We start from the raw sequence: 288,358 nt of genomic DNA, 5'->3' as shown, positions 1-288,358 counted from the left end.
AATGTTGCCAAACATGACATTACTATTAAGTGATAGAAACTCAAACTTCTGATTACTAATAAATAGTCACCTGTAAGGAGGCAAGTGGGAAGTGGTTGTGTGGGGAAATGAGAGGGGAGGATCCTTAGAGAACATATTACTTTGCAGAAATAGTGGTTGTCTTATTCAAGAGTTTATAGAACATCAGTTGTCGAATCACTAAAATTAGATCTTAGATACAAATGTCTATTCTAATCCTTTAAGCACCTGGGAGTTAGAATCAAAAAATATTTCAATACTGAAGTAAACTGATATCTCTTAAGGTAGCTAGATGCCTCATTATATAGTTAGTGACATCCATGAATGGATGAAGGAGACTCCCATTGTCCCTACCTACTATCTAGCAAAACCACAGCCAAGGGAACAGGTGTGGCAGAATCAGCAGGGAAAGAAGACCCTATTGAACTTGACTCTAGTCTGGCATGGTGAAGAGACCTGAGACATGTAGAATAAGTGGGAGGCCCTCTGAGGCCCCTAACCCTCCTTTCTCCCCATGGGGACAGGGGTGGGGCCCACTGGCTTTACAGGCCTCTGGTAAAATACTACTATTGTGATGGGGTTTTTTCCCACTGACTGGGGGGTAGGGAGAGACGAGGGGAAGCTCCAAAGGGCTCTGGATTCTGGCGCCAAGCACCAGGTTGCAAACAACAGAAATAAAAATGAAAAATAAACTGTGATAAACTTGAAACTGTTTAATCATGCTTTTATCAAGTAACCTAAGTCTGAAGAGTTCCCCAACCAAAACAGGGGTAATAGAATCATCCTATAATTTAATTTTTAGATTGTTAATCAAAATTTGTCCTAAAAAGTGTTGTGTTGACCAAGTGGGCTTTATTCCAGGGATGCAAGGATTCTTCAGTATTCACAAATCAATCGATGTGATATACCATATTAACAGATTGAAAGATTAAAAACAATATGATTATCTCAATAGATGTAGAGAAAGCTGTTGACAAAATTCAAAACCCATTAATGATTTAAAAAAAACAAACTCCAGAAAGCAGGCATAGAAGGAACATACCTCAACATAATAAAAGCCGTATATGACAAGCCTACAGCAAACATTATCCTCAAATGGCAAAAAAAAAAAAATCCTCTAAAATCAGGAACAAGTCAAGGGTGCCCATTGTCACCACTACTATCAACATAGTTTTGGAAGTCCCAGCCGCTGCAGTCAGAGAAGACAAAAGAAATAAAAGGAACCCAGATTGGAAAAGAAAAAGTAAAACTCTGTAGATGACATGATCCTCTACATAGAAAATCCTAAAGATACCACCAGAAAGTTACTAGAGCTAATCAATGAATATAGTAAATTTGCAAGATATAAAATTAATACACAGAAATCCCTTGTATTCCTATACACTAACAATAAAAAAATCAAGGAAATAATTCTATTCACCATTGCAACAAAAAGAATAAAATACTTAGGAATAAATTTACCCACAGAAACAAAAGACCTATATATAAAAAACTCTAAAACATTGATGAAAGAAATCAAAGATGACACAAATAGATGGAGAAGTATACGATGTTTGTGGATTGGAAGAATCAATATAGTGAAAATGAGTATATTACCCAAAGCAATCTACAGATTCAATGCAATCCCTATCAAGCTACCCATGGTATTTTTCACAGAACTAGAACAATTTCACAGTTTGTATGGAAACACCAAAAAACCTCCAATATCCAAAGCAATCTTGAGAAAGAAGAATGAAACTAGAGGAATCAATCTTCCTGACTTCAGACTATACTCCAAAGCTGCGGTCATCAAGACACTTTGGTAGTGGCACAAAGAAATATAGATCAATGGAACAAAATAGAAAGCCCAGAAATAAAGCACCTATGAACGCCTTATCTTTGACAAAGGAAGCAAAAATATACAATGGAGAAAAGATGGTCTTTTTAACAAGTGGGAGCTTCCCTAGTGGCACAGCTGGTGAAGAATCTGCCTGCAGTGCAGTAGACCTGGGTTTGATCCCTGGATTGGGAAGATCCCCCAGAGAAGGGAAAGGCTACCCACTCCAGTGATCTGGCCTGGAGAATTCCATGGACTGTATAGTCCATGGGGTTGCAAAGAGTCAGACATGACTGACTGACTTTCACTTTCACTTTAACAAGTGGTGCTGCGGAAACTTGTCAACCACGTGTAAAAGAAAGAAACTAGAACACGTTCTAACACCATATGCAAAAGTAAACTCAAAATGGATTAAAGATATAAATGTAAGACCAGAGACTGTAAAACTCCTAGAGGAAAACCTAGGCAACAGTCTCTGATATAAATCACAGCAAGGATCCTCCATGACCCACCTCCCAGAGTAAGGACATGGAAACAACCTAGATGACCATCAGCAGATGAATGGTAAGAAAGCTGTGGTACATATACACAATGGAGTATTACTCAGCCGTTAAAAAGAATACATTTGAATCAGTTCTGATGAGATGGATGAAATTGGAGCCGATTATACAGAGTGAAGTAAGCCGGAAAGAAAAACACCAATACAGTATACTAACATGTATATATGGAATTTGGAAAGATGGCAATGATGACCCTGTATGCAAGACAGCAAAAAAGACACAGATGTGTATAGCAGACTTTTGGACTCAGAGGGAGAGGGAGAGGGTGGGATGATTTGGGAGAATGGCATTGAAACATGTATACTATCATGTAAGAATTGAGTCACCAGTCTATGTCCAATGCAGGATACAGCATGCTTGGGGCTGGTGCATGGGAATGACCCAGAGGGATGTTGTGGGGAGGGAGGTGGGAGGGGGGTTCATGTTTGGGATCGCATGTACACCCGTGGTGGATTCATGACAATGTATGGCAAAACGAATACAGTATTGTAAAGTAAAATAAAAATTAAAAAAAAATGGGACCTGATTAAAAGCTTTTGCACAAGGAAGGAAACAGTAAGCAAAGTGAAAGGCAGCCTTCAGAATACAAGAAAATAAAAGCAAATGAAACTTAGAATCTTCAAAATACACAAGCAACTCATGCAGCTCAATAACAGAAAAACAAACAACCCAATCAGAAAATAGGCCAAAGAACTAAACAGACATTTCTCCAAAGAAGACATACAGATAGCTAATAAACACAAGAAAAGAAAATAATCACTCGTTATTAGAAAAATGGGAATCAAAACCACAGTGATGTATCATCTCACACCAGTCAGAATGGCCACCATCAAAAAGTCTACAAACAGTAAATGCTGGAGAGGGTGTGGAGAAAAGGGAACCCTCTTACGCTGTTGGTGGAAATGCAAGCTGGTACAGCCATTATGAAGAACAGTGTGGAGATTCCTTTTAAAACTGGGAAGAGAACTGCCATATGACCCAGCAATCCCACTGCTGGGCATACACACTGGAGAAACCAGAATTGAAAGAGACATATGTACTCCAGTGTTCACTGCAGCACTGTTTACAATAGCTAGGACATGGAAACAACGTAGATATCCATTGGCAGATGAATGGATAAGGGAGTTATGGTACATATACACAATGGAGAACTTAGCTATAAAAAGGAACACGTTTGAGTCAGTTCTAATGAAGTGGATGAAATGAGCCTATTATACAGCATGAAGTCAGAAAGAGAAACATTCTTAGAGAAATACTGTGTATTAATGATATATATGAAATTTAGAAAGATAATAACAACAATCTTATATGCAAGGCACCAGAAGAGACACAGATATAAAGAACAGACTTTTGGCTCTGGGAGCAAGTGAGGGTGAGGTGATTTGAGAGAATAACGTTGAAACATGTATACCACCATATGCAAAATAGATGAACAGTGCAAGTTCGATGCATGAAGCTGGGCACTCAAAGCCAGTGCTCTGGGACAACACAGAGGGATGAGATGGGAAGGTGGGAGGGGGGTTCAGGATGGTGGGCAACACATGTGCACCCATGGCTGATTCATGTCGATGTATGGCAGAAACCATCACAATTTGTAATTATCCTCCAATTAAAATTAATTTTTTAAAAACTGCAATTCAGCACTCTGGGAAATATAAAGAACTCAAGGTGAGAGACGGGCCTTTTAAATTACCCCAGAAAAACTTTAATCCCTGGGGTAGCAAAAGATACTTATAGGCAGTGCCATCTACTTTATATTTCGGGAACATGACACATTTCCACATGTTTTTGAAAACACAGAGGCTAACAACAAAACGGTTGCTTTTCCTCTTCCTTTCCATTCTTGGTAATAACTACAGTGCACAGCCATCCAAGGTGAACGGGTCATGGTGGAGAGTTCTGACAAAATATGGTCCACTGGAGTAGTGAATGGCAAACCATTTCAGTATTCTTGCCTTGAGAACCCCTGAACAGTATGAAAAGACAAAAATATATGACACTGGAAAATGAGCCCCCAGGTCAGTAAGTGTCCAAGATGCTACTGGGGAAGAATGGAGAGAGAGCTCCAGAAGGTGAAGAGGCTGGACCAAAGTGGAAATGACGCCTAGCTGTAGATGTGTCTGGTGGTGAAAGTAAAGTTCAATGCTGTATAGAACAGTATTGCATAAGAACCTGAAATGTTAGGTGCATGAATCAAGGTAAGTTGGACATAGTCAAACCAGAGATGGTAAAAGTGAACATCGACAATTTAGTAATCACTGAACTAAAATGGATGGGAATAGCCAAATTTAATTCAGATGACGATTAGATTACTACTGTGGGCAAGAATCCCTTAAAAGAAATGGAGTAGCCCTCATAGTGAACAAAAGAGTATGAAATGCAGTACTGAGATGCAATCTTAAAAACGACAAAATGATCTCGGTTCATTTCCAAGGCAAACCATTCAACACAGTAATCCAAGTCTATGCCCCAACCACTAACACCAAAGAAGCTGAAACAGTTCATATATGAAGACCTCCAAGACCTATAATTAACAGCAAAAAAAAAAAAAAAAGATGGCCTTTTCATCGCAGGGGTTTGGAATGCAAACTAAGGAGTCAAGAGATACCTAACGTAACAGGCAAGTTTGGCCTTGGAGTACAAAATGCAGCAGGGAAAAGGCTAACAGAGTTTTGACAAGAGAATGCACAGGTCATAGCAAACACCCTTTTCCAACAACACAAGGGATGGATATCATCAAATAATCAATACTGAAATCAGATTGATTATATTCTTTGCAGCTGAAGATGGAGAAGCTCTGTGTACAGTCAGCAAAGAAAAGACCTGGAGCTGACTGTGGCTCAAATCATCAGCTCCTTATTGCAAAATTCAGGCTTAAATTGAAGAACGTAGGGAAAACTACTAGGCCATCAGGTATGATCTAAATCAAATCCCTTATGACTCTAAGTGGGAGTGACAAATAGATTCAAGGGATTAGATCTCACAGAGTGCCTGAAGAACTATGGATACAGGTTCCTAACATTGTACAGGAGATGGTGACCAAAACCATACCAAGGAGAAAGAAATACAACAAGGCAAAATCGCCGTCTGAGGAGGGCTTACAAATAGCTGAGAAAAGAAGCCAAGGAGAAAGGGAAAGATATATCAATCTAAATGCAGAGTTCCAAAAGAAAGCAAGGAGAGATGAGAAAGCCTTATTAAGTGAACACTGCAAAGAAATAGTACTCTTGCCTGGAAAATTGCATGGACAGAGGAGCCTGGTAGGCTGCAGTCCATGGGTTCGCGAAGAGTCGGACACGACTGAAGCAACTTAGGAGCAGCAGTAAAGAAATAGGGGGAAACAATAGAATGGGAAAGACTAGAGAGTTCTTCAAGAAAATTAGAGATACCAAGGAAATGTTTCATACAAGAATGGGCAAAATAAAGGACTGAAATGTTAAGGACCTAACAGAAGCAGAAGATATTAAGAAGAGGTGGCAAGAAGATGACAAAGAAGAACTGTTCGAAAAAGGTCTTCATGACCTGGATGACCATAAAGGTGTTGTTACTCACCTAGAGCCAGACATCTTGAAGTCTGAAGTCAAGTGGGTCGTAGGAAGCATCACTACAAACAAAGTTAGTGGAAGTGTTGAAATTCTAGCTGAGGCACTTCAAATCCTAAAGGATGATGCTGTTAAAGTACTGCACTCAATATGCCAACAAATTCGAAAAACTCAGCAGTGACCACAGTACTGGAAAAGGTCAGTTTTCATTCCAGTCCCAAAGAAGGGCAATGCCAAAGAATGTTCAAACTGCCATACAATTTCGCTCATTTTGCATGCTGGTAAGGCTCAAAATCTTTCAAGCTAGGCTTCAGCAGCAGTATGTGAACTGAGAACTTCCAGGTGTACAAGCTGCGTTTAGAAAAGGCAGAAGAACCAGAGACCAAATTGCTAACATTTGTTGGATCATGGAGAATGCAAAGGAGTTTCAGGAAAACATCTACTTCTGCCTCACTGATTATGCTAAAGCCTTTGTGTGGATCACAACAAACTGTGGAAAATTCTTAAAAAGATGGGACTACCAAACCACCTTACCTGCCCTGAGAAACATGTATGCAGGTCAACAATCAACAGTTAGAATCAAACATGGAACAGTTAGAATCGGCCAGGTTCAAACTTGGGAAGGGAGTGCATTAAAGCTGTACAGATTGTTACTTTGCTTATTTAACTTATATGCAGAGTACATGTGAAATGCCGGGCTGAGTGAATCACAAGCTGGAATCAAGATCACTGAGAGAAATATCAACAACTTCAGACATGCAGATGATACCACTCTGATGGCAGAAATTGAAGAGGCGCTAAAGAGCCTCTTGATGCGGCTGAAAGAAGAAAGCTTGCTTAGAGGCTTCTGGTTCAAGATGGTAGAGTAGAAGGATGTGTGCTCTTCTTCTGTAAGAGCACCAAAATCTCACCTAGCTGTTGAACAGCTGGTTCAACAGGAGGATGCTGGAACCCACCAAAAAAAGATACCCCACGTCCAAAGACAAAGAAGAAGCCACAACAAGAAGGTAGGAGGGATCCAATCACAATAAAGTCAAATCCCATACCTGCTGAGTGGGTGACCCACAAACTGGAGAACAGTAATAGCAAAGAAGTTCTCACACTGTTGTGAAGGTTCTGAAGGTTCTGTCAGGGCAGGCTTCCCAACCTGGTGATCTGACAAAGGGACTGCGAATCCCCAGGGAATCTGACCTTGAAGGCCAATGGTATTTTATTATAGGACTTCCACAGGACTGGGGAAAACAAGGACTCCAGTCTTGGAGTGCACAAACAAAATCGTGCATAAACCAAGACCCAGAGGAAAGGAGCAGTGACCCCACAGGAGACTGAACCAAAACTACCTACAGTTGTTGGAGAGTCTCCTGTGGAGAAATGGGTCAGCAGGGGATCACCTCAGCGATAGGTGCACTGGCAGCAGCAGTCAAGGAAGGACTCCCTTGTCATAAGCCCTCTTTTCAGTTCAGTTCAGTCGCTCAGTCGTGTCCGACTCTTTGCAACCCCATGAATTGCAGCACGCCAGGCCTCCCTGTCCATCACCAACTCCCAGAGTTCACTCAGACTTACATCCATCGAGTCAGCGATGCCATCCAGCCATCTCATCCTCTCTTGTCCCCTTCTCCTCCTGTCCCCAATCCCCCCCAGCATCAGAGTCTTTTCCAATGAGTCAACTCTTCGCATGAGGTGGCCAAAGTACTGGAGTTTCAGCTTCAGCATCTTTCCTTCCAAAGAAATCCCAGGGTTGATCTCCTTCAGAATGGACTGGTTGGATCTTGCAGTCCAAGGGATTCTCAAGAGTCTTCTCCAACACCACAGTTCAAAAGCATCAATTCTTCAGCACTCAGCTTTCTTCACAGTCCAACTCTCACATCCATACATGACCACTGGAAAAACCACAGCCTTGACTAGACAGACCTTTGTTGGCAAAGTAATGTCTCTGCTTTTCAACATGCTATCTAGGTTGGTCATAACTTTTCTTCCAATGAGTAAGGGTCTTTTAATTTCATGACTGCAGTCACCATCTGCAGTGATCCTCAGCAATCAATGCAAAGAAATAGAGGGAAACAACAGAATGGGAAAGACTAGAGATCTCTTCAAGAAAATTAGAGATACCAAGGGAACATTTCATGCATAGATGAGCTTGATAAAGGACAGAAATAGTATGGACCTAACAGAAGCAGAAGATATTAAGAAGAGGTGGCAAGAATACACAGAACTGTACAAAAAAGATCTTTACAACCAAGATAATCATGATGGTGTGATCACTCACCTAGAGGCAGACATTCTGGAACGTGGAGCCCTCTTTTATGTCGCTGTTAACATGACATATCAGGGCTGGGTCGCCTCAAGCCAAACAACTACCAGTTCGGTTCACTTGCTCAGTCGTGTCTTGCTGGGGTCCAGCCCCAGTGGATCCAGGGAATTCAAAGTGGGAACAGCGTTGGCGAGGAAAATTTATTTATTTATTAATATAAGATTAGATTAGGAAGAAATAGTGTAGTAGGAAAATTAAGTGGAGAAAGAAGGCTGAATAACTTGGTTTACGTGGGAAGCCAATAAAGTTCCAGACAAGGAGCTTGCACCATCTACGTTAGGCCACCGGCGTCCTCTTGAATATCGGGGGGTGCCCTGCCATGGGCTCCCCCTTGCGTGGATCTTAAAAGCCGGGACAAGTAAGTAGACATGGTGGGCCTCCACGCCCCAGATGGAAATTCAGCCAGAAATTAGAGAGGAGACACGGGGGAAATCAGTCCAGCGACTGGCCCCGGCCTCCATTGTCTAGAAAGGCCTTTTATACCTTTTTGATTGTACATAGAGATCAATGGGTAATACAAAATTATGCAGTGTTAGCAGCCCAGACTCTTATCAAAACCAGGCTTTTCTCTCTGCATACCTAGTTGTATACACAAGTCTTAGGTAATTTATATCATCTTCTGGCCAAAAGGGCCAATTAACATTTTACAGCCTTTTTTCTGATAAGGGTTTGTCAACCAGAAGACTTACTTGTGTTGATCTTCCCAAAGTCTGGTGCCACTCTCAGAAAGCACTAAATAAAGTTACATTCTTACATAGCAAGGACACAAGAGGAGTGCAGTGATATATAACAAAGAGAAAAGTAACTCAAAAGTCTAGTGTTGCTAACATCAAAACTTCTATATATCTTTTCCCATATCCCATTTACATTGATTAACATCCTCCCAGGTTCCTAAAAGACAAAGAATATGGAGGTCTGGCAGCAGTCATTGAGTCAACAGTGAAAACCCGTCACCAGTATGATTTTTAGCTCTTTAGAAAAGGCTCTGTATCTTAAGATGCTTTAAGCTCTGTGTCTCTCGCGGTTGGGGGTGCTGTAAGCAATTCAAAAGCTGTAAGAGGTCAGGGGGAACCTGTTAGGCAAGCTAGAGAGCTATCAGAGGGGTTTTAACTGAAACATTCCTTTCAAATGCAGAAGACTAAAGCCCTGATTTGACTTTTTCCAGAGAATATTAGAGTGGAAAAGCAGGCAGATTCTTATTTTTGAAGGGGGTGGATGCTCAGGAAATTCCAGGGGGAAAACCTGAGGTCTGATTAGCCTTGCCATCAGAGCTCTGCCACATGACCTTGTCATGGGTGGAATTCCTCACGCTGGCTCCCGGCAGTGTCTGACTCTGCAACCCCATGGACTGCAGCATGCCATCACAAACTCCCGTAGTTTACTCAAACTCATGTCCATTGAGTCGGTAATGCCATCCAACCATCTCATCATCTGTCATCCCCATCTGCTCCCGCCTTCAATCTTTTCCAGCATCAGGGTCTTTTCAAATGAGTCAGCTCTTCGTATCAGGTGGCCAAAGTATTGGAGTTTCAGCTTCAGTATCAGTCCTTCCAATGAATATTCAGGACTGATTTCCTTTAGGATGGACTAGTTGGATCTCTTTTCAGTCCAAAGGACTCTTTAAGAGTCTTCTCCAACACCACAGTTCAAAAGCATCAATTCTTTGGCACTCAGCTTTCTTTATAGTCCAACTGTCACATCCATACATGACTACTGGAAAAAACATAGCTTTGACTAGACAGACCTTTGTTGAGAAAGTAATGTCTCTGCTTTTTAATATGCTGTCTAGGTTGGTCATAATTTTTCTTTCAAGGAGCAAACATCTTAGTTTTATGGCTTCAGTCACCATCTGCAGTGATTTTGGAGCCCAAAAAAGTAAAGTCTGTCACTGTTTCCACAGTTTCCCCATCTGTTTACCATGAAGTGATGGGACCAGATACCATGATCTTCGTTTTCTGAATGTTGAGCTTTAAGCCAACTTTTTCACTCTCTTTCACTTTCATCAAGAGGCTCTTTAGTTCTTCCTCACGTTCTGCCATAAGGGTGGTGTCATCTGCATATCTGAAGTTATCGGTATTTCTCCGGGCAATCTTGATTCCAGCTTGTGCTTTATCCCTCCCAGCGTTTCTCATGATATATTTTGCATTTAAGTTAAATAAGCAGAGTGACAATATACAGCCTTGACACACTCCTTTTCCTATTTGCAACCAGTCTGTTTTTCCATGTCCAGTTCTAACTGTTGCTTCCTGGCCTGCATACAGATTTCTCAGGAGGTCTGGTATTCCCATCTCTCTCAGAATTTTCCACAGTTTATTGTGATCCACACAGTCAAAGGCTTGGCATAGTCAATGAAGCAGAAGTATATGTTTTTCTGCAACTCTCTTGCTTTTTTGATGATCCAACAGATGTTGGCAATTTGATTTCTAGTTCCTCTGCCTTTTCTAAAATAGCTTGAACATTAGCAAGTTCACAGTTCACAAACTGTTGAAGCCTAGCTTGGAGAATTTTGAGCATTTCTTTGCTAACGTGTGAGATGAGTGCAATTGTGCAGTAGTTTGAGCATTCTTTGCAATTGCCTTTGTTTGGGATTGGAATGAAAACTGACCTTTTCCAGTCCTGTGGCCACTGCTGAGTTTTCCAAGTTTGCTGGCATATTGAGTGCAGCACTTTCACAGCATCATCTTCCAGGATTTGAAATAGCTCAACTGGAATTCCATCACCTCCACTAGCTTTGTTCGTAAGGCCCACTTGACTTCACATTCCAGGATGTCTGTCTCTAGATGAGTGATCACACCATCATGATTATCTGGGTCATGAAGATCTTTTTTGTACAGTTCTATGTATTCTTGCCACCTCTTCTTAATATCTTCTGCTTCTGTTAGGTCCATACCTTTTCTGTCCTTTATTGAGCCCAACTTTGCATGAAATGTTCCCTTGGTATCTCTAATTTCCTTGAAGAGATCTCTAATTTTTCCCATTCTATTGTTTTCCTCTATTTCTTTGCATTGATCACTGAGGAAAGCTTTCTTATCTCTCCTTGATAGTCTTTGGAACTCTGCATTCAAATGGATATAGCTTTTCTTTTTTCCTTTGCCTTTTGCTTCTCTTCTTTTCATAGCTCTTCCTAAGGCCTCCTCAGACAACCATTTTGCCTTTTTGCATTTCTTTTTCTTGGGGATGGTCTTGATCCCTGCCTCCTGTACAATGTCATGAACCCCCATCCATAGTTCTTCAGGCACTAAGTCTATCAGATCTAATCCCTTGAATCTATTTATCACTTCCACTATATAATTGTAAGGGATTTGATTTAGGTCATACGTGAATGGTCTAGTGGTTTTCCCTACTTTCTTCAATTTCAGTCTGAATTTGGCAATAAGGAGTTCATGATCTGAGCCAGTCAGCTCTCAGTCTTGTTTTTGCTGACTGTATAGAGCTTCTCCATCTTTGGCTGCAAAGAATATAACCAATTTGATTTCAGATATAGTAGATAATCAAGTACCAGAGATAGTAGATAATCAGCTATCAGCAAATAATTAGATTAAAGCTTTCCTGAGCAAGGCCCTGCCCACTAGAGCAAGACCCAGTTTTTCCCACCACCAGTCCCCATCAGAAAGCTTACACAAGCCTCTTAGCCTCCTCCATTGGAGGGCAGACAGAAGAAGCACGAATAAGCACAGTCCCACAATGACTAAAATGAAAACCACCTTACAGGAAGTTACCCACAATGAAAAAGCAGAATATCACAGATGAAGAGACAATATAAAAACCCTAGAAAAACAACTAAGAAGTGAAGATACGCAACCTTCCAGAAAAAGAATTCAGAGTAATGATAAAGAACATGATCTAGGATCTCAGGAAAACAATGGAAAAGATGAAGAAATGTTTACCAAAGACCTACAAGAACTAAAGAACAAACAGAGATGAATAATATACTAGAAGGAGTCAGTAGAAGAATTAACTGAGGCAGAAGAATCGATAAATGACCTGGAGAACAGAATGGTGGAAATCACTGCCGCAGAACAGACTATACCAAAAAAGAATGAAAAGAAATGAAGACAACCTAAGAGACTTCTGTGACAGCATTAAATGCACCAACATTTGCATTATTGGGATCCCAGAAGGAGAAGAGAGAGAGAAAGGACAATGAGAAAATATTTGAAGAGAGAATAGCTGAAAACTTCCCCAACATGGGAAAGGAAATAGTCAACCAAGTCCAGAAAGCACAGAGTCCCAGTCAGTGTAAACCCAAGGAGGAACACATCAAGATACATAATAATAAAACTGACAGAAATTAAAGGTAAAATATTAAAAGCAACAAGGGAAAAATGACAACACACAGGTGAACTCCCATCAGGCTATAGCTGGCTTCTCAACAGAAACTACAAGCCAGAAGGGAATGGCATATCTATATATTTAAAGTGATGAAAGGGAAGAACCTATAACCAAGAATACTCTACCCAGCAAGACTCTCTTTCAGATTTGATGGAGATACCAAAAGCTTTCCAGGCAAGCAAAAGTTGCAAGAATTCAGCACCACAAAGCCAGCTTTACAACAAATGCTAAAGGAACTTCTCTAGGCAGGAAACACAAGAGAAGGAAAAGACCTACAGAAAATAAACCCAAAACAAGTAAGAAAACAGTAATAGGATCATATATATTGATAATTACCTTAAATGTAAATGGATTTAATGCACTAACCAAAAGATATAGTCAGGGTGGACAGATGAAAACATGTGCATGTATGCATTTCTACTTACCACATCAGTCTACTTGACCCACCCAAATTGTTTATGTAATTATTTTGTATTGTTAGGTTAATCATGTTCCCATGATTAGCTAATTATCTAATTTTTTGTCTGGCTATTGATTGTGAAAACTGATAAAATATCTTTTACGGCTATGATTATGTAACCATTACTCAATACCATTGTAACATGGTCAACAGAAAAGTAATAGAACTCTATATCACCAAAATTACCATGTAATAATAAAACCTGTAATCACTTTTTAAAATTCAGATGCATATCAGAATTATCCTGGAAATTTTTGGAAAATACAAATGCCCGGGTATTGGTTTTTCTTTTGCCAGGACTCCAGATATCTTTCTGATGAGCAACCATGTTTAAAAACAACTGGACTATATGATGATCTTTTACTTTTATCTAGTTTGTTTCACTTTTTCTATTTCATATTCAGTGCTCTCATTTCATTTAGTTTATATTTTCCAATTTCTCCATCTCTTTTTTTTTTAATGTTCTTTCTCAAGCCTTTATCAAGTGTAGTAGAAAAGCTTTTGTATACATATATATAAATAATGTTAATATATAAGAAAACTTGAATATTTTTGCCTAAGAAGTTTATGACATTTTTATTCCACTTGTTTGACTTACTATGAATAGAATGTTAGATTCCTAATTTTAAAAAATAGATGTGCAACAAGCAACAAAGGTTTACTCTATAGCACAAGGAACTGTAGTCACTATCTTGTAATAACCTATAATGAAAAATAACTTCAAAAATAATATGTATGTATAACTGAATCACTTTGCTGTACATCTGAAACACTGTGTCAACTATACTTCAATAAAATATACATATTAAGAAAAATTTTTTTTAAAAGCTGGCTTAAACTCAACATTCAAAACACTAACATCATGGCATCTGACCCCATCACTTCATGGCAAATAGATGTGGGAAAAGTGGAAACAGTGCCAGATTTTATTTTCTTGGGCTCCAAAATCACTGCAGATGGTGACTGCAACCATGAAATTAAAAGACGCTTACTCCTTGGAAGAAAAGTTATGACCAACCTAGACAACAGAGTAAAAAGCAGAGACATTACTTTACCAATAAAGGTCCATCTCATCAAGGCTGTGGTTTTTCCAGTAGTCATGTATGGATGTAACAGTTGGACTATAAAGAAAGCTGAGTGCCGAATAATTGATGCTTTTGAACTGTGGTGTTAGAGAAGACTCTTGAGAGTCCCTTGGACTGCAAGGAGATCCAACCAGTCCATTCTGAAGGAGATCAGTCCTGGGTGTTCATTGGAAAGACTGATGCTAAAGCTGAAACTCCAGTACTTTGGCCACCTCATGTGAAGAGTTGACTCATTGGAAAAGACTTTGATGCTGGGAGGGATTGGGGGCAGGAGGAGAAGGGGACGACAGAGAATGAGATGGCTGGATGGCATCACTGACTCGATGGACATGAGTTTGAGTTAACTCCAGGAGATAGGGAAACATGAAGTGCTGCAGTTCATGGGGTCACAAAGAGTCAGTCACAACTTAGCAACTGAACAAGGCAATTGCTAGTCTTTGTATAGACCCTCCATGTAGTGTTTGCTGTTGGGGATAAGAGCTATTCTAGTTATTTTTTTTTTTTAATTGGAGGCTAATTACTTTACAGTATTGTGGTGGTTTTTCCCATACATTCACATGAATCAGCCATGGATGTACATGTGTTTCTCATCCTGACCCTCCCTCCCCATTCCATCCCTCAGGGTCATCCCAGTGCACCACCCTGAGCACCCTGCCTTATGCATCGAACCTGGGCTGGTGATCTGTTTCACATATGATAATATACATGTTTCAATGCTGTCCCACCCTGGCCTTCTCCCACAGAATCCAACAGTCTGTTCTTTACATCTGTGTCTCTTTTGTTGTCTCGCATATAGGGTCATTGTTACCATCTTTTTAAATGCCATATATATGTGTTAGTATACTGTATTGATGTTTTTCTTTCTGACTGACTTTGCTCTGTATAAGAGGCTCCAGTTTCCTAGTTATCGTTTTTTATATCCTAATGACAAGTACCAAACTCATGCTGCTGTTGATACTGATGTTGTTTTTCAGTTGCTAAGTCGTGTCCAACTCTTTGTGATTCCATGGACTCTAGCCCACCAGGCTCCTCTGTCCTTGGGATTCTCCAGGCAAGACTGCTGGAGTGAGCTGCCATTTCCTTCTCCAGGGACCTTCTCCACTTTCCTTCCTTCCTCCTGGACCAGAGGCTGAACCCACAGCTCCTGCATTAGCATGCAAACCCTTTACCACTGAGCTACCAGGGAAGCCCAATTTTTATACTAATAGAATGTGTTATTCCAGGATAAATGGATCACTATCATAATTGCCTACTGAAGTCTCCTTAGCTCAAAAATTCTAACAGTGCCCACAGTTAAATATAGCTTAATATCACTGAAATCACAACACTTATTTTGATAACTATTATGTTAGTACAAGCATAATTGCAGTTTTGGACCATGAATTTTAAATCATTATAACTAGACTCAAACACATCTTTATTAATCAAAATAGGAACCATTAGAATCAACACATTTTTGCCAACAAGAAATAAGTTTGCTTATTTCTGTAGTGTAAAAATCTGTGCTTCAGGATTCGATGAACTTGGAAAGCATTTTCTGCCTCCTGCTGGTTTTGAAAGCTGGTTTGGAAGCAGCAAAACTCCTGCTGGTTTGGAAGCTGGTATCAGAAGTGCTTTTGATATCTCCAAAAAATTGTCAAGATGCTTGAAGAAGTCAGGTGACTATAGTGGCGAGAGGTCAGGTGAATATAGTGGATGAGGCAAAACTTCATAGCCCAATTTGTTCAACTTTTTAAGCGTTGGTTGTGCAACACGTATTCAGGCATTGTCATGGAGAAGAATTGCCCATTCTGTTGACCAATGCCAGCTGCAGGAGTTGTGGTTTTTCAGTGCATCTCATCAATTTGTTGAGCATACATCTCAGATGTAATGGTTTTGCCAGGATTCAGAAAGCTGTACTGCAATGTTGTAATTATCTTCCAATTAAAAAAAAATTTTTTAAGAACTGAAAAAAAAAGCTGTAGTGGATCAGACTGGCACCAAACAGGGACCATGACCTTTTTTTGGTGCAAGTTTTGTTTTGGGAAGTGATACAGAGCTGCTACTCAGTCCAACAATTGAGCTGCTCATCACAGGTTGCCATATAAAATCCAGTTTTCATCACACATTACAATGTGATTAAGAAACTGTTTGTTGTTGGTCGTGTAGAATAAGAGAAGACGACACTTCGAAATGATGATTATTTTTGGTCAGCTCATGAGACACCTACTTAAGGAGTTTTTCACCTTTCTAGTTTGCTTCAAATGCCAAATGACTGTGGAATGATCAACAGTGAGTTCTTCAGCAACTTCTCGTGTAGTTGTTAAGAGGATTGGCTTGAATGATCCTCTCAGTTGGTCATTGACAAATTCTGATGGCGGGCCACTATGCTCCTCATCTTCAAAGCTCTCATCTCCTTTGCAAAACTTCTTGAAACACCACTGCACTGTACGTTTGTTAGCAAATCCAGGGACAAATGTATTGTTGATGTTGAGAGTTGTCTCCACCCATTTTGAACTCGAGCGAAAAATCACTCGAATTTGCTTTTTGTCTAACATCCTTTCTATACTCTACAGAGATGTTATGGGGAGGGAGGTGGGAGGGGGGTTCATGTTTGGGAACACATGTAAGAATTAAAGATTTTAAAATTAAATTAAAAAAATTAATTAAAAAAATAAACAAAAAATAAAAATAAAAAAATATGCCTCTTAAAAAAATAAAATAAAATAAAATAAATATAAAGTAAACAGCAAGTAATAAGTCATTAGCAAAAAACTAAAGCGAGAAATGTGCATTAAAATGATATATAACATAATCACATTTATTTAAGTATATATTCCAATATCAAATGACAGTTAAATCTAAAACTGCAATTATTTTTGCATCAACCTAATAGCTTTTCACTTATTTTATAATTCTTTATAAATACTTTTCTGATTAGAAGACTTTCGTACTTTCACAAAGTATCCTTAAGTTATATTAGTAAATTCTCTATGTAACTGCACAATTGAAAACATTTTTTGACCCTAGAAGCATCTAGATCTGCACGCTATAGAATACCCATTGTTTTTATGACTTACTCCTGATGGTTAACTATTCCAGCATTGTCAGGTTGTTTCACTGTCAGTAGATGTGTTCAGTCTTAAGTCAATAGAATGGCATGTATGTCCAAATCCTGGAAATTACAATAATCAACCATGCCTCTTTAGAGAAATGAGGCTTTTTATCTTAGAAACTTTAATTTCCCTTAACTATAGATAAATTGCTAGCTTTTAGAAGAGCTACTAGAACACCTGTTCAATTTCTGTGGTCACATTCAAGCTGGACAATTGATTTAGCCTACATGCTACTTCCAATGTTTTATTCAGTTTTATGAGATAAACAGGCTCTTGATGCTTCCATTCTTCTTGAATCACAATGTGCATGCGTGCTCAGTTTCTTCAAGTCATGTCTGACTCTGCGACCCATCAGGCTCCTCTTTTCATGGGATTTCTCCAAGCAGGAATACTGGAATAGGTTGCCATGCCCTCCTCCAAGAGATTCGACCCAGGGATGAACAGTGTCTTGTGTCTCCTGCATTGGCCAAGGGGTTCTTTACCACTAGTGCCACCTGGGAAGCCCTGAATCACATTTAAATTCAAATCATCTAAAGGAAAAGGACTGTATGGTCAAAGCTATGGTTTTTCTAGTAGTCATGTACAGATATGAGAGTTGGACCACGAAGGCTGAGCACCAAAGAATTGATACTTTTGAATTGTGGTGCTGGAGAAGACTCTTGAGTCCCTTGGATAGCAAAAAGATCAAATCAGTCATTCTTAAAGGAAATCAACCCTGACTATTCATTGGAAGGACTGATGCTGAAGCTGAAGCTCCAGTCCCTTGTCCACCTGATGCAAAGAGCTGACTCATTGGAAAAGACTCTAATGCTGGGAAAGATGACTGAGGGCAGGAGAAGGGAAAGATAGAAGATGAGATGTTTGGATGGCATCACTGACTCAGTGGACATGAGTTTGAGAAAACTCCAGGAGATAGTGAAGGACAGGTAAGCCTGGAGTGTTGCAGTTCACTGGGTCACAAAGAGTCAGACATGGCTTAGCAACTGAACAACAATATCTAAAGGCAAAGCAAAGAAGAGCTTTTTTAGACAAAAGGATTGGGCTAAACACTAATGCTCTGAAGTAGGCATTTAGTCATTAAGAGATGCCTTAGCTAAAGTTTTTATATTTTCAAGTGTTTTGAGCAAAGTAGTATCTCCAGTAGTCCTATGTTCAGCAGTGGATCAAATAAAATTCATTTGTTGGAACTCAGTCTATTCATGAATATTTTACTTAACAGTAGGATGTTACTCCATTAATACGAAAGTTTACTAATATCTGGTTTTCTCTAGATAGTCACTTTCTAAATCATAGGATCTGCCTTCTAATTGTGTATATCAGTGTCTTTTTTTTTTTTTAACGAATCTCTACCAAAGTTCAGGGCTGGCACAAAGAAGGAAGTATAACATAATAATTTAGAAATGCCACTAGATATGGCTATTCTCAGGTCCTTTGCAGTTTTTTATAGCCCTAGGATGCCTTCCAGTTAAGCAGGTTATAAAGTAGCCTACTCTCTCTCATGGGAATTTCCTAAAGTACACCTTTCTCTCCTCAGAATCCAGGCCCCGTTAATATTATTTTAAAAATCTTTCCCTTTGGTAATAATAAAATAAGAGCCATTTACTATGCATAAAACCCTAATTTTCTTTAAATCTCTTAATAGGAACCAATGTTACATTCTGTGAGAAGAAGCTTTCTCAACCTTCATCTGTAGGTTTGAAACCTCGATTGATATTCTTGAAGCCCACACTTTCATCCTAGAAAAGATATCAGAGCAGAGGATTCAATTCTTACTCCACCTTCTTCCACTGATTCTGTTAAGTAGAGTCTCGGATAACTGTTTTATCCAGTAATAGAAAACAACTAGAGCCATGTGTGGTCTGGTAACATATATGAGGGATTTTGATGTGCCTAAGGGTAAATGTTTTTGCTTTTTTAAGGGAGGTAAAAAATCTTAGTAGCCAGAACACTGGAAGTACAGGATAAAATCATGGTTTCCTTTATTAATTCACACACACTTAAATAACACAGACTTATAATCTGTAACAAACAAAGGTTATATATATAGAACAAGTATCTTGATAAAGTTTGAAAAGTTTGGTCATCATCTGGCTCTTATCCACATGATGTCATATACAGCCACTTAAAAACATCTTTGGTGTTTGGATTTTACAGTTTTATTCCAGATGTTTTATATTTTTTAGACACAGCATGGCATATATATAGAATATACATAGGAACAAGTCACTTGTTGCAATAAGATAAATTCAAAAAAACTATCTTATTAGGGAGATAATATCTATAGAAGATTCTAGCTTCCACATTACTTTGTTTTCATTATACTTAGGTTTGTTTATATTCTACTTACATTAAATATTTTTGATAAAACTTTTCAAATTCTAGGTTTACATTAGAAATTTTGCCAGATATTAATATATAGACAATTTGTATATATAATATCTGGAAATCTTTCATATGACCATGTATTTTATATCAATTACTATGGCTAAAGTTGACACTATTCTTAAATATACTTAAAGGTATCTGCATATCTGCTTTTTGCCATCTTTTGTTATTCATATAAGTATAAGGGTTCTTATAGCATCTTAGCAAGTATAAGCATTCACTGCATATATCATATACAATTCAATACATTTTTCTTTTAACACAGTGACACTGTCAATATTCCTTTGTATCTTTCATTCAGGTCTTAGTTTGTGAGATTTCTGGACTTTCAAAACATTAACTTGGACTAAGTAAAACTTAAGCATAACATTATTTTTCACCTTTTAAATACAAAGCTTGATTGTCTGCTTTTACAGATTAGAAAAATTTATTATTAAAAAAACACCACACTAAGTAGAACTTTTTAAATTAAAAAATGGCCATGCCAATTTCTCTTTAAGTGCTGCCTGTTTAATATATATCCCAATTTTCTTCTGCAAAAACATTATATTATTTTTAATAATAAAAATAGAAATTATTACATAAATAAGCAATATATAAACTGACTACATGGAAATTTATTATATCATTTATTTACATTTGATTGCACAATGCTAGGAGTCTTTTTTTTTTTCACTATTTTAATTTCATGTCCACTCAAATAACTAGAGTTGGTTTGCACCTCTATTAAGAAAGAGTAAGAATTACATATTTTTTAATTATATATTAAACTTTCTTATATATTAGAAAGAAAACCCAGTTATAACGAGTTAAGTTTTTTTAACCCTGTCTCATAAAGAATAATGAACCACCATTGACGTATATATTTTTGGAGTATTTCACCAAAATGTTTCTGGGCTAAAATATTTATGTTTAGGAATAAGATATAATATAGCACAGTTATAGAATAAATAATACAAAGATACTCTGACACATCCAAAGGCCAATCCATCTATTGAGAATATTTTATTTTCCTACATTAATTTTGAAAGCATGCTGTTTGTTATGGTCCAGTGTTCTATAATTAGAGCCCTAATCAAAAAAAAATCATGAAACAATCTAATTACTCCACTTGTCTTGTATTTTCAGTATACATTTTAATCCCATATTTATAATTCAGGCTTATTTAGTATACACCAAAGCATTTTTTTCTAAAACTTTAATAAATTTCTGGAGTCCAAGAATAATTGCATTTTGCTTCAAAAACAGATTTACATTGGTATTTTTCTTAGGTAATATATTGTAGGCAAATGTACTCTTCGCCAAAATGTTTTCCTGTATTTCCACAGTGCATTCACTAAATTCTGTAAAGATTACGTTACTTCATCTTTCTCTTCAGATATAAAATATTTTTTAAATGCAGGTAGTATTAATGTATCCCCCAAAAAAACCTGTTCCATTTAAATTGTGATGTTTTCCTCTTATTTTATAGCTAATATAACATATCCATGATAGCAAAAGCAGCTTTAATAACTATGAGATCAATGTTTTAGCTTTTAATTATCATGTCGTTATAAGTCATGATATAAAAATGAACTAAGAAGACTAAACCTTAGCCTCATAGTTCTGAAACAACCAATGACAGTACATAAAGGAAATGTTTAATTAATATAAAAAGTATTACCTAAAAAAGCATGTCTTTTTTGTTTTGGAGAAAAAATCTAAAGTATAACAATTTTAAAGTATACAGTAACAATTTGAGATTATTTTTAATACTTTCAGTGTGTTTCTTGCTAGTCATATTTAAGATCTTAGTTTTCAAAATGTCTTAACTTTGGTACCAAAGCAAAGAAAGCTACACAATATCCACTTCTATAACATACTTTTAACAACATAAAAGAAACTTCCTAACATCCTTAGTAATATTCCTATTATGCAAACTATTTTTTAAAAGATACTAATAGATGTAAATTTTTCCTACCCTATAAAGTCAACCGTAGGATTATTTTATTCAGGCAGTATCCAATTGTTTATGAGAATAGTTCTCAGTAAAATAACACATTTAATATCCTAATGTCTATGTGGAAAGAAAACTGAAAATAAACTCAGCAACAATCCTATGTTTACAAATACATTTTTATGCCTGTGCCCTATCTATGTGTCTGTCTTTAGAGAATGACTTGTTTAAAACTCAAGCTCAGACTTACCTGTCCTCACATACTGAATATTTAAAACATCTACCTCTACAGACTTACCGATGATGGGTTTTGATAACTTGGTTGAATTTGGTTAGTCTCTTTCACACTTCACTAGTTAAGCAGTAAGTTTTCACTATTTTTCCTTTTTTTTCTGTCTGAGATTAGGGTGATTTCTTAGTTTCTACACTTAGCTACAGTGTAAAAACTGTTATACATTTATATTGGGACATTCTTTGTGTCCCAGAACTGATAGATTCATTTTTAGATGATCTTAATACATTATGGAAAAAGGAAGATGTGCTATATACTCTTAGGGTAGAAAACTGATTTTATGACATTAGTTACATCTAAAAATGTTTTACTTAAAATCTGTTATGAATTAACTACCTTCCAGAAGCTGATTTTTATGTGGACATTTTAATAAGAAAAAACTTTATTCTTTGAGGATTATTAACTAATAAACTTTTTTAACTGGGTCAATGTCATCATGAACATTAAGAATATTTCTATTACATTCAGCAAAAAATACTCCTTCCAAATCTTAAAATGGTGTGAACATCCAACCATCAACTTTCATGCAATTAACCATACATATTTTCAAACAATTCATTTTATCTTAGTACTTAACAATTTTCTTCTATAATACCAAAATGGGCTTCTTATACACTGTAACATTTATTTAATCACATTCCAGTAATGAGTTGTAAAATGAAACTGAACTCAGGACTAAAAAGTTTCTCTTTTTAAAAATTTAGGGAGTTTCCATAGAATAAGTTTTATAAAAATTTAAATATAAAGAGTTAATGCAATAATTTGAATTTACCAAGACTGAAGATTCTTTGCGTTAGGAAAGCCTTTGTAAATTCCTTTAGTAAGTGAATTTTAATGGTAATCTTAAGAATGTAGATTATGTAGACTATGTAGGATACTTTTTATAATATTTCACTCTGATTCTATTAGCAATTCATAATCTACCATACAAATACTGGAAAAGTACCCATCATGCCTTGCTAACTATGGGACTGGATAGTTTGAATTTAAAGCATTTGGAAGAAATTACTTAAAACATAACATAAAGATGTAGCTGTTCCTAGCTTCCAAGTTAACAAGGACTTTAATATACAATTTAGATGATAACCAAGAGACCTATATACACATAGGTTTCATCCTAAACTTCTTCAGGGTGTAGCCCATGTCCAACTTTAGCTACATTTCATTAAAAAAGTAAAATATGACAGTGTCCTTTATGAAATTCATAATAAAGTCTATATAGAATTTGCAGAAGTTAAAACATGTCTTGACTGGCATATGTGACATATGTCAGATATAATTTACCAGTAGTTATCCAATATGTGGCATTTTAGCTAACAGGGTGGTTATTTGCTTTAGTAGTAACTGGAGTCAAGGGCATTTAATCTGGTTCCTGCAAGCTTGTTAGGAAAGAAGTCATAAGAATATAGTAATAAATGTTCAGTAAAGTCATACAACTTAAATTGTTAGTAAGTAGATGTCTTTTAATAAGTTCATTTGTATTAAAACTGTATGTATGAAATGAAAAAGTTTCAGTGTGACCTCTAATAAAATTCTCTGGCTTTATTACTATAATAGTTAATTCAAGTAAAACTTGAATATTGCCATGTTTTCATGTTTAGAGATAAATGTATAAAGTATTAATTAGTAAAATGTCATTTTTTAATACTTGGATTCATGAATTTATGACAACATACTTTCACGTAGAAAACTGTTGGATTCAAAAATTTGGAACACTTCTGAAAATAAGAAACAATAATCTTAAGGAAAAAGAAAAAAGAGATTATAGAGTTATTAAAATTTTTAACCATTTACACCAATACACATAAGCAGCATATATAAAGGAAACTGTTGAAAGCAAGAAAAGGAATATATTTCATTACAAGGTAAGTATTTTTCCTAGGTTTCTTTTTTGGCACTTGTATGTTTCATAATCTAGCTATCAAGAACTAACTCATCTTGAAACACTGATTAATGTATTTTAATTAAGTGTTCTTTTTTAGACTTTTCATTTTCAGATCTTTGGATCTGATTTTACTATTTCCTCTTCCTCACAGTACAAGGCTCAGTGTACACCCAGAGATTGTTGTGGTGTTGGTGTTAAGGATGGTGCTGAGGCTCTGGCACTAAAACAAGTTTGAGTCTAGGCTTGTTTTATAAACTGTTTAAGTTTAGCTAAGTTACTTAACTTCTTTGGTGTCTCAATTTCTTATCAGTTAAACAGAGTTAAAGGAATACTTACTAAGGTTGATGGAAAGAGTAAATGAGAACACAAATAAGGAACACAGAACTGGTGGTCCTCTCCCTTCACCTTCACTTATTATTGAATTAACAGAAAAATTGGTAAAATTATCGCCATGGGATTGTTCTCTTTTAATAATCCAGAAAGGACTCACTGAACAGGTATATTTGTTGGCATTTCTACTGAAAAAGCAAGTTATTATTTTCACAGAAGCATGCATGGAAAAAGACAAGGTTTTAAGAGTCACAAAACCTTACCTGCTATAACTTTTTCATTTTTTTCTAGCCTTAGAAATGATGATACACTAAGTGGTGAGCATTAAAGACTGAAATGCTAACATATAGTGTAAGTTATTTTACTTTCTCATTGCCTAGTTTCTCAGAACTCACAAATGGCAGTTTAATTTCTTTCCAAATTTGAACATTTCTTGTCATCTTCAATTTTAACTTTTTATATTTTGAGGCTGTTAGATTATACAAGTTTAATTGTTAAAACTTACTGGTATATTGTTATTTTTATATTCAGTCTCACTTCATCTTTAGTAATGATTATCCCTTCAAAATAGATTGTCTACTATTATGATGCCAGCTTTTTTTTTGGTTAATATATGCCTAATGTTTCTTCATGTCTTATTTTCTGTTATGTTTAAGTATATACCTTTTAACTACATATAGCTAACTTTTAAAATTTAAGCTTCAATATTGCTTCCTTTTGACAGAAAGTCCATCCTATGATATTTTAATTACCAATATATTTGTATTAATTTCTGCCATGCCATTATGGGTTTTCTTTTACCATATTTTTCATTTTTCTTTGCTCTTTTTTTCACCTTCCTGTCTTCTGTTGTATTGAGTTCTTTAACATTTCATCTGGCTAAGAAGAAATACATTCCAGTTGTGTTATTTTAGTGATTAACCAAACTGTGTAACATGCTTGTTAACTTTTTATTTTTAGTATTTATAGCCTTTTAACCAGTAGATATTTCTAGATTATTTCAAAGGAAGTCAAACTACTGACACTATCATATTTAATGTGTTCCAAAGTAAAGGTTATTATCCTTTTAAAATATTTTAATTAGGAAAATGTATAATTAGTCACACTTTTATTGACTGTATTAAGAGAATAAAACAATGATTCATATCTGTATCAATCATAAACTAGTTCTCGAAGGTTCACCGCCTGTTCAATCCCATAAACCAGTAAGTGTCAACTAATGAAGTGGTATATGTACCTTGAGAGTGGTAGCATAGAGGTTAGTACCATTTTACCCATACCATACACTAAGATAACTGGCATCATCCATTTCCAGTTATTCCTAGAGCTGTCCCTTCAGCTTACCTAAGTGAGTCTTCTAGGCCCTCTGCAAATGTTTCATCCAAAAATCCTTAATGACGTGAAGGCAGATCTCATCTTTCCTTGGAGTTATTTTCTTCTTGCAGATCATACATTTGGTTTCCTGAAACATCCTGACATTTCATACCATCATGTTCTTAAGTAAGGAGCTGTGGACTTATGGTGAATAAACTGTGTCACGACCAAATGGGAGTGAAATACAGTTCATAGCCAAGGATGAACTTCTCTAGTCTCACCTTACTTTGGTGAAGATCCAAGTAAGGCTGAAGCTCCCAACAGCTATACACGAGAAGAAGCACAGTAGAGAGTATATTATTTGTAGTTGTCTATACCACAGGAAGATCCTCTTGGTGTATACCTCTTCCCAATCCCCTTTACTCATCATGGAAATTTAAGTAGAAACTGATTAATATAATTAATGTAATCTAAAGCAAAGTATTTTAAATATGGTCAACTATTCCATTAGATGGTTCCTCTTAATTCACAGGATCTATACAGGGTAAAACTAAGAAGTCAATTTCACCTCTAAACTGTCTGCTTCCTTCCCCTCAAGCCAAAGTAGTTCTTGATAGAAGAAAGCAGCTTAGGCTAGGATTCTCTTATCCTCTGCCTCAAAAAAGAGTAAGACCCTCTCCTTGAAAGGTTAAAATCCTCACTAATTGACCTTAATTAACTTGGTTGTTACTGTTCTGGCCTTCCAGCAATATTAACCTCCAAATATAGTGTGTTCCTATTGATAGAAGTTAACCAACCCTATCTAAAGCTCCTAGAAGAACAAGGCACAGGGCCAACTGTGTTATGCTGAAATGACATATTTTATACCGTCTTAGTTTTGCAAGGGGCTACAAGGCTTTGTTCTAGAACTGATGCCCCTAATTTGTAATCTTGGTTACCTCCACCTGGGCCCAAGCTCCCTGAAATCTCTCTGAACTAGTTAACTTTTGCAGCAAAAACAGACACATCACTGCCAGTAGGTCCACATCTTTTCAGGTCCACTGATATTCATTCTGGCAAAAAATGAGGACAAGGACCTATGAATGTTTACAGCATCCCAGACCTCATTAGCAAGAACAGTTGTTCTGCATCTGGTAGAACTATGGATGGGGTGGGGACTGCCTCCAGGAGACAAATATTATACAGTAACTTTATGGACCAAGTCTTAATCAAGAGACATGGCTGCTTCCCCACTGTAACTCAAAGTTACACTAATGCATGCTGACACTGCAACTACCCACGCGCTCAGGGATGAAACAGATAGCCAGTAAACTATCCCTACCATAATGCCCAAGAAGCAGTCTGTTGATTGCTCAGTACTGCCGCCTGCTACTCAAAGTTCATGATTATTTCATCCTAGTTGGAGGCCCAAAACCTGACCAACTATTGGCTTTACTTCAGTTTCAGAACTTCCCAGATCCAAAGAGTTATGTGCCAATAATAGATACAGCTATGGGGGGTTGGGGGGTCTTTACCTAAGTGTAAGGGTCTATACCTGAGAGCCCATGTAGCAGCCTAAGCCTTCTTGAGTGATCAACTTAATACTCAATTCCTCAGGCTCTTCTCAGTCCCTATAGAGTCACACAGGTGCTCAAGAAAAATAATAAGGCCTACTTCCAGAATAAGTGTGAGATTTCAATGAAATGAAACTGTAACTATTTCTTGTTCCTGCCTATTCTTGATCCCCATATAGCCATAGGTCTTCTGACTTCTGAGGTGTCCATCTGTGAGTTCACTTGTAGAATAGCCCTCTAATACAATGGTGCCATATATACATTGCCCACAACTTCTTGCATGACTTCATAGCAGACTGTAGTCTTCTGAGCTGACAGCTTATTATTACTTTAACATGACATTCCATGGACACCTGATCAGTGCTCTTATCACCTCCTGCAATACTGCCTCCAAAAATACCCGAATATCAATATTTGAGAGCCTTAGGGTAATACTGGGAGAAACTTCCTTTCTCGTCAAGGAATCCACAAGATGCCAGATAAGGTGTTAGCAGTTCTGGAACAGGGAAATTCTTAGAAGTCTACATACAAGTTTATCATCTTTTCCCACAAAGTGGTTAAGGTGTACTCTCTTAGAAGTGCATGTCTTCCAATTTTAAGTTTCACCTATCCTCTACTTGCCATTCTTAAACTGCTCAATCAAACTGAACATACCAACTCAGTACTCAAAGGATCCCTGCTTTACCTATTCTGCCTCCTGCAGAGAATCTTAACTGGTTCATCTTCCATATCACAACAGAGTAAGTCCTATCCAACTTACCACATTTCTTCACTCAAAATATCCTGTCTTCTGTAATAATTATATCCTTTCCTCTCGGCTCCCCCTGTTTTCCTGTGTCCTCTGCTACCACAAACACTCTGGTAGAACTTAAGTGCCTACACAAATGACAAGACTGCACAAATGGAACTCCATTAACACCCAGCAAGCCAAGGTGCAGTGTACTAACCGGCATTCAGTTCAGTTCAGTCATTCAGTCATGTCCGACTCTTTGCGACCCCATGAATCACAGCACGCCAGGCCTCCCTGTCCATCACCAACTCCCAGAGTTCACTCAGACTCACGTCCATCGAGTCAGTGATGCCATCCAGCCATCTCATCCTCTGTCGTCCCCTTCTCCTCCTGCCCCCAATCCCTCCCAGCATCAGAGTCTTTTCCAATGAGTCAACTCTTCGCATGAGGTGGCCAAAGTACTGGAGTTTCAGCTTTAGCATCATTCCTTCCAAAGAAATACCAGGGCTGATCTTTAGAATGGACTGGTTGGATCTCCTTGCAGTCCAAGGTACTCTCAAGAGTCTTCTCCAACACCACAGTTCAAAAGCATCAATTTTTCAGCGCTCAGCCTTCTTCACAGTCCAACTCTCACATCCATACATGACCACTGGGAAGACCGTAGCCTTTACTAGACGGACCTTAGTCGGCAAAGTAATGTCTCTGCTTATTAGGCCATAGCAAAGACCATTCCAGTGAAAGACACTGTCCCCCCATTCATGATAGGGGCTGTAAGACTTATAATGGCACTACAAAGGCAGAGGTTATCAACACTGCTTTCCAAGTCTGTTTGCCTTCATCCATGTAAACATCCCATCTCTTTCACTGCTCTGCTCTCCAGCCCCAAGAGATATTATATGCCATCCTAGGTCCCAGTAATCTACCCTAGTAATCCCAGCAGATAACTGGAATATGTCCTATGGAAAGCCCAAGATTACATTATGAAGAATAAGGAGGAGCTAAAGAACACTGGTAGAAATGGTCCTTCCACCCTTAGAATGCCTTCAAGCATTCTTTTCTAAGCAATGTTCCCAAGCAACCAGAAATCTCTCACTACCCTAATAAACAGAAACTGAAGCTGAACAGTAGCACCCGGAATAAATGTGGGGGAACTACTAGCACAATAGTTTACTTCATAGTGAGCTCTCTCTGCTTGCTACCATGCTTAGAATGGATATCTCAAGGCAAGTTCCCATTTTAAACTTTGCCCTAGCTGTCTAATCACCTATGAGATTAGCCATGAGAGGTAGTCTGGGCAAATAATGCTGGCTTACTATGTTGTAGTCACTGTATAAATTGATACCCTAACATCTTCTCTGTGATGTTCTCTTATGGAGCCTCGGAGAGATCCCTAAGTCCAGTTTGAGATTCCTGGAGCACTGATCATTTCCTCCCTTCACCATCACCTTCAACAAACGCAACAGAACTGATCTGAATAAGGTACTTAGAAAACTTTTAAACTTTAATAAGTTAAAGGAGCAAAAGAAATAATAAAAACTACTTGAAAGTAAATGTATTAAATTTATAATAACTATTCCACAATTTCTATACTGTATTATACATACTGATTGACCAAAAGAAATCATATAAGGTAAATTATATATGTGGATAACAAAATTAAGACCAAGAAATATAAAGAAAAGATTACCCTTCTGAACTTTCTATAGATTTTTTAAATCACACCTGTAAACCTAATGTTATTAAAAGTTTAAAAAAATTTTAACATACCAAGTAAATCAGGAGAGCTTTATAATTTATCATGGTCCAAACACATGTGATAGTTACTTATTAGCTGACTAAACATCTAATGCAGTGAATGTCCTTTTTCAGTAGTCTGAAATGAGGATTTTGATCTTTTTTATTGCTTACTGTAAAACAGCAGTGATTGCAGTTATCCTTATTTTAAGAAAATAAAATTTTTTCTTTAAATTATACAAACTTACAAAGCAGAAAATTTATTTTAAATATTCTAAAACCTCATTAAGTAATTAAATATGTGAGACTAGAGCCATCTACCGGTTAAAGTATAATGGTACAAAGCACAACTACTGGAAAATTAACTAGCAAAACTGGGAGTCAAGATTGTTAAGAATTAAAAATAAACATAGGCAAAAATCATCTAATCTAGGACACTGGTTTTTAAAGGTTTAATGAAACAATGTTTTCAACAGGAGACTCAACATATATAACAAAGTAAAAGCTGAAGTAGGGGGCCTCCAACCCCCACTCTCATTTTGCCTAGCAGAGGCCAGGCCAATGAAAAACAAGCCAAGAGAGGTAGTCTGGGCAAATAACTGTGGTTTGGACGGAGGTACACAATGAGAAGGAATAGTATCAGCAAAGTTGTCTCTTACCCCTGGAGACATCTCAGAGACACTGGGGTACAAAGGACAGTGGTTAATGGACACACAGAACTGAAAAGTAGGGAGTAGGCTCCTGAAAGGCTATCAAAATTCACAGGGACATTACTTATGTGCTCATTTGATGCAACACTTTAGAAAGCATTAATATAATTTCCCTGAAAATGCAAAAAATTAGAAAATAACAAATTTACTTTTTGACAACAAGCTAATAAGAACTGAGTTTCTAGGTCTTGTGGGCTTTTACCAGCCAGGACCTAGACGGGTCCAGTCTTGGAAACAAAACCCCAGTTTCAGGTCCCAGTCTCCTTCCTTCAAAAGGTGATGGATGTCCATAGAATCGAGACAAGAAATGGAGCTCTCCAAGGCTCCTCTCTGTGGAAGAAACCCCCAACCTAGACAGCAGCCTGTCAGCTAGGCTTGGGGTGACAGGCTGGAGCAAAGTTCCAAAGACTCGCAAACACTCCAAGGCCACATGAAGCACAGTACCCAGCCAGGGAGCATCCACGGGGCTCTCCCAGTTCAGCTTCCATGGCGCATGCCTTTGGACAAAGCCGTTAGTCTGCCGGACACAGCTGGACACTGCCTCCAGAGCCTTATAGATCTGAAAGTTATCGTAGTGGTCTGCTACCTGCTTGGGCAAAGTGGCCACTGCGCTCACTAGAGCATAGTCCTCTGCCTGAGCACGACCTGATGGCCCCACCAAGCCTGGCTCACTGGGAAAGCAAGTAGTGCAGAAAGCCGGGTAGATCCCAGAAGGATTGATCCTGTTGGCAGTACATCGGTTCAGGAGACCTCCCAAAGCATCTGCCAGCTCGGAATCCAACAACTTAACCACCTTTTCATCATAGTAATCACAATCCCAGCTGGGGACACCCTGCCGAAGAAGAAAGTAGCGGAAGCCATCCACCGTATAGCGGTCAAGACAAGTCCTGGGATCCACCACGTTACCCAAGCTCTTGGACATCTTCTGACCACAGACTGTCCAGTGGGAGTGGACATAGATGCGGTGTGGTGGGCTCATGCCGGCCCCTAAGAGGAGGGCAGGCCAATAGATAGCATGGAATTTGAGAATGTCCTTGCCTATGATATGAGAGGTGTTCGGCCACCAAGATTTGAACTCAGCGTTTGGGTAGCCAATTACAGTAAGGTAGTTGACCAAGGCATCCAGCCATACGTAGATGGTCTGTGAATCGTCCCCGGGCACCGGAATGCCCCAGTGCAAGTGGCTACTCCTTCGAGAGACTGATAGGTCCGGCAGCTCCTCCTCCAACCACTGAAGGACTGTGTGATGGAATGGCTCCGGTTTTATGGCCTCAGGGTCGCCCCGCAGCCACTGCTGGAGCGGCTCCCGGAACTGGGAAAGCCTAAAAATGTAGTTTTCTTCCTTGGTCCAGGAGACCGGGTGTCCGCTCTCGAGAGATACAGGACACAAATCCCCCGACGGGCCCGGCTGCCTGGTGACCTTGGCTTCAGGCAGGAAGCACTCGTCGGAGGCGCAATACCAACCTTCATAGAGGCCCTTGTAGAGAAGACCCCGAGCCTTCAGCATCCCCCAGAAATGCTGCACAGCTATCCGGTGCCGGGCCTCGGTGGTGCGGATGAAGTCTGTGGAAGAGATGTCAGCCTCCCGGAAAAGCTGCTGGAACTGGGCAGAGACTCTGTCGCACAGCTCGGACGGAGCCAGGCCCGCGGCGGCGGCTGCCTGCTGAATCTTCAGGCCGTGCTCATCGGTACCCGTGGAGAATCCCGTGGCGGCGTCACTGGGAACTCGGAGGCGATGGTGTCTGCACAGGGCGTCCGCCAGTAGCGCGGAGTACAGGTGCCCGATGTGCGGCGCTGCGTTCACGTAGAAAATGGGTGTGGTAAAGTAGGCGCGCGAGTCGCGGGTATCGTCGCGGACACCAAGAGGGCCCGAGCTGTAGTGGCGTAAGCTAAAGTCCTCCGAGAGCGAGACCCTACTCGCGCCCCTCCGTCCTAGCAGCCGGAAGGCAGAAACTCGCAGCATGACGCCCGCGGATCTCAAGCGGCGGAGGGGGCGTTCTGGAAGCACGTGTGAGGGGCGCATGCGCAGCCGGGCCGCACCGCCGCTTCCGGCCAGAAAGCCAATGAAGTCCGGCCCCGAGCTCCGGCCCTCCGCCGCCCCTCCCGCGCTCCTCCCTCCACGGGCCTCTGAGCAGATGTTGTGAATTGTGGGAGCGAGCGAGCGTAGCTTAGAGGAGCTGAGTGTAGGAGAGGTTGTGAAAGCAGATAAGTTTGTATCTATAATATGCTGCTTGTCCTGCTCTGGGATATAATTTTATATTTATGGATCTGTTTTTTGGGTTTTTGTTGTTGTTTTTTTTTCTCCAGGCTGAGTTTCTTGTGGGCAAGAATTTTATATTCAGGCATTCCTCAAACTCCTGTCAGTGACCAGTTGCAGGAGTATACCCTCTACATAGCCCGGTCGGCGTAGGAATCTAAAATATCATATACATTTTCCTCTCAGAACCTAGTGGATACAGTAAATCCAGAAGGGAGGAGGGAGAAGGGAAGGAAGAAAAATAATGACCTAAATAAAGCACTTGAGGAAAGGGTAAGATCTGAAAAAGTAACAGAAATATTTTCTTCAAATGCATTTTTTGTTGAATCCATGAAAGAGGTTAGCCTGTGATATGTCCAGTCTTTGCAGAGATTATTGAGATTCAGAAAGCTGGAATGCTTTCCCTGTGCACCTAAGGAGAAAAACAATCTTTAGATTTATTTCTCAGTGTAGTTGCCAGTAGTATTCTTCTAAAATGATCCTGAGGTTCTCCTAGAGAAGTGTTTTTCATGTTTGCTTTTAGTAAGGGAATCCTAGCATTTTCAAAAAGGATGCCTCCAGAGCCCAGAACTGGATTCATATTAAACCTTGCTTCTTGACAAACTCTCATCTTTGGTCTATGACTGGCCATCTTTTTTCTCTCCCATTTAACTTAATGATTTAATAATAACATAACTTTATTATATTATTTTAATAAAGCAAATGTAATGCCTGTGAACCTACAATCCAATTTATAAACTGGAAGTGGTTTTCTGTGTGTGATCCCAGCAGAGCTGCATTAAAACAGCACCTGGAACCTTGTTAGAAATGCATATTCTTAGGCCCCACACTCACCTCCTGAATCAAAAAAACTGGGGGCTCCCAGCCATCTAGGTTTTAATGAGCTTTCTAGGAATTCTGATGCACACTAAAATTTGAGACCCACTGAACTAGGAGATCATTGGCGATTTAGGTCTATGTACTCTCTTTCTCCTTGTATTCCTGTCTTCTTCCCAGAGGTAATCATTGTCCTGAATCTTGCATATATGTTACTACATATATAGTATGTCTAAGTCTATAGAGACAAAAGCCTTGAGAGTCCCTTGCACTGCAAGGAGATCAAACCAATCAGTCCTAAAGGAAATCAACCCTGAATATTCATTGGAAGGACTGATGCTGAAGCTCCAGTATTTTGGCCACCTGATGCCAAGAGTGGACTCATTGGAAAAGACCCTGATGCTGGCAAAGATTGAGGGCAGGAGAAGAGGGGGGCAACAGAGGATGAGCTGGTTGGATGGCATCACTGACTCAATAGACATGAATTTGAGCAAACTTGGAAATAGTGAAGGACAAGGGAGCCTGGTGTGCTGCAGTTCATGGGGTCGCAAAGAGTTGGATAGGATTTAGAAAGTGCACAACAACAAAGCAACATATTGTTTAATTTTGCATGTATTAAACATTCTAAAAAATGATATCATGGGAATTCCCTGGTGGTCCAGTGATTAGGCCTTTTCACTGCATGGCCCAAGTTCAATCTCTAGTCTGGGAACTAAGATTGCAAAAGCCATGCTGGCACAGCCAAAAGAAAAAAAAGATATCATACTACCTGTAGTAGATTCATCCTTTTTGCCTGTAACTCTATAATTCATTTTGACTGCTGCACAGTAATTTATGAGTTGAGGTGTACAGTAAGTTGGATCTGATTTCTGTGGTGATAGAGAAAGTAGATGCTCTATAGGAGTTACAACAGATATACAAATAGCCTTTGGGTACTTAGTTGATATGCTGTTTGGTCAAGTAGTTTAAGAAGGGGCAAGAGAAGGATAGATAAAACTGGAAGGTATGTACAGTACCCTCCAAAACTAGGAGAAAAATCCAGTATCTGAGAAATCAGATTCTCCAGAAATTTTTTTCTCCATAATTCTTTCTTTCACCTTGTCCATGTAATCAATTCTTAAACATAAAAATATGCTATTTTCCCCTCATCTTAAAAAGAAAAAAATTCTCAATCTCCACTACTGTTCCATTTTTTTCCTTCCCTTTATAGCAGAACTCCTTAAAATAAATGGCTGGTAATACACATTTAAGTGGTTCAAGTTTTTTACTCTGAGAAACAGTACTGCTATTAACCTTCTCATCTATATATATATCCTGGTTCTTACATGCTCAAGTTTCTCATGGGTGTATATCTAAGAGTGCTATTGCTCAATCATATAGGATGTAAAAGTTCAATTTCACAAGATAATGCTATTTTCTAGCATGATTAAACAAATTCATATTCCCATCAGTGCTGCTGCTGCTGCTGCTAAGTCGCTTCAGTCGTGTCCAACTCTGTGTGACTCCATAGACGGCAGCCCACCAGGCTCCCCCGTCTCTGGGATTCTCCAGGCAAGAACACTGGAATGGGTTGCCATTTCTTTTTCCAATGCATGAAAGTGAAAAGTGAAAGTGAAGTCGCTCAGTCGTGACTTACCCTTAAAGAATTCTCCCTAATTCTTGATATCATCCACTTCTTCATTTTTGACAGTCAAATAAGTATAAAATGAGTTATCTCACTAATATTCATAGAAACACTAGTCTCAATAACCAAAAGGTAGAAACAACCCAAATATCTATGTTCTGATGACTAGATAATCAAATATCCAGGCAGTGGAATATTCTACAGCCGTATAAAGTACCGATAAATACCACCACATAGATAAATCTTTAAAAGTAACCAGACACAAATGACCACATGTTTTATATTCCATTTATATGAAATAGAATAGACAAATGCACAAAAATACATACTAGTGGTTGCCTCGGGGTAAAGGAAGGTTGGAATGGAAGAAAAGTGAATGCTTAAAGGATAGAGTTTACTACGTGGGGGGTAATAAAAAATTCTAGTGCTAGATAATGATCATTGTACAGCACTGTGAATGTACAGCTGACCCTTGAAAAACATGGATTTATCCACTTATATGCAGATTTTTAAATGCACACTACACAATTCACTGTTGGTTGAATCCACTGATGCAGAGGGGCTTACTGTAAAGTTACACTCAAATTTTCCACTATATGGAGGTTTGTGCTCCTAACCCCCATGTTGTTCAATGATCAACTGTCCTTAATGCCACTGAACTGTACACTTTAAAATAGTTAAAATGAAACCCTAAAGAAGCCACCAGAAAATTACTAGAGCTAATCAATTAATACAGTAAAGCCACAGGATATAAAATTAATACACAGAAATGTCTTGCATTCTTCCTATACACTATCAATGAAAAATCAGAAAGAGAAATTAAGGAAACAATCCCTTCACCATTGCAACAAAAAGAATAAAATACTTAAGAATAAACCTACCTAAAGAGACAAAAGACTGTATACAGAAAACCATAAGACACTGATGAAATCAAAGATGACACAAACAAATAGATATACCATATTCTTGGATTGGAATAATCAATACTGTGAAATTGATTATAAGATATGATAACTCACTCCAGTATTCTTGCCTGGAAAATTACATGGATGGAGGAGCCTGGCAGACTACAGTCCACGGGGTCACAAGGAGTCGAACACAACTGAGTCTGCACACCCAAAGCAATCTACCAATTCAGTGCAATCCCTATCAAATTACCAAGGGTATTTTTCACAGAACTAGAACAAAATTTTTCACAATTTGTATAGAAACAAAAGACCCTGAATAGCCAAAGCAATCTTTTTTTTCTCAAGCCATGCCTTCCTCCCAAATTCATATCTCTTATGTCTCCTGCATTGGCAAGTGGGTTCTCTACCACTAGCAACACCTGGAAAGCCCTCTCAAAGCAATCTTAAGAAAGAAAAATGGAGCTGGAGGAATCAACCTTCCTGACCTCAAACTATACTACAAAGCTATAGTCATCAAGACAGTAAGGTACAGGCATAAAAACAGAAATATAGACCAATGGAACAAGAGAGAAAACCCAGAGATAAACCCACACACCTATGAGCATCTTATCTTTGACAAAGAATGCAAGAGTATTCAGTAAATAAAAGACAGCCTTTTCAAAAAGTTGTGCTGGGAAAACTGTACAGCTATGTATAAAAGAATGAAACTAGAACACCTAACACCATACACAAAAATAAAGTCAAAAATGGATTAAAGACATAAATGTAAGACGAGAAACTATAAAGCTTTAGTGGAAAATGTAGGCAGTACACTCTTTGACATAAATCACAGCAAGATCCTCTTTGACCCCCCACCTAGAGTAATGCATATAAAAACAAAAATAAACAAATGGGACCTAATGAAACAAAATCTTTTGTACATCAAAGGAAACAATAAACAAGATTAAAAGACAACCCTGAGAATGGGAGAAAATACTTGCCAATGAAACAACTGACAAAAGATTAATCTCCAAAATATATAAGCAGCTCATATAGCTGAATATCAGAAAAACAAATAGCCCAATAAAAAATAGGCAGAATAAAACAGACATTTCTCCAAAGAAGACATATAGGTGGCCAATAAACAAATGAAAATATGCTCAGCATTGCTCATTATTGGAGAAATGCAAAATAAAACTACAACGAGGTATCACCTCACACCAGTCAGAATGGCCATCATTGAAAAATCTACAAAGAATAAATGCTAGAGAGGATGTGGAGAAAAGAGAACACTCTTACACTGTTGGTGGGAATGTAAATTAATAAAGCCACTATGGAGAACAGTATGGAGATTCCTTAAAAAACTAAGAATAAAACTAGCATATGACCCAGCAATCCCACCATAATAGAAAAAGACACATGTACTCCCAATGTTCATAGCAACACTATTTACAATATCTAGGACATGGAAGCAACATAGATGTCCATCAACAGATGAATGGATAAAGACAATGTGGTACATACATATAATGGAATATTACTCAGCCATAAAAAATGAGTTTGAGTGAGTTCTAGTGAGGTGGATTAAACTAGACCCTGTTACACAGAGTGAAGTAAGTCAGAGAAAAACAAATATCATATATTAATGCATATATATGGAATCTAGAAAAATGAAATTGATGAACTTGTTTGCAGGGAAGGAATGGAGATGCAGATATAGAGAACAGAATTGTGACTATAGTAGGGGAAGGAGAGAGTGGGATGAATAGACAAAGTAGCATCAACATATATACACTTGCTAAGTCACTTCAGTCATGTCCAACTCTGTGTGACCCCATAGACGGCAGCCCACCAGACTCCCCCGTCCCTGGGATTCTCCAGGCAAGAACACTGGAGTGGGTTGCCATTTCCTTCTCCAATACATGAAAGTGAAAAGTGAAAGGGAAGTCGCTCAGTCGTGTCCAACTCCCAGCAACCCCATGGACTGCAGCCTACCAGGCTCCTCTGTCCATGGGATTTGCCAGGCAAGAGTACTTGAGTGGGGTGCCATTGCCTTCTACACTACCATGTATAAAATAGCTGGTAAGAAGTTACTATGTAACACATGCTGCTCAGCCTGGTACTCTGATGACCTAGAAGGGTGAGGTGAGAGGAGAGGAGGGAGGGATGTGATATACATATAATTATGGCTGAATTGTGTTGTTGTACAGCAAAACCAACACAGAATTTTAAAGCAATTTTCCTCCAATTAAAGAATAAATTATAAAAAATAAACGTTAAAATGGTAAGTTTTTATTGCTTGTATTTTACTGTAATAAAATGTTATCTCACTGTGGTCTTGATTTGCATTTCCCTAAACAGAAGTAGGGGGCTCCCCAGGTTATGCTAGTGGCAAAGAACCTGCCTGTCAATGCAAATAGACATAAGAGATGTGGGTTCAATCCCTGGGTCGGGAAGATCCCCTGGAGGAGGGCATGGCAACCCACTCCAGTATTCTTGCCTGGAGAGTCCCATGGACAGAGGAGCCTGGCAGGCTGCAGTCCGTGGGGTCGCAAAGAGTCAGACAGGACTGAGCAACTAAGCACACAGCATGGTGCTTTTAATAAGTCATTAATTACTTAGGAAATTTGACTACACTTTGAATCTAATCTTACATTAAATAGTTAAAACTCAATGTTGGTCTGCTAGGTTGTGAATTCTGGAGAACATAAACTGGCTTTTTGATCTTTGTGTCCACATAGTGCCTTACTATATAGTAGGCATTTCATAAAACTGGTTGTTTTGAGGGGTTTTTTTGCCTTGCTTGCATGCAGAGTCACTTTCAACTCTTTAGCGACCCCTATGGACTATAGCCCACCAAGCTCCTCTGTCCATGGGATTTCCCAGGCAAGAATACTGGAGTAGGTTGCCATTTCCTCCTCCAGGGGATCTTCCTGACCCAGGGATCAAACCCAAGTCTCCTGAGTCTCCTGCATTGGCAGGCAGATTCTTTACCACTGAACCACCAGGGAAGTCCTCTTTTTTGGATCAGGACCACATAAAATAGGTTGAATTTTAAAATTTTATGATTATGCAAAAACTTTTCTCTCTACGGAATGGGTTGGATGATACATATCTCTTAGAAGCTTTAAGACTTCAGTGAACTCACATGTTCCAAACTTGAGTAGTTACCATAAGAATAATATGCTACCGATTACAAAGAAAGCTGAGCACCAAAGAAATAATGCTTTTGAACTGTGGTTCTGGAGAAGACTCTTGAGAGTCCATTGGTCTGCACGATCAAACCAGTCAATCTTAAAGGAAATCCACCCTGAATTTTCATTGGAAGGACCGATGCTCAAGCTGTAGCTCCAATATTTGGCCACTTAGTGTGAAGAAGATGACTGATTGGAAAAGACCCTGATGCTGGGAAAGATTGAGGGCAGGAGGAGAAGAGGGTGACAGAGGTTGAAATGGTTGGATGGGATCACTGACTCAACTGGCATGAGTTTGAGCAAACTCCAGGAGATAGTGTAGGACAGGGCAGCCTGGCGTGCTGCAGTCCATGGGGTCACACACAGCTTAGCAACTGAACAACAAATTATGGAGAATGGTTTCACAAAGCTCATTCATTCATTCATTCATTCAAAGACTAACTGGGGCCATACTGGAACATAGACAACTGATGTTATATCTTCATCATATCTAACCACATAAGAGTCTGCACTTGGGAAAACCCCCTATACAGTACAGAACTGAAAACTGTCCCTGAAATCTATAATTGACGGCAAATATAAATCAATAGAAAAAAATGACCAATGTTAAAAAACATTTATTCCAGAAATGTATCCTACTTAATGTAATTACTCAATGTACAACAAACCTGGGGATACACGACAGGCAAAAGATTATCTACGAAAACAAATATGATTGTGACAGTTGAATATCAGAGGGGGGAAAGAACTGACTATTTTACCATTTATATTACAATTAGCAGATACATCAAAAGTTAAACAAGAAATAAAGATGGGATGAATAGGTAGAGCACAGATTTTTAAGACAGTGAAAACAATTCTGTATGATACTGCAATGGTGGATATATTTCAATATATATTTGTCAAAAATTTGCTGTACCTATTTGTCAAAAGGTACAACACCAGGAATTAACTCTAATGTCATCTAAGGACTCTGAATAATAATGATGTATCAGTGATGTGTGATTGATTGTAACAAATGCACCATAACAGTGCCACAATGGTACTGGATGCTAGTGGAAGGTTGTGCCTGAGTGGGGATAAGAGGATTTATAGAAACTTTCTGTACTTTCCACTCAATTTTTCTGTGAATCTAATATTATTCTAAAATATCAAGTTTATTTTTAAAAAAAATAACAAAACCAGAAAACAGACATTTTTTTCAAATGGAAAAATATATTATTGAAGAAATGTACGTTTTTCTTAAGTACAAGTTGGAGATGCAAGACATTGTTTAACCAAAAGTATTTGTCTAAAAATGTACAAGCATTAAAGAGATATGGAGCAAAGATGTGTGATAACAAACAAAAGCTTACTGCCCAAAATACAGTTATAAAGAAAAATCTAAAACTTCCCTGTTGTTCCAGTGACTCCAAGCTTCCAATGCAGGGGGCGCAATTTCCATCCCTGGTCAGGGAACTAAGATCCCACATGCCATGCAGAAGAGACCAATAAAAAGAAAAAACATCTAACATTAATATCTTAAACAGTTTATAACCAGCTACATATTTCTGTAAATAATGTAAATAAATTATTTACTCATTAGAATACATTTTCTCAGCTTATTTCTGATTTCCTTGTATGTAAACTATTTCCTCTGACCATTTATGAAGTAAAATCAAAGAATTTAGGAATTAATCCAAAGTAGGGAAAAATGTAATCTTTATAAAATTCTTCACCATAAAACATTGAAAATAACCAAAATGCTGTTTATTAAGCATAATATTAATATAATCCTATATAGTTAAAATAGGAGGAATGTGTGTCATATTGACATGGAAATAGTGTTTTGAAATATGATTAACAGTCAAAATTTTCTTTTGTTGGACTTTTGAGAGAAAAATGATTAAGTGATGCAATTCTGAACTAAAGGAAGTGCATTTCCTTTTTCTAGAGATAATAGAAATTCTTTGAGGACATAATGATGCATCTTAGTCATTCATCTGTTCAATCATCAGCTCTCAACTGGACTACTGCAGTACTTTCCAGAATGACTGTCCTTCCCCCATTTTGATCCTATTAAGACCATCTTCCTCAAATCAACCATAGTAACCTACCAAAAACACTTATGTCACTCGCTTGTTGCAAACTCCTCCTTTAATTTTTCCATTTGATTATATGATTTTCCTTTGTTGTATACAAAATAAAGTCAAAATTCCCTTTGTGCAACTTAGAAAGCCCATTACACTGACTCTTGCCTCCCTTAAAGCTTAGTCTTCTTTCAAATTTTATGCTCTAGTAATTCTCAACTGTGTTGTACTCCTTCAAATTCATGCCATATTTTTTCATGATTCCGTAGTATGGTTCATGCTTTTGCCTTTTCCTGGCACATACTCCCCAGCTCTATCTTATGCATACTCATCCTTGAAAACAGCTCTGTTATACTTTCCAAGCTGAGTTACAGGCTCTTTCGAGAGTTTCTATAGCATCCTATGCATGCTATCTTCAGTTCAGTTCAGTTTAGTTCAGTCGCTCAGTCGTGTCTGACTCTCTGCGACCCCATGAATCGCAGCACGCCAGACCTCCCTGTCCATCACCAACTCCCAGAGTTCACTCAGACTCACGTCCATCGAGTCAGTGATGCCATCCAGCCATCTCATCCTCTGCCGTCCCCTTCTCCTCCCCCTCCCCTCCCAGCATCAGAACCTTTTCCAATGAGTCAATTCTTCACATGAGATGGCCAAAGTACTGGAGTTTCAGCTTTAGCATAATTCCTTCCAAAGAAATCCCAGGGCTAATCTCCTTCAGAATGGACTGGTTGGATCTCCTTGCAGTCCAAGGGACTCTCAAGAGTCTTCTCCAACACTACAGTTCAAAAGCATCAATTCTTCAGCTCTCAGCCTTCTTCACAGTCCAACTCTCAGATCCATACATGACCACAGGAAAAACCATAGCCTTGACTAGATGGACCTTAGTCGGCAAAGTAATGTTTCTGCTTTTGAATATGCTATCTAGGTTGGTCATAACTTTTCTTCCAAGGAGTAAGCGTCTTTTAATTTCATGGCTGCAGGCACCATCTGCACTGATTTTGGAGCCCAAAAAAATAAAGTCTGACACTGTTTCCACTGTTTCCCCATCTATTTCCCATGAAGTGATGGGACCTGATGCCATGATCTTCGTTTTCTGAATGTTGAGCTTTAAGCCAACTTTTTCACTCTCACCAAGAGGCTTTTGAGTTCCTCTTCACTTTCTGCCATAAGGGTGGTGTCATCTGCATATCTGAGGTCATTGATATTTCTCCCGGCAATCTTGATTCCAGCTTGTGTTTCTTCCAGCCCAGCATTTCTCACGATGTACTCTGCATAGAAGTTAAATAAGCAGGGTGACAATATACTGCCTTGATGTCCTCCTTTTCCTATTTGGAACCAGTCTGTTGTTCCATGTCCAGTTCTAACTGCTGCTTCCTGACCTGCATACAGATTTCTCAAGAGGCAGGTCAGGTGGTCTGGTATTCCCATCTCTTGAAGAATTTTCCACAGTTTATTGTGATCCACACAGTCAAAGGCTTTGGCATAGTCAATAAAGCAGAAATAGATGTTTTTCTGGAACTCTCTTGCTTTTTCCATGATCCAGCAGATGTTGGCAATTTGATCTCTGGTTCCTCTGCTTTTTCTAAAACCAGCTTGAACATCAGGAAGTTCACGGTTCACATACTGCTGAAGCCTGGCTTGGAGAATTTTGAGCATTACTTTACTAGCATGTGAGATGAGTGCAATTGTACGATAGTTTGAGCATTCTTTGGCATTGACTTTCTTTGGGATTGGAATGAAAACTGACCTTCTCCAGTCCTGTGGCCACTGCTGAGTTTTCCAAACTTGCTGGCATATTGAGTGCAGCACTTTCACAGCATCACCTTTCAGGATTTGAAATAGCTCAACTGGAATTCCATCGCCTCCATTAGCTTTGTTCATAGTGATGCTTTCTAAGGCCCACTTGAAATCAGTGGAGAAATAACTCCAGAAAGAACGAAGGGATGGAGCCAAAGCAAAAACAATACCCAGCTGTGGATGTGACTGGTGATAGAAGCAAGGTCCAATGCTGTAAAGAGCAATATTGCATAGGAACCTGGAATGTCAGGTCCATGAATCAAGGCAAATTGGAAGCATGCTATCTTAGCAGCTACCAAATCAAATTGAAATTATCTGTTTATAAGTCTGTCTTCAGTTTCTGAAACTGAATTCAGTTTCTGAAACTGAATTCAGTTTCTTTAGGGCAGAGGCCACATTTAGTCAGCTTGTGTACCCAGCCAGCATTTAATTTAGTGCCTGGAACATAGCAGATACTTAATAATACAGTGATTATTTAATAAATAATTTACCAAGTACAGCAATAGGGGTTCAGTTCAGTCACTCAGTCATGTCCGACTCTTTGCAACCCCATGAATTGCAGCACGCCAGGCCCCCCTGTCCATCACCAACTCCCAGAGTCTACTCAAACTCATGTCCATCAAGTCGGTGATGGCATCCAGCCATCTCATCCTCTGTCATCCCCTTCTCCTCCTGCCCCCAATCCCTCCCAGCATCAGGGTCTTTTCCAATGAGTCAACTCTTCACATGAGGTGGCCAAAGTATTGGAGTTTCAGCTTTAGCATCAGTCCTTCCAATAAACACCCAGGACTGATCTCCTTTAGAATGGACTTGTTGGAACTCCTTGCAGTCCAAGGGACTCTCACGAGTCTTCTTCAACACCACAGTTCAAATGCATCAATTCTTCAGTGCTCAGCTTTCTTCACAGTCCAACTTTCACATCCATACATGACCACTAGAGAAACCATAGCCTTGACTAGGTGGACTTTAGTTGGCAAAGTAATGTCTCTGCTTTTGAATATGCTATCTAGGTTGGTCATAACTTTTCTTCCAAGGAGTAAGCGTCTTTTAATTTCATGGCTGCAGTCACCATCTGCAGTGATTTTGGAGCCCAAAAAAATAAAGTCTGACACTGTTTCCACTGTTTCCCCATCTATTTCCCATGGGGAAGTGATGGGACCGGATGCCATGATCTTCGTTTTCTGAATGTTGAGCTTTAAGCCAACTTTTTCACTCTCCTCTTTCACTTTCATCAAGAGGCTTTTGAGTTCCTCTTCACTTTCTGCCATAAGAGTGGTGTTATCTGCCTACCTTAGGTTATTGATATTTCTTCCAGCAATCTTGATCAGTGAGCTTCAAATATTCTATTTGTGCCATTCTACAGCTCATAGCAAAAGAGAACATGAAAAATGACAGGTATGGAAACACTGGGAATAGTCAAATCAGTCACACTAAATCAGAATCTGCTGTCTTTTTAGCCAAATTTACCCAGAAGTTGCTTATGACCAATCCTGCTCATCCTTGAGAATGAAAGACTATGGAATTTTCCTCTGTTAAAAAACACTTCTGAGAAGTAAGCTATTTAAAGAAGGCAGAAAGAAGAGACAAAAGGTCACAGTGATCTACAAACTAAATAATCTATCCCTTTTTGAGAGTTTTCATGTGCACTCTTCAATGTAACTGAAAAATCTTTTCAGACTTGTGTTCTATAAAATCTGAAATTGATCAAGATTTGCTTTGTAAATAATGGGAATGGTGGCAGAATCACTTCCTTTCTATTACTATTCTCAACCCTGTTTTATAATGTAAAAGCACATTAACAAATTTATTTTATGCTATTTGCCAATCATGATGTTAAGATATGAGATAAGATTATCTCTTTCAACCTTCGTAACAAGCCTGTGAGGTAAGTACTATTATTAACTCCATTTTACAAGGGAGGAAATTGAAACTTGGGAGGTCCATAACTTGCCCAAGATCATGTCTCTAGTAGGCATGAGAAGTTGTATTTGAACCCAGGTAGTCTGATTCCAGGGCTCACAGTTCTGATTAGTATGTCATACCCATCAGAATGATATGTAAATGGTAAAATACAGTAACACTCATTACATTGTTCCATTATGAATTGTTCTTGACTTCAGGTAAATAGCAACTTGTAAGGCTGAATGAATCAAGTTGTCAGTTGTTGTTTAGTTGAGGATACTCCGGGACCTGTGGAAATGTTAGTTACTATCATAAGTCTTCTAACAGAATATTTTAAACTTTATAGATGTTAGTGAAATTAATAATCCACATTAATGTCTCTTCTTTGCAGTTAAATCTTTTTATTATGTTTAATATAAACATTTTATTTGTGGCAGTTTAGAATATGATTTTTCCAACAACAACAAAAAAAAACCTTCATGTGAAAAGAAATCCTCAAAAGTGCTATCTAAAGACTAAGAATGGAGTTTTAACTTTAACTTTTTTCCTTCTAGACTCCAGAAATAGTTTCCTGACTTCCTTTCTGGAAATGATTTTTGTTTCCAATCACGTTGAGAATCCATTTTTTTCATTCTCTCTCTCTCTCTCCTTTTGCTTTCTTGGTAGTAGCAGGGAGGAAGGAGGGGGTGGGCGCAAGAAAGAGGGAAATGAGAAAACAGAAAAAGAATTGCATGCCACTATGTCTGAATATAGCCTCTACTTGTAGGTATTTCCATCTGATTTGCACTTTTGCCTTTTTATTTCCGTTTCTGGACACCTTCTTTATCATCCAGCCAACTGGAATAGACAAAGCACTGTTGGTGCCCTGAGCGACAGAACTCTGGTAGGGGGCTGGCTGTAAATTGACGTGGCATGGAAATTCTCCGCTAAGTTGTAGCAGCTTGCATGTTTCTACTAAGATCAAGCCCAGCCTCCCAGAGCTGTAGCTTAATCATCATGGGTTCAGCGACTTTACAGAAAAATGGATAGAAAAAATCTTCAGCTCCTTTCTTTGGACTCAAATGTTTTCTTTTTGAGTATCTATATTTTAGCGGAAAAAATCCAAGCAGTTAAGTCTGTAACTTTCTTTTTGCAGCTTAAACAACAGAGTTTTCTGGTCTCCCTCCCCTATTCTGCAATTTAATTCCTTACAGATTTTGCCATGGGGTGCGGACTTAGAAAGCTAGAAGACCCTGATGATAGCAGCCCTGGAAAAATATTTTCTACCCTGAAGAGACCGCAAGTGGAAACAAAGACAGAATTTGCTTACGAATATGTATTGCTGGACTTTACATTACAAGGTATTTTTGCTTCTATTTTATTTGTTAAATGAAAGATTTCAAAGATAAAGGACTACTAGTTTTTTAAAGGGTTGGTTTGTGGCTTTTTACATGGTGCTTCGTAATTAGATTGTGCAATCAATCTAACAATAATGCTTTGTTTCTTAATTACATTCTGAAAGATTTCAGTTTTGTTTGCTTTGTTTTTTGTAAATTTGGCTCATATGTACTCTATAAAATTAGAAAAACTGCTTGGAAACAGTTCTTTCACTTTTAAATCAAATGCTTATTTGTAGAAGGATACATGAAAAACGCTTGCTTTCTCAGCCAAGTAGCTATAGCCTTAATGACAGTTTATGTTTTGAAAAAGATCTGAAAGGCACAAGAAGGTGGCATGTAGGAAATGTTACTTGCATCATGTGGAAGGATATTTGCTAAGACAATTCTGAGGCCTCCAGCTGTGTTAAATGTTGTGATTGTGCTAGTCACTTGATATTTTTGACCAAACTAAACCTGAAGTTTGAAAATACAGTAAAAAAGAAAAAACTATAGTCTTCTGTAAGATACTTCCTTTGCTTGATACCAGGTCTCTAACAGAGAAACTCCCTGTTCCAGAAAGTTGGAAACACAAATAAACAAGCCCAGATGGCAGACTTGTGCACAGAATAGAGGCAGCTCAACTTCACATATACTTTACCTCACTTCTTTTGGAAACTTTACTGTACAATGACATTGATAAAACTTAGTTTTTAAAAAGCAGAAGTATATCTTTAATTATAGGGTACTAAAAATGAAGTTGAGTGTCTTGCTTGCTATTAGAATGTCCAGATATTAGTATTAAGTTCTTGTTGGCAAGTTATGCTTTTAAATTCTAATAAGCTGCACATTTTATCAGTTAATAGATTTATACTAAGTATATTATCAGGTTGGATATTAATTTCTTTTAAACACAAATTCTCCATTTTTTGGTTTGTTCTGTAAACAGTGCATCTTTGTGCAAATAGCAAGAGCAGCCCATTTTCCTTTGTCAAAAACTGAGCTAGCCAGCAAACAAACTCCCTTCTAGAGGCATATGCAAAGTCTGTACATATATTTTTAATGTATTTACTTTTCCATTTTTACCTAAGGTTAAGGCTACCAAAAGGAAAACTGTCAATATTCTTACTTTTCTTTTTAATGATGAAAGTTAAAAGTAGATAAAGATAATGGTGATAATCAGAGAAGTAACTACTCAAATGAATTTTTCTATACTTTTTCAAAAACCATCATTTGAGAAAACATTTGTAATGTGGTGCTATATTTTCTCCATTGATTGTCGTCAATTAATTTTTAGGACTGATTTTTATAAATTCAAGGACACGAACACATATTTTCCTTAACCTCAAAACCTTATCTGTTCATAAATATTAGGCCAGAGCCATTCTGATCTGTGCTTTAAGATTTGCTACACAAATCCCCATAGGTCTTAAAGTAACTTGAATTTTTTTTCTGATTTATTTCTTCCCAACAGTGTTAGCAGTGTCAAACAAATTTGTTTAAATGCAACCATCCTTGAATCAGAAAGATCTAGTTTTCTTCAAAAGTCATTTTGGTTTTGTTATTATTAGAAGCCCTTTTCTCTGTGAAAGGAGTAAAATTTCTACCTTTCACTCTAAGTGTTTGGATGAGATGATAGAATATTACAATATAAAGTGGAGATACGGGCATAGTTTGCAAACACTAACTCAGGAAGCAAGCATGTATTTTAAAGTTGCACCTGGTTCCTATTTGCTCCAGGCACCTAGTCTCCTGGTGTTCCCTTTCTCTCCGATTCTTCCACATGTTTTTGGTTTTGTTTTGTTTGTGTCTCTGCCTTTGCTTCAGAAGCCAAAACTCAGTATCAGCCCAGCTCCACAAATCACCCTGTTCTCTTCTGTTGTACCTCACCCCCACCTATTCCTCTAATGTACAGAGGAGTGAGTCACATGGGGGTTAAAGCACACCAGCCTTCTAGGTTTAGCCCCAGCCATTCTGACCTGGAGTTGCTGTAAGGACTACTGAATAGTGGCATCTTCTGCCTCTCAGAGCCCATGTGCAGTGAGCAACCTTCCAGGAAACAAAATGGTCTGGTGGCGACAGCTGTGTGTGCTCATGAAGAGCCTGTCTCTTACATTGTTCTCCTCTGTTTTTCCCAATAGAGAACATTGGATAGGGAGTTAGTCCCAGTGGGGCAGGAGACCCTTTGAAATTTTCAGTGCCCTGTGTTATAGTGGCTATAATTATCTTGAACAATTTGTTTTCCATTTAGTTCCATTCCCTCTATGTGTGTGTGTGTGTGTGTGTGTGTGTGTGTGTGTGTGTGTGCCTTTCCCACACTTGTTTTTTAGTGCAGTGGGGACTTTGAGCCATTATTTATATATCTCTGGTGGTGGTGGTTGTTTAGTTGCTAAGTTGTGTCCGATTCTTGCAACCCCATGGACTAGGGTTGCCATTTCCTATGGGAGAAATAATAGTCTAATCATTAAGCACACAAGGGTCTGGAGTCAAGTTCCTGGCTTCTGAATCTAGGCTTTCACTCACTAACTTAGCAAGTTTATGAACTTTGCTGTATCTCAGCTTCCTCATCTATAAAATGGGGATTCTAATGGTGCTTACATAATAGAATTGTTTTAAGGATTAAAGGAGATTATACAAAATAATCTCTTTGAAAAAATACTTGGCATTTAATAAGCAGGGCTTCCCAGGTGGCTCAGTGGTAAAGAATCTGCCTGCAATGCAGGAGACACAGGTTCAACCCTTGGGTAAGGAAGATCCCTTGGGTGAATAAATGGCAACCCACTCCAGTATTCTTGCCAGGATAATCCCATGGACAGAGGAGCCTGACAGGTTACAGTCCATAGAGTCACAAAGAGGCAGACATGACTGAGTGACTGAGCACCCATGCACAGAATCACTTAATAAAAGTTAAGTATTATCCCTCCTAGCTTTATGCCAGGTCTACTAATTGCACTATTGAGATTTCAGCACAGTCTTTGTGATAAATTTTCTGAATTATTGTATAGTAATCTATACATGTGTATTTATGAGAGTGTGTGTCAGAGTTTCTGACACACATTACAGAATTTATTAGTGAAAAGTTAAATGAACTCTGCAAATGATCGAGAAGGGTTGGTTTGCCTTCTTGTGCAATCCCAGAAAATAATCTGAATAACCATGGCCTTAAAGATTTTTAGAGCATGTATAGCTTTATGATTAAAAAGAAATTTCTATAATATTAGAAACCCAAAAGAAGGATGGATGGTAACTTCCTTATTTTACTTTCTAATAGAATTACATAAAAACGCATTGAGAAAAATTTTGCTGGGCCCTGGCTAGCTTTCTTATTATGAGAACAGAAACTCTCATTGTCTTTTGTTATCATTGTTACAGTAATAAATATATTGATGTATGGATTCCATAGAAGATGCTGATAAGTAATGAAATACAAAAAGAAATAACACATAGTTTTTGCCTTATGGTATTTTAAATTCTAATTGGTCAGACTGGAAAAGATTATGAACTCCTCAAGGTCAGGAAGTATACCGTGTCCACCTTTGCATTGCTGTGTTTGGCACACTGTTTGGCACAAGACTGATGGCCAATAAGTGGTGCTGAAATAATGGGCTTCCCAGGAGGTGCTAGGGGTAAAGAACCTACCTGCCAGTGTAGGAGACATAAGAGACACGGCCTCAATTCCTGGATTGGAAAGATCCCTGGATCAGAAAGATCCCCAGATTGGGAAGATCCCTTGGAGGAAGGTATGGCAACCCTCTCCAGTATTTCTACCTGCAGAATCCTGTGGACAGAGGAGCCTAGCAAGTTACAGTCTATAGGGTCGCAAAGAATCGGACTTGACTGACAATGTGGACCTGCAATGAGGAGAGGATGCAAGGGGCATTTGTAACAGACATTACCAAAGAGGAACTTAGCCTGTGGCTGGCTGGATAGAAAGGAACAGAAAAAATGATAAATCCAGGATAACTTCCCAGTTCTGAGCCTGAGTAACTGTGGGAATAACCATGCCTCCCACAATACGAGGGGCATCCCACAAAGAGTCAGTGGGTGAAACAGCAATTCCATTCCAGGCACGATGCCTGTGAGGTGGCAGTGGAACATCCTGGCAGAGAGAGTTATAGGTACACAGCTGGAGATGATGACTTCCAGGAGGACTTGAAGTAAATAAAGTCTTAAAAGAGGAGAATATGGGCAGAGCATAAGTGTCTTGGGCTGAGTCATCAGGCATATTTAATGGTATTGAGGACTATTCAACAAAAATGACAGAGTCTACAAGGCATTCCCTTGTAGCTCAGTCAGTAAAGAATCTGCCTACAATGCAGGACACCTGGGCTCAATTCCCTGGTTGGAAAGATCCCCTGGAGAAGGAAATGGCAACCCACAATAGTATTCTTGCTTGGAGAATCCCATGGAACAGAGGAACTTGGAAGGCTACGGTCCATGGGGTTTCAAAGAGTTGGACACGACTTAGCAACTAAACCACCTCCAACAAAAATGACAGAGTCTGAGGACAACTGCAACTTATATAGCACCAGAGAAAACAAGGAAACGAAGGGTTTCAAAAAGCAAGAAATGATCAGTAATTTTAAATACTAGAGAACTTTCAAGAAGAATGAAAATGCAGCACTGAAGAGAATGCATCTAAAAATCATCAAGAGATGAATAAAGTATCAGAAATGAGGGAAGGAAGGAAAGAAGGAAGGTCAGTCCAGCTAAATTTTCTATATCTGTTTGACTCATAAGTTCTTGAATATTTTCTCAAGCCGTCAAAAGATTTTCAAATGTAAAATGCTGCATAAAAAGAAATTTATAGCAAAAATTGCTAAATTTACTCAAGCATCAACATAATCTTTGACATGGTGCCTAGTGCAAACTCCTACCAGGTGAAAAACTGCATACAGACTTTTCTTATGTTTAAATTGGTGGGATATTTTGGTTTAAAAATGTAATAAAACCTCACAATTTCAGACTGTTATGAAAGAGAAAGATCCCATTCTGACCTGGGGGAGTAGGGAATCTCTGATAATAGCATACAGTTAACCCACTTGTTAGCTAAGATGGTAAGGCATCTGCTAACAATTTGGGAGACCTGGGTTGGGAAGATCCCCTGGAGAAGGAAATGGCAACCCACTCCAGTACCCTTGCCTGGAAAATCCCATGGACCAAGGAGCCTGGTAGGCTACAGTCCATGGGGTCGCAAAGAGCTGGACACCACTGAGCAACTTCACTTTCACTTTTCAACCCACTTGAATAAATATTGATATTGGGAGGAAAATACATTTCTATTGGCAATCTACATTATATTGGGGTTTTTTCTTATATCTGGGTGGACATTTATTTATTCTCTGAACTAACACTTACTCAGCACCTACTGAGCTCAGAATGAGGATACAGAGATAAGTAAAGCCTAGTCCTTGACTTGTAAGAACCTGCAACCTAGTGAGCATCCTGCTGAGGGGCATTCATTTACAGTGCAAACACTCTATGCTGTGATACAGGCTTTGCTAGAAATCTGAGGGTTGTAGAGGTGGAAAGAAGAGCACCTCCACTTGATAGGTAGATCCAAAAAGACTCCTTAAAAGACGTTCCACCTCAGGCTTCCCTCAAGTGGTAAAGAATCCACCTACCAATACAGGAGACACAGGTTCAATCCCTGGTCTGGGACGATGGCACATGCCCTTCATGGCAACTAAGCCCATGTGCCATGTATACTGGGTCAGTGTTTTAAAACCAGGAACCAAAAATAAAAATAAAAATAAAACCAGGAACCACAACTACTAAGCCCATGTGCCGAAACTACTGAAGCCCGTGCCCTGCAGTCAGTGCTCCACAACAAGAGAAGCCACTGCAATGAGAAGCCCACATATTGCATGAATAGTAGCCCCCACTCACCACAAGAAGAAGAAGCACGCACAAAGCAACAAAGGCCCAGTACAGTCAAAAATAAATAAATAAAAATTTTTTAAGAAAAAAAGCTTGCTTAGTTGCTAAAAAATGTTTAAAAAAAATTTTCTAACTGCCACCTCCTATCATCTAAAGAATGAGTGGAAGTTAGACAAAGATTTGTATCCATAATACACAAAATGAAACTGAAAATCAAGAAGGAAAAAACAACTGAATAGAAAAATGGACAAGAGATTTGGACAGGTAGATAACAAAACAGGAAATCCAAATGGCCAACAGACATATGAAACTGGGCTCAGCTTCATTAGTAATCAGGAAAAATGCATGCTAAAACCACAATGAGAAACCACTACAAATTATCCAAAAAACAGCTAAAATGTTGAGAAAATGAAAGTCATTTTCAACTCTTTGTGACCAGGCTCCTCTGTCCATGGAATTCTCCAGGCCAGACTATTGGGTTGGGTAGACATTCCCTTCTCCAGGGGTTCTTCCCAACCCAGGGATTGAACCCAGGTCTCTTGCATTGCAGGTGGATTCTTTACCAGGGAAGCCCCTAAAATCTCAAAAGACTGCTGATACCAGGTGTTTGTAAACTGGTACAACCACTTTGAAAAAAAAAATGCTTTGTCATTATCTGTTTAGCAAAGATCCATATCCCAGTGGAAGCGTGGCTACGCATTCACCAGCAGCACATACAAAAATACTGATAGAAGGACTACTTATAATAACCGCAAAAGAGTGAACAACTTAGAAATCTACAAACAAGAGATTAGAAAAATAAATTATGGTATATCATATGATGCAGGGCTTCCCAGGTAGTGGTAGTGGTAAAGAACCAGCCTGCCAGTTCAGGAGACACAAGAGATGCAGGTTCGATCCCTGGATCAGGAAGATCCTCTGAAATGGGAAATGGTAACCCACTCCAGTTCTTGCCTGGAAAATTCCATGGATAGGGGAGCCTGGAGGGCTACAGTCTATGGGGCTGCAAAGAGTCAAACACTACTGAGCGACTGAGCACATGTACCTGTACATACAGTGCAACCCTATACTATGGAAGTAAGACTCAGTTCAGTTCAGTTCAGTCGCTCAGTTGTGTCCAACTCATTGCGACCCCATGAATCACAGCACACCAGCTTTTTCTGAAAAGAGCCAGATAGCAAATATTTTAGGCTTTGTGAGCCATGTGATCTCTGTCCTGACTACTCAGCTCAGCCAATGTAGAGTCAACATACCATATGCAACAAAACAGGCCATAGGCAGTACTTTTGTGGTCCTCTACTATAATGCAATCAGAAAAACAAATCATAACTACACAAGCTGTACCAGATGAATCTCACGAGCTTAATGTTCAGTGAAAGAAAACAAACACAAAAGCACATATTGTATGATTCCATTTACATAAAGCTCCAAAAATTGGGAAAACTGAACTATAGTGTTTATTTACATTCTTGCATGCATGCATGCTAAGTCGCTTCAGTCATGTCCAACTCTTTGCAACCCTACGGACCATAGCCCACCAGGCTCCTCTGTCCATGAAATTCTCCAGGCAAGAATACTGGAGTGGGTTGCCAAGCGCTTCTCCAGGGGACCTTCCCGACTCGGGGATCAAATCCACATTTCTTATGTCTCCTGCTTTGGCAGGCATGTTCTTTACCATGAGCGCCACCATTCTTGTATAGTTAATTAAGAAGAAGAGCAAGGAATTGAGGACCATAAAAGTCAAAGAAAAAGTCAAGTTAGCACGGAGTGGGAGAGAGGGATTGTGATTGAAAGGGTGGAATGGTAGGCTTCTGAAGTGCCTGTCATTTTCTGATTTTTGAATGGATGGCATTACCAAATGTTGGCACTTTTAAGTATGTTTTGTGCTTTTTGTATGTTATGTTTCTACCCCCAGACAAGGTTTTTTTTAAGGTTAAAAAAAAAAAAGCTAAGTAGGAAGTGGGAGTAAGGCAAACAAGGCTAAAAGACAAGATGAACAGACTCAGAAACAAGAGAATATTTCATGGTTTGGGAACTGCAAATAGAATAGGTGGAGTGCAGCACATGAAGGAGGCAGCCGTGGAACATAGACTGCAAGAATTTTAAATGGTCATGATGTGATCTTTTGCACAGCTGCCTATAATATGAACTATGTAGTTCCTCGAGTTAGAGTGTATTTCAAAACTACAACTGTATTACTTCAATTAAATATATTAATGAGTGACTACAAAGATGGTAACTTTTATTGAAAACAAAAAGTTACGTAATTTGGATATTCCTTATATAGTAGTTTATATTTCTAAGTAACAAAACATTTTGACAAGTAGCATAAACCAGATACTCCTTTTAATATCCATACATTAAATTTCTTAATAATTTATAGAAATCAAAAGCTTTAGTGCAGCTCATGTCTGAATTTTCACAAATTTTGAATTAACAAAATTGCAAATGAAGTTTTACTTTCCTGTAGGTGCTAAAAGGGCTTCCCAGGGGGCACTAGTGGTAAAGAATCTGCCTGCCAATGCAGGAGACGTAAGAGACACAGGTTTGATCCCTGAATCGTGAAGATCCCCTGGAGGGTATGGCAACCCACTCCAGTATTCTTGCCTGAAGAATTCCTTGGAGTCATTCTGTCTGGTTCAATCACAGCCTTTGTTGTTGTTGTTGTTGTTCTGTTGCTCAGTTGTGTCGGACTCTTTGCAACCCCATGGACTGCAGCACACCAGGCTTCCCTGTCCTTCACTATTTCCTGGAGTTTGCTCAAACTCATGTCCATTGATTCAATTATGTCATCCAACCATCTCATCCTCTGCTGCCCCTTCTCCTGCCTCAATCTTTCCCACTCTCAGGGACACAGCCTTACCACTCACTAACAATCTGGGCAAGTTACCAAACCTCTCTCTTCCTGAGTTTCCTTATCTGAGAATAATGACAATATCTACTTTATGGAGTTTTTGTAAGGACTTATTAATATTAGGCATGTAAAGCACTTCACATAGTGCCTGACACAGAATACCTTGGTATATGTTACTTGTTACTTTTTACTATAATTGCTAAATAAAATAGGGAGTTTGACAGTCTGTTCTCTTTTCAAAATATGGTAAAATTATTTGCCAGTGTTTGCATATTGTATCTTTATCTGAGGAACTAATTTTTCATAAACAGTTCAAAAATACATACCAATCTTCACAAAAAAACACATTTATATGTGTTGGACTTTTCTCATAGAGTTACATCATCAAGGAGAAGCTTTTGGTATTGAACAAGTTCTTAGCTTTATACTAAAAGAATGTGACTTTTTTTGTATTTTTAAAATTTGATCTTTTCTATGAAGTTTTTAAGCAAAGGACCATAAAAAATTGTACTGATATTTTATTTCAGAAACTATGAGGAAAAATGACAGAACATTACATAACCTTCTATATGTTTACATTTTAATGAGAAAAAAATCCACACTGCATGTGGGTAGTTTTCAAAGCAACTACAAAATACTTTCCTTCACAATGGCCTTGTAAAGTATAATAAAGTATTACAAATCATGTAGCATTGACTGAATAGCAACCAACCCCACCCATTACTGCTGTCAACAGCATTTGTTCCTTCTCCCAAGGAACTGAGAAGGAACTCTTGGTGGCTGAGGAGCGAAGAGCAAGATGGCTCACAGCTGCTGCTAACTTCCTGTGCTCTACAGTTCTAGCCAAAACAATCACGCCTCCCCCCTAATTTCCTATGTTTTAAAGTAACAGAGTCTCTGATATTACCACCCCAGTGTAAGGAGATCAAATCAAAGGCTTGACGCAGACACCAAGCCTACCACAGAGACGTAATTATCCACTCTAGTGAGCGCTTAGGCACTCTTGGTGGCTCAGAGGTTAAAGCATGTGCCTGGAATACTGGACACCCAGGTTCGATCCCTGGGTAGGGAAGATCCCCTGGAGAAGGAAATGGCAACCCACTCCAGTACTCTTGCCTGGAGAATCCCATGGAGGGAGGAGCCTGGTAGGCTTCAGTCCATGGGGTCACAAAGAGTCAGACAAGACTGAGCGTCTTCACTCACTCAGTGAGCGCTGATGAAAATACCTCACTCTGTGGGTACAGCTCGCCTTTCCTCACATCTCTAAGCTGAATCAGGTTGCCAGTCTCTTTTCAGTACAGTTTAAAACATTATTAAGAATAGATAAGGTGTCCATATGTGTGTGGATTTATCTCTGGGCTTTCTATTTTGTTCCATTGATCTATATGTCTGTCTTTGTGCCAGTACCATACTGTTTTGATGACTGTGGCTTTGTAGTAGAGCCTGAAGTCAGGCAAGTTGATTCCTCCAGTTCCATTCTTCTTTCTCAAGATTGCTTTGGCTATTCGAGGTTTTTTGTATTTCCATACAAATCTTGAAATTATTTGTTCTAGTTCTGTGAAAAATATGGCTGGTAGCTTGATAGGGATTGCGTTGAATTTGTAAATTGCTTTGGGTAGTATACTCATTTTCACTATATTGATTCTTCCAACCCATGAACATGGTATATGCTGGGAAAACTGGTCAACCACTTGTAAAAGAATGAAACTAGATCACTTTCTAACACCGCACACAAAAATAAACTCAAAATGGATTAAAGATCTAAATGTAAGACCAGAAACTATAAAACTCCTAGAGGAGAATATAGGCAAAACACTCTCAGACATAAATCACAGCAGGATCCTCTATGATCCACCTCCCAGAATTCTGGAAATAAAAGCAAAAATAAACAAATGGGATCTAATTAAAATTAAAAGCTTCTGCACAACAAAGGAAAATATACGCAAGGTGAAAAGACAGCCTTCTGAATGGGAGAAAATAATAGCAAATGAAGCAACTGACAAACAACTAATCTCAAAAATATACAAGCAACTTATGCAGCTCAATTCCAGAAAAATAAACGACCCAATCAAAAAATGGGCCAAAGAACTAAATAGACATTTCTCCAAAGAAGACATACGGATGGCTAACAAACACATGAAAAGATGCTCAACATCACTCATTATCAGAGAAATGCAAATCCAAACCACAATGAGGTACCACTTCACACCAGTCAGAATGGCTGCGATCCAAAAGTCTGCAAGCAATAAATGCTGGAGAGGGTGTGGAGAAAAGGGAACCCTCCTACACTGTTGGTGGGAATGCAAACTAGTACAGCCACTATGGAGAACAGTGTGGAGATTCCTTAAAAAATTGCAAATAGAACTACCTTATGACCCAGCAATCCCACTGCTGGGTATACACACTGAGGAAACCAGAATTGAAAGAGACACATGTACCCCAATGTTCATCGCAGCACTGTTTATAATAGCCAGGACATGGAAACAACCTAGATGTCCATCAGCAGATGAATGGATAAGAAAGCTGTGGTACATGTACACAATGGAGTATTACTCTGCCATTAAAAAGAATTCATTTGAATCAGTTCTGATGAGATGGATGAAACTGGAGCCGATTATACAGAGTGAAGTAAGCCAGAAAGAAAAACACCAATACAGTATACTAACACATATATATGGAATTTAGAAAGATGGCAATGACGACCCTGTATGCAAGACAGGAAAAAGGACACAGCTGTGTATAACGGACTTTTGGACTCAGAGAGAGAGGGAGAGGGCGGGATGATTTGGGAGAATGGCATTCTATCATGTATACTATCATGTAAGAATTGAATCGCCAGTCTATGTCTGACACAAGATACAGCATGCTTGGGGCTGGTGCATGGGGACCACCCACAGAGATGTTATGGGGAGGGAGGTGGGAGGGGGTTTCATGTTTGGGAACACATGTAAGAATTAAAGATTTTAAAATTTAATAAAAAAAAAAAACATTATTAAGAATAGACGGGATTACTTGAAGGGATGTTCTCAACAAAACTTCCAGATTTATTTCTCTTTTCCTTGCTCCTGGGTTTACTTTTCTTGAATGACATTGGCATGTTTGTTTATTTATTTTATTTTATTATTATTATTTTTTTTACTTTACAATACTATATTGGTTTTGCCATACATTGACATGAATCCACCACAGGTGTACAGTTCAGTTCAGGTCAGTCGCTCAGTCGTGTCCGACTCTTTGTGACCCCAGGAATCGCAGCATGCCAGGCCTCCCTGTCCATCACCATCTCCCGGAGTTCACTCAGACTCACGTCCATTGAGTCTGTGATGCTATCCAGCCATCTCATCCTCAGCCGTCCCCTTCTTCTCCTGCCGCCAATTCCTCCCAGCATCAGAGTCTTTTCCAATGAGTCAACTCTTCACATGAGGTGGCCAAAGTACTGGAGCCTCAGTTTCAGCATCATTCCTTCCAAAGAAATCCCAGGGTTGATCTCCTTCAGAATGGACTTGTTGGATCTCCTTGCAGTCCAAGGGACTCTCAAGAGTCTTCTCCAACACCACGGTTCAAACGCATCAATTCTTTGGCCCTCAGCCTTCTTCACAGTCCAACTCTCACATCCATACATGACCACTGGAAAAACCATAGCCTTGACTAGACAGACCTTAGTCGGCAAAGTAATGTCTCTGCTTTTGAATACACTGTCTAGGTTGGTCATAACTTTTCTTCAAGGAGTAAGCGTCTTTTAATTTCATGGCTCCAGGCACCATCTGCACTGATTTTGGAGCCCCAAAAAATAAAGTCAGACACCGTTTCCATTGTTTCCCATCTATTTCCCATGAAGTGATGGGACCGGATGCCATCATCTTCATTTTCTGAATGTTGAGCTTTAAGCCAGCTTTTTCACTCTCCTCTTTCACTTTCATCAAGAGGCTTTTGAGTTCCTCTTCACTTTCTGCCATAAGGGTGGTGTCATCTGCATATCTGAGGTTATTGATATTTCTCCCAGAAATCTTGACTCCAGCTTGTGTTTCTTCCAGTCCAGCGTTTCTCATGATGTACTCTGCATAGAAGTTAAATAAGCAGGGTGACAATATACAGTCTTGACATACTCCTTTTCCTATTTGGAACCAGTCTGTTGGTGCACGTCCAGTTCTAACTGTTGCTTCCTGACCTGCATACAGATTTCTCAAGAGGCAGGTTAGGTGATCTGGTATTCCCATCTCTTGAAGAATTTTCCACAGTTTATTGTGATCCACACAGTCAAAGGCTTTGGCATAGTCAATAAAGCAGAAATAGATGTTTTTCTGGAACTCTCTTGCTTTTTCCATGATCCAGCGGATGCTGGCAATTTGATCTCTGGTTCCTCTGCCTTTTCTAAAACCAGCTTGAACATCCGGGAGTTCACAGTTCACGTATTGCTGAAGCCTGGCTTGGAGAATTTTGAGCATTACTTTACTAGCATGTGAGATGAGTGCAATTGTGCGGTAGTTTGAGCATTCTTTGGCATTGCCTTTCTTTGGGATTGAAATGAAAACTGACCTTTTCCAGTCCTGTGGCCACTGCTGAGTTTTCCAAACTTGCTGGCATATTGAGTGCAGGACTTTCACAGCATCATCTTTCAGGATTTGAAATAGCTCCACTGGAATTTCATCACCTCCACTAGCTTTGTTCATAGTGATGCTTTCTAAGGCCCACTTGACTTCACATTCCAAGATGTCTGGCTCTAGATGAGTGATCACATCATCATGATTATCTGGGTCATGAAGATCTTTTTTGTATAGTTCTTCTGTGTATTCTTGCCACCTCTTCATAATATCTTCTGCTTCTGTTAGATCCATACCATTTCTGTCTTTTATCGAGCCCATCTTTGCATGAAATATTTCCTTGGTATCTCTCATTTTCTTAAAGAGATCTCTAGTCTTTCCCATTCTGTTGTTTTCCTCTATTTCTTTGCATTGATCGCTGAAGAAGGCTTTCTTATCTCTTCTTGCTATTCTCTGGAACTCTGCATTCAGATGCTTATATCTTTCCTTTTCTCATTTGCTTTTCACTTCTCTTCTTTTCACAGCTATTTGTAAGGCCTCCCCAGACAGCCATTTTGCTTTTTTGCATTTCTTTTCCATGGGGATTGTCTTGATCCCTGTCCTGTACAATGTCACAAACCTCATTCCATAGTTCATCAGGCACTCTATCTATCAGATCTAGGCCCTTAAATCTATTTCTCACTTCCACTGTATAATCATAAGGGATTTGATTTAGGTCATACCTGAATGGTCTAGCAGTTTTCCCTATTTTCTTCAATTTGAGTCTGAATTTGGCAATAAGGAGTTCATAATCTGAGCCACAGTCAGCTCCTGGTCTTGTTTTTGTTGACTATATAGAGCTTCTCCATCTTTGGCTGCAAAGAATAGAATCAATCTGATTTCTGTGTTGACCATCTGGTGCTGTCCATGTGTAGAGTCTTCTCTTGTGTTGTTGGAAGAGGGTGTTTGCTATGACCAGTGCATTTTCTTGGCAAAACTCTGTTAGTCTTTGCCCTGCTTCATTCTGCATTCCAAGGCCAAATTTGCCTGTTACTCCAGGTGTTTCTTGACTTCCTACTTTTGTATTCCAGTCCCCTATAATGAAAAGGACATCTTTTTTGAGTGTTAGTTCTAAAAGGTCTTGTAGGTCTTCATAAAACCGTTCAACATCAGTTTCTTCAGTGTTACTGGTTGGGCATAGACTTGGATAACTGGGATATCGAATGGTTTGCCTTGGAGACCAACAGAGATCATTCTGTTGTTTTTGAGATTGCATCCAAGCACTGCATTTCAGACTCTTTCGTTGACCATGATGGCTACTCCATTTCTTCTGAGGGATTCCTGCCCACAGTAGTAGATATAATGATCATCTGAGTTAAATTCACCCATTCCAGTCCATTTTAGTTCACTGATTCCTAGAATGTCAACGTTCACACTTGCCATCTCTTATTTGACCACTTCCAATTTGCCTTGATTCATGGACCTGACTTGCACGTTCCTATGCAATATTGCTCTTTACAGCATCGGATCTTGCTTCTATTACCAGTACATCCACAACTGGGTATTGTTTTTGCTTTGGCTCCATCCCTTCATTCTTTCTGGAGTTATTTCTCCACTGATCTCCAGTAGCATATTGGGCACCTAATGACCTGGGGAGTTCCTCTTTTGGTATCCTATCATTTTGCCTTTTCATACTGTCCATGGGGTTCTCAAGGCAAGAATACTGAAGTGGCTTGCCATTCCCTTCTCCAGTGGACCACATTCTGTCAGACCTCTCCACCATGACCCACCCATCTTGGGTTGCCCCACAGGCGTGGCTTGGTTTCATTGAGTTAGACAAGGTTGTGGTCCTAGTGCGATTAGATTGACTAGTTTTTTGTGAGTATGGTTTCAGTGTGTCTGCCCTCTGATGCCCTCTTGCAACACCTACCATCTTACTTGGGTTTCTCTTACCTTGGGCATGGGGTATCTCTTGCCGAGGCCAAGGCCTGTGGCCGGGAGGAGCAACCCGAGGAGCGGTGGCTGAGCAGGCACAGGAGGGCCTAGAGGAGCTATCCCATGTTGAATGTCAGGAACAGCAGCAGTAAGGAGATATCCCTTGTCCAAGGTAAGGAGCAGTAGCTGTGCTTTGCTGGAGCAGCCATGAAGAGATACCCCACAGGTGTACATGAGTTCCCAATCCTGAACCCCCTCCCACTACCCTCCCCATATCATCTCTCTGGGCCATCCCAGTGCACCAGCCCCAAGCATCCTGTATCCTGTATCAAACCTAGACTGGTGATTCGTTTCTTATATGATAGTATACATGTTTCAATGCCATTCTCCCAAATCACCCCACCCTCTCCCTCTCCCACAGAGTCCAAAAGTCTGTTCTATACATCTGTGTCTCTTTTGCTGTCTCGCATACAGGGTTATCCTTACCATCTTTCTAAATTCTATATATATGTGTTTGTATACTGTATTGGTGTTTTTCTTTCAGGCTTACTTCACTCTGTATAATTGGCTCCAGTTTCATCTACCTCATTAGAACTGATTCAAATGTATTCTTTTTAATGGCTGAGTAATACTCCATTGTGTATATGCACCATAGCTTTCTTATCCATTCATCTGCTGATGGATATCTAGGTTGCTTCCATGTCCTGGCTATTATAAACAGTGCTGCGATGAACATTGGGGTACATGTGTCTCTTTCAATTCTGGTTTCCTCAGTGTGTATGCCCAGCAATGGGATTGCTGCGTCCTAAGGCAGTTCTATTTCCAGTTTTTTAAGGAATCTCCACACTGTTCTCCATAGTGGCTGTACTAGTTTGCATTCCCGCCAACAGTGTAAGAGGGTTGCCTTTTCTCCACATCCTCTCCAGCATTTATTGCTTGTAGACTTTTGGATCACAGCCATTCTGACTGGTGTGAAATGGTGCCTCATTGTGTGTGGTCTTGATTTGCATTTCTCTGATAATGAGTGATGTTGAGCATCTTTTCATGTGTTTGTTAGCCATCTGTACGTCTTCTTTGGAGAAATGTGTATTTAGTTCTTTGGCCCATTTTTTGATTGGGTCATTTATTTTTCTGGAATTGAGCTGCAGGAGTTGCTTGTATATTTTTGAGATTAGTTGTTTGTCAGTTGCTTCATTTGCTATTATTTTCTCCCATTCCAAAGGCTATCAACATAATAAAAGCTATATATGACAAACCCACAGCAAACATTATCCTCAATGGTGAAAAATTGAAAGCATTTCCCCTAAAGTCAGGAACAAGACAAGGGTGCCCACTTTCACCACTACTATTCAACATAGTTCTGGAAGTTTTGGCCACAGCAATCAGAGCAGAAAAAGAAATAAAAGGAATCCAAATTGGAAAAGAAGAAGTAAAACTCTCACTGTTTGCAGATGACATGATCCTCTACATAGAAAACCCTAAAGATTCCACCAGAAAATTACTAGAGCTAATCAATGAATATAGTAAAGTTGCAGGATATAAAATCAACACACAGAAATCCCTTGCATTCCTATACACTAATAATGAGAAAGTAGAAAAGGAAATTAAGGAAACAATTCCATTCACCATTGCAACGAAAAGAATAAAATACTTAGGAATATATCTACCTAAAGAAACTAAATATATATATATATATATATATATAAAACTATAAAACACTGATTAAAGAAATCAAAGAGGACACTAATAGATGGAGAAATATACCATGTTAATGGATCAGAAGAATTAATATAGTGAAAATGAGTATACTACCCAAAGCAATCTATAGATTCAATGCAAACCCTATCAAGCTACCAGCGGTATTTTTCACAGAGCTAGAACAAATACTTTCACAATTTGTATGGAAATACAAAAAACTTTGAATAGCCAAAGCAATCTTGAGAAAGAAGGATGGAACTGGAGGAATCAACCTGCCTGACTTCAGGCTCTACTACAAAGCCACAGTCATCAAGACAGTATGGTACTGGCACAAAGACAGAAATATAGATCAATGGAACAAAATAGAAAGCCCAGAGATAAATCCGCACACCTATGGACACCTTTCTTCGACAAAGGAGGCAGGAATATACAATGGATGAAAGACAATCTCTTTAACAAGTGGTGCTGGGAAAACTGGTCAACCACTTGTAAAAGAATGAAACTAGAACCCTTTCTAACACCATACACAAAAATAAACTCAACATGGATTAAAGATCTAAACGTAATACCAGAAACTATAAAACTCCTAGAGGAGAACATAGGCAAAACACTCTCTGACATAAATCACAGCAGAATCCTCTGTGATCCACCTCCCACAATACTGGAAATAAAAGCAAACATAAACAAATGGGATCTAATTAAAATTAAAAGCTTCTGCACAACAAAGGAAACTATAAGCAAGGTGAAAAGACAGCCTTCGGAATGGGAGAAAATAATGGCATGTTTAAAGTAAGTCACAATGTCAGATAAGAAAGACAATCTGCTGACAGAGTGAATCCCAGCCCTCTTCTCACCACCATCCTCCTGTCTCCACTAAGAAGAAGATTCAGTGACACTGGGCCCACATGGCCACATGGCAACTACTGGACCAGGGCTGCTGCACTCTCAGATGTGGTATTAAGTCTTCCCCAGGTCCCTTCTCCAGCACAGCCCCTTTCTTTGTTTTATCAAGCTGGTACCTTTGGACATGTGAGTCTGGGACTCCATGGAGTAGATCGGTGTGAGTTAGGGACCCTGGTCTGGAGAGTGAGCTGGGGACACCTAATCTACAGGGTGACTTAGGGATTTGAGGTCTAGAGTGTGAGTTAAGGGCCTCTGATCTAGAATTCTACAGACAGGGACCCAGGCTGGGCTTTTGAAATAAGTCCAGATCTCTAAAATGAACTTCTTCCTGGAGATTTTTTTAAACCAACAATGACTTGTCTCTGAGAACAGCTTCCATTCAAAACCATATTTTCTGAGCTGGGCCACCAACAGAGACACATCTCTGATGTCTGTGTGTTTATTTTGTACCAGGCCCTGGGCTCATGTTTTACAGTTACTATCAAAGCAACTCTATGAAGTTAATTTGTCCCCATCTCAGAAAGGCAAAGTAACTGATTCCAGATCTAGTACATGGCATAATTTGAGCCCAGGTGATTTGCTTCCTGATCCTAATGCTAACAGTGAGAATAGTGTGCTGCCCTTCTTTCTGCAGGAAAGGACTTTATTTAACAAAGCAGCCAACAGTTGTATAGCACATGCTAGCTACATGCCAGATACTTTCTAGGAACAAATATAAATTTATAAATATAAATTTATTCAATCCTAACAACCCTATAGAGACTATTATTATTCTCACCTCACAGATGAGGAAACTGAGGCACATAGGTACAAAGTACCTTGCCAGCCCTCAGCAGTGAAAGTGAAAGTGCAGAGTCCTAACCACTGGACCACCAGGGAATTCCCCATAGAATCTATTTTCTAAACTGCTGCTCCATGAGCACCCTGGAGCTCTGTTCATTGAATATGTTAATATTACAACCAATTTTTCATACAGCTGGTCCTTTAATAAGTATATTTTAAGCATTTACAGTAATTGTCATGTCTATGCTGAGTGCGATTTATCAAAAGACACATAGACCTCCAAATAGAAGAACATGCACATTTGAGACAGTTGAATAATTAATGTAAAGCACTGGGCCCAAAGTGATATGATCTTTACAAAAAGTTATGCTAAGATATGCTTATAAGTATTGATGTACAACTTTTCTTTACCCCCTTTGTGGCTTTCTTGGACTTCTTAGTTTGTAATTCCTCCCAAAACTTCTCTCTGTTTCTATGTTTGTGTTTTGTGCATTAACATTATTTTGCACTGAACTCAAGACAATAACCTTACTTCACTGAGAGTGCAAGAGGATGTAGATTAGACCAGAAAAATTGGATTTGTTCCATTGTCACAAAATTTCTCTGACATCACCAGAGAACAGGGTGTTCCTCCGAAATACATTCACTACCTGAATGGAAATCTCTTTGAGCACCAATGTCATTCTGTTACAGCCATCTTCTCCATGATTGCATTTAATGTGCTGCAAAAGTCTGCCTTTGAAAACAGTGTTGTGAAACAATAGAATGGAGGGAATGACCTCATTATCATTATCAAGTGGGCCAGTGAAGTGTAGAAGGTATTTTAAGTGACCTCAGACTGTAAAATTTTTATAGTTCTTTTATCTAGTTTTATAATTCATTTTATTCCCTCTGATGTCCTCTGCCCCCTTGCAGGCCATCACTCTTTCCTTGCTACTTCTATCCAAGTAGGGGCTCCAAGCCTCTACCAAAAGACTTAGCACTAAACATAAGATGCCTTTAAGTTGTACACACAGACAGAATTAACTATCACTGAATCTCATAACCAGAAAGCTGTGCTCTTTTCAGTTCTTTTTAAGCCATCTAATCAGTTTAGAGTTAGACGGCTAATTGTCCCTTTCGACAAAGGTAGAGCAGGGCTGTGTAGCTCAGCCTTTGGCAGATAACAGTCTCCCACTAGAATCTGGTAAGTGTTTTCTTTTTGTTGCATTTATTCACATGTAACTTTCTACTCATGGTAAGTGATTCTGGTTTTATGCCCATAAGGAATTATCAGTCGAATAGCAGAGCCAGATATATAAACAAGTAACTATAATATAGTTTGGTAAGGGAACTAGTTTTGCACAGCACAGAGGAAGGAGTGATTAACTCAGCTTGGGGAGCAGGAAAGGAAATGAAAGTCTGTAGTCATGAAATAGTGTGCCTGGCTCAGGAACACCAGTAATTCAGTCCTGCCAAAGCAAGACATATGAGAAAAAGAACAAGACTGAAGGCTTGAGTATGTAGATAAAGGCCAGACTCTGAAGATTCTTCTGTATTATGCTAAGTATTCCCATTTTCTACAATAAGCAATGAGATCTATTAAAAGACTAAAATTTTCTTTAGAACTGTATAGGATTAGTATGCTGCTGCTGCTGCTGCTAGGTCGCTTCAGTCGTGTCCGATTCTGTGCGACCCCAAGGACGGCAGCCCACCAGGCTCCCCTGTCCCTGGGATTCTCCAGGCAAGAACACTGGAGTGGGTTGCCATTTCCTTCTACGTCTAAAAATAAGTTTAGGCTACATTTCATTCCTTAGTCTTAACAGTTTATTCTCTTTTATAGTTTCTTAGTTCCTTTGTTTGGAAATCAGGGTTGGTAGTTAAATACTAAAAAAGTAAAACCAAATGAATCACAGAGTGATTGCCACACAAGCAGACAGAACTGGGTCATTTTGCAATGAAATCCAGCTGTTTCTTCCAAGACCAGGATCACTCTCTTTGTTTTTATTCCTATTCATAATGATGAAAATATATTGTATATAGATTAGTTTAAATCCAAAAAAGGATGAACATTTGAGTAAATGGATTCATCATGGTTTATATAACTTTTCTTGGAGTGCTTTATTTTATTTGAAAAGTTGGCATGAACCCACATGAACCCAAGTGGTGTTTTCTGTTCCATCACGTGGATCTGAATGTAAGAGGCGGTGGGGATTTCCTCTGACCCTTCTTCCTTGTCTGCTTCTTAACCTACTTCCGGTGTTTGGGCAGTTGGCAGCAGCTCTTTGCTGGACAGCACTGACCACGTTAACAGAAGGCCAACAACCAGTGCTATCCATACCTGGAGTTAATTTCATATGTTTTGTTACTCAAGAGATAACAAAATTACAGCTCTATTTATAGCTATTAATTCTTGGTGGTTTTCCAGAACGTGAGAAATAATGTTACAGAAAGTGAAGTTGTTTTTAAAATTAATGCTGAAAAAATATTCATTTCCCATATTACACACTCTTTTCCTTTTACTGAAAACTATACAGATTCTACTTTTCTATAGTTTCTACAGATTTGTCCTGCTTCAAAGGGATGGTTCAACTGCATACCAAATTTTGCATTTAAATTTCCTTTATATTTAGAATTTTTGCTTATTAAAAAGACTTCTGGGTACCTTTACTTTCTCAATTTCTTTACTCAAATATTTATGTAAGTGCCATAAGAAATCATATTTTTAGTTTCCCAAAGAAACTTAAACATGATGTTTTGAAGTGTAATTGGAAATAAGAAAGCACTTAACAATTCTTGCTTAACAAATATCATTTCTTCCATTTTTAATCTTTAAATTTGTATGAATATCACTCTTAAGAAATTTTACATCTCATCTTGTCCAGAATCATAAAAACAATTGGCTTCTAAACCTAATACTGTTTGTCCTATATATGTCTTCTATATCTATTAATGGAAATATAGTCACTCAAATGAAATCCTAAGATATAAAACTGCCTTAATTGAAATTGAAACATACATATATATATACAAGGTATTGTATTTCCACTTTAAGACATATTGGTAATACTATATATCTGCCAGCTTTTAAGATTGCTAAGCTAAGTCACTTCAGTCGTGTCCGACTCTGTGCGACCCCATAGACGGCAGCCCACCAGGCTCCTCCATCCCTGGGATTCTCCAGGCAAGAACACTGGAGTGGGTTGCCATTTCCTTCTCCAATGCATGAAAGCAAAAGGTGAAAGCAAAGTCACTCAGTCATGTCCGACTTAGCGACCCCATGGACTGCAGCCTACCAGGCTCCTCCATCCATGGGATTTTCCAGGCAAGAGTACTGGAGTGGGGTGCCATTTTGCTTTTTTTTCTGGAATTAACTTAGAAAATATGTAATCCCTGTTAGTGTAACTTTATTTGAGATTAAGACATATGAATGAATGTGTTTTCTATTCATTAGTATTATCACACATAGAAATAATGTACAGTTCAACTTTATGAATGTGCAAATGTCTCTTTGCATTTAATATTTCAGCTTCGCCAAACCCAGAAGTCATCAAGATAAATTCCATTCTTGATATAGCAACAAAAGTGGAAGACTACTATCTTAAAGGATATATTGTTGGAGCTATTCATCCTGTTATACAACCTATGGGGCAGCAAAAACACTTGCCTGCAAGTTACCTATACAGAGTGGTGCTATCGCGCTTGAAATTAAGGTAAGGCTGGTGCTCAAGAAAACTGTCACACTGAGAAGCTGTTAAGAGAGAAAGTTTTCTTTGGCTAAAAGAAAAGAAAGTTTGAACACAGTGATGGAGAATAAAGGATAATTAGGGGGTTTGGCTTAAAGGCACATTTTCCAACAGTTGAACATGGATTGGGAGAAGAAAACATCAATCTCCTTCCTTAAAATTTCTCAGGATTGAGCCCCTTGCAGACAAACAGGTCCTTGGTAAGGATGTCAGTGAACAGAAGAAAAGGAAAATATACTCAAGAAGAGTGGGAACACTCCTGTAGCAACTTCACTGAGCTGAAAGAGCTGACTGAACAAGTCCCCTTTCACTGAGCATTTTTTCTGAAGTGTCCAATGTAGTTTTACTAACAGTAGCCACAGAAACTAACTTCCAAAACTTCTACAGCAAAAAAGCCTACATGCTAAGTTCTCATAAACTGGATAGATCTCTTACCAGCTTTTTCCAAAACATAGGAGGTAAAAGTCATCCTTTTTAGATTTTTTTTTAGCTTTTTAAATTTTAATGGCTGCTTTTCCAGACAATACCACAAATGTTTTCCCTAACCTAGCTTGTACATTTGATAGTATTCAAAATACTGTTGTTCCTTACAGGTGGAAAAGTAAAAATAACCAAACCAATGTCTTTGAGACACATATTAAATATTTGTTACACAATTCTTCAACTGTATCAAAATCATCTCAAAGACCAAGGTAGAAATTGTGTTTTCTCTTTACAGTGATGGACTAACAATCACTTTAACTATGAAAGGAGTAAGCAGAGAAGGGAAAATGAAATAAGAGGGAAAGAGAGAAGAAAACAGAAAGATTGGGGGAAAAGAAAAGGCTTTTTTAAAAGAATTTTTAAAAAAAATTTCCAGTGTGCTTTTTTCCCTGTCTGATACTGCATAACTAACTGCCCACTTGGACATTCTGAGAGGACATGTATACAACCAGCTTTCTCCATGACAGGGTGCCACATCAAGTCTTTACTAGTTCAAGCATTACTAGGTAAATAGGCCACTTATCACACAGTAGCAACACTTTATGTCCTAACTACAAATCTTATAAACCATGGACAAGTTATTTTTCTCTTTTTGCTTTACTTCAAATAGATTTAGCAGTGCCCTGCCATGGCTAAGAATAATCAAGGGGGGAAGGTGAGAAAAGAAGAAAAAGGAAAAAGATAGGACAATATTTATCTGCACTTAAAAAGGATCACTTTTGCGCAATAATGAGGTATAGCTGTGATCTAAAATCATTTCTCATAACTTATCAAAACAGTTGATGTGTAGTTTTTCTTTCATGTTAAATTAGAAATTAAATTCTTAGAGATTTTAACCAAGGTAATCTAAATAGAAATTATTATTTTTTTCTGATAATTTTACATAAGAAGACAACCATTAAAGTTGAAATAACAAAGAAAAAGGGATACCTTGACCTTATTTGTAAGTAGCTCACTCATTTTCACATGAGCTTATTAGTTAAAAATTAGCAATTGGCTTCCAACCATAAACATATTCTCTGTTACAGCACGAAGCATTCGACAGCACCCAGTGGACAAAGACGCCCAAGGCTTGTGATTGAGGAATGTCCTTTAACTTATGAGACACAAACAAATGACGTAACAAAAGAACTGATAGAAAAGGTACTAAAATACATGTTTTTTCATGGGATATTGAGAAATATTTCCTATTTCTTCATCAGTTTCCTTTCCTAATTTAAAAGGAACACGGAAATGATAGGTGACTTAGTCTACTAGACTTTAAAACAAATTAAAGCACATTACCAAATTGTAGAATTAAAAACAGAAATAGAGGCCAGTGAAACAGAATGGAAATTTCAGAAATAAATTAATACATATATAAGAAATTTCATAACAAACCTGATAAATAAAATGGAGTAATAACCATTACTTAGTGAATGGTGCTGGGAAAATGGGCAATCGATCGGTAGAAAATAAGACTCCACACATTTCACATAAAATAAAGAGTTAAGTTTTTCAAGTTCAAAAAATCCAAAAGAAAATGAAAGACTGGACATATTTAATTATAAGAGTAGGTTGAGGGACTTGAGTTTGAATATGTAAATATAATTATATACTAGGAAAAAAAGAACCCAGAGAAATGGTCAAGAAATGTGTCTTACGGAAGCTTCATTTTCCGAGTATATAGGAAATGAACACAAAAGCGTGAAAGTACATTCAGTCTTGAATGGACAGACAATCCACAGAAAGTACAAAAGGAAACAAAAATAATGAAGAAACATTTGGCAAAGGGTTCAACCTAGCTAATAAATTTTAATGTAAGTAAAACCTGAGGAGTAATATCTCACCAGTATGGACTGAGAAATTAAATTGAAAATATTAAATTCAGTGCTGTAAAGACCTTTAAGAAAAAATTCAAATATATTCATATACAATGCAGTTAGCATTGGAATAAATTAGTACAGTGAATATCAATTTGGTTATAAAAATCATAAATCTTATTTTATTTTCCTTTTTAGGAATCTATTCCAAGAAATTGACTGAAAAGGGAAAAGTCATGTTTATACAAAGATACCTTAAACAGGGGCCAAATTCTCAACAACTGGAAAACTGAGAAGGAGACAATGGTCTATCAATAAGATAGAGTACTTTATGGGCATTGAACATGACAAGTGCTGTTGAGAGAAAAAATCTATTCAATAGAACTTCATAAACCTTAAATGAAAAATTAAACACTATATGTATATTGATTGAAAAAATTGTACATTCATAAGTATTTGAAGTTGACAGGATTTGATGGCTAAAGTTTGGATTTTTTTAACTTTAGTTGCGTTGACATATGTGTAAGGTTTAGCTTTATTTAAATGAATACAGCCAAAAACCTAAGGCATTTCCTGTCAAATAAGAAACTGTGAAATTTTTTCACTGTTTCTATTGTGTTGTTCCCAAGCTTTAAATGACCGAGTGAGTCAGACTATCTGTGGCTTGTGTTTTGCCAGTTATAGCAGCTAAGTCTTTCCCATTTAGATATAAAGTCACCATTCATTAAGGTTTTTTAGGAACAGTTTTCAAAACTAGATTTTTATAAACAAGGTACTCACACTATTTACTTCTACTATTCTGGGAAATATTTTTTTATGGGAATAAATTCACTCTAGAAACAAAAGTGAAATTGCTAATTTAGTCTTAATAGATCATCATGAGAGCCCTTGTTTTTCATTTGACTTCCTGAACACAGTTAAAGATCTATTTAAACAGGAAAGTACTGTTATTTCAGCAATTAGAGTAATGGGGTTATTTTATGAAGAGAACAGCTTCAGGAAACATAGCATGTGAAATGTTTGAACATTGCCCCCTGTATGAACAAGAGCAATAGATAAGTGCCAAATACTATTTTTGAACAAGTGCCTTATATAAAGAGTTGATTATTGAACAGCTAGATTTTAAGTTATTTTAATATTATGTCAATGTTTGCTCTTTTTTAAATTTAGATTTACAAATGTTTTCCCTAGGATTTCTAAATAAAAAACATTAAAACATCAGTCTTCTAAATTAAAAATGGAAAAGACAGTACTATTCCATAAGATAACCAAACTTTTCCAGACAAAACTTTTTAGTAATAGAGAAAGCCTTCTGCATCCAAATCAACAAATAAGACCTAGAAAAAGTACTTTGACCTGTCTCCTTACCACATCTCCTCTCCTCTCTCAGGAGTCCTGATATAAAGGACAATTTATGGTTAATTTTGAGGCTTCTTACAGTGCTACAATCTTAATGTGTTAATTTATAGCAGTAAATGATGCTGTGTCAGCAGTGTTTGTCCTAGCTCCATATACCCATAGTCTCTGCCTGGCTCAGAATTCCCTTCTCTTCGGCTAGAGCTAAGTTACAGTCGGCCCCTTTAAGTGGATATTGCAGCCTGATTTCACCCTGCTTCTTCTTTTTTAAAAAAATGTTTATTTATTCGGCTGCACGGGTCTTAGTTGGGCTTCCCCAGTGGTTCAGCTGTAAAGAATCTGCCTGCAATGCAAGAGCCGTAGGAGACACAGGCTCGATATCTGGGTCTGGAACATCCCCTGGAGGAGGGCATAGCGACCCACTGCAGTAGTCTTGCCTGGAGAATCCCATGGACAGAGGACCCTGGCAGGCTACAGTCTATAGGGTTGCAAAGAGTTTGTCACAATTGAAGTGACTTGGAACACACACATGGTCTTAGCTGTGGCATGCAGAATCTTTAGCTGTAACATGCAAACTCTTAGTTGGGCATGTGGGATCTAGTTCCCTGAGCAGGGATTGAACTTGGTCACCCTGCACTGGGAACACGGAGTCTTAGCCACTCGACCACCAGGGAAGTCCCTCACCACTCTTCTTACTGGCCTTTTTCATTCCCTTTCATTTCTGGCTATAGATGTTTGCACTTGCAATCCGCATCATAACTCTTTCTTCCCCTACCAAGTAAATTTAAAACACTTAAAACATTTAAAGTAGTGAGAATATAAAAGATGTTGCTACTTATTCATTTTAACGTATTTAACGAATACTTATAGAGCACGTATAGGTACAAAACATTGCAACACAAAAATGAGTAAGATAGTGCCTACCCTCAAAAGAATTGTGTTTAACACAGGAGAAAGACATGACACAAAAAGAACAAAGAAATGATGCAAAAGCAGAGAAAAAAAAAGTGCCAAGTGTGAAAATAATCACTCTTAAGCTCTCAAATGATTTCAGTGGCATGTCATGTGTTTCTGAACCCTACTCAGTAACTGACAAGATTGAATCTAATTATGTGTATTTGGCCCAGAAAGGAGACAATAGCTTCAAGATATGACCAGAGCAGAGTGGGAGTATGAATTTGGCTTATGTATATGCATACACATTTGTAAAGAGTAAGTCTTTTAACATTTTTCTTTACCTACATCAAGCAAACAAGACTGCGTGTTTTCTGCTTTTAAATTAATGTCTCTTCTTTATTAATTAAGATGTATTTGATAATGTTATTTTTGAGCATTTCTTAGAATAGTTTTATATTTTACTTCAACTGGAGAAACCATTGTTAACAGGGCTGCAAAAATCATGCTATAGAATTATTAGTTCTTCCCAAATAATAACCTTTTGGAGAAAATACAATTCTTGTTTTCATAATTTCTAAAGTATATTAGTTCTGTTTGAAGAAGTCAGAATAATAGTGTGACACTGTCTTAGGCTTGGTGCTGTATTAGAGGTCATTAGTTTGTTTATGAATAGGCCTTTAGTTACTGGTCGATTTACTCCTTTTCTAATGGATTTCCTTAATAAGCCTAAAGATTAATTGATAAAGTAATCAATGTAAATGAAGTTTACATTTTGTTCTACCATCTCTTTTTAAACCTCAGGTTAATGTAGCTGCTAAAAGAGGAATGAGATTTGTTGGATTCATATCACAGCACTACCCACCACTTAAATTCTGCAATGGAACCAACCTCGATGGAGACATTGAATCAACACTGCATGTGAGACACAGTCCAGAGGAAAACTGTAAAAACTGGAATGAAGGAACATTAAGTGGACAATCGTCTGAAAGTGGAATCGAGGAAGAACTGCATCATGAAAGCGGACAGTGTCAAATGGAACGAGATGGCAGCCCCAGTTTCTCTAAATCAAGAAAACGAGAAGGTAATAATAGACAAGAAGAGTAGAAATAGAATCTATATTCATTTAAATTTAGCGAAAATATGTTTTGAAGGGTTTTTAACAAATATGAGACTAATTATATCTCTAAAGATTAATGAATAAACTTGTATAAACTTGTCTTGATTTTTTAAAATTATTACAGATGGACATAAGGTAGGACAGTTTTCCAGACAGTTATCCCTGGCATGGTCATACACCATCCACGTAATGAAACTTTGTGTTAAAAATTGGCTTCCATTTAGTCATGAGCCAATACCTCTGTAAAATGAAGGCTGTGCATGTGTACCAAAACAGTGATTCTGTAAAGAAAGCTGTTCTGATTTATGTTTTTCCCTAAAAACAGTCCGTGAGAATTTTAGTTTTGGCCTTTCCCATTTCATGGATGGTTTTCACCTTTGAAGTTAATTGGCCTCCTTTAATCACCAATTGGAATATGAGAATGCACATCATGATGAAACAATTAATATAACAATAGTGCCTGCATCCTTAAATAACTTTAAACAATAGTTTTATTCTTCTTTGCAGCTAGCAAGCCTTCCCAAGAAACTGAGAGTATTTTGGACTGTTCTAAGTTTTCTGATACATTTATGGGCATGCTTTAAAAAGCACTAATAGAGAAAATCAAAGACTATGTAAACCTTAGAGTTAGGAGTTTACAGTCAGACTGCCTCAGTGTCTTTATAGAAAGGTGTTGCTGTGATAAATAGAAATGAGATGTCTACAAAGTGCTTATTCTGCCTGGCGCAGAATAGACTCTGTATTGTTAGCTGCTATTAACTGATCCTTTGATCAGTCTTGGTGCTGAGGCCACATGCACTGGTGGTATCAGCTTTCTGGGTTGTGGTGAGATTGCTTAATATTTGCGCGTGGCAGACACTCATTGGACCATAGTCATCATGGCCTCCTTAAGAAAGAACCAAGAGCATTTCCCAGCTCATCATCTCACCACCTCACCACCACCAACACCATTCCATTTTTCTTTAACCAGTTCTTTAGCTAACTACCACCCTGATTTTTCTGTAGTGTGAAAAATTTAGGAATGTAAGAGTGAACGAGTGTTGGAAATATGGTCATTATTATATTCTATTTAATATCATATTATATGGTCAACTATTATATTCTATCCACATGTGTGCTGCATGCTAAGTCCGACTCTTTGCGACCCTATGGACTATAACCCACTAGGCTTCTCTGTCCATGGGACTCTCCAGGCAAGAATAATGGAGTGGGTTGCCATACCCTCCTTCAGAGGATCTTCCTGACCCAGGGATTGAACCCAAGTCTCTTGCATCTCCTGCATTGGCAGGAGGGTTCTTTACCGCTAGCGCCACCTGGTATCCATGGCTACTTTTAAACTTCTGCTCATTCCCATCCTGACTTTGATTAGATCAATTGTCTATTCCTAATCTTTTAAATTCCAAATCAAACATGTTACTTAATTATCAGTCTTTAGACTCTGCCTGCTATTTAGTTTATTTTAAAACCCTGATAACTTTTCTATGCCAGGGGTTGGTTCTTAAATTTTGGTGCAGGGGGTTGGGAGTAGACACATAATAAAGACCTCTTGGAGAGTCTCGTGAAATCCATGGAGACTCAACAAGAAAAATACAGATAACACACATATTCCCTAATACTGTCTGTGATGCAAATGACGTTAGACTTCCTAATGCACAACCAATGATGTGGGTCCATGGAACTCCAAGTTAAGACTTTGCTAACTTCCGTGGTGGATTCATGTCAGTGTATGGCAAAACCAATACAGTATTGTAAAGTAAAATAAAGTAAAAATAAAAAAAAAAAAAGAAGAATTTGCTAACTTAAAGTAGTATGCATTCTAGAGTCACTTTCACATATGTATCCAAGGAATGAATAATGTTTGTAATAACAGAAATTCAGTAATAATGTCTATTTCTATCAATAGGAAAAAAAGTAAACTTGAATGCTATGTAACAGTTAAACTAAATGAACAAGACCTACATGTATTAATTACACTTGTAAAACATAATGTTGAACAAGAAAATTAATTTATATTGTAAGAATTAAAGATTTTAAAATTTAAAAAAAATAAAATAAATAAAATAAAATAAAAAAAGAAAATTAATTTATAGATTGATACATACAACACACCATTTTTTTAAAAATTTTAATTGCAAAACCTCGTTTATCTGTATGCCGCTGCTAAGTCACTTCAGTCATGTCCAACTCTGTGCGACCCCACGTACTGCAGCCTACCAGGCTCTTCCATCCATGGGATTCTCCAGGCAAGAGTACTGGAGTGGGGTGCCATTGCCTTCTCCTTATGTGTATAGACATGTATTTTAAAGAACAGAAGTACTGGTATGAGAATGATTAACACCAAATTTATTACAGTAGCTATTTCTGGAGAACAGGATTAGGAGAGATGCATCCTGAGTCTTAACTACATACATCTCTCATTTCCTTGAAAAAGCTCTGATGCAAACATGGCCCAAAGTTAACATTTGATAAAACTTGCATGGTAGGTAATTTTATTACTATCTGTGCCTGTAAGCTTGAAATAGCTCGATTAATTAAATTTAAAAAAAAAACAATTTTAGTAATCCGTTCCCTTTTTTCTTCCTTCTAAACACCCATCCTCAGATAACAAGTTGTATACAGTTTTCAATGTTTTTGATGATGAATCAACCTGCTGGAACTATCAGGAAGGCATCCTGTCAATGAAAGTAACAAGAAAAGGCTCTGTCATTAGTACACTTGATGCTGATTGGCTGGAGTTAACTACATTTTATTATAAACAAGGCTTGTCTTTAATTGATTCCTTTGTATGCTGGGAAACATCGAAAGGTAAGTTTTATATTATGATATGTTGATACCTAAAAAATTTGACCTGTGTCAGAGTTGGTGGCAATGTTTTTGCCTGTCAAGTTCAACGGCTAAAAGGACAGATATTATTACTAAGAAAAAAGATTATTGCACAATACAGTTCAGTTCAGTCGCCCAGTCGTGTTGGACTCTACGACCCCATGAACTGCAGCACGCCAGGCCTCCCTGTCCATCACCAACTCCCAGAGTTTACCCAACCTCATGTCCATTGAGTCAGTGATGCCATCCAACCATCTCATCCTCTGTCATCCCCTTCTCCTGCCATCAATCTTTCTCAGCATCAGGGTCTTTTCAAATGAGTCAGCTCTTCACATCGGGTGGCCAAAGTATTGGAGTTTCAGCTTCAACATCAGTCCTTCCAGTGAACAACCAGGACTGATCTCCTTTAGGATGGACTGGTTGGATCTCCTTGCAGTCCAAGGACTCTCAAGAGTCTTCTTCAACACCACACTTCAAAAGCATCAATTCTTCAGCACTCAGCTTTCTTTATAGACCAACTCTCAGATCCATACATGACCACTGGAAAAACCATAGCCTTGACTAGACGGACCTTTCTTGATAAAGTAATGTCTCTGCTTTTTAATATGCTGTCTAGATTGGTCATAACTTTCCTTCCAAGGAGTAAGTTCAGTTCAGTTCAGTTCAGTCGCTCAGTCGTGTCCAACTCTTTGCAACCCCATGAATCGCAGCACGCCAGGCCTCCCTGTTCATCACCATCTCCCAGAGTTCACTCAGACTCACATCCATCGAGTCCGTGATGCCATCCAGCCATCTCATCCTCGGTCGTCCCCTTCTCCTCCTGCCCCCAATCCCTCCCAGCATCAGAGTCTTTTCCAATGAGTCAACTCTTCGCATGAGGTGGCCAAAGTACTGGAGTCTCAGCTTTAGCATTATTCCCTCCAAAGAAATCCCAGGGCTGATCTCCTTCAGAATGGACTGGTTGGATCTCCTTGCAGTCCAAGGGACTCTCAAGAGTCTTCTCCAACACCACAGTTCAAAAGCATCAATTCTTCGGTGCTCAGCCTTCTTCACAGTCCAACTCTCACATCCATACATGACCACAGGAAAAACCATAGCCTTGACTGGACAGACCTTAGTCGGCAAAGTAATGTCTCTGCTTTTGAATATGCTATCTAGGTTGGTCATAACTTTTCTTCCAAGGAGTAAGCGTCTTTTAATTTCATGGCTGCAGTCACCATCTGCACTGATTTTGGAGCCCCAAAAAATAAATTCTGACACTGTTTCCACTGTTTCCCCATCTATTTCCCATGAAGTGATGGGACCGGATGCCATGATCTTTGTTTTCTGAATGTTGAGCTTTAGGCCAACTTTTTCGCTCTCCTCCTTCACTTTCATCAAGAGGCTTTCTAGTTCTTCACTTTCTGCCATAAGGGTGGTGTCATCTGCATATCTGAAGTTATCGATATTTCTCCCAGCAATCTTGAGTCCAGCTTGTGCTTCTTCCAGCCCAGCGTTTCTCATGATGTACTCTGCATATAAGTTAAATAAGCAGGGTGACAGTACACAGCCTTGACGTACTCCTTTTCCTATTTGGAACCAGTTCTAACTGTTGCTTCCTAACCTGCAAACAGATTTCTCAAGAGGCAGGTCAGGTGGTCTGGTATTCCCATCTCTTGAAGAATTTTCCACAGTTTATTGTGATCCACACAGTCAAAGGCTTTGGCATAGTCAATAAAGCAGAAATAGATGTTTTTCTGGAACTCTCTTGCTTTTTCCATGATCCAGCAGCTAGACGTTGGCAATTTGATCTCTGGTTCTTCTGCCTTTTCTAAAACTAGCTTGAACATCTGGAAGTTGACAGTTCACGTATTGCTGAAGCCTGGCTTAGATAATTTTGAGCATTACTTTACTAGCGTGTGAGATGAGTGCAATTGTACGATAGTTTGAGCATTCTTTGGCATTGCCTTTCTTTGGGATTGGAATGAAAACTGACCTTTTCCAGTCCTGTGGCCACTGCTGTTTTCCAAATTTGCTGGCATGTTGAATGCAACGCTTTCACAGCATTATCTTTTAGGATTTGAAATAGCTCAACTGGTATTCCATCACCTCACTAACTTTGTTCGTAGTGATGCTTTCTAAGGCCCACTTGACTTCACATTCCAGGATGTCTGGCTCTAGGTGAGTAATCACACCATCATGATTATCTGCGTCGTGAAGATCTGTTTTGTACAGTTCTTCTGTATATTCTTGCCACCTCTTCTTAAAATCTTCTGCTTCTGTTGGGTCCATATCATTTCTGTCCTTCACTGAGCCCATCTTTGCATGAAATGTTACCTTGGTATCTCTAGTTTTCTTGAAGTGATCTGTAGTCTTTTCTATTCTGTTGTTTTCCTCTATTTCTTTGCACTGATCACTGAGGAAGGCTTTCTTTTCTCTCCTTGCTATTCTTTGGAACTCTACATTCAAATGGGTATATATCTTTCCTTTTCTCCTTTGCTTTTCACTTCTCTTCTTTTCACAGCTATTTGTAAGGCCTCCCCAGACAGCCATTTTGCTTTTTTGCATTTCTTTTCCATGGGGATGGTCTTGATCCCTGTCTCCTGTACAATGTCACGAACCTCCATCTGTAGTTCAACAGACACTCTGTCTATCAGATCTAGTCCCTTAAATCTATTTCTCACTTCCACTGTATAACCATAAGGGATTTGATTTAGGTCATACCTGAATGATCTAGTGATTTTCCCCACTTTCTTCAATTTAAGTCTGAATTTGGCAATTGCACTGCTGCTGCTGCTGCTAAGTCACTTCAGTCGTGTCCAACTCTGTGCGACCCCATAGATGGCAGCCCACCAGGCTCCCCCGGCCCTGGGATTCTCCAGGCAAGAACACTGGAGTGGGTTGCCATTTCCTTCTCCAACTCATGAAAGTGAAAAGTGAAAGTGAAGTCGCTCAGTCGTGTCCGACTCTTAGCGACCCCATGGACTGCAGCCTACCAGGCTCCTCCGTCCATGGGATTTTCCAGGCAAGAGTACTGGAGTGGGGTGCCATTGCCTTCTCCAAGTATGCATCTGACTAGCATCTATCTCACCATCCAAGATGGATCTCATCTCGTCCTCATCATCCCTCCATCAAGAAAGGTAGGACACACCTGGGAACTTTCTTCACATCTTTTGGAAAATAAGAACCATATCTTCACTTCTTCCAGACTCCTGAGTTGCACATGCAACTTTAATGTAAAATCTTAACAACCCTGTGTGGTACTATTGTAATGTTTGCTGTTGGGTTGTAACTATCAGAAATAGACAAACCTCGGTGTGATCAATTAATAGAATTTTCCAAGTAAGGTGTACTACAGCAGCCCAATCAGGAAGCATATGACGGCATTTAACAATTGCTATCCAAATTTATTGCACTAGCCCAGTTTTGGATCAGAGAAGCCAATAGCAACCCACTCCAGTACTCTTACCTGGAAAATCCCATGGACGGAGGAGCCTGGTAGGCTGCAGTCCATGGGGTCGCTAAGAGTCAGACACGACTGAGCGTCTTCACTTTTACTTTTCACTTTCATGCATTGGAGAAGGAAATGGCAACCCACTCCAGTGTTCTTGCTTGGAGAATCCCAGGGACGGGGGAGCCTGGTGGGCTGCCATCTATGGGGTCACACAGAGTCAGACACGACTGACACACAGCAGCAGCAGCCCAGTTTTGAATACTACCTACTATGTCCTCCTCCCTAAACCCGACTCCTCCTAAAATTTGTATAGAAAAATAAACTTTGGTTCAGGAAATGATTTATACTTATTTATGCCATTCCCTTATCTTTTATCTCTATCTAATCTTCTTTTAGTTACAATGAATATGTAATCATCTGTCAGTCACAGAAACAAGCAAAACTTTCTAAAAATTATTTCAAAGAAAAGTGTTTTTTGTTGTTTTTTTTAAAGAGATTAGTGCTAAAAGAAAAGAAAAAAAGATAGGAGACTGGAAAAATGCCTTAAGAAGGATGGAGTTTATGCAGATCAGGATAGTTAGGGACCATGATTCACTGAGGTTAGAGAGAGGAATGAAAAAGCAAACCAGATGAGGTCTCAATAAACCTCATTATTATTAGATCAGCCCAGTGATGCCTTAACTAATACAACTAAAGATTTTGGCTATTTAAAATTGTCAAGTCATGTTCCAATAGGTCCCTTTAACTAGCAACCAAGAGTAAGGATCTAGCTCATTGGAGCACCCCAAAATACAGCCCTTTGCATAGTGTTTGGCACTTAGCAAGTACTCAATAAATATTTAATAGTATTTTTGGTTATTGGAAACTTCTTCCAAGTTGATCTTTTATGGAAACAGCCAGATCTGATATAAAGTCTGTGGACTTTAGGATTTAAACAGTTTAAATTCTGTGTCTTCTACTTAGAGCTGTGTGACCTGGGGAAGTTAGTTGAGCTCACTGAGCCTCAGTTTCCTAAAAGGGGTGTAAAAACATTTCTACTAACTGTTGTGAGAATGTGGTAGGATATACTTTGTACAAAGTGACTCCCACAGTGCCTCACCCACTGTCAGAGTTCATTTTCTGGGATTGGTTTTCTCTCCTGACACTTACAATATGTTCTTACAATACTTTAAGTATGAATCAGCTATTTGGAGGTCAGTGTATGCTTCACATATTTCTCTCTCTGTGTCTATATCTTGCTCTTCCCTCCAAAGAGTCTAAGTTAGAGCCATTCAAAAAAGGCACTGGGGTGTGTGGAATTCCCTGGCAGTCCAGTGGTTAAGACTCCACACTTTCACTATTAAGGCCTGGGTTCCATTCCTGGTCAGGGAACTAGGATATCCTGCAAGCTGCGTGATGTGGCCAAAAACAACATTAAAGAGCCATTCCAAATTTTGGATTATGACTAATTGCTGAAGGAAAGACAAAGAAATCCTCCTTTCACAATGTCTTTCAGGCATCCCTGCCTTGAGCCTTGCCTGGTGGAAATAAAATTAGCCACAGCAGTTGCCAGGCAGAGGCTCTGTAAGGCTTTTGTTCTTAAAGCCTCAGAAGCTATTTAGAGAGCCCCAGGGAGAGTCTCTCCCTGTCAGCAGCTCCGGAATGTCTCATTAGGCGTGTTGCATTGCAGGCCATGCCAAGCCCTAATGAGCCATGGTCTGTAAGGTCTGGTGACTGGGTGTGTCACTCAGGACTTTCCTGGGAGTACACAGGGAAGCTGTGGAGGGGAAATTGTGACCCGTGCCGTGTCACCATAAGAAGCAAGTCAGAGGAAGCAGGGCTGAATGGGCCACTTTGTCCTAGAACATCTGATGCCTGACATCCAAAGCACGTAGGGGACAATGCATATTTTGTTTTGTCTTGCTTCCATCCTCTTCCAAAATAATGTCAGAAGCCAGCCCACACATGAGGAGAAGTACAAAACCAGATATTGCTCAGAAATTTAAATATATTACTCCACAAATCTCATTCTATAAAATTCTCCAGAAACAGAGAGAAGTAGGAAAAAAAAAATTTAAGTCAGGAAAGTCATGGTGGAAATATTGTAAGGTCTGTGAAATTCCTCATCAGTGCCCTTTCCCACTCACTTTCGAAGCTTTTTCTGTTTTGAAAAGTCCCACACACAGGGGCACCCAGCGACTCTCCTGCTGTTCTTGTGGCCCGAGGGTCTCACTGCATGACCTTTTCCAGTTCCTGGCCTTCTCCAGCATCTGGCCTTCTCCAAACTGGCCTGCAGCTGGGTTCTCTGCACACTTACAACTCCCAAATGAATCCAGAGGAGCCTACAAGAGGCTTATCCAATTATGCCAACAGAGACAAAGCACTTTATTCTACCAGAACATGTAGAGATCCAGCGGGCAGCTGACATGGATGAGATGGCTAACTCTGCCAACTGGTACAGAACACACACACACACACACACACACACACAAACACAACCCTTGAGGTTCACTAGTCTACCAATGCCCACCACCCTCAGAGCATAGCCTCTTCCTACCCATGGTATACACACATCTGAAGGCTATACTTTCATTTTTTGTGGATTCTTTTCAGACTGCACTTAATAGTCATTTCAGTCTCTTCACTTCTATAAAAATGCTTGTGTGGAGTTGGAGGTATATCAGAATGAGGAGTAGGGTAGAGTAATGACACTGAAACATGTATGTATTCATTTCATATATACATATATGTATGTATGTGCTACTGTGCATAGTTGCTCAATCCTGTCCTACTCTTTGCAATCCCATGTACTATAGCTCACCAGGCTCCTCTCTCCATGGGGATTCTCCAGGCAAGAATACTGGAGTGGATTGCCATGCTCTCCTCCAAGGGATCTTCCTGACCCAGGGATTGAACCCAAGTCTCCTTCGTTTCAGGCAGACTCTTTACTGCTAAGCCACCAGGGAAACCCCATATGTATATGTATACACACCAGGCCCTAGACCTGGCACATGGGGTTTATACTGATGAGCAAAATGGACATCTTCCCTATTCTTTTTTTTTTTGAAATTTACATGTATTTATTATTTTTTTTTAATTTTAAAATCTTTAATTCTTACATGCGTTCCCAAACATGAACCCCCCTCCCACCTCCCTCCCCATAACATCTCTGTGGGTCATCCCCATCCTATTCTTAAAAGCTAACCACAGAACTTCCTTGGCAGTCCAGTGGTTAAGACTTGTGTTTCCGCTGAGAGGGCACAGGTTCTGTCCCAGGTCAGGAAAAACTAAGATCTCACATATTACTCACAGCAAGGCCAGAAAAAAAATTGAGAAGCAGTGGATCAGGTCAACTCTTTGTAACTTTTTAATATTATGCACACATGCACGCTCAATCACTTTAGTTGTGTCCAACTCTTTGTTAGCCTGCCAGGTTCCTCTGTCCATGGGATTCTCCAGGCAAAAATACTAGAGTGGGCTGCCATTCCCTCCTCCAGGGGGTCTTCCCAACCCAGGGACTAAACCCGCGTCTCCTGCACTGTGGGCAGATTCTTTGCCCACTGAGCCACCTGAGAAGCCCTCTGCACACATAGAAAATGATAATATTGTACATCATGCAAAATGCCAGGCTGGATGAAGCACAAGCTGGAATCGAGATTGCTGGGAGAAATATCAATAACCTCAGATATGCAGATGACACCACCCTTATGGCAGAAAGCCAGGAGGAATGAAAAAGCCTCTTGATGAAGGTGAGAGAGGAGAATGAAAAAGTTGGCTTAAAACTCAACATTCAAAAAACTAAGATCATGACATCCGGTCCCATCACTTCATGGCAAATAGATGGGGAAACAGTAGAAACACTGAGAGACTTTATTTCCTTGGGCTCCAAAATCACTGTAGATGGTGACTGCAGCCATGAAATTTAAAGACACTTGCTCCTTGGAAGAAAATCTATGGCAAACCTAAACAGTGTATTACAAAGCAGAGACTTTACTTTGCCAACAAAGGTCCATATAGTCAAAGTTATGGTTTTTCCAGTAGTCATGTATGGATGTGAGAGTTGGACCATAAAGAAGGTTGAGTGCCGAAGAATTGATGCTTTTGAAATGTGGTGTTGGAGAAGACCCTTGAGAGTTCCTTGGACTGAAAGGAAATCAAACCAGTCAATTCTAAAGGAATTCAATCCTGAATATTCATTGGAAGGACTGATTCTGAAGCTGAAGCTCCAATACTTGGGCCACCTGATGTCAAGAACCAACTCGTTAGAAAAGACCCTGATACTGGGAAAGGTTGAAGGCAGGAGGAGAAGGGGATGACAGAGGATGAGATGGTTGAATGGCAGCACCGACTCAATGACCATGAGTTTGAGCTCCAGGAGATGGTGAAGGACAGGGAAGCCTGGCATGCTGCAGTCCATGGGGTCACAAAGAGTCAGACACGATTGAGTGACTGAACAACAATATTATAGGACACGTGGATATAAGAAGAAAAGCTTCTTTGGGCAGGAGGGGGAGCCCTGTACTTTAGCTCATTTGAACCCCATTCTAAGCACACCAGTGGGCCAAGGCACACAAGGTGGGAAGGTCTGAGATACATGCTGTTAAGATGAGTCAGTTCAGGACAGTTGTTAAGTAATTGTTTAGAATTGTCACCTTACCCCAATACCTGGAATATAACACACTAAGCACCCCAATGGTCACTCCTCATGAGGTCTTCCCTGCCACCCTCCCCAGCTGCCGGTTCTGTCAGGGAGAGTTTCTTAAGAGATAGAAATAGTCCCTCCTGGGAAGTATCATTCTTCTGTGGCTCTGAGGACCAGCATGGTCCCTAAGAAAGCTTAGCCAGGGGACTTGGGGAGCTCTAAAGTGAGAAGGAATGTCTTTTGTTTTTAACTGAAGTTATAAGATACAAGGAGATCCAACCAGTCCATCCTAAAGGAGATCAGTCCTGGGTGTTCATTGGAAGGACTGATGTTGAAGCTGAAACTCCAATACTTTGGCCACCTGATGTGAAGAGCTGACTCATTTGAAAATACCCTGATGCTGGGAAAAATTAAGGGCAGGAGGAGAAGGGGATGACAGAGAATGAGATGGCTGGATGGCATCACGGACTCGATGGACATGGGTTTGGGTGAACTCTGGGAGTTGGTGATGGACAGGGAGGCCTGGCGTGATGCGGTTCATGGGGTCACAAAGAGTCGGACACGGCTGAGTGACTGAACTGAACTGAACTGAATAAGATACATAGAACAAGAGGCATTTATCTTATGCGTACAACTGAATAGAACACAAATGTTCAAGATACAGAACATTTTCTTATATGTCAACTATATCTCAATATTGAGAGGTAAAAGGCAAAAAAAAAAAAAAGATACAGAACATTTCTGAAATCCCAGAAGGCCTCCTCATGGCCCTTTCCCATTAATACCCTCCCATGCAGAGAGAAGCATTGTTCTGACTTCTAGCACCATAGATTAATTTTGCTTAGTTTTGAACTTCATGTAGATTGAACTAAACAGTATGTTTTCTTTATCTCCTCATTTCCTCAACATAGTATCTCTGACAGTTATCAATGTTGTTGTATTCCAGTGAGTCTTTCTTTTTTATTCTTGGTGGTATTGCAATGTGTGAGTCTACCACATTTTCATCCTTTTAGCAAAGAGAAGTTTAGAAGTACTAAGGAATCTCAATACTGAGAACAAGAAAACAGATACCACAAAACCCATAGTTCTCCAACTATATAATCCTAAAGTAAATAAGAAGAGATTACAATTAACTACATAATTATCACAGTATATAATTATTCTTAAAGTTCATGTTAACTGCTACTGCTAAGTCATGTCAGTCATGTCCGACTCCGTGCGACCCCATAGACAGCAACCCACCTGGCACCTCCGTCCCTGGGATTCTCCAGGCAAGAACACTGGAGTGGGTTGCCATTTCCTTCTCCAATGCATGAAAGTGGAAAGTGAAAGGGAAATCGCTCAGTCACGTCCGACTCCTAGCGACCCCATAGACTGCAGCCTACCAGGCTCCTCCATCCATGGGATTTTCCAGGCAAGAGTACTGGAGTGGGGTGCCATTGCCTTCTCCACTTAAAGTTCATACCCCCACTCTAAAAAAGGATTTGGAGCAAATATACAATTTTAAAGATGATCTTGTGATGCTCTAAACTGATAATCAAAAACAGGTTTAATTCTGTGGGTCACTTTGATATGACAGTAGAGAAGTACATTTAAAGGAAGTGGAACATATATTGTAGTTAGAATAGCAATTTCAACAAGTAAATTAAACTTTACTAGATTTTGGGAACCATGCCGAACAAAGTAAATTCTTCATGTTATTCTGCCCAAACTGTAACTGATATAAAAATAGTAATAGTGATTTTCTCTTAAAGTTTTATAGCTCATTAATAAAAATAAAAACTGAAAATTACATTTGAATTACTTTGGTGTTTGTTTGTTTGTTTTTTCGCCTTTAAGCGTAATTGATGTTTTGAAAATTTTGTAGGTTATTATTTGGATAATCATCCATCAGGGAAACTTTGATGTGACATTGTGCTGTATAAAAACAAAATGTTTAACCAGCACATGATCATGGGAAAATTGTCTCCTACTGCAAAGTAGGAGACAAAAGAATTTCCATAAAATCAGTTTAGTTTTGGCCAGCTGGTTATTGTCAACTGTTCAAAAAAATGTCAGAGAGGCCCTCCCTCAAAACTTCCTTCCCAGCAGGAATTCTTTTGACAATGACTTCTGTTTAGGATCTTCCTGTTACCATTCTTTTTTTTTAAGCATCATTGAAGCAAAGAATTGTTCTGTACTTATATTTTTTTAAATAATCTTACCTCACCTTGGTTTTGATATCACACTTGTCATTTCAAGGATTAATATTTTTGATGTTGTTTTTCTTAGTGGTATGATTGACATGCATACAATATGTAGAACAGAAACCAACATTTGATTTCCAGGGGAAGGTGATTTCCAGATGTTTTTAGGCTTAGGAAATCCATTTGCTTCTCACTGTATGATATTATTTTATCTTGTGTTTGTTATTGTAGTCTTCGTGTTTACAATTTGATTTTAATTCAGTTAGGTATAAAACTGTCTTAACTTTTGCAAAAAAAAGAAAGAAATTACCTCAAAGAGAAAGGAAATGTCATAGATTCACCTAAAACAAGTATTTATTAATTGATATTTTTTTCTTTCAGCTTCCTGTAAGGGTTGTTTATTAACATTTTAGATGACCTGAAAAGACACTGAATATGTGCAACTCTCCTTAATTGTATCTTTTTCCTCACAGGGGATCACTTGTCGAAATCTTTGGAAGGATTCTTCATCTATGAAGAAGAAGGCTCTGGAGTACCAGGATTCAGCAGGAAGGGAAATGATGCCATCGTAGTAGAACAATGGACAGTTATTGAGGTAAACTGCATTTTTTATGTAATTTAGCTTTACTTTTATATTGAATTTTACATTTAGATCTTCATTGCCTGACACAGACAATATTCTTCAAACACATGTTTATTCCGTGTTCAGAATTTCATCACAAATACTTGAACAAACTTCTTGCAAATTTGGGAAAAGGTGATTTGTTTTACCCAATGTTCAGATTTGTTTAAAGATAGCAAAATAATTATACATAAATAGCAGTAGATTCCCAAACGTTCGACATTCTTATTCTAAACAACATCCCCCGCACTGAAATTCTCTGTACACAATGCCAAGACAACTAGATGAAAGTGAAGAGAAATTCAGTCAGTTTTGTCTTTGAGCAACCAATGTGACTGACTTTTTCACCTTTTGAATTGACTTTCAAAGGCAAAAATATCCAAAGGTATTCTCTCTCTCACCAGACCAAATGTATACACACAGCATTGTGCTTCCTAATAAGAGGTGACTTTGCTGTCAGCATTGTGCACTCTGAATTCAGGTATCACCAAATGGACTGCCGTTGAGGTGTACAGATTGAATTCAGGTATATTTGCTGGTGTGTGAGGCCCTCACTGACAGCCTCTCTCAAGGACACTTTCACCTTTCTGGCCTTGCCGAGCTTAGAGAGACATAGACCATTTTCAAGGAAACTGGAAACCCTATTGAGGGGGGCACAAGGATGTGGGATAAGAGGAAAAACTCCAAGTAAGAATCAATTCCAAGTGAGTGAAAAGCAGTGAACATTCTTTGCTCACTCTCTACTCCAGTCCTCACTTTCCAGGCCCTAGACCAGTGTTTCTGAAAGGGTGGGCTCTACTTGGATCCAAATCACCCAGGGAGCTTTTTAAAATGCAAATTCCTAGCCCCCACCCTATACATTAAAGTATGATGCCCAAACAAGACCTAGAGAAGGAAGGCACAAACCTTAGAGAACCTCACTCCACTCAGATTCCCAGGGTTTCTAGCTTGGTTGAATGGTTGGGAAGCAGCAGGAAGCAGAAAAGAATACTGGAGCCGGTGAAGCTGCACTTAATGGAGCATGAATGCTCCTTATCCCAACACTCCTCACCCTTATCCATCACTTGTGTAGTTGGTTGTCTTTGTCATTAGACTATGAGCTCTGTGCTTACTCACACAGGGCTGTGAAATCAAGACAGATTATGGTCCTCTGCTGCACACTCTGGCTGAGTTTGGATGGCTCCTGACAAGCGTGTTGCCGACTCCTATACTGAGACATGACAGGTAACGCTGAAGTACCTGACACACCCTTATTTCATGCTAAAACTGAGCTCATCTGTAAGATAATGCAACCTAACAGTGCTTATTTAAGGCCTACGAAAAGCATTTCACTGAACTTCTAATCTGATTTCATGGGCCTTGGAGATCAGCAAATCTAACCCTCTCTTGTTATATATTTCCCTCAGTATCCATGAGGGTTTTGTTCAGGACCCCCACGGATACGAAAATCTGGGATGCTTGAGTCCCTTGTATAAAGTGGCATGAAGTGTTAGTCACTTATTTGTGTCCAGCTCTTTGCCACCCCACAGACTGTAGCCCACCAGACTCCTCTGTCCATGGATTCTAAAGGCAAGAATACTGGAGTGGATTGCCATTCCATCCTCCAGGAGATCTTCCCGACCCAGGGATCAAACCCGGGTCTCCTGCATTGCAGGCATATTCTTTACCATCTGAGCCACCAGGGAGTTTTCAAATGTGGGCAGGGAATGGGGCAGGCAAAGAGAGGATGATGGCATGTCCTGGTGTTTTCTAATGGACTGTCTCTTCCAGGGCCCAAAACTATTTGCTTGGTTCTTTGTAACCCTTTCCTGACCAAAGATAAAGTATGTTAGCCACAGTTTATTGTGATCCACACAGTCAAAGGCTTTGGCATAGTCAATAAAGCAGAAATAGATGTTTTTTCTGGAACTCTCTTGCTTTTTCCATGATCCAGTGGATGTTGGCAATTTGATCTCTGGTTCCTCTGCCTTTTCTAAAACCAGCTTGAACATCTGGAAGTTCACAGTTCACGTATTGCTGAAGTCTGGCTTGGAGAATTTTGAACATTGCTTTACTAGTGTGTGAGATGAGTGCAATTGTGCAGTAGTTTGAGCATTCTTTGCAATTGCCTTTCTTCGGGATTGGAATGAAAACTGACCTTTTCCAGTCCTGTGGCCACTGCTGAGTTTTCCAAGTTTGCTGGCATATTGAGTGCAGCACTTTCACAGCATCATCTTTCAGGATTTGAAATAGCTCCACTGGTATTCCATCACCTCACTAGCTTTGTTCGTAGTGATGCTTTCTAAAGCCCACTTGACTTCACATTCCAGGATGTCTGGCTCTAGGTGAGTGATCACACCATCATGATTATCTGGGTCATGAAGATCTTTTTTGTACAGTTCTTCCATGTATTTTTGCCACCTCTTCTTAATATCGTGTGCTTCTGTTAGGTCCAGACCATTTCTGTCCTTTATTGAGCCCATCTTTGCATGAAATGTTCCCTTGGTATCTAATTTTCTTGAAGAGATCTCTCGTCTTTCCCATTCTGTTGTTTTCCTCTATTTCTTTGCATTGATCGCTGAGGAAGGCGTTCTTATCTCTCCTTGCTATTCTTTGGAACTCTGCATTCAGATGCTTATATCTTTCCTTTTCTCCTTTGCTTTTCACTTCTCTTCTTTTCACAGCTATTTGTAAGGCCTCTTCAGACAGCCAGTTTGTGTTTTTGCATTTCTTTTCCATGGGGATGGTCTTGATCCCTGTCTCCTGTACAATGTCATGAACCTCCATCCATAGTTCATCAGGCATTCTGTCTATCAGATCTAGTCCTTTAAATCTATTTCTCACTTCCACTGTATAACCATAAGGGATTTGATTTAGGTCATACCTGAATGGTCTAGTGACTTCCCCTACTTTCTTCAATTTAAGTCTGAATTTGGCAATAAGGAGTTCATAATCTGAGCCACAGTCAGCTCCTGGTCTTGTTTTTGTTGAATGTATAGAGCTTCTCCATCTTTCTTGAGAAACCTATATGCAGGTCAAGAAGCAACAGTTAGAACTGGACATGGAACAACAGACTGGTTCCAAATAGGAAAAGGAGTACGTCAAGGCTGTATATTGTCACCCTGCTTATTTCACTTCAGAGTACATCATGAGAAACGCTGGTCTAGAAGAAGCACAAGCTGGACTCAAGATTGCCAGGAGAAATATCAATAACCTCAGATATGCAGATGACACCACCCTTATGGCAGAAAGTGAAAAGGAACTCAAAAGCCTCTTGATGAAAGTGAAAGTGGAGAGTGAAAAAGTTGGCTTACAGCTCAACATTCAGAAAACAAAGATCATGGCATCCAGTCCCATCACTTCATGGGAAATAGGTGGGGAAACAGTGGAAACAGTGTCAGATTTTATTTTGGGGGGGCTCTAAAGTCACTGCAGATGGTGATTGCAGCCATGAAATTAAAAGACGCTTACTCCTTGGAAGGAAAGTTATGACCAACCTAGATAGCATATTGAAAAGCAGAGACATTACTTTGCCAACAAAGTCCGTCTAGTCAAGGCTATGGTTTTCCCAGTGGTCATGTATGGATGTGAGATCTGGATTGTGAAGAAGGCTGAGTGACAAAGAACTGATGCTTTTGAATTGTGGTGTTGAAGAAGACTCTTGAGAGTCCCTTGGACTTCAACCAGTCCATTCTGAAGGAGATCAGCCCTGGGATTTCTTTGGAAGGAATGATGCTAAAGCTGAAACTCCAGTACTTTGGCCACCTCATGCGAAGAGTTGACTCATTGGAAAAGACTCTGATGCTGGAAGGGATTGGGGGCAGGAGGAGAAGGAGACGACAGAGGATGAGATGGCTGGATGGCATCACTGACTTGATGGACCTGAGTCTGAGTGAACTCCGGGAGTTAGTGATGGACAGGGAGGCCTGGCGTGCTGCAATTCATGGGGTCTCAAAGAGTCGGACACGACTGAGTGACTGAACTGAACTGAACTGAACTTAACTGATGTTAGCCACATCTGACTCCTTGCGACCCCATGGACCATAACCCACCAGGCACCTCCATGGGATTCTCTAGGCAAGAATACTGGAGTAGGTTGCCATGCCACCCTCCAGGGGATCTTCTCAACCCAGGGATCAAACCCAGGTCTCCTGCATTGCAGACAGATTCTTTACCACCTGAGGCACAAGGGACACCCTATTAAGTGGCATAGTATTTGCATATAATCTACATGCAGCCCGTATACTTTCAGTCATCTCTAGATTACTTATAATAGCTATACAATTTAAATGCTATGTACATAGTTGCTGGCAAGTTCAAGTTTTGTTTTTTGGAACTTTCTGAAATTTTTTTCTCGAATATTTTCCATTGGCAGTTGGTAGAATCTAAACTGCAGATGCAGAGAGCCAACTGTGCATACAAGCGATTATTAAAGGCACTGCCTGCTTAAGGGCATGTGAGTTCACATTGGCAGCACCAGAGAAGGGGCAAAGTAGATCAACTCCCAATTCACTGCGGCTACCAGCACTCAAAGGTGCCCCTCCCTTCAAAGGCCATACTACTATACCTTCTTTTTTCCAACTTGAGATGCTGACTCTTCCCTAGAGTGAAGACTGAGTCCATATGAATCTGCAAACAGAAAATACAGCCCCCTTTGCAGGACCCTTTGTGCTGCTCTTGTGCATTGCCTATGTGAAACTGCCCTCAGTCCAGCACACAGTTGGCGTTAGAGCTGCAGTGGGGCCCAGAGGGTGGGGTGGAGAGGCAACAGTGCTTCTGCCTCCATTCCACACCTCCAGTGTGGGAGGAAGGGTAGCTTTCTCCTGCAGCATGAACTTATTATCTGTTTCCACTAAAATAAACACTTACATTAGAACCACTTCACAAATACCAACTTTTCCTTTTGTCCCATTTCTGGGTAAGGAAAAGTTCGAGTTGTTATTTTTTGTTTGTTTGGAAAAAGAGACAAATTAAGCCCTCTGTATGAAGTGCTTTGCTATCCCTTGGACTCAGAAATATTCCCTCTGCTCTATTTGGCATCCAGAAAATGACTGACTGCCAAGGCTATCCTGTCTGGGCTGGTACAGCCTGCAGAGGACAGCACAGTGTTGCCTGGGCCTTCCCTTTGAGCAGAGGCAACTGGACCATAGCTTAACACCGATAGCGTAGCAAAGGAAAGCAACTTCCCCTTCCTCGGTTGCATCCACCCTTTAGTTTAGCAACTTTACCCGTGCCCAATAATGCTACCTCCCCACAAACTTTAAAAACATTGAATTGACATGGTTCTATAATAAAGCCACACCTTTTTCAGGTGGGGAAAGGGATAAAAGTGGATACAGGGTAAAGACACTCAGGCTTTGAAAGAAAAGGGTCAGTTCAATTCAGACACTCAGTCATGTCCGACTCTTTGCGACTCCATGAATCGCAGCACGCCAGGCCTCCCTGACCATCACCAATTCCCAGACTTCACTCAGACTCACATCCATTGAGTCAGTGATGCCATCCAGCCATCTCATCCTCGGTCGTCCCCTTCTCCTCCTGCCCCCAATCCCTCCCAGCATCAGAGTCTTTTCCAATGAGTCAACTCTTTGCATGAGGTGGCCAAAGTACTGGAGTTTCAGCTTTAGCATCATTCCCTCCAAAGAAATCCCAGGGCTGATCTCCTTCAGAATGGACTGGTTGGATCTCCTTGCAGTCCAAGGGACTCTCAAGAGTCTTCTCCAACACCACAATTCAAAAGCATCAATTCTTCAGCTCTCAGCTTTCTTCACAGTCCAACTCTCACATCCATATATGACCACTGGAAAAACCATAGCCTTGACTAGACAGACCTTTGTTGGCAAAGTAATGTCTCTGCTTTCAATATGCTATCTAGGTTGGTCATAACTTTTCTTCCAAGAAGTAAGCATCTGTTAATTTCATGGCTGCAGTCACCATCTGCAGTGATTTTGAAGCCCCAAAAAAGTAAGCAAAACAATCTTTTCTTCTCAGAGATTTATTGGTAACTGTTCTCAAATTATGAGTGAAGCTCTCTGAATCATTACTCAGCTTCTAAAAGTCTGTGACATAGGGGCTTCCCTGGTGGCTCAATGGTAAAGAATCCTCTTGCCAATGCAGGAGACACAGGTTGGATCCCCAGTCTGAGAAAATTCCTCATGCGGAGGAGCAGCTAAGCTGGAGTGCCACAGCCAATGAGCCTGTGCTCTAGAGAGCTCAACTACTGAGCCCACATGCTGCAACTGCTGAAGGTTGTGCGCCCTAGAGCTGTGCTCTGAAACAAGAGAAGCCACTGAAATGAGAAGCCTGCACACCACAACTGGCAAGTAGCCCCCACTCACCATGACTAGAGAAAAGCCAGTGCAGCAACGAACACCCAGCACAGTGAAAAATAAATTAATTATTATTTTTTTAAATCTGTGACACACCTGTCAGATCACAGGACAGCAGTAATTCTCAAGATTTGGCCTTCAGACCAAGCGATGTGAATACTGTGGAATGCCCAGGAACATACACATGCTGGAGGCTTATCACAGCAGGACGGTCAGAGGCTGCAAAGGTAGGGTCCATGCAGCTCCATTTTCACAAGCTTCAGAATCTCATCGACATTTGAGGAACTTTGCATAGGTGGTGAAAAAAGAAAGAAATTCCACTTCCCTGCCACCCCTCACCTTCCACCTGCCAAGTCAGTGTTCTACCTGACTCACCCTCCAATCTCCCTCAGAATAACTTCTGTATTTAGCCTCCTTATTTCTCCTAGGTGTATAATTTAGGGCATTATTGACCCTTCCTAAAAGTGCTCTAAGTTCTGAACTTTTCATGTTCCTTTTTTCCCCAGTGGAAAATATATTTATCATTCCTCCTTCCTATTCACTCAAGACTTCCATTCCTATGAGTCTAAATATTTCCTAAAGTGAGATGAACAACAAGAAGCGCTCTAGATTAGATAGCAAGACTAAAATGTTGGATGCTGAGCCATAGAACATGGGCTGCCACTCACTGAGCGACTCCTATTTGGTTTGGGAATGAGAACAGGACTGAGACCACAGGTGGGAAAGGAAGACCTCTCAAGGATACTGTGATGGGAGAGGGTGGTGGAGCCAGAGCCATGCTTTGCCTGACCACCTTGTCCTGTGTGTCACAGGCCAGATCAAGTAATTAGGAGGCTCTCTGCAGTGGGGAGGGGCTGTCTGCTGCCCTTGGGGCAGAGGTAGCACCGCTGCCTCACCACAGTTCCAGTTTCCTCTGGACCCCTGCGTGTGCATGTGCTTAGTGTGCTTAGTCGCTCAGTCGTGTCTGACTCTTTGTGACCCTATGTACTGTAGCCCTTCAGGCTCCTCTTTTCATGGGATTCTCCAGGCAAGATTGCTAGAGTGGGTTGCTATGCCCTCCTCCAGGGGATCTTCCCAACCCAAGGATGGAATCCAGGTCTCGCACATTGCAGGTAGATTCTTTACCGTCTGAGCCACCAGGGAAACTCAGTGTACTGCTAGTATCCACCAAGATGCTGTGGAGACAGAATGGACCTTACAGGCCCTCCTTGTGAAGGCTCATCTTTATGTGCAATTACACTAGCAACAGGGCATGAATTCTATTGTAGACCAGTGGTTAAGTTTCCGTGTTTTCACTGCAGTGGCCCGGATTCAAAACCTGATTGAGGACCTGTGCCTCACACTGAGCTGGCACAACCAAAAAAAAACAAAGCAAGGGGGCTACTAGGACCCTCCAGGGCCCTGCAAGCCAGCAGGCTTGTCACCCAGCCTCACCCACCAGTGTCTGGCACAAACCTCCACACAAGGTTGGACCTTTTTATTCCTGTCCAAAAAAGCTGTCCCTGTGACAGTCACACGCTGGTCTTAGCTGCTTCACTACACACAGAACAGTAGTCACCTTCAGCCAGGTCATCTTTTTTTTTTTTTTTCAGGTCATCTTTAAACATCAATAAACACATTACATACAGTTCATCTTGGTCCAGGTAGAGGATAGAGCCTAAAAGTTTTTAGTTTCTGAAACTAGAAGAATGGTTCGGGCTTTGAGATATACAGATCTCATCTGAATTACACCATCACCACTTACCAGCTAGATGATTGGAGAACTTCTTTGAGTCTCAATTTCCTCATCTGGAAAATGATATAATAATATCAGTTTCACTGGATTATCATGATGTTTGAGTGTAATAAAGCAGGGCCTGTGCATGGTGTCTGTCCTAAATCAAGATATTTCAGAAAATGGAAACACTGTAGTTCACTGTATACAAAATCAGCACTGAGTATTCAGTTCAGCTCAGTTCAGTCGCTCAGTCATGTAAAACCAATTAAAAAGACAAAAATAAATAATGACACTATAAAAGTTCATGCCTATACATGATGCTTGCACTCAGAAAAACAAAAGTTATCATCTTTCTTTTTGGGCCCACATGTCTTAAAACATAACTTAGAACCAGTGAAAATTTTCTTCCTAAATATTTTCAACTCATATACAACAATTGTGTCTTAAGCAATTTTCAGTTCTTTTCTGCTCTTCTATCATATAAGCCATAATTTGAATGGTCTCTACATGAAGTATTTTCTTTCATTACTCAGATATATCCTGTTAGATACAGAAAACAAGCTTATGGTTACCAAAAGGAGGAGAGAAAGCAGGAGGAAGAAATTAGGGGTTGGGACTAACAGATACAAACTGCTACATTTACAATAGATAAGCAACAAGGATATATATTTTTTATTTATTTTTAATTTAAGGATAATTGCTTTACAGTATTGTGTTGGTTTCTACCAAACATCAACATGAATCAGCCATAGGTTTACCCAACAAAGATATGTTGTATAGCCCAGAGAATTATACCTGTTACCCAAAAACTGCATTTGCCTCTTGGTGGGTGTCTAGCCAAAAGTTACAATGAAGCCAAAGATCAGGAAAAGGAAGGATTTATTACTTACAGCAAGTAAGCAGACCATGGAGGATCTTTTCCAAAGTGGTGACTCCCCAAACAGCAAAACTGGCCTGGGGCAGCGGGAGTGGTAGTGAGATGGGGAGTAGTTTGGTAACGTGCATTCATGAAGGGGCTTGAGCGGAGGAGAATTCTGCATAGAATCAGAGTAAATGTTGACCAGAGTCCAAGCTTTCAGTCAGGTTGGTCGCTCAGTCATGTCTGACTCTGTGCAACCCCATGAATCGCAGCACACCAGGCCTCCCTGTCCATCACCAACTCCTGAAGTTCACCCAAACTCATGTGCATCGAGTTGGTGATGCCATCCAGCCATCTCATCCTCTGTAGTCCCCTTCACTTCCTGCCCCCAATCCCTCCGAGCATCAGGGTCTTTTCCAATGAGTCAACTCTTCACATGAGGTGGCCAAAGTACTGGAGTTTCAGCCTCAGCATCAGTCCTTCCAATGAACACCCAAGACTGATCTCCTTTAGAATGGACTGGTTGGATCTCCTTGCAATCCAAGGGACTCTCAAGAGTCTTCTCCAACACTACAGTTCAAAAGCATCAATTCTTCAGAGCTCAGCTTTCTTCACAGTCCAACTCTCACATCCATACATGACCACTGGAAAAACCACAGCCTTGGCTAGATGGACCTTTATTGGCAAAGTAATGTCTCTGCTTTTTAACATGCTGTCTAGATTGGTCATAACTTTTCTTCCAAGGAGTAAGCGTCTTTTAATTTCATGGCTGCAATCACCATCCGCAGTGATTTTGGAGCCCCCCAAAATAAAGTCTGACACTGTTTCCACTGTTTCCCCATCTATTTCCCATGAAGTGATGGGACCAGATGCCTTGATCTTCGTTTTCTGAATATTGAGCTTTAAGCCAACTTTTTCACTCTCCTCAAGAGGCTTTTGAGTTCCTCTTCACTTTCTGCCATAAGGGTGGTGTCATCTGCATATCTGACATTACTGATATTTCTCGGGGCAATCTTGATTCCAGCTTGCCAAGCTTTAGTTGATTGAAATCACAAGGATCAGATAATGTCTTACCATCTTTCCTTAGGTTCTGACCAGGCTGGGATCAAAGCACATAGTCACAGCCCTCCACGTGGGTGGAATCTTAGTTCTGCTCAACCTAAGATCTGTATCAGATTGCTATCCACAACCTTTGAGGAGGAATTCAGTTTGGTTCAGTCGCTCAGTCGTGTCCAACTCTTTGCAACCCCAGGAATCGCAGCACGCCAGGCCTCCCTGTCCATCACCAACTCCCGGAGTTCACTCAGACTCACATCCATTGAGTCAGTGATGCCATCCAGCCATCTCATCCTCGGTCGTCCCCTTCTCCTCCTGCCCCCAATCCCTCCCAGCATCAAAGTCTTTTCCAATGAGTCAACTCTTTGCATGAGGTGGCCAAAGTACTGGAGTTTCAGTTTTAGCATCATTCCTTCCAAAGAAATCCCAGGGTTGATCTCCTTCAGAATGGACTGGTTGGATCTCCTTGCAGTCCAAGGGACTCTCAAGAGTCTTCTCCAACACCACAGTTCAAAAACATCAATTCTTCGGCACTCAGCCTTCTTCACAGTCCAATTCTCACATCCATAAATGACCACTGGAAAAACCACAGCCTTGACTAGCTGGACCTTAGTCAGCAAATGGTTTTCAATATGCTATCTAGGTTGGTCATAACTTTTCTTCCAAGGAGTAAGTGTCTTTTAATTTCATGGCTGCAGTCACCATCTGCACTGATTTTTGGAGCCCCCCAGAATAAAGTTTGACACAGTTTCCACTGTTTCCCCATCTATTTCCTATGATGTGATGGGACCGGATGCCATGATCTTCGTTTTCTGAATGTTGAGCTTTAGGCCAACTTTTTCACTCTCCTCTTTCACTTTCATCAAGAGGCTTTTGAGTTCCTCTTCACTTTCTGCCATAAGGGTGGTGTCATCTGCATATCTGAGGATATTGTTATTTCTCCCGGCAATCTTGGTTCCAGCTTGCATTTCTTCCAGCCCAGCATTTCTCATGATGTACTCTGCATAGAAGTTAAATAAGCAGGGTGACAATATACAGCCTTGACGTACTCCTTTTCCTATTTGGAACCAGTCTGTTGTTCCATGTCCAGTTCTAACTGTTGCTTCCTGACCTGCATACAGATTTCTCAAGAGGCAGGTCAGGTGGTCTGGTATTCCCATCTCTTGAAGAATTTTCCACAGTTTATTGTGATCCACACAGTCAAAGGCTTTGGCATAGTCAATAAAGCAGAAATAGATGTTTTTCTGGAACTCTCTTGCTTTTTCCATGATCCAGCAGATGTTGCCAATTTGATCTCTGGTTCCTCTGCCTTTCCTGAAACCAGCTTGAACATCAGGAAGTTCACATATTGCTGAAGACTGGCTTGGAGAATTTTGAGCATTACTTTACTAGCATGTAAGATGAGTGCAATTGTACGATAGTTTGAGCATTCTTTGGCATTGCCTTTCTTTGGGATTGGAATGAAAACTGACCTTTTCCAGTCCTGTGGCCACTACTGAGTTTTCCAAGTTTGCTGGCATATTGAGTGCAGCACTTTCACAGCATCATCTTTCAGGATTTGAAATAGCTCAACTGGAATTCCATCACCTCCACTAGCTTTTTCGTAGTGATGCTTTCTAAGGCCCACTTGACTTCACATTCCAGGATGTCTGGCTCTAGGTGAGTGATCACACCATCGTGATTATCCAGGTCATGAAGATCTTTTTTGTATAGTTGCCACCTCTGCTTAATATCTTCTGTTTCTGTTGGGTCCATACAATTTCTGCCCTTTATCGAGCCCATCTTTGCATGAAATGTTCCTTTGGTATCTCTAATTTTCTTGAAGAGATCTCTAGTCTTTCCCATTCTGTTTTTTTCCTCTATTTCTTTGCATTGATCACTGAAGAAGGCTTTCTTATCTCTTCTTGCTATTCTTTGGAACTCTGCATTCAGACGCTTATATCTTTCCTTTTCTCCTTTGCTTTTCACTTCTCTTCTTTTCACAGCCATTTGTAAGGCTTCCCCAGACAGCCATTTTGCTTTTTTGCATTTCTTTTCCATGGGGATGGTCTTGATCCCTGTCTCCTGTACAATGTCACGAACCTCATTCCATAGTTCATCAGGCACTCTATCTATCAGATCTAGGCCCTTAAATCTATTTCTCACTTCCACTGTATAATCATAAGGGATTTGATTTAGGTCATACCTGAATGGCCTAGCAGTTTTCTCTACTTTCTTCAATTTAAGTCTGAATTTGGTAATAAGGAGTTCATGATCTGAGTTGGATTTCGTTTTATCGCTGAACTCTTGCTTTATGACTGCTTCTCCTTTGTCCCTACATTCTTTTTTTCTCTTACAATCATTATTTACTGACTCACATAATACAATAGTAGGAAATCAATGAATATTTGTTAAATGAATGGTTAAATGAAAGAGAGCTATGAAGGAAAAATAAATAGTGGTAACAAAAGTTTTAAAATATTTTTTAAAAAATTATTTACTGAGACCTGTTCAAGGGCAAGCATTGTGGCCTGGCTTAGATTACAGATGGCTTAGGCCAAAAATGACTTTTTTTTTTTTGTCAAGAAAGCTGTGCCTGTTCTCTTTTTCTGGGGATACCCACCCACCCACCCTATTTGCTTACATACTCATTATCTTGTAATAATGGAATATGACCTGCAAAAGTACTGAATTACTGTTTTATACACCTGAAAGTAACACAGTATTATAAAGCAACTATACTTCAATAAGAACAACAAAAAGAAAAAGCAAGGGAATTCCAGAAAAACATCTACTTCTGCTTTATTGACTACACTAAAGCCTTTGACTCTGTGGATCACAATAAGCTGTGGAAAATTCTTAAAGAGATGGGAATATGAGACCTCCTTACCTGCCTCCTGAGAAATCTGTATGCAGGTCAAGAAGCAAAACAATGAACTGGTTCCAAATTGGGAAAGGAGTACATCAATGCTGCATATTGTCACCATGCTTATTTAACTTATCTGCAGAGTACATCATTTGAAATGCCAGACTGGATGAAGCACAAGCTGTAGAAATACCAATAACTTTAGATATGCCAATGACACCACCCTTATGGCAGAAAGCAAAAAGAAACTAAAGAGCCTCTTGATGAAAGTAAAAGAGGAGAGTGAAAAAGCTGGCTTAAAACTCAGCATTCAAAGAAACTAAGATCATGGCATCTGGTCCCATCACTTCACAACAAATAGATGTGGAAACAATGGAAACAGTGAGGGACTTTATTTTCTTGGGCTCCAAAATCACTGCAGATGGTGACTGCAGCCATGAAATTAAAAGACACTTGCTCCTTGAAAGAAAAGCTATGACCAACCTAGACAGCATATTAAAAAAACAGAGGCATTACTTTACCGATAAAGGCCCATATAGTCAAAGCTATGGTTTTTCCGGTAGTCATGTATGGATGTGAGAGTTGGACAATAAAGAAAGCTGAGCACCAAAGAATTGATGTTTTTGAACTGTGGTGCTGGAGAAGATTCTTGAGAGTCCCTTGGACTGAAAGTAGATCAAACCAGTCAATCCTAAAGGAAATCAGTTCTGAATATTCATTGGAAGGACTGATAATGAAGCTCTAATACTTTGGCCACCTGATTCGATGAACTGACTCATTGGAAAAGACCCTGATGCTGGGAAGGATTGAAGACAGGAGAAGGGGATGAAAGAGGATGAAATGGTTAGATGGCATCACTGACTTAATGGACATGAGTCTGAGTAAGTTTTGGGAGTTGATGGACGGGGAGACCAGGCTTGCTGCAGTCCATAGGGTCACAAAGAGTCAGATACGACTGAGTGACTGAACTGAACTGAACTGAAAAACAGCTATATCTTGTTATCAGATTATATTAAGTTGTTTTCCTAGGGTGTCCTTAAAGTTATTGTTTCATTGCCAAAGGCAAGATCATACCACTGAGATGTAAAGCTGTGCTACCATGGAATCATCAACATGTGGTCATCTGATATCACAACTTCATTCCAGAGTTATCAGTTCTGAAAACTTGCCAGAAGGCCTTTTAAATATGTATTTAATATATACATATTAAATTAAATACATTTAATATGTATTTAATATATACATATTAATATTTTATATATATATAATTATACAAATAGGTACAATCTTTTTCCAAAAAATCAAGGTGAAAATTTACATCAAATTCTTCAGGACAAATCTGGGTAGAGGATCAGAAGCTGAACCAGCAGCTAATATTGCTGACCTCAAAATAATCACCAAGAAAAAAATGAAAAGAGGAGACAAAATTCCTTCTATCTACCTCAGATCAGCTCCCCTCTCTCCAGTAATAATCTAGAGCAGGCAGGGAAGGGGGAATGTACATTTCAATAACAATCCAAGGTGATTCTGATGTACTTACAGAAATATGGAATTATAATCTTACACTGAGAGAGAAATAATTTTTAATCTATTAATTTTTAATTAGAGGATGGTTGCTTTACAATATTGTGTTGGTTTCTGCCACATATCAACATGAATCAGCCATTGGCATATGTATGTCCCCCTCCTCTTGAACCTCCCTCTCATCTCCCTCTGCCATCCCATCCCTCTCAGTTCAGTTCAGTTTAGTCGCTCAGTTGTGTCCAACTGTTTGCAATCCCATGAATCACAGCACGCCAGACCTCCCTGTCCATCACCAACTCCCAGAGTTTACTCAAATTCATGTCCATCGAGTCAGTGATACCATCCAGCCATCTCATCCTCTGTCATCCCCTTCTCCTGCCCCCAATCCCGCCCAGCATCAGGGACTTTTCCAGTGAGTCAGCTCTTCACATGGGGTGGCCAAAGTATTGGAGTTTCAGCCTCAACATCAGTCCTTTCAATGAACACCCAGGACTGATCTCCTTCAGAATGGACTGGTTGGATCTCCTTGCAGTCCAAGGGACTCTCAAGAGTCTTCTCCAACACCACAGTTCAAAAGCAGCAATTCTTCAGAGCTCAGCTTTCTTCATAGTCCAACTCTCACATCCATACAAAACCACTGGAAAAACCATAGCCTTGACTAGATGGACCTTTGTTGGCAAAGTAATGTCTCTGCTTTTTAATATGCTGTCTAGATTGGTCATAACTTTCCTTCCAAGGAGTAAACGTCTTTTAATTTCATGGCTGCAGTCACCATCTACACTGATTTTGGAGCCCCAAAAAATAAATTCTGACACTGTTTCCCCATCTATTTCCCATGAAGTGATGGGACTGGATGCCATGATCTTCGTTTTCTGAATGTTGAGCTTTAAGCCAACTTTTTCACTCTCCTCTTTCACTTTCATCAAGAGGCTTTTGAGTTCTTCTTCACTTTCTTCTGTAAGGTTGATGTCATCTGCATATCTGAGGTTATTGATATTTCTCCCAGCAATCTTGAGTCCAGCTGTGCTTCTTCCAGCCCAGCGTTTCTCATGATGTACTCTGCATATAAGTTAAATAAGCAGGGTGACAATATACAGCCTTGATGTACTCCTTTTCCTATTTGCAACCAGGCTGTTTTTCCATGTCCAGTTCTGTTGCTTCCTGACCTGCATACAGATTTCTCAAGAGGCAAGTCAGGTGGTCTGGTATTCCCATCTCTTGAAGAATTTTCCACAGTTTATTGTGATCCACACAGTCAAAGGCTTTGGCATAGTCAATAAAGCAGAAATAGATGTTTTTCTGGAACTCTCTTGCTTTTTCCATGATCCAGCGGATGCTGGCAATTTGATCTCTGGTTCCTCTGCCTTTTCTAAAACCATCTTGAACATCTGGAAGTTCACGGTTCACATATTGCTGAAGGCTGGCTTGGAGAATTTTGAGCATTACTTTACTAGCATGTGAGATGAGTGTGATTGTACGATAGTTTGAGCATTCTCTGGCATTGCCTTTCTTTGGGATTGAAATGAAAACTGACCTTTTCCAGTCCTGTGGCCACTGCTGAGTTTTCCAAGTTTGCTGGCATATTGAGTGCGGCACTTCCACAGCATCATCTTTCAGGATTTGAAATAGTTCAACTGGAATGCCATCACCTCTACTAGCTTTGTTCGTAGTGATGCTTTCTAAGGCCCACTTGAGTTCAGATTCCAGGATGTCTGGCTCTAGGTGAGTGATCACACCATCATGATTATCTGGGTCATGAAGATCTTTTTTGTATAATTCTTCTGTGTATTCTTGCCACCTCTTCTTAATATCTTCTGCTTCTGTTAGGTCCATACCATTTCTGTCCTTTATCGAGCCCATCTTTGCATGATATGTTTCCTTGGTATCTCTAATTTCTTGAAGAGATCTCTAGTCTTTCCCATTCTGTTGTTTTCCTCTATTTCTTTGCATTGATCACTGAGGAATGCTTTCTTATCTTTTCTTGCTATTCTTTGGAACTCTGCATTCAGATGCTTATATCTTTCCTTTTCTCCTTTGCTTTTCACTTCTCTTCTTTTCACAGCTATTTGTAAGGCCTCCTCAGACAGCCATTTTGCTTTTTTGCATTTCTTTTCCATGGGGATGGTCTGGAATCCTGTCTCCTGTACAATGTCACGAACCTCCGTCCATAGTTTATCAGGTACTCTGTCTATCAGATCTAGTCCCTTAAATCTACTTCTCACTTCCACTATACAGTGGAAAAATCATAAGGGATTTGACTTAGGTCATACCTGAATGGTCTAGTTGTCTTCCCTACTTTCTTCAATTTAAGTCTGAATTTGGCAATAAGGAGTTCATGATCTGAGCCACAGTCAGATTCCAGTCTTGTTTTTGCTGACTATATAGAGCTTCTCCATCTTTGGCTGCAAGAATATAATCAATCTGAGTTCAGTGTTGGCCATCTAGTGATGTCCATGTGTAGAGTCTTCTCTTGTATTGTTGGAAGAGGGTGTTTGCTATGACCAGTGCGTTCTCTTGGCAAAACTCTATTAGCCTTTGCCCTGCTTCATTCCTCATTCCAAGGCCAAATTTGCCTGTTACTCCAGGTGTGTCTTGACTTCCTACTTTTGCATTCCAGTCCCCTATAATGAAAAAGACATCTTTTTTGGGTGTTAGTTCTAAAAGGTCTTGGAGGTCTTCATAGAACCGTTCAAATTCAGCTTCTCCAGTGTTACTGGTTGGGGCGTAGGCTTGGATTACTGTGCTATTGAAATGTTTGCCTTGGAAATGAACAGAGTTCATTCTGTCATTTTTGAGATTGCATCCAAGTACTGCATTTCGGACTCTTTTGTTGACCACTATGGCTATTCCATTTCTTCTAAGGGATTCCTGCCGATAGTAGTAGATATAATGGTCATCTGAGTTAAATTCACCCATTTCAGTCCATGTTAGTTCGCTAATTCCTAGAATGTTGACGTTCACTCTTGCCATCTTCTGTTTGACCACTTCTGATTTGCCTTGATTCATGGACCTAACATTCCAGGTTCCTATGCAATTGGTTCAGCTGGTAAAGAATCCGCCTGCAATGCAGGAGACCTCAGTTCGATCCCTGGGTTGGGAAGATCCCCTGCAGAAGGGAACAGCTACCCACTCCAGTATTCTGGCCTGGAGAATTCCATGGACTATACGGTCCATGGGGTCGCAAAGAGTTGGACACAACTGTGCGACTTTCACTTTCACTTTCTTTTGGCTTCCCTGGTGGCTCAGAGGTTAAAGCGTCTGCCTCCAATGCGGGAGACCTGGGTTCGATCCCTGGGTCAGGAAGATCCCCTGGAGAAGGAAATGGCAATCCACTCCAGTATTCTTGCCTGGAGAATCCCATGGACAGAGAAGCCTAGTAGGTTACAGTCCACAGGGTCGCAAAGAGTCGGACACGACTGAGCGACTTCACCTCACCTCACCTCATGCAATATTGCTCTTTACAGCATCGGATCTTGCTTCTATCACCAGTCACATCCACAACTGGGTATTGTTTTTGCTTTGGCTCCATTCCTTCATTCTTTCTGGAGTTATTTCTCCACTGATCTCCAATAGCATATTGGGCACCTACCAACCTGGGAAGTTCCTCTTTCAATATCCTATCATTTTGCCTTTTCATACTGTTCATGGGGTTCTCAAGGCAAGAATACTGAAGTGGTTTGCCATTCCCTTCTCCAGTGGACCACATTCTGTCAGACCTCTCCACTATGACTGGTCCATCTTGAGTGGCCCCACACAGCATGGCTTAGTTTCATTGAGTTAGACAAGGCCGTGGTCCATGTGATCAGATTGGCTAGTTTTCTGTGATTATGGTTTCAGTGTGTCTGCCCTCTGATGCCCTCTTGCAACACCTACCATCTTACTTGGGTTTCTCTTACCTTGGACATGGGGTATCTCTTCCCATCCCTCTAGATTGTCACAAAACACCAAATTTGAGCTCCCTGTGTCTGGCTAAGACAGTAAAGAATCTGCCTGCAATGCAGGCAACCTGGATTCAATCCCTGGATTGGGAAGATTGCCTGGAGGAGGGCATGGCAACACATTCCAAAATTCTTACCTGGAGAATCCCCATGGACAGAGGAGCCTGGCTGGCTACAGTCCATGGGGTCACAAAGAGTCAGACATGACTGAGTGACTAAGCACAGCACAGCATCATACAGCAAATTTATTGAAACTCAGGGAAAACCTAGAAAACTAAAGCCTTTTTTTTCTTTTTAACAAAAAACAGGGGACATGGAGGGGCTTTGGGCCCAACAAAATGTCATAGCACATAAACAGATACATGGTATATCTTTGTCATTAAAATTTAATGGGACAAGTGGGAGGAATTCCAGAGAAAATATATTAAAAGGCTTCTTGGGGAAGCAATAATGCAAAAAGAGTTGCATGTCAGGCCAATGGATATGGTAGAAAACATCTGTGAAAAAGGAGAGGAGGTCATTGGAGGCTGAGAAGTCTGAGGTGTAGGGACTATTATGAAAGAGTAATGCTTCCAAAAGTAGTTTTAGAGAGGATATTCCTGGTGCCAGATAGGGCTAACCAGGAATAGTGAATAGGAGTCATCTCACATAGCAGCACTGGTCTGTTGGTAGTAGCTGCCTAAACACCATAAAAACAAAGATTGTAATACCAGGATCAGCAGCAAAAAAATGGAATCAGTTAGTGAGCATGTGTATGCTATGAGCATGAAAAGTGGAAGTATGAAGATCGCGAAATAGTTCCTCTCTCTGGAAACCATAAGCACAAAGCAGAGTAAGCAAAGTGCAGGACTTATTCAAGGAGAAGTAAGTGCATGTGAATGAATTCCTAAAGACCTCTCCTAATTTAAGACTCATAGACTTACAACAAAAGAGTAGGCCCACACAGATATAGAGAATGAGCTAGTGGATACCAGTATGGAGAGGAGGGTAAATAGAGATAGGAGTGATAAATAGAGATAGGTGATTAAGAAATACAAATTACCATGTATAAAATAAATAAGGTGTGAGGATATATTGTACATCACAAGGAATATAGCCAATCAGTTCAGTTCAGTTCAGTAGCTCAGTCGTGTCTGACTCTTTGCAACCCAATGAATTGCAGCACGCCAGGCCTCCCTGTCCATCACCAACTCCCAGAGTTCACTCAGACTCAGGTCCATCGAGTCAGTAATGCCATCCAGCCATCTCATCCTCTGTCGTCCCCTTCTTCTCCTGCCCCCAATCCCTCCCAGCATCAAAGTCTTTTCCAATGAGTCAACTCTTCGCATGAGGTGGCCAAAGTACTGGAGCCTCAGCTTCAGCATCATTCCTTCCAAAGAAATCCCAGGGCTGATCTCCTTCAGAATGGACTGGTTGGATCTCCTTGCAGTCCAAGGGACTCTCAAAAGTCTTCTCCAACACCACAGTTCAAAAGCGTCAATTCTTCGGCACTCAGCCTTCTTCACAGTCCAACTCTCACATCCATACATGACCACTGGAAAAATCATAGCCTTGACTAAATGGACCTTAGTCAGCAAAGTAACGTCTCTGCTTTTCAATATGCTATCTAGGTTGCTCATAACTTTTCTTCCAAGGAGTAAGCGTCTTTTAATTTCATGACTGCAGTCACCATCTGCAGTGATTTTGGAGCCCCCCAAAATAAATTCTGACACTGTTTCCACTGTTTCCCCATCTATTTCCCATGAAGTGATGGGACTGGATGCCATGATCTTCGTTTTCTGAATGTTGAGCTTTAAGCCAACTTTTTCACTCTCCTCTTTCACTTTCATCAAGAGGCTTTTGAGTTCCTCTTCACTTTCTGCCATAAGGGTGGTGTCATCTGCATATCTGAGGTTATTGATATTTCTCCTGGCAATCTTGATTCCAGCTTGTGTTTCTTCCAGTCCAGCATTTCTCATGATGTACTCTGCATAGAAGTTAAATAAGCAGGGTGACAATATACAGCCTTGATGTACTCCTTTTCCTATTTGCAACCAGTCTGTTGTTCCATGTCCAGTTCTAACTGTTGCTTCCTGGCATGCATACAGATTTCTCAAGAGGCAGGTCAGGTGGTCTGGTATTCCCATCTCTCTCAGAATTTTCCACAGTTTATTGTGATCCACACAGTCAAAGGCTTTGGCATAGTCAATAAAGCAGAAATAGATGTTTTTCTGGAACTCTCTTGCTTTTTCCATGATCCAGCGGATGCTGGCAATTTGATCTCTGGTTCCTCTGCCTTTCCTAAAACCAGCTTGAACATCAGGAAGTTCACAATTCACATATTGCTGAAGCCTGGCTTTGAGAATTTTGAGCATTACTTTACTAGCGTGTGAGATGAGTGCAATTGTGTGGTAGTTTGAGCATTCTTCGGCATTGCCTTTCTTTGGAATTGGGATGAAAACTGACCTTTTCCAGTCCTGTGGCCACTGCTGAGTTTTCCAAATTTGCTGGCATATTGAGTGCAGCACTTCCACAGCATCATCTTTCAGGATTTGGAATAGCTCTACCGAAATTCCATCACCTCCACTAGCTTTGTTCATAGTGATGCTTTCTAAGGCCCACTTGACTTCAGATTCCAGGGTGTCTGGCTCTAGATGAGTGGTCACACCATCGTGATTATCCGGGTCGTGAAGATCTTTTTTATACAGTTCTTCTGTGTATTCTTGCCACCTCTGCTTAATATCTTCTGTTTCTGTTAGGTCCATACAATTTCTGTCCTTTATCGAGCCCATCTTTGCATGAAATGTTCCCTTGGTATCTCTAATTTTCTTGAAGAGATCTCTAGTCTTTCCCATTCTGTTTTTTTCCTCTATTTCTTTGCATTGATCACTGAAGAAGGCTTTCTTATCTCTTCTTGCTGTTCTTTGGAACTCTGCATTCAGATGCTTATATCTTTCCTTTTCTCCTTTGCTTTTCACTTCTCTTCTTTTCACAGCTATTTGTAAGGCTTCCCCAGACAGCCATTTTACTTTTTTGCATTTCTTTTCCATGGGGATGGTCTTGATCCCTGTCTCCTGTACAATGTCACGAACCTCATTCCATAGTTCATCAGGCACTCTATCAGATCTAGTCCCTTAAATCTATTTCTCACTTCCACTGTATAATCATAAGGGACTTGATTTAGGTCATACCTGAATGGTCTAGCGGTTTTCCCTGCTTTCTTCAATTTCAGTCTGAATTTGGTAATAAGGAGTTCATAATCTGAGCCACAGTCAGCTCCTGGTCTTGTTTTTGTTGACTGTATAGGGCTTCTCCATCTTTTGCTGCAGAGAATATAATCAATATTGTCCAAATCTTTGCCACCCCATGAAGCGCAGCATGCCAGGCCTCCCTGTCAATCACCAACTCCCGGAGTTTACCCAAACTCATGCCCATTGAGTCAGTGATGCCATCCAACCATCTCATCCTCTGTCGTCCCCTTCTCCTCCTGCCTTCAATCTTTACTAGCATGAGGGTCTTTCCAAATGAGTCAGCTCCTCGCATCAGGCGGCCAAAGGATTGGAGTTTCAGCTTCAGCATCAGTTCTTCCAATGAATATTCAGGACTGTTTTCCTTTAGGATGGACTGATTGGATCTCCTTGAAGTCTAAGGGACTCTCAAGAGTCTTCTCCAGCACCACAATTTAAAAGCATCAATTCTTTGGTGTTCAGCTTTCTTTATAGTCCAACTCTCACATCCATATATGACTACTGGGAAAACCATAGCCTTGACTAGATGGACCTTTGTTGACAAATATACATAATTATAATTATAAAAACACTGTGTAATTACCACTGGACAAGACAGTGGCACCCTAGGAGTACCCCATCATACCCACTCCCTTCATGCAGAGGTAACATGACCCGAACTTTTAGGATAATCACTTCCTTCTTTTGCCTAATAGTCTTACCATTCATGCTTGTATTCCTAAATAAACAATTTCGTTTTGCTTGTTTTGAATCTTATAGCAATGGAATTATATATATTCTTTCATGGGCTTCCCTGGTGGCTCAAATGATAAAGAATCCACCTGCAATGCAGGAGACTCAGGTTCGATCCCTGGGTCAGGAAGATCCTGAGAAGGGAATGGCTACCCACTGCAGTATTCTTACCTGGAGAATTCTATGGACAGAGGAGCCTGGCAGGCTATAGTCCATGAGGTCGCAAAGAGTCAGACACTACTGAATGACAAACACTTTCACTTTCTTCCTAGTCTTTCACATGTTGCTTCTTTCACTTAGCGCTGTAAGAGTTATCCACAACTCTACTGTAAGAGTTGTGTGTAGGTGTTTATTTATCCATCTTGCTGCCGATGCTTTGGTTGCTTTCAGGTGTTGGCTGTGACAAGCATGCTGTTCTGAACCTGCCAGGGTCCAGCTCCAGTGGATCCAGGGTAATTTGAAGCAGGGACGGAGTCAGCATCCTAGGAATTAATTGCTTAATTAAAGCTATGAAGGGAGATTAGAAAGAAATAGTGTAGTAGGAAAATACTAGTGGAAAAAAAGAGGCTGAATAGCTTGGTTTATGTGGGATACCAATAAAGCTTCGAGACAAGAAGCTTGCACCACCTACGTAGGCCACCGGCGCCCACTTGAATAGCGGAGCGTGCCCCTCCTTGGGCTCCCTCTCACGTGGATCTTAAAAGCCAGGGCAAAATTAGCAGGCATGGTGAGCACCCACGCTCCAGATGGGAATTCAGCCAGAAAAATGGAGAACAAGAAAGAATGACATGGGGGAATCAGTCTTTCCAGAAACTTATCCGTTTTCTTTATTTTCAGGTTTGCTTATATACCTTTTGTTACACATAGCGACAAATGGAAATTTTAAAGTCACGTGGGGGTCAGCAGTCCTGACCTATATCAAAATCAGGTGCTTTATATAAATGTATACAAAAAGGTCTTAGAGGTTTTACATCATCTTCCGGCCAGGAGGCCTACTAACATTTTTGATCCTTTCTTTCTGATAACAGTCAGTCAACCAAAAACTTATTTTCCGGGGTGATTTTTCTTAAACCAGGCACCACCCTCCGAAGATACCAGATAAAGTTGCATTCCTATAGGGTAAGGGTGTAGTGGGTTACAATTAAGAAAGGAATTTACTTAGCCTAAGGTTAACATGATTAATCTTAAAGGTTAATACTTATTTCTCCTATATGCTAGTTATATTCATTATAAGGGCAGGGAATATGGAGACTTAGCAGCAAATATTGGCTCAACAAATGAAAAACCCTTCACCAACATGATTTTTATCTTTAGAAAAACCCAATGCTAACTAAGACTTTCAAAATACTCCAAACTCTCTGTGCTGTTTATGGATGAGAGATTGTAAACAATCACGTACATAGTAGCAAGAGTGTGGATAATCCTGTCACACAAGCTAGTCTGCCAGCAGAGAGGTTTGACCTGAGACACCCTTGTCACGCCCAGGAATTTTTATTAACTGGAGCTGTAGGTTAACTCCTTCTCTGAGAGAGGTGGGGGACAGCCCCCCGTAAAGTCAGAGGTGTAGGTGAAAGCATAAAGCAGTAAAGTAGGCAGACTCTGGTTTTGGGGGTAGATGCTTGGGAACAGGGGGTTTCCTGAGGTTCAATCCCGCCTTTGTGTATGCTGAAGCCTCCTTCCTAATGACCTTTGCCATGGGTGGATTTCCTCATCCTGACTCCTGGCATGAACCTGAGCACATATGCCCAATTTTCTTAAGGGTATAGACCAGGAAGTGGAATTGCTGGGTTATAGTTTATTTCTTTCGCTTTCTAGATATAAATGCCAAACTCTTTTCAAGTAGAATATTGCGGCTTACTAGCCCACCAGCAGAACATGAACATTCCCATTGCTCCAACAAAAAAATATTGTCATACTTTTAAATTTTGCCATTCTGGTAATTGTATATATAGTATGATCTAGTGTGGTTTTAGTTTGTACTTACCTAATTGCTACTAAAATTGAGCACATTTTCATACATTTCTTGACCACTGAGATTTTTCTTTTGTCAAGTACCTATTTAAATCTTTTGCCCACATTTAAAATTGTATTTATAGGAGTGTTTAAATGTATATTGGATGAGGCTTTTTATTGGTTATATGTGTGTTGTGACGGTCTCCCTAATTCTGTCTGAGGCTTGTATTTTTTACTCTCTTTATGGATGTCTTTGTTTTAAGGGGTTTTTTGTTTGTTTTTTAATATTTATTTATTTGACTGCACCAGGTCTTAGTTGTGGCATGGGGGATCTCCTCCCTGATCAGGGATCAAATCCAGGCCCTCTGCACAGAAAGCATTACACAAATTGAGTTATTTTTCTTAGGTTAGTTCATGAGATTTTCTGTTATCGGGAAGCTAGTCTTTTTCTTGATTGTTGACACCATAGCAAACCTCCCTCCCTTAAAAATAACCAAGTAGAGAGTCTTCTTTTTGTTTTCTTATGAAATGCATAGAAGAAGACAGGAAAGGGAGAAGGAAACACTTACTGAGCATCTGCCATGCTCCAAGGTCTGTGCTAAGAACTTTGTATCCACCACTGGTATTCTTAGAACCATCTTTGTTTTACAGAAGAGGAACAGGAGGCTCAGAAAGATAGGACGACTTCATCAGTGTCACATAGCTAGTAAGCAACAAAGCTAAGATGCAAACCCAGGGTCAGTATGACTCTAAAGTCATACATGCTGTTTCTCCCAGACTCCACTGCCTCGCTGTTAAACACATCACAAAGAAATGATGTGTCCGGATATTGTGTAGTACAAAGTTGTAGAACTGGTTGAACACATTTCTCCCCCTTCTGTGTTCTGGCTCCTCTGCCTGTACTGTCAAGACAATCCCTGGCTCACTCTCCCCAGATCCCACAGTCCTATCTGCCCACATTGAAAGATGAGCTTATTACCAAGGCAGAGAGAAGAAGCCCCTTGTCCCAGGGACAGCAGCAGTTCTGGGGGCTTCTCTTGCCTCTCACAGGTCCACATCTGTCCTCTGATCTTTGCTTAATCCTGGGTGTGACCCCAGAACTGACTCAGCCTTCATGCTTTCACTTTGTTGCAACTGGTTTCTTCTGGTCAAACACCTGGACCTGACCTTGCTTCTCCCACTAGTTTCACTTTTCCCATCAGCCTCACTGATTTGACCTTCGCTTTTCTTCCTTCAGTGTGGCCCAGGTCCCAGATCCTACCTAGGCTTTGGCCTCGGGTGTCATGGTACTTTCCTGGACATTACTCTGGACTGATGACCCTCCTTTCCCCTCTAGGCCCTTGTATCCATTCTCTCTGCTTTCCACCATTGCTTCAGGGAACCCAGCCCCCCAGGCTGCCCTGGCTAACCTGTACCTCATGATGACAATGGCACCGGGGAGCTATCTACTGCCCGCAGGAAGGAAGGACTAGCAGATATTTTCACATCTTCTTTGAGGACTATTCCCTTGAGCAGCTTTTATGTGCAGTCTATGTGCGTGTGTGTGTTAGTTGCTCAGTCGTGTCCTACTCTTTGCAACCCCGGGGACTGTAGACTGCCAGACTCCTCTGTCCATGGAATTCTCCTGGCAAGAATGCTGGAGTGGGTTGCCATTCCCTTCTCCAGGGACTCTTCCTGATCCAGGGATTGAATATAGGTCTCCTGCATTGCAGGCAAACTCTTTACTGTCTGAACCCTCAGGGAATCCCCTACTTGCAGTCTATACTCTTCACCAAAGCAGGTTGTGCCATAACTTTTACAGAGTTTATGCAGAAATCAAGCATTTTCCAAAAGCTGCATTGATTTTCTATTATATCAAAGCATGACCACCCATTAATAACACTCTAAAAGAGAATCTAAAGGTTCTTAATGCTCGCAGAAAAGTATTAAGTTACTCAGTTAACTAATAGTACTTTCTGGGTAAAAAATTTCTGTAGGTAATAGCAGGTGTAGGCTGTGTCCAGGAACTTCCAGGAGAGCATTTGAAGATCTCTCTGATCCCATAATGACTTTACAAGTCAAATCCTTTCAGAAACCTGTGCTACAGAGCAAATGTCCTATCCAAGCTCAGTAAACAGAGTTACCTCTGGAGCTCCTGGAGACTCTGAGGGACTCACTTGCCCTGTCAAACAGCTGTCCCTCTGTATGGTTTCAGACCTCTTTCCCTTTCATTCTACCATGATTATCATTCTTCAAATCAAAAGGCATTCCACATCTCACAGATGTTCTGAAAATAGCAGGGAATCTTCCAGATCCAGGAATCAAAACTGTATCTCTTACATCTCCTGTATTGGCAGGTGGGTTCTTTACCATGGGAAGCCCAAAAATAGCAAGACTTTTTTTTTTTTAACAGAAAGCAGTTTATTTCATGGAACTAATTAATTAATTTTTGGCTGCTCTAGGTCTTTGTTGCTTTGCGTGGGCTTTCTCTAGTTGCAGCGAGCAGGAGCTACTCTTCATGGCCATGAAACAGCTTCTCATTGCAATGGCTTCTCTAGTGTGCAGGCTCAGTACTTGCGGCACTTGGGCTTAGCTGCTTTGAGGCATGTGGAATCCTCCTGGCCCAGGGATCGAACCCATGATCTCTGCTTTGGCAGGTGGATTCCCATCCACAGTACCACCAGGGAAGTCCCAGGAGGACCTATTTTATATCAGAATGTCCTTTAGAAAACCAGAGACAGTGAGGTCTCAGACATATTTCAAATTAAGTCTAACTCTAAGGACCTTCTAAAGTCTTACCTGGACAACCAAAGATTGTCCTAAGATAGGCAGCCTTTGAGTAACTGTCTCCACACTTACTGTTTTACCCCATTCCTAAAGGTTGAGAAGCCTGCTGTCAGCCAAACATCACACCCTAGTACACTCAGATGGCCCCATCCTATAATCTTTTGAGAAAAACTCATCAAGGGTCACCCCCAGTCCCTACCTCAGGGCTCCAGGAGGCTTTCCATTCAAGAAGACTAACTGTCGCCTGACTCCTCACCTTTGGATAGTTCTAGGCCTGGTTCCTGCATGTGATTCTCTACCTGCGTCACATACCTTGAACATTATCCAGAAACCTCAGCTCTATTCTTGTGCCCCCTCTCCCTTGACTGTTCTCTCTGGAAGATGTTCTTGATTCTAAGATATTTTCCTCCCACTCGACCCTACCCCACATTTCATTAAATGAGTGGGGGAACTGGGAGGAAATCCCATTTGCTGTGCTCCTTCCAGTGGCAGGCACCGTGGAGGCTCTTCATATCCACTGACTTATTTATCTATCACAAAGCCCTTGATAGGAAATGAAAGAGAATTTTAAAACTTCTCCAAAGTCACCAGGTATTAGTCACCATTTCAGTACTGTCAACTGGGAGGGTGGGGGGGAAGCACAACCTGAGAGCTGTGAGTTCTGAGGGACTTACTAAGAATTCTAGTGCAGGATACAATCTTTCAGAGAGCTCTGAGGAATGCTCCCAAGAGGTGAGGCAGACAGGTCAGCATGTGCATAGTTTTGGAAAAGGGTTACGTCCAGTCAAGCATACATCTTGGTAGAAGGTTAGTCATAAGGAACAGGTATCTCAGTTCATGACCTTAGATCTTTTCTAAGTATGGGAGGATATAAGATACCAGGTTCATTTAAAAAATCCTAAAATATTTCTAACTATGTGAGGGCCTGTTTTCCCAGAGCACCAAGTGCTTCATTCTGATCTTCACCTGAATTCCTTTCAGAGTGAATTGTAAGTCAGTGGTTGCGTTGGCTAATGACTTTATTCTTGTAGAACTAGATGGTGAGCAACATTCTTTGTTTTACAGTAGAATTGAGCCTTGAATCCCGGACCGTCTGCTTCTAAAGCCACTGCCCTTTCCAGTATTCTCCCTGCTGCCCAAATAGCCAGCCTGTTCTGTGTACCGCCAGTCTCTTCCTGCTCTCACGCTGACGTCTCCAGATGACTCAAGCTGTTCCCCAGAGCTAGGAGATATTTCACATCATGTCTTTTTTTCAAAGATAGAGTCAAACTAAAATGAGATTAGACTAAAAGCAGTCTTTAATAAAAAAAAGAACAATCTCTCATTACCACTATGTGGGAAGATTTGCTTTTTCTCAAAATTCAACAGTATCAGTAAGTTTGGGATTTTCAAATTGTGTGGGGTTGACCACTAGGGCCAGAGTTTCAATGTTTCATTTGTTTTCCAGAAAAAAGAGCTGAGCATAAAATGCAGCTAATAGTGAGGTTTTGTTGGGGTCTTTTGCATAATAAAAGTCGTAACTGAGCAACATTAGCTACAGACACTCCTCCCCATAAATCCATGGAGACTCTGTGAAAAGCATTTCAGAGAAATCCAAACCCCAAGTAGTCTTTGGCAAGGGGTAATTTGCCATGATGGTAGTTAAATAAGGAGAATATTGAGTAGCTGACTACAAAGAAGCATCTGAAAATGAAACTAGCTAATGCATAATGAAACTAGCAGTGGAAAATGTATATAAATTTCTCACACATGGCAGTCCAAACTGGTCTCTTTCTTTCATAAGACAAATTTGACAATGCATACCAAGAAGCTTAAATCATACCCTTTTGGCCTAACAATCCCATGCCTATGAATTTTTCTCAAGGAAATAAGTCATAAAGAATAAAGAAGACTATACATATTTCTATAGCAGCATTATTTATAATTAGCAGAAAGCCGGAAGCAACCTAATTTTCCAGTAATAATCGAAAGGCTTAGTACATTTTGGTATCTTAATTCTTTGGGATATCATGCAGCTATTAAGAATATGATCATAATGTACAAACAAGAAAAGAGAAAAGCATAGAATACAGAATACAGAATGCAAATAAGTATGCAAAACCAAGTATGTTAGCAGAGTGAGATTACAAATTTTAAACATTAAGAATTTCTAAGGACCATATTTAGCTTTTAGGGATTTTTTTCCCTTGTTTTATCTGCTGCAACTTATATAGACTATTTCATAATTATTATTGGATCAGAAGATTATTTTACAAAGAATACATGTGGAACATTCTAGCCAAGTGTGAAATATAGAGAATTACTAATTTAGAAATGCTAACGCTGTTGTTTTAATTTTCAGTGAAGGGAATTTGGCTACAAAGCAGGTTGTATTCCTTCAGAGACCAGTTATGTGGAATTCAGCAGCTCAGACACCAGAAGTGAGTAAAAGTGATGCTTTATGAACTGTTAAACTGAACCATTTAATCCTTAATCTCTCACTGTAATTCTAAATGGTGAACAGATGAGGAAGTGGGAACTTGATAAGGAAACAGCCTTCTGAACCAACATATAACAAGGGAAATGTGCCAGCAAACAGGAACATAAGACAGTTCTGAAGGAAATCAGAATATGACCCCAAAGTATGCCATTTGGGTGTGAGGATTACTATTTTGAGCTAAAGGCAACGAAACAGAACCTCTCCCTTTCTGACGAAAGCAGGACATAAATTTTCCTTTTGCCAATGTGACAAAAATTTCCTTGTGTAAAATTGCTTCTCTCTCCTGTACCGGAATGGAGAAGGCAATGGCACCCCACTCCAGTACTCTTGCCTGGAAAATCCCATGGATGGAGGAGCCTGGTAGGCTGCAGTCCACGGGGTCGCTAAGAGTCAGACACGACTGAGTGACTTCACTTTCACTTTTCACTTTCATGCATTGGAGAAGGAAATGGCAACCCACTCCAGTGTTCTTGCCTGGAGAATCCCAGGGACGGGGGAGCCTGGTGGGCTGCCGTCTGTGGGATCACACAGTCGGACACGACTGAAGCGACTTAGCAGCTGCCTGTATCGGAGATGACACATCACTGGGAACAACACCTGTAGTCCCCACAACTTACTAAACCCTCTCCTGCATTAGTTTCCCCAAATACATGCTCAGTCATCTCCAGACTCTTCACAACCCTATGGACTGTACCCTGCCAGGCTCCTCTGCCCAGGGGGATTCTCCAGGCAAGAATACTGGAGTGGGTTGCATTCCCTCCCCCGGGGAATCTTCCCCACTCAAGGATTAAACCTGGGTCTCCTGCACTGCAGGTGGATTGGATTCTTTACCACTAAGCCATTCCCAAATACTTAACTTCCCACAGTTTACTGCCCCTAAAACCCCAAATCCCTTTTTATTTGTCTGGTCACTTCACCACAGTGTATCACCCTTTGTAAAATGAAAATCATCTCCCAGGTCTAACTGTCGCTTTGGGTTTTTACTTCTCTGTGCAGACCTCGTGTGCATCCATAATAAACCTTTTTTCCTATTAATCTTTTTCTAGTTTAATTTGCAGGTCTGAGATGCTGAACCTAAGATGACAGAGGGAAAATTTTCCGCTCCTACAGTTATAAGCTTCATTCACATAAGTGAATGTGCCTGATATTATGATAGATCTGTGCAATCCTGACTTCTGACGGCACTTTTGTATTCTCTCCTCAAGGTCGTATTTTTTCAGTTCTTTACTGAAGGGCTCTGATGAGTCTCAAGTCACCTTATTCTTACTAGACTCCTAGTAGATGCACACTTAGAATAGTATCATTGAATGAAGCAATCTTAATTAAGGCCTGCTGCTGCTGCTAAGTCACTTCAGTCGTGTTCGACTCTGTGGGACCCCATAGACGGCGGCCCACCAGGCTCCCCCATCCCTGGGACTCTCCAGGCAAGAACACTGGAGTGGGTTGCCATTTCCTTCTCCAACTCATGAAAGTGAAAAATGAAAGTGAAGTCGCTCAGTCATGTCCGACTCTTAGTGACCCCATGGACTGCAGCCTACCAGGCTCCTCCATCCGTGGGATTTTCCAGGCAAGAGTACTGGAACAGGGTGCCATTGCCTTCTTTGTAACTAAGGCCTAATTAATCTTAATTAATTAAGGCTTAACTTTCAAAAGAGGAAGTTTGCAAATGGACCAGAAAATTATTTAAAGTGAGTCTGTATTATCAAGAAAATAATGTTTTATAAAACTTCAAAGTTTTTCTAAACTAGCAAAGCTATTAATAGATTAACAGTATATGTAATTCAACCATGCTGTTGTCTCACATTGGTTTTGAACAGACTCTAGCTGGCCCCACAGGCAAGCAGGTAGAGGGGCTGTAAGTGGACAGGACGATAACTCCCTTAGGAGGAGAGCAGAGTGATCAAGTTAACAAAGATTTCAGAAAGACTGAATTAGAGCCCAGAGGTGAGCAGCGCCTTCCAGTCCTGGGGAGAATGGCTCAAGTCACAAGTTCACAAGAAATATTCTGTCGGATTTCCCTGGCAGTCAGGTGGTTAAGCCTCTGCCATTGCAGGGGGCACAGTTTCAATCCTTGGTCCCTGGTAGTAAGATCCCACAAGCTGTGCAGTGCCACCAAATAAAAAATAAAGTATAATATATATATATATATTTTAATAGGATATATATATATATATATTCTGTCAAGAAAAAGCCAGGGTAGACCTATATAAAGAATGGCCAGAAAAAGTTTTTGTTCTTTCTCCTTCCCAAAAGCAACTTTTCACCATGCTATAGCCTTCTCTTTTTCTTTTCTTTTTTAAATATTATGCAAATAGTCATCATTTCTGAGAAAGATCAACAGAATTCACAGCCTAATAGGATTTTGACTAACGAGGGCTGTGTACTTGATGTTTGTGAAGATATAAGACCACATTCAGCTGCTTCACAACCTCCTTTCTTAGGGTTACATATCAATTCTGTGATTCCCTGAAAATATCTGAGCTCTTTTTGTTTAAATACCATTCAGTACTCTAGTGACAGCTTTTCTTTGGGTAATCTTTATATTTACATCCATTATAATCTAAAACTACTTCTTCATTTATTTAATAGTAAGGAAGTACATAAATGGTCAGTTTGGGACTTTCCTCATAGTCCGGGGGTTAAGACTGTGCACTGCCACTGCAGGAGGCAAGCTTTCGGTTCCCGGTCAGGGATCTAAGGTCTCCTATGCTGTGTGGCACAGCCAAAAGAAAACTTTTTTAATAAAAATTAAGTGGTCAGTTTGCATCTCATGAGGAGCCCAGCAACAACATATTTTATAACTTAGAATTCTACTTCTAAATGGATTTAGTATTTTTTCCTTTGACAAATGTTTAATTTTCCTAGCAGGAAACCTCAGGATACTGAGATTATTTCAGGGCAGAACATGTAAGTGGTTCAGTCTGGAGCTAAAGTATCTAATAACTATAACAGAAAATCAACTTGTAAATACTTTTTATTTTCATAGTGGAAATAATTTGTTATTTTATTTCAAGAAGGCAGTAGACTATCAGTATCACCACAGAGTTAATTTAGCATCTAATATGTATTTTGTAAAAGTTATACATTTATAACATGCCTTAAAAAAAACTCATATACTTTTAAGACCATAATGGCACCATTCTTTGCTTGTACCTTGAAATCAGTTGTTGTTGGGAAGGGGTTGATGGGGGATTGCTTCATTTATACAGGTTTACAAATAACTGTTTCAAAGGTGAAAACTGTTAGTCACTCAGTCCTGTACAACTCTTTGTGATCCCATGGACTGTAGCCCATCAGACTCCTCTGTCCATGGAATTCTCCAACAAGAATATTGGAGTGGGTCGCTTCTTCAGGGTATCTTTCCAACCCAAGGATTGAACCTGGGTCCCCTGCACTGCAGGTGAATTCTTTACCATCTGAGCCACCAGGGAAGCCTTTTTCAAAGGTGTTTGGTTCTAAAAACAAGTTGGTGGAAATTTGAAACATTACAAACATTGCCTTATGATTGTCAAGAAGTTTTAAAAAAATTATAAATTTCATGGGCTGTTGGAAATTGATCTAGGGTTTAATCCTTGAAAAAAAATTTTCTCTTTCTTTTACTGAGACTAATGTTAAGATATATAAGACTTCTTGTTTCAATTACACTCAGCATGGAACAGTACTTTTATGTTAAGCAAAGCCATTTCATGCCTCTGTTATAAAGGAGGGAATTGAGAATTGCATAATGAAGAAAACATATCACTGGAATTTTTTCTTCTGAAGTTATAAAGACCTTTACTTTTGGAATTTGTTTCACAGATGTTTTATACAATATTCTAGATAGCTTGAGAAACTTTAAAATATGGTCAATATAAATTCAAATATTTATACTCCCAATTTCTGCTGCAATTTCTTTAAGCTATTGAGGCTTCCCAGGTAGCTCTAGCGGTAAAGAACCTGCATGCCAATGCAGGAGACAAGAAGGTTCAACTTCTGGGTTGGGAAGCTCCCATGGAGCGGGGAATGGCAACTCACTTCAATAATCTTGCTTGGAGAATCCTATGGACAGAAGAAACTGGCAGACTACAATCCATAGGCCTGGACAGAGGAAACTGGCAGGCTACAATCCTTTGCAACCATGGGGTCACAAAGAGTCAGACACGACTGAAGCAACCTAGCATTAGCACTAGCATTGAGAGATAGTTTGTTTTAGGAAAATCAGAAAACTTTTAGAAAAAAAAAATAGGAAAAAATCTTCATGGACTGGGGCTAAGCAGAGTTCTCAGATATGACTCTAAGAGCATAATTCATTTTAAAAAATTGATAAATTAGACTTTATCAAAATTTAAACTTTTGCTTTGTGAATAACACTAAGAAAATAACAGACAGCCACAGACTGGGAGGGAAAAAAAATTTTTGCAAATCACATATATAACAAAAGACTTGTATCCAGAAGGTATCTTAAAACTTAAAAAATAAGAAATAAACAATGCGGTTTAAAAAAATAGTTAAAAGTCTTGAACCAATGAGGATATGTAAAAGAGAAGTAAACACATAGAAAGACATTTAAATTATCGGTCAAGGGAAATGCAAATGAAAACCATAATGAGACCATACATCTACTAGAATGACTAAAATTAAAAAAACATTGACAATTCTAAGGACTATCAAGAATGAGGAGCAATCAGAACTATAAAACACTGCTGGTGGGAATGCCAGGTAGTACAACCACTCTGGAAAATGATTTGGCAGCTTTTTATGGGGTTAAACATGCACTGAGATATGACCCAGCAATCCCTCTCATGAGCATTTGCCCTAGAGAAAGAAAAACTTTTGTTTACATAAAAAGCTACACATAAAAGTTTGAATGTTCTATTCATCATCTCCTAAAACTGGAAACAATCCAAATGTCTTCAACAGATTTATGGATAAACAGCTGTGGTATTTCCATACAATGAAATACTACTTAGAAATAGAAGCATATGCGCTCTTTTTCTTTTTTTGGCCATGCAGAATGTGGGATTTTAGTTCTCCAACCAAGATTAAGTCCTGTGGCCCCTGCAGTAGAAGCCCAGAGTCTTAACTGAACTGCCAGGGAAATCCCCACATACACTCTTGATAGCCACAATTACATGGATTAATCTCAAAAATGGGGAAAAAGTGGAAACAGTGGCAGATTTTATTTTCTTGGGCTCCAAAGTTGCTGTGGACGGTGACTGCAGTCACAAAATTAAAAGACGCTTTCTTCTTGGAAGAAAAGCTATGACCAACCTAAACATCACTTTGCTGACAAAGGTCCCTGTAGTCAAAGCTTTGGTTTTTCCAGCAATACTGTACGGATGTGAGAGTTGGACAATAAAGAAGGCTAAGTGCCAAAAAATTGATGCTTTTGAACTGTGGTGTTGGAGAAGACTCTTGAGAATCCCTTGGACAACAAGGAGATCAAGCCAGTCGGTCCTAAAGGAAATCAACCCTGAATATTCACTGGACGGACTGATGCTAAAGCTAAAGCTCCAATACTTTGGCTTCCTGATGTGAAGAACTGACTCATTGGAAAAGACCCTGATGCTGGGAAAGGTTGAGGGCAGGAGAAGGGAGCGACAGAAGATGAGATGGTTGGATGGCATCACCAACTCAAAGGACATGAGTCTGAGGAAACTCCTGGACATAGTAAAGGACAGTGAAGCCTGGCGTGCTACAGTTCATGGGGTCACAAAGAGTAGGACACGACTTAGTGAGTGAACAACAACAGCAATCTCAAAAAGCATGCTGATTAAAGGAAGCCAGTCTCAGGGAGTTCTCTGCTGGTCCAGTGGTTATGACTTGGCACTTTCACTCCCTGGACCTGAGTTGAATCCCTGGTCAAGGAGATAAGATCCCACATGCTGCAGGCCAACTAAGCCTGCACACCAGAGCTAAGACCCAACGAAGTCAAGTAAATAGTTTTTTTAATATTTAATAAATAAATGGAATATAATCTATAAAAATATTGAATCACTATGTTGTATACCTGAAAGTAATGTAATTTGTAAATTACTTAATGTTTAGAAAGAACTTTTTTTTTAATGCTTTTTTTTAACTGCGTTTGGTCTTCATTGCTGCTCCCAGGCTTTCTTAATTGTGGTGAAGTCTAGATGCGGTGCTTGGTCTTCTCACTGTGGTGTCTTCTCTTGCTTTAGAGCACAGCCTCAAGGGTGGGTGCACGGGCTTCAGTAATTGTGGCTTGAGGGCTTTAGAGTGCAGGCTCAGTAGTTGTGGCACACAGGCTTAGTTTCCCTGCTTTATGTGGAATTCTTCTGTACCAGGGATTGAACCCATGGATTCTTAACCACTGGACCACCAGTCCGGAAAGAGCTTCGTTATTCTAGAGTCAATTTAGCAATCCCAGAGAAGGACTCTGATTGGATCTGATTGGGTCATGTGCCTACACTGCAATAGAGAAGGTGGATAAGAAAACTGGCTAGAAAAGTGGTTGTCTGACTGGAAAAGTGGTTGTCCACGACACCTTTTCCCCTCCCAGGCTAGACTGATTTTGACAGCACCAAGCTTGGATGACCTGACCCAGGAACATACTTTGTGAGCAAGCATATTCTGTGGGGTTTCTCTGTGTAATTCAAAGCCTCTGACTCTTCTAACTGGTACTAGAGCTACACTTAGCCTTTCAGTGGCTTTCTAATCCTCCCTCAAGCCAGAAACACACAAGGGGGAGAAATCCTGAATGTCCACTCCATGTTTTTATTGCTATATAAATCGTATTTTTTAGGTACTCTTCCACTCTATCCATCATGACACTGTACAAGGCATGCGATATCTTATAATTGCTGGTATAATTCTGCTTATGTTTTTAAGACATCATGTGTGGAAAATGAAAGCTAGACTGGCAGGGCACCCTAAATGCAACTGCTTTGTCACTGAGTCTCATGTATTTGAAATGGGTAACTCATTTTTAGTAAATGAGGATGATTCTCAAAAGTTGATCAATTGGGGACTTCCCTGGAGGTGCAATGGTTAAGATTATGCTTCCAATGTAGGGGGCCCAGGTTCAACTCCTGGTCAGGGAATTAGATCCCACATGCCGCAACTAAGACCCAGCACAGTAAAAAAAAAAAAAAAGTGACTGACTTTATCTATGGTGGCATTAGATGTGCATGCAAATCTTGATAGAATCTCCCTAAATTTATAGTGAAATATCAGAAGAAAGAGAACCTGTATGAATTCTGAGAACCTATAGGAATAAGCCTAACAATGTAGCATGAAAAATCTCTTTATAACACAGGGAAATACTCAAAATACAGTGAACGCTAAGTGCTAAAGTGAGCTATACACCTCTTTGTGTGCATATGCAAATGCAGTGTTGTTGCTCAGTCGCTAAGTCATGTCTGACTCTTTGCAACCCCATGGGCTGCAGCATGCCAGCCTCCTCTATCCTCCACTATCTCCCAAAGTTTGCTCAAACTCATGTTTATTGAGTCAGTGATGCTATCTAACCATCTCATTCTCTACTGCTCTCTTCTCCTCCTGCCTTCATTCCTTCCGAACATCAGGGTCTTTCCCAAAGAGTTGGCTCTTTGTGTCATGTCGCCAAAGTATCAGACCTTCAGCTTCAGCATAAGCCTTCCAATGCATATTTGGGGTTGATATCCTTTAGGATTGACTGGTTTGATCTCCTTGCTGTCCAAGGGACTCTCAAGAATCTTCTCCAACACCGGTTCAAAGGCATCATTTCTTCAGTAGGCCGCCAGGCTCTTCTGTCCTTGGGATTACCCAGGCAAGAATACTGGAGTGGGTTGCCATTTCCTTCTCCAGGGAATCTTCCCCACCCAGGTATCAAATGTGTCTCCTGCATTGGCAGGTGGATTCTTTACCACTGAGCCACCAGGGAAGCCCATAGATACATAGTAAAACATGCCAAATATTAACAGTGGTATCTCTGTGAGATGGGATTGTGGATGGGCTTTGCTTTTTTTCTTTGTTTTCACCAGGTTTTCTACACTGAGCATGTATTATTTTTGTAATTGGAAATCTTTGAGAAACATACAAATCTTTGACCATAAATCTACTCACATTTTTTGCATAGTGAAAAATGTAAAAAGAATAAGATAAGACATTTAGGTTCCAGTTCAGAGCCAGCTACCCTTTGACCTTGGACAAATGCCATCTTGTTTCTGGGTCCCATGTCAGTAGAAGGAAGGATTCGAGTGGATGATCTTCTTGGACTCGTCAGGTTTCCGTCTCCTACGTTGTAAGTTATAAGAACATTGCAATTTGATTTGTTGGCAAAGCTATTATTTCATGTGGAGTTGTTGTTCAGTCGCTTGGTTGTGTCTGGCTCTTTGCAACCCCGTGGACTACAGCATGCCCGGCTTCCCTGTCCTCCACCGTCTCCCAGAGTCGCTCAAACTCAGGTCCATCGAGTCAGTGATGCCATCCAGCTGTCTCGTCCTCTATCATCCCCTTCTCCCCCTGCCTTCAGTCTTTGCCTGCTTCAGGGTCTTTTTCAATGAGTCAGTTCTTCGAATCAGGAGGCCAAAGTATTGGAGTTTAGCTTCAGCATCAGTCCTTCCAGGGAATATTCAGGACTGATATCCTTTAGGATTGACGGATTGATCTCCTTGCTGTCCAAGAAACTCTCAAGAGTCTTCTCATGTGGAGTAAGGGAGGCAATATCATTGCTGAAGATGTATTTATTAAGAGTCATTTAGTAAAAAAGAAAAGGATTTGTTGTGACATTTTGTTGTTGTTGTTCAATCCCTAAGTTGTTTCTGACTCTTTGTGACCCCATGGACTGTAGCACACCAGGCTTCCCTGTCCTTCAACATCTCTTGGAATTTGCTCAAACTCATGTCCACTGAGTCAGTGATGCCATCCAACCATCTCATCCTCTGTCACCCCTTTCTCCTCCTGTCCTCAGTCTTTCTGAGCATAAGAGTTTTTTCTAATCTTTTTTAGAGTTAGGTATTTAATTATCTTCTAATATTTGAAATTTGTATTTGGTGGTTGTTTACTTATTAATTCTTATCTAAAAGTGAATTACTCTATCTTATTATCCTAATACATAATTTTTATTAAGAAATTTCTCATTGAGTATGTGAGAGTAAGCCTCTATTAGCTGATACACAATAAGGAATTTATTGCAAAATTTACCTTTGGCCCCGGTGCTTGTGAAGAAGGAAAGATCCAGACTGCCAAGTGCTCCTAGGCACCCCTTCTTCCCATTTCATTCAGGCAATAGGGGAGGTCATTCAGAAGTGAATGCATCCTTTGTGCATATGGAAAAGAGCCAGGAGCCAGGCTTGAGAAAGGAGCAGTACCCATTAGGCCTGACTGTAGCCAAAAGGCTCTGTCCTCACCCACCAGCACCCCAACACCAGGGAGGACATGCCATTCTCAACTTCTGTACCTTGAGGGTAAGTCTGTCAGGTTCAACTGCTTGTGTTAAACTCGGTACATTTGGTGAATGAGAATAAAAAAGAAAAGGATTTGAGATCTAACATTTGCACTTGATGAATGCAAATGCAAATGTCCCCGCCATCAAGTTATATCTGACTTGAGACATGAGGGTGGGCCTTTATTGAGGCAGGTCCCACGGCAGACTTGTTCCTTTAAACTTGCCCAAGAACTCAGGTAACCAGCCAAGAAAAAGATGAGCTGCCAACACATTCCTTTCTAGACAGCACACTGCAGCCTGCATCTCCCTATATAAACAATGCTGTCAACCACCATCAACCATGGTTACATTCCCTAGCAGTCCATAAAAGTCAGTTTAATACAGCTGCTTGTTTGTATTGTGTATTTGCCATGAAAACCAGTAGAAAATACTTTTGTATTTTATACACAGTAGTTCAACAAATCTATGGTCTAACAAACTTTTGTAAGACTAGCCTAGGAATCTGACCTCTATATTTTTTCTAATGTTTTTTTATTTATTTTAGTAATTTTACCTCTCACATTTGAGAAAATATAATCCTAGTTCTCAGCTAACATGTAAATGAGCTTTAAGAAAATAAACTCTTGATAGTATGAAAAATACTGGGCTTTAAAATTTTTTTATCTTATCATGGGCTTCCCTGGTGGCTCAGCTGGTAAAGAATCTGCCTGCAATGCGGGAGACCTGGTTTGATCCCTGGGTTGGGAAGATCGCCTGGAGAAGGGAAGGGCTACCCACTCTAGTATTCTGGCCTAGAGAATTCCATGGACTTTTTAGTCCATGCGGTCACAAAGAGTTGGACACAACTGAGTGACTTTCACTTTTCACTTTATCTTTTATTATGTATCCTTATTCAGTTTCTGTGCCTAAGTATATGCACATGATGCAATATATGTCATGTTGTCAGTATTAAAGAAACCCCCATAAGAAAATTTCATCAGAAGTCTGAACATGAAAGTTGTCTCCCTGAGCTCTCCTTCTAGTGACTTAGATATCTTTGTTTGACTTAGTTTCCTTGGCAGGAAAAACATATCCTTTTATTCTGAACCACACCAAGGGCGTGGTCAGGCCTCAGTAATATTTCATAGTGAAAATATCTACAGCTTCTCAGACAGCCTGCAGAATGAGCTGGTCCTGTCACTGAACAATCCCACCATGCCAGGCAGAAGCGTTCTGTAGTAGGACAAGGAGAGGGGTCCACCCCACCTGGAAAGGCACCCCTTCTTCCAATATGATCTCTATCTGAATTATCTGTGCAGACTATTTCTATAGAAATGGGGGTGAGGTGGCCTCTAAGGCACTTTTTCTGCTGCTCAGATCCTAACAAATACCAAGATGAAAAATGGAAGCTTCAAGTGTATCTCTATTTGCTTTGTTCCCCAAAGTATGATCTCAACAGGTCTCTCTCCTCAGAAGTGTTGTTGAGGGCCCAGACAGGGCCACACAACCAACCTGACAACGTGAAGGGTGGGCCAGGAAGCCACAGATGGTTATTAACAGAGAGGGGAGCACACCTTCACCTGGCCGGGGGGTGGCGCTGAGCTGGTCCTTGAAGAGGAGCAGGATTTTGGAGAAGTGGACAGAGAGCTAGAACAGAGGGGCAGGATGACACCCAGCCTTTTATTAACTCCTAGTTGCTAATCTCTTGTGTTTCAGAGGAAAGGCAGCCGGCACGTGAAAAGTGAAGACAGGAGTAAAGCCCCAAGCAGGAGTGTCAGCTTGGACACAGATCTGTTACAGCCTGCAGAGAGCAGAAGCCCGCCTGAGGAGTGCCTACTCACCCCTTCTAGAGAATGTTGGATGAAAAAGAGGCCAGGCCAGCCCAGCAGCTTCTCCGGGTTCAGCAACAGTGACAGCGTCTTGCGGGAACTAGATGATGGACAGTTTGACCAGGAAGATGGAGTAACTCAGGTCACTTGTATGTGAGCAAAGAAGGAAAGCAACAGACGTTCTGTAAATAATTATTTAAGTATTTCCCAAGTTACTTTACTGTATTACTTTATCTGCATTTATGGGATACTTTGAATCTTTCCAGACTCAGGCTTTCCTCTAATCTACATAAACTTTGGCTCAGCCCCCCAGGCAAGGAAGAGTAACCAACATATTTGTAAATTTAGAAGCATGTTTCACAGTTTTCTCAACTAAAACATCTGTTTAAACAGATGCCTCATTAGGATATTAACCAATAATGTACTTCAGTTTCTCATGAATATGCAAAGTATATTTTTCTTACAATTGCTGGTAAGACAACTAAATATCTCAATCAGTATTTTTACCTAATTAGAAAATTCTCAGGAAGTTAGAGTCTTACTTAAGCTGAAAATTTTCTTTCCCTCTCTCTCTCATACACATATAAAGGGCTAATTAATAAAATACCTATTTCTTGAATATAACAATCAATCCAAGTTTTGTCTTTAAGTTTGGCATGTATATACAAAGCAAATCCTTATTTGTTAAAATATCCTTGAAAAAAAATCTTTTTTTTTTTATGTCTTTGGTTTTAAAAGGTCACCATGTTACCAACATTGTACTGATTCATCAAGCTTAAACTTTCTTGCATCTAATAACAGTCTAGAAATAGAGTGAAGCATCTACCTTAAAATTCAATACGAAAAGAACTCACAATGTCCATGTTTAAAAACCTTAGTAGACAGAATTAATTCTCTTTTTAAAATTGTAAATAGTCTGAAAAGGGAAACACCAACTTTAAATGAAAACTGAAGCATTTTACATCTATCTAGATGTAAATTATGCTTTTATTTTGATTGCTAAAGCATGAAAAATGTTAGTGTTAGTGTTAGTCGCTCAGTCGTGCCTGACTCTTTGCAACCCCATGGACTGCAGCCCTCCAGGCCCCTCTGTCCATGAGATTTTCCAGGCAAGGATACTGGAGTGGGTTGCCAACCCAGAATTTTCAGTCCTACAGGAGTAAAGAGGTGCTCACAACATATGTGATATGTATGGTGACCTATTTGTTCCATCTCTGCTTTTTTTCCTCTGCTAACAGGGGAAACTGCCTTGCCAAACCTTTAACAGGTAAAGATTAAAATTTTACTAAATAGAAGAATTTCATTTTACCTATGAAAGACTTTGAAATGTGGGAAACTTCAAATGAATTACAACTGTGCCATTGATGAGTTCAGCCTATTATATATTTTTATTAGCATTGGTGTTGACATTATAAGATCATTGGAATAACAAAATGTCATTTGTTATTGGGCTATTGTCTTACTGAACACTAATGCTCATAATATGTTTTACACATATGACAGGTATGTATTACATGTTATCAAATATATGGTGTAACTGATCTCTGTGAATTGATGGTAAGATTGACGTGCAATTATTCCGCTTCTACCATGCACAAGCATTACCTTTGTATGTATAAAGGAACGTAGAATATTCTGCTCAGTACTATTCTGTGGAAATAGCTACTAACATTGTTTGCAGAAATGTTTTTGTTTTGACTTTTAGGAACCTGAGTTCCATATTTAAGAGTTGGTGATTTTTGGTAGAAATAAATACTGCTGCTGGAGCCCACAAAATGCCATGAGTTATGAAACACAAGTAATAAACTCAGAAAAATGGGACCGTTTTTCCCAAAGGCAGGGTTTACAACAGGCAGAGATTCTGGTATATATTCTGTCAGTATGCAGAAGGAATTTGATGTATTAAAGACAGAGATAGAAATGTATATTGGCTAAAGAAAAACTCAGAAATCTTGCTTTTAATTTTTTAAAATTTGCATAAGAATGCTTTCTTTTCTTTTTTTTTTTTTTATTAAATTTTAAAATCTTTAATTCTTACATGTGTTCCCAAACATGAAACCCCCTCCCACCTCCCTCCCCATAACATCTCTGTGGGTGATCCCCATGCACCAGCCCCAAGCATGCTGTATCCTGCGTCAGACATAGACTGGCGATTCAATTCTTACATGATAGTATACATGATAGAATGCCATTCTCCCAAATCATCCCGCCCTCTCCCTCTCTCTCTGAGTCCAAAAGTCCGTTATACACAGCTGTGTCTTTTTTCCTGTCTTGCATACAGGGTCGTCATTGCCATCTTTCTAAATTCCATATATATGTGTTAGTATACTGTATTGGTGTTTTTCTTTCTGGCTTACTTCACTCTGTATAATCGGCTCCAGTTTCATCCATCTCATCAGAACTGATTCAAATGAATTCTTTTTAACGGCTGAGTAATACTCCATTGTGTATATGTACCAAAGCTTTCTTATCCATTCATCTGCTGATGGACATCTAGGTTGTTTCCATGTCCTGGCTATTATAAACAGTGCTGCGATGAACATTGGGGTACATGTGTCTCTTTCAATTCTGGTTTCCTCGGTGTGTATACCCAGCAGTGGGATTGCTGGGTCATAAGGTAGTTCTATTTGCAATTTTTTAAGGAATCTCCACACTGTTCTCCATAGTGGCTGTACTAGTTTGCATTCCCACCAACAGTGTAGGAGGGTTCCCTTTTCTCCACACCCTCTCCAGCATTTATTGCTTGGAGATTTTTGGATCGCAGCCATTCTGACTGGTGTGAAGTGGTACCTCATTGTGGTTTTGATTTGCATTTCTCTGATAATGAGTGATGTTGAGCATCTTTTCATGTGTTTGTTAGCCATCCGTATGTCTTCTTTGGAGAAATGTCTATTTAGTTCTTTGGCCCATTTTTTGATTGGGTCATTTATTTTTCTGGAATTGAGCTGCATAAGTTGCTTGTATATTTTTGAGAAGAATGCTTTCTTTTCACAGTTTGTTTTTAATGTTATTTCTTATTTTTTTAAAAGAATCTTTTATTAGAATAGACTTAGTAGTTGTACCCTGAAAGCCTATCTTATAAGCATTTACTCCAGTATTCACCCCTAAGTTATGTGACAAATTTTTATGATGGTGAATAAATCATTACCAAGTGGTTCTAGAGCATTATATGTAAGTAGCTCTATTGTTGAAAAAACAAAAAGTAACAAAACTTGGACTGTATATGCCTAAGGAGTTACATGTGACTAACCTTAGAGTTAGTTATCTGCCAGTTGCACAGTCAGTTCTTTTCATAATGCTATGGAATTCCTTAGGGGCTCTGGCATGTGATTTTTTTTAATACTTGTAAGTTATAATGAGAAACTATGGAGATCATAGATGTTGGTGGGAGGTTTTGACATTCCCCTTTGGTAGAGCATCTATGCACTTCTGTCTAAGGTTTCCATAGCCACCTGTTAGTTCCATCCCATTTGGGTTGAATATCCCCGTTATTTCCATGGACAGCATTTAACACCTAATCACCGGAGAAATAGCCACTGAGCTAAGCAGCAGCTCTATCAATGTCACTTAAAGACAACAGAAACATCACTCTCTTTAAGAGACTCAGCGCTTTCAGGGGGTTCAGAAGCAGGAGGCAAGCTATGGTAAGTCCATATCACAGCTCCAAATTGTTTATTTTACCAGGACCAGGTGTTTATATATTTGACTATAAATGTACCAGATGCATTTGCATTTCTTTCACAGTGGAAGAGCTCAGGAGCTGTCTCCTTCCTAGTCTTTCCTCACTATCTGGACATCTCACTACCATTCCTCTGGGCTGGCAGTATCAGGGCTCTTTCAGCATTATGATTAAGAAGGTTTCCTCCTCTCAACTTCTAGAGTGAGTGAGTGAAGTCGTTCAGTCATGTCCGACTCTTTGCGACCCCGTGGACTGTAGCCCATCAGGCTCCTCTGTCCATGGGATTCTCAACTTCTAGGGCCCCAGCAATTCCCTGTGTGGAATGACTAAATTTCAAGTGAGCACTGAAATGGAGTAGGTGATAACAACGGGGAGTCTCTAACCAAGAATGTTAAATCAAAATACACTGGTGGATATGTAGGAAAATAAGCTAAATGCAAACCATCAGAACCATATTTATTTAAATAGTATTAATCGTGGCAATTTATCATACCTCTAGAGTGAATTTTACTTGTGCAATAGCCCAAAGTTTATAAAGCCAGTTCTGACAGATGATTAGACATAAAACAAATATAAGACGACCAGTGGTGAACTTCTTGGTTTTATTTTTGGCTCATATATCTCACTCAGACTTGGAAGCTGAAGAAACCAGCAATCTAGAAATGCTAATGTCACAGACCAAAAAACCCTAAAATAGCTGGGAGAAGTAGATTTGCCTATATGGAAAGAAACTTAATTTTCATTTCTTTCAAAGGAAGCTTGACCCTCCAAGTTTCAATCATGCACTCACTGTGCCCTCCCCATTAATCACTGCTGTGCCTGGCCAGTGGGAGACCTGGCTCTGGGCAGGGCAGCCAAGAACCACCTACACGGACATCTGGGAAATTTGAAGTCCAGGCTTTCTAGTTTATGTGCTGCAGAAGCGAGCACAGTCCAGGCTTTCTAATGTAAGAATTTCTTAGGTTGGTTACGAAAAAAGAAACACAATTTCAACTCCTTTGTGTCTTAATGGGGATACTAATCCTCAGGGAAAGAATTGTTTTCAACACCTAAAAGTTTCAAAAGTAGAACCACTCGGCACTGTAATAGATGTGATCAGGCAGCATGTGGGGTTGGGAGTGGCTTAACCAAATAAGGTTTTGCTTTTCTGTGTAACAAGACCAGAAATCAGCAGACCTGGGCTTGAGTAGCATCTTCCTTGGTGTCCCAGGCTCCTCCTGACTTCCCATCCCACCATCCCTGGGGCATGGTCTCCTTCCTCAACACTATTTCTTGGTTATGAGCACCCTGCCTAACACAATCCTATAAGAAAGAAGTCTTCCAGGTTAGGTAGCAGCAATGCTCAGAAACATATGAAGTAGGATATCAAAAGAAGCCTGAGCTTTGGAGCCAGGATAGAGTTTAGACCCTGGCCCTGCTTGCTTGTTCCTGTGGACACTGAACTGCTACTTTGAAGTTCAGTTTAAGAAAAGAAAGTGTTAGTCAGGAAGTCATGTGATCTCATGGACTGTAGCCCACCAGGCTCCTCTGTCCATTGAATTCTCCAGGCAAGAATACTGGAGTGTGTTGCCATTCTCTTCTCGAGGGGATCTCCCCAACCTAGGGATCAAACCCGGATCTCCTGCATTGCAGATTCTTTACCATTTGAGCACCAGCGAAGCCCTGAAGTTCAGTTTACTCCTGGTAAAACGGGGACGGTAACAAATGAATTTAATTGGATGAGGATTCAGTGCAATGGTGTGGGAAATGTACCACAGTTCCTGACACCTGGTTAGGTGCTCAATAAGTTGAAACCATTTTTTTTCCCCCGCAAAGGTCTAGTTTTAAGTTTGCAAAGTTCTGTTTAGTGTGGTGAACAACCTTATACCTGGGGAAACTCCAGAATAAATATAAAACATTCTTTTTAAAAATTTACTTTTAATTAGAGGATAACTGCTTTACAATATTATGCTGACTTCTGCCATACAACTATGTGAATTAGCCATAAGTATACATATGTTCCCTCCCTGTTGAACCTCCCCCACCCCCCACCCCCACCCCATATGAATACAACAGCTAAACAGTTAAATGTATTTCTGTGTCGTAAATAAAAAGATTCATCACGACTTTGCCAAGTACATTAGGTAGCTCACAGGGTCTCCAGAAGGGCCAGAGACCCAAGACCAATGCTAAGCAGCCAAGAATAAATTATGTCTTCAGAAGACCACACTGCTGTCACTACAGGCACATACAATGTTAAAGGCAGATGTTCCAGATAATACGTGGAGGAGGGTGGATATGTTTTAAGAACGCTTTTTAGGTTTTGACGTTCAGGCTCTCATCAGTGATGAAACCCTCCTCTGGAACAGATTTCCTGTGAGAAGATGCAGGTATGCTCTCAATAGGCTAGCAGAGAAAAAAGACTGTGGATAAATAGTAATAGCAATAATTAGGTAATTACAGTTGATGGAAATACTGCTGGGAAGCTAAGTTTGCTAGGAGAGCATGTGACAGACAAACCTAACATACTCAAGGTCAGGGAAGACTTCCCTGAGCGAGTAACAGTTGATAAACAATAATATTCTAATAATAGATTGTGTTTGTGTTATAAAATTATAAGCAGGTCATTTTAAAAACGAGGACCTATGAACTTTTCGGGGGTCCCCAAAAACATTTGAAACCTGTTAAAAAATATATTGCCCCTAAACTATGAAAACTGCAAAACTGCAATATTTAAACAGCTGTAAAACATATCAAACCATTATTTCCTTTCATATTCATAAAAATGTCTTTAGCTTTGAACACAATTTGTAGATTAGCTTTTCTCAATTCCAAGGTATATGAGATGACAGATGAGAAACCATAGCCAATTGTAAAAAGTAACCAATCTTTTTGTTTTTAGATTGATTTATCTATTTATTTTTGGCTGAGCTGGGTCTTCGTTGCTGTGCTCAGGCGTTCTCTAGTTGCAGTGTGAAGGCTTCTCGTTGCAATTACTTCTGTTGTGGAGCACAGGCTCTAGGCTCTCGGACTTCAGTAGTTGTGGCACACAGGATCAGTAGTTGCAGCTCGAAGACTCTAGAGCTTGGCCTCAGTGGCATATGGGCTTAGCTGCCCTGTAACATGTGGGATCTTTGGACCAGGGATCGAAACTGTGGCCCATATACTGGCAGTTGGATGCTTAAGAACTGCACCAACTGGGAAGACTTGAGCTAAATTTTTAAAATCAATTACAAAAAGCTGCTTAAATTTTTATTTTTAATATAAAAATTATATTTAATATGAAATGAGGATACATTTTAATATATTTGGTGTTATGTGAGGTGGACTCTGGTGCCTACAAAGATCTCAAATTGCAGAGTCAGACATGACTCAGTGACTAAGCACACAAGGTCTTTGGAAGCTCAGGGCAAAGCATCTCAGGAGGATGTACTAAATGGTAATCTACAGAAAATGGTCTCAAGTTCAACTTTTTCAGAGACTTAAATGCAGCATGTGTGACCGGGAGGCATAAAGAAGAAGATAACATGCAAGAAATAAAAAGAACCAGTGTGGGAGTAAACATTAAGTCTATAGCATGGAGTTCTCAAGGCAAGAATACTGGTGGTTTGTCAGAACTCTCCACCATGACCTGTCTGTCTTGGGTGGCCCTACAAGGCATGGCTCATAGTTTCACTGAGTTAGACAAAGCTGTGGTCCATGTGATCAAATTGGTTAGTTTTCTGTGATTGTGGTTTTCATTCTGTCTGCCCTCTGATGGAGAAGGATAAGAGGCTTATGGAAGCTTCCTGATGAGAGAGACTGACTGAGGGGAAACTGGGTCTTGTTCTGATGGGCGGGGCCGTGCTCAGTAAATCTTTAATCCAATTTTCTGTTGAAGGGTGGGGCTGTGTTCCCTCCCTGTAGTCTGACCTGAGGCCAAACTATAGTGGAGGTAATGAAGATAATGGTGACCTCCTTCAACAGGTCCCATGCGTGCACTGCTACACTCAGTGCCCCCAACCCTGAAGCAGGCTACCACCGACCTGTGCCTCCCCCGACTCCTGGACACTCACAGGCTAGTCTGGGTCAGTCTCTTGTTCGGTCACTCCTCCTTTCTCCTGGGTCCTGGTGCACACAAGCTTTTGTTTGTGCCCTCCAAAAGTCTGTTTCTCCAGTCCTGTGTAAGTTCTGGCATCTCTATGGTGGGGATAATGGTGACCTCCTCCAAGAGGGCTTATGCCACACCCAGGTCTACTGTACCCAGAGCCCCTGCCCCTCCAGCAGTTCACTGCTGACAGTACCTCCGCAGGAGACACTCAAACACAGTTCTGGCTCAATCTCCGTGGGATCTCTGGGTCCTGGTGCGCACAAGGTTTGTTTGAGCCCTCCAAGTGTCTCTGGCAGGTATGGGGTTTGATTCTAAACGCAGTTTCACCCCTCCTACCATGTTGCTGGGGCTTCTCTGCCCTTGGACGTGGGGTATCTTTTTTTGGTGGGATCCAACATTCTCCTGTCAATGGTTGTTCAGCAACACATTGTAATTTTGGAGTCCTCGCAGAAGATGAGCACACGTCCTTCTACTCCGACAGAGGATGAGATGGTTGGATGGCATCATCTACTCTGTGGACATGAGTTTGAGTAAGCTCCGGGAGTTGGCAATGGTCAGGGAAGACTGGAGTGCTGTAGTCCATGGGATCAGAGAGTCAGACGTGACTGAGCGACTGAACTGAACTGATAGCATGGAGAACTTTTTAACAGTGTGAATTGAAGAGGACTGCTATGGTAGACTGAATAAAGGCTCCCTAAGATGATTACATTGGGCTTCCCTGGTGGATCAGATGGTAAAGAATCTGCCTACAGTTCAGGAGACCTGGGTTTGTTCCCTGGGCTGGGAAGATCCCCTGCAGAAGGGAATGGCTACCCATTCCAATATTCTTGCCTGGAGAATTCCATGAGCAGAGGAACCTGGTGGGCTACAGTCCATGGGGTCTCAAAGAGTAGGACATGACTAAGCGACTAATACTTACACACTTGTTTCAAGATGATAACATTATATTGCAAAAGGGGCTTTGCAAATATGATTATCTTGAGATGGGGAAATTAGCCTGGAATATCCAGGTGAGCATAATGATGCAGTTACAAGTCTCCTTGGAGAGGTGGAGAAAAATATCACCACAGAGGGAAGGCAATGAGATGATGTAAATAGAGACAGGAATGATGGGGCCACAAGCCAAATATTGTCAGCAGCCACCAGCAGCTAAAAGAGGAAACAGATTTCCCCTAGCCTCCAGAAAGAAATGGGGACTTAATTTTAGCCCAGTAAAACTTATTTTGAGCTCCTGACCTCAAGAATTGTAAGAGAATAATAAAGTTGCATTCTTGAAGCCACTAAGTCTGTGGTGATTTACTACAGCAGATACTGAAAACTAATACAACCACTAACATGGTTCTCAACCATCAGAATCCAAGATCTGCATTTGTTTTGTAAAATATTTAAAAATCTAAAAGCACCAAACATGTTTAAAAGTGGTTTAAATATTAATCCAAATCAAGGCAAGAACAGTTTCTGTCTATAAATATATACCTGGTTTTAAAATACAATCACATTTTTTAGGGAAGTAAAATTCACCCTCAGAATGAAAAAAAACAGTCTATTGATTTCTGAAATTGGGTCAAGCGGCTGTCATTGCTAGTGCAATAATGACTACACCTTGTGTTCTTCCATCTCGGAGATTGCCTTGTTCCTTTCACTCCCCTCAATCTATCTCTGAGGAAAGTGGGGGAAATAGGAGCACAAAATCCTATCATTCCTACTTTTTTTAACTCTTGATTTTTTATAACAAGATATTTGAAATGTTTTGTTTTTTAAAAGAAATTAACATTTTCTTTCATTCACTAATAACTAAGGAAAACCAAAAATACTAATTAGCAGATGTTTATAAAGATGTAGACAATTATTTTACATAAAGTATCATGTTAAATGAGAACGTTCCTTTGACATGGTTATACAAAGTCAGAGAAAATCCTATTATCTGTGACAAACTACAATTTTTAAGTGAACAAGACTTTCATGAGGTCCATTCAAAACAAAGTGTAAAGGACTAACCTGGCAGCGCGATGGATAGGAATCTGCCTGCCAGCACAGGGTGCACAGGTTCCAACCCTAGTCTGGGAAGATTCCACGTGCTGTAGAGCAACTGAGTCCGTGTGCCACAACTACTGGGCCTGCGTGCTGCACTGCTGAAGCCCACAGGCCCGAGGGCTGCACACTGTAACTACTGATCCAGGGTGCTGCGACTCCTGAAGTCCGACTGCCTAGAGCCTGTGCTCTGCAGCGAGAAGCTCTCACAATAAGCCCAAGCACCTCAATGAAAAGAAGCCCCCACCCACTGCAACCAGAGAAAGCCCATGCACAGCAACAATGACCCAGTGCAACCAAAAATAAATTAAAAACAATTTTTAAGGTAAATACACCACTTATGGAATTATAAACTGTTTTTACCAAGGTTTATAGCTGAAGTCCAAATCAGGATAAAATGATTTCCTTTTAAAATGAGTATTTTACTCATTTTGAATGTCGATGCAATAATTAATCATAGAAACAATATCTGACGCAACACAACTGACATACTGTCTTCATGGATAGAAGTTCAGGATGTCAGTAGTTATTTCTTTTTTGGAAATTTGTTTTAATGAAAAATTTAGTATTCTCTTTGCTTAATTAGATTCTCACACTTCATATGAAGCTCTGTGTACTATAAAAAGAAATGTAAACAGCAGAAAAAATCAAATAAAGTACTATAATTAATTTTTAGCCCACAGAAAATATCCATGCATCCCCCAATATTAAGAGGTTCCTAATTAAATCTTTTAGATGAGTAATCTAACCATTTAGTGAATTTATTTGGAAGTTACCTGGTTTTATAGTGTGCCCTACACTAATAATGCCTGTTTTTTCAGAAAATGCATTTGGATATTTTGACCGCCTCAAATAACTTGCTAAATGTGTTGTACTAATACATATCCATAGTGTCTGCTTAGTTAACAATCAGCTGTATTCAAAAAATGAGAATCTTTCATGCCTAGCATGGAAGAATCACACCAAGAAACCTTTGTACATTCAAGAAGTATTTAAAAATAAAAGCATATAAAATGTAGCATTTAACTGATAGGAAACCTTTGGGCAAAAATAGAGCAAAGTATCCAGGGAAAAATTAATTAGTTCTATTACAATGATTTTGACGTCACTAAACGTGTTTGAGACCTTAACAGTTCTTGCTAATAATGCAATTAACTACAGATTTAAAATTTTATCCTGATATTAAAAATATTAACTTGTTAAAAATTTAGGGAATCCCCTGGTGGTCCAGTGGTTGGGACTCCCTGCTTTCACTGCCGAGGACCTGGGTTCAGTTCGGTCAGGACTGAACTAGGATTCCACAGGCCATGTGACACAACCAAACACAAAAATTCATTTTAAATTTAATTGAGAAACTGTTCTAGAAATGCAAATTTAATACCTTAAGTCAGAGAAAAGAAAATGGACACACACAAAAGAACTGTAATACTTACAGGAACATAAATTATTAAAAATTAGGTACTTTCTTAGATATGATATGAGAAAAATGATGAATTGACTATATGGTCAAAATAATTCTATGAAAAGAAAAATTTAGTTTTTGGATCTATATTGTATAATTCAAACAGTAAGTGGAGCCTAACTTCTTTATTACACAGAACTATGAGTTTTCTACTCCCCTCCTCTTAGAACAATTACTTGATAAATCAATGGTTTGCCGGGCTCATCAGTTTTTTTAGTACCACTTAAGTACATACATGGACTTCCCTGGTGGCTCAGAGAGTAAAGAATCCACCTACAACGCAGGAGACCTTCGTTCGATCCCCGGGTTGGGAAGATCCCTTGGAGGAGGGCATGGCAACCCACTCCAGTCTTCTTGCCTGGAGAAATCCCATGGACAGAAGAGCCTGGTGGGCCAGAGTTCATGGTCACATAGAGCTGGACATGACTGAGCGACTAACACAGCATAACACAGCACATATACATTTATATTTTCAAAATTCTGTGAACAAAATTTTCAAAATTCTATGAATTTTAAGGAAAAACAGTAATTGTTTCACTTCTGTCTTACCTGATACAGTGACTCAACTTTACAATGCAAGAATATGAATGTCAATATGAATACAAAGGCAAGACTACAAACTAATGTTTTCTTTGGGGTATTTTTTTTTTTTATGATCAATTCCAAACACATAGTACAGGGAAGATGGAATGAGTAAGAAAAAAAAATTTTTATTTCCCCATTAACACCAAGTCATATTATTCAAAATGTGTTTCAGAATACTTAGCCAGATCACCAAATCCCAGCCACTGCCTTAGTTCAAATGTTCACTAATAGTCAAGCAACAGAAATCCATTGAGACTTTTATACAGAGAGAAGAGCTACATTGCTATATATAATTTATTAACTTGGTTTAGTTTCTCGATATTTAGCAAGTTTGTGTAAAAATTACTATTCCCATTGGTTCATAGTTACATTAATATAAATGCATAATTTCAAAGGCAATTTTCCTTTCCCTGTGAATATAAAACTTCTTAAAGAGAGTGTGGATTGGGACAAAATAATGACTGGCTGCTGGAATAGCATTGTTCAAAGCCAAATATACTGGCAGGATCAAAAAGCATAAATATATATACAAACTCTCAGGATGCTACTGTTTTCCACATTTTTGCAATACATACTTATAGCATGGTATGAATTATTTCCTCAACTTGAAAAAAAAACATTACTACATTTTAATCTTCATTTCAAAATAACTCATTCAAATGAAGAGGAAGTTCATTTGTTAATTCTGTTCAAAAGATAGATTTAAATATTTTCTTCACTACATGTACAAATTTTTTTTAACCTAAGTGTCTCATTACAACCAGTTCAGCAATAAGACCTCCTAGTGCTTTGTTAGAAAACTGCATTCAATAGCTACGATTGTAAAATCTATGGTTGAATCCTTCTTAAGACACTGAATTATAACCCAGTCCAAAAAATGTATGAGCATTCAACAATACCTTTGGAACCTGTGAATTACTGCAAAAAAATTTTACATGTCCATATAATTCAAACATAAACTTTGTGGAGAAGGGGTGTAAAATAAATACTACAGTATTTTCCAACTCTATTTAAGTGCTACCTAAATGGTTAGATGTGAAGATTAATATTACTAACATTATTAGTCAAGCTATTTCAAAGACTGTTTTCCAAGTAGTGAGAACAATTTTGCAAAGCAAAGATACGCAAGAGCCTATGCCAATACATTTTTTCCTGTAGTGTAATGTAATTGCTAATATGAGGTATAATCTGTAAGCAATTAATACAAATATAAATAGGTATAAGTCACCACTAAATCACAGTCTGGTGAAAAGCTTCTCAGGTATGTAGTTTGAGGAGGGAATTAAGGGAAATGGAGAGAAGGGAAGGACAGGGCAGGTTTCCACTGGGAACATCATTTACACTCTTTATCGTTATCACTATCTTGTATGTAACTATCCACTGATGCAGAAAGGTAAATCCTTTCTAAGTATGCTGGTCTAGAATATACTTTGTGTAGCATAGTAAGATTACTTAAGTATTACTGATGCTTTATTTGCATTTATACTTGGATATACACATAATTATATGTATATCAAAAACTATAAACAGAATTTAAAAACACTTTTATCTCATTTTAGAAAACTTATTAAGATAGAACTATGTGCTACAGAATTTCCTAGAATATCTAAACTCAGGTATAAAACCAAAGGAAAACATTACTATGTCTTTAGTATAAATGGTTTGTGTGAAACCTCAAGCTCACTCATCTTTTTATAGATGTGTTTATTTGATGAGGATTGTGATCCAATGATTGTTTAGCAGCAATTTTACCAAACTGTAAATTCTTTTATTAACAGGCATTATAAACATAATACTAATCTTATTTAAAAACCATGAGTGCCACACCAGTGAATATACAGCTCATGAATAACTTAAAAAGTATTTCCCATTTTAAAAGGCAACACTCAGCATACAAAAACCTATACTAAACAAAGAAGCTATAATATGGATACATGATTGATGTGTCTAAAATGATATATATACAGTACATAATTAATGTTAATTATGTGATCAGTACATTTTTTTCTATATGATTCCCTTCATGCTTCACTTTCCCCAGAAACTGAATTCTGAACTTCTTCTTCTAAAATTGGTACAATCAGGTTATCCTTGGACATCAAATTATATTTCATCACAAATTTAGTAAACCGGTGACACAAAAATGTTTCATTCTGTAGAGAGAAAAAAAAACATTTCAACTTACTACTCAAAACCAAATAAATGAGACATATATCAACATATATTATTGTCATTCTCATAAGAATGTACCAGGACAATTAGTGAAATATACTTACTTCATATTCATCAAATATCTGCCGGTGATGAAAATAAGCATGTGAAAATATTCTGTAAATCCTACGGCATACTGATCCTAGTTTTGCTACAGATGATTCCTTTATGCTAACTCTAGAAATAGAAAAGAAATAATAGATTCATAGAGCTAGACAGATCTTAGGAACAATATAGTCCAATCTTCTCAATTCACGAGAGCAGAAACTGACACCAGAGAAAATAAGTGACCAGTCCAGTTCACAGTGCTAGTAAGTGGCAAGGGCAAGACCAAAACTCTTGTTTCTCACTCCTAACTTCACTACCTAACCATAGCGCCCAAGAAATTCAGAATTATAATTCTGAGACTTTGTTAAAGTTTAATGCAACTAAAACAAACCTTGGCAAAACTTACTAAAAACATGTTTTTGATATTTACACTCTGTCCACTAGAGCAAATTAAAACTACTAAAAGGAATTATCATTTTATTCTACGGAACTCAATTTTTTAATGTGTGTATGAGAAATAAAAACTGCCTATTTGTTTTCTTTTTTAAAATGTATACAGGATACTAAGGCAAAACCCATTATTTTTTACATATTTTATGTGAGCTCTTTGAAGTCAGTGATATTTAGGTGAAAAAGCCTCCAAATCTATCCACTCGGTAACAAACATCTTAAGAGAATAAAAGACCAGTCACAAACCTCAACAATAATATATTACAGTTATGCACAGGCTTCCTCCCCGATCTTAAAAATCTAAAAGCAAGGATAAGGACTCCTTCAAAAATTATCAGTCCAATAGAGAACAGACTAAGGGGGAGGAGGAGGATTGGAGAGGGATGGAGTGGGAGTTTGGGAATAACAGACGCAAACTGCTATATACAGCATGGATAAACAATGAGGTCCTACTGTACAGCACAAGGGAACTATATTCAGTATCCTGTGATAAACCACAATGGAAAAGAATATGAAAAAGAATGTGTGTATATATATATGTAAAACTGAGTCACTTCACTGTACAGCAGTAACTAACACAACACTGTAAATCAACCATTCTTCAATTAAAAGAAAAACAGGCTGGAAATACACAGAACATACTTCAGAAAAAAAAAATAAGCAGTCCAACTTAGGAAAGTCTGCTCTTTAGCATGCTGTCTACGAGGATGCTCACTCTACCAAAGTGTCAAGTAAGCAAGTGTGTAAATATCCCAACCCTAAAGCTTGAGAGGGAGAGCCCTGGAAAATGACACACAGGGGAAGGAACGACTCATGACTGAACTGGCCAGTGAGCTTTGGGAGCTGAGACCTGATGCCTTTAGTTTAATCACAATCTTAATTTCAAAACGTGAATAATTCTGGACAAGTCAAATATACAACAGATAAAAAATAAAGTTTACAGAATACAATGCATTAATGAGCAAACTAGTTTTAGTTCTAAAAACATCAATCTTTAAATCCAAAAAGTTTAATACCTCATTTAAAGGTTTTATTTACCTGCTGGGAAAATATTTATTGCTATTCAGAAGACATGCAGCACCATCAAGCGTGTGTCTAGTGTAGTCTATAGCAGGACACTATAAGAGAAAGGATATAAAATGCATCAACAATGAGTTCTGCCTCTAAAATTAGGTATATTTATTGCACAGGTATCTTAATCCAAAACCTCCAAGCATATTCTAAGGAAATGTTTCTTACAATATCAGAATGACTGTAAAATTCAATGTTATGTCAATAAATAAGGCTTTACTATCCCCTCAACTATAATACCCAGCTTACAGTAAATAAGTGAATCAGTCTCCCAATTTCTCACTCTCAGTATTGTACCTACATGAAAACAATGCTTCTGTCGAGTTAGGAAGAACACCTGATTATCTAATCTAACTCTCTGGCTTTACAAATGAGAAAACTGGTCAGTTTGCAAATGATGCACAGGATTCTTACCAGATCTTAAAAATCTATGGGAACTCCCTGGCTGTCCAGGTGGTTAGGACTCCACACTCTCATTGCTGAGGGCCCAGGTTCAATCTCTGGTCAATGAACTAAGTAAGATCCCACAAGCTGCACAGTGCAGCCATTAAAAAAAAAAAAAAAAATTATAGGCAAGGATAAGGAATTCCTCAAAACAAGCAGACCAACTTAGGAAAGTCTTGTCTTTAGGCATGCTAAGAAGATGCTGACTCTGTACAACAGAAATTCAAGTAAACAAGCGTGCAAATATCCCAACTCTAAAGGATGAGAGAGACAACACCTGAAGAATGATGCACAGCAACAGGGACTAGCCTTGACTTGTGGTCAATGATTTACACTAGATGACATAGCTAGGAAGAAGGATTTAAAAACCATAACCCAGATATACTGATTCCTAGTCCACTGGTTTATATTTTGCCAAGTGGCCCAGCAGCCTTCTTCACAAATACCTCCAAAGATCACTGTCTTCTTACATCCTAAAAAGTATGCCTTACTATGTTGCTGGTATGCTAATTCCAATCTAGTAGCTCTATAAAAATTTTTCTCCCTGAACCTCCTTTGCAATTTAATACAAAATCTGAAATTTCTTTACATTTTAATAAACCTGTCTTACTCTATTTCATTTATCAGAAAATGAAACTGAATTGTCTCACAGCAAATCAATCAAAGGAAAGATAAAACTGCAAAGTAATTATTCTCATTCAGTTCTTCTGAGGGCAGGGAGTGAGAAGCATCAAAAGAAATGAAGACGCAGAGTGAACCAGGGAACCAACAAGAAACAAGTAAGACTAGAGAAAGAAAAATGACTCTAATTCTACTCAGTAATTAGAATATTTTTCAAGTGCTGAGAATGAAATTGGCGTTTTAAAATGCAGTAACTACTCAACACTGCTAAGTATAGTACATGGCAAATACAGATTTCAGTTCAGTTCAGTTCAGTCGCTCAGTCATGTCCGACTCTTTGCGACCCCATGAATCGCAGCACACCAGGCCTCCCTGTCCATCACCAACTCCCGGAGTTCGCTCAGACTCACGTCCATCGAGTCAGTGATGCCATCCAGCCATCTCATCCTCGGTCGACCCCTTCTCCTCCTGACCCCAATCCCTCCCAGCAGCAGAGTCTTTTCCAATGAGTCAACTCTTCACATGAGGTGGCCAAAGTACTGGAGCTTCAGCTTTAACATCATTCCTTCCAAAGAAACCCAGGGCTGATCTCCTTCAGAATGGACTGGCTGGATCTCCTTGCAGTCCAGGGGACTCTCAAGAGTCTTCTCCAACACCACAGTTCAAAAGCATCAATTCTTTGGCACTCAGCCTTCTTCACAGTCCAACTCTCACATCCATACATGACCACAGGAAAAACCATAGCCTTGACTAGACAGACCTTTGTTGGCAAAGTAATGTCTCTGCTTCTGAATATGCCATCTAGGTTGGTCATAACTTTTCTTCCAAGGAGTAAGAGTCTTTTAATTTCATGGCTGCAGTCACCATCTCCAGTGATTTTGGAGCCCAAAAATATAAAGTCTGACACTGTTTTCCAATCTATTTCCCATGAAGTGATGGGACCAGATGCCATGATCTTTGTTTTCTGAATGTTGAGCTGTAAGCCAACTTTTTCACTCTCCTCTTTCACTTTCATCAAGAGGCTTTTGAGTTCCTCTTCACTTTCTGCCGTAAGGGTGGTGTCATCTGCATATCTGAGGTTATTGATATTTCTCCCGGCAATCTTGATTCCACCTTGTGCTTTTTCCAGCCCAGCATTTCTCAAGATGTACTCTGCATATAAGTTAAATAAGCAGGGTGACCATATACAGCCTTGACGTACTTCTTTTCCTATTTGGAACCAGTCTGTTGTTCCATGTCCAGTTCTAAGTGTTGCTTCCTGACCTGCATACAAATTTATCAAGAGGCAGGTCAGGTGGTCTGGTATTCCCATCTCTTGAAGAATTTTCCACAGTTCATTGTGATCCACACAGTCAAAGGCTTTGGCATAATCAATAAAGCAGAAATAGATGTTTTTCTGGAACTCTTGCTTTTTCCATCATCCAGTGGATGTTGGCAAGTTGATCTCTGGTTCCTCTGCTTTTTCTAAAACCAGCTTGAACATCAGGAATTTCATGGTTCACGTACTGCTGAAGCCTGGCTTGGAGAATTTTGAGCATTACTTTACTAGTGTGTGAGATGAGTGCAATTGTGCGGTAGTTTAAGCATTCTTCGGCATTGCCTTTCTTTGCGATTGGAATGAAAACTGACCTTTTCCAGTCCTATGGCCACTGCTGAGTTTTCCAAATTTGCTGGCATATTGAGTGCAGTACTTTCACAGCATCATCTTTCAGGATTTGAAATAGCTCCACTGGAATTCCATCACCTCCACTAGCTTTGTTCATAGTGATGCTTTCTAAGGCTCACTTGACTTCACATTCCAGGATGTCTGGCTCTAGGTGAGTGATCACACCATCGTGATTATCTGGTTAATTAAGCATCTGCCTACAATGCGGGAGACCTGAATTCAATCCCTGGGTCAGAAAGATCTCTTGGAGAAGGAAATGGCAACCCACTCCAGTATTCTTGCCTAGAATATCCCAATGACGGAGGAACCTGGTATCCATGGGGCTGCAAAGAGTCAGACATGACTGAGCAACTTCACTTTCTTTTAGAGCTTCCCTGGTGACTCAGATGGTAAATACAGATTAATCTACACCAAAAAAAAAAAAAAGGTACATCCTCTTTCAGCCATCTTTCTGTGCCACCGTAATGGTGCGCATGTATGTCCTGGCTGACGCTCTCAAGAGTTATCAACAATACCAAAAAGAGAGGCTAATACCAGGTGCTCCAAAGTCCCAGTCAGGATTCTAACTGTGATGATGAAGCATGGCTATACTGGAGAATTTGAAATCATTAATGACAACAGGGCTGGGAAAATTGTTGTGAACCTCACAGGCAGGCTAAATAAGTGTGGAGCGATCAGCCTCAGATTTGATGTGCAACTCTAAGATCTAAAAGAATGGCAGAATAACCTGCGCCCGTCCCATCAGTTTGGTTTCATTGTACTGACAACCTCGGCTGGCATCATGGACCATGAAGAAGCAAGACAAAAACACACAGGAGGGAAAATCCTTGGATTCTTTCCAGCGATGTAATGCATACGAATAAAATGCCTCAGAGGAAAAAAAATGTACATCCATAGGAATTTTATGGCTAGTAGACTCCCTGCCTAAAACAGTAACAAGAGCAGTATTTATTGAAAAAAGCATCTTTATCCATATATATGATTACAAGGTGATTTGGTCAAAGACAAACATCCCAAGTCATTGTAATTCTCATTCATATTGGTCACTTGGATGTACCATTAAGTCAGCATGGAAATACAATGCAAGCTACATGTTTAATTTAAATATTCTAACATCCACGTTAAATAGGTAAAAAAAAAAAGGTGAAATTAATTTTAATGATGCATTTTATTTAACTCCATATAGCCAAAATTACCGTTTTAACATAATTGATAGAAAAATTGCTAATGAGCTTCTGTGTGGTTTTTTTGTAGAAGGAGTTTAGACTTTATTTGATGAACTCTACAGACCACTGAATAAGACAGGGACAAGATCAGAGGTAGACTTGTCAAAGATTCAAGTGACGCACTGGAGATGGGGATTTAGAATAAGGAAATAAACTAGGAAGCTATTCAGCAGAGTCTGACCTGACTGCTAATGCAGCTTAAGTAACACTGGGGAAGAAGAAAGATTTTATGGAGATGCTATGATGATAATAGCCAAGCCGTACATAGCACCTACTAAGCTCTGGGCACTGTTTAAAACCTTTATATGTCTTAACTCTATTTATTCTCCACAACAACCCTACAAGGTAGGTTATGTTTCCCACTTTGCAGATAAGAAAACTAAAGCAATGAATTAAGGACTTGCCTAAAGACTCACAGCAGAGTCAAAAGTATAACATGTTGACTCTTGAATATAGTGGACAAAAAGAAAGAAATCTATTTTCCTGAGTCATGAGGATATATGGAAAGTCCCTGAAGAGTGTTAAAATCTGATAAGACTCTCCCCACATACATTCCAAGATGCCAGGCCACAAGGTAGAATTTCTGTGTTCAGGTCATTACTGCTCCCTTAAGGTCACAAAAAAGTCCAAGTAGTGTATGTGCTTTCTTTCTCCTTTTAGGGGCCTGTTCCCAGGAGAACGGGGCTATTTTAAAGTTAATATATAATTCACATACCACAAAATCTCTTTTAAAGTATAAAACTCAATAGTTTTTAGTATATTCACAAAATTATGTAACCATTATCAACTACATTCCATATCCTTTTCATCACCCCCAAGAGAAACCCAATATTAATTAGCAGTTATTTCTCCTTCTCTCTTCCCCTGAATCCTAAACAACTGACCTACCTTCTATCTTCTCTGAAATTACCTATTCTGAATATTTCCTAAAAATGGAATAGAATGTGGACTTTTGTGTTATTCAGCATGTTTTCAAGGCTCATGAATAGTGCAGAATGAATCAATACTCATTATTTTCTTAATTCAAAACATTTTTAGACTTGGCTTTTAATATATATAAAATACTTGAAAATGTTCCTCCCTCTACAGATTCTTTTTTAAGGCTAAATAATATTCCATTGTATACATATACCACATGTTGTGTATTTACTCATCAGTTGATGGAAATTTGGTTGTTTCCATTTTTCGATATTGTGATTCACGTGACTGTGAGCTTTATTAGTGCACAAGTATTGTCTGGATCTATGTTTTTCATTTGAGTATGTACCTAAAAGTAGAATTGGTAAGCCATATAGTAACTCTATACCTGTTATTTTGAGGAACTTTCAAACTATTTCCAAACCCAGTATTTTACAAATCCATTGTCTATGTATAAGGGTTCCATCTTCTTCACATCCTGGCCAACACTTATTAATTTTAGTCACTTCAGTGGGTAAAGTGTATGTCAATTGTATGGGTGGATCTTTTTTCCACTTTGAAAAACCTGTGGTAAAATTTTCCATTTTAACCTTTATTTTTGGCAGTGCCACATATGGGCATCTGGGATCTCAGTTCCTCAACCAGAGATTGAACTTGTGCCCTCTGGAATGGAAGTATGGAGTCCTAACCACTGGACCACCATGGAATTCCCATTCCATTTTAAACATTTTTAAACATACAATTCAGTGGCATTAGTTACATTCACTATTGTGCAGCCATCAATACTATCTGTTTTAAACCAAAGGTTTTTCCTCATTCCAAATAGACACTATAACCATGTAAGTAGTAATTTCCCCACATTCCCAATCCCCAGCCCTGACAACCTCTAATCTACTTTCAGGCTCTATGAATTTGTCCTTTCTAGATGTATCATATAAGTGAAATCATACCATAACTGTTCTTTTGTGTCTGGCTTAGTTCACTTAGCATAATGTCCTTCAGGTTCATTCATGTTATATATAGCATATATCAGAACTTCACCCCCTTTTATGGCTGAATAACATTCCATTGTATGTATTTATATCCATCACATTTTTATTTCTCCATTCTCATGTGGTTTTGATATGCATTTAGCCTAATTACTAATGATGATGAACACCTTTTCATGTACTTACTGACCATTTTTATATTTCTTTAGAGAAATATCCATTCAAATCCTTTGTTCATTTTAGGGACTTCCCTGGCAGTCCAGTAGTTAGGACTCCATGCTTTCAATGCCATGGGCATGGGTTTAATCCCTGGTTGCAAAACTAAGATGCTATAAGCTGCACTGAGCAAGCAGAAAAAAAAAAAATTCTTTGCTCATTTTAATATTAAGTTGTCTTTTAGTTGTTTCGTAATAGCTCTTTATATATTCTGGACACCAGACCCTTAACAGAGATATAATTTACAAAAATATTTTCTCTAGTTATATACACTGTCTTTTCATTTTCTTGACAGTGTCCTTTAAAGCACAACCATTTTTATTTTCTATGAAATCTGACATATATATCTTCTTCCACCACTGAGCTTTTGGTATCATATCTAAGAAATCACTGCCTAGTCCAAGGTCATGAAAATTTATACCTATTTTTCCCCCCAAGAGTTTTACAGTTTTAGCTCTTACATTTAGGTGTTTGATTTCCATTGAGAGCTAATTTCTGTATACGGTGTGAGGTAGGGGGTCTAAATTCATTATTTTGTATGTAGTTATCCAGTTAACTCTCAATGAGATATTTTACATTGTCCCTTTGTACTAAATATTTGAAATCAGTATGGATTTTATACTTAAAGAACATCTCAATTTAGACTATCCACATTAAGTGCTCCACAGCCACATGTTTTATGGCTACTGTTTCAAACAGCATAACTTTAGACTGATTTCTGAATTTTTTCTTTTTGGAATTAGAGGAAGAGTTTTGCCTTAATTTAGCTGTCTCCCTCCACCTCCTCCAATTAATTCTCAATTAACTGATCCTACTCTGCATCATATATAACAGCACACATTTGGCAAAATATGGCCAAAATAGTATGTTACAAATAGTAAGTAATGTGTTCAAACTTTTATAAATTATATTTTACCAAATATATATTTATAATGCTACTGCAAGTAATCACAATCTGCATATGACTGAAAGAACTAACGGATAACAATAAGTTATAATCTTCATTGCTTATAATCACTGTTTGTATAGTTAACTCTATTTGCTGCAATGCCTCTCTATAATTCTGAAGGACCTTGAGTAAATCATCACTGCTGCTGAGTACTCTGTGCCTCGTCCACTTCAGAATCTGCCAGTGCTTTTAATTCGTAAGAACAACTTTCTTAGCTACTAATCTCTGTTGCTATTATTTTTTAACTACGTAAAATTATTTCGAAAGGATTCAAAAAGTGTCCTCTCAAGATTTTCTTTTGTTTGTATTTTTACAATAATCTCAGCCCTCAAAACTACCATTTGGAAAATACACTACCACCATCCCTTGAAACGTGGAAAATCTAGTGGAGCTGGTCTTTAGCAAGCAGTGGTGTACTTTTAAGATTCACTCACAGGATATAATTCAGATGATTATTCTATCTTACATTTAACATAACTCAAGAAAAAAATTTCCCTGGTGGCTCAGTGATAAAGAATCTGCCTGCCAATGGAAGAGACACAGGTTCAATCCCTGGGTCGGGAATATTCCCTAGATAAAGAAATGGCAATCCACTCTATTATTCTTGACTGGGAAATCCCACAGACAGAGGAGCCTCACAGGCTCCTCCTCTAGTCCTCCTCAAAAAAGCTGAACACAACTAAACAACAGCAACAAAGAGAAAAGTGGATGTAGTAATGACTTGGTATGTATATGTCTCACAATACAAGACACACTGGATGGCTTTCCCACATTAAAGTGAGAATAACGCATCTTTACTATTGCCAAAATGACACTAGCTTCTTGGGATTCAATTTTCTAATAGGAATGATCACATCATGTACTATGCTATAGAGTCAATTCCAGTGAATTATCAATGAAACTGCTATGATTTCCCCAGATATAGAATGATAAACAATCTTAATATTGCTTCAGTTTATTAACTAAAAAAAAAGTAGTATCATGAGTGAAGTCAATATTGAAAAATAAGTACTACTTAGCTTAGATAGGTATCAGATACTTCTTATTTTGGAGAATTAACCTTTTCAAACAAAAGGACATCAAACATTGATTTTCCAGCTAAAGAATTAACTGGCTTTAAGCTTTAGTGGTCTGTCAATATAATAATCAAAAGTCTATAATCCTACAGCACAGGGCTAACTCAGTTATTTTCAATGAGTCGATGTCATGTAAAAACTGATTACTACAGATTAAAAGGGAAGGCAGATCAAGGGAAATGCAATGCATATTTTTAAGCAAACCAGTTATAAAGGACATTTTTGAGACAACTGAGGAAAACTGTGTACTACATGTCAGATGACATGAATTATTTAAAACAAAAAATGTTCTATAAACAACTGCAACTTCCTATACTCTCACCTTAACAAAAACAAAATAAGGAGAAAACAACATGAGTGAGATTTTCAATAAGACCAATTATGGAAGGAAAATCATTATGGTGGGTTTCAAATAAATAGTAAGAAATATTAATGTAGAATAAAAACACTGACCTATAAAACTCAACATTTCTATTTGATAGACTAGTAATCTAGTAATCAATTAGTATCAACTAGTAATCACCAACAGTTATTCCTATAAAAAGAAAAGTAAACCAAAATATCTAAACACATGTATTTCATCCATTACACATTAGATATCAACACAATATGACAGGTGTTATTATGTCATAGTCAATGAATTGTTTAAGTTCCAGTCGATTTAATTGTCCAGTTACAAGAAATGATACTATACAAACAAATGGAAAGATATCCCATGTTCCTGGATTAGAAGAAGTAATACTGTTAAAATGACCGTACTTCCCAAGGCAATCTATATACTCAATGCAATCCATATCAAAATACTTATGGCATTTTTAACAGAACTAAAACAAATAATTTTAAAATTTCTGTGGAAATACAGAAGACTCCACATATCCAAAACAATCTTAAGAAATAATGACAAAGCTGGAGATACCAAGTGCCTGATTTGAAACTATACTACAAAGCTATATAATCAAAACAGTATGTTACTGGCACAAAAACAGATACATAGGGAAGAGAACAGAGATCTCAGCAACAAACCCACACTTACATGGTCAGTTGTCTATAACAAAAGAGGCAATATATACACTAGGGTAAAGAAAGTCTCTTCAATAAATGGTGCTGGGAAAATTGGACAGCTACATACGAAAGAGTCAAACTGGATTACTTACACCATATACAAAAATAAACTCAAAATGGATTTAGATTTAAACGTCAGATGGGAAACCATAAAACTCCTAGAAGAAAAAAAGGGTAGTACACTCTTTGACAATCAGGTTAAAAAATGGGCAGAAGACGTGAATACACATTTTCTCAAAAGAAGACATACAGATGGCCAACAGACACATGTAAAGGTACTCAACATCACTAATTATCAAGGAAATGCAAATCAAACCAGAATAGGTTACTACCTCACATTTGTCAAAAAGAGTACCATCAAAAAAACAAGGACTTTCCTGGCAGTCCTGCGGTTAAGAATCTGCGCTTCCACTACAGGGGGCACGAGTTCAATCCCCGCTTGGGGAACCGAGATCCCACATGCTGTGCAGTATGGCCCACCCCTCAAAAAAGGACAAAAAATAAGTACTGTTCAGGACATATGGGAACCCTCCTGCACCACTGCACAGAATGTAAACTGGTACAACCACTATGGAAAACAGTACAGCGGTTCCTCAAAAAATGAAAAACAGAAACTGCCATACAACCCAGCAATTGCCCAAAGAAACAAAAACACTAATCAAACATACATGCATGCCCCTGTTCACTGAAGCGTTATTTATAGTAGCCAAGATATGGAAGCAGGGTTTCTCTGATGGCTCAGTGGTAAAGAATTCACCTGACAACGCAGGAGATGCAGGTTTGATCTCTGAGTCAGGAAGATCACCTAGAGAAGGACGTGGCAACCCAGTTCAGTATTCCTGCCTGGGAAATCCCACGGACAGAGGAACCTGGTGGGCTACAGTCCATGGAGTCACAAAGGTCAGACACAACAGTGACTAAACAACGACGACAACAAAGATGCGGAAACAATCTAAGTGTTCATATAAAGAAGATGTGGTATGTATACACACTGGCATAAAAGAATGAAATTTTGCCATTTGCAAAAGTGTAGATGGACCTAGAGGGTATTATGCTACGTGAAAAAAGTCAGAGAAAGGCAAATACCATATGATTTCACTTGTATGTGGAATCTAAAAACAAAACAAGACAGAGAAAGACAAATACCATATGATTTCACTTATAAGTAGAATCTAAAAAAACAAAAGTGAAGAAACAATAAAACAGAAGTCATAGATACAAAGAACAAAAGTGGTTGCCAGAGGGGAGATAGAAATCAATGAAATAGGTGAGGAAGATTAAGAGGTATAAACGGCCAGTTACAAAATTAATGAGTCCTAGGAATGAAATGCACAACATGAGAAACACTCTCAATAATTCTGTAGTAACTCTGTATGATGACAGATGGTAAACTAAACTTATCACAGTGATCACTTTGTAATTTAGAGAAATATCAAATCAGTATGCTTTACTCCTGAAACTAACATAGTATAGGTTAATGATATTTTAATTAAAAAATTTTCAAAAGATACTGATCAAAAGAAATCCTAAAGTAACACTGTGACAATAACCTTGCATCAAAAAACTCTAAATCAAAGAGCAAAATAAACAGTGACCTAAAAACTCAAAAAAAAATTTGTCTACCATTGTCTTGAAGAGATTTAGGTTACAATGAATTTATTAGTCGTTCAACTTTATACATTCTCACCTCTTTTGGTGTTTTATGAGCTGCACAAAGAAAAATCCACTGTTCAGTTGCTGTCATCTGAGTGCAGGTATCTGGATGGCATTCACTCTGTTAAAAATTGTTACACTTATTAACATGTAAAATAACAATGAAAAAGTTTATCAATTGGGTTACTACATTTTGTGAAAAATTCTAGAATAAATTACAAATTCTAGATGTCTTTGTAAGCACCTGATTTTATAAAAACAGGAAAAAAATCAGAACTTTCAATTAGTTTTAAGTTAAAGAAAATATTACCTGAAGTTTGACAGCAAGTCCATTTAGCTCAAGACAGAATTGCCTAGAAAGGTAAATATATAAATGAAAAAGCCTTATCTATTCTTCATATTATTTTTAGAATATTAATTGTAAAAAAAAAATACCATCCTTTCTCATCACTATTATCAACATCACTTGAACTTACATGGCACATTCCTTACAAAGGCATACAGTACATTAGTAAACAAAATCCAAAACTAACGACCCTAATAACATTCAATATCAGTGTTCAGTGAGTTGATCACTTTACACACTAGAAATTAGTATAATTTTTCTGAGAAATAATCTGAAAATATTTACCAAGAACCTTACAAAGTGTGTATTTTTGACTAAGTCATTCTCTTAAGGATCTATTCTAATGAAACAATCAGAACTGCAATCTAGATATATGTACAAAGATGTTCACTTAAACTCTACACATAAAAAATTTCTTTGAAACATAAATGATTAGCAACTGGAAAATAGTAAAATGTTGATATTATATAAACATACAAAAGAGATATACTTATATTCAGAGTACAATTCCAGTTATATAAAAATTTATGCGTGTGTATATATCTGAATACAGTTGTCCCTGGTCAGAGAAGATTCCACATGCTGCTGGGGCAACTAAGCACAACTCGTAAGCCTGTGCTCTAGAGCCTGAGAGCTGAGACTACTGAGCCCACATGCCATAACTACTGAAGCCAGTGTGCCTAGTCTGTGCTGTGCAACAAGAGAAACCCCGGTCATGAGAAACCCATTTCACCACAACTACAGAGTGGCCTCCACTCACGACAACTAGAAAGGCCCATGCAGCAACAACGACCCAGCATAGCCAACAATGAACTGAAACAAATTTTTTTTTTTAAAGAAGAAAGCAAGTTAAAAGACACAGGTCAAATTATCAGCCATCTATTTCCACTTCAGATGCCTAATAATGTGTTGTTCTAAGAGTATACAAATAACACTATTTCTGAATCACTACATAAATCTATACTGCTCAATATCTGCATGTTTTATGTTTCTGAGTTGTTTTCCACTAAGTAGTAATAAAGACAGATGGTGATAAACAAGTTTCTCACCTAGTCCAATCTACTTATAGTCAACAGGAAAATTAAGCTAACTGATCTGCCAGTGTTATAGGTATAATCGTGGCAAACAGTGTAAACTTAACAGCTTCAAGTTAATTCGACACAGGGCTCACACACATAGTTAAGCAGCTGAAGGGTCAAACCAGAGCTGACTACCCTCTAGTCACTAAGCCCTATACACTGGCATAGGATTGCAGCCATTCAGAGGAAACAGCATCTTTTCCTGATGACAAATATTCAGTGAGAAGTGATTTCACTGAGGTCAAGATTCAATCCCCATTAACATATAATCAACTACATTAGCCAGTAATAGCAAGTATTAAGCCTCAAATCAGTAATATTAAGCACATGCAAAAAAAATCAAACTACTTTGAAAACTCTTTTTGGTTAAAGATGTATACACTATAATAAAGACACAAAACAATATATATGTGATGTATAATATTTAAATTATACAAAACAAAAATAAGTGAATTATACAAATAAAATAATATTAAAAAATAACAAAAGTAGTAACAATAGCACCAGGACAAATGGAATATGCATAAGAAAGATTTTACAAGTTTTGTATAATGCATATTTCACAGTCTAAGTTAAGTAGGGAGGAAAAACTTTTTTTAGATCTGAAATAAAAACCTTGTAAATTAAAATGAACCCTAACTTTTTAGAAATTATGCTTATGGTGTAAAAAATACCTTTGCTTATTTTTATCATTAATCCCACAGGTAAGTAAGTAGTTATTTTCAAAGTAGATTAAAATAAGGCAGAGTATATATCATTCTAAAGTGTTTTCTATATTTATAAAAGTGGCATAATACCTACATACTCATGCTTTCAATGATCATCCATCAAGATGTATTAAAAAAGAAAACCTGATCAAGTAGTCAAGTGACTTGCCCAAGAAACTGGCAGCTTACAAAGAAGTCATCCCTGAAACTGCTGAACTGTTATGACAAGACACAATATCTAGACAAGCCTATAGCATCAAAACAAAACAACAGAAAAAGTACACTGTCTACAAACTGAGGCACTCATCATAGGAAATGTGGTCTAATTTATGCAGGAAAATTCAGATCTCTACTTTACTCTATTATTTAAAAATCAACTCAAAGTAACAAACTTGGATGAACACATATTTCATGCTGCCTTCTCTAACTTATCAATTCCCATTTACAATGGGAAGTTTTTAACTTCAAGAAATACCCTCATTTTTAAAAAAGAAAGAAAGAAATAACCTAGTAACTTCAGGTTACAGCTGCTTCTAAAGTTGACTCACGATTCATTAAAAATCAATTTTTTCATTCAAAGAATATTATTAAAATCTCTAAAACTTATTTCAGGATTACAATTAACCTTCATTTACCAAAGAGAAGACTGGGAATTCATACTAGCTGACACAGTATGTGCGTGACTAGTAACACATCAGCTACCAAGTCTAGACTAGGCCCTCTAGAGAGAAATAAAGTAGACAGGTAGTAGGCAGTAAAAATGAGGAGGTACATGGAAATACTGCACCTGTGATTAAAGGATATGATTAAGGAAAACTGTAAAATGATAAGAAGGCCCAAATCCGTAAGGACAGAAAACAATGAATAAATAACAATGTTGAAAACTTTATAACACTGGAAACATAAAAGCTTTAGAAACTGGCTTTTTGGTCTACAGTTAAATAATTTATGATTCATAATCATAATTAATATTAAAGGTTATTTTTACTACTAGAAGTACTATTACTATTTTGCTATATCATGAGGACCTACCTTAAATGTTCATACTTCCATACACCTTCATCTTGGCCTTCAGGTGGTTCAAGAATTTTGTCAATATTGGAACAATCTGCTCTTATGTTCTGTTGAATATACTACAAACAAACAAGTTTTATAGTTAATTAAAATATTATGCTACACAGTAAAGCATACAAGAGTTATTGTTTAATGGGTAGAGTTTCACTTGGGAAAGATGAAAAAGTGCTAGAGACGGAGATGGTTGCACAACAACGTGAATGTACTTGATACCACAAAACCAAACACTTAAAAATGACAAAAATGACCAATTTTATGTTATGCATTTCTTGCCACAATAAGAAAAAGCAGAGTGAATACCAAACAAGAAAATCCAAAGAAATCCATGCCCAGAGGTAGTCAAACTGACAAAAACTAAAAATAAAAAAGCCAGGGGCAGAGGAAGGAACACTTCCAAACTTATTCTATGAGGCCTCAATCACCCTGATACCAAAACCAGGCAAAGACAACACAAAAAAAGAAAATTACAGGCCAAAATCACTGGTGAACACAGATGCAAAAATCCTCAACAAAATTCTAGTAAACAGAATTCAACAACACACTAAAAAGCTCTTACACGATGATCAAGTCGGGCTTATTCCAGGGATGCAAGGATTCTTCAATATACACAAATCAATCAATGTGATACACCATATTAACAAATTGAAAGATAAAAATCATATGGTCATCTCAATAGATGCAGAAAAAACCTCTGACAAAATTCAGCACCCACTTATGATAAAAATACTTCAAAAAATGGGCATAGAAGGAACCTACCTCAAAACAGTAAAGGCCATATATGATAAGCCCACAGCAAATATTATTTTCAATGATGAAAAACTAAAAGCATTCCCTAGGAACCAGACAAGGGTGACCACTCTCAATTCAACACAGCTTTGGAAGTTCTAGCTATGGCAATTAGAGAAGAAAAAGAAATAAAAGGAATCAAGATGGGAAAAGAAGAAGTAAAATTCACTGTTTGCAGATGATAAGATACTATACATAGAAAACCCAAAAGAAACTATCAGAAAATTATTAGAGCTAATCGGAATTCAGCAAAGTCACAGGATACAAGGTCAATACGCAGAAATCACTTGCACTCCTATATACTAACAATGAAAAATCAGAAAGAGAAATTAAGGAATCAATCCCATTCACCTTTGCAACAAAAAGAATAAAACATCTAGAAATAAAGAGAATCTCCTTTTATCTCTAAGGAGACAAAAGAACCCATATGGAAAATTATAAGACACTGATGAAAGAAATCAAAGACAACATAAACAGACGGAGAGATAGTCCATGCTCCTGGGCAGGAAGTACTGTGAAAATGACTATACTACCAAGTGCAATCTACAGATTAAATGCAATCCCTATCAAATTACCAATGGTACTTTTCATAGAACATGAACAAAAAATTTCACAGCTCATATGGAAACACAAAAGATCCCAAATAGCCAAAGCAGTCTTGATAAAGAAGAATGGAGCTGAAGGAATCAACCTTTCTGACTTCAGATTATACTACAAAGTTACAGTCATCAAGACAGTATGATACTGGCACAAAAACAGAAATATAGACCAATGGAACAAGACAGAAAGCCCAGAGAGAAACCCACACACCAACGGGTACCTTATTTTTGACAAAGGAGGCAAGAATATATAATGCGGCAAAGACAGCCTCTTTAATAAGTGATGCTGGGAAAACTGGACAGCTACATGCAAAAGATTGAAATTAGAACACTTCCTAATGCCATACACAAAGATAAAATGGATTAAAGACCTAAACGTTAAGATCGGAAACTATAAAACTCTTAAAGAGGAAAATACAGGCAGAACACTCGATGACATAAATCAAAGCTTCTATGACCCACCTCTTACAGTAATGGAAATAAAAAGAAAAACAAGTGGGATCCAATTAAACTTAAAAACTTTTGCACAACAAAGAAAACTACAAACAAGGTGAAAAGACAGCCCTCAGAATAGGAGAAAATAATAGCAAAGGAAACAATTGACAAAGAATTGATTTCCAAAATATACAAGTAATTCATACAACTCAGTATCAGGAAAACAACCCAATCAAAAAGTGGGAAAAAGATCTAAACAAACATTCCTCCGAGGAAGACATACAGACGGCTAACAAACACATGAGAAGATGCTCGACATCGCTCATTATTAGAGAAATGCAAATCAAAACTACAATGAGGTACCACCTCACACCAGTCAGAATGGCCATGAAAAAGTCTACAAACAATAAAAGCTGGACGGGTGTGGCAGCCACTATGGAAGAAGGTATGGAGATTCCTTAAAAAACTAGGAATAAAACCACCATATGTGGAGAAGGAAATGGCAACCCACTCCTGTAATCTTGCCTGGAAAACCCCATGGACAGAGGGGCCTGGTAGGCTACAGTCTGTGGGGTCGCAAGAGTCAGACATGACTAGACATGACTTAGTGACTAAACCATCCACCACTACAAAGTGAATATATGCCTAAGGATAATGTGTGAAAAGGATATTTGCCATATACTAGCTAGTTTTTTGGTGGGAGGATGGGGGTCAAGGAAGACTTGGGGTTATTTTTTCATCAACTTCCATTTTATACTTATTTATAATGGGTCATTATTTTTACTAATACTGTAAAACTATGAAAATGAATAAAATACTAAAAGTTTCATATAGAAAAAAAAAAAAAACACCATATGAACCAGTAATCCCACTCCTAGGCATATACCTTAAGGAAACCAAAACTAAAAAAGACACGTGTACCCCAATGTTCACTGCAGCACTATTTACAATAGCTAGAACATGGAACCAACCTATATGTCCATCGACAGATGAATGGATAAAGAAGCTGTGGTACATATATACAATGGAATACTACTCAGCCATAAAAAAGGAGTGCATTTGAGTCAGTTCTACTGTGGTGGATGAACCTAGAGCCTGTTGTACCGAGTGAAGTAAGTCAGAAAGAGAAATAAATTATAGAAATAAACATCATATACTGACTCATATATATGGAATCTAAAAAGATGGTACTGACGAATTTATTTTCAGGGCAGCAATGGAGAAACAGACAGAAAACAAACCTAAGGACACAGGGGGAGGGGAGAAGGGAGAGGGTGAGATGTATGGAGACAGTAACATGGAAATTTGTAACACCATATGTAAAATCGATAGCTAATGGGAATTTGCTGTATGATTCAGGGAATTCAAACAGGGGTTCTGTGACAATCTAGAAGGGTGAGAAGGAGAGGGAGATGGAAGAGAGGTTCGGGAGGCAGTGGACATGGGTGTACCTATGGCTGATTCTTGAAGTATGACAGAAAACGACAAAGTTTGGTAAAGCAAATATCCTTCAATTTAAAAAAAAAAAAAAAAAAGGTAAAGAAGCTGGGGGAAAAGACATGACCTTAGACTAAGAATTCAAATGAGTGCGGCTTTCTCACCAGAAACCACAGATGACAGGAAGAAAAGGCACAATACTTTTAAAGTGCTGAAAGAAAAGCACAGTCAACTCAGAATTCTATATCTAGCAAAAATACCCTTCAAGAATAAAGATACAGATACTCTCAGAGGAAAGAAAACTAAGGAGAATTCCTAGCCAACAGATGGCTCTAAAAGAATTACTAAAGGAAGTTCTTCAGATAGAAGGAAAAAAATAATACCTGAAAGAAACTTAGAATATCAAGAGCAACAGCAATTACAAATATCTGGGTATAAATATATATTAGACTATTTTCCTCTAATCTTTAAAATATATTTAGCAGATGAAAGCAAAGTATGCAACATTCTCCAATAGGGTTTTCAAGGTATATATTAATAGATGTAATGTAGACAGCTATAGTATAAAGGAGGGTAAAGAAGTCTAAATAATGATAGTTAATGCATTTCAATCAAAGCAGTAAAATACTGACTCTAAATAGACTGTGAAAAGGTAAGCATGTACTTTGTAATTTCTAGAACAATCATCAAAAAATTATATGAAACATAGCCAAAATTAGAATAAAATAGAATATGCTCAAATAACCCTTAAAAAGGCAGAAGAGGGGAAACAAAAAAAGAGGAAACAAACAAAGGAAAAGTAACAAAATGATAATTTTAAATCTAAACATATCTATCAATAACTACATTAACACCGTTGTTGTTTTAGTTGCTCAGTTGTGTCTGATTCTTTGTAACCCCTTGGACTGTAGCCTACCAGGCTCCTCTATCCATAGGATGTCCAAAGCAAGAAAACTGGAGTGGGTTGCCATTTCTTTCTCCAGAGAATCTTCCCAACCCAGGGTATGATTGCATCCATGTCTCTTACACTGGCAGGTGGATTCTGAGCCACCAGGGAAGCCTATATTGAGATTAAAAGGCCTAAATACGCTAATTAAAAGACAAGGATTGTCAGAAAGAACAGAGAAATATAACCCAACTATACTGTTTACAAGAAACTTACTTCAAATATAATGATATAGGTAGGTTAGAAGTAAAAGGATGGAAAAAAATACACCATACAAACAAATCAAAGAAAGCTGCAAGGAATGTAAGGTAGTTCAACACTAAATAAAAAAATTTAACAATATACTACATTAATATTAAAAGGGAAAAAACACACAGACATTTCAATTAATGCAGACAAGGCATCTGACAAAATCCAACATCCTTCATAATAAAAATACAGAAAATCAGGTATAGGAGAGAAATTCCTCAATATGATGAAGGGCTTTTATAAAAACCAGCAGGCAACATCATACTCAACGGTGAAAAACTGATAGGTTTCCCTTGCTCTAAAATTAAACATGAGGGAATTCCTAGGTAGTCCAATGGTTAGGACACTACACTTCCACTGCCAAGGGCCAGAGTTCAACCGCTGGTCAGGGAATTACGATCCCACAAGGGCAGAAACAAAAAAAAATCCAGAAATGAGACAAGAATGCCTGCTTTCACCATTGCTATTCAACACTGTACTTAAATTCTAGCCAGAACAAATAAACAGAAAATAAATAAGTAAGTAAAAGGCAGAGATGACATGATCCTACATACAGAAACCCCAAAGAATCCACAGGAAAGCTCATAAAGCTAATAAAAGAATTCAACAAAGTAGCAGAATACAAGATCAATATAAAAAATAAGTTGTGTTTCAGACTTCCCTGGTGGTATAGTGGATAGGAATCCACCTGTCAATGCAGGCGACATGGATTCCATCCCCAGTCCAGGAAGATTCCACATGTCTTGGAACAACTAAACCCATGCACCACAGTTACCGAGCATGCATTATTAACTCAGAGAAAGCCTGCATGTAGCAACAAAGACCCAGAGCAACCAATAACAACAATATATATATATATATATGTCAGTTGCATATACCTTCAATGAACAATTCAAAAACAAAATTAAGAAAGCAACTCTGGAGCTTCCCAGATGGCTCAGTGGTAAAGAATCTGCCTGCCAATGCAGGAGACACAGGTTCAATCCCTGATCTGGGAAGATTCCACATACTGTGGAATAACTGAACCACAACTCTTCAGCCCTCATGCAGCAATTACTGAAGCCCATGCACCTTAAAAGCCTGTGCTCCACAGCAAGAGAAGCCACAGCAATGAGAAGCCCATGCACGGCAACTACAGAGTCACCCCCACTCTCTGCAGCCAGAGAAAAAGCCCACCTAGCACAGGAAAAATAAATAAAAGAAAGAAAAAAAAAGAAAGCAACTCCTATATATATCCACACCTATATATAACTGAATCACTTTGCTGTACACTTGAACACTATAAATCAACTATTTACTTCAATAAAAAATACGAAGAAAAAAAGAAAGCAACTCCATCTATAACAGTACTTGAAAAATATGGAAAAATTAATTTAAATCAGAAGATTAAATACTTGCATACTGAAAATTACAAAACACTGTTAAAAGTAATTAAAGAAGACCTAAATGAAAGCTATCTTACATCCATCAGTTCAGTTCAGTTGCTCAGTTGTGTCCGACTCTTTGCGATCCCATGAATCGGAGCACACCAGGCCTCCCTGTCCATCACTAACTCCCGGAGTTCACTAAGACTCACGTCCATCGAGTCAGTGATGCCACCCAGCCATCTCATCCTCAGTTGTCCCCTTCTCCTCCTGCTCCCAATCCCTTCCAGCATCAGAGTCTTCCAATAAGCCAACTCTTCACGTGAGGTGGCCAAAATACTGGAGCTTCAGCTTTAGCATCATTCCCTCCAAAGAAATCCCAGGGCTGAACTCCTTCAGAATGGACTGGTTGGATCTCCTTGCAGTCCAAGGGACTCTCAAGAGTCTTCTTCAACACCACAGTTCAAAAGCATCAATTCTTCGGCACTCAGCCTTCTTCACAGTACAAATCTCACATCCATCCATACATGACCACTGGAAAAACCATGGCCTTGACTAGACAGACCTTTGTTGGCAAAGTAATGTCTCTGCTTTTCAATATGCTATCTAGGTTGCTCATAACTTTTCTTCTAAGGAGTAAGCATCTTTTAATTTCATGGCTGCAGTCAGCACGTGCAGTGATTTTGGAGCCCAAAAATATAAAGTCTGATGCTTTTTCCACTGTTTCCCCATCTATTTCCCATGAAGTGATGGGACCAGATGCCATCATCTTCGTTTTCTGAATGTTGAGCTTTAAGCCAACTTTTCACTCTCCTCTCTCACTTTCATCTAGAGGCTTTTGAGTTCCTCTTCACTTTCTGCCATAAGGGTGGTGTCATCCGCATATCTGAGGTTATTGATATTTCTCCCGGTAATTTTGATTCCACCTTGTGCTTCTTCCAGCCCAGCATTTCTCATGATGTACTCTGCATAGAACTTAAATACGCAGGGTGACAATATATAGCCTTGACGTATTCCTTTTCCTATTTGGAACCAGTCTGTTGTTCCATGTCCAGTTCTAACTGTTGCTTCCTGACCTGCATACAAATTTATCAAGAGGCAGGTCAGGTGGTCTGGTATTCCCATCTCTTCCAGAATTTTCCACAGTTTATTGCAATTCACACAGTCAAAGGCTTTGACATAGTCAATAAAGCAGAAATAGATGTTTTTCTGGAACTCTCTTGCTTTTTCGATGATCCAGTGGATGTTGGCAATTTGGTCTCTGGTTCATAGGCAGACTTAATATTGTTATCAATATTACCTAAAGCAATCTACAGATTCTGTGCAATCTCTACCAGAATTCCAAGTCTTTCTGCAAGAACGGAAAAGCGGATTCTCAAATTTATATGTAATTCCAAGGGGCACCAAATAGTCAAAGAATCTTGAAAACATAAATTGAAGGACACACACTTCCCAATTTCAAGACTTACTACAAAGCTACAGTAATCAAAACAGCCTAGAGATCCAGTGGCTGAGACTCTGCGCTCCCAACGCAAGGGAACCAAGTTCCATCCCTGACCAGAGAAATAGATCCCATATGCTGCAACTAAGAGTTCTCATGCCCTGCTGCTGCTGCTAAGTCACTTCAGTCGTGTCTGACTCTGTGCGACCGCAGAGATGGCAGCCCACCAGGCTCCCCCGTCCCTGGGATTCTCCATGCAAGAACACTGGAGTGGGTTGCCATTTCCTTCTCCAATGGGTGAAAGTGAAGTCGCTCATGCAAATAAGATCCTGTGAGCCACAACTAAGACCTGGTGCAGCCTAAGTAATTAGTTAAAGTAGGTGTTGATATTAGGGGAAAAAAAGTCTAGTACTGACATAAGCAGACTTATAGACCAATGGAACTGAAGAGAGGAACTAGAAATAAACCCTCACATAAAGTTAAATTATTTTTGACAAGAGTGTCAAAAACCATTCACTGTGGAAAGGATAGTCATTTTTAAGTATACAGTTCTGTGGCTTTCTTGTATTCACAATGTTGTGCAACCAAAGAAAAGCCCTGTACCTAATGGCTTAATTGGTGAATTTTACTAAATATTAAAAGAACTAACATCAATCCTTCTCAAAGTCTTTCAAAAAAATCGAAGACAAAAGCATACTTCCTAACTCCATTACAGCAGCATTCCTGATACCAAAGCCAAATTAAGATACTCTAAGAAAACTAGAAATCAATATCCCTTGTGAACACTGATACAAAAATCCTAGCAAATTCAGCAGCAAATTAAAATGATTATACATGATAATCAAATGAGATTTATTCCTTGAACCGAAGGATGGTTCAACATACAAAAACTGATCAATACAATACACCATGTTAACCGAATGGAGGGGGAAAAAAAAACAACACAATGATCTCAACTGGTGCAGAAAAAGCATTTGACAAAATTCAACATCTTTTTATGATAAAAACACTAACCAACTTAAAATAAGAGGCAACTAACTCAACATAATGATGGCCAAATATGAAAAACACACAGCAAACATCATACTTAATGTGGAAGTGACTGAAAGATTTCCAGTAAGATCAGAAATAATATAAGGATGCCTGCTGTTGCCACTTCTATTCAAAATAGTATTTGAAATTATAGCTAGAGTAATTAGGCAAGAAAAAGAAATAAAAGGCATCTAGATTAGAAAGGAACAAGCTATTTGCAAATGAAATAATCTCATTTGTAGAAACCCAAAAGATTTCACAAAAAAATTATTAGGACTAATAAACAAATTCAGCATAGCATCAGAACAAAACTCTACTTTTAAACGGAAAAATACCTGCACATTTTTCCTCTTAATTTTTGCCAATTTCCACACACAGAACTCCAGATTTTATTTATAAATCCTCCACAAGGCTTCTTTACTAACATATTAAATATCTGTTCATTGAACAACACATTCTTTTTTTAAAAAACAATACATTCTGAAAAGGCAATGAGCAAAGCCATTCAATCATCAGTATTCTTCTATTTCCTGTGCTAAGTATCTAAATACTATACTGAATCCATTCTAAAGGTTTTTAATGTTTCTGTTAAGATTATTAAATGTTTGGGGGCAGGGGCTTCAACAGCACGGCTCTCAAAATTTTAGTTCCTTGACTAGGGATCAAACCCATGCCCTCTGCAGTAGAAGCACAGAGTTCTAACCACCAGATCACCCAGGAAATCCCTGTCAAATTTTTACTACTCAAAGAATTCAACTGTATTTTTATTTTGTTTTCCAATATTTTTAAACAAGACAATAAATCCAAATAGCTATCTACTTTAACTACCTAGCTATCAAAATCAAACAGCTTTGACTAATATACTAGCACAGCCAATTTCAATCATCCTTTTATTAACCCTTTAAGAATTAGCTGTGATTTTTAAGAATTAGCTATGGAAACTTTTTTCTCCCAGTTTCCAGATTTTATTCATTTGGGAATAAAAAAAAAATTTTTTTTTTAAACCTAACATAGTATACAATATGGTTCTCAGTAAAAATGCTTAAAAATCTCCTGAAGGGTTTTTCAACCCAAACATGCTATTACCTCCTAATCAGAGTCTTAGTGAGCTATTACCTCCTAATCAGAGTCTTAGTGAGCTATTTGGGAGAAGGCAATGGCACCCCACTCCAGTACTCTTGCCGGGAAAATCTCATGGACAGAGGAGCCTGGTAGGCTGCAGTCCATGGGGTCACTAAGAGTCGGGCACAACTGAGCGACTTCACTTTCACACATTGGAGAAGGAAATAGCAACCCACTCCAGAATTCTTGCCTGGAGAATATATTAATAGATAATAAAATGTATTTAAGTTTTATGATAGTTTAATGTGCCATCTTAAAACAAAATGAGGTTTGATGAAAGTTTTAAGCAGTCACCCCAATAATTCCATGGATTCTGGTTTGTGCTAAAAGATATAGGAATACTTAACTATGCCAAGGGTTATTGGAGTTGTAAAAGAAACTATTATTATTACCTGCTGAACAGCAAGTGTACTGTCCATTTCATCAAAGGATTCATCAGGCCAATTATAGAAATCCTATAAGAAAAAATGCCATGGTTAAAGCATATACAAAGTTACAAAGAAGATGCAATACTATTATGACTGACTTCAATTCTTAACAAAGATCCAAAGTTATATCAGGGGAGAAGAAAAGTTCTCATATTTTAAACAATGTGATTATTAGTAAATAAGTTAAAGAAATTTTATTCAATGTTTTAAATGAACACCAAGATTTTATTTAACTGAACTCTAAGTTACAGTTTTCTCAACCATAGATCCCTCAAATATGGCTCTCATAAACCTTTCATGTGTTATTAATTGATAAGTCCAGCACAATTTTGTTTGTGGTGGTTAAATATTTTTCCAAAAGTTCTAATGAAAAAAAATATCCAGGCAGTAAAAAACATCAATTTCTACCCAAAGAGAATAGCTAGAATAAGCAGCAGTTACTACTCCATTAAGTATTATTTAAGACAGATATTATAATAAATTACAATTCTAATTGCAAATGATGTTTTAAATTTCTAAATCAAAATGTGAGCACCATCAAAAACAAATCATTTAAAAAGAACAACCTACTTTTCAAAATTTTATTTATTTATTTTTTGGTTGTGCTGGGTCTTTGTTGCTGCACTCGGGCTTTTTCTAGTTGCAGAGAGCGGGGGCTCCTCTCTAGCTACAGTGTGCAGGCTTCTCACTACTGTGGCTTCTCTTGTTGCAGTGCATGGGCTCTAGGGAGCACAGGTTTCAGTAGTTGCCACAGGTGGGCTCAGGAATTGCAGATCCTGGGCCTCTAGCACACAGGTTCCATAGTTGTGGCACGTGGGTTTAGTTGCTCTTAAGCATGGGGGATCTTCCATTATTAGCAAGTGGACTCTTCACCACTGAGCCACCAGGGAAGCCCGGCAGCCAGAGTCTTAATCACTTGACTACCAGGAAAGTTCAAACAATCTTCTTTTAAGGGGAATATTTTTATGGATCACCTTATACTGGTTCTGAACTGCTCTATAGATAGCCCAGTTCACAGACATTCACCAAAGTGTTCAGACTCTTTCCATCTGACAGCTTTTTCAGCAGTTTACCTATATATCTTCTGTAGGCACTTAATGCCTGACACATTGTAGATACTCAATAAATGTCTGGGAAAAGGTAGTATTAAACCAAAAATCGATAACCCTGCATCAGTCAACGTAAGTCTCTAAAAATTGGAGCAAACTGAAGAATACAGTGTTTGATACTACGTTATTAAAAGTTTAATTGCAAAAGATATTTATAAATATAATGCACGTAACAGTAAAAAGTTTAAAGAAAAAAAAAGGAATGATAATCACCATTACTGACTAGGGGTGGGTAGAAGACAGAAGAATGTGATACAGAAGGATTTAACTATATTAGTAATGTCCTAGTTCTGAGAGTATGTGATGGGTATGGTATACCATTTAAGTATTTCTTAAGCATTTCATATCTTTTCTTTTTCAATAGTTGCCTATTCTGAATGAAAATGAACTAAATTTATTTTAAAAGTCAAGAAATAAAAACAACTTTCTGGAAATTGTTTTAGGATGTCTCTTCCTAGATATTATTTACATATTATTAGAAAGTAGTTTTAAAATTCTTCCTATTTGTAGTGAAAAATGTCTTATTAATATGCTTTGCAAATTTTTTCATTTTTAAAAAAATATAGTTTGTATTCTGTTTTTTTAAATATTAAAAAACACATATAGTAATACATAGAAAAGATGTAAAAAGTTAATTGAGAATTAGTTTGCCTCATACTTAAAACACCTAAAAGAGGAGCCAAAAATCCAGCTTAATGAACATTATCATCTAATTCAGTAAAACATTTATTGAAAAACAACTATGTGCCTATAATCCAACCTAACAAATTTTTAAAAAAGTAGAAAGATACTCTATCTACTCTAATTCTAAATATATCAATTTAGAGTAGACCCATTTCACAAAGGAAATCAGTGTGATATACAAAGTACAGGCAGAATGCTGCTTAAGTAGTCCTTTTTTTAAAAATCCTAACATTTTCTATTATATTTTATTTAACACTTTGATCTATGACTATGTGGAAAAAAGCAAAGGAACTTTCTATATGTGACTTACTCATAACATAGCAAATAGATGTGTTAAAACACTGAGTTAAAATCTATGATTCTCTATCCTTTCAAAATTAATAACTTTTGAATCAGTAAAAATGGATGATTCTTATGTGAGCACAAAAAATTCACTTCTAAATACAAAAATATAAGTTGATCATTTACAAGAATCAGAAATAATGTTTCCACAGAATGAGAATTAAAAGCATCTTAGAAAAGATCATTTATAAATAAAGAAATTTTTGAAACAGTAAAAAGCACAAATAATATACAAATTCCAAGTAGGATGACCATAAAACTGCCAATAAAACTGACACAATAAAACATGACTATAAAAACAAAAGGGTTTCAAACTGAACTCTCTAAAATTCAGTACTAGAAGCAATTTGTGAAAAAGAAAAGGTCACTAGTGTCTAATTATCAGTCTAATTTCTGGGCTTCAGTTGCCTTATCTGTAACATAGATCTGGGAAGATGTCTGGATCTAAAAGTTCCCTTTGAAAGGACACCCTTTCCCAAATTCTGTGCAAGGCATTAAAAATCCATTCTCTGGCATAAGGTAGTAGCTCCACGGTTGCATCTGGTCCCTACCCTGAGCGCCACCCCACACATACACTTACCTCTTTTTCTTTAAAATCACATTATAACACCTCTTCTGATTTTGGAGCATGTACTCAATTGCAAACCATTTCACCTGGCAGGCTAATCAGATGAGGTCTAACTACCCTATTCGATTTTTTTTAGGAATGTGAAGAGCACTCCGTCTTTTGCAAATCCCAAGAATCAATACTGACACAAGGACCAACTCACTCCAAGTACCGCCCTACTAAAAGTTGATAAAATTATAATCAATTCCTTCCTTATGCTTCACACATAACAAAGAAATTCACAAGGAATGATATCTAACAAGTCCCAGCCTGATGATGAAAACCTGCTGGACCAGAGAACAGCTAGAGCGAGAAGTGGCCAAAAGCAAACAGCAGGAGGAGGAGGATATCGACTCCCGGATCCGGCTAGACAAGCTGGATGTCAGAAGTCGGGCAGGTCACAAGCCAGATAGGAACTGGAAGGCAGGACGAGGTAGGCTGTTTACACCCCTCCCACCCCAGAAGCCCTCACAGAACCTCAGGGTCTCCACCTGGCCGGCGGCACCCCTCAGACACTGGTCACTGGAGATCAGGCAAAAGGCGAGAACAAGCAGTGGCTGCTAACAAGCTTTCCAGCCCTGGTCTCGGCCGCCCCTATGCGCCCCTCACGCCCACCCTCCAGTCGGAGCTACGCAGGCCTCCCGGGCCGCCGCCGCCGCCGCCGCCTCAGCCAAACCGAAGGACTGAGGCTCCGGAAGAGCAGGCCGGGCACCAGTGCCCCCGCCAGTCCGTCGGTCGCCCCGGCCCATCCTCCTCTCAGAGGTATCCAGCGTCAAAGTGCGACTCTGCTCGGCACCAAGAGCCCCCTCCCCCTCCATCAAAGGTGCAGATACACTACCTGAGCCTTGGTACCCGGCCTGTTCCGCCTCAGCACAGCCGTCCCCTCCGCCATGACCATAGTGCCAGAGTCTGGGCGGCTGGAGTCGGTACCCGGATGTAGGGGACGGCTGCCTGCGCGGGGGGCGGGGCGGAGCGGCGTTCCTGGCTCGGGCGCGGGGGAGGGGCTACTGCTGACGGCACAGCCGTAGCCCGCGCGGGGCAGGGTGGGAGGACCTGGAGGAGTCCTTGAATGGGCCAGCTGGCGGAGGGAGGGGGACAAGAAAAGGAACAGCCGACGACTCACTGACGACGAAGTGGAGGGAGGGAGAGACCCGACTGCCAGGGACGAGAGTGAGTAACAAAGAGAATTCCGCCGGCCAGCGCAGAGAGCCACCATCCCCAAGTGGGAATGTGTAAATTCGGCGTAGCGCGTTGTGCATCTCATTGGGCTTACGTTAGTTAACGGGAAGAACGGAGCTTGCACAATGGCGACCGTTTCAGTTGTCGGTTGTGCAAACAAATACCTAGAGAAGCGTAAGTCTGTCCCGAAATCTGCCTAGATGTGCACAGTGAAAAAGAGGTCAGCAGTCTTGGAAAGTTACACAGACCCTGCATGAAATGGACCAATTTCAAATCAGACTCAGGCTTAGAGTGTAAAACGGTATTTCCGCCATCCGCTAAGTTTGTGTCGATTAGAGACCCAAATGCCAATTATCTGACGGTAAAGGGGACATCGGGTATTGTGTGTTAAGCAGACAAGATTAGCTTGTATTTTTTTGCAAGTCAGAAGCAGGAGGAGAAAATGAATGCCCCTTCGTTGACGGTGGGTGTTGTACATCCCAGTATTTCAGTTTTTCTTTGTTGCAAGTTTTAAGTTTTCTCTTAAGTCATGGAATCACAGATGTATTGGCAAACTTTTTTTTGGTTCCTGCTTGGAAATCTTAAAATGTTTGATCTGGGATGAGAGAGGCCTTAGGTTATCAGATGGGAAGACAGTTAAATTAATAAACAGTGCATATAGTAGGGTAATTTTCAAGAGAGAAAAGCATCAGATATCCCATCCCATCAAGTACACCCAAAGGTGTATTAAGAATGCTGAGACATGTAACAGAGTCTCCAAAGATGAAAGCCAGGAGTGGATGAGAGGGTGGTTAAAATTAGTGCAAAGCTGAATAACTGTCATGGCTTGGAATTTCGTTCAGAAGCATTTAATATGGGAAGCCTGTTTGCCTTTAAAGATTTCTTCTTTCTAGAAGATGTAGAGACTGGTAACTTTTCAAGAGAAAGGACAACTCCATCACTAACTTATAAGTGCAAAAAATTTATTCATCCAACAAGTGTTTATTAAGCCCCACTCTGTGGCACTGAGGTAAAAGTATAAAAAGTTCCCATCCTTAAGGATAAGTTGATTAGAGTCTAGCCATGGAGACAGCCGTGCAAGTCACCAGTTCTCTTAATAAATACAGTGAGAATCTAAGACAAGCAGCCCCTAAATGTTGCCACCCTAAGAGAGATATGGGTGGATCTGTAGAGAGCAGATTCTGAGGTCTGTGGACAATCTCACCTCCCTTACTCCAAGGATTCAGTTATAATTTCCCGGATTGTGTGGTAGTCCCCGAGCTGTAAATATCAGTTACCTATAGTTGAAGGGGCTCATCTTAATGTTCTCTTAAGTCCAGAGTTCAGTTCAGTCGCTCAGTGATGACTGACTCTGCAACCCCATGAATCGCAGCATGCCAGGCCTCCCTGTCCATCACCAACTCCTAGAGTTTACCCAAACTCATGTCCATCGAGTTGGTGGTGCCATCCAGCCATCTCATCCTCTGTCATCCCCTTATCCTGCCCCCAATCCCTCCCAGCATCAGGGTCTTTTCCAATGAGTCAACTCTGCATCAGGTGGCCCAGAGTATTGGAGTTTCAGCTTCAGCATCAGTCCTTCCAATGAACACCCAGGACTGATCTCCTTTAGGATGGACTGGTTGGATCTCCTTGCAGTCCAAGGGACTCTCAAGAGTCTTCTCCAACACCACAATTCAAAAGCATCAATTCTTCGGCCCTCAGCTTTCTTCACAGTCCAACTCACACCCATACATGACCACTGGAAAAACCATAGCCTTGACTAGACAGACCTTTGCTGGCAATGTCTCTGCTTTTGAATATGCTATCTAGGTTGGTCATAACTTTCCTTCCAAGGAGTAAGCGTCTTTTAATTTCATGCCTGGTAGTAATACTTAAATACTGTTTCAACCCATCTGAAAAGAACAAAAGAAAAAGACAGTTAAGTAGGTGTTAAATTCAGGAACAAAATACATATTCTTCTCTTTGAAAAGTCTAATTATGCTACATTGTGATGTCAATTCTGGCCTTGTTTACAGGAAGAACCTTGGTCTTTATGGTTGAAATGTTTCTAGCTCATAACCTTCACATTTTAATGTGACGTTTAATCTGTTAGTCTGCAGATTGGAGGTCTGCAGACCTCTAAACAACAATAATTCTACAACCACAATTAATTTAGGGAGTGGGGGGAAGAAGAAAAGAGCATGATCAGTAATAACAGTAACATGTAAAAATGGGTTACTTGAATATTTTTGTTAAAGAAGTAGTTTTTTTAAAGGCAAGATGAACAAATGAAAATAACTCTGGACTGAGATTCAAGAAGTCTAAATTCTCTTCCTTGTTGACTGTAAGACTTTGAACAATTTATCAAATAAAAGGGTTTGTGTGGAGGGGGAGGGAATGAAACCAGTGCACAGCAGTTCTTTCCTTCTGCCTCATAAGAGCATGATCTTTTGGGGGCTTCCCTGGTGGTCCAGTGGTTAAGAATCCACCTTGCAATGCTGGGAACATGGGTTTGATCCATGGTCTCAGAAGATCTCACATGCCATGGAGCAGCCAAGCCCGTGGAGCACAAATACTGAGCCTGTGCTCTAGAGCATATGAGCTGAAACTGCTGAAGCTCACACACCCTAGAGCCTGTGCTTTGCAACAGGAGAAGCCACTGCAGTGAGAAGTTCGCAACTAGAAGCTCTCCGCAACTAGAGAAAGCCCGTCTGCAGCAATGAAGACCCAGTGCAGCAAAAATTAATTAATTTTAAAGTCTCTCAAAAGTTTTAGAAGAAAATACTTTGTAAATCCAATGAATCATAAGTAATTTCAAAACCATCTATCCAATATGAAATCCTCCTTGGGGAGTTTTAAAATCCAACTAAAATAGTGAATGCGCATTGTGTTTGGGCACTGAGCAAGAGCTGAGAACCATGAATAAGATGTATAAGCTCCTTTCTTCAAAAAGTTTAAAAATGAATAGGAAAGGAGGATATGTAAATTACTATACTACAGACAAAATGTCTCTGGTTGATGGTGGCCTATTTGCTATCCACACTACACATGCTCTTTGCAAAGAGACTTTACTCTTGCTCGGTATCCATCTCTCCCAATTTGAGCAGGGAAAGGTAAACCCATCTTTAACTGAGGGATAAATCCTTATTGGCCTAAGCCAATGTTTAAAGGGTGAGCATATGACTCCATTTTAGCCTGAGGAGATATGAAAAGATACCTGATGGAGCACTCTGGGGAAAGGTTTTCTTGCTCTTGAGGAGACAGTAAAAGAGATGGTTCCTTTTTTGTGCCGCTGAACCTTGTCAAGTCTGGGGCTGCATCAACCCTCTTGACTTGAAGGAAGCCAGCCTAAGAGCAAAGCTGGTGCACTGACCGAGATGCATGAAGTACTTGAATGTGCCATTTAAGTTGCATTTATTGAGGGGGTTTCATAGAGGCAGTTTCGTTCCAGGCCAAGCAAAATTGAAGCAGCAGTGAAGTATGGAGATGTATGTTCACAGCTGAACAAAAAGTAGTTGTATATGTAGTTTTGTACATTTTTAACATATTATTTGAAAATTCATTTCTCTTTATAAAAGTTGTTATAGACAAAATTTTTTGAATTTACAAAGTTTAAACAAGACAATTTTGACTACAAATGAGTGAGATACTCAGCTTCCACAGTACTTCATTTTTATCTCTAGAATATTTGACCAGTTAGTGATTGTGGTAGCCAGGTGCCAAGATGTCCTCTAGTGATTATCATCTCCTCAGTGTGAGAGAGAACCAAATGAAGAACACCTTTGGTTTTCTCGCACACTGAATAGGGTGGACCTGTTTAATCAAAATAGGACATTTTGAAAATGATGTTGTGTGACTCCTGATGTTAGGCCATAAAAGACATTGTGGCTTTGGCCTTGCTCTCTCAACTCACCTCCCTTGGGTAAGCTAAGACACTGTCATGTGTGAGGATCCTCAAGTTGCCCACAAGGGATCCACTGAAGCTCCTGCCAAAAGTAAGTATCAACTTGCCAGCAAGAGTAACCATCTTGGAAGTATAACTTGCAGATCCCAGTCAAACCTTTGGCTGATGGTAGCCTCATAAAATTTGGGATAAGCAGATCCCAAATTTCTGATGTCCAAATACTGTGTGAGATGTTGGTGTTTTAAGCCACTAAGTTTGGGATGATTCGTTAAGCAGCAATAGATAACTAATACAGTAGTTCCTGAATCTTCAGGAAGGGAAGATATGATCAGAAGAGATAAGTCACAACAGACAATTATCATTCCTTTTTTCCATAGAGCACCTAATGTCTTTCATGAAGTTAGGGGCATTTTCTACCTTTATTTTCTAGATGACACCAGTTTCTAAAATTATGCTATTAATTTAGTTGTTTACTTCTGCCTGTTTTATTCACAACAAACTCTGAAAAATTCTTAAAGAGATGGGAATATCAGACCAGCTGACCTGCCTCTTGAGAAATCTGTATCCAGGTCAAGAAGCAACAGTTAGAACTGGACATGGAACAACAGACTATTTCCAAATAGGGAAAGGAGTGTGTCAAGGCTGTATACTGTCACCTTGCTTATTTAATTTCTTTGCAGAGTACATCATGAGAAACGCTGGGCTGGAAGAAGCACAACCTGGAATCAAGATTGCAGGGAGAAATATGAATAACCTCAGATATGCAGATGACACCATGCTTACGGCAGAAAGCGAAGAAGAACTAAAGAGCCTCTTGATGAAAGGGAAAGAGTGAAAAGTTGGCTTAAAGTTCAACATTCAGAAAACTACCATCATGGCATCTGGTCGCATCACTTCAAGGCAATTAGATGGAGGAACAGTGGAAACAGTGACAGACTTTATTTTGGGGGGCACCAAAATCACTGCAGATGGTGACTGCAGCCATGAAATTAAAAGACGCTTACTCCTTGGAAAAAAAGCTATGACCAACCTAGGCAGAATATTAAAAAACAGAGACATTACTTTGCCAACAAAGGTCCGTCTAGTCAAAGCTATGGTTTTTCCAGTGGTCATATATGGATGTGAGAGTTGTACTATAAAGAAACCTGAGCGTCAAAGAATTGATGCTTTTGAGAGAAGACTCTTGAGAGTCCCTTGGACTACAAGGAGATCCAACCAGTCCATCCTAAAGGAAATCAGTACTGAATATTCATTGGAAGTACTGATGCTGAAGCTGAATCTCCAATACTTTGGCCACTTGATGTGAAGAACTGACTCATTTGAAAAGACCCTGATACTGGGAAAGGTTGGAGGCAGGAGGAGAAGGGGACAACAGAGAATGAGATGGTTGGATGGCATCACCGACTCAATGGACATCAGTTTGAGTAAGCTCCAGGAGCTGAGGATGGACAAGGAAGCCTGGCGTGCTGCAGTCCGTGGGGTCACAAAGAGTTGGACATGACTGAGCGACTGAACTGAACTAATTTTATTCATCCCTGTATCTCTAGGGCCTAAGACAGTGCCTGACACTTGTTCAAAAAAATGAATGGGGAGTTCTCTAGTGGTCCCGTGGCTTAGACTGCAGTCTCAATGCCGGGGGCCTGAGTTTGATTCCTGGTCAGGTAACTAGATCCTTCATGACATAACTAAGAGTTTGCACTTGCAACTAAGACCCAGTACAGCCAAATAAATTTAAAATTAAAAAAAAAAAAAACTTTTTAAAATGAATGCTTAAAAATACTATAATAAATTGGTCTTTTGAAATAATAAGTCAGATAAGTAAGTACCCACTGATGTTTTTTCCAAGTCAAATCTCTAGGCAAAATGAGACTGAAAAGTGTTTTGTAAGAGTTCGGCTAAATATTAATGTCTTAAAGAACTAGGCTTAACTTGTAAGACGAGGGTTTGGATCCATTTCTTATCTCTTAAAACAGGAAAATCTCAAGATTGAAAAAATACAACAACTGAAAACCATAAAAATACCTAAAGAAACTATGGAAGAACCTTCTGTTGGAGACTTTTCAGAGTTTGAAATAACTAGAAGCTATAATGGAAAATTTTATTTATTCAGCTATACCAAAATTACTTCCTACAAATTCAAAGCATTAAAAAAATCAAAGTCAAATTATAAACTGGAGGAAAAAACCTATCACAAAGAACCAATTTCCCTGAATGATAAGGATATCAAATCATAAAAGGCCAGTTACCCAGTAGTAAAGATAAAATGATTTGTTTGGAAAAATAAAAATTCATAACATTCTATATTATTGAGAGTGGGAGGAAATCAGCAATCTCATACATTGCTGGTAAGATTATTAATCGGTAGAAATTCTCTGAAGGGCAACTTGAAGATGTTTGTATGTGTGTATATATGATTAAGGTTCACATAACTGTTGACATGGGCTTCCCAGGAGGCTCAATAGTAAAGAATCTGCCTGCCAGTGCAGAAGACACAGGTTCAGTAACTGCATCAGGAAGATCCCCTGGAGAAGTAAATGACAACCCACTCCTAGAAAATCCCATGGACAGAGGAGCCTGGCAGGCTGTGTAGTGTATGGGGTTGCAAAAGAGTTACATACAACTTAGCAACTAAGTAACAATGACCCTTTGACATAGCAATTTCATGCCCAGCAGTTTATCTTAAAGATATAAAATCTATGCAAAATTTTATTTATTTCAGAAGTGTTTTTAAGAGCCTAAGTTTAGAATTTAAATATCAATCAATAGGAAATGCTTAAATTTTGGTTCATCCATATAATGAAACATCATATAGCTATAAGGGGAATGAAACTTTTATATGTACTTTATAGATTAATTCCAAAGACAAAATTATTAATACAAAAAATAAACGGCAAGGTGCCAATTGGTGTGTACAGAATATTTTACTTTTGAAAAGTATATATATATTTCATATGCATGAGATACATATATATACACACACAAATAGATATGTATACATAAAACACCCCTGAAAGAAAGAATATAAACTGTAACACCAGTGCCTCCAGGAATGGAACCAGGTGGCTACGGCACAGGGATGGGAAGGACTCTTTTCAATGTACATCCTTTCGAATTTTTACCTACACATACGTTGCGTGCATACATGGTCAGTCACTTCAGTCATGTCTGACTCTTGTGACCCCTGGGCTGTAGCCCTCCAGGCTCCTCTGTCCATGAGATTATCTCAGCAAGAATACTGGAGTGAGCTGCCATTTTCTTCTCCAGGGGATCTCTCCCACCCAGGGATCAAACCCACGTCTCTTGCATTGGCAGGCAGATTCTTTACCACTGAGACACCTGGGAAGCCCACAAACAGATTATCTAGTTTTAAATGTTAATCAAATTAAAGTTTAAGGAAAAAAAATATCAGGCTTGACTCAAAATGTTAAGGAACATCTAGTGCCCCCTCCTTTTTTTTACAGTTAATTCTTAAACCCAGAGAGGTTGAGATGATTTGTCAAATATCACATAACTACTATTTTCTGGGCTCCAAAATCACTGCAGATGGTGATTGCAGCCATGAAATTAAAGGACACTTACTCCTTGGAAGGAAAGTTATGACCAACCTAGACAGCATATTAAAAAGCAGAGACATTACTTTGTCAACAAAGGTCCATCTAGTCAAGGCTATGGTTTTTCCAGTGGTCATGTATTGATGGATGTGAGAGTTGGACTATAAAGAAAGCTGAGGGCCAAAGAATTGATGCTTTTGAACTGTGATGTTGGAGAAGACTCTTGAGAGTCCCTTGGACTGCAAGGAGATCCAACCAGTCCATCCTAAAGGAGATTAGTCTTGGGTGTTCATTGGACGGACTAATGTTGAAGCTGAAACTCCAATACTTTGGCCACCTGATGCGAAGAGCTGACTCATTGGAAAAGACCCTGATGCTGGGAAAGATTGAAGGCAGGAGGAGAAGGGGACGACAGAGGATGAGATGGTTGGATGACATCACCGACTCAATGGACATGGGTTTGGGTGGACTCCGGGAATTGGTGATGGACAGGGAGGCCTGGCATGCTGCGGTTCAAGGGGTCGCAAAGAGTTGGACATGACTGAGCGACTGAACTGACGGAATGACTATGTAAGCTACACAGGATCTAGAGCCTAGGTTTGATTGAGCTCTCTCATACAGACTGCTTAAGGGTTAAAAAAAAAGAAAAGACATTTAAATAGACTTCACATAAATAAAAAGTTCTAAAGTCCATTTTGGTGTGGCTGCAGAGAAAACAGCAATTAACTTGCTGGATGAGGCATGTGACCTGGTATCATGCTGGAGAGCAATCTGGCAGCCCTTTGCTAAGTTACTTCAGTCGTGTCCGACTCTGTGTGACCCCATAAACGTCAGTCCACGAGGCTCCCCTGTCCCTGGGATCCTCCAGGCAAGAACACTGGAGTGGATTGCCATTTCCTTCTTCAGTGCATGAAAGTGAAGTTGCTCAGTCATGTCTGACTTAGCAACCCCACGGACTGCAGCCTACCAGGCTCCTCCATCCATGGGATTTTCCAGGCAAGAGTACTGGAGTGGGGTGCCATTGCCTTCTCCGCTCGCAGCCCTTACCCAGAAGTTAAAAATGCTCACAGCCAGGTAAGTGCACTGTTGAGAGTACAGGGAGGAACTGTCATATCAGGTATCAAACAAATATATGTTTATATTGAAAATACTGTGATAGGATAGAGAGATCAATGGATCAGACTGTGAAATCCTGGAATATGTTTGCTTAAAAATTTAATGTATGATAAAGGTGACATCTCAAATTTGGGGGCAGGGGAGTGGTGGGGGAGAGTGGGTAATCCAATAAAGTAAACCGTTGGTTAAAAAAAAGACACATATACTGTACACTAAATGGATCAACGAATTACTTAACATTTCAAAAAACAAGTACTAGAAGAATGAGATTTAACTAGAAACAAAAACTGCACAAATTAGGAAACAAATGTGACAAATTCACACCCCTAAAACTTTATGATCCATGTTGGTGGTAATCCAGAATGGTGTGCCCACTGTGGCAGTTTGGAGGATCCTCAAAAAGTTAAAAATAGAACTACCATATTTCTATTCAGAAACCCCACTTTTGAGTATTTTTCTAAAAGGACTGAAATCAGAATCTCAAAGAGAGATATTAGCACTCTCATCTGAATTGTAGCACTGTTTACAATAGCCAAGCTGTGGCAGCATCAATGTCCGTTTGTTGTATGAATGGAGAAAACGTGGTATTGCATACAATGGAGTTATTACTCAGCTTTATATATTTGACAACACTGAATGAACCTTAACAATAAGCTAAGTCAAATAAGCCAATCAGAAGGACAAAATACTGTATTCCACATACGTGAAGGATCTAAAATAGCTGTAGAAGCAGAGACTAGAACAGTAGTTGCCAGGGACTAGGGGAGGGGAAAATGAGTTTTTAATCAATGGGCATAAAGTTTCATTTATTCAGTATTATAATGTACACTTAAAAACCTGTTAAGATGTATTTCATACTAAGTGTCCTTACTACAATAAAAAAATGAAAAACCTATTTTATGTCAATTTTAAAAAAATAAGAACTTTCTGTAAAGCATAGTTTCTGGAGCAATAGAGGAAAAAAATCATAATCTTGATAATGGTAACAACTTCCACAGCAGAATAGCACCCTGGTAATTTTAGTCTCAATTTTTCAAAAAAATTTTTGTGTAGAATAGTGAAATGCAGACTTTGAAGTCAGACAAGGTTGAGTTCAGTTCCAACCTATGACTTAAAATTTAGGTTACCTTGAGCCAGTTCCTCTACCTATCTGCATCCTTCACCTGTGAGGCAAAGAACATCAAACTATTGCTATGATTACACAAGTAAGTAGGATTTTATGTTGTTACTAGAACAGTGCCTGGCAAGAGTTCAAAAATGGTAAGGCCATCATTAAAATTTCAGTCAGAGTTTTACCTGTTTTACCTTTCTCCTTACTATTTTCCTGTTCAACAAAAAGTAAACACCAACATACCTCTCTAAAACAGATGGGTCCACATCCCCAATACCCAGATTTTGGGCCCAAATTTCTCATGCCAAAATTCTTTTCCCTATTAATTTTTAATATAATCTCACAATCTATAAAGTGATTCTTTAGCAGTTCTGCTAGACAAGGACAACTTCTCTGGTACAAAAAGAATCCTCCCATCCTTGATTTAGGTTATGGACACAGCCCTGAAATTCTAAGATAGCAAGTAATTCCGAGGATGAATAAGGTTTGTAAACTCATCTTAGATCTCAAAACGTCCTTATTTCCTTGGGTCCTGGGAAAACAATCATGAATGGAAAGTCATAGACCTTGGACTGGATTCCTAATTACAGTTTACCAACCACATGGCCTTGAGTAAGTTTCTTCATTTCCTCCGTGAGTTCTCTCATTGCTAAAACAAATCTGTGCTTACAGGATTACAATGTGCAGTGCACATTAGCTGTGCCTGGCACACAGAGGCATTCCTTTTTTTAACCTAAATATGACAAAAAGCCTTATACAGCAAAATGTCACTAACATTTCATAAATACATAACATAAATACACACACATACTATTTTATTGATGGGGATATTATCAAAAGTTGAGATTATTCCTTTATCACTTAAAATTTAACCTAGACTTTGATTCCACAAGACAAATATGGAATACAACTTTTAAAAGACATTATCATAGACTAGCTTATGAGCAATCAAAACTAACAGATTTGACTGCAAGGCAAAAATAGCTGGTAGCTGAGAGAGTCAAGATTAGGAGGTGGTAATCAACTCCAGTGTAGGATTGTTTGGGTTCAAATCTTAATTCTCCTGGCTCCTAAATCAAGCTATTTGTCCAGTTCTCTGTTTCCTATTTGCTAAAATCAATAAATTGTATACTAGATAACCTAATTGTCAGTTTCAGGTACCCCTTCCCTTTTTCCAGTTGTTATCTGAAATGTCTATCATGTGCTTAGGACGGGCTGACAAAGTAGCAGAGGCCATAACGGTTTAGACAGCATGTAAATGTATGTAGACTACCTATGTCCACATCAGGCTTTACCACTTCCTAGTGTCCTGTTATTACTTAACCCCCTTTGTGGCTCACCATCCTTATATGCAAGATGTGACTGATGGTACTTGACTCATATGCTCTTGAAAGATTAAGCCATGTGATATAGGACAAGTACCTACAACAGTAGCTAGTACCTAGAAAATGCTCCTGAAGTGTTAGCTATACTGTCGCTCGGTGCCTAGCCTGGAATTCACAAGGTACTCAGCCAGTGGGAGCTATTACACCCTACCTTGGATTTCTAACTATGTAATAGTGAAAATGTTCATTAAGTTTTTCAAAATACAACTTAAGAAATAAGACATATGATACTAGATTTGCGTAAGTGAAGAACTATACTTAAATGTTTGATATATATGAAGTCAGAATGTTGCTACTTGTTTTCACCTTCTTAGAATGTTAGTATAAATCCATGGCTTTGAATCAGCATCAACTATATACTTAGTAAAGTTAACTTCAACATGAAGATTGAAAACCTTGTTTTCCAGTTCTCTGCAGGTTACCTCTATCTGCCCCCATATAAACCATGAACCCTAAAGCAACTGCAAAGCAAGTGTCAGTTGCTCAGTTGTGTCTGACTCTGCGACTGCATGTACTGTAGCCTGTCAGGCTCCTCTGTCCATGGATTTTCCAGGAAAGAATACTGGAATGGGTAGCCATTCCTTTCTCCAGGGGACTGACCCAACCCAGGGATTGAACCTGGGTCCCCTGCACTGTAAGCAGATTCTTTACCATCTGAGCCTCCAGGGAAGCCCAAGAACCATTTTAAATCACTAAATAAAAATTAACCATTGATTTATATATTTTTATTTGGAAATGTTTATACCAGTACAGTGAAACTAAATTTTAGACACTGGATGTCATTAGCTTGGATATCATTAGTTTATTATAAAAGAGAAACATGGAAATTATTTACATGATGAAAGATTTCAGAACTTGAGTGGAATGGGCAGCTTCACATGATGCCATTTCAATAGTGACTTATTTCAGTCGACATATTTCCCAAGAATGTCACCATCTCTAAATAAGAAATAATCCTGCAAACAGAGAAACCATTAGTTCAGAAAACTAACAGCAAATATTTAACCCATCCTTAATATTATGAAGTTTACACACCTTGTCGTCTAGAACTACTTTGGTGCCTCCATATTCTGGGAGAAGAACTTTATCTCCAACTTTCACACTAACTGGTTGAATCTCTCCACCCTTAAGAAAACAAGGATGTTTATTAGTAAAGATGTTTAGTTAACCAAACCAAATATTTACGCTTTATTATTAATCAACTCTGCGTGCTAGAATCAGATGTTTAAAAAGGACTTTGGTGGCCAAGTGGTATAATTTATAGTCATAGTTCTTCACTCAAAAATATCACTGTAGAGTTACACTTTGAAATAAGGCACACAGAGTGGCTTCAACTAAAACCTGATTTTACTTTAAAGGGTCAAAGAATTGTACTGGAAAAACTAACTTTAAGCTTTTTAATCGTTAAATATTAACATACTTGAAGTAATATGTTACTTCACAACCAAGTGAGGTAAACCAGTTTTTAAAACCATATGTACAATGGTCATGTTTAACTTCTTTCAACATGTAAAAACTTAATTTTCTGACTTTGGAACATATACTTCATTTACTTTTGCAATTCAATTTCTGTTCCTCCAAAGCAGATTTAGGAAAAGGGACTGAAGTAGAGTGCCCCAAATCTTCCTATTAACTCCAGGATAACCCCTTGCTAGAAATTTCTTAGAGGTATCTGGAGCAATACAATGAACATATATGACCCCAGGGCATTTATGCAATGTTCCAGTTGACTCTTCAGGAGTCTGAGGTCTAACCTTCAGTTGGAGACTAACTGGAAGGCCAGTTCTTACATGCAAGACAGAAAGTGATTAGGATTAAAGGATTAGGGCAATTTCAGTGTGTGAGAAGTCAGACTAAGTTCAAATTTATACCTACTGATTTTAATGCCGTGGAACTCTTCCTCCATCATATACAATATTTTTTTCCTTCCCTGATTACAATCATTTTTGCTGAAAGCAGATTAGTTGTGAACCCACTGGGGAGTGATCTTTTTAATAATCAAGGATCCCTACCGCCCCCCCCCCCCGCATTTCACATAAAAATGAGTTCCATTTCAGTCCGCATTTACCTTTCCTTTAGAGCCTGATCCAACAGCTACCACCGTGGCTTGCAATACTTTTCCCTGTGATTTTTCTGGAAGCATAATGCCTCCTTTGGTTACAGTTTCGGCGGCACTTCTTTCAACTAATACTCGGTCAAAGAGGGGAAGAAACTTTCTAAATGCCTGTCCTGCCTGTAGAGAGAAAAACGTTAGATTTGAAACACAATGTATTCTAAAGAGGCCACATGTGGCTTTCAAAGATAACGCCAATGTTCATATTTTCCATTCAAAGCAAACACCTCTGAACGTTCAGTTCTAAATTCCCCGTTTAATTTCCCACTCCTATGAGTGTTAGGGGTCGTTGTTGCTCCTGAGGTCAGCAGCCAGACGAGCTTCAAGGACAAGCTTAGTTTCTTCCAAGGTCAATTCTTCCAAGGATTTTCTGTAAATTGTCATTAAACACTGAAGTCCCTCTGCCTGTGCCCACGCTTTTTTCAAGACCATTACACACCCACCAAGGTCCCGCAGGAGGCGTGCGTCGGGATTCCCGCCCCCTGACCCACGCGCTGCCTCACACGCGCGTGCAGAGAGCCCTACTCGGAGGAAAGGATCGGCGGGGTCTCGCCTCTCCAGGGCTCGGGTGGGCGCGGGTCTCTGACCTCTACTCCTCCCGCGAGGCCCAAAGGGAATCGCCCGGGCTCCCCATGAGCCCCAGGCCAAACCGGGTGCGCCGGCCTTCAGCCCACGCGGGACTCACCATAACTCCGGCTGCCGCAGTTCGTTCTCTGCTCTCACGCCACAGGCAAAAGGAGAGAGCTGCTGTCGGACCCTCCAGACACGTGAACGCGAAAAAAAACTGGCCACCGCGCAGGCGCGCTCGCTTCCGCCCAGCCCCTCCCCGCGAAAGGCGGGTGGCCGCACCAGCGCGCGCCCCTATTCGCTTCCTGCGCTCTGCGCAGGCCACTGACGCGCGGACCCGGAGGCGGAAGAAAAGAGCAGCTCTTTCTAGGCTTTTCTAGGCCGTCAGCCTAGGTGAAAGTACTAACCCTTTGCCCCCCCCCGGAAATGACGCGTTTGACCCTTGCCCCACATAGAGCCAGGCTCTATCCGGAACGTTCTGGAACGGCGCGCAGCCCGGGAACTAGCCTAAGCGGGCCGGAGAGGGCTGAACCCGCTGGCCTGGCCTGGCGCGGGTAGGGAGGGGCGGGACTGGCGCACGGAGCATGCAGATTGCAGGGCCCAGGCGGCCGGGAAGTGGGTGGGCACCGCTCGCAAGCGCGCTGCGGAGGGGCGGGGGGAGCGGCGGAGGGAGGGGACACGGGCTCATTGCCTTGCGCGCCTTGCACTCTGTCCCTCACTCGCCGCCGACGGCCTGTCTCGTCGCCCGCACGTCGCGCCGCTGCCCCGCAGGTACGCGGCCGGTCCGCGCCGCCTCACCCATGGGTTTCGGACCCCGGAGCCGTCCTTCCCTTCTCCGCTGAGCCGGTCCGCCGGCGAGAGTCAGAGCTTCCCCGGGTGCCGCAGGCCCGGGCCCGCTGAGCCAGGCCTCGTGGGTGCACGCGGGGGCCCGTCACGTGCGGCGTGGATCGCTCGCCCAGCCGGGCACAGCAGGGAGGGCTTGCCCACGAGTGTGCGCGGAGTCGGGCGAGTGTATTCACATCGATCCTCCGGTGAAAGGCGGTTTTGCTTGTGGTCGAATGTAGGGTGCCAGGGAGGGTGGTCGCAGCGCGTGGGAGCGGCTTTTGGCCTGGCGGACTGCTGGGGTACGGCATCTCCACCTTTGACCTTGCTTGGCTGTCCTGGTGGAAAGACACGTGGGGCCGCTGGGAGTGGGCCCGGCCGCCGCCCCCAGCATCGTGGCCTTGCTCGCTGCTCTGATACAGTAGCCCCGAGTGGATACATGAAGACACATTTTAGTAAGCGGATTTTTGCAGCGTCAGGAGTATTTTCCTTCCCTTGGTCGCTTGGGTTTATAACTTGCCCCTTTTCTGTAGATTTGGTTTTCCAGGGGACATTTGCAGCTGATTTGCCCTCAAGGCCATTTTAGCGGTGAAATATTAACTCGTTATTAGCGTAGGAAGTAATAGCCGTGGGGAAGAAGAAGAGCACGCATTTTTACTGTAGGTCAGGCGTGGGGCGACCTCTTTAAAGACTGCACTAGTAGCCAGTGTTGTGGGGGCGGTGGCGGGTTCCGAGGCCCAGGTATCGTGGGTGCCAGACGTCAGCCCAGCTCACTTCTAATATTTCTCGTTCTGTTGCATGGGTGCCATGTTTGTGTTGTAACCCCACGGGTAGTGGTAGTATTGTCCTGATGATCTGTCTGTTTCTCCTTCAGAAATGCTTCGATTACCCGCAGTCCTTCGTCAAATGAGGCCAGTGTCCAGGGCACTGGCTCCTCATCTCACTCGGGCTTATGCCAAAGATGTAAAATTCGGTGCAGATGCTCGGGCCTTAATGCTTCAAGGTGTAGACCTTTTAGCCGATGCTGTAGCCGTTACTATGGGGCCAAAGGTATTCTTATTTTGTTGTAATTTATATTGTTAAGGAGTAACATTTTGCCGATGGCAAGAGTCACGCCAAGTTATTAAACAGTTCTTAGGTATTCATAAACTGCTTGTGCCAGATTTGTGAAACTAATTTGTACAAAGTGTGATGTAATCAAGTGGTAACTCCTAGCTTAAGATGGATGGTTAAACTCAAGGTAGACTTAATCTCCCTTGCCTGCTTGAGTTAAATTTTGGATCCTTTCCCAGTAGTTAGTACTAGGCATAGGTGGAAGAATATAACATCCACAGTACCTTAAGTATGAGCATTTAAGTCTCATTTAACGAATGATGAATAACAAGTAAATTGAGGAGACCTCTTCATGCGTTGTACTGGGTGGAGCAATGCTTCAGTTCAGGCTGAAGACAGTACAGATATCAAAGTGATTCAACTGAGTAATGGCATTTGCATGCCTCACGAGCAGCTTTGGTTCAAGCCACCAGTACTGTTTGCATCATATTTTAAGATTTAATGTTGAACAACTCAGGAAGGCTGCACTGTTCTTGTCTTGCCATTGCTATTTTAGAAACTAAATTTTAAAATAAGTTCAGAAATAAGTTTTCACATTATTATTATAGAAGGCACTGGACAAAACTTAAATATGAATTATGTGGAGACTTCTGGAATTTCATTATAATCTCCCAAGTTAATGTTGGTTAAGTCTCTAGAAATTTTATCTCTTATAACATTTCATCCAAGGTTATGCACCTGGCAATAAAGAAGTCATTTTGTCTGTAAGAACGTTGATGAACTTTCGGTTGAGATTCATGCAGCAGGTCTGATAAAAGTGATCTGATATTGCATTGAGGCTTTAAAGTAATTGCCTATTATGAAAAATGCTCTTTTTATTTTAAGCTAAATAGTACTTAGCGTGTGAATCTGTGGCATTTTTTTCCTTCTGCAATTACAGGGAAGGACAGTGATTATTGAACAGAGTTGGGGAAGTCCCAAAGTGACAAAAGATGGTGTGACTGTTGCAAAGTCTATTGATTTAAAAGATAAATATAAAAATATTGGCGCTAAACTTGTTCAAGATGTTGCCAATAACACAAACGAAGAGGCCGGGGATGGCACCACTACTGCTACTGTACTGGCACGCTCTATTGCCAAGGAAGGCTTCGAGAAGATTAGCAAAGGTGCTAATCCAGTGGAAATCAGGAGAGGTAGGAATGTCTCTCTTCATTGTCACCACAGTGTTTTGATCTGTGTCAGGTTATCTGTTAAATTATGTTAAAAAGTTGACTCTTGTTTCTTCTGTCTCCTAAAAAATTTTTTTAATCTTTTTTTAAAAAAATGATTAAGTAGTGATTGAATTTCTGACTATGGGATGGGCATTGTGCTAGGTGGCAAAGAGGAGACTGTGACTAAGATGCTTGTGCCCTGTGTCCACAGTCATCCATCCCCGTGTCATTGTCCCCTGGCTCATTTCTCCCCCAAACCAAGTTTATTGTAAGTTGCAGCATGTACTGTGTATTTCTAAAGCAGTAAGTTCAAGGAAATGCTACCCAGGATATCAGAATGGGTTTTTATTTTTTATAAAGCAGTTTCTTCTTAACAGCACTTAATATGTTATGGGTCTGAATTTTGTTTATTATTACTTGTTTGGGGGAGTTAGGCCACAATTCAAAGATCTCCTCAGCATGTAATTGGTGTGTGTTTCTGGGGTGTATTACCATCCACGCGTAGGAGATGTAAACTAGGAGGCACATGAGAGTAAAAGGAGATACTATTAATAATTTGTGAAAACTGACTTGCTAGGCATCCCAAAAATGTGATGAGGTATCATCTCATCTATTTCAGTGTTTGAGATCCAAATGAATGTGTCTCATTAAAAGCAGTTTGACTGGCAAGTATGAATTGAGGTTATTAAGGGTTACTTCCCAAAGAAAGTCATTGTTACTACAAATTGCTCTCAATTATTTTTGTGAAGTAACCTTTCGCAAAATAAGGAAAGAGCTAGCACTGGTCTCAGTTGAAAAGACTATGCTCTCGTAAATAAATCCGTATTGTGGTGACATTGAATGTTAAAGGTGGTTGTTCATAAATTACATATTAAATGAGGAAATTTCAACCAGTTAAAAACTTGGAGGGGTATAGTCACAAGAAAGTCCTTACCCTTGACAGTTATACTTGTTGAAAATAAGGGACTGTAATCCATTTTGGTCCTTTGTGTCCTTCAGTGGAGGGGAAATGTGCTAGATGACCCTGTAAGAAATGATTGAATCGGGAAAGATTTACATAGAATGAGTTGAATGGTGAGATTCTTGAAAGTGTACACTTTTTTTTTTTACTGCAGTTTTTAAAAATAATTTGGCATTGTGGTACTTCATTTATTAAAGTTTGTGTTTCATTGCATGCCATCCAACTGCCTTGTGATCAGGAAGAGTACTGGTACAGAAGCATTAAGGCATTGATACACTTAACATGAATCAGAATTTTAGTTGACATGGAGCCATGAGAGAATAAGCATTGTAATACATGTTCTTGAACCAGGTGTGATGTTAGCTGTTGATGCTGTAATTGCTGAACTTAAGAAGCAGTCTAAACCTGTGACAACCCCTGAAGAGATTGCTCAGGTATGGATTTTTAAAGTAACATTATTTTATCCTATAATTACACAACAGTGTTAGGATAACAGTATTACCCAATCACCAACATTTGAAGCATTTTTCTTACTGCTAGAGATTTAAAAAATTCCCCCACCAGGGATTGAACCTCTGCAGTGGAACACGGTGTCTTAACCCCTGGACCACTAGAAAGTCTCCATAATTTGAGACTTAATGAGTTGTCATTTTACTTCTGCATGACTGAGTAAAAACTCATTTGTGTGGAAAATGTTATTTGGCCATTTATCAAAGGTGAATAATTTCATTTTCTAATATTGCCACATTTGCCAAGGGTAACGGGTCATCAAGCTTTCTTTCTTTCTTTTTTTTGCCACCCTGCCTGGCTTGTGGGATCCTAGTTCCCCAAGCAGGGATGGAATCTGGGCCTCTGCAGTGAAAATGTCAAGTCCTAACCACTGGACCACAAGGGAATTCCCTCTTTTTTGTTTTTGTTAAAAGAATAATTGTGTGTTTATTTCGTTTCTTTTGAAAATAATGTAGAAAATAATCAAATTTTTAAAAAATTGCAACGGGACCAGTTATTCACTAGAATTATTATGTTTAAAATCCCCTCTGCCTGTCTCACCACCACCATCACCCTGCCTCTAGCATCCCACCAAGGATATATCGATTGGGAAGTTAATGAGAAAAGGGAGGGGAGTTGATTGAGGAAGATAGCCTTTACCTTTAATTTGAAAGAGTAGTTTGATTATTTCAGGTTGCTACAATTTCTGCAAATGGAGACAAAGAAATTGGCAACATCATTTCTGATGCCATGAAAAAAGTTGGAAGAAAGGGTGTTATCACAGTAAAGGTAAGTTTGTTCTTAATTATAGATGGAAACAGATGTCTGATAATCTGAGTTTTACAAGTACAAAATATGATCTACATATGATCTACATATGTTTCCAAGTGTGTTCTGTTTTCATTCCTTCACATGTAACACTGGCACCTGTACAGAATAATGTGCTTATTGTGTTTGTGTGAATTATTAACCTGTGGTTTTGGACGTAAATCCATCCTAATTTAGATGATATTGGCTTCTAGCTGTAAAAAATTAGTTCAAATACATATTCTTGCAAAAGTAGAGTTGGATGCTCTGGGATATTTGCATACTTCTATCTGAATTCCGTATGAAAATTGGGGACTACTTACTAATTGGTTTGAAACTAGTCTTTGTGTAATGAAATTCACATAACGAATTTTTTTACTTTTCATAGGATGGAAAAACACTGAATGATGAATTAGAAATTATTGAAGGCATGAAGTTTGACAGAGGATACATTTCTCCATACTTTATTAATACATCCAAAGGTAAGAGCAAATGGGTAACTGAATTTTTTTTAAAGTATAGTTTAATATGTGACACCCTGAGGGCGTTTGTCAGTGTCATACCTCAAAAGTAAATTCATGTGTTCCAAACGTTCGTGTGTATGAGAAAGGAAAACATGATCAGTCACTTTAAAAGTGTACTGGAACTTTGCTCTAGCGGTTTTTCATTTAAATTAAACTGCAGTCATTTTCAGCAGAATGGCCTCAAGTTGGTGAGAAGTGTTCTTTGCTTTTCAGGTCAGAAATGTGAATTCCAAGATGCATATGTTCTGTTGAGTGAAAAGAAAATTTCTAGTGTCCAGTCCATTGTTCCTGCTCTTGAAATTGCCAATGCTCACCGGAAGCCCTTGGTCATAATTGCTGAAGATGTGGATGGAGAAGCTCTAAGTACCCTTGTTTTGAACAGGTGATAGGCAGTGGTGTTTGGTTTACATTTCTGGGTGAAAGGCAGTTATTTGTATTGGTGTTTGAAATCTCCTTTATGTACATTCTCCTTGAACAACTTGTGTTTGTATAATACTGGTGGGTGTCATGAACCTTTAGTCCAGTTATGGTTCTGTCTTTTTTGAATAGGGTCCCTGAGTCCTTAATGTTTTGTGTACCTTTTTATAAGTTAGCCTAAGTATTTACAGTTGTTTTGAAGATAAATGCCTGAGTTTTTGTTTTTGTATTTTTTACAAAAATGATTTATGGAAAAGATATATTCACAATTACAGTTTTTCATGAGAAGAGGTAAACAACTGCCATTCTAAGTGTATCTGGCAGTTGGAATTTTACATAATCTTCTAAAGGAAAAATTTTGTCAATGAATAGTCTAAAATAGAAATTGGTACTTAGGTTGGGTCTATTAATTTTTTAGATCTATAATGATTACATTTTACTTTAAGACAAAAATGGTAATGCTTTAGACAGAATCTTGGGGGGGGGGGGGTTCTGTTTTTTTATTTTTTTTTGGTGCCTGTGTAATCTTAGTTCCCTGACCAGGGAGGGCATTTTTAAAATACATATTCTTCCTAATCCTACAGCTGGGGTGTATCAGAAATGAGATTCTCCAATTTCTATTATAATGGAAATGCATAAATGAAATAATCAGGTATATATAACAGAATTGCATATTTTGACCTGACTTAAATGAGCTTACTTATCTTGTAATGTTTATAGCCTGGATATGCCTTTGGACTTATGAAAAGCCCTAGAGATAGTGTGATGTGAAGCAGAAATAGAAGAACAACAGGCCTGAAAAGTTCTGATTGAGCCATTTTACTGGTTGCTGTAAAGTTGGATCTCCAGTTTGCTTGGCATATTATCAGACCTTAACCTTCTTATTTTTATTCGGCTCCTTAATAGAACCAGGTCTGTCTTGAAGTTTATATATTATTTCTATTTCAGTCTGGTTTCAAATGAGCATTTTAAAAATTATATACTCTAAATATTCATTACCTGATTAAAATGAAGGTAAGCTTAATGATATTAGCAGTATTTACATTTATAAAGGAATTGAATTAAAAACATTGCTTGCTCAGAATACAGCAGTAATACATAATAACTATAAATGGAGCCCATAACTTTAAAATTTGTCATGTGTCAATCGCCTGAAATATATAGTATTGTAAATCAACTGTTCCTTACTAAAAAAAAAACTGCTCAAACTGACTTTAATAGCAACTTAACCTAATACTAAATGGTTAAGGGTAAATGCTCATTAGATGATCGCCAAATTTAAGAGCAGGGATGCCTGGTGTGCTGCAATTCATGGGGTTGCAAAGAGTCGGACATGACTGGGCAACTGAACTGAACTGAACTGACTGAGTTCTGATTTTCACAGTCTATAAAAGTTATCACTGTTTAATTTACATGTTTTCAAGTGGAATGTAGGGTCAGAAGGTAAGCAGAAAGTACAGTTTCCCAAGTGACCTTAGTTACTAGAACTTGAAGTCGGCTGACATTATTATAAAATTTAAATCTTATTAATAACTTCTTAACAGGCTGAAAGTTGGTCTTCAAGTTGTGGCGGTCAAAGCTCCAGGTTTTGGTGACAATAGAAAGAACCAGCTTAAAGACATGGCTATTGCTACCGGTGGTGCAGTAAGTAAAATAGATGTGATTTTGGTTTATTGAATGTTATTTATACATCCAGGTCTGAAATTTATAGGTAGAATTCACATTTTCAAAAATCTGTGTTTCTCTTCAATAGGTAAAGTTTGGGTTAAATAGCACTAAGGCCCCTATCTTTAATTTGCCATGAGTCTTGCACAAGAGTGGTCTTTTAACTTGTTTTCAGGACTGTATTATAATAGAAAAAGGCAGGATTTAAGAGTTTAGGCCTAGGGTCTAGTCTTGGTTTCACCAAAAGTATGTCCTTTGATGAGTTTTCTGAGTTCACTTGTTTCTCAAAGCTTAGTATTAATTGAGGATTAAGTGGGAAGTTGGAAATGTAATGAAAAACTATGCAAGTTTTGTTTGGTCTAGCTATAGTCTTGAAATTTCAGATTTCAAGGAAACAGTATTACAAGATGGTTTTCTTATCAAAACACCTGTAGGATATGTTAATGATTTTGGTATAATGAAAAATGCCTGTAATGTAATTTGTTGTTTTTATTTCATGGTTTTTTCATTTTTAAAAATGTTTTCATAGGTATTTGGAGAAGAAGGACTAAATCTAAATCTTGAAGATGTTCAGCCTCACGACTTAGGAAAAGTTGGAGAGGTCATTGTGACCAAAGATGATGCCATGCTCTTGAAAGGGAAAGGTGACAAGGCTCAAATTGAAAAGCGTATCCAAGAGATCATTGAGCAGTTAGATATCACAACAAGCGAATATGAAAAGGAAAAACTGAATGAACGTCTGGCAAAACTCTCAGATGGTGTTGCTGTGTTGAAGGTAAGATTCATTGTTGTAAATAAGCTGCTTGGGTTCCTAGCCCAAGTAAACTAGGATTCTTGGCATTTAGCATCTTGAGGAGGAAAAGCCATACTAACTGGAATTCTTTTTTGATTTTTAGGTTGGTGGGACAAGTGATGTTGAAGTAAATGAAAAGAAAGACAGAGTTACAGATGCCCTTAATGCTACACGAGCTGCTGTTGAAGAAGGCATTGTTCTGGGAGGGGGCTGTGCCCTGCTTCGGTGCATTCCAGCCTTGGAGTCAATAACTCCAGCTAATGAAGATCAAAAAACAGGTAAAAAGTTACCTTAGAAATGAGTTTACTTGCAACTTGATTGTAGTCTTTCTGTTGTTAGAGTTGTATTGTTACTGCCCACTAGATAGAACAAGAAGTCATAAAGCAGTTTCCAGAATAATAGAAGTAGAATAACAGTGTTGGAGTCAGAGATCTTTCAGGCAGAATCACTTGACCTGTAGTGTTCTCCCAATTGGAGTTATCTGTCATTATTCTCACAAATAGAACTGTGCTGTAATAGTTAAAAAGGAAAGAACTCAGTTTGTTAAAATGTTTTCTTTATAGGTATAGAAATCATTAAAAAAACACTCAAAATTCCTGCAATGACCATTGCTAAGAATGCAGGTGTTGAAGGATCACTGATAGTTGAGAAAATTATGCAGAGTTCTTCAGAAGTTGGTTATGATGCTATGCTTGGAGATTTTGTGAATATGGTGGAAAAGGGAATCATTGATCCAACTAAGGTAAATAGTTGACCACTGTCTAAAAATGCTAAGTCTTGCTCTTTTTTTTCTTTTTTAACTAATATTTTATGAAAACTTTTTCCCTAGGTTGTAAGAACTGCATTACTGGATGCTGCCGGAGTAGCCTCTCTCTTAACAACAGCAGAAGTTGTCGTCACAGAAATTCCTAAAGAAGAGAAGGATCCTGGAATGGGTGGCATGGGTGGAATGGGAGGTGGCATGGGAGGTGGCATGTTCTAACTCTTAGAATAGTGCTTTGCCATTATTGATGAACTGTGAGAGGAAACTCAAGGCAGGGTTCCTCACCAATAACTTCAGGAGAGGTCAGTTGAAGGAGCTGACTGAAGAGAAGGCTGGCTGATGTTTAAGAAAATAACTAAAACCATCAGTTACTGGTTTCAGTTGACAACATAGAATGGTTTACTGCTGTCATTGTCCATGCCTACAGATAATTTATTTTGTATTTTTAAATAAAGACATTTGTACATTCCTGATAAATGAGCTTAAGAGCTGTGTACCAATGTACTGCTTTCAACTTAAATCACTGAGGCATTTTTACTACTATTCTGTTAAAATCAGGATTTTAGTGCTTGCTATCACCAGATGAGAAGTTAAGAAACAGCCTTTCTGTGGAGAGTAAGAACAATTGTGTACAGAGTAGAGAAATATCCAATTATGTGACAACCTTTGTGTAATAAAAATTGTTTAAAGTTAACTGTGTTAGCTTTTCTGTGATCTAGAGAATGTGAGGAATGAAAGCCAGTTGAAGAGGGGTGGGTAAGGTTTGACCAAAGTCTATAAAATGTTTCCTGCCTGTTGTTTCGTACGTTTCTCTGTTTCTCTTTGCTGCAGACTGGATTCAGTTCGCTTCAGTCACTCAGTCGTGTCCAAGACTTTGTGACCCCATGAACTGCAGCATGCCAGGCCTCCCTGTCCATCACCATCTCCTGGAGTTGACCCAGACTCATGTCCATTGAGTTGGTGGTGCCATCCAGCCATCTCATCCTCTGTCATCCCCTTCTCCTGCCTTCAGTCTTTCCCAACATCAGGTCTTTTCAAATGAGTCAGCTCTTCACATCAGGTGGCCAAAGTATTGGAGTTTCAGCTTCAACATCAGTCCTTCCAATGAATACCCAGGACTGATCTTTAGGATGGATTGGTTGGATCTCCTTGCAGTCCAAGGGACTCTCAAGAGTCTTCTCCAACACCGCAGTTCAAAAGCATCAATTCGTTGGTGCTCAGCCTTCTTCACAGTCCAACTCTCACATCCATACATGACCACAGGAAAAACCATAGCCTTGACTAGATGGACCTTGTTGACAAAGTAATGTCTCTGCTTTTTAATATGCTGTCTAGATTGGTCATAACTTTCTTTCCAAGAAGTAAGCGTCTTTTAATTTCATGGCTGCAGTCACCATCTGCAGTGATTTTGGAGCCCAAAAACATAGCCACTGTTGCCACTGTTTCCCCATCTAATTGCCATGAAGTGATGGGACCGGATGCCATGATCTTAGTTTTCTGAATGTTGAGCTTTAAGCCAACTTTTTCACTCTCTTTCTCTTTCATCAAGAGATTCTTTAGTTTTTCTTCACTTTCTGCCATAAGGGTGGTATCATCTGCATATCTGAGGTTATTGATATTTCTCCCAGCAATCTTGATTCCAGCTTGTGCTGCTTCCAGCCCAGCGTTTCTCATGATGTACTCTGCATATAAGTTAAATAAGCAGGGTGACAATATACAGCCTTGACGCACTCCTTTTCCTATTTGGAACCAGTCTGTTGTTCCATGTCCAGTTCTAACTGTTGCTTCCCTTTGCTGCAGACTGGATTATATTATCACATTGGTTTTTTAGTCACTAAGTTGTGTTTGACTCTTGTAACTTCATGGACCGTAGCCTTCCAGAGTCCTATCCATGGGATTTCTCAGGCAAGAATACTGGAGTGGGTTGCCATTTCCTTCTCCAGGAGATATTCCTGACCCAGTGATTGAACCTGCATCTCCTGCAATGACAGGCAGATTCATTACCACTGAGCTACCTGGGAAGTCCTACATTATTACATTAAAAGGGGACAACTCTGAATTTTGTATATTTGAGGTTTGGCCATAAAAAAAGGGAAACTTGGTTCTTTTAAGGGTTATGGTTATTGTTCCAGAGCCTTAACAGATAAGCAGTGGGTTCCCTGTTAGGTACCCACAGGTGAAGAGAGCTGGATTTGAATGGAAAGGAGAAGTGTGCTGTTGGAACATAATGGATAGCAGGGAAGGGCAGCCACAACTTGATATGCACAGCCCCAGGGCTACCACCTTTGTTAGAACTTGAAATAGGTTCCTATCTCAGTGCACTTGATCTTTATTAATAAACAGCATAGAAGTACGGCTTACTTTTAAAAGTTTTGTGTGTTTATTAAGGACAGATACTGATTTGCAAGATAAAACATTGCTTTCTAGTTTTTACAGTATAAGTTTAAAGTGCAAGATCTTGTGCAATAGTTTTTTTTACTTCAATCTGTGTCAAGAATGTACTCTTGGAGCCATAGAATCATTTGCTCTGTGGGGAGAAATTCCAGTCTGCTGCGCAGTTTGGCCTTCTGGTTGCTGCTAAGAGGTCTGGTATAAGCTAGGCACTGAGATGAATGTTTCTGCTTTCCTTATCTAGTTTGAATTGTTTGGACAGAATAGAAGGAAAAAGTCCATCACAGATACAAAACCAAAGTCTCTTGAGACCCTGTACCTAGAAATTGCATTGTTATTAATAAATTGGTTGAGTTAGAAAAACAACAGATAAAAGAGGACTGGATGATTAAAGGGCATTTAGTGTGCTAGACACTGGACTAAGTATTTGTATTATTTTAACCGTTACAACAATCAGATTAGGAATTACTTATCAAATCTATGCTATAGTTACTAAACTGAGGCTCTGAATGGTTACATAGCTATTAACCTCAGCTATTAAGTGGTGGCTGTTCAGTCTCAGCTATTAGTGGTAGATCCCAAATTTGAACCAGTGTTTAATTGAAAGAGCTCAAACCAAAGAGCAAGGTAATTTTAAGAAACCTGAGAGCTGCAGCCAGAGAAAACAAATGGGGAAATTGCATTTTCCTTAGACTACAATAACTGCACAAGGTGACTGAAGTTTTAGAGATTCCAGAGAAGTGCAGAAGTACCAAGAATCAAGAGGGTTCTTTCAAACACCATTTGGTCAAGACAAAGGATGCTAATGACTAGGTGAGCAAGCAGGAATGGTAGATCTGAGAAAACCTGCTCTGGGCACACATGGAAATCACTTGGGAAACCACACAAAGTACAATGTCCAGGCCCCGACTGGCATCCTGTGAAAGCAAGTGGATTTATCTGAACAAGCACAGGCCCACAGAGGGCCTTTTCAAGGCAAAATTTACAGGAGTGTGTTATAATAAACATGTGAATCTGAGAGAAAAGAAGCTTGGAAGACACATAAACACGGATCTGATATTTAGCCCTGACCATGGAGGTGCACATTTATCAAGGCAGCTTCATCTCGCTTTTAAAAATGGAAAAATGAAAAGGAATGCCACTATGAAGTCAGATCCTACTATTTCAGGAAGAGCTGAGAAAATAGGTTGTTTCTACTGCAACCTCGGCTGATCTAAGATGGTGTCTTTTTTTGAGTCTAATATATTGACTGTCCAGAAGGATATAAAAAATAGGCAACCTCAGGAGAAATAGAAGTAATAAATATAAGAAGCTGAAATAGTAACACTCATCCTTTTGGTATGTAAATATTTTTATTGTATCATAACATTGTAGGTAGGGTTCTCTATCATAATGCATTTAAGACATTCAAGAAAATCTGATATATTGAGCTTGCAATTTTAAGTGTTCAGAAGTATTTGATTAAATCTGCAGTACTTAAATGTTCAGGGAAATTTAATTTCATACACTTAGACTGTCCAGCTACATAAGCAGTATGTGAATATTTAGAGAAATGCTATTTTAGAAGGAATTTAATTAAAAATGATCTTTAGGAACACATAAGGAATTCCCAGGCAAAGAGGAGTAGATTGTTATCAGTGGATCTATAGGAAGTTAAAAGATTGATGGAAAAGTGATGTGACTTAGAGCTGATATAGTTACAACCTAAGGACCTAAAGAAGGAATAAAGAAGCAAGGTACTCAGTCCCCCAGAACTCCACCCCCAAGACTTAGCATTTGGACTCACTGGATGCTGGGGGTCTAGGGTATCAGGTAAGGCCAAGTGTGGGAATGGAAACGAGGGCGAAATTAGCTGAAGGATTACTGAGATATTGGACTCCCAGTTCTTATCCCCTTTTCCCACACCACCAGGTAATTTGCCTACTGGTTAATTCCCTGTGGATAATGAATAGGAATGAGTGTCAGCCTGGAACACCAGGAAGAGCAGAGAGCTAGGATAAGAGAGGGGCTAAAAACAAATGAAAGCCTACATTCCAAACTATGGTATCCTCAGTTCGTTACTAACCTTACAGAATGCCAACTGCCAGGCATTATATCTACTTCATCTGTCCCTATTCCTATTCTCAACCCCATATTTTCTAGGACAAGAGATAGGAGAATCCTTTCGTAGAAAAACTGAGCAAAGACCTCTAGATTCTGCCATTTGTGGAGTGCCCCCAGTGAAAAGGCTGGCTCAGGTCACTTTATAATGAAACTCACCAGTCATTAGGCCCCATCAACACAAGCTGGAATCAAGATTGCCGGGAGAAATATCAATAACCTCAGATATGCAGATGACACCACCCTTATGGCAGAAAGTGAAGAGGCACTAAAAAGCCTCTTGATGAAAGTGAAAGTGGAGAATGAAAAAGTTGGCTTACAGCTCAACATTCAGAAAACGAAGATCATGGCATCCGGTCCCATCACTTCATGGGAAATAGATGGGGAAACAGTGGAAACAGTGTCAGACTTCATCTTTTTGGGCTCAAAAATCACTGCAGATGGTGACTGCAGCCATGAAATTAAAAGACACTTACTCCTTGGAAGAAAAGTTGTGACCATTCTAGTTAGCATATTCAAAAGCAGAGACATTACTTTGCCGACTAAGGTCTATCTAGTCAAGGCTATGGTTTTTCCTGTGGTCATGTATGGATGTGAGTTGGACTGTGAAGAAGGCTAAGCGCTGAAGAATTGATGCTTTTGAACTGTGGTGTTGGAGAAGACTCTTGAGAGTCCCTTGGACTGCAAGGAGATCCAACCAGTCCATTCTGAAGGAAATCAGCCCTGGGATTTCTTTGGAAGGACTGATGCTAAAGCTGAAACTCCAGTACTTTGGCCACCTCATGAAGAGTTGACTCATTGGAAAAGACTCTGATGCTGGGAGGGATAGGGGGCAGGAGGAGAAGGGGACGACAGAGGATGACATGGCTGGATGGCATCACAGACTCGATGGATGTGAGTCTGAGTGAACTCCAGGAGTTGGTGATGGAAAGGGAGGCCTGGCGTGCTGCGATTCATGGGGTCGCAGAGTCGGACACGGCTGAGTGACTGAACTGAACTGAATTTCAATAAACTGGTTAGTACGTTGCCTTCAAATATTAAAGACAAACAAGAACCATTAGACAGCCAAGGAAGACTTCAATGGGAGGATTGCAAAAACCAGAAAGGACCTAAGGGAAACTTAAGATGAGATCTTGTCGCCACAAAAGAAGAAAGCTATTTTTTTTAAAAAAAAGGACTAATTAGAAAAAAAAAAAAATCTTGAAAATTGGACTTCCCTGGTGGCGCAGTGGTTAATAATCTGCCTGCCAATGCAGGGAACTCAGGTTCAATCCCTGCTCTGGGAAGATTCCACACACTGCAGAGCGACTAAGCCTGTGCACCACAACTTCTGAAGCCTGCACACTTTAGGGCCCAGGAGCCACAACTAAGGAGCCCGATGTGCTGCAACTGCTGAAGCCCGTGTGCCTAGAGCCTGTGCTCCACAAGAGAAGTCACCACAATGAGAAGCCCTTGCATTGCAACTAGAGTAGCACCCACTCTGTGCAACTAGGAAAAGCCTGAGTGCAGCAATGAAGAGCCAGCACAGCCAAAAAAAAAAAAATCTGGAAAGTGCAAACTATGGCAAACATAAAATTAACTAAAAGGGCTGGAAGACAGAATTGAAGAAATCTAAAAGGCAGAACAAAAACAGATGGAAAATAGGAAGTAAAAAGATACAGATTTAATACAAGAATTAGAAAGTCTAATCACTTAGGAATTTCTGAATGAAAAACCACAGAATATGGAGAGGAAATTATCGAACAAATAATTCACAGAAATTCCACAGAACTCAAAGAAATAAGCCTGTGACTAAAAGGATCTACAAGTTGCCCAACGCAATTAACATAGGCAGCAAGGCAGATTGGCATGTATCTTCAACTGCTCCTGCTCAGTCACTTCAGTCGTTCCAACTCTGTGCGGCTCCATGGACTGTACCAGGCCCCTCTGTCCATGGGATTCTCCAGGCAAGAATACTGGAGTGGGTTGCCATCTCCTTCTCCAATTTTCAGACTACTCAGAGTCAATTTTAAAAGTTTCCAGAGATCAAAAAAAGGATGTTAAAAGTACTGATTATAAGAATGTCATCAGATTTCTAAGGGGCAGCACTAGCTGCCAGAATACAATGAAGTCAGATCTTCAAATTATGGGGGAGGGGGGGACTATTTTTAATGTGGAGGGCTAGCCTCAAGTAAGTTATAAAACAATGACATCTTCAGATACGCAAGGATTCTAAAAATTTAGCTCCCATTTACCCTTTCTTAGGAAGCTACGAGATGATTACTTTGAGAGTTAAAAAAATAAAAAGGAAGCCAAATTTCAGGAAGTAAGTACCCCAAGAGGAGGAGGGGCGATAATTCTAGCATGACTGCCAGGGGTTAAAGCTGCACAACAGCCTGGAGAGCAACCAGTCCAGACTGGAGCAGGATGAAAGAGTGGCTGCAAGTAACGGAATACCCAACTCTAAGTGACTTAAACACTAGAGGTCTGTCATCTCACATAACCAGAGTGCCCAGTACTAGGTTGGTTCATTCAACCCTTGATGTTAGGGTTATGAATTGGCTTTTCTGGAATCAATGCCCCTTCCCTTTTTGTGAAAAGATTGCAGATGTAGCTGCAAACTTCACATCCTCACGTAACCAGGCAAAAACTAAGGAAGAAGTTTCTCTTTGAAGTTTCTTTCCAGAGACAAAAGTCCTATCCCAGTCTTCTCCTCAGATTCCACTGACCAGATGCTACTTCAAGAAGTTTCTAAAGGTGGTGGGGTTTTTCCCCTTTATGATATGGAAAGCATAGATGGGGCCCCCCCAATTTTTTTTTTTTTTTTGCATTCTCATTGGTGTGTGCATGTGTGCTAAGTTACTTCAGTCGTGTCTGACTCTTTGGGATCCCATGAGATGTATGTAGCCTGCCAGGCTCCTCTGTCCATGGGGATTCTCCAAGCAAGAATACTGGAGTGGGTTGCTGTTCCCTTCTTTAGGGGATCTTTTGGACTCAGGGATCGAACCCGGGTCTCTTTATGTCTTCCGCAGTGGTAGGTGGGTTCTTTACCACTATCGCCACCTTAACTCCACAGGTCACAGCCTTCAGAGCAAACACAAGAGCACAGATATTGGAGCCAGACTGCCTGGGTTTTCTCTATCACTTCTAAGACTCACATTCTAAGACTCACATGTGTATCACTCCCACATGATACTTGGGGAACCTCATGGGTCAAAGGGATGTGCTAGATCAAGGCAATATTTGGCTATTCCTGGGTTCCCTCACTAAAATACCATCTACATACTATCATAATACCAGCCAGTTATGTCCAACCATTAAGTTAGATTCTGAACCTAAGAACTGACTTATGGTATTTGTAAGAATAGTAGTAAAGTACAGGTTTTTATTTCCATAAACAGAGTAGTACTGTGCCGGGAAAAAAATACCTAGATCTTATCTTTGTCACTTACCAAGAAAAACAATAAAAAATACTTTTCTCATTTAAAAGTTACAAAATTTAAAAAAAAAAAAAAAATCTGGGATGCAGGATCTTAGTTCCTTGACCAGAGATTGAACCTGTGCTCCCTGCAGTGAAAGCTTGCAGTCTTAACTACTGGACCACCAAGAAAGTCCCAAAAGGTACATAATTATATAAAAACTACTTATGCCATGGGAAAACACTTCATTTGTAAGTGGAAAATTACTTTACCTATGTGAAGGCACAAACCAAGCTCCATGTGAGTGGACTGTATAAATCCTTCACCACAGTATACCTATCACGTGGCAGAGAGCAGCCACTTACAACCGATTAATGCAAACATGCATTCACACAGGGAACTAACCCATGAAGTCCTTGGCTGATCTGAGGAAACAATGGATGATTAATGTAAAAGGGTTGTTGGGTAGGGGATGAAGGAAGGAAAGGGGATTAATACTGATTAAAGGAAGACTGAATTTTGCCCAGATTTGTTTTTGTTAAATATTTTGAGATATTTCAATAACCAAAATAACTGCACAAAAATTAAACAAATTAACTTTATTAAGTTACCACTTCAGTCCTTATGTTGATTTGTTTACAAAAATATCAGTTTGAAATACATTATCGAAAGTGAATACACACAATAAATAGAAAATAAGGATGCATGGTGCTGCAGACACATCAACCAACTTATCTTGATCTATTGCCCACTGCTGTAGACAAATTTGACACAGATTCAGCATTACTGACACAGCAGTCAAAGTATCAGAGAGACGGTGGCAAACTATGAGAAAGGTAGCTTAAAACTCTGGACCAAAAAAATACTCTCTGGACCACTCACCAAAAAATAAAAATAAAGAATAATTGTTTATCTGGAAGCTAACCTTAGTATAATACTGAATTATGTACTACCATCCATAGGAACAATCTAAAAATAAGAAAAGTGCCAGGGAACCTTCATTAACAGTATTTTTAAGTCAAAGTTTTTACTTTAAATATCTGATGATTACTCAAATATCCTAAGCCACGAGGCAGGCCCTAAGACAATAAGTTATAAATAATCTGAAATTAATAACTTAAACATGATATGGTTAATATAGTACACACTGCATGAGTAGCTCAACCAACCTCTTTCAGGTGAGGTAATAATTAAAAGGTTTAAATTTACAGTTTCAATTTCTCCTCAAAAGAGTGCTATCAGTATTCCAGCAACAGTGATGTCATCCTATTATTGTAAATATTCTAAAATACATACTACTCTGAATTATACTTGATTGAATTCTATATACATGTGGTTCCATATTCCAAGTGCAAATTTTCAACAGTATGGGTTTATAATCGAAGCTGGGTTTGACAAATGCTTTCTGACTTCTGAAAGCAAATGATGAAAGCACTTCCTAAAAGTGAATAAACTAGATACAAGTAGGTGACCATTTCCTTTTTTCTTTACGTGTGATGAACTTCATGAAGCATCAATTCCCGAGGTATGTTTGTTTCTGGACCATACAGCTTACACGCTCTTCTTTCAAAGGCAGTTACCATCTGCTTTACAACTTCATCGAAAAACAATGTGGCAAGCTGAGAGTGTAGAAGTGAGCGAAATTCAAAAGAAATCTGTAGGAAAATGTTAATAACTATTTTAGAAAGACCCTTCTTTTACTAAATCTCTACTAGGGTAATGGTGTTTGCACAGTCAAACGGGCTAATTGGCCCAATACCTAAGGCAGAGCAATATGGGCTTATATCTAGATGAGATTTTTAACATTGATAAGAGGGAGACTTTTTTACTGTAGTAAGCACAACAGTGGCTACACAACAAACGTAAATAAAACAGTCAATGAATCTCATTTTATGGCAAAGAGTCTGATTTTATTAAGTTAAAAAAAAACTGGAAAAAAAGCTTTGCTAAATGAATATCATATTTATCACTTTAGCTTCTTATTAGTGTGTCCCTTTAAGAGCTACCTTCCTTCCCAAAAAGAAATGGTAGCTCAGCTGGTAAAGAATCCACCCGCAATGAGGGAGACCTGGATTCGATCCCTAGGTTGGGATGATCCCCTGGAGAAGGGAACAGCTACCTACTCTAGTGTTCTTGCCTGGAGAATTCCATGGACAGAGGAGCCTGGCAGGCTACAGTTCGTGGGGTCACAAAGAGTCGGTCACGACTTCCCAAAAGGAAGTAAGGAAGGGAAGTGATCTCTCTGATAGGTTATTCCCACAAGTTAATACCAGAAAGGTGGGGTTAATCCACAAACTAGATGGTAAAGGTGCTTCCATCTTAAAGCAGACAAGGATTTAAATTTCATTTATATCCCCTCAAGACTGAATTCAAAGTAACCAGTTTGAGAAATAATGCCTTAAGGATGAAATATCCACTAACATTTTTAATTTTAAAACAATTTTGCTTATTAAAAAGTTGCAATAATACCACTAAGATTTCTCATATGCCCACCACCCAGATTTCAGGTTTTATATAACCACAGTGCAATTAAAACCAGGAGATTAAAAGACAAGAGTTAATATTACTAGATAGTAATGCTATTATCTGCTCTATAGAGGTTTCATTCAAATTTCCCCAAGTGTTCCATTATTGTCCACTAATTTTTATGAAAAAATTATGAAATGAAAATGAAAGCAACCTAAGAGCTGAGACCAGCATACAGTAATTTACTCAAAATTATAGCCATATTTTAAAATGTAAGCCTGAGCTGCAAATACAGGAACCAACTCATGTAAATAGAAAGCCACACAAGTGACTCTAAGTTTGCTGTAGCTAAGGTGATATGAACAAGAAAATATTAATACCATAGTGCTTAAATTTAAAAATATATTTTCCTTTGCATTTTATTTCTGCAATTCATAAGATACAGATCAATGTACACATTTCATTTGGTGTTACATTGTTATTAAGCTGGTAGTAGGCAAGACATGTGTCTTATCATCTATGGACTTGCAAAAACTAGAAAATAGAGAAGGCATTCAAGGTTTCAGGAAAGAGAGAAAGAGAAAAGGTCATTGGCATTCTTTCCTTTCCGTTGACTGTGCCATGCAGCATGAGGGATCTTAGTCCCCAGCCAGGGATTGAACCAGTGTCCCCTGCAGTGGAAGTGTAGAGTCCTAACCACTGGACTGCCAGGGAATTTCCCCTAGCATTCTGTCTTATAAAATTAGTGCCAAAAAAAAAAAAGAATAGTCAGTGCAGAAAAAGATATTCAATACTCAGAAATTTGAGATTAAAAAAAAAAGTCTTATAGTAATTGTTATGCATAAGTGTGCGTGTGTGTGCGCACGCGCAAGTGCATGTGAGCACGCTCAGTTGCTCAGTTGTGTCCAGCTCTTTCCATCCCCATGGACTAGGGCCCCCAGGCTCCTCTGTCCATGGGATTTTCCAGTCAAGAACACTGGAGTGAGTCGCCATTTCCTACCCCAGGGGATCTTCTTGACCCAGGGACTGAACCTGAATCTCTGGCGTCTCCTGCATTGGCAGGCGGATTCTTTACCACTGAACCACCTGGGAAGCCTAATTGCTATGCATGCAGTTTACTAATTATAGCATCTGGGTTCTAATAAAAATGAATTACTCCTTCTTTACCAACTTTATTTGATATTTGGAACAAATAGAGAGCTTTATGAGAGACTTACTGAAAAATCCAAAGTACAAGTTCTTGGGTAGCCAGGAAGACCTGGGCTAAAACGCCAAACAGTCTCCAAATGATTGAAGAGCTTCCCATCAGTACAGGATGCCTAGAACAAAATGAAACAAAACAAAAATCAGTAAAATACCACTCGGATTGTCCAGAATCTATAATTGAGGATGCTTTAGTTGAAAGTAAATATTTTTATAGATTAGACCACAGGTGACAAAAAGATCTCTTTAGCTTGGTACTAGGAAGAGATCTCTTGCCGACATAAGCCATTTTCCTTTCTCCTGGGATTCCCAAGATTACTACCAGTTCTCTCTTCCACTGCTGCCACCCACTGTGCTACTTCAGAGTTCTCCCCCCACAACAAAATAGGGGTTACTATCTGGAAGTTTATTTCCAGCTCTGCCACCTATTAGTGATCCTGAACAAGTTAATTCCCTGTAATGTATTTCCTTAAACTGTAAAATGAGCATAATGCCTATTTTTTTACCATCACTATGAGATGGCTAAATTTAATACTTGTAAGGAATCTGGCATAGATCCCTACAACAATTCTGTAATTCTTGCCTGCCCAAAGATCTTCCTTATCAATCACATTTACTTTCTCTAACTCACTATTCTTTATCTCTAGGGGCCTCTATGGTTCCAGTTTTCTTGTTAAGTCTAGTCCTGACTCATTACTTTCTGACCTCTCACCTCTTCAGTGCTCGTTATTTCACATACGTGTGTACACTGAAACATAATACACAGTGATACTATGTGCAGTGCAATCTGACATGTCCCATTCTCTAGCATTAAAAAATGCCGGTTGAGACCCATCCAAGAGTTGCCTTCCAGTGTGAAAAATGGTGGCCAGGACCACAGTTACTAAGACACTGTCAGAACTGGTTATGACCTTGAATGAAGTTCAACTTCTTTATTTACTATCCTAAGATGCCATCTGGGCCTTATTATACTAGTAGACAACTGACCTCAAGAATATATATGCTATGTTCCCTCAAAAGCAGGCTATTTTTAAACTCTTGTTTGAAAGTCTTGGGCTTCCCAGGTGGCTCAGCTGGTAAAGAATTCGCCTGCAATGAGGGAGACCTGGGTTCAATCCCTGCATTGGGAAGACCCCCTGGAGAAGGCAAAGGCTACCCACTCCAGTATTCTGGCCTAGAGAATTCCACGGACTATACAGTCCATGGATTCACAGAGTCGGACACGACTAAGCGACTTTTACTTTCACTACTATAGAATCATTATAAATTGCACCCATACTAAAAAGCATTTTAAAAGAAATGCTCTATTCACATTTATTAAAAAACTTTTAATTTTTAATATGGAAACCAGTGAAAGTTTTTTATTTAGACACAAAAAAGTCATTAAAGTAAAAAAATATCTTCAAGGCTTCTTGCCTTCTGAGATGGCCCACACTCTGTAAAGTTTCTTCTAAATAAATCTAGTTCGTATTAAAAAAAAAAATTTTTTTCCCCAAAGCATTTGGCTTTATACTTGGTTCAATAATGAATATCTAATTTTTAAAACCATAAAAAATCTATAATAAAATATTATTTCAGTTATCCAACTTTTTTTTTTTTTGGCTGTGCCTTGTGGCTTGTTTTATCTTTTGTCCCCCAGTCAGGGATCAAACCTGTGCTCCCTGCAGTGGAAAAGTGAGGTTTCAACACTGGACCACCAGGGACGACCTTTTTTTTTTAACTGGAGGATTACTGCTTTACAGTCATGTGTTGGCTTCTGCCATACAGCAAATGTGAATGAGCCTTAAGTATACATATATCCTCTCCCTCTGGAACTTCCCCCCAATTCCCCACCCCTCTAGGTGGTCACAGAGTACCACAATGAGCTCCCCCAAAATATGGAATGGTTCATGAATTTGCATTCATCTTTGTGCAGGGATCATGCTGATCTTCTTTATATTGTTCCAATTTTAGTATATTTGCTGCTGAAGCAAGCAATTTATTTACTTTTATTTCTAATTTTTTACAACTTTTTCAGTTACCCAACTTTAAGGTAAAGCATTCCATCCTTCTCTACAATCATGTATGAAGCTTATAAGAAATTTAATAGTAAGAAAAAAAAAAAAGAAATTTAATAGTAACGGAGAAACAGCTGTTGGGAATAATCACTACAATATAGCACCTTCCTCTGACTATGTTTTTAACAAAATTTGGCAGTGCTGTACTTATATCAATAACCTAGCCCAAGGACCCACAGATTTTTACTGGTATGTTTTGATAGGGACAATACTGCCAATGGTCTCATTCCTAACAGAGATACTGAACACAGCAAGTGGGCTTCTAGCCATTACAGACTGATGAATCTATGATTCATGTAGAATCACTGACATGTCAAGTCACAAGCAAATTTGGGGCAGCTAATAAAAAATGTCACAGCTTTTGTTGCTTTCTTGGTTCTAATTTTTATTTTATGTCATATATATATATAAGGTATTAAGATCTAGAACCTGAGCCCAGAGAAAATTAAAAGCTGAACATAGCTGTGTTTTATTCTCAAATATGTCTTTAAATATTAGCACATTAAGTGAGGCAGCTTATTTTAATAGAAAAATAATTTGGGACTCAGACATACACAGTACGAATTTGTGTGTACCTTGGGTCTCCAGAACAACCCTCAAATGCTGCCTAACCTAAAGCATGCTAACATGCTAAGTTGCTTCAGTCATGTCCAACTCTTTGCGACCTCACGAACTGTAGCCTGCCAGGCTCCTCTGTCCGTGGGATTCTCTAGGCAAAAATAATGGAGATGGTTGCCATTTCCTCCTCCAGGGGATCTTCCTGACCCAGGAATTGAACCCCAGTCTCTTATGTCTCCTGCATTGGCAGGTGGGTTCTTTACCACTAGTGCCACCTGGGAAGCCCTTAAATAATAAATTAGCACATTAAGTGAGGCAGCTTATTTTGATGGAAAAATAATTTTGGAATCAGACATACACAGTATAAATTTATGTGGGCTCTTAATTTATCTAAGCCTCCTAAAATTAAGATAGTAATATATAATACATACTATTATAATTAAAAAAAAGTTTCCTGCCTCCTTGGCAGTGCTGAAGGTTACTGAAATTACTATGAACATCTGGATATACAGGAACACAGGAACACAGCAGTGAGAACTTCATAAACAAAAGCCTCATAACTGAGGATTCAGAGATGAAAAAGAAGATCTCCCATTCCCTTAAGTAGCTCGATTCTGTCAAGCAGAAATCCAAAGGAAGAAAGAAGTTATACTAAAGAGTGGTAAAAGAAATAAATAAAGCACATGCAAAGCCTAGAGGAATCACCGAGGTAGAACAGACTAGCCATATGAAAGGAAAGGGAGAAAGCAGGCTGGGATTTGAAGGATTAACAGGCAAAGAATCAAGTTCATTACAGAGAGAAGAGGGAACAATATGCAAAGGCACAGGGCTGTGGAGTAAGTACTATACGGTACATTCATGGAAGTCAGAGAAAGGAAGAAAGCCAGGGGAGAAAATGATATGGTTTTAGAGTTCTTTAGTTAGATGCAGGATATATTAAGATTGAAGTTATAAGAATCTGAATGGTAAGAGATTGAGGTCACGGGACTCAATTGTAAGATTTATAGAGATATTCGCTGTTGTCAGACAGACTGTAGTCTTGGCTGTGTAACCCTGGGCAAGCTATCTAACTCTTCTAAGGTTCAGCATACTCGAGGATAAAAATTTGCATCTCAAAAGGTCCGTTGTGAAGATTAAACAATTCAAGTAAAGCACTGTAGAGCTTAATACATTAGCTACTATAAGACAGGCAATGCACTATAGTAGGTAAAAACTGCCAAACTATGAGGCAAACAGGTGGGTATGGGGCACGGACTTTTAAGTGGAGTTGACGTTTTGACAGTGGGACTAGGGTGGACTCCAATGTCTTAGCTTCACTAGACAGTATGTTCTTTCTGGTATGAGAGCTGCATGTCCTCAATGACTGACAAAGAGGTGAAAAAGGCACTTAGCTCTGGCCAATAACCAAGAAATGATACCACCACTAAATCAAGTGGGCACAAAACACAACTCAAGCTTTGAAAGTCTTTGTTCACCACACTCTAGGAAGTCAAAATAAATGGTAGTGTAACTCTGGAGTTCTCTTTTTTCATGTGTTGAAGTCTGAGTGCCTTTCCTATGTATGTACCCTTCTCTGAGAAGGGTAAGATGATTAACACAATGCATGCAACAGCACCTGGCATGTCAGTACCTGGTACATGGCAGGATGACTTCAACAATGTTTATATTCTCCACTTTTATATCTTTTCTATCTTTCTTCATCCTCTCACCACTTTCCCTGCCTTAACTTAAAAAAAAAAGCACAAGTATCAATATTAAATTAAAACATTTCTCACTTGTGTGGCTGAATCTTTCCTAGGGGTCAGCAGCTGAACAGAAGGACAAAAGAAAAAGCTTTTCATTTCCATGTTCTAGTTAAATTTATATTTGGAAAGAATAATACTAATATTGTATAAAATAACACACAACTTAAGTGATATAACAGTTTTTTTTTCCCTCCTCCTATTAGTTTAGGGAAATCTTCTTAAGCTATTATACATTAATCCATTTAATATATCACTAGTTGAGGAATATTTAAAAACAACAAAAAACAAAACCATTACCTTCACCAAATGCGGTTTCACCAAGGTTACTACTGATGTATAGCGCTCCAATACAGGTGGAAACCCAATTTCTAATCGTGTTTTGCAGTATCCAGATCTCCTTGATATTATATCTGATTTTTTACACCAAGGAACAAAATGCTTGTAATCCTCCATTCCAGATACTACATCATACATTTCCTGCATAGAATAACTTTAAAAACAAAAGGAAAGGTGTTAACTGCACCTATTTATACAGTACATATACACTTTAAATCAGTGGTCCCCAACTTTCTTGGCATCAGGGGCTAGTTTTATGAAAGACAATTTTTCCATGGAGTGGGGAAGAGAGGATGGTTTCAGGATGATTCAAGTACATAACATTTATTGGACACTTTATTGCTATTATTATTATATCAGCTCCACCTCAAATCATCAGGTATTATACCTCAGAGATTGGGGACCCCTGCTTTAAACTGAATAATAATAAAACTTACTGTGTATGAAGCAAGAAGTCATTTGGCACACACATTAATACTGCTTTATAATAAATGGCTGATGAATTATGGTACATTCATACTGTGGAACTTGTCAGTTATCTAAAAGGATTAAGATCAAATGTACAGTTCACCCTTGAACAACACAGGTTTGCCCTGTGTGGGTCTACTTACATAAGAGTTTTTTTGATAAATATAGTACTTGTATTTTTGTTTTACAGATTTTTTAATTAAATGTGGGGGAGAGTTTGTGTTCAATTAGAAATCACAGTATGTAGAATCAAATAAACTAAGGTTTGAGTCTTGATTTTATACCAGCTGTTTCAGCTTCCTGCCTTTGGATAAATCATTTATCAATTCCTTGTTTTCAAACAGAAATAGCAGTATGCAGATTTTTTTTTTTTACCGTGTGGGGGTCTGTACTCCCAAACCCCCCATCTTTCAAGGGTCAACCATATACTTTAGAGCAAAGAGGTTTAAAATATATTGCTACATGAAAAAAGGCACAAATATCAAGTGTTTAATAATCGAGGAAATACACTATATACTTACAGTATTTCTTAGATAATAAAATTGTATATATCTTGTCTGCTTTATATACAACTTTATTATCCATTTGAGAAATGGATATAAGTATATACTATAATTCCTCAATTTTAAACATTTGGTATTTGCTTTTTCTGAAAATAATTATGTTAATAGACTGTAATGAAAATATATTTTAAAAGTCCTAAAAGGATATAAATTAAACAATTACCAGTTGTAATTCAGGAAAAAAAGAGTAGGATTAAAAACAGACTAACTCTTTAATATATATATTTCTATTTTTTCTTTTGTGTCTTTTTAAAATTCTTTTTTTCTATTTTCTTCTGTTTTTTTCTTTTCATTCTAGTATATATACTTCTAAATTGTTAAGTATTTATACAAGTATGCAAACATTTTGTAATTAAGAAAAAAAATCAATTCTATAACACAAAAAAGGGGAATTTCTCACTCTTTATGAGCCAGCCTAACACCCTGCCAACCCAAACTTCACAAAGAACATAAAAAAATCTATAAACCCATATTACCTGTGAGTACTGAAGCAAAACTTCTAGGTAAAATACCAGCATATATAATCCCAGTAATATATTAAAAAAATAAAACAATCAAATGCAACTCATTTAAGGATGTATGGATGAGTCATCCATAGTACATACAATCAACCATACATAGTATGGATGGTTCAGTACTAAGAATTATTACAACCATATTATTTAGCCAAAACAAAATCATTGTATGATTCCCTTCACAGATAGTAAAATATAAGCAGCATTACTATTAGCATTAGAAAGAAACCAATGATGCCATCATTACTGTCATTTGACATTGTTCTAAAATGTCAAAGAAATTAAGTCAGAGTATGAAATATGGGCACACGTGTGGAAAAGAATTAAGCAAAATTATAAACTGGCAGGTGATATGACTATCAAATCAAAAATGAATCAATCAAGAATTCAGTGAGGTAGCCTGTTAAGAAATGTATAAAAATTAATACTGTTTCTATACTAACAAGTAGAAAACAGTCGCATACAAATGCAAAATACCTAGAAATAAATTCCACAAAGATACATCAGGGTTTAAATAAAAAAAAAAAAAAAACCACACACCACACTGTGGATACATATAAAGACCACTGAACAATGAAAACCAAACATGTATTATTCTCGGTTATAAAGAGTCAAGACTGCTAAAATAGAACTCATCTCAAAATGATGCAGTGAACAACCACATTCTAAATTTCAAAAGGGTATGTCTGGAATATGACAGAATGAGTGTTTATATATATTTAAATTAATCTTTATGATCATGAAATGAGGCCCACAGAGGAAAGAGTAAATACACCTACTCTACTCTCCCCATGTTCTCAGACACTTGGAAATAAATGCCAATATAAATCCCATGAAGATGTATGAGACCCACTAGCCTGGAAGCTATTTGCATAAAAGTAGTCTATTATGTTCAAATATCAATTCTAAAACACAGTAGTTTCATGTGAGCCTAAGTTGCTAAACCTCTCAATTTTCTTCAGCCATAGTTGAAAAATACCTCTACTGAGTTATTTTAAGGGTTCAAGGAAATAGTTTTGACATAATGCACAATGCTTACTAATCACTTCATAAATGGTAGCTATTATGTGTTTATATCAAACAATATATGGGGGAAGGTGATCATTAGATAAGACCAATTTGTAATAAAAAGAATTTTAGAATGAGACAGAATAAGGAAACAAGAAAGAATAAATAAATATGGTGGGAAAAATAAGCTTTGGAGTCATGACACAACATAATTTCTCAGCTTCAGTTTCTTCATCTTTACAATGGGAAAAATACCTAGATCACATGATTACTGTGAGAATTAAATGAAACAATATAGAGCAGCCAGCAGGCCTGTCAAATGCAAGTTCACAGTAAAAGGGAGATATTATTAGTAATTCAAAAGTAAAGCAGACCAATTCACTATTTGATTTTTCATCTTTTTGTTGCCATTTCTGTTTTTAAGATACCATCTGGGGCAAAGATGTCTACCTATCCAAGTATTAAGGCTTGCTTTACGTGGTATTCTTGCTGGCCACCAGTAGGCTACAAATTAAACCGCTGTCACATGACTACTTCTTGCCAATAATATCTGAGAGTAAGCACTGTGTGTCACTTCCAGGACCAATATGATTAAGCATCAGGTGTTTCTTTTTAAGAGATCCTGAAGACCAAGGAATCACAAAAGTACCAAGTTGGATGGGGCCTAGGTTCTTGCCTGACTCTGTAAACAGTTTTATTGGAATACAACCATGCCCATTTATTACACATTGTCCACTGTTAGTTCTGGGCTACACTGACCATGTTGAGTAGTTGCAACAGAGACAGTATGGCCCAAAAACCTATTTACCAACTGGCCCTTTACAGAAAAAGTCTGCCAACCTCAGCTCTGGATGGTAGGGGCCTCTTAGCATGTTTATATATACTTACCTATGTATGTGTATATGTGTGTAGGTGAGGGAGCTATACAAACATATTTGGCCCAACATATCAGTAATGATGCCACTATAAAAAAGAACAGTGTACAAAAATGCAGGACATCAACAGTTTATTTTCTTTAAATGTCAAGATTTAAACCTATCCTATATAAAGTTACCATATTCATTCAACCAGTATTTATAAAATAGCAAGGGTGAGAAAATCAGAGCTTGGTCTGTAAGAAACGAACCTAGAAAAAAAGAAGCACAATATTCTAAAGAACACTGTGAACATGCTCTTTTAATAGATCTATTACTATATACAAACCCTATAATTCTCCTTTCTGAATATTCTTTTCTTTTGTTTATTAATGGTGCAGCAATTCTGAAGAAGGTTCTTGCATGTATCTTCTTAGGAAAAACTGAGGTATGTAGTGGAAGAGTTCTGCTCATCAGTATACCACAGGAAGCTAAATAACTAAAAAGACAGAAATTACCTGATTGAGTAACATTGACAATTAAGAGCAAACAAAGTAGAGACCGTTAAATAACAATCATACTTCAGATGTTTGCAACCTTAGACTATTTCCGAAAAACTACACATGCAAAAAATAAGCTTCTTGGGCACCATAAAGAAAACTAAAAATACCAGCTTACAGTTAGGGTTAGAGCCTTCAGACACAACAGGTATCTCTCAGAGCTGGCTTTTAGTCTGCAGTCATGTGTTAACAACATATTACTGCCCTAGGATGGGAGAATATTCATTGTCCAATTTTTAACTCATCTACCCACCTTGTTTTCCCAGCTGCATCCACATGACATCTGAAATTAGGTCCCTGTCTCCACTGTATATGTGGTGGGCCTGTCAGACCCATTGCTCAATTATCTTTTACCTTCCAATCTCCATTTCCATGTGTGTATGTAAAAACATATGTTAAGGTAATTAGAATGTTAACTGTTTAGGGTACTTCATAATACAGATGCCTGATATGCTCTTGTTCACCTATATATTTTTAGCCTTTACACTAGTAAGATTATTTCATAACTATTATATACTACTATTTGTACATTAGTTCACATATTTATTGAGCTGCTATTCTGTGCCAGGCACTAGGGACATAATGGTGAATAAAACAAATATAAAGATTACATTCTAGTTGAGGATTAAATAAGCCACTAAAATAGAAATGGGTGTGGGGACATGTAATTAGGACCTCCTTTAGATAGGGTGATGCAGGAAGTCCTCCGAGGTTGTATTTCAGCTGAGGCATAATGGATAAGGAGGAGTTATTCCAGCTGAGCTATTTCAAATCCTAAAAGATGATCCTGTTAAAGTGCTACACTCAATATGCCAGCAAATTTGGGAAACTCAATAGTGGCCACAGGACTGGAAAAGGTCAGTTTTCATCCCAATTCTGAAGAAGGGAAATGTCAAAGAACATTCAAACTACTGCACAGTTGCACTCATTTCACATGCTAGCAAAGTAATGCTCAAAATCCTTCAAGCTAGGCTTCAATAGTATGTGAATTGAGAACTTCTGGATGTATAAGCTGGATTTAGAAAAGGCAGAAGAAAAGAGATCAAATTGCCAACATCTGGTGAATCATAGAAAAAGCTAGAGAATTCCAGAAAAACATCTGCTTCATTTGCTATACTAAAACCTTTGGCTGTGCAGGTAAACAACAAAGTGTGGAAAATTCTTAAAGAGATGGGAATACCTGACCACCTTATCTGCCTCCTGAGAAACCTATATGCCGAGAAGCAATAGTTAGAACCAGACATGGAACAATAGACTGGTTCCAAATTGGGAAACTAGTATGTCAAGGCTGTATATTGTCACTCTGCTTATTTAACTTATATGCAGAGTACATCATGAGAAACGCTGGGCTGGAAGCAGCACAAGCTGGCATCAAGATTGTTGGGAGAAATATCAATAACCTCAGATATGCAGATGACACCACCCTTATGGCAGAAAGCAAAGAGGAACTAAAGATCCTCTTGATAAAGGTAAAAGAGGAGAGTGAGAACTCTGGCTTAAAACTCAACATTCAGAAAACTAAGATCATGGCATCTGGTCCCATCATTTCATGGCAAATAGATGGGAAGCAATGGGAACAGTGACAGACTTTATTTTCTTGGGCTCAAAAATCACTGTGGGTGGTGACTGCAACCATGAAATTAAAAGATACTTGCTCCTTGGAAGAAAAACTATGACAAACCTAGACAGCGTATTAAAAAGCAGAGACATTACTTTGCCTACAAAGGTATGTATAGTCAAAGCTATGGTTTTTGTAGTCATGTACAGATGTAAGAGCTGGAAAATAAAAAAAGGCTGAGCACCAAAGAACTGATGCTTTTGAACTGTGGTACTTTAGAAGACTCCTGAAAGTACGCTGGACTGCAAGGAAATCAAACCAGTCAATACTAAAGGAAATCAACCCTGAATATTCATTGGAAGGACTGATGCTGAAGCTGAAGCTTCAATACTTTGGCCACCTGATATGAAGAGCCAACTCACTGGAAAAAATCCTGATGCTGGGAAAGATTGAAGGCAGGAGGAGAAGAGGATGATAGAGAATGACATGGTTGGATGGCATCACTGACTCAACGGACATGAGTTTGAGCAAACTCTGGGACATGGCAAAGGACAGGGAACCCTGGCATGCTGCAGCACATGGGGTTGCAAAAAGTCAGACACCACTGAGCAACTGAACAACTACAACCATATAAAGGGTGAAACAGGTATGTATGTACATAATGTGTGTGTACACATATATAAGATCTCTCTCTCATACACACATATGTGTGTGTCTGTACATGGGAGGAGGAGAGGTAGATACAGACCATTCCAAGTACTAGGCAAAGAGCCTGGCAGCATCCAGACTCTCAAAAAGATTAACAGTGAAGCAGAAGTATAGCAAGCCAGGGCGAGAGCCCGATGAAATAATGTTAGCGAGAGAGGCTGCAGCTGGATCATGCTGGGGACTACTGGTCAGTATAAAGCAATTTGGTATTTATTCTCAATGAGATGCTCTTAAAGTGTTCCACCTAAGAGAATATTTCATTAAATCAAGTCTTCAAGTTATTTTTTTAACAGAGAAAGGAGTGGCCTGGTGAAATCTCATGTTACATATAAAATTTGATTCATATAAAATATGATTTATGTATAAATAAAACTTCTTTAAGGACACTGACATCCCATAGTGTGACTGGAAGAGAAAATTGAGTTAAAGAATGATTAAAGAAACTGGGGCTATTCAGTAAGAAGATCAGGGATGGACTGTAAGGAGATCAAACCAGTCAATCCTAAAGGAAATGAACTCTGAATATTCACTGGAAGGACTGATGCTAAAGCTGAAACTCCAATGCTTTGGCCACCTGATGTGAAGAGCCTGATGCTGGGAAGGATTGATGGCGAAAAGAGAAGAGGGCAGCAGGAGGATGAGATGGTTAGATAGCATCACTGACTCAATGGACATGAGTTTGAGCAAACTTCAGGAGACGGTGGAGGGCAGAGCCTGGCATGCTACAGTTCATGAGGTCGCAAAGAGTTGGACGTGACGTAGACACAGAACAGCAATAACTAGTACAAAAAAGAACAGAATGAGAGAGAAGGCAATAGTGAACTAGAGACAGAAGTAAGATGTAACAGGTGCTATGTGGGTGGAGAAAAAAATGACCAAGTGACAGTCCATGGGGGTCACAAACAGTCAGACAGGACTGAGCACAATAGGAGTTTTCTGAGCAGTTTGCATATTATGGTTACAATGCCCTGGGCAACACATCCATCTTCATACTTTATCAAGAATAGTATGTCTTCAACTACAATATGAGAACCTTACAGTCATACACATGTTTAAACGATAGAATGAAAACTGAACAAAAGGAGGACAGTTTTTTGGTCACTAAACTTCCAGTACTACAACCTAAATACTGTATTACAATAAAGGCCAGAATCAGCCTTGCAATGAACTCATAAATTATCTCCCTTTTCATTATCATGAACAGTAAATATTTAGACTGAAATTTAAACCTTAATTTGATCACTAAAGCAATTTTTTTCTCAAAAGTAACAGCCAGCATTTTATAAGAGCAATACAAGCAGTAAAGTAGGATACAGTGTTCTGCTTGGAACTTTTTAAAGCTATTTTCTAAAGCAAGAGTAAAGGATGTGAAATGATTTTATTTCAGTTTCGACCAAAAAATGTCTAAAAGGATTTAGAGTTGATTGGGTTGTTGATATCTTAAAAAATTCATTGACTCTAAATGTCCTAAAGCACAACCAGATTTGTGCTTTCTCCCTCCATTCTGTACAGATTAAAACTGAATTAATTTTAAAAGTTAACTTTAATTTTCGAGCATAATTTATTGAAGTGTCATTAATAAAAGGAAGCTGGTGGAAATATGGAAAATTTCATGTCTCCTCTTCCATTAAGTGAAAGTGAAGTCGCTCAGTCTTACCGGACTCTTTGAGACCACATGGACTATAGCCTACTAGGCTCTCCATCCATGGGATTTTCCAGGCAAGAGTACTGGAGAGGGGTTGCCATTTCGTTCTCCAGGGGATATTCCCAATCCAGGGATTGAACCCAGATCTCCCGCATTGTAGGTAGACGCTTTACCGTCTGAGCCACCAGGGAAGCCCTCTTCCATTACTTACCAAAAGAGAACCAACCTGGAAAATCGAAGGCAGACTCTGACTCAAGGTTACAGGACTGCTAACTTACAATGGCAGGAAAAAAAAAAAAAAAATCCAAGTCCCCTACTTCGGCTTCGGTTTAGTTTAGCTAGCACTAAAGTAGAGAAGGCAATGGCATCCCACTCCATTACTCTTGCCTGGAAAATCCCATGGATGGAGGAGCCTGGTGGACTGCAGTCCATGGGGTCGCTAAGAGTCAGACACGACTGAGCAACTTCACTTTCACTTTTCACTTTCATGCATTGGAGAAGGAAATGGCAACCCAATCTAGTGTTCTTGCCTGCAGAATCTCAGGGAGGAGGGAGCCTGGTGGACTGCCGTCTATGGGGTCGCACAGAGTTGGACACGACTGAAGCGACTTAGCAGCAGCACTAAAGTGGGGACGGGGGTGGGCAAAGACCGCTACCAGAAACTGGGGAAAGCACCTCTGGCCACTGGACACTCTGGAGGAACAAAAGGGGACTCACTGACAGGCCACAAACTCCCACATCCATCAGTCCCAACTCCTGCGCCGCAGTTATAACTTCCGGAGAACAGCAGCAGTAGGCCGTAGGGGAGGAGACCGGAAGAGCCCAAAGGCACCCCCACCCCACCCGGCATCAAGTGGCTGTATCAGCTGCTTCCAAGTCGCTGAGCGAAATGATTCACCGCCTCTCGCAAGGGCCGGGAACCACAAACAAGATGGGGCGACCAGAACAGGCTGGCGACCCTCCGGCCAAGAGGGCGGAGAGAGGGGGCCTGAGTCCGTCACTTGCCGAAGGCAGTAGTAGGCCCTTTGTCTACATAGACGCGGAAACGCATCCGATCCGCCTGCCTCACCGCAAATGTCCCGGGTCCCCTTGCTCAACAGGCCTTGGGGAGGGAGAAGTTACCCTCGCTGTGGCGCCCCCCGTTGTTCATTACCTGACGTTCCTCGCAGGCACCTGCGCTGGAGCCGGGACTCTGGCGGCTGCCACAGACTTCGGATGGCATCCCGAAACCACCTTTTTCAGGGCTCTTTGACCTATCCGAGCTGCCATGATCATCTTACTGAAGCCGGTCTCCAGTAAACCCGGACCAGGCCCACGGCACCGCCCTCCTCCGGCGGCCCGAGCCACGCGGCGTAGCCGCCCTCCAGCCAATCAGCGGGCCCCCTGAGCGGTCAGACACGCCCCATTTTCCTCTTTCCTATTGCGCAAAGCTGACGCACACTCCTACTGCCACAGAGCGCACTGTAAACGGGCTACGTCATCCTGCCGGCCAATCAGAGGGACCGCAGAGCCGCATGGACGAATCCCTCTAGGCCGGCGGGTGTTCAGTTTCCGCCGTGCTCTGACGTAAGAATTACCGTGACCGCTCCCTGCTGCAGCAGCTCAGGAAGTGTTCCTTGGATTCACCAACCGCCGTGGTTCTCTAGAGGCTGCTTCCGTTCGCGAGGCCAGCCACGTGAGCCCAGCTCAGGGGCGGGAGGAAGCCCGAGGTTCTGAGTATCGATTATGTAACTGTACGAATCGGTGAGTGCTGGGCTGAAACTGCCACCCCTGCAGGCTGCGAAATATGGCGTCAGTCTTGCTGTTAATGAATGTACCTGATGTCCGTACCCCGTGAGGTTGTTATGAGGGCAATATAATAAGGTTATGGCCTTAGAGAAGAGACTCGGTTCTGTTTGCCTTCTTTCTGTGTGGCCAACATTTTACTTGGTGTTCATGTATGGTTTGGGTTTCCCTCAGCCCAGATTTTGCTTCCATTCGGATTTTGCTTCCATTCACCCATTTCAGGAATCATTCATCAAGTCTTGACATTTGTTCTCGCTTTGTTTGTTCTTAGGTCCTTATGTAACTTTTATATGCCATAGTTTCTTGTAAACTGTAAAGTGAGGCTAGCCATAATGTCAATACTTAACTGCACACGGTTTTGAGAAATTGTAGCTGACTAAATGAAATAAACAAATAGTTATTGAGCACTCACTCTCCGCTGTTTTAGGTGCTGGATAAATGAACAAAAGTCTACTATCATAGAGCTTCTAGTCTAGAGTAGGGGAAATAATTTTCATTCAATTAATACAGTGTCAGATAATCATATGCTGGAGGAAAAAGTATGAAAAGCAGATGGAGAAACTAAAGTGGGGTGTTGTCTTATATAAGGTGGTCAGATGGGCCTCTGAGAAGGTGATAATGAACAGGCTAAATGAAGTTAGCAGGTGAACTATGTGACTATTTGGGAAGGGAACAGCAAGTGCAAAGGCCTCAGACACAAACAGTCTTGCCTGTTGTATGAGAAGCAAGGACATTGTCTTACAGTAAGTGAGGGTGAGAGTGGTAGGAAATGAGGTCAGAGGTAGTGAGGGCTTTTTCAAAGTATCTGGGAGGCCATGGCGCCATCTTTGGATTTTATTCAAAGTGTACAGGGACGTCATTTGAGATGACTTGATCTGATTTACATTAACATAAATATTCCAGCTTTTGTGTATCTGTATGATGATTATTTTCTACTCTTGCTTTGTTCATTGCAACTTTTGTTCAGTTGCTCAGTTGTGTCTGACTCTGCGGACACCATGGACTGCGGCATGCCAGGCTTTTGTGTCCTTCACCATCTCCTGGAGCTTGATCAGAGTCATGTCCATTGAGTCAGTGATGCCATCCAACCATCTCATTCTCTGTCATCCCATTCTCTGTCATCCCCTTTTCCTCCTGCCTTCAATCTTTCCCAGCATCAGGGTCTCTTCTAATGAGTTGGCTCTTCACATCAGGATGTCAAAGTATTGGAGTTTCAGCTTCAGCATCAGTCCCTCCAATGAATATTCAAGGTTGATTTCCTTTAGGATTGACTAGTTTGATCTTGCAGTGCAAGGGACTCTCAAGAGTCTTCTCCAATACACAGTTCAAAAGCAGCAATTCTTCGGCACTCAGCCTTCTTTATGGTCCAACCCTCACACCCATATATGACTTCTGGAAAAACCATAGCTTTGACTAGACGGGCCTTTGTTGGCAAAGTAATGTCTCTGCTTTTTAATATGCTAAGTTGGTCGTAACTTTTCTTCTAAGGAGCAAGTATCTTTTAATGTCATGACTGTAGTCATCATCTGCAGTGATTTTTGAGCCCAGGAAAATAAATTCTGTCACTATTTGCAATGCTTTCCCATCTATTTGCCAAGGAGTAATGGGACTGGATGCCATGATCTTAGTTTTCTTAATGTTGAGTTTTAAACCAGCTTTTTCACTCTCCACTTTCACTTTCATCAAGAGAAACTCTTTAGTTCCTCTTCGCTTTCTGCCATAAGTGTGGTGTCATCTGCATTGCTGATGTTACTGATGTTTCTCCCAGCAATCTTGATTCCAGCTTATGCTGCATCTAGCTCAACATTTTGCATGATGTACTCTGCCTGTAAGTTAAATAAGCAGGGTGACAATAGACATACTCCTTTCCCAATTTGGAACCAGTCTGTTGTACCATGTCCGGTTCTAACTATTGCTTCTTGACCTGCATACAGGTTTCTCAGGAGGCAGATAAGGTGGTCAGGTACTTTCATCTCTTTCAGAATTTTCCACACTTTCTTGTAATCTGCACAAAAGCTTTATTGTAGCCAGTGAAGCAGAAGGTAGATATTTTTCTGGAATTCTCTAGCTTTTTCTATGACCCACCAGATGTTGGCAATTTGATCTCTGGTTCCTCTGCCTTTTCTAAGTCTAACTTGAACATCTGGGAGTTCTTGGTTCACATATTGTTGAAGCCTAGCTTGGAGAATTTTGAGCATTACTTTGTTAGCATGTTAAATGAGTACAATTGTGCAGTAGTTTGAACATTCTTTGGCATTGCCTTTCTTTGGGATTGGAATGAAAACTGACCTTTTCTAGTCCTGTGGCCACTGCTGAGTTTTCCAAATTTGCTGGCATATTGAGTGCAGCAGTTTAACAGGATCATCTTAAAAGATGATTTGAAATAGCTCAGCTGGAATTCCATCACCTCTGCTATTTTTGTTCATAGTGGTGTTTCCTAAGGCCCAGTTGACTGCAAACTCCAGGATGTCTGCCTCTAACTGAGTGATCACACCATTGTGGTTATCTGAGTCGTTAATATCTTTTTTGTATAGTTCTTCTGTGTATTCTTGCGCCCTCTTCTTAATATCTTCTGCTTCTATTAGGTCTATACCATTTCTGTCCTTTATTGTAACCATCTTTACGTGAAATATTCCCTTGGTATCTCTAATTTTCTTGAAGAGATCTTGTCTTTTGCATTCTGTTGTTTTCCTCTATTTCTTTGCATTGATCATTTTAGTAGGAAGGCTTTCTTATCTCTCCTTGCTATTCTTTGGAACTCTGCATTCAGATGGGAGTATCTTTCTTTTTCTCCTTTGCCTTTCGCTTCTCTTCTTTTCTCGGCTATTTGTTAAGGCCTCTTCAGACAGTCATTTTGCCTTTCTTTTTTGGGGGGATGGTCTTGATCCCTGCCTCCTGTACAGTGTCACGAACCTCTGTTCATAATTTTTCAGGCACTCTATCAGATCTAATCCCTTGAATCTGTTTGTCACTTCCACTGTATAATTATAAGAGATTTGATGTAGGTCATACCTGAATGGCCTAGTGGTTTTCCCCACTTTCTTCAATTAAAGTCTGACTTTGGTGATTAGGAGTTCATGATCTGAACCACGGTCAGCTCCCAGTCTTTTTTTTTTTTTCTGGCTGTATAGAGTGTCTCCATCTTCGACTGTAAGAATATAATCAATCTGATTTCACTATTGACCATCTGGTGATGTCCATATGTAGTCTCTTGTGTTGTCGGAAGAGGGTGTTTGCTATGACCAGTGCATTCTCTTGCAAAACTCTATTAGCCTTTTCCCTGCTCCAACGTCAAACTCGCCTGTTACTCCAGGTATTTTTTGACTTTCTACTTTTGTATTCCAGTCCCCTCTGATGAAAAGGACATGTTTTTTTGGTGTTAGTTCTAGAAAGTCTTGTAGGTCCTTCGTGGTAGTTACCCCTTACTAGATGCTTTGTAGTGTGAGTTCAAATCCCCAGCTACAGAGTATGTCAAGCAGTTTTCAGTTCAACACAGGATATAATTGTTGACTGAGGTGGTTCTATTGCTGCATCCTACAAAATTGTTCACTAGGCTGTGTGCTCGTGCTAAGTTGTTTGTCATATCCAGTTCTGTGAACCTGTGGGCCATGGCCCACCAGCTTCCTGTATGGGATTCTCCAGGCAAGAATATACTAGACTATTCTAGTATATTGCTGTGCCCTCCTCCAGGGGATCTTCCTGACCCGAGGATCGAAACCTACATCTCTTACATTTCCTACATTGGTAGGTGGGTTCTTAACCACTGGAGCTACCTCGGAAGCCCATTGTTAACTGAAGTGAAAGTGAAGTCGTTCAGTAGTGTCTGACTCTTGGCGACCCTGTGGACTGTAGCCTACCAGGCTCTTCTGTCCATGGGATTCTCCAGGGAAGAATACTGGAGTGAGTTGCCATTTCCTTCTCCAGGGGATCTTCCTAAATGGCCTAGTAAATGTATTTTTCAACATAATACATAATTTACTTATGAACTTAATAGAAGGGTTTCTTTTGTAAATTCACCAAACATTTTCTCATAGAACTCTTCTCAGACATAAGAAAATATCTACTGAATTGGCTCATTCAATTGAATCGTTCTTCCCTGCAATTCCCCCAAGATTTTGTTTAAGGCAAATAAAGGAATCTTTGTGACAGCTGACAGTGTATGGTACTCACCTGATTTCTTAGCGAAGGATATAGTTATATGTCAGAAGCTTAAAGGTGATAAACTCTAGCTCAGTTTTAGTAGATGATGGTGCTTCCATATATTGTAGGCAAAAAAAAATCAGTTTCGACAATAGGAAAAGATCTGTAGTATATTAAACCTCAGCAGAGATCTGTGGAAAGCAGTAATTCAGAATTCAAAACAACTATGCTGCAAAAAATATGTCTGATACACTACCACCTATTAAATGTTATTGCCAAGCCAACTTTTTCACTCTCCTCTTTCACTTTCATCAAGAGGCTTTTTAGTTCACTGGAAATAGATGGGGAAACAGAGGAAACAGTGTCAGACTTTGTTTTTGGGCTCCAAAATCACTGCAGATGGTGACTGCAGCCATTAAGTTAAAAGACACTCCTTGGAAGAAAAGTTATGACCAACCTAGATAGCATATTGAAAAGCAGAGACATTACTTTGCCAACAAAGGTCCGTCTAGTCAAGGCTGTGTTTTTTCCAGTGGTCATGTATGGATGTGAGAGTTGGACTGTGAAGAAAGCTGAGTGCCGAAGAATTGATGCTTTTGAACTGTGTTGCTGGAGAAGACTCTTGAGAGTCCCTTGAAGTGCAAGGAGATCCAACCAGTCCATTCTAAAGGAGATCAGCCTTGGGTGTTCTTTGGAAGGAATGTTGCTAAAGCTGAAACTCTAGTACTTTGGCCACTTCATGGGAAGAGTTGACTCATTGGAAAAGACTGTGATGCTAGGAGGGATTGGGGGCAGGAGAAGAAGGGGACGACAGAGGATGAGATGGCTGGATGGCATCACTGACTCGATGGACATGAGTTTGAGGGAACTCCGGGAGATGGTGATGGACAGGGAGGCCTGGTGTGCTGCAGTTCATGGAGTCGCAAAGAGTCGGGCATGACTGAGCGACTAAACTGACTGACTGACTGAAAATAATTGAAGGTGAATCTGGTCAAGCTTGTGGATATGCCAATTTAAATGAGAGATAGAAGAACATGTTAAATGACACCCTGCTGCTGCTGCTGCTGCTAAGTTGCTTCAGTCATGTCCGACCCTGTGCGACCTCATAGACGGCAGCCCACCAGGCTCCCCCATCCCTGAGATTCTCTAGGCAAGAATACTGGAGTGGGTTGCCATTTCCTTCTCCAGTGCATGAAAGTGAAAAGTGAAAGTGACACCCTACAATCTGCCAAATATGGAATATGGGAAATTCTGTAGGACAAATTACCCAATTTCTTCAACAAATAAATATCAAATTAGGAAGATTGGGGGTAGGGGGGTTCTTGTGGATTTATAAGATTTAAGAGGCATTATTTACATTTTGTTTTGAACAAACCAAATATAAAAGAAACAAGATGAAGAAATTCAACTGAAATACTTACTTTAGTGAAGATTCATGCAAGCTAGGTCCAATGCTGTAAAGAGCAATATTGCATAGGAACCTGGAATGTCAGGTCCATGAATCAAGGCAAATTGGAAGTGGTCAACCAAGAGATGGCAAGAGTGAACGTCGACATTCTAGGAATCTGGAAGATGGACTGGAATGGGTGAATTTAACTCAGATGATCGTTGTACCTACTACTGCGGGCAGGAGTCCCTCAGAAGAAATGGAGTAGCCATCATGGTCAACAAAAGAGTCCGAAATGCAGTACTTGGATGCAGTCTCAAGAACGACAGAATCATCTCTGTTCGTCTCCAAGGCAAACCATTCGATATCACAGTTATCCAAGTCTATGCCCCAACCAGTAACGCTGAAGAAACTGAAGCTGAACGGTTTTATGAAGACCTACAAGACCTTTTAGAACTAACACCCCAAAAAGATGTCCTTTTCATTATAGGGGACTGGAATGCAAAAGTAGGAAGTCAAGAAACACCTGGAGTAACAGGCAAATTTGGCCTTGGAATGCGGAATGAAGCAGGGCAAAGAGTATTAGACTTTTGCCAAGAACATGCACTGGTCATAGCAAACACCCTCTTCCAACAACACAAGAGAAGACTCTACACATGGACATCACCAGATGGTCAACACCGAAATCAGATTGATTATATTCTTTGCAGCCAAAGATGGAGAAGCTCTATACAGTCAACAAAAACAAGACCGAGAGCTGACTGTGGTTCAGATCATGAATTCCTTATTACCAAATTCAGACTCAAATTGAGGAAAGTAGGGAAAACCACTAGACCATTCAGGTATGACCTAAATCAACTCCCTTATGATTATACAGTGGAAGTGAGAAATAGATTTAAGGGCCTAGATCTGATAGATAGAGTGCCTGATGAACTATGGAATGAGGTTCGTGACATTGTATAGGAGACAGGGATCAAGACCATCCCCATGGAAAAGAAATGCAAAAAAGCAAAATGGCTGTCTGGGGAGGCCTTACAAATAGCTGTGAAAAGAAGAGAGGCAAAAAGCAAAGGAGAAAAGGAAAGATATAAGCATCTGAATGAAGAGTTCCAGAGAATAGCAAGAAGAGATAAGGAAGCCTTCTTCAGCGGTCAATGCAAAGAAATGGAGGAAAACAACAGAATGGGAAAGACTAGAGATCTCTTCAAGAAAATTAAGAGATACCAAGGGAACATTTCACGCAAAGGTGGGCTCGATAAAGGACAGAAATGGTATGGACCTAACAGAAGCAGAAGATATTAAGAAGAGGTGGCAAGAATACACAGAAGAACTGTACAAAAAAGATCTTCACTACCCAGATAATCATGATGGTGTGATCACTCACCTAGAGCCGGACATCCTGGAATGTGAAGTCAAGTGTGCCTTCGAAAGCATTACTACAAACAAAGCTAGTGGAGGTGATGGAATACCAGTTGAGCTATTTCAAATCCTGAAAGACGATGCTGCGAAAGTGCTGCACTCAATATGCCAGCAAATTGGGAAAACTCAGTAGTGGCCACAGGACTGGAAAAGGTCCATTTTCATTCCAATCCCAAAGAAAGGCAATGCCAAAGAATGCTCAAACTACCGCACAATTGCACTCATCTCACATGCTAGTAAAGTAATGCTCAAAATTCTCCAAGCCAGGCTTCAGCAATACATGAACCATGAACTCCCTGATGTTCAAGCTGGTTTTAGAAAAAGAGGAACCAGAGATCAAATTTCCAACATCCACTGGATCATCAAAAAGCAAGAGAGTTTCAGAAAAACATTTATTGCTGCTTTATTGACTATGCCAAAGCCTTTGACTGTGTGGATCACAATAAACTCTGGAAAATTCTGAAAGAGATGGGAATACCAGACCACCTGACCTGCCTCTTGAGAAATCTGTATGCAGGCCAGGAAGCAACACTTAGAACTGGACATGGAAGAACAGAATGGTTCCAAATAGGAAAAGGAGTACATCAAGGCTGTATATTGTCACCCTGCTTATTTAACTTCTATGCAGAGTACATCATGAGAAACGCTGGACTGGAAGAAACACAAGCTGGAATCAAGATTGCCGGGAGAAATATCAATGACCTCAGATATGCAGATGACCACCACCCTTATGGCAGAAAGTGAAGAGGAACTAAAAAGGCTCTTGATGAAAGTGAAAGAGGAGAGTAAAAAGTTGGCCTAAAGCTCAACATTCAGAAAACGAAGATCGTGGCATCTGGTCCCATCGCTTCATGGGAGATAGATGGGGAAACAGTGGAAACAGTGTCAGACTTTATTTTGGGGGGCTCCAAAATCACTGGAGATGGTGATTGCAGCCATGAAATTAAAAGACGCTTACTCCTTGGAAGAAAAGTTATGACCAACCTAGATAGTATATTTGAAAGCAGAGACATTTCTTTGCCAACTAAGGTCCATCTAGTCAAGGCTATGGTTTTTCCAGTGGTCATGTATGGATGTGAGAATTGGACTGTGAAGAAGGCAGAGCGCCTAAGAATTGATGCTTTTGAACTATGGTGTTGGAGAAGACTCTTGAGAGTTCCTTGGACTGCAAGGGGATCTAACCAGTCCATTCTGAAAGATCAGCCCTGGGATTTCTTTTGGAAGGAATGATGCTAAAGCTGAAGCTCCAGTACTTTGGCCACCTCATGGGAAAAGTTGACTCATTGGAAAAGACTCTGATGCTGGGAGGGATTTGGGGCAGGAGGAGAAGGGGATGACAGAGGATGAGATGGCTGGATGGCATCATGGACTCGATGGACATGAGTCTGAGTGAACTCTGGGAATTGGTGATGGACAGGGAGGTCTGGTGTGCTGCGATTCCTGGGGTCGCAAAGGGTCGGACAGGACTGAGTGACTGAACTGAACTGAACTTAACTGACGATTAGAGGTAAAATATGTTTGTGCTTTACTTTAAAATGATCCACTGAGGGTAGAGGAATAGAGTATAGAAAACAAAATTGATCATTTGTTGGTAATTATTGGACTGGATCAGTGTAATTAGGATTTTCTAATAGGATTGTATCTAGTTTTTCTGGATGTTTGAAATCTCTGTATATTCTCTCTGTATCTGTACACACACACACACACACATATACATGTGTATGTTTATTTTTTAACTTTTTATTTTGCATTGGGGTATAGCTGATTAACAAACAGTTTTGTGATACTTTCTAGTGAACAGTTAAGGGATGTAGCCATACATATGGAGAAGGCGATGACACCCCACTCCAGTACTCTTGCCTGGAAAATCCCATGGACGGGGGAGCCTGGTAGGCTGCAGTCCATGGGATCGCTAAGAGTCGGACACAACTGAGCGACTTCCCTTTCACTTTTCACTTTCATGCATTGGAGAAGGAAATGGCAACCCACTCCAGTGTTCTTGCCTGGAGAATCCCAAAGACAGTGAAGCCTGGTGGGCTGCCATCTATGGGGTCGCACAGAGTCGGACACGACTGAAGCAGCTTAGCAGCAGCAGCAGCCATACATATACATACATCCATTCTCCCCTAAACTTCACTCCCATCCAGGCTGCCACATAATGTTGAGCAGAATTCCATGTGCTATACAGTAAATCCTTGTTGATTGTCCATTTTAAGTATAGCACAGTGTACAAGCCCATCCCAAACTCCCTAACTATCCTTTGCCCTCTCCTTCGCCCCTTCCCCATAACCATAAGCTCATTCTCAAAGTCTTCGTCTGTTTCTGTTTGTAAGCAACTTCATTTGTATCATTTCTTTTTAGACTACACATATAAGGGATGACATATAATGGTATTTCTTCTCTAACTTACTTCACTCAGCATGACAGTCTCTAGGTCCATCCATATTGCTGCAAATAGCATTATTTTATTCTTTTTAATAGCTCACTAATATTCCATTGTATATATGTAACACATCTTCTTTACCCATTCCTCAGTCGATGGACATTTGGGTTGCTTCTGTCTTGCTGTCATATATGTGTATGTTTAATTTCTGCCTTTCATATAATCTTTACAACTGACATTTTCCTGATTGACTTCTGTGTAGAAATATACTTTGACCTTTTGCTCACTTCAGAACCCTTAATATAGACTGAACAGCATAAAAGCTTCAGATAAATAGGCATGGCTATGACTTTGTATTAATACTGTTTTTAATCAACCCTTTGGTAAAAACAAATACAGGATGAATTTTAACCACATATTAAAACTTTAAATTTTTTAAACATCACTTGTAAATATTTCTTTCCTGAAATAAATAAAACAAGGTTTCAAAGATAACATAATCTCATTACTGGGACCTTTTTGATCAGTAGCATAATCTTCCCAGCACTCTCAATGATCTCTTACAGGGATTATTTTTGAGAAAATTTTGGTTGAAAAAACATCTTCCTTGACTGAATCAGAACTGAATTACTGAATACAAATCGACTGTCAAAGGGGATTAACAGGACAGTTTGTCCTTACTAATATGGTTGTGTTAGGAACCAATCAGGAAAATTATACCAGTTATTTTTAACAGGAAATTTAATATAAAGACATTGTTAAACAGAGATTGGAAAACTAAGGTGATACAATTTCTGAGAACATGTGTGAAATGTTGTCAACTACTTGATGCTTTTGAACTCTGATAGAGAAGACTCTTGAGAGTCCCTTGGACAGCAAAGAGATCCAACTAGTCCATCCCAAAGGAAATCAGTCCTGAATATTCATTGGAAGGACTGATGCTGAAGCTGAAACTCCAGTACTTTGGTCCCTGATGCAAAGAACTGACTCATTTGAAAAGACCCTGATACTGGGAAAGATTGGCATATTGAGCGCAGCACTTTCACAGCATCATCTTTCAGGATTTGAAATAGCTCAACTGGAATTCCATCACCTCCACTAGCTTTGTTTGTAGTAATGCTTTCGAAGGCACACTTGACTTCACGTTCCAGGATGTCTGGCTGTAGGAGAGTGATCACACCATCATGATTATCTGGGTTGTGAAGATCTTTTTTGTACAGTTCTTCTGTGTATTCTTGCCACCTCTTCTTAATATCTTCTGCTTCTGTTAGGTCCATACCATTTCTGTCCTTTATCGAGCCCACCTTTGCGTGAAATGTTCCCTTGGTATCTCTTAATTTTCTTGAAGAGATCTCTAGTCTTTCCCATTCTGTTTTTTTCCTCTATTTCTTTGCATTGATCACTGAGGAAGGCTTTCTTATCTCTCGTTGCCGTTCTTTAGAACTCTTCATTCAGATGCTTATATCTTTCCTTTTCTCCTTTGCTTTTTGCCTCTCTTCTTTTCACAGCTATTTGTAAGGCCTCCCCAGACAGCCATTTTGCTTTTTTGCATTTCTTTTCCATGGGGATGGTCTTGATCCCTGTCTCCTGTACAATGTCACGAACCTCATTCCATAGTTCATCAGGCACTCTATCTATCAGATCTAGGCCCTTAAATCTATTTCTCACTTCCACTGTATAATCATAAGGGACTTGATTTAGGTCATACCTGAATGGCCTAGCCGTTTTCCCCACTTACTTCAATTCAAGTCTGAATTTGGTAATAAGGAGTTCATGATCTGAACCACAGTCAGCTCCTGGTCTTGTTTTTGTTGACTGTATAGAGCTTCTCCATCTTTGGCTGCAAAAAATATAATCCATCTGATTTTGGTGTTGACCATCTGGTGATGTCCATGTGTAGAGTCTTCTCTTGTGTTGTTGGAAGAGGGTGTTTGCTATGACCAGTGCGTTCTCTTGGCAAAACTATTAGCCTTTGCCCTGCTTCATTCCATATTCCAAGGCCAAAGTTGCCTGTTACCCTGGGTGTTTTTTGACTTCCTACTTTTGCATTCCAGTCCCCTATAATGAAAAGGACACCTTTTTTAGGTGTTAGTTCTAAAAGGTCTTGTAGGTGTTCATAGAACCATTCAACTTCAGTTTCTTCAGCGTTACCAGTTGGGCCATAGGCTTGGATTACTGTGATATTGAATGGTTTGCCTTGGAAACGAACAGAAATGATTCTGTTGTTCTTGAGACTGCATCCAAGTACTGCATTTCGGACTCTTTTGTTGACCATGATGGCTACTCCATTTCTTCTAAGGGATTCCTGCCCACAGTGGTAGATATAATGGTCATCTGAGTTAAATTCACCCATTCCAGTCCATTTTAGTTCACTGATTCCTAGAATGTCAGTGTTCATTCTTTCCATCTCCTGTTTGACTACTTCCAATATGCCTTGATTCATGAACCTAACATTCCAGGTTCCTATGCAATATTTCTCTTTACAGCATTGGACCTTGCTTCTATCATCAGTCACATCCACAACCGGGTATTGTTTTTGCTTTGGCTCCATCCCTTCATTCTTTCTGGAGTTATTTCTCCGCTGATCTCCAGGAGCATATTGGGTACCTACCAACCTGAGGAGTTCCTCTTTCAGTGTCCTATCATTTTGCCTTTTCATACTGTTCATGGGGTTCTCAAGGCAAGAATACTGAAGTGGTTTGCCATTCCCTTCTCCAGTGGACCACATTCTGTCAGACCTCTCCACCATGACCCGCCCATCTTGAGTGGCCCCACAGGGCATGGCTTAGTTTCATTGACTTAGACAAGGCTGTGGTCTGTGTGATTAGATTGACAAGTTTTCTGTGATTATGGTTTGTATGTTTCCCCTCTCATGCCTCTTACTCTGATGCCAACACCTACCGTCTTACTTGAGTTTCTCTTACTTTGGACGTGGTGTGTCTCTTCACAGCTGTTCTAGCAAAGCTCAGCCGCTGCTCCTTACCCTGGACGAGGGGTATCGCCTCACAGCCGCCTCTCCTGACCACGAACATGAAGTAGCTCCTCTCAGCCCTCCTGCGAGGGATAATGTCATCCTCTATCTGGCTGCATTATTGTTATTTCATGGAAGACATGTTTGCTTGTAGTGGATGCTATAGACCGCCCAGATTCCTTTCTCTCTCCCTTCATAACTAGAGCTGTTGAGAGTTCTTTTGGTGACAGCTCTATGGGTATTGCTTGTAGTTAAAAGAGAGCTGCATCTTCCAAGGTCATGCCCTTTGCTTGGGGAAACTCACATCCAAAGTCATGTTGATTTGGGAGTATAAAGGCCCAACTCCTTGCCCCAGTTTAGAACAACTCTAAAAAGCCATCCCATCTCCAGAGTTCCCCATATAATTGAGGTCTTTGTTGCAACTGGGTGGTAGTTCAGCTCCTCCTGTCCAGTTCTGATTCGTTCTTCCAATTTCCATCTCAGCGCCTGCTTCATAGGGAACCCAACCTGTGATCCAAGAAAGCAGACTCTAAAATGGGATTTTTCGGATCTGGATCACCTGCAGTCTGGCTAGTAATGAGGACCCTGTCACTGGTGATAGGTAAAGCACTAATAGCTCCTGTTGAGATATTGGGAGACAGACACTGAAAGGCTGAGGTTAGTCACTAAGAAAAGGTTGTTACGGCTGAAGGGCATCATTTTTTTGTAATATATGAAGAGAGTGTCATTGTGTCTGTCTCCAGCCAGAGAGCCAAAAAGGCTGATGTCACGTCCAGGACTAACTAAGAATAGCAGAGCTCTAAAAGTGGACAAAGCACTCAGTCTCAACATGTATTTTATACAAGGTGGGGCCCTAATTGGGAAGTATTTCAGTCCTAAGAAACTGAACCAGGACGTCTGGGTCAGTGCACTCACGAGACTTGAAATCCTATATTCCCTTGAATCCTTTGGGCCTATGGAAGTGATTTAATCCTGTGAAAAAGCTAGTGCTCCCTCATTGCTTGAGGAAGATACAAAAACTGTTGACTTCTTAGAAGTCAGGTGCTACCCTCAGGAACTTTGCTTCCTAGACAACACACCAATAACCGGGTTAAGTCATATATCACCTGACCAAGGAAATGCTGAGCCTGCTATGGGAGGAAAGGGACACCTCAAAGAATCAAAGGACCTAGCCAATATATACCACTAGGAGGTGGAAGATGACATAACGAACTAAATTCTGAGGGGTCTTAGATCAAGGGGTAGGGCTGGGTAGCAGAATGTAATGGATCGGGAGGATTTACCACAGATCGTGACTGTAGCCATGAAATTAAAAGACACTTGCTCCTTGGAAAAAAAGCTATGACCAACCTAGACAGCATATTAAAAAGCAGAGACATTACTTTGCAACAAAGGTCCGTCTAGTCAAAGCTATGGTTTTTCTGGTAGTTATATATGGATGTGAGAGTTGGACTATAAAGAAAGCTGAGTGCCAAAGAATTGATGCTTTTGAATGGTGGTGTTGGAGAAGACTCTTGAGAGTCCCTTGGACTACAAGGAGATCCAACCAGTCCATCCTAAAGGAAATCAGTCCTGAATATTCATTGGAAGGGCTGATGCTGCAGCTGAAACTCCAATACTTTGGCCATCTGATGCGAAAAACTAACTCATTGGAAAAGACCCTGATTCTGGGAAAGACTGAAGGTAGGAGGAGAAGGGGATGACAGAGGATGAGATGGTTGGATGGCATCACCGACTTGATGGACATGAGTTTGAGCAAGCTCTAGGAGATGGTGACAGACAGGGAAGCCTGGCGTGCTGCAGTCCATGGAGTCGCAAAGAGTTGGACATGATTGAGTGAGTGAACTGAACTGATTGATATGGGAGCACTATCCCATAATATGGAATACCCTGACTAGGATCTGGGGAGCCAGTGCTAACATTCTACTAGGATGGCTCACATTAAGTGGTGTAGAAATGGCAGAACTACTGTGAAGCATGGTGGAGGAAGGGGTCAGAAGGCTCAGAGAAGTGAGTATGCTGGAGTAGGTATTCTACACTAAGCCCAGAAAACTATGCTCCAGAAGAGGACTGTGCTCCATAAGAAGGCTCGGAGGACACTCTTCATTAAAGCAATAAGGAATATGAAAGGGGCACCAGCATCACTGGAAAGGACTGAGGTGAAGTGAGTGAGGTACTTGACTCAGGTTCAAAATGTAAGAGGGTGCCAAAATGCTCAGTAACTAAGATAAATCATATTTTAATGATATTTAAATATTAGTGCAAAAAATCCAAGATGAACAAGATGTCAAATTTTTAAATAAAGACAGGATCAATACTACTGATTTTTCCTTTTGCCTCAGGCTCCAGTATGGTTCAACACAGCCCTGTTACTCATGATGTCTGTCCCTTACAGGTCTTAGGTGATGGTAGTGACATAGCTGACTTCCATGTGAGCAATGGTGATGATACGATCCCAAAATAGAGGGCAAGTGGTGATGTTTAACCCTCAGAGGCAAGGTGGGTACAATTATAGTTAGCACAAGGTCAGAATGGCTGCATGGGGGCTCCTGACCTGCGAAAAGATACAGAGACAGTTATTCCAATAGACTGTCCTTAGAGGCAAGATTGATGGGCAGCCTACAAGGATGTTGCTTACTCTATACAACCAAGAGAAATCAAGGGTGGATTTCTTCAGGAGGCTGAAGGCAACTATTCCAGTACATTTTTTAAAAATTGATCCTTTAATAGTTTCTGTACATGAGCTAGCTTTCAGATGTAGAACTCTATAATTTCAGACTATTTGATTGAAACAGATCCCCAGGAAGTAGGACCATGTAACACCGTGGTAAATATGTGCTAAAGAATCCTCTAGTACTTCTTCAAAGACCCCTATCATTTGCTCTGGTAAGCGTACATTGGGGAAAGTAGAATAACCAAATGTTTTGAGTCCTGTGGACAGTACAAATTGAGACTGATACCCAAATTGTCATAATGGTCCCTGTTAGAATGGAAGTCTAGGGTCAAAAGTAGAGTCTGGGCCCAGGTCTGGCTCATGGTTCCAAGTATCATTTCCCAGGTTCCCAAATGTTTAATTGGAATGGATATAGTTAGACGTTGGCTAAACCCTCATATTGGTTGCTTGGCCTGTGGAATAAGAACATAGTGGGGAAGGCTAATGAATACCCTGCCAAGATAGCAGATAAGAAACATTTTCATAGCCTAGGAAGTATGGCAGAGATTAGTACCTTAAAGACCTGAAGAATGCAAAGGATGTGGTCCCCATCATGTCTAAACTGGAGTCTGGCCCTTCAAAAGGCTGCACAGACCCTGGAGGATGACAGTGAATTATCACACATTAAACCAAGAAATAGCCCCAGTCGCAGTTGCTGTGCCAGATGTAGCTACAGCAGATTAACATGACCTCAAGTACATGGTAAGCAGGTACTGATTTGAGGAAAAGAGTTGTTTTCCATACCTAACAAGGATTTAAAACACTGTCTTGAGCTGCACAAGTATATATATTTTAAGTTTGACTCCTGGATTGTGTTATTTCTTCCATAATATGGTCTCTCATAACAACTATCATAATACATATAGTCTTAAAGGACCCAGACAGCAGAAAGTCATATCAGTTCATCATATGCATGGGTATTGTGTTAATCTTGTCAATCAGACTAAATGACTACAAAATGGTAGGTATATTAGAGGCTTTGGAAAAACATATATATTCCAGAGGGTAGGAGATAAACCCTGTGAAAATTAAGGTCTGCTTTGTTAGTTATAGTGCAGGATTTCCCAGTGGTGGCACTGTTGACATGCTGGGTCAGAAAATTCTGTTGTGGGGAGCCTTCCTGTGGAACGTAGGACTCTGAGCAGGACTCTGTGCTCTAGACGCCAGTACTTGCTCACTTTAACTTGCTTTAGGTGTCCTACTCCAGTTCAGGGAGAAAGATACATAGAAAAAATTACAATACCTAGTGGCTTGAGTAGTTACAGATGTTTCTGGTATTTTAGGAGCACAGCAGTATCAAAGCATGCCATCTATATCTCACTCCTTGGGTGAGATTTCCTGGGTGGAGTGACACTGGGTCAGTGTCAGGTGGAGAGGACCTTCTAGTAAGAGAGCATTAAGTTGTGACAACCAAAAATATCTCTAGACATTGCAAAATATCCTGGGAGACACAAGCACTCCCATTTGAGAACCACTGTTTTAGGGGTGTAGTGGCCTAAGGCATGCCTGGACACCCCCTCCAAAGTAAAGGACACGCTATTGCATCTTGTACCTCCCATCACTAGGAAAGAATACTATGCCTCATAGGTTTCTTTGGGTGACGTAAAAAACTGCCAGCTTTGTACTCTATAGCAACTGTCATTAAAATTGCCAGCATATCTAGGTTGACTCTGGTACCTGCCTAAAACATATTACTTGTCATTGATCCAATGACTGCTATCTGCTGAACATCCCTTACCCTATTTCACAAACTCTATTTCTCTGGTCCTGATATCCCACCTTCCTCTACCTTCTGCCAGTTTCTTAGTTCAACCAGTGAAAACAGCCATCCTAAACTGAAACATTAATGACAATGTTTCTTGCCCTTGTACGGTGCTTGTGTCATTGAGAATCCAGTGGCAAAATTACGTGGCAGGTCTCTGTATTAGTTAGCAAGACAGTTCAGATTCCTTCATTCAGTATTAATTACTGTCAGGTACCACATCTCATAGCACTCTTCCCCTGTTGCTCCATTCACCAACCTTTCTGGTTTTGGAAACCCCACGTTCGCTCTCACCTTGGCACATTGGCATTTGCCTCATCTGGAATACCTCTTCCCTCATGTCCTCATTCCCTTATTTCATGTAGGTGTCTGTTCAGATGTCATCCTTCCACACATCTTGCTTTTTCTGCCTATCTTGTCCTCCCCACTCCCCTTACTTTGCCTTATTTTTTTTCATAGCATTTGATAGTACCTGAAATTATACAAACATATACAGTTTTGGGTTTGTTTTTTTTTTTCTGGCTGTGCTATGAGTCATGTAAGATCTTAGTTCTCCCACCAAGGACTGAACCTGCAGTGGGGGCATGGAAGCCTGGAGTCTTAACCACTGGACCTCCAGGGAAGTCCCCAAATACAGATTTTTAATCTCTTTCCCTCAAAGATTCTGATCTCTGTGAGGATTGTATTCAACATTGTATTTCCAGCATCTAAAGTGATGTCTGGTATATGATAGGTCCTTATTGAATATTTATTGACAGGTTTTCAAATATTTTTTCAATAAATGGTGAAATTTACCTTTGTTTATTTTAATTAGGGTTCAACTGGATTACATACCAGTAGGAGATACACATTAAGACATTTATTGGAAGGAATTGGTTTATACAATTGTGGGAATCAACCAATAAACAAATCCAGAATCTATCGGGCAGACCATCAGTAAGGGCAGGCTGGACCTCTGGCACAGGCTGAAGTTGCAGTCCACAGGTGGAATTTTCTTAGTGAAGTCTCAGTTCTGCTCTCAAGACCTTTTGACTGATTGAATTAAAACCCACCCAGGTTATCTAGGACAATCTACTTTAAGTCAGTTATATCACTTGAGCACATCCACAAGGCCTTCATAGTAACACCTAGATTAGTATTTGTATGAATAACTGGGACTGTAGCTTGGCCAGGTTGACACATTAGAAGATCATCGCAGCATTCTAGGCATCTGGATGCTTCTGAGACACAATCTGCTTAGCTACCTGGGACACTTACTTATGTGTGCTCTGAATCTCGATATTTTAACATTACAAATCAAAGACCGCACTTGGTTGATGACTTTTAGTTAGAAAAAAAAGCTAGTTAATGAATTCACACTAATATTAATATATGCTTTTCAGTTCTAGTTAGACCTGGTATAGCTGAAAGGAAGAGAGATCACCCAAGCTAAATGCAAGAAAAGTAGTATCTACAGAATGATTCTTTGGAAGCTTAGAGCTGGATGTGGTTCCGGATTCAAGGTGGTGGTGGGGACTCAAGCAACAGGAATGTGTGATTCTTCAGACAAAGTGACAATTTCCACTGATTTTGTTAACTACTTCAAGTTAAAATTTCCAAGAGAAGGCATCTTGACTTAGCCAATAACTTCCTTTGTTTTTAGACAGAGTGTGCTGTATTCCAGGCCAGGTTCCAGGTAGCCAGGTACTTGTCTCTTCCAGAACAACCCAGTGCTGTTCCCCTGAACAGAAAGTTTGGTCAGGTCAGTTGAAGCTAGAAGGGAAAGTCAGGCATGACAGACACATTGACCAACATATTCAGAACATCATCTTGGGGTCATCTGTTATTTAACTGAGTAATGCCCAAATTTTCAGGAATAAAGCTGTCTGGTTTTGGAAGTTTAGGCATAACTGAAAGGCAGATAAAAGTAGATTTTTTGCCTGGGGTACCTAGAGGCTGATGTACCTTTGATATAGGAGACTTCTGGAAAGCTCAGCATTACACATCAGGATTGTGGTCACTTTGTCCTGTGACAGTCCCTTTACCTCTGAAAAGATGGGCTTGATAAATTGTCACTGCTTTTCAAGCAGCATGGAGCTTCAAGGCCTTTATAGCTTTATCTCCTATGGTAATTTGTGCAGTTACAGCTAGCATTGAAAAATTCTTTCTTATTCTTTGTCTAGAAGGGCTTCCCTGATAGCTCAGTTGGTAAAGAATCTGCCTGCAATGCAGGAGACCCCGGTTTGATTCCTGGGTCAGCAAGATCCACTGGAAAAGGGATAGGCTACCCACTTCAGTATTCTTGGGCTTCCCTGGTGGCTCAGCTGGTAAAGAATCTGCCTGCAATGTGAGAGACCTGAGTTTGATCCCTAGGTTGGGAAGATCCCTTAGAGAAGGGAAAGACTACCCACTCCAGTATTCTGGCCTAGAAAATTCCATGAACTGTATAGTCCATGGGGTCACAAAGAGTCAGACATGATTGAGCAACTTTCACTTTTGTCTAGAAAAATCATGTATAATTGCAGCTTTGCAATATATATATATTTTAAGACTGATAAGGAATAGATTTTCCTTCTAATTGGATGTCATCACTCTCAATGATTTGGGTTATAAATAGGTAGGAAGGGGCAGAAAAGCCCTGATTCAAAAAATAATAATTTTATTTATAATTTTTGGCTGTTCTGAGTCTGCTGCCTGGGTTTTTCTTTAGTTGTGGCGAGTGGGGGCTACTGTTTGTTGTGGTGCATGGGCTTCTCATTGCAGTGGTTTCTCTTGTGGTGCATGGGCTTCAGTAGTTGCAGCAAGTGGGCTCAGTAGTTGCAGCTCTGGGGCTCTGGGGCACAGGCTCAATAGTTGTGGTGCAGGGGCTTAGTTACTTTGTGGCATGTCGGATCTTCCCAGATCAGGGATTGAACCCTTGTCTCCTGCATTGGCAAGTGGATTCTTTACAACTGAGCCACCAGGGAAGCCCCCTCCCCCTCCGCAACTCCTGACTTTTGAAATAAAAAATGTATAGGAAATCCACTTTAACTAATATGTGATTAATATTTATTAATATTGGAAATGGAAAGTAAAGGGTGGCTTAGCTGGTGGCAAAGTGGTAAAGAATCCACCTGCCAATGCAGAAGATGCGGGTTCCATCCCCTGGGTCTGGAAGATCCCCTGGACAAGGGAATAGCAACCCACTCCAGTATTCTTGCCTGGGATATCCCATGGACAGAGGAGGCTGGCAGGTTATAGTCCTTGGGGTTGCTAAAAAGTCAAACACGACTTAGCAACTAAACAACAAGTTATTTTAAAAAACTCTTTATTTCTTACTGTCTAAAAATTCAAGTTATTGTTTTATAAAAGACAATTCAGTTTTGGAAGATTAGGAGAAGGGAGTCTCCAATGATCTTTGACCAAGTCTCTCATATCTCACTTCCCAACACATGCCCTTGCCCTACAAAAGTAACTTTTAATACCTAGGAACCTAGAGAAATATGAACATAATACAAAGTGGCCAGCAGGCACAACTTCTGTCTTGGGAAAGACAGAGGACATGTGATGCCTACTTTACAAATGCTTTTCATTTTTTTCCTGTTCATAAAAATAATATATGCTCATAGCAGAGTATCTGGAAAATACTAAAAATTATTAATATAAAGAAAAAAACCACTCAATTCTATCATTAACAAACATTCGCACTTAACATTTTGGTAAAGTTCCTTTTCGTATATTTTTTACATGACAGTGATTATCTTGTATAAATGAGTTTATCTTTTAAAAAATTATAAATCAAGAAATGCAACATCCTTGCTATTATTTTTGTCAACATGGGTGAATTCTTTTAGTTTATTGGTTATTGATGGACATAACAACACCTTTCTTTAATTCATTATTTCTCATTCTTTTACTTTAAAATATGCTATTTTTTATATATAAAAGAACATATGTAATCTATGTGTAGGTTATAAGCCATTTAAGGAATACCTATGGACCCTCTGCCAATTCAAGAACTAGAATTTATCAGCAATTGACTTAATAATCTACATGTTCTTCTCTTATTTCATCCCCTTCCTCCTCCAGCTATTGTTTAACCTAAATTAAACTGAAAACTTTAACCCATCAAATTGATTTTTTCATTGATGCTATTAAAATGTCACTTTGGGGGACCTCCCCAGTGGTCCAGTGGCTAAAATTCTGTGCCCCCAATGCAAGGGGCCCAGGTTCAATCCCCAGACAAAAAAAAAAAAAAAACAAACCACCTTACTTTTTTATTACGTAAATTTCTACTAAGTATTTGTATTCTGAGTCTGTCACACCTGCCCTACTAGGCTGCTTCCAGTACCAATTTCCCTATTAAATTCTTATGTTCTTCAGAGTCCAAAGCCACTGTGACAGGTTATGCTTGTATAGCTGATGTTTAGGAGAAAAAAAATACTGATTTAGGAATGACATTTAGGATTATCAGAAGCATTTCATTAGTGTTAGTGCTGACGACAATCGGGAATTTTCTAAGAACTCAGAAGAGCGTCAGAGTTCCTGCTGTGTAACTTAATAACCGTGTGACCTTGTACAATCTCATATATAACCCTGTCCTATCTTTTTTCCGTCATTTCTTAAATGAGATTAGCAACAATTTATCCACTTTGTGGGAGTTATGGGATTACCAACAAGTTACTCTCTTTATGTGAATTTCAATAGCGATTGGGAATGTATATTGTAGACAAAACTCCTAATCAAATGGTAAGTAATTAGTTAAAAAGAGAACGACCTTGAATTACTGAGTGAGGGATGAGACTGTTGTAACTGTTAACTAAGCACTACAACAGCTGAGACATGCTGAGGAAAGTTTTTGGCCTCAAAACGCCGTCTGGTGAATTTGGAGAAAGGGGACTGAAGGTCTGAGGCTTATTCCAGTCCTGAAACCTTAGTGTTTCTTTCAGCGACTGTTTTTAACTGCCCTGGTGGAATCCACTTTCCTCCACGGCGGAGTTACTAGCTACAGGGCGCTAAGGCCCACGTACTCCTTGTCGGGTTTACCACGGAAACCGTCTCCGGGAGCAACCCTGACTCCTCCCTCCACCCACAATGCACCTCTCTGTTCTATCTAGGTGGCTGCTCTGTCACGTGTCACCGACCGAGCGCGCTCCCGCTTGGCGCTTGCGCGGAGAGCGGCTCCCAGCTATTTTTCTCCGTGGCAGCGGCGACGAGCGGAAGTTCTTGGGAGCGCCAGTTCCGTCTGTGTGTTCGAGTGGACAAAATGGCGAAGATCGCCAAGACTCACGAAGGTAAGCGGTTTTCCCCTTGTTACGTAGATTCTCCGCTGCCAACCTGCTAAGACTTTGTCTTCCTAGGTTTCTGCCTCTTCCTGTGGTTTCTTTTCTGGGGGTCCGAACTCTCGCTTCGGGCCCCGGGTTGTCTGCTCGGCGCCAGAGGCGCAGGCCACTGCCCCGCGTAATGGCGTCCTACTCGTACACCCCCGACAGGCGCTTTGTTCCGTGTTTGGGTACTGTTACTTCAACATTGCTTTTCTTCTCTGATTGGGGCCTCGTTTAAACAGCTCTCTAAGGATAATCCCTGGGTTAAAGGAGCGGGGAAAAGGGCGTGGGAACAAAGTCTCTCTCACCTCTCGGAACTGTCGTTGGCATAGTTTGTGCAGGGGAGGGTCAGAAAAGCACTGAAATACGGCAGCCGCTTTCCGGGCTGCACTCAATCGAGTTTAGTCAAACTGAGGCTCGTTACTCTTTAAGCTTGGTTAATTTGTATGTCTTCAGGCGTCTAAGATACATACCTTGGTTTTTTTGTTTGGCTGTTGTTCGCAATGATTTGGAAATACAATCTGGTAGTTTTCTCCGTCCGTGATTACTTGTAGTATAATAGGGGTCTTTTTTCTTTTGAGACTGATTTTTGATGGAACAGGGAAAGGCACATTAATAATGGCCACAGCTCTTGAACAAGTTGGTCGTTTTGTGAAATACAGAGTATGCGAAATTAGGAAAATATTAGAAATAGGCTGTAGCAGTCCCCCTTCAGGGAGTATTCAGAAATGACAGGAAGTAGGGGCACTTTTGCGGAGAAGGCAGTGGCACCCCACTCCAGTACGCTTGCCTGGAAAATGCCGTGGACGGAGGAGCCTGGTAGGTTGCAGTCCATGGGGTCGCTAAGAGTCGGACACGAATGAGCGACTTCCCTTTCACTTTTCACTTTCATGCATTGGAGAAGGAAATGGCAACCCACTCCAGTGTTCTTGCCTGGAGAATCCCAGGGACGCGGAGCCTGGTGGGCTGCCATCTATGGGGTCGCACAGAGTCGGACACGATTGAAGCGGCTTAGCAGCAGCAGGGTCACTTTTGAGAAAAGACGAGGTGTATGGGAAGTTGGAACTGCATTCCTTGATTTCTGACTTGAAATCTGAAATTTCAATCAAACACTACTTCGAAGAGTTAGTTTTATTTCACACGTCGTTTTTTTACTTTTATGTCACACGTCGTTTTTGGGTTCGTGGCTTGGTGTTAGTTTGTGGGAGGTAATAAAGACTAAAGTCATCAAGTTTTATAGTCTAGTGGGGAAACAGGTATCTATTTTCATTCTTTACGAGGCAATTGAATGCTTAAATATAAGCAGTGTATTTTGGGAACCTGGGTAACGGAGTCGTTAATTTATGCTTAGGGCTATTTCATAGAGGAGATGACGTATCCCTGGTCTAAAAGGATCAATCGGTTTTAAATTAGGGGAGGACATTTGAACCTGAGACGACGTCTTGTACCTAGTTAGTGACTCGTGAGAGATATGTTTGGCTAGTTGTGGCAGGAAAAGAGAGTTCAAGGAGGAAGAAAGGAGATGCATCTGAAAAATGTTGGTTGGGGCTGTTAATGATTGTGTCACCCCTGGGAATTGAGTCCAGTTTTCTGCAACTTAGGAAACAGACTAATGAAGTGGCAGTGACTTTTATATTTTTACTGTTCTTGTTAGGTATTTGGGATTGAAACACTGTTTTAATACCAAAGTGTTTTGGGGGCACTTCTGTCTTTAGACTACTACTTTTGTAAAATAATTAGAAAACATAAAGATGTTGGCTATTCTTGTTTATCTTGTAGATTATTCATTTGGCGCATTTTGTGGCCTTGATTACTTTATCGGTATCTTTATGATAAGATAACTTTTGGATAGGAAAATCAAAGTTATGATTAGTTTTCCTGTGTTTTAGAAGCACAGTTGAAAGTTTTAGTCTATAGAAGATTGCAATTCATTTACCGGAATTGGTTTTATATGGGATTATACTCATGAATTAGCTGAGGCCTAAAGTATTGGAGCGTTCAGTTTCAGGTGTGAACACTATCTGTATACAAGACACTGTCCAATCACTTACTGCAGTGTAAGACAGTATGATGAATGTTACAGTTTCTTGTTCCTTCCTCATGACATTTTCCTGGAGAGTACTTCCTTCAGAGTCCATCTCTGTTTTTACTTCTTAAGCCATCTCCGATAAACTGGATCAGAATAACTTTCCTGGATTTTTGTTTGTGTATTTGACTTGCGTGTGCTGCTGTTACAGCACTCCTAATCTTTATTACTTATAATATTTTACAGTGTTAAGGTTTTTTCTTCCACTTACAGTTGTATACAGAAGCTGTCCTTTGGTATCCACCGTTCCTGATGTATGAATGCTGAATATTTTAATCAACACTTACTGAGAGATTATACTGAAAGTATTAAGACTATCACAGAAAGGGGGCACTTAAACACTGACCTTTGAACAGTTTGGTAGGTTTGAATACTTCTGTTTGGCTAAGATAATTGGGAAGGACTTAAATTTTGGGACCTTCCAGAGTTTATATTTGGGGAACCTCCTGAGACATATTAACATCAAATTAGGATATTTGGCTAGGCTTGACTTTGGCCTTCCAGTATCTCCAGGATAAAGCATCCTCTTCATTCTCTGAGGTAACATTACTTCTGTGACTTAAAGTCACTGATTGTGGTAAAGGATGATCTAGAGGGAGTAAGGGTAACCTTTTAGGATGCTAAAGTAGTTGAGAGGAAGTCTTGAATTTGAATCTCACTGGAGCAGTCTTGGTTTTTTGGGCTGTGCTGAGTGCCTTGCGGGATCGTAATTCCCTCACTAGGAATTGAACTCAGGCCATGGCAGTGAAAGCACAAGTTCTAACTACTGGACCACCTGGAATTCCCTGGACCAACTTTTAAAAGTATGTAATACTTGTTTAATTTTTGTCTTAAAGTTGTCCATCATGTTGCTTTTTTATATAAAAATTATCTTTTCATCCTAAATAATGCTTCTGGTAAAGACGTTTCTTTGTTGTATCTGGTAATTTATTGTTAAAATATGGCTGCATCAGTACTTTGTAATTGAGTCTTGAGAGATAAATAATACTTAAGTATTCAAACTGAATTAAGTTATTGTTGTACCTCCCAATATAGTTTTTTTCCATAGGCTATTATTTCCCTTCATTGATCCAAACCAGTCTTTTTTTTCTCTCTCGTTGTCATATTCCTTTCAAATATTTGTTAGGATCAACCCATAACATCCTATTTAACCAACCCAATTATTATTTTTTTATCCTAGGTCACTGTGGCTTATAAGCTTCCCAGTATTGAAATATAAAAAGAACTAGATATATTCAAATCAAATGCAATCCCTTTTTGCATGTCGTGTCAAGTGTGTAAAGTTATTAATGTGGGTAATCTTGCCAGCCAGCAGTTCTTCAGATACTGCTGATTTTGGCCCGTGAGGGAACCACGGTGTTCTGTCTGGAAAGGAAAAAAGATGGATTATCCAAAAATTCCATGTATTGGCTTGTTTGGCCACTATCCCTTGAATGGATTTTCAGGGGCATCACAAGGCTGAAAAAGTTTTCTCCCTAATTCTTTGCTTGCAGAATGGCTGGAATAATGATTTTATTTCTGTCATCTTCTGAGATTTTTACTTTCCTGTGTCCAGAATAGTTGTTATTTCAGTTTTGTAGACATGCAGTATGAATGTTGTTAGTCAAAGTAAAAAGGAAAAAAGTTGTTTAAAGATTTCAAAATTTTTCTTCCTGTAGAATTATGTAAGAATTTAATTGATACTAGTTGGGAATTAATCTTTTAGGACTGTTGTTTGTAGTGTTCAGTAAAATAATTTACCACCATAGTTAAAGACTGAGAGTTGGTATACAGAATATACTTTCTATTTTTCTGCATATTTTTTTAGAAGTCTCATATTTGATAAATCCTTGTTTACCACTTGCTTCTGATTGGTGGTGATTAGATGTTACTTATGGATCAGACTAAAAGGTGTCAGTGAATGATGAACATCCAAAGGCTGTGTCTGGGAGAATTCCCTGACAGTCTGGTGGCTAGGACTCCGAGTTTGCACTACAAGGGCCACTGGTTCTATACCTGGCCAGGGAGCTAAGATCTCACAAGCCTTGCAGCACGACCAAAGGCTGTGTCTGTGTAATGCAAAGTGATGAATTATAGAATGGTGCAAATAGTACAAATTAAAAATGAGGAATAAAGATGTATCAAGGAGGAGGAAGTGCTGCACGCTAGATTTAGCATTGTCTGAGGCATAGGAAAAAGGAAAGGCACAGAAGGGGAAACCAGTAGGGCAGAACTGGTGGGGAGCAGTTAAACAGTTGTATCAGATGTGACCAGTGATGGTTTATTTCAGAGTTTGATATTTAGATCTTAGTTTTAAGTACAAACAGTAGGTTAGATGTTTTCCATCCTTTAGAAGGTACAAGTTCCAGCACTATTTTATTTTTTGATGTCAAACTCGATTCCCAGATGAAACATTTAATGTATTTATGTCCAGAAAATGTCTATAATTTTAAGTTTTAAATTATCACAATTTTTGGATTAGTAATAAACAATTTTTAAGTAAATGAAAAATGGAAATCTGCTTATTGAATGACTTGAGATTTCAAATGGGCCTCTTCATAAATTTATTCATGAATTCACACTGTTAATATAATCAACCCCTTGTCCCCTAGGGAAGGATTTGTTCTCTGATAGTTGAAAATCATCCTAGGATCAGTTTCCCTCCAAAAAGAGGAGAGTTTCAGTTGAATGATGACATTTCTGTAGATGACTGGAGCATAGTTAGTTTTTAAAATATATATACTTTAATGTTCAGAAGATTTTACGTTACCGGCACTTGCAAGATGAGTAAAACTAGAAAAGAAAAAACATTGAAACAAGGATTGAAACTTTTAAGGGTTAAGATAGTACATCAGAGAACTTAAAAAATTCTGTTTATGTACACCAGAGGATTTCATTTTATTTTCTGTTGCATGGGGCCAGAGGCTGTGTTTTCAAAGGGTTAGAAGAAATGAGAACCAAGAATGAGAAAAAAGAAACTTTAAATTGCTTTTAAAACATTTTAACTTTTTATTGAAAATTGAAAACATACACAAAAATACAATAGTGAAGTAAACCCCCATATTGTGCTTATCATCTAATCATGTGGCTTGATTGTAAAGGCAGAGCCACCTTTTCTTAATCTCTTCACTAGTCTTTCACCTTTCCTTTTATTTCAAAGCAAATGCCAGATACATAATTTCATCCATATTTTTTTTTGGATAAATTTATTTTCTGATTATTAGACCTCTTTCTCAATCTTATTATGGCAAATATACATAAAATATGTAAATCCTAAGTTCTTTTTGGACTTCCCTGGTAGCTCAGATGGTAAAGCGTCTGCCTACAGTGCGGGAGAGCCGGGTTCAATCCCTGGGTTGGGAAGATCTGGAAAAGGAAATGGCAACCCACTCCAGTATTCTTGCTTGGAAAATCCCGTGGATGGAGGAGCCTGGTAGGTTACAGCCCATGGGATCACAAAGAGTCAGACACTACTGAGCAACTTACAACTTACTGCATTGGTTTCTACCAAACATGAAGAGTCAGCCATAGGTTTACCCATGTCCCCTCCCACGTGAACATCCCTCTCACCTCCCTCCTCAGCCTACCTCTCTAAGTTGTTATCCAGCCCTGAATTTCCTGAGTCATGTAGCAAATTCCCATTGGCTATCTATTTTACATATATCCATACATTTTTCAGTGTGTATCTCTAAAATATAAGGACTTTAAAAAATACCATCATTAAGAGGGGGGAAAAAACCATTATTGGGAGTTCCCTGGTGGTCTAGTGGTTAGAAGTCAGCTCTTCCACTGTGGTGGCCTAGGTTCAATCCTTGGTTGAGGAACAGAGATCCTGCATGCTGAAACCAAAAAGTCCATTATAAAACCTAAGACTAATAAAATATCCATCAGTGTTTTACTTTGCTGATTGCCTTATAAACATTTTTTTATGATTCATTTGAATTAAGTTCCAAATAAACTTCATATATTGTAATCTTAAATCTGTATGTTCCTCCTTCATGTCTTTTTATTTTTTCTTAGAATTAACTGGTGGCAGTACCTTTGTCCTGTAGGGTTTCCCACAGTCTGGAGGGAAAGGAGAAAATGGCGATAAAAACACAACTCTCTGTTAGACACTCCCACCACTGCTGTGACAGTCAAGGTGTCAGGCCCACAAGCAAGGAAAGCTCCAAGAAAATTAATGGCTTTTGGAAAGAGTACAGTTCTGAAATAATACTCCAGGTTTTGGTTAGACTAGCCAAGGCAAGGAAGTCTAATAAAGGACTTGAAAATTCAAGTGCCCCTCCCACTCTAACTTTGCTAAGTCACTATAGTCTCATTGGACTCTTTTCGACCCTATAAACTGGAGCCCGCTAGGCTCCTCTGTCCATGGGATTCTCCAGGCAAGAATACTGGAGTGGGTTGCCATTCCCTTCTCCAAGGGATCGTCCTGATCCAGGAATCAAACCCTGATCGAACCCTTGTGTCTTCTCCATTGGTAGGCGAGTTCTTTACCACTTGCGCCATAACAATGAACATACTCAAAATTTTCTAATAAGCTTTATTACTACCGGAAAAAATTTTTTTTGACTCCTACTGATTAGTATGCAGATGACACCACCCTTATGGCAGAAAGTGAAAAGGAACTCAAAAGCCTCTTGATGAAAGTGAAAGAGGAGAGTGAAAAAGTTGGCTTAAAGCTCAACATTCAGAAAATGAAGATCATGGCACCTAGTCCCATCAAGTTCAAGGGAAGTAGATGGGGAAACAGTAGAAACGGTGTCAGACTTTATTTTTTGGGCTCCAAAATCACTGCAGATGGTGATTGCAGCCATGAAATTAAATGACACCTAATCCTTGGAAGAAAAGTTATGAGCAACCTAGATAGCATATTCAAAAGCAGAGACATTACTTTGCCAACAAAGGTCCGTCTAGTCAAGCTATGGTTATTCCAGTGGTCGGTCATGTACGGATGTGAGAGTTGGACTGTGAAGAAGGCTGAGCGCCGAAGAATTGATGCTTTTGAACTGTGGTGTTGGAGAAGACTCTTGAGAGTCCCTTGGACTGCAAGGAGATCCAACCAGTCCATTCTGAAGGAGATCAGCCCTGGGATTTCTTTGGAAGGGATGATGCTAAAGCTGAAACTCCAGTACTTTGGCCGCCTCATGTGAAGAGTTGACTCATTGGAAAAGACTCTGATGCTGGGAGGGATTGGGGGCAGGAGGAGAAGCGGACGACAGAGGATGAGATGGCTGGATGGCATCGCTGACTTGATGGACGTGAGTCTGAGTGAATTCCGGGAGTTGGTGATGGACAGGGAGGCCTGGCGTGCCTGCGATTCATGGGGTCGCAAAGAGTCGGACATGACTGAGCAACTGAACTGATAGACATACCTTAAAACGGAAATACCAACTTAAGAAAAACCCTGTTCTTGACAGGTTATCGTCTAGGATCATCCTTTAGTGAGGCTCTTTGGTAAATACAAGTCTAATACTTAACTAGTACTTTGATTCCCCCCCCCAACCCCAGGCCTTTGTTTGTTTGTTTTTTAACCACTTCCAGAATATGCCAGCTCTGGGGATTTGAAGAATCATGCATCATTGTAATTTTTAGGATTCCAGATCTACCATCAAGATAAGGAATTTCTACTTCTTTTTTCTTTTCTTAAAAATTTTTATTGGAGTGTAGTTGATTCTGCTTTTATCTGTTTTTAAACTTTCAGCATTAATAACGAAGAGTGCTATCATAGAAGGCTCCGTCCCCCTTGATAGATTTTACTGAAGATTGGAGTAGGGTTAGTTAGAGAACAGAAGTGAGGTGCTTATTCAGATAATTTAGAAATCCATATTAGATGTTTATACCTCCTGTTACCCTTTAATGCCATAAAACTGGAATTTTTAATTTCACGTATCCCAGCTTTTCTTCATTTTACTGTTCCCTTAATTTCACTCCCGTATTGTATTGGTCAAAATTCTTCTGTTATACAGAATAATTCGTTTCTCCTCTGTTCTTAAACTTGCTCAAGTAAACCCACAAGAAGGACTCCAAAAGTTTCTGATCAAATGAAACATGTATTTGCTATAAGACCCAGCAATCCTACTCACAGGTTATTTACTCTGGGGGGTATTAAAATCTGTTCACACAAAAACCTGTATGCTAATGTTTACAGCAGCTTTGTATCTCTGCAAGCTGCAAACAACTTGAATGCCAGTCAAATAGAGAATGGATAAACACTCTGTGGTACGGTGGAATACAGCTTGGTAATAAAAAGGCATACACTATTGATACACACAACATGAAGACTGGAATACTTACACGTTTTGGTGGATTAAGAGTGCTAGCTCTTGGCAGTCACATATGTGACCATTAGGAGGTCCCAATCTTTTGTCCAGTCTCTAGTGGACAGTATCCATTTTTCTTTATTTTCACATCTGAATGTCTTGAATTATAGAGATTCTAAATTGGAAGGGGATTAGGTGGTAATAGAGGATTTGTTCATGTTGGTCATAATTGAACTAGAGCTAGATTAGCATAAACATTTCCTTCTTTGCCTCCTCACATCCTTTTTTAAATGTTTTAGACCTCTGGTTATTCTTTTGGGTATGTTCCACCTCAGTTTTTTTCATACTTGCTAAGAAGTTTGAGGGAACTCTGGGAGTTGGTGATGGACAGGGAGGCCTGGCCTGCTGCAATTCATGGGGTCGCAAAGAGTCGGACACGACTGAGTGACTGAACTGAACTTAAGAAGTTTTATGTGTTAATCATTTGCTGTCTGAAATTATCTATTTGCTTATTTTTAGTCAGTTCGTATTTAAGAAAGTACAGGAATACTTGTGTACCAGTAGCTGTAATGTAGTGTTAGGTAACTTTGAAAATAAAGAGCTAAAGACAACTTTTTTGTCTTTCCCAGAGATGTAGCATGTAAAATTTGAAAGCTGTGAATTTTATAAACCTTTGCTGGAGAGAAAACTTTGAAAAATTACTTTGAGACTTCTACAGATCACATTTCTATTATGAAATGTAATACAGGAAAGTGTAGGGAAAAAATGTACTGAACACAGTGTAACCAGTTGCCCAGGTTTACCAATTCTTAATATTTTTCCATAATTGTTCCACAATAAGAAAACTGTTGCTAATCAGTAAAGACATAAAATCAGTAGGTTAAATTCAGTAGATGACAGTTTCTGAATAAACATTTTATCCAAATAAAGGGATAATAGTTGGTGAAACCTTACAATGGAAAAGTTCTTTAGAGGGAAAATAAAGCTGTCTGTGATGTAAGTTGGGGACTGAGCACGCTGCACAATGATAGGTATAGTGTGATGCAGTTTTTATGAGACAGTGCCCCTTTCTGGTTTTTATTTGTATATCACCTAGAGGAAAATATAAAATTGGTGATTTTGGTGAGACTGGGATGGGGCTGCAAGTGGAAAGGTGTTGGGCTAGGTATGAGTTTCCTGATAATGTGGAAACCTGGGTTCATACACTGGAGATTCTGATTTAGTATATTTGAGACCTAGGAGTCTGTCCTTGTTACAGATTCCTGAGGTGATTTTGATGTCAGTGGTTAGTAGACTACACTGATGCTGTGGAGAGGAAATTGCAGACTATTTGGCTGGCGCAATTAACGCATTTGTGTTTCTTGCCTGAGTCTTGATGACAGTAGCATTTATGGTTCTTTCAAAAAAAAAATCTATTTACTTTCAAAAATGATACATGCACCTAGTGGTGGTGGTTTTTTATTTTTTTAAACCGTAAACATTTCTGAAATGGCAGTGTTCAAAAAGGAAAAAGTGAGAATTGGTCTCCACTCACCCTTGAGCCAATCTTACTAATCCCTGAGAGAATTCTTTGTATTATATCAGGAGAAAAAGTGTTCTGGGGGGTGGGGGTGGGGGGAGCTAATATGGGTTAAAGCTTAAATATACATATAAATATATAAACAACAGTAGAGTGGATAGTAAAATGAATCAGTCAACTCAGATGACAGTATTTCTGTTTGTGGTTAATTGTGATGGAGGCCCTTGGCTGCCTGGGCTGCTGTAAGTTTTGAGGGGAGAAATGCAGGAAAAATGAGTGGGGATGGTAGTGCTCTGATACACTATAAGAGACTCGTTTACAAACTGGGGCTGCTAATTTCAGTATTAAACTCTGTTGGGTTATTTTGAGTTTCTGAGACTTGCTCCTGCACGCCGTGCCTTGGACTAGATAATGTTATTACATTTTCTACTTTAAGCCACACACATCTTGAAGACTTAGGGTTTTCTCCCTTAGCTGGGGGTGGGGGTCAGGCATTTATTTGTACCACTTGAATTGTTTCCTTTTGATGCTTGCAAACTTAATAAATGAGTGTTTCAGAAGTGCCTAGTATCAGAGGACTAGTTCAGTTGAAGGTAATGAGCTAGCAAGAAATGCCTATTTGTGAGGTCACAGATCGCTGGCAGTGGAAACGCTTTTTTTCTTTACACATGTATATTTTATTTCAGATTATTAAAATGAAACATTAGTTCATAATTTAAAGTTATCTGGTGTCAGGAAAGACTTTCAAAAAAGGTTGGAAGACTAGTCTGTATTTAAAGAAGACTGAAGAGACATGACTATATGCAGCGTGTGGTTCTTGATAGGATCAGGAAACAAGAGAACATGTTACTAGGATGTGAAGGATGTTACTAGAATGATTGGGAAATGATCATGATTTAGATAATTGAGATATGAAATTAGATTATAAGATGATGAGTTAAAAATTAGCAAAGCAGTTAAGAAGAGTTGACACTTCATTCACCACATGTGCATCTTCTGAATGTCAGACCTATGGATAGACACAGTGCTTGGGGGCTCATTGAATGCTTAAGTGTTTCATGCTCATTATGTCATTTAATCCTTAAAACGAAACTGTCTGTTGTAGGAAACTGAGACATATATATCAGTGTATTAATTAGTAGGTAAAGAACCTTTAAGGCATACATTTTTAATCTAAAGCTCGGACTCTAAATCATAAATCTAATGTGATGGTGATTGCAGCCAAACTGTAGGGCTCTGTATTACATGCTTAAGAATTTAGATTTTATCCTTTGTTATTTTACTATTGAAGATGTTTAGGCTTTTACCTCGGAACTTGTTAGGAACGCAGAAACTTGGGTCTGGTCTAGGCCTTCTGCATTCTAACAAAATCAGAACCCACAGACGATTTGTTGCACATTTGAGTTTGAGACCCACTCTCTACAGTACCGTTTTTACCTCTCTGAAGTGAAGTGAAGTCGCTCAGTCGTGTCCGACTCTTTGCAACCCCATGGACAGTAGGCTGCACTGAGCTCCTCCGTCCATGGGATTTTCTAGGCAAGAGTATTGGAGTGGTTTGCCGTTTCCTTCTCCAGGGAATCTTCCCAACCCAGGGACCGAACCCAGGTCTCCCGCATTGTAGACAGACGCTTTACCGTCTGAGCCACCGGGGAAGTCTTGTTACCTCTCTGGTAGTGTTTAAATAATCTGAAGTGTTGTTCTTGCTCCCTAATCAACATCACCAGGATTTTTTCAGTTGGGAAAGGTTAAAATTTAATGGTAGTTTAATAAACTTTGGCAAGCTGTTTTTAAGGTAAGAGTAACTTGTAGTTGATGAAATAGAATTTCTTTTGTGTGCCTAAGTACCTTCTGTTGAGGTGGAGATATTTTAAATGTATTAAAAATCAATACTTTTTATGGTTATTTTGATAATACCCAGTAGAGAAATGTATTGTGTTGAGTGATGTTTGGAAAATGAGATGAAGAAAATCTGTATTTATTTTCTTACAGATATTGAAGCACAGATTCGAGAAATTCAAGGCAAGAAGGCAGCTCTTGATGAAGCTCAAGGAGTGGGCCTTGATTCTACGGGTTATTATGACCAGGAAATTTACGGTGGAAGTGACAGCAGGTTTGCTGGATATGTGACATCAATTGCTGCAACTGAACTTGAAGATGTAAGTTTCATAGTATACAGAGAGTCCAAGCATTTTTTTTTTTTGGAGAGCAAGAAATATAAAGGAATTTTCTGTTTGAGTCACCTGGTGTAATCTCTAAAGACATTTTGGAGATTGAGAAATCTTTTCTTTGGGAGGATAAAACTGTTGAAGGTATCTTTCTCTTCTAAGACTTCTGGAAGTGCTCAGTTCTGACTCTTATTTTAAAACTAGTTTATTCAGCAAAGCACCTGGAAATCATTAACCATTGTAAAAGTAACCTACTGAGTTATTGTTACCTACTAAGCTCTATTTGGAGGAGCCCTCTATGAAGTGATTTCATTGTGAACGGCTTGTGACCTCTGATTTTTGCTTGATACTGTTTTTTTTCCTCCCTTGGTATCTTAATATGAATGAACTGTTTTGGTACTGACATTAATAGGCTTTTTCGAGCCTGTTTTAGTTACTCTGAAGGAGGACTACCTCTCATTTTGAAACACGTCTCTTAAAGTGTTTCCATCTATTCCGCAGAGCTTATATCTTGTCAGACCATCCCAAACATCCAAATTTGGTGAAATAGCTTATCACTTTTGTGTGATTCAGTAACCTATGTATATAGATTGTGAAACTTGTTGTTTTTATGAAATTCAAGCCACATTTTATTTTATAGTTAGCACCTTTTTTAAAGAAAAATTTTAAAGTGCCAAAACAAAATTTGTAGAAGCCAGTCAGGCCTCTTTGCATATCATACCTTAATGGTAAGAGGCAGTAATGGCTCTGTGTTCCAAAAGCTGAGCAGGAAATTTTTTTTTCCGTTTTAAATAAAATAAATGATGTGTTAAGATCTTCTTGAGACCTGCCTGTTGTTGCACTTCTTACATTAGTAAAATAATATAACATTATTCTGTCTAAACATAGTAATACTATTAGGGAAATACATTTAAAATTAATTACATTTTACTTTTTTCTGTGGCTAAACCAAGTTTTTTAAAAAAGAGTTAGACCAGGAAACTGGAGAATTCTAAAGAAGCTGTTTGTAGTTTCCAAATCTGAAAAACAAATTTAATCATGCCCACTGAGAAAAATGAAATGCTCACATTTTTCTAGTCCACATATAACTTTAATTGACTTCCACAGAAAGCAGTCCTTATTTAATCTTTTTAAGAGTATAGAAAACTAAATTTAAATTTTTTAGTAGTTTTTTGAGTTGAACAGAAAACCCAAGTGTTAACAAGCTTCATCATATTGTATTTTGATTTCATATTGAATCTTTATATACTTTCTAGTTTCTAAGTTCTGACATTTTTTGGTTTTTGGGGGGTATTGCATTGCAGGATGACGATGACTACTCATCATCTACAAGTTTGCTTGGTCAGAAGAAGCCAGGATATCATGCCCCTGTGGCATTGCTTAACGATATACCACAGTCAACAGAACAGGTAACTTAAAAAAAAAATTAAACCAGAGTTTATTTGGATAAAGAAAACTGAATGTCTCAACTCCCGGGGAAACTCATTTATTTTAGGAGTCAAATTAATGTTTTGAGGAGAGTTGATTTTAAAAAATTATTGAACTATGGAAATTCCTCATATGCCTGACTTTCTCACAATAGCATTTATGTGAGTATTGATACAGAATATTAGTAGGCATTTATTAAACATTTTTATGTTTTATAATGTTCTGACTTTTGTTTGTGATTTTGTTTGGTTATTTAATAAGTGAATATTAAATGAGACATACCTCTTTTCAGTATGATCCATTTGCTGAGCATCGACCTCCGAAGATTGCAGATCGGGAAGATGAATACAAAAAGCACAGGCGGACCATGATAATTTCCCCTGAGCGTCTTGATCCTTTTGCAGATGGTAATTCTTTCCCACTTTTCTATAAGTATTCAGAAATTTATTTGTGTTAAGTTGTCTTTAGCCCTTTGATTTTTTTTGGCATGCTTATGAATTTGCTTTTCTTTTTTAAAATCCCCCTTACTATAGATTTGTGTAGATTTGGTTGAAGTCACAGATGCCATATTCTTCATCTTTATAATGCCAGTTTTCTTTCCAGGTAGAAGGACAAGAAACTAATGAGCCCATGCCATAGAAACGCAAAGGGTTAAAGGTTTTTCTTTTACTTTTGTTTTGGGTACGCTTTCTTTACTTTGAACAAATGTGTTTTTCTGCTCAAGATACTTTCAAATTATTGAAAGTTTTCATCCCAAATCTAGATTTTTAGGATTGTTAACTTTTGAGAAACTGTTTCCACATTAGAGCTCCCCCCATGTTGCTCTAAATATAGTTTAATAAATGCACCTACTTTGCTCTAAGCAAACTTAAAGTTAAAACAGAAGTATGTATACAAAGACTTTGATATTTTTAATAGTTGGAGTCTGTTTTGCTGATTTTAGTGTACAGGTCAGCACAAGGGGCATAGTGAGCCTGATGGATGCTTTCCTCAGGTGAGTGAGTTTCAAAATCAAAATTAGGTGCCTGTTTCTTAAAATTAGATTCTGCTGCAGGTTTATAAATTAGACTTTCAGCCTGCATGAATTAGTAGGGATATTCTTTTTTTACTTGCATAATTGTAATTGATTTAAACATGTATGTCAGAATTCACAGGCCCATACTAACTGTCCTTAATTTCTTTCCTACAGCAGTACTGCTATATGCCAGTCCTGTCTGCATTCTTAAGGGTGCAGTTCAACACATCCTCTCTAGATTATGGTGAAAAAGTATTCCAAAGGAAGTCTTATCAGAGCTAGTGTCAGAAAGAATGACACTATCAATTGGGCATGATCTTCAGCATAGGAAATGTCTTAGAATTTTATTATATTTTCCTAAATTATGATGCTATACTACTTGTATAGCTAATTATCACATTTCTAAAAACATCGTGTGCCTCTGTGAATCTTGTATTGTTTTGTTTGGGCTTCTTTAAGATATTTCAAAGTTTGAAAAGCAAATACTGAAACTTTAACCAAGAGACTAACACATCTCTTTGTACACCACTTTTTTTCTATATGCATCATAATAACTGGTAGAAGTAATATATTTCAAGTAATATGTTTCCAGTTGTTATTTATACTTTCTAAGAAGATAAAAATATGTTTCTGGGTCAACAAAACGTGGAAAGCCCATGAAGCCCTTTTTAGTAACATGACATCAGAATAAGATTAGAGGTATATTTTTAAAAGTCAGATTTTCTAAACTAAAACTGTTGTAGAACATTGTATGAAGAACTTACCTAGTCATAGTTACTTGTAGTCAGGATTTTAACAGCTTGCAACAGGTAATGTTTTGAATATAAATATCTTTCCAAAGTGTTACTAATGGTAAAGAGATAATTTTCTAGGCTTCTATTCTGCTGCTTGAAGTCAGAACTGCTGATGGAGACAAAGGCACGAAAGTGTACGTATTCCGGATTAGCAACCCAGGAACCCATCACTTCTGAAGACACTAAACTGTGCTGTCATTTTGTTTTTATATGCATTAAAATCTTTGTTTTAAACTGCTGTAGATATGTTTGTGTTCAAACAGGTTAAATTGATCAGCAAACTCAATAAAAAGTAAGATGTATAATTATTAAAGTTTTTCATCAAAAAATAAATTAAATGATTATGGAATAATGTAATATTAGAGCAGGGCAGATAAATCAATTGAACCTAATTATCTTTTATTTATTGTACTCTTGTCCTGTTGCTGTTCTTTTCTGCAGGAGGGAAGACCCCTGATCCTAAAATGAATGCTAGGACTTACATGGATGTAATGCGAGAACAGCATTTAACTAAAGAAGAGGTCTGTAAACATGCTTTTTATTTTCATGGTGTTGGAATAATGTAAAGGAAGTTGAGATTGAGAGTCTTTTATATTTCCTTTTTTATTTGCTGCACAAATATTGCTTACTTTTTTATTATTGTTACTGTTAATAAAAATAAGTTGAGAAAGAACCTTATGCAGAATTCTGCTGGTAAGTCGCTTTAGTCGAGTCTGACTCTGTGAGACCCCATAGATGGCAGCCCACCAGGCTCCCCCTTCCCTGGGATTCTCCAGGCAAGAACACTGGAGTGGGTTGCCCTTTCCTTCTCCAATATATGTGTATACATACAGATTTTGTAGTGGATGTATCTGTGGGGGCTATTAATGGTATGTCCCTGAAGTCACTGTGTAAGGGAAAAGTCAAATAGTGAAATCATTTTTTGAAAAGCCTCTTATTATTCCACAAAATTCAGTTTGAATATGTGTGGAAATCAGTTTGAATATTCTGACGAGTTCCTGCTGGCCTGCAGAGATTGCTCTGTTTTAATACTTAGTCTTTGTCACTTTATTATGAATATATAATAGATTTTGAGGTTATAGAACTCCATATATCTAGTGGGGTTATAGAACGCCACTTTAAAATCACAGGGTAAATTAAATGTATATTTGTTGTGACTATAGTATATATAATACTTCATAGTTACTATTACAATAAAAGTTTGAAAATTTATCACTTTCCCAACTTATTACATAGTCTTAATCACTATTTTTATGAGTTTTACTTGATGTATTTTTCAGTGGAAGCATTTTGGTTTGCTGCCATTGACTGAAGATTTTACTTCATTAACTATATATAAAGCAGCACTCTCTATGTAATACATTCCATATTTGCTCGTATATTACGTAGAAAGACAGTGTATAAAGCTTGAAAATACAGGAAAGAGAGGTAAAATAAGGAATGGAAATACCAGTAGCATAGAAAGGAGAATGATTGAAGAATAAAATGGTGTTATGTACAGATAACTCTACTAATGGTATGAAAATATATTGAAAGTGTTGAAAATATATTGAAAGTGTTTTAAAGATGCTCACTGTTTATTTGTGTATTTTTCAGAGAGAAATTAGGCAACAGCTAGCAGAAAAAGCTAAGGCTGGAGAACTAAAAGTCGTCAATGGAGCAGCAGCATCCCAGCCTCCCTCAAAACGGAAACGACGTTGGGATCAAACAGCTGATCAGACTCCTGGTGCCACTCCAAAAAAGCTATCAAGTTGGGATCAAGCAGAGGTAATTTCTTTTTATTTTTTATTGTTACTATTTTTAATTTATTTCTCTCATGGAATATATTGGTCTGCTTTTGTTGACTTAACAAGATAACCTCAGACTGGGTAGGTTAAAGAGACATTTATTTTCTCACACTTCTGGAGGCTTGAAGATCAAGGTGCCAGTAGCGTTAGTACCTAGTAAGAGCTCTCCTCCTGACTTGCAGATGTTTGCCTTCTTGCTGTGTCCTCATGTGGCCTTTGCTCATGTGGAAAGAGCGAGGGAGCTCTGGTGTCTCTCTCTCTGCCTGTAACCACACCAGTCCTGTCAGGTTAGGGTCCAACCTTGTGACCTCATTTAACCTTATTACCTCACTCAGGGTTCAGTCTCCCAGGTACAGTTACAGCAAGGATAAAGGCTTCAACATGACTTCTGGGCAGAACAGTTCTGTTTATAACTTAAGAGTAAAGGGATGTTTCTTTTGAAATATTAAATACAGATATGGAAGTACGTCACATTCTATGGAGGCTGAGTATAACATAATGGTCCTCTTCATTTTCTAGATGGATGATTTTAAGTCTGACTACAGGTGTCAGATACACACTACTACTGCATTTTCTTTGTCAGTTTATTTTCCTAGAAACTTTTTTTTGGTGGTCAAATATACAATTTGCCATTTTAACCATTTTTAAGTGTAAAATTTAATGATATTGATTACTCTTAAAATGTTGTACAAGAACCACCATGATTTATGTTCCGAAACTTTTTCATCACTCAGACAAACTCTGATCATCAAGCAATGGCTGTATTCCCCTTCCCTTCAAATGACTTCCTTATGTTCTGTGAAGCCTGTACCTCCTCTATCTTTATCTTTTTAAAAAACCAAAAAACTGCAATAAATCATCTCTTGATCCTCACATCCCCTTCCAGCTACCATCCCATTTCTTTCTCTTTACTGCAAAATGCTTTGAGTGGATCATTTATCTATACTTGGCACTCTGTGCTTTCGCTTGCATCCCTTCTAACAAATTGTCTTTGTTAAGGTGGCTTCCTCATTGCTAAATCCAAAAGTCAGATCTCAATCTTCATATTACTCAGCATATCAGTAGACATTCTTTGATACCCTTTTTTCCCCTAGCTTCTGGGTTTCAGTCTTTCTTGATTTTCCTAATACTCCTCTTAGTGGCTACTACTTTTTAGTCTTGTTTGCTGTATCATCCTTAGCTTCCTTAAATTTAATGTACTCTAATGCTCAGTTCTCAGATCTTTTTTCAGCCTAAATTAACTCTAGGATCTCGCTCCTGTATTTACATACTGTCTTTGTAAAACAACTCCCAAATATACAGATCCATCCTTCCTTCTCTGTTCCTCAGACCCAACACATTTACCTTGATGTGTATTTGATAGGCATCTCAAAATCAGTATTTCTAAAATAAAATTAATTTTCCCTATTCACTCTTTACATCCTGCTCCCATGTGTATTGGCTCAAACCAAACCCTCAGGGTCATCGTATATCCCTTTTATTCTCTAATCTGACATCCTATCCAAAATAAATTTTCTTGGCCCCACTTTTAAATGTATTCAGAATCTAGCCACTTTACATGATCTCTGTCCCCACTACCCTAGTCTAAGTCACTGTCCACTCTCGCATAGGCTACCGCAGGTTTATTTACAAGTGAGGAAAAGCATGTCAGACCATGGCAGTGTTTTTCCAAACTCAGAACTGAGTTCTAAATCTAACACATAATTTCCAACCAATTTAGTTTAAGGTAGATCTTGGGACTTCCCATTTGCTTGGTGATGCATGAGAGGACTTGATTCTGCAGAGAAATATTATTACTAAGTTAAATTCTGTGGCTGGCATTCACTGTAAATTTTGAAAACTGAGAAAAAGAAACTTGTCTTGTATCTCTTTAACAGAAAAGAAGACCCAAGAGTTGATGTTTGTTTTATAAAAACTAGAGATTCAGACCATATTTTCTTTCATGTTTCTCATTTAACACAATTCCATTCTAATCATGTCTGTAGGAATTACAGTGGATAGTAGGAAGAATTTTTTCTTACCTGATTGAGCAGGAAGAGCAGCTCCCCAAAAGATTTTTTTAGCAGTTTATGTGCCTTGTTACTGTTCAGTGTTGTTTAGTCACTAAGTTGAGTCTGACCCTTCCCAACCCCACGGACTTCAGCACGCCAGGCTTCCTTCCGTGTCCTTCGGTGTCTCCTGAAGTTTGCTCAGATTCATGTCCATTGAGGTGGTAATGTCATCTAAACATCTCATCATCTGTTGCCCCCTTCTCCTCCCTTCAGCCCGCATCAGGGTCTTTACCAGTGAGTCAGCCCTTCATATCAGGTTACCAAAGGATTAGAGCTTCAGCATCAGTCCTTCTAATGAATATTCAGGGTTGATTTCCTTTAGGATTAACTGGTTTAATCTCCTTGCAGTCCAAGGGACTCTCAAGAGTCTTCTCCAGCATCACAATCGAAAGCATCAATTCTTAGGCGCTCAGCCTTCTTTATGGTCCAACTGTTTATATGCTTTACTCACCTAATTAAGAATTTCTTAACCCTGATTAATACATAGAATCTTTTGAAAGAAAAAAAAAATATTGTTTCTTATTTGCAAACATAAAGCTAAATAGAACTCTTAGGTGGAGCATCCAACTTTAAAAGAAATATGTAAAAATATACTACAAAACTTACAGAATTATTTAAATACAAATTTTGTTTCCACTGATTGACCTGCCATTTTTGATATGATATTGTCTGCATTATGAAGGTTATTTTACTGTCACACTGTCTGATGCTCTATATCGCTCACTGCTTATCTTTATTTGAACTACCATGGAACTTTTGATTAAGTCAGCTTCTAATTTTTTGTTTTCATTAACCTTGAGAGTAATATAAAGATTATAAGTTAACCTCATTTCAAGGGTTTGAAATTATGTGGCAGTATCAAGTTACAATTACCCAAGTGATTCAAAACATGCTCAAATTAATTAAACACATAAAACTGAACAAAAATACAAAAATATTCTTAGTGGGAAACTTTGTGCTTATGTTTCTAAGCCCCAGATTGGAGAGGTGCATATCATTAGAACTGAAAGTTTTTGAGATCTCAACAGAAAAACCTTAATGTTTTCTCAAAGTTACAGAACCATTAGTGGCATAACAAGATTATTACCCAAAATATGTCATTTTTTTTAAGCTAGGGCTTTTTTCAGTGCTTTAAATTAAATCTTTAAATTTTTAGTCATAAACATGTTTGCTTAGAAAGTAGGTATCTTTTCAGCAGAAGGATAATCTACTCTCTTAATCATGAACTAAAACATTTAATTTTTTTTTTAAGTGTGTTGGTTACTTTCATGTGGATGTCTGAAATAAAAATGTTTTACTCTGTTAAGACCCCTGGACATACCCCTTCCTTAAGATGGGATGAAACACCAGGTCGTGCAAAGGGAAGTGAAACTCCTGGAGCAACCCCAGGTTCAAAAATATGGGATCCTACCCCTAGTCACACACCTGCGGGAGCTGCTACTCCTGGACGAGGCGATACACCAGGCCACGCAACACCAGGCCATGGAGGTGCAACTTCCAGTGCTCGGAAAAACAGATGGGATGAGACCCCCAAAACAGAAAGAGGTACTTCTAGTGGAATCTGGGCATGTGTTTGAGTAAAATGTTGATTTGATGAGGTATGTCTGTGGGTGAAATTCTTCTGGTCCTGGATAGACAGATAAATAACCAGATGTTTTCGGGACAGGTTAAGAACTGAGCAGGTTATATGTGTAAATCTTTTCCCTTCTTAAAGGGGTTTAAGGATTATTTTAGGAGAAACATTTGTTGTTGCTTAGTCGTTAAGTTGTGTCCCACTCTTTTGTGACTCCATGGACTGTAGCCCTGCCAGGCTCCTCTGTCCATGGGATTTCCCAGGCAAGAATACTGGAGTGGGTTGTGATCTGCAGGGGATCTTCCTGAACCAGGGATGGAACCTGCGTCTCCTGAATTGCAGGTGGATTCTTTACTGCTGAGCCATCAGGGCTTCCCAGGAAGAAAGGAGAAAGTAAAGTTTAAAGGCCATAACTTATACTGTATTATAGTATAATAACATCAGTTATTGTCATGTAATATCATCATTGTACGTAACATCAAGTTTGCTATTTTATTAATTTTAAGGGTACAATTTAGTAACATTAAGTACATTCACATGTTGTGCAGCCATTATCACTATCATTTCTAGAACTTTTTCATTGCAAGTAAAAGCTGAACCCATTAATAACTCGCCCTTCTTCCTCATCCCAGCGTCTGGTAACGTCTCATCTACTCTTTGTGTAAATTTGCCTAAATCTAATTGTTGTTTGTGTGACTTCTCCAAAGCTGTGAGAATAGTTTTTGAAAGTTCAGATTTAATAGTACATCTGCTATATTAAGAATTTATAAAGAATGTTTAATGATAGGGCAGAGTGCTTTAACATGTAGTATAGGGAATTCTCTAGTCCAGTGATTAGGACTCAGTGTTTTCACTGCAGGGGCCTGGGTTCAGTTGGACCTGAGATTCCACAAACCACACACCCCCATCTCCTCCTCCCACAAAAACAGTAATGTAATGGATAAGAGAAGCAGTATAAAATTGCACGTGCAGAGTAATCTCACTCTGGAAAATTGAAAAATGCCTCAAGATACACAAAGTGGCTATTTCTGGGTTGTGGTATTGTGAGTGATTTAAAAAATTCTTTGTTCCTGTTTCCTTTTCTTGTTTCTGAACTTCATCAGTTTGAGTTTGTTAACTGTTTGAGAATAAACAGTCATTTTTTTTTGACAGTGGTTAAAATTTTAGGCTTATTCACTTTTTCTTTAAAGATACTCCTGGGCATGGAAGTGGATGGGCTGAGACTCCTCGAACAGATCGAGGTGGAGATTCCATTGGTGAAACGCCAACTCCCGGAGCCAGTAAAAGAAAGTCACGTTGGGATGAAACACCAGCTAGTCAGATGGGTGGAAGCACTCCTGTTCTGACCCCTGGAAAGACACCAATTGGCACACCAGCCATGAACATGGCCACCCCTACTCCAGGTAGAAACTTTATCATTGGAAATAATTTTTTTCCCCTGTTAGTATTTTGAACTTTGTGGTTTTCTGTGTGTTATTAATGCCTATTTTTAGCAAGAATAACAGGACATAAAAGGAAGTGTGAGTTTATAATATTAAAATGAATGTTAGAATTGATCTTAACTGTCTTATATCCAATCCCAAGGATCTATGTAATGATAAAATCTTGCACTATGTAGATTATTACAGAAATTTTCTTTTTTGGTAGGTCACATAATGAGTATGACTCCTGAGCAGCTTCAGGCTTGGCGATGGGAGCGAGAAATTGATGAGAGAAATCGCCCATTGTCTGATGAAGAATTAGATGCTATGTTCCCAGAAGGATATAAGGTAATAACAACATGAATCTGGTTTTTAAAATGTGGATTTGGTGGGGAGGGGTATGCCATGAAGCTTGCAGGATATCTATTCCCGATCAATCTGGGGCAGAGGATTGATCTTTGGCCCCGGCAATGAAAGCGACGAGTCCTAACCATTGGACCACCAGGAAATTGCCTGGTTTTTGTTTTAAATATTCTTTGAAAATACTAACTGGTAAAGTTTGCATTGGTCTTGCCCAAATTTACTACTCTGTTTCATTCTTTAGATATTTCCAAGTGTGTTTCATTTCCACATTAGATCATGGTTATTTTACTTGATGTCTCACAAGATCCTGTGTATTTAGTGCATGGATTGCCAGTGAACACAAAGAATGTTCTTGCTTTACCATAGCAAATTGAAGTTTACTTTGAAGTATAAAATTTTGTAGGTACCTCTGACTCAAGGACCTTTTGATGGTCTAAACGTGGTCATATAGCTGATGTTATAATCAGAGCTGGAACCTAAGTAATTTGATGGCCTTTACTGGGCCTTTTCTGCCAATGTCTATTGCTGCTTAACAGTTTTATGTATTTTCCCCTCTCCCCTCATTAGGTTTGTACTAGAGTATTTGTTTTTAAGTATGCGTGAATTAACTATTTCATAACTTTTTATAATCTTGGGTGAGTAAGGTCCCCTGGAGAAGGAAATGGCAACCCACTCCGGTATTCTTGCCTGGAAAATCCCATGGACAGAGGAAGCCTGGTGCAGTACAGTCCATGGGGTCACACAGTCGGACACGACTTAGTGACTAAATCACCACAAATCTCCATGTTATACTGTGGGTATAGTCACTCTCCAGCCTACTGCTGACTACTGGAGTGTCTGTCTCAATCACATTCATTGATTTCTTTATAAGTAGAAGGGGAAAATCCTCCTTTGTGAATTTTGAGTGAATTTTTTGATTTTAGTCAAATGGTGTATTTACAGGGCTTTGCTCAACATTTTTGGTTTTTATGCAGTTACGCATTTTTGTACAGTCTTAAAAGAGATTTGCTTTTGTAGCGCAGAGATTTACATGAACTAATTTTAAATTTTTCATTATTGTAATATCTTTTATGCATTCTGTGCACTTTGTGAGCTTATTTGCATTTATATGATGCTTGTTCACCAATATGTTTATATAGTCTAATGTTTAAAAGTGATCAGAATTTTGTAAGCCTTCTTCATGTATCTTTTGATTTCCCCACACTAGTACACTTAATCTAATTTAAATTTGATGAGAAAGAGTAATACTTGTCATATATTTTAAACATACAATTAAAATAGAAAAATAAGATTGATGTTAATTGATGTTAATTCTTGCCTTTAAGCAAAAAGCTTTTTAGGTGCACATATTATTCATTTTTGTTATCATTTATTATATAAAGCTAAGAAAGTCCTAAACTGTCTTTTAACTGTATTAGGTACTTCCCCCTCCAGCTGGATATGTTCCTATTCGAACTCCAGCTCGAAAGCTGACAGCAACTCCAACACCTTTGGGTGGTATGACAGGTTTCCACATGCAAACAGAAGATAGAACTATGAAAAACGTTAATGACCAACCATCTGGAAATCTTCCATTTTTAAAACCTGATGATATTCAGTACTTTGATAAACTTTTGGTAAGTGATAATAACATAGAAAATACTAACTTTTTATTTAGCAGTTACAAGTCATTATATCTCCACTAACCTTTAAATTTTTTACTTTTTACTGTTAGGTTGATGTCGATGAATCAACTCTTAGTCCAGAAGAGCAAAAAGAGAGAAAAATAATGAAGTTGCTTTTAAAAATTAAGAATGGAACACCTCCTATGAGAAAGGTAAGTACCAGTTTGTTAAATTATCATGTTCATTATAATCTTAGAAATTCTCCATTTTATGCTCAGGGCCTTTAAAACATGCTGAAAATAAGGGAATTAGTAGAATTATGTGGGAAATTAGTATCATATGTGGTTTGAAAATGGTTGGTTCTTTAGGAGAAGTTTAGGAGTTTTACTTTATACTCTCGTGACTCTTTCTATTAAATTACCCTTTTTTTCTTATATTTTTTTCAAATTTTTTTTTAGTGAAGGTATAGTTGATTTACAGTGTTGTGCTAATCTCTGCTGTACAGCAAAGTGACTCAGTTATATTCGTGTATACATTCTTTTTTAATGTTCTTTTCCATTATGGTTTATCACAGGATATTGAGTATAGTTTCCTGTGCTGTACACTAGGACCTTGTTTTCTATCCATTCTAAATGTAATGGTTTGCATTCTGCCAACCCCAAACTCTTAGTCCATCCTGCCCGCCCCCAAACCACAAGTCTGTTTTTTGTGTCTGTTTTGTTGATAGGTTCATTTGTGTTGTATTTCAGATTCCGCCTTTACGTGATATATGGTATTTGTCTTCCTTTTTCTGACTCACCTCAATAATAATCTTTAGTTGCATCCATGTTGTTGCAAATGACATTACTTTGTTCTTTTTTATGGATAAGTAGTATTCTATAGTATACATGTGCCATATCCATCCATTTATCTGTCAGTGAACATTTAGGTGGTTTCCACAGCTTGGCTAATGTGGATAGAGCTGCTGTGCACTTAGGTGGTATATGTATCTTTTTGAATTAGAGTTTTGTCTGGATATATGCCCAGGAGTGGGATGCTGGATCATATGATAATTCTATTTTTAGTTTTCTGAAAAACCTCCATACTGTTTCACAATGGTTTCACCAGCTTAAATTCCCACCAACAGTGTAGGAAGGTTCCCTTCTCTCCACACCTCCTCTAGCATTGTTACCCTGTTTGAATTATCTGAAAACATTGATTAAGCCTCTATCACAGGAGTTCAAACTTCAGAGTAATTTTGATGGGAATGAACACATACTTCTGTATGTAAAATATCCGTGTGAAGTTTACACTAAAATAGTCAGTTACAGAAAACCATGGAGTAATTATTTTGCTCCCATTCAAAATGCTTATAATCGAGAAACCTACCTTTTACTCTTTCTTCCAGGCTGCATTGCGTCAGATTACTGATAAAGCTCGTGAATTTGGAGCTGGTCCTTTGTTTAATCAGATTCTTCCTCTGCTGATGTCACCTACACTTGAGGATCAAGAGCGTCATTTACTTGTGAAAGTTATTGATAGAATATTATACAAACTTGATGACTTAGTTCGACCATATGTACACAAGGTTTGTTCTCCAGTTGTGTTTCTAATGACTTCATATATTTTGATATAAAAAGAATTCATAATGTTTTTTTACCAACTTATCAATAGATGTATTTGTGAAATGTAAAAATTCTTAAAAAGTAACAACTGATGCTATACATTTACAATAAAAAAGGGAAACTTCAACTCCTTGTAAAGAATACTCAGTTAGCCATTGTTACATTTACATGCCCTCGGACCTTTTTCTTTGCACGTAGGTACATATACAAATACATGTATAAATAGATGTAACTTTTGGCCATCCTATATAGTGGATTCATAGCACTCATATTTTTAATTTGCTTTTATTGATATTAGGATGTGAAAATGCATGTTTCTATGTCATTAGCCATTTAGTACAAAGAACCATCTTTTTGCTGATGGTAATTATGGCTTAGAATTGTAAAATGCAGATAGGAGTGTGTGTGTATATTGTATTTAATAATTTTTGTATTACCATTTCTCCCAAATACTGATTTTTATGTTGGGTTTAAAGTTGTGTGATTAAAATTCTTAATCTGTCCCTTAATTAACACAGTCTTAGAAATTAAAAATTTCCTTATATGTACTCTGTTACATGAGCATTGCATCAGTAACTGATGTGAAAATGTAGCTCCTTCTCTTTTTCAGATCCTAGTGGTCATTGAACCATTGTTGATTGATGAAGATTACTACGCTCGAGTGGAAGGCAGAGAGATTATTTCTAATTTGGCAAAGGTATTTATATTTCTGGAAAAGAAAGTTTTATATTTGTTGATAGGATTATTCAATTTTAGAACAAAATGATTGAAGGTTAATGTTATCAACTCATTATTATCATTTTTTTCTTGAACTTTCAGGCTGCTGGACTGGCTACTATGATCTCTACCATGAGACCTGATATAGATAACATGGATGAGTATGTCCGTAACACAACAGCTAGAGCTTTTGCTGTTGTAGCTTCTGCTCTGGGCATTCCTTCGTTATTGCCTTTCTTAAAAGCTGTGTGCAAAAGCAAGAAGTCCTGGCAAGCGAGACACACTGGTATAAAGATTGTACAGCAGATAGCTATTCTCATGGGCTGTGCCATCTTGCCACATCTCAGAAGTTTAGTTGAAATCATTGAGCATGGTAAGTTGTAGGATAACTTTAAGACAGGTTTCCTGAAATTTAGGCTACTGATTTTTGGAGAAGTGGAAGGTGACCTACATAAACACCATATAGTTTATGATTTGTAATATTAGCTGCTAATAGGCTATAGTTCATACTGACTTTTGCCTAACTTTGTCCATTGTAAACAGATTCTGCAGTTTGACTAAACGGTTAGATGTATTGCTGGGATCTCAGTAGTACTATCTGAGTTGAAACTAGGCAATGTTGCTTAGTTGAAACCTGTGTTTGGCTTTCTATAGGTCTTGTGGATGAGCAGCAAAAAGTTCGGACCATTAGTGCTTTGGCCATTGCTGCCCTGGCTGAAGCAGCAACCCCTTATGGTATCGAATCTTTCGATTCTGTATTAAAGCCTCTATGGAAGGGTATCCGCCAACACAGAGGAAAGGTAAATTCACCAGTTTGGTTGTGTTTTTTATTTCTACTCATTGAAGTTCAAGTGACCTAAATCTAATTTACTAAGTATATATATATTTTTTATTTTATAATAGGGTCTTGCCGCTTTCTTAAAGGCTATTGGGTATCTTATTCCTCTCATGGATGCAGAATATGCCAACTACTATACTAGAGAAGTGATGTTAATTCTTATTCGAGAATTCCAGTCTCCTGATGAAGAAATGAAGAAAATTGTGCTAAAGGTACTTTTTCCAAATTGTTCCATATTTATTAATCTAAATTGGATGTGTTTCATTGTTGAAAGAGAATTTTATATCATTAAAAAATACATTTTAGATAAGGACTGTGTTTGCTGCTATTATTATCTTTTTGAACATTTTAGGTGGTAAAGCAGTGTTGTGGAACAGATGGTGTAGAAGCAAACTACATTAAAACAGAGATCCTTCCTCCCTTTTTTAAACACTTTTGGCAACATAGAATGGCTTTGGATAGAAGAAATTACCGACAGGTAAGTGTTTATTTTTAAAAACATATATATTTTTAGAAATTCTTTCAATTAATCCATTAGTTTGATTGCATATTACGTAAGTCATATTTTGCCTTGAGGATTGTTTGCTTGCTTGTGAAAGAATGGATTTTAGTCAGCAAGTCAATTTTCATTTTGAGTTTGCATTCTAGAATAAATAGCCAACTATGAATTGACATTTTTATCTAGTAAATGAACTACTTAATCTGGCTTAAATGAAGCATGAATATAATCTTTAATCCCCTTGACATAGACTCACACTTAATTTTTTTGGCCATCTTTTTCTTAAGGTTTTATTATTTAAAAAAAAATTTTTTTGGTTGTGCTAGATCTTCGTTTCTGCTCTTAGGACTTTCTCTAGTTGTAGCGAGCGGGGGCTGCTTTTTGTTGCTGTGCATGGGTTTCTCATTGTGGTGGCTTCTCTTGTGGAGCTCTGGCTCATGGGTTCTTGGGTTTCAGTAGCTGCAGCATATGGACTCTAAAGCGTGGGCTCAATAATTATGTGCACAGGCTTAGTTGGTCTGGGCATGTGGTATTTTCCCTGGCCAGGGATCAAAGACATGTCCTCTGCATTGGCAGGCAGATTCTTATCCACTGTACCACCAGGGAAGTCCCATCTTAAAGTTTTAATAGTAGGAGCCAGCTGTTCTCAACACACTGACTAGCTAAATAGTATCTTTAGAATATTCCATTTTCATAATTTCTCTGTATTTCCTTGGAAAAGCAGTAAATTGATTTTTCCCTCCTTTTTTTTTAGTTAGTTGATACTACTGTGGAGTTGGCAAACAAAGTAGGTGCAGCAGAAATTATATCCAGGATTGTGGATGATCTAAAAGATGAAGCTGAACAGTACAGAAAAATGGTTATGGAGACAATTGAGAAAATCATGGGCAACTTGGGAGCAGCAGATATTGATCATAAACTTGAAGAACAACTGATTGATGGTATTCTTTATGCTTTCCAAGAACAGACTACAGAGGTAATGATACTAATTATTATGGCAAGTTGCCATTGGCTCTCATATTTGTAAAAAGTAGTTTCAAGGAAATATTATCACTAAAGAGTAATTAAAATTTTTAAATGCCCATATTTATGCAGTTAACTACAAAGAAATGTTCTAATACATCACATTTTTAGAATAAATTTTTGGAAGCTGAATATTAGTATATTTTAACTGTTTTGTCACAAACTGAATTCTTGTTCACATTGAATATAGTTTTTAAATTTAACTTGGCCTTTTTTTTTTTTAATAAGGACTCAGTAATGTTGAACGGCTTTGGTACAGTGGTCAATGCTCTTGGCAAACGAGTCAAACCTTACTTGCCTCAGATCTGTGGTACAGTTTTGTGGCGTTTAAATAACAAATCAGCAAAAGTTAGGCAGCAGGCAGCTGACTTAATCTCTCGAACAGCTGTTGTCATGAAGACTTGTCAAGAGGTAAACTTCTATATCAGATTCTTATTTATTCACCGAAAGAAATAGGATAAACAGTAACATTTAATCATTTTTTTCTTTTTAAACAGGAAAAATTGATGGGGCATTTGGGTGTTGTTTTGTATGAGTATTTGGGTGAAGAGTACCCTGAAGTTTTGGGCAGCATTCTTGGAGCACTGAAGGCCATTGTAAATGTAATAGGTATGGAATTCGTTGGTTATGGAAGAATTTTTTGTTTTTTGCTTTTTAAAAGTTATTTGGATTTTTTGAAAGTAAAATATAGAATCCTATTTAGGAGTTGAGTGATGATATCTGATACAATTTTTTAACTACTAAAAATATAGTTAAGTTGGGATGTCACAAGAATCTTACCTCCCAAAACCTATTTATATTTTACTTTAAAAGAGAAAAGAGGGCAAGTTTTAGGACCTGCAAGAGAGGAGTGAATAGTCACAACTCAAAAACTTTGAAGTCATGGGATAAGAGGGCCCTAAAAATACAGTGTTTCACCTGGAATATATAGGAGGGCAATGGTGGGTGGAGAGAACTCTGAAATTTTAAGACTAAATATGATATATTTACTCAACTTGGGTAAAATGGTTATGGCAGGTTTTCCTGCTTGCCATGAAGTTCAAGGAATGATAACCAGGGAGAAAAGTGAATCAATCAAATAATCTCTCATTATTTAAATCCAGTACTTTTAAACTACCCTTTCAGCTTTTTACCCAAAATTAAAACAAGTATATTTCAAATTCTTTTGGGTGTGGAGAATAAAGCTTTTATTCCTTAAAGGCCTTTTGATGGAGCAATAAATATGGTCTTGTGTTTTATTCTTCATTGTAGTTGAATAGAATTATTGCAGACTTGTGCAGAGTTTGGAGGGGCAGAAATAACCTATCAGGAGGTTGAAATAAGCCACTCTTTTTCTTGTTTTAGTAAGGGGTTTTTATGCAATATAGGATGTCTTTAAACCATTGCATTTACATACAAATCACAGTTCAGCCCTGTCCTCTATATTTGGAGCTAAAAATCAGTTACTTGGCCACTTGTGGGGCTCTGGTTTGCAAGGAATTATAAACCATATTGTTGGTCAGAGAAACATGGGAAAAGCAATGGAGAGAGAATCAGAGCAAGCAATTCTAGTTAGAACAAGAGCCCCTGCCAGCTGCCTCCTTTTTTCTCTCTTCGTAGGTGTAAATACCATCCAAGTATGCCCTGCATTGCAGGGAGACTGGAGATCTGTTTGTTTTGCAGTTAAAGGGTAAGGGGGCCCTTTCTGGAAAATTTTGCTTTAATTTACATGTCTCCCTCTGGCTTATATTGTTGTGTATGGCCGGAACATAAGCTGTCCCCATATTTAAATGTCAGTGTACAAATACATTTCAGAACTAAATGGAATTTTTTGTTGTTGAGTATCCATCATTCTTTAAATCACTTCACTAATTTCTTTCATTTTTATACATACATAATGAGAAGTTGTTAATGAAAAGTTAAAAATTCTGCGTTTGGTCAGAATCTGGGGCTTTTTCTTTCTATAGGCAGCTGTAAGTTTGTATTTATGCCTAGTCACATATGTTACATTGTTAAGTGAAAGATAAAATGAGCAAAGCTTGCAGTTTACATGTTAATTGATAGTGTGTTGACTTTTGTTAAATAGGTATGCATAAGATGACCCCACCAATTAAAGATCTGCTGCCTAGACTCACCCCCATCTTAAAGAATAGGCATGAAAAAGTACAGGAGAATTGTATTGATCTTGTTGGGCGTATTGCTGATAGGTAAGCAGATTACCTAAATATTTTTAAAGTAGTATTGATTTTTACATTTTTATTCACTTGGCAAATTTGCTAATATAACTATATATGGTCAGGCTAATATTTTCAGTGAAATTTCAGTTTGAATGGTAATGAGAGAGTAGCAATATATTTTTAAATTTTGCTTTTATTTAAAAATAATCCATCTCTTCTGAACAGTAACAATTTATATAATGCTTAAAATGAGTTGGTAATCATGTTTTGAGAACTGAATTTTTGAATTTACCTTTTAAAATTTATTGTCATGAACAAATTAAACTTTTATTTTTAAACCAGGGGAGCTGAATATGTGTCTGCAAGAGAATGGATGAGGATTTGCTTTGAGCTTTTAGAGCTCTTAAAAGCACACAAAAAAGCTATTCGTAGAGCCACAGTCAACACATTTGGTTATATTGCAAAGGCCATTGGGTGAGTATTACGTCTTTTTTTTTTTTAACTTTGTAGTAGACTGATTTAGTGTTAAAAGATGCTTCTGTTTCTGTAAGCTCTTTTAAGGTAAGGTATGAGTAATGCAGTTAAAATAGACTTTAACTAATGACCTTCAATTTCTGAAATGTTTTCTTTCATCTTAAATTGAATTAAAATAGAAGGGTATAAAATTTCTTTTAATAACATTTCAGTGTTTGCAGAGAGGGAAACATTTCAGAAGGATTTCAGGTTTTGTTGATTCTTTTTGGTTATTTAAAATATTAAGGCCAGTTCTTTTTGGATATCGCTAAAGTAGTTAACATAGTTCAATTCTCAACTTAATACTTCATGTGATTTGAAAATATTTTTCTAGAATTAATCCACTGACAACTAAAAATTATAACTATTTTGTTAGATAATCTGTGGTTATTTGCTTTCACTCCACCAGAACCAAACTAGAACAGTCATTGTAGAAAATGAGATATTTCATGTACATGTGGCATAATAACAAGATATTCTCAAACATAACAAAAGTTGATTATATAATTAGAGTCTCCTCCACCCCTTTTTTGGTAGCTGTAGTATGTTTTCATTTGTGATGAAAGTCAAGCAATTTGCAGTGAATACCTGTGCTAATATAATCTTTTAGTTCCTATATCCCTTTAAATTTGTGGTAAGATAAATCCTTAAAGAAGGAGAATAAATGTGGTAAAGGTCTGTGGGCGGGAAGATAAAAGGGAAACAGATTTTGTATGTCATGGCATGGGAGACCATGTTCTGACCACTCAAAGAATTTTCAGACTAAACATGTAATGAAATGATATTTCATTCAATGAAATTTATTAAAAACTGAATTATATTTGAAAATGAGTCCATTTGAATATTTTCATTAGAGTGAACATTTTAATTAAAATGAATTTGTTAAGTAGAAACAATAATGCCATAGCATAAAATTACTGAGTTCCATCCTTTGATCATTTTTCTTCCCTCTGAAAAAAATTTTGACTTGTATACTAACAGTTTGCTGACATATTTATTTTTTTCCAGCCCTCATGATGTATTGGCTACACTTCTCAACAACCTAAAAGTTCAGGAAAGGCAGAACAGAGTTTGTACAACTGTGGCCATAGCTATTGTCGCTGAAACATGTTCACCCTTCACAGTACTACCTGCCTTAATGAATGAATACAGAGTTCCTGAACTGAATGTTCAAAATGGAGTGTTAAAGTCACTTTCCTTCTTGTTTGAATATATTGGTGAAATGGGAAAGGACTACATTTATGCTGTAACACCACTACTTGAGGATGCTTTAATGGATAGGTAAGTGACTTGAACTAAGCACAAGAAAATAGTTAAAATAATTCTTTTATTTTAGAGAACTTAATGAAGTAATCATTAGATGACCTGCTTGTTGTGATGTAGTTAAAGAACTACTAGCCTGGATTTTATGAAACTATTAATGTGACTATTATCTCCAAATAAGGTATATGATATAGTACTTTTCCTGGTGGTCCTCTGGTTAAGAAGCCACCTGCCAAAACGGGAATCTTCCTGGTCTGGGAAGATTCCAGTGCCATGAGGCAACTAAGCCCGTGCAATGCAACTACTGAGCCTGTGCCCTGCAACAAGAGAAGTCACCACAATTAAGAGTAGCCCCTGCTCTCTGCCGCTAGAGAAAGCCCTTGTGTAGCAGCAAAGATCCTGCACAGCCAAAGGGAAAAAAAGATACATGCTATAATGGTTCTCCCAAGTGTGCCGCCTCTTCATTTTAACCACCCCTCCCCCCCACCTTTTTTTTTTTTTTGGCCATGTTATGAGGCTTGTGAGAGCTTACTTAGCTGACCAGGGATTGAACCCTGGCACCAATAGTGGAAACGCTGAGTCCTAACAACTGGACCATCAGGAAATTTCCAATCAACTTTTGTTTTAAAAATACAAAGAAAATGATGAGCATGAGCTTATTAATATAACAGAGAGACCTGATCTTTTTAGCTTTTTGTTATGGCAGGTGAAGCAGAGACACTTTTAACTACTGAACATAGCCTGCCAGAGCCACGCTATTGTCACTGCAGGCCCCCAATTATTCAGATGGTGACCCCTGATAAAGTATTGCTGGAGTTGATTGATACAGTCCTAATACCAAGAAACATTACTTTAGTTGGGAAATTTACCAAGGAGGAATACAGATTCATTATAATCTATGCCTAATAGATTATTATAATAAGAGAAATAAAGATGCTAGTAACTAAGTTGGTTCAGGTGCTTTTTTTTTCCTCTTAAGGTTTAAGAGAAAAAGGTATTTTTTTCTCTTAAATACCTTTAAGGTTCTCTTCCTGCCTTTGAGGGTAAAACGTGTGAACTTGTTTTTATACCTATCATAGACGTTTATCTGATACTTGTACTCAGTTGAATAAATTGTGGAATAAATAAGTCAATGATTTGTCATAAAGTCAGTCAAAACATGGGAGGTGATAAAAGTTCTTTTTTCTGGGTTTTAAAAAATTATTAGTCCTTCTCTTCCTTTCCCTAAATTGAACTCTTGAATGAATCTTTTTAAAAAACCACAAGGGAAGGGATTTAATCTCATTTTAATTATTTACTGTATACAGTATTGAATTTCGAAGATTTGAAATTTACAGTTTAAAATGAGATATTACTGTTAATTGTTCGTATGTTAAGAGTCATGTATCCTCTCTTATTTTTAGTAGCTTGCAAAAATACACATTGTGCTGGGCCTTCTTGCTCCTATTACTCTGAAAGAAAAATATAGCTTATTTTTGAGCCATTGTGAGCAGGTTTGAATCATCAAAGCAAAACTTCTCAAGTATAATCATCAGTCATTCTAAAGGTATCCTATGTCAGATACACGAGGTGTAAGGATGACTCTGCATCCATTCCAAGCGCTGAATTTGTGATTTAGTTTCTAACGGGCATGCAAGTATTTTCTGTGAAACTAAGACTGCATCTTAATAAAAAGCTTTTTCCCCTCTCCATTACAGGGACCTTGTACACAGACAGACTGCTAGTGCAGTGGTGCAACACATGTCACTTGGGGTTTATGGATTTGGTTGCGAAGATTCGCTGAATCACTTGTTGAACTATGTATGGCCCAATGTATTCGAGACATCTCCCCATGTAATTCAGGCAGTTATGGGGGCCCTGGAGGGTCTCAGAGTTGCTATTGGACCATGTAGAATGCTACAGTATTGTTTACAGGTAGGTTAAAGATTTTTTAAACCGTATTCATTGAAAAATAATTTAGTTGAATTAAGTCACTGTTCCTAATTATCATTAGGGAAGATATATTTGTGCCATATGGGAAAACAGTTATGAGGGGAGAGAAGATTAGATTTTGTCCTTGCCCACTTCAGTTTTATGAAATTGACACCTTTTTTTTCCTCTCTCAAAGGGAGATGTTTAGAACCATATCTTTATGGTTTGTTTGTTAGTTGTGTTAAGGTTATGTATTTCTTGAAATAATATAACCTTTTAATTATTCTAGGGTTTGTTTCACCCAGCCCGGAAAGTCAGAGATGTGTATTGGAAAATTTACAACTCCATCTACATCGGTTCACAGGATGCTCTCATAGCACATTACCCAAGAATCTACAATGATGATAAGAACACCTATATTCGTTATGAACTTGACTATATCTTGTAACTTTATTGTTTATTTTGTGTTTAATGCACAGCTGTTTCACACCTTAAACTTGCTTTGATTTGGTGATGTAAACTTTTAAACATTGCAGATCAGCGTAGACCTGGCCTTAGAGGAAGAGCTAGAAATCCAGTAGCATGATTTTTAAATAACCTTTGTTTTTGATGTTAAGCAGTAAATGCCAGTAGTGACCAAGAACACAGTGATTACACACACTATACTGGAGGGCTTTCATTTTTAATTCATGTTTATGAAGATTTAGAATTCATTCCTTGTGTTTAAAGGGAATGTTTAATTGAGAAATAAACGTTTGTGTACAAAATGCTAACTCGTGTGTGTTTTTTGAACATGACTTGTAAAATGCGGAACTTTGATAAAGTACTGGTTTCTGTAGAATAAGTGGCTTAATATCGTTTTCTGTCACCTGGTTTATAGAGAGTAGTTAGTAGAATACAAGCTATATAAAGTGATGGTATCTTTGTCAAAATTCCATTGCTCTGTTGATAAAGACATTAGGAAGAGTAGCTTTGAGGGTGTTAACCTCAAACTAGCACAACCCTTCCATCACCTTAGAAAATATAGCACCTTTGCTGAACTGTCTTTAATATTATTTTGCACTTGCATAGCGCCTTTCATCTCTTGATTTCTCAAAATGCTTATGAATTTGCTTAAGGGAAGTAATTGAAGTCATATCCAACTCGTGACAATTCTGTTTAGAATGTGGGAAAAGTAGCTTAAACTTCTACTTGTAGGGAGTAAGGCTACCTCTAGGTCATGCTAGTTAGAATAAGACAATCTTTTTGAGTTCTTTGCCCATGTCATGTCGTAAGCCACTACTCAACAGTATATACCTGTTAAGCCCCTACTGTATGTCAGCCATTGTGGTTAGTTGTAGGGATGCAGAGGTACTTCTGACCTGCCTCTTGCCCTTAGGAAATACAGTATAATGGAAAAGGGGAAACATCTAGTTACAGATTACTTACGTACTAATACTACACAGTGGCAGCAGCTGAAATGTCTAGGTTTGCTTAGTTTTGCTTAAGTATCAGGTAACATCAATCAATTTATCAGATAATGATCAATAGGTGTTGAGCATAAGCTGAAATGCCATTCAAATTTAGAAGAACCAAGCATTAATACAGTACTTTGTTTTCATAATAAAGTATGTCTTTGTTTTTCCCTAGTTGGCCAAAACTTTTTTAGTTTTAGGTGTTAGTCTTCCCATAGCTATTTTAGTTTATCTCCTTATGTTATAGTACTTAACATGAACTCTGATGAGAAATGAGCTGCCGCAGCAGCCTAAACATACAGTGACTCTGCCACAGTAGGGAAAACCAGTATCCTGAGATTAGGTTAATTTATTGAACTGTTAATACTTAGGGCTCCCTGTTTTGGAGGCTTACTTGAGAAATAGCTTATAATTGGCTGACTTGTACAAAATTGATACTGAGCATTAGCTGATCAGGCAGAATTAGTGACTAGTTTCTTACGTGACAACTTCATGACAACATGTCAGTGGTACAAAATTTCCAAAATCATCTATTTTTAGAAGTTACTGTTAATGCTATCCCCTGTGCAACTTTAAATCTTGCTGTTCTCTTTTATGCTCGATGTCAGATCACCTTCAGTAATTACTAATTGTGAAAATTGAAGAATACAATGAAATTTCAAAGCCAAGATTTGCTTTTAAACCAGTCTTTGGAAAATTTAGTTACATACTCAGGTTTTTGCATAAGTTCAATTTGCTTTGGCCTTTGATGTTTATGTGAAACATCTGCTTTGTAGTGGCAGTGTGGAGCAAAGACGATTGGAAGTGGTTTTTTACTGATTCGAAAACTTGAGGACAGAGGTGAGACAAATACTGAGGCCTGTGATCGTAAAAGTTGGGACCAAATGAGGCTCACAAATGTTTGAATTATTTTATATGCTTGTGGAATAAGGAAAGCATTTTGTGAGATACTTACGTGAAAGACGCTATGTGATGTTTTAACAAAGACTTTTTCTTTCGCACTTTCCTTTGGTGTTTCTTAAAGCCAAACTTAAAAGGAAGAAATTAATGTTCTGAGGGGACAGTGGGTGGGTTTTTCTGTGGGCTTTTGTTGGTTTTCCTGTGGGCCCTCTAATGGAATTGATATCTCTGGCTGTTCAATTTTTTTCTTATTGTATTTTTAAAGATTGTTGTATGGTGCCCTGTGAGCATCAAGTACCACCAGATGAATAAAACTTATTATATCCAAAGTCTTAGACTAGTTTTTAATCTTAGTTGATTTTGTATTATTACTGCACTACACTGTTGTGGTTGTGCCATTTTAATGGTGTTGAACTCTGGGTTTTTTTCCAATTAAGGGAACTTAATGTTGAAAAACCAAAGAATACTGTTTCTTAATAAAGAACTGAAAAAAACAGTTGGAGCCATATAGGTTCAGTTGTTTGGTTCTCTGGTGTTTAGTGCTTCCTAAATCTTGCAAGGTTAGATAAAGCAGAAATTACAGCTAGGTTTTCAGCCTTGGCTTTATTCACATTTTGGGCCAGACACACCTATTGTGTGGGTCACTTTCCTGGCATTGTAGGATATATACCATCTCTGACAGTCCAGTAGATGGCAGCATCTTTCAGCTAAATTCAGCAATTAAAATTGTGTTGCATTCACTTTGTTTTTAAATAATGTAATTTCATGAAACAATTTTTACCAGTATTACTATAGAGAAAGTTTAGGACTAGATAAAGTAGAGCAGACTGATTAGCAAAAGAAGTAACCAGTGTGTTTTCAATGAGTTCTAAGTCAGGGCATCTATGGAGGGGTTTTCTTGGATAGAAAGAGGGACATCTTTTCCTGTGTCCATAAGGATGACAGCCGTGTGGTGGTCTGTAAGGCATGAAAAGTTTGTCCATGGCATATGGACATCAAAATATAGAAATAGTTATATCACTGCTTTAGAAACAAGTAGTCATAAATGAAAATCATATACAAAAAAAATCCAAACCCCCCAAAATTAAACCTGCTAGTTAACCGGTGTCTGTAGTGTGTAATGTGTATAAAGTGTAATATGCAACTGGATGCTCTGCGTAGTTTTGATTACCAAAGCAGAATATAGAATTTACATATATGAGGAAAATCACCTGGCTCCAAAATGATCACCTGTGAAGAACTTCAGATGCCAGATGTCAAGGTCATTGCTCCTGAAAGTTTAGCCTGGAGGTCAAAAGTGTTAGTATCATTTGCAGTTGTGAGAAATAGACTCGACTTCCCTAGTGGTTCAGTGGTTAAGAATCCACCTTCCAATGCAAGGGACAGGTTCTATCCCTGGTCGGGGAACTAAGATGCCACATGACACCTGGCAACTAAAGCCCACAGGCCACAACTAGAGAAGCCTTTCTCGGCCAATGGCTCACCACAAGACCAGGTGTAGCCAAAAATAAATAATTTTTTAAAATACAGTGTAGAAGGAAATGGCAACCCACTCTAATATGCCTGCCTGGGAAACCCCGTGAGCAGAAGAGCCTGGCAGGTTGCTATCCATGGGATCACAAAGTCAAACATGACTTAGGTACTAAAAACAAAATACTACCCCGGATCTACTGAAAGGATCAGCATTTTAATAAGATTCTCCGGTGACTTATATGTGCATTAAAGTTTGAGAAATATAGGCTATGGTACCATTGCATTCCCAATGTAGTAATGATATGATGATATAAGAGGCAGAAGTTCCTATTGTAATAGAGCCTGGCCAGGTGCAGCCCTTAGCACAAAGGCATTGCTGTGCCGCCATTACCCTGCACCTCCTTACCAGTCAATGGTTAATGCTAGGGACCATTAGTGGTTCAACCATTGATTGGTGCTGCAGTGGGTCTCCCATAAGCAACCGTCAGTGTGCCACCATTAGTGGGCCCATTCAGTCAACAGTCAGGCCAAGAGGTGGTGGTTTAGAGGAGAGTGAGGTGAGAGGTGGTTCCCTGCTTTCTCCCCAGGTCCCCCCACCTTACCCAACCAGGAAACAGGCTGGGGGCTGTGTCTTGCAAAGCTCCAGAGCCCCCACCAAGACCAGCTACTGATTGGCCCAGGCCTTGAGGAAGTGGTGAACCTCTCCCCTGTCCCCGCCTCTATGACAATGGCAGTGGCAGTCTGCTTGGGTCACAGTCAGCAGGACCTATCCCCTGCTGTTTGTGTGGCCGGAGGATCCTGAGGGCCTGTTGTGACCTGGGCGCCTGACTTCCTTAAGCAGTGACAGTTGAGCAGGGTCAGTGGGGTGGCGGGGTACTGGGCCCTGAGGGTGCCACCAACTGAAATCTGCCTCCTCTTAGCCAGGATGTAATTCTCCAAGCTAGGCTTCAAAAGTATGTGAACCAAGAACTTCCAGATGTTCAAACTGGATTAGAAAAGGCAGAGGAACCAGAGATCAAATTGCCAACATCCGTTGGATCACTGAAAAACCAAAGAGAATTCCAGAAAAATATCTGCTTCACTGACTACACTAAAGCCTTTGACTGTGTGGACCACAATAAACTGGAAAATTCTTCAAGAGATGAGATTACCACACCACCTTACCTGCCTCCTGAGAAACCTGTATGCAGGTCAAGATGCAACAGTTAGAACTGGACATGGAACAACCGACTTTTTCCAAAATGGGAAAGGAGTATGTCAAGATTGTATATTGTAACCCTGTTTATTTAACATATGCAGAATGCATAATGCGAAATGCCAGGCTGGATGAAGCCCAAGCTGCAATCAAGATTGACAGAAGACATATCAATAACCTCAGATATGCAGATGACACCACCCTTAAGGCAGAAAGCAAAAAGGAACTAAAGAGCCTCTTGAAAGTGAAAGAGAAGAGTGAAAAAGTTGGCTTAAAACTCAACATTCAGAAAACTAAGATCATGGCATCTGGTCCCATCACTTCATGGCAAATAGATGGGGAAATGATGGAAATAATGCCAGACTTTATTCTCTTGGGCTCCAAAATCACTGCAGGTGGTGACTGCAGCCATGAAATTAAAAGATGCTTGCTCCTTGGAAGAAAAGCTATTGCAAACCTAGTCAGCATATTAAAAAGCAGAGACATTACTTTGCCAACAAAGGTCCGTCTAGTTAAAGCTATGGTTTTTCCAGTAGTCATGTATGGATGTGAGAGTTGGACTGTAAAGAAAGCTGAGCCCAGAAGAATTGCTGCTTTTGAACTGTGGTATTGGAGAAGACTCGAGAGTCCCTTGGACTGCAAGGTGATCAAACCAGTCAGTCTTAAAGGAAATCAGCCCTGAATGTTCACTGGAAGTACTGATGCTGAAACTGAAGTTTCAACACTTTGGCCACCTGATGGGAAGAGCCAACTCATTAGAAAAGACCCTGATGCTGGGAAAGATTGAAGGCAGGAGGAGAAGGGGACGACAGAGGACAAGATGGTTGGATGGCATCACCAACTCAATGGACATGAGTTTGAGCGACTCCAGGAGATGATGAAAGACAGGGAAGCCTGGCATGCTGCAGTCCATGGGGTCACAAAGAGTCGGGTATGACTGAGCAACTGAACAACAAAGCCAGGACCTAGACCTCGGAGGGTGAGAGCTGAGCTTCAGTAACATGAGTATAGGCGTGAAAGCAAGATAGCCACAAGATGGTCAGAACACCCTGGGATGCTACCTTGCTGAAACTTGGGTGAAATTAAAAAGGAGGGGACAAAAGAAGGAGAAATGTTTGGTTTTTTTATGGTAATAGAATCAACTGCTTTTTCCAATAAGGCTCTGCTATGGACTGAATGTGTCCTCCCCAGAGTTAAAACCCTAATCCCTAACGTGATAGTATTAGAAGATGCCCTTTGGGTGGTAAAGAGATCATGAGGGTGGAGCCTTCATCAATGAGATTAGTGTTCGTATAAAAGGAATTATGACACAAATGAACTTATCTACAAAACAGAAACAGACACAAGCATACCCAGCAGACTTGTTGCCAAGTGGGAGGGAGTGTGGGGGAGGCATGGATTGGGAGCTGGGATTAGCAGGTGCAGATTATTACATATAGAATGAGTAAACAAGGCCCTCCTGTATAGCACAGGAAGTATATTCAATACTGCTACTGCTCTTTAGTTGCTCAGTTGTTTCTGATTCTTCGCAACTCCCCACCAGGCTCCAGGCTCCCCATCCATCGAATTTCTCAGGCAAGAGTACTGGAGTGGGTTGTCATTTCCTCCTCCAGGAGATCTTCCCGACCAAGGGTCGAACCCACGTCTCCTGCTTGGCAGGCGGATTCTTTACCACTGAGCCGCCTGGGAAGTCCCACTATTCAGTATCCTGTGATAAACCACAACAGAAAAGAATATGAAATATATATATATATATATATATATATATATATGTATAACTGAATTACTTTGCTGAACAGTAGAAATTAACACAATTATATACCTCAATAAAATAAATTAAAAAAATAAGAAGGGATATGAAAGCTGACCCTCTCTCTGCTCTCAGCAGGATGCAAAGAGAAAATGGCTATCTTTAAAACAGGAAGCAAGCATGCCCTCACCAGACACTGAATCTTGCTCACATCTTGATCTTGAACTTCCCAGCCTCCAGAATTGTGAGGAACAACCATTTGTTTTTAAGCCACCCAGTCTACGATATTCTGTTAGAGTGACAGAAACTAAGAAAAGCTGGCTAGGTCAATGTAAGGTGTATATCCACATTGTTTCTCCTATTAGCTGGTTCACACTGGTTGTAGGAGAACCTTAAGCTGAAGAGACGGAGACTTACTCTTTAGAGGCCTATATGAATTGGACTGGGATAAGAGCCAGACATCCTGTTGAGGATCCTCTCCCTACTTACCATCTTCTAAGGGAAGAGTAAAACAGGGAATCAAATATAGTACAAGTTTACTGGTTGGCTCCGGAGTTCACTGGGACTTGGATCTATAACCTGGCTATAACATTTAGTGCCTATATGACTTTGGGCAGGTTATTTGACCTCTCTATGCTTCAATTTCCCAAGTTCAGTCTCCTAATTTGTAGAAAGGGGATAATAATTGTACCTGCTTCAATAAATGGTGATCTTTGTGAAAATTAACTGAGATAATGCCTATAAGGTAAAAGGCCTACGCACAGTGTTTAATAAAAGTAACAGCTTTGATGTTGCTATATTTTTTGACAGGAAATAGATTTATTGGTGAGCATGATTAAGGAGGGGACAGCACCAATGCTCTCATGAGTACAGCGCCCGCCATTTGTCCAGGGGATCATGATTAGGGATGTATTTGACCCCACAGCCATCTGGGATGACCCACTTTTCTGCCACCATGTTTCCAAATTCATCCGCATTAAACTTAGTATATCCCCACTTCTTGGAGATGTGGATATTTTGGAGGCCAGGGAACTTGAACTTGCCTCTGCAGAGGGCTTCAATCACATGCTCCTTGTTCTGCAGCTTGGTGCCGATGAACATTATGACTTAGCCAATATGGACCCTGGCCACTGTGCCCTAGGGCTTTCCAAAGGCACAGCGCATACCTGTCTGGAGCTTAGACTGGGAACAGCAGGCCAGTCATGAATGCCCTCTAGAAAGAGTTGTCTCCAAGGTCCCTTAGGGCAACCTACACAGGCAACAGACTGTATACATTACTGAGGAGGCTGCTGTTTGCAACCATTGCACATTGGGCCCTCAGGGTATTGTTCTTTATTATCACGACAAAGGAAATCCATTTTGTCATGCTAAAATTGGAGGAGATGGATGTTTGTAGGTGGCTTGAGAAGACTTTGTACAACACTCTTGAGAAAGAATGAGGCCCTTCAGGATTGCCTGGTAGTCCCATGAAACTGTGGGTATTCTCTAGCATTGCTCAGCAGCCCAAGTGGCTGGAGAAAATATTTGATTGGATTGATGTCAGGTGCAGCAGAAGGTGCAAGAGGACTAGGGGGTTGGCCTGAGTTCAGCTGAAGACCTGAAAGCATAGGTTTACTATTCAATTCTTCAAATCATTTTAGAAAGAACTGGTGTCACGCAGTGGATAGAAGCACACTTCACTTCTCAAACTTCGAGTCTTTGGAGATAGTGACACAATTCTGCCTTACATGCATAACTGATGAGGCATGTAGTATAACACATTTTATTTCCTTGTGGGCATTTTTATATTTTCATTGTATTGAATAAACTTGAGCAAATGACCTATTTGGCTTTTAAGTTTGTGAAAGCATAATTTTAAGGAGATTTGAGAAATGTATTCTCAAGGGGGTAAAAGAAGTATTTATAACTTAAGTCATGAGGCATTCACTTATTCATTCATTCATTTGACAAATATTTACTAAGTGCCAACTAGTTGAAGTCCAGGTGCTCTAAACAGAACTGAAAATGTCCTTCCCTTCAAGATGGTGGAGAAAATACTGATGTAATGGTAATAGAAGAGAAAATGCCCAAACAAAACTGCTCGTCAAGTTCTCCATGAAGTCAAAGGACAGAGCTTTCTTCATGTTGAAGAGGGAAGAGAAAGTGTGATTAAGAGGGAGCTTGAGGAGGAGGGCACACTTGAGCTTAAATTTGAGGATAAGTTAGAATTGCATGTATTATGTTGGAGGGAAGGAAGAAAAACTAACAAAGTAGAGGAGGTTTGGGTTGTGCTGAAAAAGTGTGAGGCAGTGGGCAGCCCTAGTGATATGAAACAGTGGAAGATCAGACAGCCCAAGAAGTTCAGGCCAGTATCTGATTTGTCGTCAAATCTAACCCTCTAGCACCAAGTAGAGCTCCTTCTTCTAGGTACCCAATACATATTTATTGAGCAAATGAATGAATGAGGTGTAATTTTGCATCAGTTTATGGAGCACTTCCAAGGCCATCCTTTAAACTTTATATAGGCAGTGGGTGATAGTGATAGTGATAGTGATACTGAAGTCGCTCAGTCGTGTCCAACTCTTTGCGACCCCATGGACTGTAGCCTACCAGGCTCCTCTGTCCATGGGATTTTCCAGGCAATAGTTCTAGAGAGGATTGCCATTTCCCTCTCCAGGGGATCTTCCCAACCCAGGGCTCGAACCCAGGTCTCCCGCATTGTAGACAGACACTTTACCATCTGAGCCACCAGGGAAGTCCTAGGCAGTGGGTCAGTTCAGTTCAGTTCAGTCGCTCAGTCGTGTCCGACTCTTTGCGACCCCATGAATCGCAGCACGCCAGGACTCCCTGTCTATCACCAACTCCCAGAGTTCACTCAGACTCACATCCATCGAGTCAGCGATGCCATCCAGCCATCTCATCCTCTGTCGTCCCCTTCTCCTCCTGCCCCCAATCCCTCTCAGCATCAGAGTCTTTTCCAATGAGTCAACTCTTCACATGAGGTGGCCAAAGTACTGGAGTTTCAGCTTTAGCATCATCCCTTCCAAAGAAATCCCAGGGCTGATCTCCTTCAGAATGGACTGGTTGGATCTCCTTGCAGTCCAAGGGACTCTCAAGAGTCTTCTCCAACACCACAGTTCAAAAGCATCAATTCTTCAGCACTCAGCCTTCTTCACAGTCCAACTCTCACATCCATACATGACCACAGGAAAAACCATAGCCTTGACTAGATGGTCCTTAGTCAGCAAAGTAATGTCTCTGCTTTTGAATATACTATCTAGGATGGTCATAACTTTTCTTCCAAGGAGTAAGTGTCTTTTAATTTCATGGCTGCAATCACCATCTGCAGTGATTTTGGAGCCCAAAAAATAAAGTCTGACACTGTTTCCACTGTTTCCCCATCTATCTCCCATGAAGTGATGGGACCGGATGCCATGATCTTCGTTTTCTGAATGTTGAGCTTTAAGCCAACTTTTTCACTGTCCTCTTTCACTTTCATCAAGAGGCTTTTGAGTTCCTCTTCACTTTCTGCCATAAGGGTGGTGTCATCTGCATATCTGAGGTCATTGATATTTCTCCCGGCAATCTTGATTCCACCTTGTGTTTCTTCCATTCCAGCGTTTCTCATTATGTACTCTGCATAGAAGTTAAATAAGCAGGGTGACAATATACAGCCTTGACGTACTCCTTTTCCTATGTGGAACCAGTCTGTTGCTCCATGTCCAGTTCTAACTGTTGCTTCCTGACCTGCATACAGATTTCTCAAGAGGCAGGTCAGGTGGTCTGGTATTCCCATCTCTCTCAGAATTTTCCACAGTTTATTGTGATCCACACAGTCAAAGGCTTTGGCATAGTCAATAAAGCAGAAATAGATGTTTTTCTGGAACTCTCTTGCTTTTTCGATGATCCAGCGGATGTTGGCAATTTCATCTCTGGTTCCTCTGCCTTTTCTAAAACTAGCCTGAACATCAGGAAGTTCACGGTTCACATATTGCTGAAGCCTGGCTTGGAGAATTTTGAGTGGGTAACCACTGACTAGTCATACTTCATTTATTCAACAAATATTTGTTGAAGGTTTTCAAGTAAGGAAATGGTATGAATTGAATGATGATGCAGGAAGATCAATATTCCTGGTTCATTTCCTGTATCAGCAGCATAGACACATAAAAAAAGTTTGTTCAGAAAGTGTTCTCAGGGCAGAATTAGTTTAAAGAAGACGTTCAAACTGACTAAA

At 39.1% G+C, this 288,358-nt stretch overlaps 6 protein-coding genes, 1 non-coding gene and 2 pseudogenes across 13 annotated transcripts; 4 read left to right on the top strand and 5 right to left on the bottom strand.

The window, feature by feature from the left end:
• Nucleotides 1-29,867: 29,867 nt before the first annotated feature.
• MARS2 (methionyl-tRNA synthetase 2, mitochondrial) lies at nucleotides 29,868-32,051 on the bottom strand. Its single transcript, XM_068969147.1, has one exon. The coding sequence runs from the start codon at nucleotides 32,049-32,051 to the stop codon at nucleotides 30,270-30,272; it is 1,782 nt and encodes a 593-aa protein (XP_068825248.1). The 3' UTR covers nucleotides 29,868-30,269.
• Nucleotides 32,052-45,835: 13,784 nt separating this feature from the next.
• Nucleotides 45,836-128,363, top strand: RFTN2 (raftlin family member 2). Its single transcript, XM_068969295.1, has 9 exons — nucleotides 45,836-45,974; nucleotides 68,071-68,254; nucleotides 69,799-69,913; nucleotides 73,627-73,906; nucleotides 76,538-76,747; nucleotides 87,479-87,600; nucleotides 88,748-88,851; nucleotides 116,894-116,972; nucleotides 128,094-128,363. Exons 1-9 carry the CDS (start codon nucleotides 45,836-45,838, stop codon nucleotides 128,361-128,363), a joined length of 1,503 nt encoding a protein of 500 aa, XP_068825396.1.
• Nucleotides 128,364-139,994: 11,631 nt separating this feature from the next.
• LOC138075424 (MOB-like protein phocein) lies at nucleotides 139,995-185,686 on the bottom strand. Of its 3 annotated transcripts, XM_068967184.1 has the most exons (9): nucleotides 185,443-185,686; nucleotides 184,713-184,877; nucleotides 167,642-167,704; nucleotides 157,797-157,897; nucleotides 154,943-154,985; nucleotides 154,667-154,753; nucleotides 143,780-143,859; nucleotides 142,309-142,420; nucleotides 140,085-142,185 (listed from the first exon to the last, which is right to left on the bottom strand). In XM_068967184.1, exons 1-9 carry the CDS (start codon nucleotides 185,443-185,445, stop codon nucleotides 142,054-142,056), a joined length of 786 nt encoding a protein of 261 aa, XP_068823285.1. In that variant the 5' UTR covers nucleotides 185,446-185,686; the 3' UTR covers nucleotides 140,085-142,053. The 3 variants fall into 3 exon arrangements, with proteins under 3 accessions (XP_068823287.1, XP_068823286.1, XP_068823285.1); XM_068967185.1 differs by lacking the exons at nucleotides 184,713-184,877; nucleotides 185,443-185,686 and adding an exon at nucleotides 171,258-171,345 and having other exon boundaries at nucleotides 139,998-142,185; XM_068967186.1 differs by lacking the exons at nucleotides 167,642-167,704; nucleotides 184,713-184,877; nucleotides 185,443-185,686 and adding an exon at nucleotides 171,258-171,317 and having other exon boundaries at nucleotides 139,995-142,185.
• Nucleotides 147,008-147,393, top strand: LOC138075544 (small ribosomal subunit protein uS8-like; annotated as a pseudogene).
• A 328-nt stretch (nucleotides 185,687-186,014) lies between the features above and the next one.
• Nucleotides 186,015-195,505, top strand: HSPD1 (heat shock protein family D (Hsp60) member 1). Its single transcript, XM_068966947.1, has 12 exons — nucleotides 186,015-186,095; nucleotides 187,021-187,196; nucleotides 188,140-188,392; nucleotides 189,723-189,805; nucleotides 190,554-190,649; nucleotides 191,056-191,149; nucleotides 191,405-191,573; nucleotides 193,153-193,252; nucleotides 193,803-194,048; nucleotides 194,170-194,344; nucleotides 194,630-194,808; nucleotides 194,896-195,505. The coding sequence occupies exons 2-12, from the start codon at nucleotides 187,023-187,025 to the stop codon at nucleotides 195,046-195,048; spliced, it is 1,722 nt and encodes a 573-aa protein (XP_068823048.1). The 5' UTR covers nucleotides 186,015-186,095; nucleotides 187,021-187,022; the 3' UTR covers nucleotides 195,049-195,505.
• A 7,836-nt stretch (nucleotides 195,506-203,341) lies between these two features.
• On the bottom strand, nucleotides 203,342-220,259 carry COQ10B (coenzyme Q10B). 2 transcript variants are annotated; one of them, XM_068968125.1, is made up of 5 exons: nucleotides 220,116-220,259; nucleotides 214,841-214,990; nucleotides 211,045-211,237; nucleotides 206,402-206,503; nucleotides 203,342-204,373 (listed from the first exon to the last, which is right to left on the bottom strand). In XM_068968125.1, the coding sequence occupies exons 1-5, from the start codon at nucleotides 220,235-220,237 to the stop codon at nucleotides 204,206-204,208; spliced, it is 735 nt and encodes a 244-aa protein (XP_068824226.1). In that variant the 5' UTR covers nucleotides 220,238-220,259; the 3' UTR covers nucleotides 203,342-204,205. The 2 variants fall into 2 exon arrangements, with proteins under 2 accessions (XP_068824226.1, XP_068824227.1); XM_068968126.1 differs by lacking the exon at nucleotides 214,841-214,990.
• On the bottom strand, nucleotides 208,259-208,360 carry LOC138077248 (U6 spliceosomal RNA). Its single transcript, XR_011144711.1, has one exon. It is a non-coding gene; the product is annotated as a U6 spliceosomal RNA (small nuclear RNA).
• Nucleotides 220,260-242,692: 22,433 nt separating the features above from the next.
• On the top strand, nucleotides 242,693-280,014 carry SF3B1 (splicing factor 3b subunit 1). Of its 4 annotated transcripts, XM_068966865.1 has the most exons (25): nucleotides 242,693-242,774; nucleotides 254,638-254,804; nucleotides 256,118-256,222; nucleotides 256,534-256,648; nucleotides 258,492-258,571; nucleotides 259,647-259,817; nucleotides 263,196-263,433; nucleotides 264,652-264,864; nucleotides 265,109-265,230; nucleotides 266,664-266,861; nucleotides 266,960-267,061; nucleotides 268,237-268,416; nucleotides 269,064-269,150; nucleotides 269,273-269,543; nucleotides 269,825-269,970; nucleotides 270,074-270,220; nucleotides 270,361-270,486; nucleotides 271,262-271,483; nucleotides 271,759-271,941; nucleotides 272,028-272,139; nucleotides 273,596-273,716; nucleotides 274,029-274,160; nucleotides 275,208-275,480; nucleotides 277,160-277,376; nucleotides 277,663-280,014. In XM_068966865.1, exons 1-25 carry the CDS (start codon nucleotides 242,747-242,749, stop codon nucleotides 277,819-277,821), a joined length of 3,915 nt encoding a protein of 1,304 aa, XP_068822966.1. In that variant the 5' UTR covers nucleotides 242,693-242,746; the 3' UTR covers nucleotides 277,822-280,014. The 4 variants fall into 4 exon arrangements, 3 of the variants coding, with proteins under 3 accessions (XP_068822966.1, XP_068822968.1, XP_068822967.1); XR_011144638.1 differs by lacking the exons at nucleotides 275,208-275,480; nucleotides 277,160-277,376; nucleotides 277,663-280,014 and adding an exon at nucleotides 273,130-273,199 and having other exon boundaries at nucleotides 274,029-274,044; XM_068966866.1 differs by lacking the exons at nucleotides 242,693-242,774; nucleotides 254,638-254,804; nucleotides 256,118-256,222; nucleotides 256,534-256,648 and adding an exon at nucleotides 258,129-258,184.
• Nucleotides 280,015-285,366: 5,352 nt separating this feature from the next.
• LOC138077289 (small nucleolar RNA SNORA70) lies at nucleotides 285,367-285,515 on the bottom strand (annotated as a pseudogene).
• Nucleotides 285,516-288,358: the final 2,843 nt, after the last annotated feature.

The sequence above is a fragment of the Capricornis sumatraensis genome, chromosome 3, assembly GCF_032405125.1.
Source record: "Capricornis sumatraensis isolate serow.1 chromosome 3, serow.2, whole genome shotgun sequence".
NCBI classification, from domain to species: domain Eukaryota; kingdom Metazoa; phylum Chordata; class Mammalia; order Artiodactyla; family Bovidae; genus Capricornis; species Capricornis sumatraensis.
This window is presented reverse-complemented; position numbering and strand designations above follow the sequence as displayed.

Excerpts from the sequence above, each read along its gene's own strand:
- COQ10B (XM_068968125.1), bottom strand. The coding sequence starts at position 220,237 with ATGATCATGGCAGCTCGGATAGGTCAAAGAGCCCTGAAAAAGGTGGTT. Across the intron at positions 214,991-220,115 it reads GTGCCTGCGAGGAACGTCAG|TTATTTAGCTTCCTGTGGTA; the intron begins GTAATGAACAAC and ends CTGTCTTTTTAG. Across the intron at positions 204,374-206,401 it reads CTTGTACTTTGGATTTTTCA|ATTTCTTTTGAATTTCGCTC; the intron begins GTAAGTCTCTCA and ends ATTTTCCTACAG.
- SF3B1 (XM_068966865.1), top strand. The coding sequence starts at position 242,747 with ATGGCGAAGATCGCCAAGACTCACGAAG. Across the intron at positions 271,484-271,758 it reads TCCAAGAACAGACTACAGAG|GACTCAGTAATGTTGAACGG; the intron begins GTAATGATACTA and ends TTTTTTAATAAG. Across the intron at positions 274,161-275,207 it reads TATATTGCAAAGGCCATTGG|CCCTCATGATGTATTGGCTA; the intron begins GTGAGTATTACG and ends ATTTTTTTCCAG.
- MARS2 (XM_068969147.1), bottom strand. The coding sequence starts at position 32,051 with ATGCTGCGAGTTTCTGCCTTCCGGCTGCTAGGACGGAGGGGCGCGAGT.
- LOC138075424 (XM_068967184.1), bottom strand. Across the intron at positions 167,705-184,712 it reads GATCAGGCTCTAAAGGAAAG|GATTTCTATAATTGGCCTGA; the intron begins GTAAATGCGGAC and ends TTTTTCTTATAG. Across the intron at positions 157,898-167,641 it reads GTACACTTGCTGTTCAGCAG|TATATTCAACAGAACATAAG; the intron begins GTAATAATAATA and ends GTTTGTTTGTAG.
- HSPD1 (XM_068966947.1), top strand. The coding sequence starts at position 187,023 with ATGCTTCGATTACCCGCAGTCCTTCGTCAAATGAGGCCAGTGTCCAGG. Across the intron at positions 187,197-188,139 it reads CCGTTACTATGGGGCCAAAG|GGAAGGACAGTGATTATTGA; the intron begins GTATTCTTATTT and ends CTGCAATTACAG. Across the intron at positions 191,150-191,404 it reads CTTTATTAATACATCCAAAG|GTCAGAAATGTGAATTCCAA; the intron begins GTAAGAGCAAAT and ends TTTGCTTTTCAG.
- RFTN2 (XM_068969295.1), top strand. The coding sequence starts at position 45,836 with ATGGGGTGCGGACTTAGAAAGCTAGAAGACCCTGATGATAGCAGCCCT. Across the intron at positions 88,852-116,893 it reads CCTATACTGAGACATGACAG|TGAAGGGAATTTGGCTACAA; the intron begins GTAACGCTGAAG and ends TTTAATTTTCAG. Across the intron at positions 116,973-128,093 it reads CAGCAGCTCAGACACCAGAA|AGGAAAGGCAGCCGGCACGT; the intron begins GTGAGTAAAAGT and ends CTTGTGTTTCAG.